At 36.1% G+C, this 243,772-nt stretch overlaps 2 protein-coding genes across 5 annotated transcripts; one reads left to right on the forward strand and one right to left on the reverse strand.

Moving 5' to 3' along the window:
* Window positions 1-33,612: 33,612 nt before the first annotated feature.
* On the forward strand, window positions 33,613-48,359 carry LOC150085432 (uncharacterized). The gene is made up of 3 exons (XM_090374564.1): window positions 33,613-33,796; window positions 46,764-48,048; window positions 48,265-48,359. The coding sequence occupies exons 1-2, from the start codon at window positions 33,613-33,615 to the stop codon at window positions 48,017-48,019; spliced, it is 1,440 nt and encodes a 479-aa protein (XP_090230690.1). The 3' UTR covers window positions 48,020-48,048; window positions 48,265-48,359.
* A 38,061-nt stretch (window positions 48,360-86,420) lies between these two features.
* Window positions 86,421-227,656, reverse strand: TM9SF4 (transmembrane 9 superfamily protein member 4). Of its 4 annotated transcripts, none has more exons than XM_090373238.1 (18): window positions 227,552-227,656; window positions 194,356-194,599; window positions 189,853-190,021; window positions 180,630-180,732; window positions 165,631-165,686; window positions 165,485-165,526; window positions 158,894-158,976; window positions 149,391-149,543; window positions 142,070-142,140; window positions 131,978-132,110; window positions 124,924-125,005; window positions 119,063-119,138; window positions 113,207-113,290; window positions 111,482-111,657; window positions 108,820-108,883; window positions 103,877-103,996; window positions 90,822-90,911; window positions 86,421-86,864 (listed from the first exon to the last, which is right to left on the reverse strand). In XM_090373238.1, exons 2-18 carry the CDS (start codon window positions 194,582-194,584, stop codon window positions 86,715-86,717), a joined length of 1,881 nt encoding a protein of 626 aa, XP_090229364.1. In that variant the 5' UTR covers window positions 194,585-194,599; window positions 227,552-227,656; the 3' UTR covers window positions 86,421-86,714. The 4 variants fall into 4 exon arrangements, with proteins under 4 accessions (XP_090229364.1, XP_090229361.1, XP_090229362.1 ...); XM_090373235.1 differs by lacking the exon at window positions 227,552-227,656 and adding an exon at window positions 227,295-227,391; XM_090373236.1 differs by lacking the exon at window positions 227,552-227,656 and adding an exon at window positions 227,091-227,193.
* Between the last annotated feature and the right edge of the window lie 16,116 nt (window positions 227,657-243,772).

The following is a 243,772-nucleotide window of genomic DNA, read 5'->3' on the forward strand; positions in this document are numbered from 1 at the left end:
AACAGAGCGCTAAGTGAATCCGCGCTACTCGAGCTCAGCATTCCCATAAGGTAACTTATGTATTTGTAAGTTGCGGTCGGTGCCATAGGATATTTCCTAATCAATAATAAACGATAGTCAAAAGATGCACAAATGTCGGTCAAAATATTTAATATTCAAATATTTGTAGCTATAAAATATTCTGCATCACATACGTATATAATTATGTGGTAACTTTTTTTTTTTATGTAAACCCCAAACACGAGAGGTGTTAGCACCTATAGTACTTAGTACTGTGCTTGGGTTGGAGGTTGAGAAGACGAAAGAAGATATTTGTTGACATTGCACTTGAGCTTCTGTAGACTGTAATTTTCAGGAAATACGTATGAAGGAAGGTTGTTCCAGAAAACGGCAGTTAAATGAATAAACGAGAAAGATGAAAAGTTGGTTCTGTGAGTTTGAAGTTGGAGAGTAAATGGATGTTGGCTGGTGGCGGCACGTGTTCGGACTGTTTTGAAAGAGAGAGCGGGAATTATAGAAACCAATTCAGAAGAACAGTGCCCATGGAAATATCTGTAGAAGAGGCATGCAGCAGAAACAGTGTTTCTATCAGAGAGCGAGTGGAGAGACTGTTAGAGATGAATCATTAATTAACCTAACTGCCCTCTTCTGAATGGAATCTAGAAGCCTGATGGGAGGTTTTGGGGGGCACCGCCCCAGATGTGGGAACGATATTCCATGGTAGGCCGAATTTGCGATTTGTACAGAGTGAACAGCTATTTGGAAGAAAAGTAACGCCGAGAGCGAAAACCAAGTTTTTTAGATGCAGAGGAAGCAATATTTGTAATGTGCTTGTGTCAAGAGAAATTAGAAGTCAGGGCTAACCTCAAAAGAGATATATCATCTTGCCTAGAAATCGATGTGTCACCAAAGGTAAGCATAGGAGCGGAATCCTTTTTGCGAGATATAAGCCAAGACTGAGTTTTAGAAGGATTGAAATCAACTAAGTTGTCTTCGCCCAATTGGAGAATTATCTGGAGATCGGCGTTTAAGGAATTGGTAGCGGATATTCGAGTTGAAGCTGATTGAGCAGGGCAAGGTTTCTCAAAATGGAAAGTGGAATGCCATGTGCTATCACCATCATCATCAACAAAACTATGAATAGGATTTCCAGTCAATGGAAGAAGGTCATTAATATACAAGAGGAAAAGAGAGGGTGAAAGAACTGAACCTTGGGGGACACTGGCATTAGTGGAGAAGTTAGAAGACAGAGAGTCATCTACCATCACCCTCAGTGAGCGATCAGAGAGAAAACTAGATAACCAATTACTAAAAACAGTTGGCAAACCATAAGATGGAAGCTTGTTTAGAAGACCTTTATGCCAAACACGATCGAAAGCCTTTGAGATGTCAAGAGCAACTACTTGTGTTTCACCGAACTTTTCCATTGAATTAGTCCATAAATGGGTAACATAAGCCAGAATATCACCAGTGGATCGACATTGACGGAATCCATACTGACGTAGGAGTAGGTGGTGGAAATAGGAGTAGGTAGTCTAAAATTTGGCGCTTAATTGATTTCTCCATTACTTTAGAAAGAGTAGAAGTAATTGCAATGGAACGATAATTGAATGGGAGGGATTTGTCACCCTTTTTAGGAACTGGCTGGATATGAGCAAATTTCCAAGCAGAAGGAAAAACACTTTTAAAATAAGAAAGTGAAAAAAGGCGGAATAGAATAGGAGTAAGTTCAGGAGCACAGGTTTTGAGAACAACTGGACAAATACTGTCGGGACCTGGAGCTTTCTTAGCATCAAGATTCGTCAAAATCCTTCTGACATCCTTTTGACGGAAGACCACTGGAGGCATTGCATGGAACGTGTTGGAAATAGTGGGAGGTGTTTTACCAAGATCGTTAATGCATGAGTCGAAAGAAAAATGGGATGCTAGCAGGTCATCTTTATCCTTGGCTGAAGTGACAACAGAACCATCTGGTTTGAACAGAGGTGGGAGCAGAGATGGGCAAAAGTTGCGGCCAATAGCTTTGGCAAGAGACCAGAATGCTTGGCTACCATTAGGGCAAGAAGCAAGTTTTCTACTCTTAGCCTGTTCAAACTCTAGTTTGGACTGGTTAATAACTGCTTTACAATTGTTGCGAGCTTTGGTGTAGGCAGAAAATGAAACTCAAGAATTAGAAGCAAGCCAGTTACGATATGCAAGATTCTTCTCTTGAACAGCCTTAGCACATTTATTGAAAAACCAAGGTTTAGATAAAGGACGAGATTTTAAAGTGGAGTGTGGGATAAAGGATTCCATTCCTGCAAAGATAATTTCACTGACACGATCTGAGTAAACGTTGACATCAGAACTTTTGAAACAGTAATCCGACCAAGGAAAAGAAGAAAAGAAGTCTCGCAGGTCATCTCATTTTGCATTCTTGTAATGCCAAACAACACGAGGTTGGGAATAGCCATGAGATAAAGGTTCCATTGGAGAAGAGACAATTACCAAGTTGTGATCTGAAGTGCCTAAAGGACCTCTCACTTCAACCGTCTACTTAGAAGGGCTGTTTGTGAGAAAAAGTCAAGCGTATTGGCTGTATGATTAGGATTGTCCGGTATTCTTTTAGGTAAATGAACAATCTGTGCAAGATCATTAGTAATTGCAAAAGCCTCAGCATCTCCACCAGCTGGGTCGGTGTGACTAAAAAACGGAAGCCAGCTGGAGTTGTGAACATTAAAATCACCAAGGAAAATTACTTCACTGTTACGAAAGTTGGACTGGAGAAAGTCAAGTTGCAAAGAGAGGAAGTCAAAGAGCTCCAAGTGATTAGTGGAGTTGGGAGAACGGTAGAGACAACAGATGAATTTGACACAATGAGGTAGAGAGATTTTAAGCCAGAAAAGATCAAAGAGAGGAGATTCCAAATTGCCAAGTCTCTGACAGGGAATATCAGAATGGACATATGCACAAGTACCACCTTTGGGGCGAAAAGAATCATACAGTGAATAATTTGGGCATCTGAGATGAACAGTAGTTGAATCAACCGATAACTGAGATTCTGTCAAAAAAAGTACATGGTGTTTGGCAGACTGCAAGTGGAAATGGGCATCTTTGAGTTTAGAATTGAGACCACGTATATTTGTGAAATGAATTAGGAAGTGCTTGGGAGGTTTAGATCTTTTCGTAGATAAGCTTGCTCTACTAGTTTGACAATTCATGGTGTATTCACTAGTAAGAAAAAGTGGGTGGGACATGCTGTATGAAGTAATGAAATTTTTGGATTTGGCGTACACATGGTAAGAATATACCCAGATCATTTACATAACGTGGCCTCGACAATGCTCCCCGCATTGTCGAGGCCACGCACACTACTCGGTCTCCCGCCAATCACTGTCTGGCAGAGTAGAGGTAGCAAGATTATACACTAGCTGATCCCGAAGCCTCCTAGAGAGTTACCAATAAAAAAAACCGGTGTATTAACTAGCGGCCGGCCTGCGAACATCGTTTTAGAGCTGTACCCTCGAAATGTAAGGAATATTGGATCTCACCACGATGTTCATCATAACCTCAAAAGTCATCAATCATACTGCATGATGGAAGAGATGGAGAAGGGTTGACCGGAACTTAGCTCTAGAGAATAAACATGGGTTCCAACAGTTCAAGCCTCCAATAAGCAAAGTTGTGGTATTGCACCGGTTGATGAGAGTCATCTACCACCTAATACTGCCTGGTAACATAGAGGGGTGGCGTTCCTCCATGTGGTGTGGGCGCCACATCTCTACCCCTGCTTACGTTGTTTCACACCTGGATGGTCACGCACCATGTACTTGTGCATGGAGGTTATACCCAGGATTACTAACAGTCCCACCATCGTGAAGGTGCAAGCAGAGGATTTGGCTGTCACAGATTGTCCGGACTTCGCCGAAATTGGGTCCACTTGACTTGATTGTTACCCGAATATCAGTTCCATCAGCGTTTTAGACACACAGGTAGCAAGTACGGCTTGTCTGGCATACCTGAGAGAATGTCTGTGACGACCTGAACTACTTACATATCAAAATTAAACTTAAAATTCCAATTAAAATCATGACTTTAATCGTGAAAAATGTGTCGATTTTGGGTTGAACTTTGGCCCTCTTCTAAATAAACTAAAAGGGTATTAATTTTAAATCCCCCGCAGCGTTACCACCCAACAATAAAGTCACCCGATCCTTCGCCGCTTTGAAACCTGGCATGTTTTTTTTTTTTTTTTTCTTCTTTCAATATGAAACTTCTTTTAGGCATTCGTTTCCACAAAGGTCTTGCTTCATCTATATTATAAACTTGTTGAGAAGTATAACAGACAATACCCCTCTTCAATAATTTTAACAAGTTTTTTTTTGAAAGTTTCGGCTCCTTGATTTGCACTTGCGGCTTCTCCCTAGATTTTAAATCTATTCAACCAGCCCTTACCAGTTTTAAATGGTTCCACTTTTTTTTTTTTTTAGTTGAGCTTTCTTCAGATCATCATATTGGCTAATCTCTATCTTTTTTTTTTTTTTTTTAATAATATTTAACTTAACCGAATTCTGCATTGGATATTATCTTCAATAAAATTAGTTAACGTCTTTCCATTTCAATCCTGATAGCCGGGGCGCCTCCGTAGCCAGGTGGGAAGGAGCAGCAGTGCGTTGCACAAGCTTCTTGATTAGACCGGTGTTCGAGCCCGTCACCACCAAATACGGAAGATGCGTAAAGGTCAGGGAATGACCACCGCATTTCCCGGAGCAATATGGCCTTAGTTGCTAATGCTCCTAAAAACCAAATAACAAACAAACAAACCTGATAGCCGGCCTAGCTTGCAGTGGAACAGCTATCTTTCCCGCTGCTAAAATTAATGCTTTAGGTTTTTTATAATTGTTCTTACAGTTAAACTTGCAAGTCCTAAATTATGGCACATATTCGCTTGTCGTTGACGGGAATCGATTCGCTTGAAAATGTCTAATTTAATTTTCAGTCTTTTTCTTACATTTATAGTCTTCGTACTGCGCCCAGACGTTGCTTTTTCATTCTTATCGGCCATTATTAACTCTTCGAAAATGTAACTGCGTTGGTTGCATTAATTACGATACAATGTTCAAGTAAACTGTCCGTTACGCACGATGTCTAATACTGTACTGAGTGATGACTAGACTTCGGATAAATGCATATAACGCAAATATTACAAGCAATATACTTGATCATTTTTTAAAAGGTTGATCTCGGAACTACGTAACAAGTTACTGTACTGCAATTAAATTAGCGTGCCAGAAATTTTCACTGAGCGTGGGAAACGTTTTAATGCTGTTTTGCCATTCATTTTCAAGCTATCGACTTCATCAAATGAAACGATTTCGTTAAATATGCCAAAAATACAATCGGTAAAAGTGTTATAGTGATTTGTGACAGCGTTATAGTCAGATACGGGTTATAATATAAGAACAGCGTTATAGCGAATCAGCGTAAAGCGAACCGCGTTATAACGGGCCTGCTGTACGTTGTTACATATGGAAATCGAGAATGGTACCGCGTGGTCACGTTAGATAAACATAGCGCGTGACCACGCTTAAACAGAAGCTTGGTTTACCACAGTAAAACAAGCTTCTGTTACGTATTTTTGTATTTGTTACATATTATCGCGTAATCCGCATCTCTCTTCTCCCATTGGCTGAATAAATATCATTAGGAGGGAAATTATTTTAATGTATAGAAAGATATAATTGCCGGGACAAGGAAAAAAAAATCTCCCTTGATGATATAGGGGCTTTTTCACTTGTTTTGAGAGGTATTGGTTCGAATCCTCATGGAGATTTTCATAAAGGCTTCTTTAGTCGAGGATCTAGTTAGCTGAAAATCTAACCCCTTCAGGCGGAAGGGGTTAGATTTTCACCGGGAATACTCCTTTGTACAGGCGTAATACACACACAATATAGCCCTACATGCTAATACGCTTTGCACAGATGTGGGAAACCACAGGTGGCGCCTGACCTTAATACTATGCACACTATGCTAATACGCTTTATCAATCATAATAAAACTCCTCGTGTGTAGCACGGTTGGTAGGATCATCGTTCTCCCATACCGGCTGAAAAAGACCTCGAATATCCCTCAATGACGCGAATTTTTAAGGGCCATTTTCACAACGTGGCTGAGTTAATCAAGGTCGCAGTCGAATGTAGCATACCTTCGACTGCGACTATATATATACTGTATTAGATAGTATGAATCAGAGCTGTGCTTTTACTAATATATACTGTATATATATTTATAATTATATTAGTGATAAAAAAGGAAAGAAAGAAAGTTAAAAAGACAATAACTAATATTTATGGGTTAATGCAGTTGCAAGCAATCATGCAATACACCCATAATGTCTATAGAATATTATTAGAAAAAGTAAATCAATCCAATAATAATACCATCAGGGACCTAAGAAAACGCAAAAAAAAAAAAAAAAAAAATTATTATTATCGCTTTTTACCGACAATCTAGATGACTTCAACTGGGGCCAACCACCCAGAATGAAGGCAAAAAACGACAAGAAATTCTCTGTTTCTGTGATGATCAATATATGCTAAGTAATTTAAATCTAAACCAAATATAAACCAGTATAGGTCAAATATAAATAAATCGAATGATGATAAAAGTTAAGAAAAATTTTGAAATATTAGAATCAAAGGTAAGAAATATAAGTAAAATATAAATGTAAGCATATATTCATCGTTGACCCGACAGAGAACGTAATTTAATGATTAAAATAAGATTAAATATATAATACATACTACATTTGACCGTATCTAGGACTTAATGTAATAGTCGTCAAAATAATATGTGGTGCCCCCTATGTGATGGATACGGTAAAAATAAATAAATAATTAAATTAACGCAAAGAGAAACATGCAGATAGTAAAAAGAAAAACTAAAGGAGTAGGAATAATAGAACCTGAACTCCACAAAGGCGAAAAATAGTGGTATAGATAAGAAATAGTTTCTCCTACGTCCTCGGATTGCCCTAATAATTTCGGAGAAATATAAAAATAAAGAGTGTAGGACAGTTTAAAGACATTACAAGATATAAGTTGTGGCTCGGGTATGCCCGGGATCGCAAACCCGTTCCTGTAGTTGGACCCTGAGCTGAATTTGCATGTTATCTCAGTGTGAATTTAAGTAAATTTAAATGAATTTAACTATATGTATTTTAAAAAGAAAGAAAAAGATACACTGTAATTTGCAAGCCGGTGGGTACAAGTTTTCTACGCCGTAAGACACCAAGAATGCAAAGTATATCCTATGTATATACACCTGGTCGTCGACTTACGACCTATGCGACTTACGACCACAAAAAAAAAAAATAATAATAATAATAAATTAATTAATCGATGACGGGAGGCCTGAAGACAGCACCAGGCACATACACCCGGTCACTCTCTCTCACATACACCCAGTCGCTTTCAAGTATCTGTTGCGTGTGGTGTATTAATTAAAATTCTACTGAAATACGCATAAAATGTTTAGTAAAAGGAAAATGACTTCATCTACATATACGCCAGCTAAAAAGTCAAGGAAAACTATTGATTTAGAGTGTAAAATGAAAATTATCCAGCAGTATGAAGGCGGAAAGAAAGTGAATACGATAGCATGTGACTTGAAGTTATCATATTCCACGGTATTGACGATACTTAAGGACAAAGAAAGAATTCGGGAAGCTGTGAAAGGTTCTGCACTTATTAAGTCTACAATTTTAACCAAACAACGACAGGAACCCATCCATGAAATGGAGAAATTGTTGTTTATGTGGATGGAAGATTTAATACAAAAAAATACACCCATGAGCCTTCACACAGTGCAAGCAAAGGCTAGAAGTTTGTTTCAGTTTAAAATCACGCGCCGGAGACGATTACACAGAAGATTTTCAGGCTAGTACTGGGTGGTTTAAGCGTTTTTAAAAAAAGATTTTCTTTGCATAATGTCTCTATAAATAAACATTTCCTACCTCAACCCAAGAACATGGCCCTGACGATGCACAACCCAGCACAAGCAAAGATTGAAAATTGATTTTGTAAATTTCATTTGTATTAATTTTTACATTAATTTTAGATTGTATTTTTGTGTTTACAGTACATTATGTACAATATAATTATAGATTGTAGTTTTGTTTTTTTATAAACAGTATGAATAATAAACCAATTAAAATGTAGAGAACGTTTGAATTTAACCTCATAGAGAGAGAGAGAGATAGCCTAGGCGTAGAAACGAAGGTATATTCAGTATCGCTAAGTAAAAGATAAAAACATTACTGTATTTAAAATGAAAAATAAAAGATTATAAAAATAAATCATAAAGATGATAAAAAGATTAGAAAGGTTAAAAAATACTGTTAATAAATATATGGCCGACATACGACCAGATCGACTTACGACCTGTCAGTCAGAACGGAAGTCGGTCGTAAGTCGACGACCAACTGTATATACATGGCACTAAATATGACAATTATATTGAAAATTATATTGAAACAATAGGTTCAGAAAACAAATTTTTGAAATTAATTATGCTTATTGCTTTCCCGAAGTGATATTTCAGGTAAGCGATAGGGAAATTATTATTAATCAACTTGCCGTACAACGCTGTTAAGCCCGTTGAACAATTTTCATTACTATTGCAGATATAAACAATCCTTAAACATTGCGATAAAATTATATTAGCATGCACTGATTTTGATATATCAGATCTCCAGTTTGTAAGGCTGACTAGGTTAAAATTAAATGCATCTCTTTTATTATATACGTTACGTCTATTTTATTATTATGGAATATTTCTATATGAAGATCCAAGTAATTTGCTATAGTATTAGTTTTTTCCAATACAAGTTCTACTGGATATAATTTACTGTAATCCTGGACAAAATGTGGACAATTAAAATCACATATATCATCTACGTATCTGTATATAAGTAGGTTATCTTGGAATTCTCTTTCTGTATAATAAAGGTTTGCGATTATGCTTGATGCTGGACTTCCCATAGGGGTGCCAGTCACTTGTAGGTATAACGAAGTTCCGTCATATACATAATTATTAAAGATGCATAATTTTATTAGAGAATCCCAATAGGTTAAATCAACCTTTATAGCATTTTTATTTTCTAAATATAGTTTCTGGAGGACGACTTTTAAATTATCAAGATTAATGCTCGTAAATAGACTGTTAAAGTCAAATGTTTGTATTTGTTGAATATTGTTATTTTTTATAGCATTTATAATCGGTAAGTTATTATTTATTATAATAGTTTTATTTAAGTTATTTAATATAATTTTAAGTAACTTTTCTAACGTTTTTCCGGGAAATTTAGCATAACTATCTCTACATGATGTTATGAATCTAAAAGCAATGGGTGATTTATGAAATTTGGGTATGCAATATATAAATGGATATTTTAGGTTATTATACTTTAATTTTTTATGCAATGCAATTAATTTTTTGATTATTATATTAGAGGAAGATGTTATCTGTTTATATATACGGCTAGACTGTAGTTCATTTTTTATAATATCTATATAATATGATTTACATATGTTGCGTAATTGCAAGCAGCTTTGTCAACGGGAGTTATTATAAAATGTTCATGTATATCTTTGAGCTGCCTATTTATTAATTTGGTATTATCTAGATTAACCTGTATGAATTTCAATTGATTTATATTTGTTAGATATGATATTAAGCATTGTAAATAACCACATGTGATAAGCTTCAACCGGTATATTATGTTCGTATGCTGATCTTATGCAGTATTTTATTTAATCTAGATATAACAATTTTTTAAAGTTAGATTTATTAATAGGTGGATTAGGTCGAAATTTAAAACCCAGTGATAAAATATCTCTAAGTTCGGATATGGGATTATATCTAAATTGCCAGTTATAATGTGATTATGGTTAGGATCCACGTATCTATGAAATGAAGGTTTGTGACAAACACATGTATCCTGTCCGATGTTAATATTGTGAAGGTTTGTAGCTATTGTTTTATAGTTATACGCTTTAAGACCAAATGGTTTAGAATATCTAAATCTGATATTAATATGTAAGTTATTAATAGGCAGCAAGTCATTACGTAAATTAATAGTTTTATGTATATCTAAATCATCCATCATTTTATTTTGAAAATATAAGATGAGGACAGAGTTTTCCGGCTGCTTGCTAACATTCAAAATATTAATTCTGAATTTAAAAATATCTAATATAATGTGCATAAGGTGAGAAGATGCAAAGACGTAATCATTGGTTTTTCTATTTAGTGCTTTGAGTACACTAAGTTTAATACTGAAAAGTGTGTTATGTATTTTACTAATACATAACACACAAAGTCTCCTAGATGTTCTCGGTTGCTTTTATATGTGTTTTATATGTGAAAAACGTTAGAAAAGTTACTTAAAATTATATTAAATAACTTAAATAAAACTATTATAATAAATAATAACTTACCGATTATAAATGCTCTAAAAATAACAATATTCATCAAATACAAACATTTGACTTTAACAATCTATTTACGAGCATTAATCTTGATAATTTAAAAGTCGTCCTCCATAAACTATATTTAGAAAATAAAAATGCTATAAAGGTTGATTTAACCTATTGGGATTCTCTAATAAAATTATGCATCTTTAATAATTATGTATATGACGGAACTTCGTTATACCTACAAGTGACTGGCACCCCTATGGGAAGTCCAGCATCAAGCATAATCGCAAACCTTTATTATACAGAAAGAGAATTCCAAGATAACCTACTTATATACAGATACGTAGATGATATATGTGATTTTAATTGTCCACATTTTGTCCAGGATTACAGTAAATTATATCCAGTAGAACTTGTATTGGAAAAAACTAATACTATAGCAAATTACTTGGATCTTCATATAGAAATATTCCATAATAATAAAATAGACGTAAACGTGTATAATAAAAGAGATGCATTTAATTTTAACCTAGTCAGTCTTACAAACTGGAGATCTGATATATCAAAATCAGTGCATGCTAATATAATTTTATCGCAATGTTTAAGGATTGTTTATATCTGCAATAGTAATAAAAATTGTTCAACGGGCTTAACAGCGTTGTACGGCAAGTTGATTAATAATAATTTCCCTATCGCTTACCTGAAATATCACTTCGGGAAAGCAATAAGCATAATTAATTTCAAAAATTTGTTTTCTGAACCTATTGTTTCAATATAATTTTCAATATAATTGTCATATTTAGTGCCATGTAAAGGGTTTTCCAATAGTAACGCTCGATGTTTGGCAACAGCGCATGACGAAGTCGACAGTCACACAGGTGGTATCTTTGGTAGCCGTATTCAGTTAGTCTCTGCATTTTATTATGGAGCGTTACACGACTGAGCAACGAGTCGAAATTGTAAAAAATCAAAACCAATGTTCTACTCGTCAAACGTTTCGTGCACTCCGTGCAGTTTATGGTGTCGACGAACGTCCTTCAGAATCCACAATTCGCCGTTTAATAAACAAATTCGAAGCAACTGGGTCTGTGGCAAATCTGAAAGTGCCTGTACGTCAGCGAAACGCAAGATCCGTTGAAAATATTGCTGCAGTCCGGGAAAGTGCGCGTGAGAATCCGCAACAGTCCATTCCGCGTCGGGCTCAAGAACTTGGCCTGTCTTCGACGACAACTTGGCGAATCCTGCATAAGGACTTAGGGCTTCACCCTTATAAAGTGCAATTAACCCAACAACTAAAGCCCAACGATCATGCGCAGCGGCGTGCATTCGCTGATTGGGCGCTAGAGCAGCAGTGTTGCCAACTCTTAATAATATTTCCCGCTAGCCACATACTCAAAATCCGCTATTTTTAGCACTTGACCCGCCAAATTTTTAAAATTTTCATTTGTTTGTACTTTGTAGTGAATAAAAACAAACAAACAAATAGTATATATAAATAGTTATTTATTTTCTGTTTTTAATATAAAATCAATATCTAAAAATCTAAATTAATTTCGAAATTCAATACCTCCTCATCATATGTTTCTTGTGTGCCTATTTTGCGAAGCACTTCTTCAGGTAAAACATAATTTTTACAACACTTTTCAACTCTTTTGAGCCCGTATCGTACTGATAAGATTGCATTAACCGTGCCAACACTCATTCTGTTGCGTGTTTTGTTATTTACTAGATTTATGTTGCTGAATATTCTTTCCACATCTGCATTGGATAATGGCAAAATTAAAATACCCAATGCAAATTCGCTAATTTCTTTAAATGGATTTTTACCGCTTGCATCTCGATATTTCGAAACTTCTGACCAAAACTTCATTGTATTGTTGATGTTTTCCCATTTAACGAGAGTAATGTTTATATACTATTGCTCAATTTTTTCAATTTCTACTTCAGACAATTTTAAATTTTGTAATAAATTTATCAGTGGTTCTTTAATATATTGTTAACTGAGATTAATGACATTTTTTCTAATTCTTTTATGTTGTCCGGAAGGCGTTGTTTTAATTGTTGATACAAATCAATCAAGAAATTACGGCATCTCTCTCTTATTGCCATTTCATCTGTTGTTGTTGTGATAAGTTTATTCATTATTAATTCATTTATTTTTCTTTCATTATTTGGTAAAAACATTTTATTGGCAATCATCGACAATAGCATGTTTAAATCATGTAGTAATAATGTAGGATCGGCAGTATTTGATTCAAAAGATTTGTTTACTCTTTGTACTTCAGATAAGATAGGTTTTAAAATAAAAGATATGCTAAATTACTTTCATCTTTGAACATTGAATAAAGAAGTTCTGCAGTATAACATTTGTCAGTCAAACGAGTTATTTCAAAATGGGCTTTTAATTCAATATACTGTTCTAAAATTCTTGTTATAGCAACTTCAATGGATAACCACCTTGTTTGACACGAATGAACTATCTTTTTCGGATCTGCACCATCGTTTATGGCACTGTATAAATATTTGAATTGATTTTGTCGGCTGGTGGATTTACTAAACGCACGATTTTGCATTGCACGAGGGTTTCTAGGAATACAACTATCGTGCTATACGAGGACTGACTATACTAAGATATTATTACACTGTGGTTATTAGAAATAATTATTACTTATTACTCTTATTGCTCTGTGGTTATTAGAAACGTTGAAAGAGATGTCGGTAATTCGGATCGCATTTCTTGGAAGCCAAACAAATACGACGAAGAAAAATTATCCAATGCCATTCCTTCGCTGTTTCAAAAAAAGGCGTCATTAGAATTTTTTCCACATTTTTAGATTTGATTCAACAATTTAAAACTATGACCCAATGATCAGGTCGTTTGACCGCGAGCGTAACTACGTAAAATTGTTGGGGTTCTCCTCAGGGAAATCCAGAATAATATAAAACCGATTCTTCGCTTTATAAAAAAAAAAACTATGAAATATGATATCCCTACTATTTCAATTATGAAATATTTTTATTGTTAATTAAATAATTAATCGAACAATTAATTTAATATTTCTTAAATGAATATTTCTTAATATAAATGTTACATTGCCAAAATACATAAAATGCTAAACATTTATACTCTTCCCGCTAAAAAATCCGCTATCCGCTATTTCATATTTTTATCCGCTAAACCTGAAGCAATTCCGCTAAATCTAGCGGGAAAACCGCTAAAATGGCAACACTGTAGAGCAGTTGGAGGTCGATCCTGATTTTGGGCGAAAAATAATGTTTAGTGACGAGGCTCATTTCTGGTTAAGTGGCTTTGTTAACAAGCAAAATTGCCGAATTTGGAGCGACGAAAACCCACGGGAGATTCATGAGGTCCCACTACATTCCGAAAAAGTTACATTAGGCGCGTTATTGCTGAAATTGGGCCACTTTTATGCGATAACGTCATCACCAATTGGGTATCCAGGATTAACCAAACCAGACAAAGCCGCGGCGGACATTTATCTGATATAATTTTTAAAACATAATGTTAACACATATACTTCATAATAAAAATAAAAATAGATCACTATCACTCTCACAATTTGTTTTATTGCGTTACAAAAATCGAGCGTTACTATTGGAAAGCCCTGTATATATATACATAGGATATACTTTGCATTCTTGGTGTGTTACGGCGTAGAAAACTTGTACCCACCGGCTTGCAAATTACAGTGTATCTTTTTTTTTTAAATACATATAGTTAAATTCATTTAAATTTACTTAAATTCACACTGAGATAACATGCAAATTCAGCTCAGGGTCCTACTATAGGAACGGGTTTGCGATCCCGGGCATACCCGAGCCACAACTTATATCTTGTAATGTCTTTAAACTGTCCTACACTCTTTATTTTTATATTTCTCCGAAATTATTAGGGCAATCCGAGGATGTAGGAGAAACTATTTCTTATCTATACCACTATTTTCGCCTTTGTTGGAATTCAGGTTCTATTATTCCTACTCCTTGAGTTTTTCTTCTTACTATCTGCATGTTTCTCTTTGCGTTAATTTAATTATTTATTTATTTTTACCGTATCCATCACATAGGGGGCACCACATATTATTTTGACGACTATTACATTAAGTCCTAGATACGGTCAAATGTAGTATGTATTATATATTTAATCTTATTTTAATCATTAAATTACGTTATCTGTCGGGTCAACGATGATTAATATATGCTTACATTTATATTTTACTTATATTTCTTACCTTTGATTCTAATATTTCAAAATTTTTCTTAACTTTTATCATCATTCGATTTATTTATATTTGACCTATACTGGTTTATATTTGGTTTAGATTTAAATTACTTAGCATAGATCATCACAGAAACAGAGAACTTCTTGTCGTTTTTTGCATTCATTCTGGGTGGTTGGCCCCAGTTGTCATCTAGATTGTCGGTAAAAAGCGATAATAATAATTTTTTTTTTTTTTTTTTTTTTTTTTGCGTTTTCTTAGGTCCCTGATGGTATTATTATTGGATTGATTTACTTTTTCTAATAATATTATATATATATATATTATTTATTTTTTTTTTTTTTTCACGCTCAGAGGAACCGATTGACATTGCAATTTTGTGCCTTCTTTCAGTCGATGATTAAAGAATACTTAATCAGAAAAATTTAAGATCTTTTTCCGAATTAACGTGAATCTGAAATCGCCCTCCAGTTTGCTTATACAGTTATGAAAATTCAAATATCTTGGAATAGAGATCCTTTAAGTCTAGTAAACAACAGTATTTAATAAACAATATTGCTTCAGGGCACGCTTGCACTATATCGTAAAAAGTTACAGCTGACAGTTACAGGCTCCGCAAAAACGATAAGTGTTTGCCTTTTATTTACATGATTGTTGTTTTATATTGTACTTAATACGTAGTCATATAGTTATAGTTACGCTGGTTATTTTTTATTTTAATTTAGATAAAGAGTTTTTGTGGATTTTACTTACGATAGGTAAAACCGTTATTTTTGTTCGATTTTTGTAGCCATTGTTTTTGTATATAGGGAATTCAAAGTTTTTGTAGGGAATTCAAATTTTTTAATTGAGGTAGCTAGGTATCTCTAACGCATAATTATATAGTAATACGCTTCACTGTTTCTATTTCATAGTTTCTATTCAAATACTACTGACACTTAATTTATTGATTTTATTAATTTAAACTACCATGCCCCGAACTAGAGCAGCAAAGCAACGGGCACAAAGTGGCAGGAGTGTTGTGACTCGGGGGAGAACTGAGGGGGGCGATTCTCCAACGCGTCACAGCCTAAAAAAATGTGCAACTTGTGAAATGTTTGCCGAACTCTCTGGAACGGAACATGATATTGCCATGGGGGATGTCTTTGTGTGTGCGCGATGTAAGGAGTGTAAGGAAATCAGGCGACAACTCAGCGTTGTTATGGGCCTATATGAGAGTTTGAAGGACAGGCTGGATGCCCTCGAAGGAAATAAATTGAGGGGCCCATCAAGCTCTCAGCTGCCCACATCAACGCCAGAGCTTGCACTTGGTCATCACGCAACACAGCGGCAACCCCCAAGGCAGAATGCGCTGGTCCCACAGGAACTATTAGTTGTTGGTGACTCTATTGTCAGGGAAACGGGGAACATGCTATGTAAAAAGGATAGGTGGAACAGGACCAGGGTATGTCTGCCAGGGGCAAAGGTTGATGACGTTGTAGAGCGGATATCATCTTTCAAGGGCACAAAAGGTGATATAGTTGTACACGTTGGCACTAATGATATTAAGAGTAGGAGACCGGCAGAATTACTCAACAAGTACAGGTCACTGTTGAAAAAAAGCCGAGAATTAGGGTTGAATTTGAAAGTGTCTGCAATTCTGCCCAGACACGATAGGAGGGAGTATATGATGAGAGCCTTGTCGATCAATTCGGCCCTGGAAAGATTGTGCAAGGCTCAAGGGGTAGAATTTTTTTCAGCCTGGACTGTACTTGTTAACAGGAGAGATTGCTTCTATAGGGATGGGATACACTTAAATAGAAAGGGTGCAAGAATATTTGCTGATGCCATCGAGGCAGTGTTAGGTGGGTCGGAAAACTGCTAGCTTGGGGGGATACAAAGACTAATAGTTTAACAGTAACCGCAGGCAGAGGTGAAGGTGATTCTTGCACAACTTCTATTAGAATAAGAAGCGACCTGGAGCGAGGGGTGTTGGGGGTTTCAGGGACGGATGGCAGTCATCCTGGAATAGTTGGGTATATGGGATGTGTTAGGGTAACAAGGAATAGGCATAGGAGCATGTATACCAATGCTAGAAGTATAGTAAATAAATTTGATGAATTTGAAGTGTTTGTCTAGACATCAAAGGCGGATATTGTTGGGATAGCAGAGACGTGGTGTCACAAAGATATAAGGAATGCAGAACTGGAATTTGGGGAGTACAATGTGTACAGAAAGGATAGACAGGACAGAAAGGGAGGAGGTGTTATGCTGTTAATTAAGAAAAACATAAAATCAAAAGAAGTGCATCCAGTTGATATAGATGGACAGTGCACTGTTGAGTCAGTTTGGTGTGACATAAGCACTGCAAAAGCAAAGATAAGAGTAGGAATGTGTTATAGGCCTAATGACTCGAATGAGTACAATGAACAATTGTACAGAGAAATAGAGTGGGCCAGTAAATCAGAATGTCTTATAATGGGGGATTTTAACTTCCCAGATATTGACTGGAACTTGTGGGTTGGTCACTCACACACTAGTCAGACTTTTGTGGATTTATTGGATGATTGTTTTCTGCAGCAGCATGTTCGAGAGGCAACCAGAGAAAGTAATACTCTTGATCTGGTTATCAGCAGTGATCATTCGTGTATTAAGAATTTGCAGATAAAGGAACCACTAGGTGGCAGTGATCACAGTGTGCTGAAGTGGGATTTACTCAAAGAGGTAACTACCGTCAGGGGTAAAGGAAAGGGTTTTTGCTTCCGTAAAGGGGAGTACAGTGGTCTCAGACAGTTTTTAAATTCTGTACAGTGGGATCGACTGACGATGTTACAAACAGTAAATTCTAAGTGGGAAGCATTCAAGGAATTAATCGTGGAAGCTACTAGACTTTTCATACCGATGAAGAAATATTGTTCAAGGTTTAGGCCTAAATGGTTATCAAATGAACTAATGAGACTCGTGACAGAGAAGAAAAATGCATGGGATGCATATAAATTATCAGGCGACGCAGAAGCCTGTAGCAGATATAAGCTAGTCTGTAATCAGGTCACAAAGGAGGTTCGGCAGGCAAAGGCGGATTACGAGAAATCTTTGGCAAAAGATGCTAAGAAAAACAGCAAGGATTTCTTTACTTATATAAACTCTAAAAGGAAGGGGCTGAATATGATTGGTCCACTTGACATCGATGGTTCGACTGTTGATGATCCTGCTCAGATAGCAAACAAACTGAATGAGTATTTTGCCTCTACATTCACACGTGAGGAATCATTACAGTTTGAAAATGGAAGAAGGTTATCAAATTGTAGCAGTGTGCTTAATGATTTTGTAATAACTGAGAGCAAAGTGGAGGAGAAATTGTTGAAGTTAAACATAAGAAAGGCACCTGGGGCGGATGGGATCTATCCAGTTATATTAAAGGAGGCGGCAAAGCAACTAAGCAAACCCTTAGCCATAATTATGAGAGCATCCTTGGATTCAGGGGAGGTTCCCACGGACTGAAGATGTGCAAATGTATCCCCAATTCACAAAGGAGGTTCGAAGGGTGACACGAATAATTACAGACCAGTTAGTTTAACTTCTGTTCCGGGTAAAATATTGGAGTCACTGGTTAAAGATGCATTGCAGGATCATCTAGACAAGACTGCAGCAATAATTCAGACACAGCATGGGTTTGTTAAGGGAAAGTCTTGTCTGACAAATTTGATTGGTTATTATGATGTGGTCACAAAGGAACTGGATGCAAAAAATAATTTTGATATCATATACTTGGATTTCAGGAAAGCTTTTGACACTGTTGCGCATGGAAGACTACTGTACAAATTGGAGCAGAATGGTATTAAGGGTAAGTTGCTACAATGGATAAAAGGATGGTTAAGTGGGAGAAGACAGAGGGTGGTAATCAATGGGTGCTGCTCTTCGTGGACTAATGTTATTAGTGGAGTCCCACAGGGTTCGGTGTTGGGTCCACTGTTGTTTTGTATATTTATCAATGATATTGATGAAGGTATATCAGGCTTGATGTCGAAGTTTGCAGATGACACGAAGGTTGGCATTGTTGTTAATGACAGTAATGGCAGTGTGCTACTGCAACAGGATCTAGATAATTTGGGCAGATGGGCTAAGAAGTGGCAACTGAAGTTTAACCTTGACAAATGCAAAGTACTGCATATGGGTAGAAGTAACCCCAGAGAAACGTACCAACTGTGTGGTACTACACTTAAGGTGGTAGAAAATGAAAAAGACCTGGGAGTAATTGTACAGTCAGATATGAAGTTTTCTGAGCAATGTAGACAGGCTGCTAGGGCAGGTCATGGGGTTTTGTCAATGATATATAGGAATTTTGCTAGCAGGGAAAAGGAGGTGATTGTCCCTCTGTATAAGGCAATGGTCAGGCCACGCCTTGAGTACTGCGTACAGGTCTGGAGGCCTCATTTTAGGAAGGATGTAGAGTTGCTTGAGCGTGTACAGAGAAGAGCAACACGATTGGTGAGGGGAGTGAAGGGATCCTCTTACCAAGAGAGGCTTAAGTTCTGCAAATTGCAGTGGCTGGAGACTAGGCACCTGCGCGGTGATCTGATTGAGGTCTATAAGGCGTTGAATGGGTTGAGCACGCTGAATTCTGATGGGATCCTCCCACTTGTTCAGAATACGAACCTACGGGGACATAAGTTCAAATTAAGAAAGGATAGATGTAGAATAGATGTGCGGAAATTTGCCTTTAGCCAGCGGGTGGTTAATTGCTGGAACAAACTTCCATCTGTCGTTGTGGAAGTTGATAGGTTAAATAAATTTAAGGAGGAACTGGACAGGCAATTGGAGGGTATGGTGTGATTTTTTTTTTTTTTTTTTTTTTGGCTGATGCTGCATAAGCTCCTACACTTGCTTTCTTGCATCAAGTGCCACTACTACTACTACACTGGTTTTGATGTATTCTGCATCCCCCTCCCCTTCTAGGTATCTAGATAAGACATTTCTGACTCTCAGTAATCGGTATGCTGTTCTAAGAAATTTTATTGACCCGACGGTTTATCTTAAATATTATTATTATTAGCCATATGGTGCAAGGAAACCTGAGGCTTATGCTGCACCAGCCAAAAAAAAAAAAAATTAATACTAGTTTAATACTAATACTAGTTTAATACTAATCTCTCTTGGCACAAGCACATTAAAAATATTGCTTCCTCTGCATCTAAAAAACTTGATTTTCTCTTTCGCTCTCGGCGTTACTTTTCTTCCAAACAGCTGTTCACTCTGTACAAATCGCAAATCCGCCCTACCATGGAATATTGTTCCTACATCTGGGGTGGTGCCCCCAAAACCTCTCTCAGGCTTCTAGATTCCATTCAGAAGAGGGCAGTTAGGTTAATTAATGACTCCTCTCTAACAGGCTCTCCACTCGCTGTCTCATAGACGTACTGTTTCTGCTGCATTCCTTTTCTACTGATACTTTCATGGGCACTGTTCTTCTGAATTGGTTTCTATAATTCCCGCTCTCTCTTTCAAAACATTCCGAACACGTGCCACCAGCAGCCAATATCCATTTACTGTCCAGCTTCAAACTCACAGAACCAACTTTTCATCTTCCTCGTTTATTCATTCAACTGCCGTTTTCTGTAACAACCTTTCTTCGTATGTTATTTCCTGAAAATTACAGTCTACAGAAGTTCTAGTCTAATATGAACAAATATCTTCTTTCGTCTTCTCAATCTCCAACCCAAGCACGGTACTAAGTACTATAGGTTCTAATATCTCTCGTGTTTGGGGTTTTCATAAAAAAAAATTAAATACTGTAGTGTTGACTAGACCTAATGAATTTCATATGCACACATTTTAGGTGTGATGAGCAGGGACTTTTGTGAGCCTGTAATAATATAATAGTGAATATTATTTAGAATTTTTAATGATTTCAGTAATAAATCCATCCTCATGACTTTCCTTTCTGACCACTGGTGTCAGGTAATTCCAGAACATACAAGTATATAACGTGAAACAGTTCTTCTAAAATAGTGTTAGTAAGTGCAAAATATTTTTTCACCTTTGAAACAGTAATCCCAGATTAACCTGTTAATTGGCGAGTAACAAACTTGAGATAGTTGAAGTGGTTCGAAACTCTTTTTCGATTTAGAGCAGTGGTCGAATTGGACCGGAACAGCTCTCTGGTTGTTACAAAATTAAGTCAAAGCATTCAGGTTGTTAAGATGCTTGAGAAGTGTACCGATTACCGAAGTATTTAGAGAAGTCGTATCTAGATACCGAGAAAAACAAAATGCACAATACATCAAAATTGGTGTTTTACGAGGTAGTACGAGCGTGTCGCGAAGCTTTTGAACTAATATTGTTGTTTATTTAATACTGTTGTGTTGAATAGACTTCATGAATTTCATATTCACACATTTTAGGCGTGATGGGCAGGGATTTTTTTTGTTATTATTTTTTTAAGCCCTGGTGACAGATCAGATTTAGAAAACCTCTGTTACTTCAGAACTTCCTCTTATTAAGAACCTCTTCGTTTTAAGAATTTTTCGGAAAACGTGCAGGCGACAAAGTAAACTAAATAAAGAATAAATTCTGTTCATACTCCAGGACGACTACACGCCCAGATGATTTCTCAAGATAAAAGAGAATATAAGAAACAGCACCGTATTTAGTAAACTAATTACACTATATTGTTACCAATTAACTAATAATATATAAAAGTACAGTAGACTCTCGATTTTCCGGGATAGATGGTAAAAAACAAATCCGGCATAATCGATTTCCCGGTTAATTCAAAAGTCCCCGATATACGTTCCAGGACTTCTTACTTCGTCGAGTTTTACGTAACTCTTGAATGACTAATAACATATTGCTACTATATTATTATTAACAAATCTGAATTCCGCGCGATACTTGTTAATGTTTGGTTATTTTGATACATCCTTATTATGATTCCTTAGAGATTTAACAGATGCACCGTTTTCAAACTTTTGAATAATTTCAAGTTTTTGGCGTTTACCCATCATTTTCGCGATTTCTAAACAAACAAAAAAAAAAAAAAAAAAATTACTAGGAAAAAAATTCCGACATTCCTGACAAATAACGAAACAAAATTTGTCGTTTTGCGCGGCAACGGAACACAACAATCGACGCGACTCACTAAATCAAACTAAACATTTCTTCTCTCTCTTCTTTTTTCTTTTCTTTTTTTTTTTTTTTTTTTTTGAGCGGCGGGTGTGAAGACAGCGGGGATTGCAAGATAATAGGTGCACTGATCTCCCAATGACGACTTATAATGCCGCTTGTCGCTTATTTACGAGTTGCAAACAAAATATCTGTTTATACCTATTCTAGTTTTTGAATTTTTTGATTTCTGGTTGATTTTTTTTTTTTTTTTTTTTTTTCTTTAATTTGGAGTCTTGAAGTGTCCCGGTTAATCGAGAGTCTGCTGTAATTGTTTTCACTTCACTGCACATCTCCGAAGGTGTAAAATTCACTCGACGTTTTGTAATATTTACAATCAAGCATTGTGTGAAATAAAAAGACAACGCGTATTTCAGTCTCTGTGATATAATAAATTAACACTTTCGGAATATAATTTACTTATTTTTTCCAGGATTTTAATAACAACTGAAATAAAAACACCTTCGGAGGGCGCGCAAAGTGGCCGTTTTTAATTTTTTATAAAAATTAAAAAAATAATTATAAAAAAATTATAATTATAAAAAAATTTAATTATTAATATTTTTAATTTTTTGATACTGCTCTTCGTTTTTACCTGTTATGAACCCACCGGTGCACTTTATTGATATCCGTGGAACCCTCGTCTTGCATTAATGTTCAATCGGATGAGCGCGGTTCCCTCTTCATGTCTCTCAGTATGCTGGCACCATGCCAAAAATCTTCTTTTCTTTGAAGATGTGCGTGATATAATGCGCAAATAGTAATGATTTATGTATTTAGCAAATAACAAAACGAACGAAACGCAACGACTTATGTTTGAAACGTGAAAATTTCGTTTCTGCGCCCTGCCATATTGCCCATTATTTTACTTGGTAATTACAGTTCCATTTGTAGGGAATGGGCAATTTTACACACTACAACAAACATAATATTCAGTTATAGTATATGAATAGAGTATATGATATGTATAAGAAAAAAAAGGAAATAATAATTACCTAATTTCTATTGATCTGATTCAAGGCAGTGTTCTGGAGCAGAGGAAGAAATTACAGGATGCTGAATCAACTTTGTTGCAGCTATTTGTTGTGTAACATTCACATGCAGAATAAACTCATCAGCTGTATTTCGTTAGCCTGTTGTTTGGTTGCAGCAAAAGTCTGCTATTATAATGGGTGGAGATTATAAGGGGTATAAACAGTAATTGAAACAGAATTTTAAGACACTGAACACTAATAAAATATAATTTTTTTTTATAATAAAGTATGTATATGACATTACACCCGTCACATTGCTAAGCTGCTCCACATAATCTTTCACAAATATACCAAACTAACGATCTTTTATAATTGGTTGGCATGCTGCAGTATAGCATATTGGTATGTGCACAGAAAATTAACTTTGACAATAAGTATGCAATGATTGTTTAGTGCTACACCGATAGGGATACGAATCAGTATCCCAAAAAAAAAAAAAAAACCCTATACAGCTCAAAGGGTAAGTACCATATATATGTATGGGGAGGGGGGGGGAAGGAAAGCAACAAGGTATTTTTATAATTTTACAAATGTTTTGCTTCGACTTTCTTATTTCAGGAATGTTAGAACTATGCTTTAATTTAGTATTGGCAGTGGCAAAATGGCACAAGAAAGCAAGCTCATTAAACAGCACTGGGTGGGGGGGGGGGATCTGCCCATTGGCGCCTTGAGTTTCAGGAACAAAAAAAAAAAAAGAAGTCACATGGGGCTAAATTTGATGAATATGGTGGGTGTGACAGTACGTAGACCTTTTTGCTAGCCAAAAACTCTCAAACAGTGAGAGCCTTGTGAGGCTTGGTAAATTGTGCAAGAGGAACCAACTTCCATCTTCTCCATACTGAGGCCACACACAACAGATTTTCTTCAACAAACATTTAAAAACATCCAGATATTAGGCAGCAGTAACACTTTTGCCATTGTGCTCAAACTCTTTGTGCACAATTGCCTTTCTATTGTAGAAAATGATGAACATCAGAGCCACCTTAATGCTACAGCCAAACTGGCCATAGCTGGGGCCTCACACAAATAGGAGCCTCATTTTCAGTGTAAATATTTTCTAAAGTAGTAATAAAAAATTCTAATAATAATAATAAAAAACCAAGAAAATGTGTAATATAAAAGCATTCTTAAACTTAACTTGTTAAGTGTTTAAATTTTATTATTATACCTTTTTATTGTACAATAAATAAGTTAAAAGTTTCTATTAAAATTGTTTTTATTATTACTTTATTTTTCAAATCAAAAAACATAATTTTTGACCTCTTAGTTTACATTTTTATCAAGGAATTATTATTCACAATATAAATATAAAAACCTATGTAGTATTTGTATTTATATGTACGTGTGTAATATATACTGTATATATATATATATTAAATGGGTTTCAAATTTAAATATGGCCAGGGACCTATTTCATCCTTAATCTGGCCCTGATGAACATGGTTTTGATTTTTGACCTTTTTTGGCTTTGAGAGAGTTAGTCAACTTCCACTCTTCACTTTGTTGCAGGGTTGTACTGAAAATGCCATGTCTGGTCACTCATAGCAATCAAATTTAGGAAGTTGAGATTCTTTCAGCAGCCTCAATGAGTTCTCTGCAGTGTTCAACTCGCACCTGTCATCGATCATCTGTTAACACGGTCATTGGTAATGATTTCTTGTATCTTTTCAATCAACTCTGGCATTTGAACCGTTTTTTCTGGGGCCAGATGTTCATTGTGTTCCAGTGATTCTCTTTCATGAGAAAAATGTTTATGCCACTTAAACACATGCATGACACAGGCAGTTCTCTCCATACACTTGCTTCATCATTTGAAATGTTTCCGTGGCACTTTTGCTCAGTCGAACACAGCTTGATGTTGAATCTATGTTCCATTGTTCCTCCACAACAGACACAGGAGATATGTGCAGTTCAGCTCGCACTATGTTCTGAAATGGTGGCAATTTCTGCTGGCCTTGACTGCAGTGTTTGTGGAACAATCACTCTTTCATTTTATGTTTACTTCTAGTAGATGGCAATGCCAGCACTTGTATCATGACATTGTTTTCAAATTGATGCACTGTGTACAGTGTTCTCCTCAGGACCTATTGAATGGGTGCACTGCCCAGTAAATTTAAATGACTGCCTGGCTAAAATTTAAGCGATTCTCACAGTACCGTATGGTACTGATCTTGATCAATATTAATTCGAACATACACATACTATGTGATCGGGGTCAGTGTGACAGGATCGCTTAACAGAAAATTTTATAATATTGCGAAGTATTACACTTCCCCACCTGGCTAGCAAAATTTTCTGGGGAGAACACTGGTGTATGTATTTATGCCGTATGAGGAAAAAGTTAAGGATGCCCTTAGCAGTTAGTAGTACACTCAGTTCATTTAAAGCCATAAATACTTCAGTCAGGTCTCCTCACAAGTGCCTAAATTCCAGATGCTGCAATTTAATTAAAATATTTTTTGGCAAGAGTACAGATTTGTGCTCCTGACTAAACTTGTTACCCTTCTCTGATTTATTTCAACAAAGCTGTATCCTTCCTAAAACGATGTTTATAAACCTATATGCAGTACTTAAGGTGCTGCCTGGTCTTATAGTATGGGATAATTCTTGTCTGTGGTGGCAAAATTCCTGTTACCATTGACAGAACTCTCCCTGCACTCCTAGCAGCCTATCTGTACTGCTCAGAGAACTAATCTCACTCTGTACAATTATCCTTGGTCTTTTTCATTCTCCACTACCTTGAATATGGTACCAACACACTGATATGTTATTCTGAGATTACCTGTTCAATTACAGTACCTTATATTTATAAGTGTTAAATGTCAATTTCTACTTTTCAGTCAGTTTGCCTAATTTATCCATCCCTTGTTGGAGTAGCATACCCTGATTACTGTTATTAACCACCATTATCAATAGCAGACTTAGACATTAAACTTGATATGCATTCTCAATATCATTAATAAATATAAGAAATTAAGGGCCCAATGCTAAACCCCCCTAAAGACTCCACTAATAGCATTAGTTCAAGAAGGGTAGTGGCTGTTAATTTCTGCCTCCTGCCACTCAACCATCCCTTTATTGATATCAGTACCTGCCCCTAATTGTCACATTGCTCCAACTGGTTCGTATGGAATAGTATCATAAGCTTACTGAAATGATTTTGAAGAACTTTACTGAACGTTCTTTAAAATCTTGCACATTTTATAAAAAAAGATTAATTTTAAAAAAATTCACAAACAAAATATGAAGGCAATTTGGTTCTTACAGTAAATGCATTTTTTTAATGAACCTACACATAAAATCATGAAATTCTCCCTTTTAGTGCCATCTTTTATTCGGTGAACTTCATAGCATAGCGGGAAATGCTGTTTTGAATTACAGCTACGCTGCCCTCCAAAAAGTAGCCTGACACATGAATTGACTTTTGCACTGCTATTCACTTCAAAAGTTTGTATATCCTCCTTTGGCCACTGTGATACACTCCACCCTTCTTGGAGTGGAGTGTTTTGACCTGTGAACAATAGACTGGTATAGGGATAGTCCTCCATTCCTGTAAAATTGTGACCACTTGAGCTACCATTGTGGGAAATTTTTTTCTGTCCCTCATTTCATGTTTCAGTTCATCCCATACTACTTCCATATGGTTTGCAGCAGGACTCTTCTGTCCATCAGCCATTTTTGAACAGCCCTGTCAGATCAAAGGTGTCTGTATTTAAGAACTGGCATATCATAGGGAGCATGGAATTGTTCAAAATTTTAAAGTAGGTATTGCCATTCATGGTTCCCCACACAACCACTGAAGGTCCTAGGCTTGGTGTGGTGACAAATTTTTTGGGCACATGGAATTCAGTGTCCAAAAAAATTTTTTTACTAATGCTAATTCTAAATCACTCGTGCAGTGATTTAGCATTAGTAAAGGCACATGATGCAAGAAAGCAAGCTTGTATAGCATCAGCCAAAAAAAAAAAAAAAAAAACTCATTTCACCCATCCACTCGCTCCAAATGTTTGTCTAGTTTTGCTTTGAATCTATTTAGGCTATCAACTTCTACAATGACAGATGGAAGTTTTGTTCCAGCAATCAACCACCCGCTGGCTAAAGGCAAACTTCCATACATCTATCCTACAGCTGTCTTTCCTCAATTTGAATTTATGCCCTCTCAGGTGATTATTCTGAGCAAGAGGAAGAATCCCATCAGCATTGAGCATGCTCAAACCATTCAAGGCTTTATATACCTCAGTCAGATCACCTCGCAAGTGCCTAGTCTCCAGATTTGTTTGAAGTCGGAATGGTGAGACATACCAACGAAATTGTGAAATGAAATTAAGAAAAAAATTTGTATATTTCACACGTTTATTCAGAATATAATTATTGTTAAACTTATGTGAGATATATTATCCACATTCAGTATTTAGTGTAATTACGGTTTGTATGTGGCATGGAGATTGGAGATTATTCTTCGTTAATTCCCATAAATTCTCATAAATATTTTAATTGCTATTTGCCCTTGACAGGTTGTTTAGAATGTCAGCTCAACCAGAAAAGAAACAAAAACGTTCAAATGGAGAGGGAAGTAACAAATAATATCAAGAATCTTGGAATGAAAAATTTGGTATGATTAAGAAGGATAATAAAGCATTATGCATTTTGTGTTCTGAAACACAAGGATAGTTCCTTAAAATATTTAAGAAATTATAATCATGGTAGTAGCTAATCGAATTGGTTACATAAGATCTCTTATTAATGAATCTGTGCTGCAATAGTCACATAAATGTGTTCCACTAAAGATGATCTTACATTACATCTTTAACCACCTACTCCATTATGATATTACATTACATCTTTAACCACCTACTCCATTATTTTCCTTGGTACGGAAGTCAAACTTACAGATCCAATTTTATTCACTTTGCCCTTTGACCCTCTCTCCCACCTTTGTGAATAGGCAAGTTGTTTGTACATCTCCAGTCCACAGGGACACTTGAATCCAAAGATACTCTCATAATTATGGCTAAGAGTTAGTTCATTCCTTTTGCCGTTTCTTTTGTGGATTTATTCGATGATTGTTTTCTACAGCAGCATGTTCGGGAGGCAACTAGAGGGAGTAATACTCTTGATCTGATTATCAGTAGTGATTCTTCATGCATTAAGAATCTGCAGATAAAGGAACCACTAGGTGGCAATGATCACAGTGTGCTGAAGTGGGATTTACTCAGAAGTAACTACCATCAGGAGTAAAGGGAAGGGTTTTTGCTTTTGTAAATGTGGTCCCACTGCATAGTATTTAAATACTGTCTGAGACAGTATTTAAATTCTATACGGTGGGACCAGCTGCTGATGTTACCAACAGCAAATTCAAAATGGGAAGCATTCAAAGAATTAATCTTGGAAGCTACTAGGCTTTTCATACCAACAAAGAAATATTGTTCATGATTTAGGCCTAAATGGATGTCAGATGAACTAATTAGAAATGTGGTAGAGAAGAAAAATGCATGGGATACATATAAATTAACAGGTGACACAGAAGCCTATGATAGATATAAGTTAGTCTGTAACCAAGTCACAAAGGAGGTTAGGCAGGAAAAGGCAGATTACGAGAAATCTTTGGCAAAGGATGCAAAGAAAAACAGCAAAGAGTTCTTTACCTATGTAAACTGTAGAAGGAAGGGGTTGAATCAGATTGGTCCACTGGATATCGATGGTTCAACTGTTGATGATCCTGCTCAGGTGGCTAACAAACTAAATGAGTATTTTGCATCTACATTCACATATGAGGAGTTATTCAGGGAAGGGAATGCCAGAGGTGAACTAAAATCTGGCAGTGAGATAGATGATTTTGTAATAAATGAGAGGAAAGTGGAGGATAAATTGTTGAAGATAAACATAAGAAAGGCACCTGGGGTGTATGGGATCTATCCAGTTATATTAAAGGAGGCAACAAAGGAAGTAAGCAAACCCTTAGCCATAATTATGAGAGCTTCCTTGGACTTAGAGGAGGTACCCATGGACTGGAGATGTGCAAATGTAACCACAATTCACAAAGTAGGATCAAAAGGCAACAAGTAATTATAGACCCGTTAGTTTAACTTCTGTTCCAGGGAAATTAATGGAGGCATCAGTTAAAGAAGCACTGCAGGATCATCTAGACAAGACTTCAGTTATAGCTTGGACATAGCATGGTTTTGTTAAGGGGAAGTCTTGTCTGACCAATTTGATTGGATACTATGATGTGGTCACAAAGTAACTGGATGCAGGAAATAACTTTGATATCATATATTTGGATCTTAGAAAGGTTTTTGATACTGTTGTACATGGAAGACTGCTGCACAAATTGGAGCAGTGCGGCATTGAAGGCAAATTGCTGCTATGAATAAAGGGATGGTTGAATGGGAGAAGACAGAGTGGTAATCAATACACTGCTCTTCGTGGACTAATGTTATTAGTGGAGTCCCTCAGAGTTCAGTGTTGGGTCCATTGTTTTCTGTATTTATAAATGATATTGATGATGGTATATCAGACTTAAGTCCAAGTTTGCAGATGATACGAAGGTTTTTAGGGTTGTTAATGACACTAATGACAGTACTCTGCTGCAACAGGATCTAGAAAAGTTGAGAAGATAGGCTAAGAGGTGGCAAATGAAGTTTAACATTGACAAATGTAAAGTTCTACATATGGGAAGCAGTAACTCCAGAGTAATGCATAAACTCTGTGGTATTACACTGACAGTGGTAGAGAATGAAAAGGATCTGGGGATAATTGTGCAGGTAGATATGAAGTTTTCTGAGCAGTGCAGACAGTCTGCAAGAGTAGCTCATGGTGTCTTGTCAATGATATACAGGAATTTTTCTAGCATGGATAAGGAAGTGATTATCCCCTTATGAGGCAATGGTCAGGCCACACCTTGAGTACTGTATACAGGTCTGGAGGCCTCATTTTAAGAAGGATGTAGAGCTGTTGGAACGAGTACAGAGAAGGGCAACAAGATTAGTGAATGGAACAAAGGGTTGCTCTTATGAAGAAAGGCTTAAGTTTTGCAGATTACAGTGCTTGGAGACTAGGCACCTGCAAGGTGATCTGATTGTGTATAAAACCTTGAATGGTTTGAGCATGCTCAATGCTGATGGTATTCTTCCCCTTGCTCAGAATAATCAACTCAGAGGGCATAAATTCAAATTGAGGAAAGAGAGTTGTAGGATAGATGTTCAGAAGTTTGCCTTTAGCCAGTGGGTAGTTGATTGGTAGAACAGACTTCCATCTGTCGTTGTAGAAGTTTATAGCTTAAATAGATTCAAGGCAGAACTAGACAAACATTTGGAGCTAGTGGACAGGTGAAATGAGAAGGGTGTGCGGGTTTTTTTTTTTTTTTCCCTGATTCTATATAAGCTTGCTTTCTTGCATCATGTGCCCTTGCTAATATAATTGGATAGTTCCCATCAGTCCCAGGTGCCTTATTTATTTTTAGTTTACTTGTTTATTTTTGCTATTTATTTTATTTTTATATTTTGTTATTTTACTGCTTTTATTGTACAAACAGTGCATTTTATTTTATCATTTTAATTTGAACCGATCTTATATTATAATATTATTTCTATTCTCTTGTTAACAAATTCTCTTCTGCTTTCTTCATAAAATTATTTAGCTCACACTTAACTCAGTGTACCCATGGAATTCCCATGAGTTATAATGCATATATTTTTGATGGGTCTGCTTCCCCCATGCGTGCATTGAAATGATACGTCGACGGTACCATTCTCCATTGTACAGAGGAGAAGAGAGGATGAGTTTCTCAGTTTTCTTAATAGCTTCTCCTCTTTTATTCAGTTTACCTTGCAGGTGGAAATAGATGGTATCCTCCCTTTCCTTGTGGTGGTTTATAGAGGTAGCACTAAAGTAAAAAACAAGTGTATATAGAAAACCCATGTGCTGGGGGCAATATACACATTATAACACGGCACAAGCGAACGATCACAAGAATAGGTGTTATTAGGGCCTTGTTCTTAGAGACAAGGCTGGGACACACTGTAGTGCCTCAGAGGATAGAATGGAGGAGATTAAACACGTCAAAAATTAAACAGAAAATACGGATACCCCCAGAAGGTTTTGGATAAATATGTTTGGGAAGTGGAACATGAAGAGAGATGTTCACACCCATCGCCACTGCATACATTCCCTACTATCCTGGCTTAACTGAGCGAACACTGCCAGACACAGTGTGCAACTTCCAGGGCAAAAGTTGCACACAGTTGTGTCAAAGGTTAAAGATCCTGTACCCATGGAAGGTATAAGTGGGGTCATATGAGATTAAATACTTGGATTGTGGGGAGTGTTATGTTGGTGAGACAAAACGGTGTTTCAAAGATCGCATGGGGGAGCATATTAACACAATAAAGGCTGCAGATTATGGGAAATCTGCTGTGGCCAAACATTTTTGGGAGGAGAACCACCAAATTGCACCTGGCGATGCCATCATAGTCGATTGTTCACATGGATATTGGAACTGGAAATGGCTTGAGAGTTTACGGATTTGCTCTTCTAAGCATAACACCATTAATAGAGACAAGGGAATCAGAGTTCATCCCCTCTTTGAAACATAATCCTCGGACTGAATGAATGGTTCCATCCGGCCAGCTCCTGAGCCATTTCTATTCATGTGTGGAAGATACTGCCCATACGCCTATGATAACACATGCTGTGAGCCATGATCCTGCAGGTATTTAAGGATGTACCATGACAAGTTAAGTCTTACTGTTGATAAAGGAGTCAGTCGCCTTTGAAAGCTACAGTTGTTTTTATCACTTTTATTCTGTATAGTATAATTGCTATTCTTTATTTTATTTTTATATTTTGTTATTTTTTACTGCTTTTATTGTACAACCAGTGTATTTTATTTTATCATTTTAATTTGATCCGATCTTATATTATAATATTATTTCTATTTTAATAAAGTTTCAGTTATACGGTTGGTGTATTACATTGCAGTTATTATGAATCAAAACTTTCCCAACCCCAGAGACCTATTTGAAGAATTGTACAGTCACCCATTTGACAGTTTCACCATAAAAGTTGTCTGTCTTTGGACCCTTTCAAAAAGTTTGGTGTTTTTTTTTTTTTTTTTTTTGGTCTTTCCTGTCTGCCAGTATCATACTCCCAGATCCCTCTCTTCCTCTACAGTTTTAAATTCAGTCCCACCAAGTGTATAATTCATTTTAGGTTGCTATTCCCTAAGTGTAAGACCTTGCATTTTGCTGCATTTAAACTTAGCTGCCACTTTTCTGACCATTCTTGGAGCATGTGCAAGTTGTCCTGAAGGAGTGCTGCTTGGCACTGGTCATTAATGATTCTATCAATCTTTGTTGTCTGCAATTTTGACATCACACCATCTACTCCTTCATTGATATCATTTAAGAAAATCAGAAACTTGGTCCAAGGATTGATCTTTGGGGGGGCCCCACTTCTGACGTTACACCAATCTGAAGAATATCTATTAATCACTGCCTTTTGCCCTGCAGCTACCCAGCAATCCATCTCAGAATCTCTCCAGTAATCATTTATGAAATGATTACGATGTCATTTATGAAAATCAGAAACTTGGTCCAAAGACTGATCTTTGGGGAGACCCCACTTCTGACGTTACACCAATCTGAAGAATATCTATTAATCACTGCCTTCTGCACTGCAGCTACCCATCAGTCCATCTTAGAATCTCTCCAGTAATCCCAACATGTTCCAGTTTATACGGTAAAATCACAAGTCAGATGTTTCACTAAAATCTAAATAAACTATGTCCAAATTGTTTTCTACATCCAGGTCATGAGCAACTGTCCCAAAACAGCTTACAAGTTCAGTTAAACACAATTTCCTTTAATAAAACCATGTTGTGTGTCCTTTGAAATGTCATATTTATATAAATGTACCTAGATTGCACTCTTAATCATTGCCTCTAAGATTTTTCCTGCTGCTGAAGTCAGACTAACCGATCTGTAGACCAACTTCACTTTTAGAACTGCTTTTATGTATTGGCGATACATCGGGACTTCTCCAATCTAAAGATATCTCTCCTGAGCCCAAAGATGCCCTCATAATTACATTCACTGGTTCGATACACTCCTTGGCAGTCTCCATCAAAACTACCAAGTATATGCTGTCAACTCTGGGAACCTTACTTGTCCTTTCTGCTTGAAAGTTTCTCTAATAATCTCATCTGTAATTACGAAATTTCTAATTTCATATGGCTCAGTCTCACTCACACAGCCTCTTCTCAGCTTAGAAGGGTCTTTCTTCAGTAAAGACCCTTCATGGGTTATCTAAGACTTTACCATACCCAGTACACAAGCTGGGATGAGTCCCCAACTGGCAGAAAGAGCTTTTTGGTGATTTTGTTCCAAATTCTGAGGATTGTTTTGAATCTGGTAGTTCTTTGCTGTGATTTCAAATTCTGTCTGTTACTAACAAAATTATTATGCCTCGAACAAGGAGGAAGATTCCTGAACCTCCGCTAGAAGTACAGGAGATCTCAGAAGAGTAGGAATCATCTGAAGAGGAAGTCTGTTTTACCATCAAAGCAAATAGGTGCCAAGGCGAATCCTGGGCCTCCAGTCCTGGTGTGCAAAATGACAATAGTGATCTAGACTTGACTGTGTTTAGAGAACTGAATAATTACTAAAAAAAACGACGGGTATGTGTCCCGACTCTGCATGATGCGACCCGTCTAATGTTGAACATTGCATGTCTTATTGGAATAAGATGATGCAGGTGGTACAGAAGGTTATGGCTGAAAATATTGCACTAAAAGCAAAGCTGGAAGTGCTGTTAGATGAGCAAGTTTCACCTACAAGGACTTATGCTGATTTAGTTCATCCTTCAGAACAAGAAAAAGTCAAGACAAAGACTATAATCCTGAAGGCTAGGACTGAGAGATACCAGATTAGTGACTAGTTGTCGCTGTTCGTCCAATCCAAAATCGGCTTGTAGCTGTTGAGGCCACAAGCAAGAATGATATTTAGAAGATAAGGGACTGTGCTCAAGTACAAGAGATGAGGCTGGAAGAACCCTCCAACGAAATCCTCGGCTTGTGGTGTTTGATATAAGCACAGAAGTCACTAAAGAACATTTTCTAGAAGAACTATGGAGAAGGAACTTGGCTGATGGTGGATTAACAAGTGATCAAGTTTCTTCTGAGGTTAGAGTGCTCCCAAAAAATAAAGCAAAAAGTTCTGGTATTAACTATGTGCTAGAGGTTTCCAACAGAGTTAGGAAAATACTTAGAAATTGCTCAAGAATTTGTTGATTGGAGCTCTCATCGGGTCCTGGACTTGTTGACCCTGACCCAGTGTTATAGATCTATGTCATTCGGCCATGTGGCCAAGCATTGTGAAGCAGAAGAGTTCTGCAGGTATTGTGCTGGATGGGGCCATGTGTACAGGAACTGTATTATGAAAACTCCAGTGTGTAAACTGTTGGCAGAGGAAGTAGCCGTCTGCTCATGAGGCTGTTGATAAGATCTGCCCAGATTATGTCTGAGTGGTCAATATTTTGAAAAGGAAGACTGACTTTGGTGATTAGTTGGGTGGCCTCTTGGGTCGGCGGCAGCGGCCTCTGCTGTAAGTTTGTGATGATTTGGCTCCGTCTACCAGTGCCTGCCGACATCCTGTTAATCTGAATGTCATAATGGGTCGTGGACCGGCAATAATGGGCTTGGTGTGGCTCTGACGTGGAAAATTTTTTTCTTACAAGTTGTATGAACTGCAAAGAGGAGGATGTTTTCTCTGATTAAGTCACTTAAATGAAAATAGATTTAGATCTGTTTTTTAAGTTGTCTGACTGGGTGTTGGACTAGTTTTGTTAGATAGGGTGACCTACCTCGTGGTGGGGTGGAGGTGCCATCTCTGCCGCGAGGCTATAAGTAATTTTGAAACATTTTTATTTTCTGTTAATGGTCAAAGATTGACCGTTGTTGTGGTATTTGCTAACCAATAAGTCTGTAAAAATTGCAGCAAAGGTACATAGTAGCATATGGATGACAGCTTAGGGGGCTACATAAGGTCAAGTTTTGATGCATTGGCATTAGTAAAGGCACGTGGTGCAAGAAAGCAAGCTTATATAGCATCAGACAAAAAAAAGCACCCCTTCTCATTTCACCCATCCACTCGCTCCAAATGTTTGTCTAGTTCTGCCTTGAATCTATTTAAGCTATCAACTTCTACAACAGATGGAAGTTTGTTAGCTGTTGTAAGCTTCGGTACTTTTCATTACAGGCACTCCCCTGCTTACATAATACTGAACTTACGGAAATTCGACTGTACGTAAGTTTTTGCCGGCTGTTGCAAATTTAAAAAAAATCGTAGAAACATATTTTGCCTCCCATAGTAATAAATGGAGGTATCATGAAAATATTGTAATATGAACCCAATAACGCATTGTTTTTTTCTTTTTTTTTTCCTTTTGGTAATTCATACCAAGACCTTGGAAGTTGAAATTTTTGCTATATAACTAAACTATTTATCTCTTTAATTAAAGGTTCATTTTTATAATGGAAATTACGCTACACTTTCATTGTTATCATATAGAACATATGATAACATATCACAAAGGCCTTCAAAATTGATTCTTAAAACAGAACGTTTTAAGAATCAATTTTGAACGCCTTTGTGATATTTTTCTAAAACTCATTTCTGTAGGTCACTACCATAAAACAATAAAAGCAATTTGCACTTTCCAGTTTATTGGGCTTTTCTGTTAGTGCAGTCTTTTGTAAATGGGTAGTAAACTTGATCTTATTGCATTTGCGATAATATAGATAACTGGAATCCTGTCGGTTTTTACGTTACGGTAAATGAGTTCCCCTTCACTGAAATCTTCAATCATATAAAAAACAAATTTTCAGAATCTTCTCTTCATTCCTATTTACTTATTACAATGATGAAGGGAAAGGGACCAACAGAAAGTGCAAGTACTGGCAGTTCTAGGAAACGAAACAAAATTGATTTAGAAATGAAGATGATTAATTAAGAAGTACGAAGCAGGTCAAAGTTTGTCATCTATTACACGGAATTAGGTCTCGCTGCTTCAACAGTGAATACCGTTTTAAAGGAAAGTGCATGTATAAAAGAACATGTTAAAGGATCAATGCATTTAAGATCAACAGTGATCACCAAACAGCATTCAGGTGCTATATTGAAAATGGAAAAGCTATTAATAATATGGATGGAAAATCAGATTCATAAGCAAGTGCCCCCAAGTCTAATAGCCATTCAAGCAAAAGCAAGAAGTATTTATGAAGATATTAAGGATAAGTTTGGCAAACCCCAAGCCAAGTTCATGGCAAGCAATGGGTGGTTTAATAGGTTCAAGCATCGTGCTGGTTTCCAAAACATTAAAGTATTCGGTGAAGTCGCCAGTGCCGATTGTGCAGCTGCAAAGAAATTGTGATGTGTTGGAAAAAACCCTTTCTAAATCTCCACAGCCCTCAACTTCCGCAGCAGTGTGCTTATCAGCTGGAGAGTTAATTCTGGCAACAATGCTCGAAAGGTAAAACTTGCTGACATTATGCCTGTCTCCTCTCCTCCTCTCTCTTTTTGTAATTTTGTACACTTTTGTATTTTTTCCTGCACATGAGATAAAAAAAAAAATTCAATAAATAATTCTATTTACATGTTCATTGAACATTTCTTTTTTGCTTCAATCAAGTTCAGCGTGCATAGTTGCGAGTGCTGCATAAGCATTAAGGGTAATTCTGACTTACGTAGAGTTCTGTGGAATGCAACCTTTACTTAAGTCGGGGAGTGGCTGTACTCTGTAACTATCCCATGCAGTCTTTTTCTTCTCTCTTAGACTGGCCAGTTATGCATTCATCCATTTCGTCATTTTCCTTGTGTAATACTTTCTTAATGGTGTATACTCGTTCGTGGCTTCTGGGATGTTTGCTTTAAAGGTATTCCATAATTCAACTGTATTTGCACTCTCCCTGCAATCTGCCCAATTAATAGATGCCATATGGTGCCTTAAACTGTCGTAGTCTTCTCTTTTGAAATTAAAAACCCCTGCCTTTACCTTTTAATTTCTGCAATATCTTTCTTCATCTTCCAACTAACAACTGCCTGATCGTTACTCGTTAGTGGTTCCTGTACTTAAGCCCTGTGATGGGATTTGGTTCGTGAGTAACGATGACGTCAAGAATATTCTCACCCCTAATATTTTATCTAACATGCTGGGACGAATCACAATCTAGTTTATTTAAAAAAATTTCCACTTGGGGTGTTTCCCTCCCACTTATTCCACTCAGCCTGGGGCAAGTTGAAGTCTCCCACAACAAGACATTCACACTTGCTTGCCCATTCCATGTACATGTAGAGACCCTTGTCATACTCTTCACAATCGTCTGATCTATAGATTACTTCCACTCTCATTATTTGTACCTTTGCTTCCAACAAATGCACACCACAGATTCTATACTGGCAGACATTACTTCAGACTCAGCAAAAGCTCTCTTTATGCTCAAGCCTTGCTTTTGATAAGAAGCATGATCCTTCCACCCCTTCTATCTACCCTTTCTTTCCTAAATACATTATACATACTGTAGTGGAACTTGTCATTACAAACTTCTGGATGGCAACATGTTTCTGTTGGCCCTATTATGTCAGCATTGGTTGTCCTAATCAGGAGTTTGAATTCGGCCATTTTATTGACAACACTCCTTGCATTACTGAAAACACAAATTAAGACTAAGTATGCTTCTATAGTTTACTACCTTGACACACCCCTTGAAGTTATTTAGGCTTGTTGCCTTAGCTTTATCTTTCCACTCATTTGAAAAGTCAGTACCCTCAGAACATCTTGCCAATATTGGCTCTTGTGCCAGCAAACAGAAATTCTTGAGGTGAGTGCAAGCATTACTTTGACCCTTATCAGATAAATGCAGATCTATATTGCCTTTTTGCCCACTGACTAGCAGTTTCCCTGAACCCATAAAGTATCCTCAGTGATACAATGCTTCCCATTTAGAATTTGCCATTGATAACATTAAGGTCCTTGAGGTTGTCACGGACGTTCTTTCAGATATGCCAGACAAACTTTACTTGCTACCTGGGAGTCTAAAATGCTGATGGAACTGATATTCGGGTGACACAAGTCAAGTGGATCCAATTTCGGCGAAGTCCGGACGGTCTGTGGCAGCCAAATCCTCTGCTTGCACTTTCACAATGGTGGCACTGTTAGTAATCCTGGGTATAACCTCCATGCACAAGCACACGGTGGGTGACCACCCAGGTGTGAACCAACATAAGCAGGGGTCGAGGTGTGGCGTCCACACCACATGGAGGAATGCAGCCCCTCTGTGTTACCAGGCAGTACTAGGTGGTAGATGACTCTCATCAACCGATGCAATACCACCACTTTGCTTATTGGAGGCTTGAAGTGGTGAAACCCATGTTTAGTCTCCACAGCTAAGTTCCGGTCAACCCTTCCCCATCTCTTCCATCATGCAGTATGACTGATGACTTTTGAGGTTATGATAAACATCGTGGCGAGATCCAATCAACCTTACATTTCGAGTTTACGGCTCTAAAATGGTGTTTGCAGGCCAGCCGCTGGTTAGTACACCGGACCAAACCTATTGGTAACTCTCAAGGAGGCTTCCGGATCAGCTAATGTATAATCTTGCTACCTCTACTCTGCCAGACAGTGACTGGAGGGAGTCTGAGTAGTGTGTATGCAGGGGGCATTGTTGAGGCCACGTTATGCCAAGGATCTGGGTATATTCTTACAATGTGTACGCAATATCCAAAAATTTCATTACTTCATACAGCATGTCCCACCCACTTTTTATTACTATTGAATACACCATGAATTTTTCAAACTAATAAAGAGTAAGCTTATCTGCGAAAAGATCTAAACCTCCTGAACACTTCCTGATTCATTTCACAAATATTCGTGGTCTCAAAACTAATCTCAATGATGTCCATTTCCACTTGCAGTCTGCCAAACCCCATGTACTTTTTCTGACAGAATCTCAGTTATTGCTTGATTCAACTACTGTTCATCTCAGTTGCCCAAATTATTCACTGTATGATTCCTTTCTCCTCAAAGGTGGTACTTATGCATATGTCTGTTCCGATATTTCCTGTCAGATACTTGGTAATTTGGAATCTCCTCTTTTCGATCTTCTCTGGCTTAAAATGTCTCCACCACATTGTCAAATTCATCTGTTGTCTCTACCGTTCTCCCAATTCGACTAATCACTTGGAGCTCTTTGACTTCCTTTCTTTGCAACTTGACTTTCTCCAGTCCAACTTTCCTAACAGTGAGGTAATTTTCCTTGGTGATTTAATGTTCACAACTCCAGCTGGCTTCCGTTTTCTAGTCACACTGACCCAGCTGGTCGAGATGCTGAGGCTTTTGCAATTACTAATGACCTTGCACAGATTGTTCATTTACCTACAAGAATTCCGGACAACCCTAACCATACAGCCAACACGCTTGATCTTTTTCTCATAAACAACCCTTTTAAGTACACGGTTGAAGTGAGAGGTCCTTTAGGCACCTCAGATCACAACTTGGTGATTGTCTCTTCTTCAATGGAGCCTTTATCTCATGGCTATTCCCAACCTCGTATTGTTTGGCATTAAAAGAATGCAAAATGGGATGACCTACGAGATTTCTTTTCCTTGGTCGGATTACTGTTTCAAAACTTCTGTCATTTCCGTTTGCTCAGATCGTGTCAGTGAAATTATTCTTGCAGGAATGGAATCCTTTATCACACACTCCACTTTAAAATCTCGTCCTTTATCTAAACCTTGGTTTTTCAATAAATGTGCTAAGGCTGTTCGAGAGGAGAAGAATGTTGCATACTGTAATTGGCTTGTTTCTAATTCTTCAATTTCATTTTCTGCCTGCACCAAAGCAATTGTAAAGCAGTTATTAATCAGTCCAAACTAGAATTTGAACAGGCTAAGAGTAGAAAACTTGCTTCTTGCCCTAATGGTAGCTAAGCATCCTGATCTCTTTCCAAAGCTATTGGCCGAAACTTTTGTCCATCTCTGTTCCCACCTCTGTCCAAACCAGATGGTTCTGTTGTCACTTTGGCCAAGGATAAAGCTGACCTGCTAGTATCCCATTTTTCTTCCAACTCATGTTTTAATGATCTTGGTAAAACACCTCCCACTATTCCCAACACGCTCCATTCAATGCCTGCTGTGGTCTTTTGTCAAAAGGATGTCAGAAGGATTTTGACGAATCTTGATGCTAAGAAAGCTCCAGGTCCTGATGGTATTTCTCCAGTTATTCTCGAAACCTGTGCTCCTGAACTTACTCCTGTTCTTTGCTGCCTTTTTTCACTTTCTTATTCCAAAGATGTGTTTCCTTCTGCTTGGAAGTTTGCTCATATGCATCCAGTTCTTAAAAAGGGTGACAAATCCCTCCCATCCAATTATCGTTCCATTGCAATTACTTCTACTCTTTCTAAAGTAATGGAGATATCAATTAACCGCCAACCCTTAAACTACCTTGAAACCTTCCATCTGATCAACGATCGCCAGTATGAATTCCATCAGTGTTGATCCACTGGTGATATTCTGGCTTATGTTACCTATATATGGACTAATTCATGGAAAAATTTGGTGAAACACAAGCAGTTGCTCTTGACATCTCAAAGGCTTTCGATCGTGTTCCACTGTTCTTCTGAATTGGCTTCTATAATTCCCTCTCTCTCTCTCTTTCTCTTTTAAAAGAGTCTGATCACATGCCGCCACCAGCCAACATCCATTTACTGTCCAACTTCAAACTCACGGAACCAACTTTTCATCTTCCTCGTTTATTCATTCAACTGCCATTTTCTGGAACAACCTTGTTTCATATGTATTTCGTGAAAATTATTGTCTACAGAAGTTCAAGTATAATTACAACAATTATCTTCTTTCGTCTTCTCAACCTCCAACCCAAGCAAGTATAGTACTAAGTATAGGTTCCAATACCTCTCGTGGTTTTTTTTTTTTTTTTTATGGGTACCCCAAACACGGGAGGTATTAGAACCTATAGTACTTAGTACCGTGCTTGGGTTGGAGGTTGAGAAGACGAAAGAAGATATTTGTTGACATTGGACTTGAACTTCTGTAGATTGTAATTTTCAGGAAATACATATGAAGGAAGGTTGTTCCAGAAAACGGCAGTTGAATGAATAAATGAGGAAGATGAAAAGTTGGTTATGTGGGTTTGAAGTTGGACAGTAAATGGATGTTGGCTGGTGGCGGCACGTGTTCGGACTGTTTTGAAAGAGAGAGAGCAGGAATTATAGAAGAGGCATGCAGCAGAAACAGTACGTCTATGAGAAAGCGAGTGGAGAGACTGTTACAGATGTATCATTAATTAACCTAACTGCCCTCTTCTGAATGGAATCAAGAAGCTTGAGAGAGGTTTTGGGGGCACCACCCCAGATGTGGGAACAATATTCCACGGCAGGGCAGATTTGCGATTTATACAGAGTGAGCAGCTATTTGGAAGAAAAGTAGCGCCGAGAGCGAAAGAGAAAACCAAGTTTTTTAGATGCAGAGGAAGCAATGTTTGTAATGTGCTTGTGCCAAGAGAGATTAGAAGTCAGGGTAATCCCCAAAAGAGATATATCATTTTGCCTAGAAATCGGAGGGTCACTAAAGATAAGCATAGGAGCAGAAGAATCCTTTTTGCGAGATATAAGACAAGACTGAGTTTTAGAAGGGTTGAAAACTAAGTTGTTTTTGCCCCACTGGAGAATTACCTGAAGATCAGCATTTAAGGAATTGGTAGCAGATTTTCGAGAAGTTGAAGCTGATTGAGCAGGACAAGGTTTCTCAAAATGGAAAGTGGAATGCAATGTGCTATCATCGGCAAAACTATGGATTGGATTTCCAGTTAATGGAAGAAGGTCATTAATATACAAGAGGAAAAGAGTGGGGGAAAAAACTGAACCTTGGGGGACACCGGCATTAGTGGAGAAGTTAGAAGACAGAGAACCATCTACCATCACCCTCAGTGAGCGATCAGAGAGAAAACTGGATAACCAATTACTAAAAACAGTTGGCAAACCATAAAATGGAAGCTTGTTTGGAAGACCTTTATGCCAAACACGATCAAAAGCCTTTGAGATGTCAATAGCAACTACTTGTGTTTCATCGAACCTTTCCATTGAATTAGTCCATAAATGGGTAACATAAGCCAGAATATCACCAGTGGATCGACACTGATGGAATCCATACTGGCAATCGTTGATCAGACGGAAGGTTTCTAGGTAGTTTAAGAGTTGCCGGTTAATTGATTTCTCCATTACTTTAGAAAGAGTAGAAGTAATTGCAATGGGACTATAATTGGATGGGAGGGATTTGTCACCCTTTTTAGGAACTGGCTGGATATGAGCAAATTTCGAAGCAGAAGGAAAAACACCTTTGGTATAAGAAAGTGAAAAAAAGGTGGCAAAGAATAGGAGTAAGTTCAGGAGCACAGGTTTTGAGAACAAGTGGAGCAATACCATCAGGACCTGGAGCTTTCTTAGCATCGAAATTCATCAAAATCCTTCTGATATCCTTTTGACGGAAGACCACAGGAGGCATTGAATGGAGTATGTTGGGAGGTGTTTTACCAAGATCATTAATACATGAGCTGGAAGAAAAATGGGATGCTAGCAGGTCAGCTTTATCCTTGGCCGAAGTGACAACAGAACCATCTGGTTTGGGCAGAGATGGGCAAAGGTTGCGGCCAATAGTTTTGGCAAGAGACCAGGATGCTCGGCTACCATTAGGGCAAGAAGCAAGTTTTCTATTCTTAGCCTGTTCAAACTCTAGTTTGGACCGATTAATAACTGCTTTACAATTGTTGCGAGCTTTGGTGTAGGCAGAAAATGAAACTGAAGAATTAGAAACAAGCCAATTACGATATGCAACATTTTTCTCTTGAACAGCCTTAGCACATTTTTTTATTGGAAAACCAAGGTTTAGATGAAGGATGAGATTTTAAAGTGGTGTGGGATAGAGGATTCCATTCCTGTTGTTTGTAATGCCAAACAACACAAGGTTGTGAATAGCCATGAGATAAAGGTTCCATTGGAGAAAAGATAACCACCAAGTTGTGATCTGAAGTGCCTAAAGGACCTCTCACTTCAACAGTGTACTTAGAAGGGTTTGTTGTGAGAAAAAGATCAAGCGTATTGGCTGTATGATTAGGATTGTCCGGAATTCTTGTAGGTAAATGAACAATCTGTGCTAGGTCATTAGTAATTGCAAAAGCCTCAGCATCTCGAACTGCTGGTTCGGTGTGACTAGAAAACGGAAGCCAGCTGGAGTTGTGAACATTAAAATCACCAAGGAAAATTACCTCACTGTTAGGAAAGTTGGACTGGAGAAAGTCAAGTTGCAAAGAAAGGAAGTCAAAGAGCTCCAAGTGATTAGTGGAGTTGGGAGAACGGCAGAGACAACAGATGAATTTGACACAATGAGGTAGAGAGATTTTAAGCCAGAGAAGATCAAAGAGAGGAGATTCCAAATTTCCAAGTCTCTGACAGGGAATATCAGAATGGACATATGCACAAGTACCACCTTTGAGGCGAAAGGAATCATACAGCGAATAATTTGGGCATCTGAGATGAGCAGTAGTTGAATCAACTGATAACTGAGACTCTGTCAGACAAAGTAAATGGGGTTTGGCAGACTGCAAGTGGAAATGGACATCGTTGAGATTAGAATTGAGACCACGTATATTTGTGAAATGAATTAGGAAATGCTTGGGAGGTTTAGATCTTTTCGCAGATAAGCTTGCTCTATTGTTTTGACAATTCATGGTGTATTCAATAGTAAGAAAAAGTGGGTGGAACATGCTGTATGAAGTAATGAAATTTTTGGATATGACGTATACGTGGTAAGAATATACCCAGATCCTTGACATAATGTGGCCTCGACAATTCTCCCCGCATACACACTACTCAGGCTCCCTCCAGTCACTATCTGGCAGAGTAGAGCAAGATTATACACTAGCTGATCCGGAAGCCTCCTAGAGAGTTACCAATAGGTTCGGTCCGGTGTATTAACTAGCGGCCAGCCTGCGAACACCGTTTTAGAGCTGTACCCTTGAAATGTAAGGAATATTGGATCTCGCCATGACGTTCATCATAACCTCAAAAGTCATCAATCATACTGCATGATGGAAGAGATAGGGAAGGGTTGACCGGAACTTAGCTCTAGAGACTAAACATGGGTTCCACCACTTCAAACCTCCAATAAGCAAAGTGGTGGTATTTCACCAGTTGATAAGAGTCATCTACCACCTAGTACTGCCTGGTAACATAGAGGGGCGGCGTTCCTCCATGTGGTGTGGTGTGGGCGTCACACCTCGACCCCTGCTTATGTTGGTTCACACCTGGGTGGTCACCCACCATGTACTTGTGCATGGAGGTTATACCCAGGATTACTAACAGTCCCACCATCGTGAAGGTGCAAGCAGAGGATTTGGCTGTCACAGACTGTCCGGACTTCGCCGAAATTGGGTCCACTTGACTTGAGTGTCACCCAAATATCAGTTCCATCAGCGTTTTAGACCCCCAGGTAGCAAGTACAGCTTGTCTGGCATATCTGAGAGAATGTCTGTGACAACCTCAAGGACCAAGGTGTTTGGTGTTTACATAAAAAAAAAAAAAAAAACCTTTGCACCACCTTTGTTCAGATGAATGCCATTGCTACAAAATAGATTCCTTCTACCTACAAGTGCAGGTGATGCTGATTGAAAAAAAAAAAAAATCCCTTTCCCCAGAGGCTTTCATTTTATAATCCTTACCACACGTTTGAGCAGAATTGCAGACATATACACATTCTGTCCTAACTTGTGGCGTATTTTTCAGCATGATCCTATATTTATCCAAAAAATGGTTGGCTCGTGTTTGTTTAATAGATCATTAATCGCTACATGAATAATAATGCTCTTTATCCCCCTCCTTAAAATCTTAGTGTATTGGTAACATCATCAATTGCTGCTCCTGGCAAATGCAACCTGCTTCTGGTCCACCTATCATTATTACAAAAAATATTACCTGTTGCCATGACAATGGAGCCTACCAATAAAACTAAATCACTGCCTTTGTTTGACAGCCTTTAACCAGAGCAGTACACACTTGACTATTCTTTTCTGGGACCTGAATTGTGATTGCATCATTAGCAGGTCACAAGATACCCCTTACGAGCTCCCATTTAAATTTGTTTCTAGGGCAAGCACCTGTTTGTTCAGTGACTCAAATTCTTCTTGTAATGCCTTGTAATTCTTCTTCTTTGTACCAATGTAAGGAGTGTACCGATTCTCAAATTCTTGAGAATTTGAGAATACAAAGAAAAGAATAGTCAGTTGAGATAGGTTTGTCTACTAGACCAATCTTAATACATGCCACAGGCATGTGTTAAGATTCACTTGATGTTCTCAATTGATGAACTGATGACTCACAGTGGAAATTTCTACAGGCATTTCTGTCTGAATCACAGTCCTTGGACTTTGTAAGTGAATCTTGTAACAACCGTTATTTACGTAAAATCTGAACTTTAGAAAGATTACAAAATTTACAATATATTACTATAGTTATATTAACAAAGTACAGTTTTACAGAAATTTAAGCTACCAAACAAAAGGTGCAAATTTCCCACCAAAATATCAATAACACAGGCTCTCTGAATATTAAGTTATAGTTTTCCAAATACTTATCTAAATGCAAAATAAACTAACCAACATGACTCTAGGATTCAAACTATATATTAATTATAACTATAGTTTTAGTATATTAAATAAATTTAAAAAAGAAACTTCCTGCTGCCTGCAAGCATTCTGATATAATTGTTGTGGGTGAAAAATAAGTTGTTTATAGGTGTGTAATTTATTTAGTAGTAAACAATGTAATATTAGTGGTTTTAGTTGTTTCTCCAGGACTCTAACTGGTAGAGATGGAGTAAAATTATAATCCTTGAGTTAAGAGTAATACACTTCACTATTTCTCCCCCCCCCCAACTTTTACCATTTTAACTTTTTCATTCTTGTTATTTACACTTCCCAAGCTTTTACATTATCTTTGGACTACAAAAATTTTTTTTCTGTTCCTTTTCTTTCTTTTTACTTTGTATTTCCCTAAATTTAAGTTTTAATTTCCCCTCCTCCAAATTTCAATTCAACCTGGAGTTTTGGAATGGTTTTTCCTGGCACAACATAAATGCAGGTGCTTTCAGTTTCGTGATTAGGATTCTTTCTTCAATTAGCTGGCTTCCCACTGATGAAGTGTCTTTTGCACTTAAATAGCCATCTTGGAAGTGAATATTTATCAAATTTTCATATTTGATTAAACAGTTATCTTACATGAGTCTGGATAATCACTTGGTATTCTATATTTTTATTAATGGTGTACTCAAATGATGGGACATTTATCCATGGTATAGGCTTTGTAGTTTATCAAGACAACATCACATTTGTATTTTTTTTTTTAATTTTTTCCCCCCTGTCTACTAGTGCATAGTGATTTTGAGAATTTTTGAGTAGTCTGCCTGTTACAGTCTTCTTTAGGTATTCTTTCAGTTGTTCTCGCTGCTCATTTCACAAACTACTGCTGACCGTTGTAAATGGTGACATTTTTTTCAGACCAGAATTTGGGGATTTCCACTTCATGGAGCGTGCTTTATGTTTTGATGAAAGACCACTGCTTGTCTTCCAGATGCAGTACAAGAGACTGTCAAAACAAATAGATTACTTATAATTCTACATGTACACTGTATTATTTAAGAAATGACACATGTAGATGTTTTAGCCTCAAGCATAAATTTTATACATTAAGCATAGAAATATAATATGCAAAGTTGCTTATTGTGAAATTTTAATATCGTGCTATTTCTAATTTGGATGTTTTTATGTTGCAGCTAATAGAAAGAGTGCAGTGGAACGTTTAGAAGAAAGCAAGGCTAATTATGTGAAATCAGAATGTGTTTTGGATTCCAAGCAACAGTTTAAAAACAGTTCTCACCTTCAAGTCAGTACTGGCCCACAGCTTGATATTCTTTTGAAAGCACCACTAAAACACTTGCATGATACTTGCAAACCTCCACGGCTCTATTCTAATGAGAAAGAATTTAACCTCCAAAGGGGAACTACAAATGAAATCTTTACACCTCAGTCGCTTCCTCCAAAGAGTCCAGGACCATTTCGAGCACGAGCAAAGTCACAGTCAGATTCAAGAGAACCACAAAATCGAAAGAAGCTCTCTCTGCTAAGGTATAGTAGTGATCACTCAGATGAAGGTATATTAGACCTAGAATCGCAGTTAAAGCGCCTTATATCATCCAGTTCAAAAGAAAATATAAATCTAAGTTCGAATAATTTTTCTGGCCCACCAAAAAATGTGTCAGAGGGAGCTAAAGTAAGACGTGGTTACTCAGATCCTGTACAGAAAAATAACTGGATTACAAACAAAGGATTACAGGAAAGAAACTGTAATATTCATAAAAGTATGCCCGATCTCTCCCCTTCAAAAAATGAACCTTTTAGAAATGAAATTAACTCTGAAAGTACAGAAGGCTCATCAGAGGAAGACATAACTGAATTAGAAGATAGGTATATTTGTTCAAGAACTTCTGATTATGTTAGTAAAAGTTCTTCCTTTAGGTATAAAAATCTTTGTAATCAAGAAGAAAATCAAATAAATAGTCACAGTGGAGAAGAAAGAATATGTTTACCAAACAGTGGAATCTTGTCACCTGACAGGGACTGGGAGTTGAGTGGTGTAAGAAGGCGAATTGTTACGCGGTCAAAATCAGATGTTAGTCATAGATTTTCAAAGAGTCTTGAAAAGCCTCTGAAAAGAAATCATACTAATGCTGAAATAGAAAGGTTTTTTAATACTATGGGTCTTGATTCTACTGTCTGGAATATCATAACTTCTCCGCCACTTCCGTCGAGTCCTCCACAGTTTTTTGACAGCATCAGTTCTATTAATAGTGATGATCATCGGTCAAGTGTTTGCAGTGAAGATTCATTAACAGAATGTCAGAAAGAGGGGATAACAAATAAAGATTTAAGGAAACATGGACCAGTTGAAACTTCAATTGTAGAAAAAAATGCACGAGTCATTAAGTGGCTGTATAGCTGTAGAAAGGCACAGAAAGAACCTGGATCATGACATGCACATTTCATCTGGATTTTCATCCAGTAAGTAGTAATTATTTTAATGTTAGATGTACTTACTTTTTTTTTTGCTGCTTCTTAATTGTTCATTGAATACTGATGTACATTGTTCTCAAGTTTGTCAGTTCAAACTTGAGAATACTATATATAGCTGCACATAAATAAATTAAACTGTGAACTTTAATTTTTCTAAACAAAAAAAGTATGCATCAAATAAAACTTATTCTCTTTATTTTCTAGGCGGAAACAGTTACACCAGCTGTCAGTAGTTACTTGGAGTTAATGGCAGCAATTATATCATAGCAATGTTGACGTAGTGCTTCCTAAAAGCCCGTAATAATCCCTATGTAATCTTCAAGCATCATATAGCAAAAACAGAGTATTATGATCACTCCATTTCATTTACTACACAGGAAAAGTTTAATTAAAAACTTAATCATTCCTCATTGGTGCAAAAAAAAAAAAAACATTCAAGATTAGAATATGTTAGTTCCAAGTCTTTGAAACTTAATAGTTTATAGCAGTCCAATTATTTGTTTTATTTTTTTTTAAGGCTTTCATTAAAATGAATTGCAGTGCTAAAATTCACGTTACATTTTAAGCATCTAAAGTTTCTATATGTGATGTTTTGGTCCGTTAGGTGCTGCAATTCATTTTTGTAATGAACTTTTTTTTTCTTTTCCCCATTGACATTTTATTTTTTTTCTTAAACATAAAAAGCAACTGAAAAAAAATAGTGTTCTACCTATTTTATTTTGCCAATAAAACTGTGCTTTGTAAATTGTTAATGCTCTTCATACAAAGTTGTTAATAGATTCATGAATGATATAGTCAGGCTCTGCTGGCAGGTTTCTTGTGTATGTCTATATATATATAATGGTTGACTATTGTAATTAGATCCTGTGATAAGCTGAGAAGATAAACTATATAGTACTTTGAGTATGTGTGTTGGATTTTTATCTGGAATATCTAAATCAAGATATTGCTAGTTTTATTAGATTTACAGTGTGCCATCTACAGAATATGTAAGTTTATCAGCCCTTCTAAAATAAAAGGCAAGATAGTTAAAAATATATAAATAGTCTTATTTTTTTTATGATAATTCTGGAATTTTAATCACTTGCATCATTAAAAATAGTTAATCCAGAATGATACTATACAGTTTAAAAGATAATGCTGTAAAAAAAAAAAAAATATATATATATATTTTAGAAGAGTAGTTTTAAGCTTTTTTAACTTTAAATGGGAGTTTGGTGTGTGTGTGTGTATATATTTGTCTGTGTATACATACATCGGTAGAACTTTATATAGAACTTATTGAAGTTTTATGCATGTGGAAGAAATTTAGTTTTCTTTGTTGTGTTTCACACCCTTATTGCTAAACACAGAGTTGTGTTTCTTTAAACTAGTTTGTGTGAAAGTTTTGTTTCTTCAGTTTAACATTATACACATAAATGAAATGTCATTTATATACTTACATTGCTAGAAACATAACCATGAGAGAGAAATGTTTTTTACTACACAGGCAGCAACGTGGAATAGGGATTACCTTAGTTTCTTTTTGGTTGATGAACATAAAACTACTGTGCAGTTTTCTCTTCTTCACTCAGTTATCCTGGCATTGTACTTTTGTCCTTGTGTATCTAAGATAAATGCTTATTTTTGTGTGGTAATCAGATTTGAGCATTAACTACATTAGACTTTTTTCTTTTTTTTTTTTAATATATATCAAATGACATATTAAAAAATTGCCTATGTTCTAGTGCCAGATCTTTGTATTGTTAATTTTTATTTGTATGTGGACTGTTTATAATAAATGATTGATGGATAACTTTAGCTTGTAAAGTTGCCCATCCAGTCCTGAATTGGCACACACAATCTGAAATAATAACTCCTCCTCATATTTAAAAAAAAAAACCCAACTTAATTTAGATATATATTTTACTTCTGAATTAGTAGATAGAGTTGAGTCTTCAAATTTGAACTTGGTGATGACTAGATAATTAAACTTGCTTATTAATAATTTTAAAAGTTATATTCCATATCAAATTTTTTACAGAGCAGTTCAAAACATATGATCTGAAGTAATTTCTCCCCCCCCCTCTGATCCCAAAATAAATGAAACTTGTGGCACAAGGCAATATTGTTAATACTTGATTACCTGAAATAATGAAGGGGAATGAAAGTACATTACAAAATGTGTACATTGTTAATACATTGAAAGAACAGTATTGCATTCATTCTTTAATGTCATGACCAAACCAGGACAATGCAACAATTTTGTGTTTCCTTAATAATAATAATAAAGCTTCTTAAGGAGGAGGTATTACATGTGCATTGTAATACCTGGCATATATTTATTTAGGTTTTGCTCCCAGCATATTTGCATGCTTGTATAAATCATATTTGCCTAAACTTCATTTAGGTTTATCTGTGTGATACATTGAAATTAAGTGATATGCAGAATGGCATTCCATGGCTTGTCACCCATAATAACCTACTTGGTGATTTCAGATATTCATCATCATTATATAACAAACTTCTGTGTAATATGCTCACACTGCCATATTTAATTCATCGGTTGTCTGCTTTTTCGTTCACATTGACTCTGCCCCACTTGTAGTTTAAAACTTTCCTTGTGGATTACTCATAACAATTTAAAATTACAGTATATGTGAATAGTGTACCGCTACTATGATGGAAGTATTTATTTCTGCAGATAATTTGGTGGGGACAAGAGATTCACAAATTTCAAAAAAGTGTATATTCATTCTGTTATCTAGAAACAAAAAAAAAAAAAGGCATTTTTAAAATATTTTGTCATTGATGCAGTTTCATATATATATCTAGTATTACATGCCCATTGTATGATTGAAATGAAAACATTTAAACATATTTGCATGAAGATGATCTCCATCTTCAGAAGCCGTTAAGGTAATTGATATTGATTTAAAAACAAAGTTCTTAGGATTTTATACTATAGTCTGTGTAGGAGGAGCTGCAACCTTTTTTAACTTATCATTTATCAAAAAATATTTTTTTTTCTTATACCACTAGCATATTTTGTATTAGGATGAATGCTCCTTATTTTTTTTTCTGCAGAACGCTGAAACAGTATACATAGCATAAACTGGGAACTGTTGCTTTATACTGCAGCATAACTTAGAAATACATGCAAACAACAAAACAACCAACTTTGAAATGGCGTCTGTTCATTTCCGCACACCATCTTACCTAAGAATTTTTTGATTATTATCAGTACATTAAAACCTCGATGTAATGGACTTAATAGTGTTAGGGCATATCACTAATGCTACTTATTTGTTAAACTTGAAAGAGATGCATATAGTCACCAAAATTTCTAGGATGTTATGAAAAACTTCTATAGTATGAAATAGAAAACATTAGAAAATGTTATAATGCTGTATTTTATTGCACTTACCAGTTGTGTGGAATAGAAGGATTCATATTTTTCTCTATTGCGTTGTGGCAACTCAAAGCTTATTTAGAGAGTGAAGAAATCGAATACTTCTATCAAGAGCTCTTGAGATGATATCTATTATGTCTGACATGTCCAGTAAGCTAAGGGTAAGGAAATCCTGACACTTTCTACTACTGATGTGAATCTTGTAAAAGGTGTAGGTATAAGAAGTTTGCATGCATTAGTTGGGTGGTTTTCTGATGCTGCCTCTGCATAATTATTTCCTCAAGAGTTTTCTCAGGTGATGGTAATAATGCTGCATTTCAGGGTGTGAAGATAAACTAATGAACTGGAAATTGGTGAAATAACCTAACTGGAGTGTAATTTGCTTTTAATTTCTTAAAGAATTAGATTATCTTCAGATGTTTTGTGATATTTCCTGTACCACTTCTTCAGTGACTGTAAAGACAGCAGAACTGGTAAAATATAGTGATATGATTTTCATAAAGTTGTTAACAACTTTATGAAAATAAAGTAATAATTAAAATCATATCGCTATAATTTATCAGTTCTGCTGTCTTTACAGTCATTGAAGAAGTTATTACCTGTTAATTTGATTACACAACTTAGGTTAATTTGATTACATATTATCATGTAATCAAAATTAAAAATTAGTTCTGCTGTCTGTGAAATGTTTTAGAATCTGTAATTCTTTAAGAAATTAAAGGCAGATTACACCCCATGCAGGTTTAAATGCTCATTATTTTACCAATTTCCAGTTCTTGATATACCTGCACACCATGTTGCTAAAAGAGTAGTTAAAAAACTAATGAAGTTTGACTATATCCATTGCCTTTCTGACCTTTGAAAGCACTGTAATAAGGAAACTTGACACCACACTCATGAAAGCAGAATTTCTCATCTCATGCACAAGTTTCACTCGTTGAGTGACAAGTGATATGGGTCCTTTCTCTCATGTCATATGAATTTCAGCTTGAATCTCTTCATACCAGCAAGAACTGTAAACATGAGTAAGGTGATGTCTTTTGACAACAAGACAAGTTGCTTTAATGGTTATAAGAAAATGCTTTGTGCAGTATTTTTTTTTTTTTATTTTTATTTTTTCCTGTCTAATTATTTGATACTGTGTTCATAAATGAAAGCAAGGACAGCCTGCTCATTAGCTGTGAATTAAATTTGCTTTATTATAAAAATATTGAGATAATCATGCCAGTGGGTACCTTTTTGACAAAAAATACCTGGTTCAGTAAATACTGTTTCTGAAGTCCATTAAATTTAGTCCCATTAAAGTGATGTACTTAGTTTGCATTTTTAGAATAAATTACACTTCATGCATTACAATATTTAGCTTAATTAGACTAAAAAAAAAAAACGCTATTCACGCTTTAAAATAAATCCTTCATATTCAGAAATTATATTGATGCTTTGCTTATTCCACCTATATATAACTTAATTTGATTAAAAAAACTTCAGTCCACATATAGGGTATAGACTGTTTTGACAGCTGCCCTGCGAGATATGTCCTTTGAGAGCTGGCTAATGAAACGTTAGTCTAATCCAAGCATTTCATAGTGCGGTTAAATTAAATGCATTTCTGTTTATACTTAAAATGGAAACCATGGCCAGAAGAGATTATAACTTTGTTGCAACTATTTTCTCGCAGCTTATATACCAGTGCAATAGTTAACAATGGGCTGCATATTTCTTTGGGGGTGGTGTACTGGTGCAATATTGAAATGTTCACATCCATGTCCATAAACATTGCTTTAGAACTATTAGATAGTCCTGTAGGTGTTAAAATCATGTTATAATATCTTGCAACAGTGATTTGATTAAAATCATAACTGGTAATTGATGAACCGGTTACTGAAAATCAGATTTCTGTTACTTGTCCTTTTTGGTTGAATGAACTATTTACAATGTCTGTAGATATACTGGAAATAAGTACATTTCTTTGAGGCAGTTTTATTGTTTTTGTAAAATGGTTTGGCATCACGTGGAAAATACATTCAAATGCCATTATTTCAATCTGCATTTGAATGAGATTGCAGAACTCTCTGTATTAATATATCTTAAACACAGTCAGCACCTTAATCATCAGATCAGTGCTATTCTATGCCTTATTTCTGCCAGAGCCCTGTGCCTAGCATAGTAGTTATGATTGCTGTTCTATACTGTGTGGAAAATACCTATTGTAGTCAGATCTCAAAAGAAAATTTTATGAGCCTTTTTTGTTAATTACACAGTGGCTGAGTCGGTCTGTCTCTGGCAACAGCTGCTTGGTCTTCTCTTGGAAACTCATGTTTTCATCACACAAAACAGGCAAAACAAGCATACTGTAATTGCAATTTACATACATAACATAACTCCTTAGTTGCCTCTCTATAGAATCAGAAACAACCAAATTTTCTGCAGTCCAAATTTTATTACTTTCTAGAATAGATAATATTGTAGTTTAATAAACTTATTCAGTATGTATAGTTGCCAATTGTCAGTTCATCCTTCTCATACATTTTGTATTATCTCTATCAAATTTTTTGCAGCTTACTATAAATTGAAACATTTATAACTTATTTTTCATCCTACCCTGAGGGATCATACTTCTGTAATTAACCCTCCTGCTACCAAGGTCAAGAAACTTAATTTATGGCATAAATTTTATTTTGTGATAATTTGAAAAACCATTGGTATAGAATTCAAGAATCCTTTATAGCATGGGTATCAGTTGGCCTTTTTTTTATGACTAAAATTGCAAATTTTTCTCCACTTAATGCATTTTCTTTGCAAATAAAAATAATTTTCATTATCAGTGTTATAATTTTCTGAACTTTCCTTCTGCTGAAATTTACTGTGCTGATCACTAGCCATCGGTACTAGCTTCTTCCTCTAGCAGTCAATTTACTAGAGGCAGAACCTGACCCTTCTAATGTAGAAGGCAAGTTCAGAAACCCTATAACAAAGTTTCTTTGATTTCTCTGTTAAATTCCAGAAAGCTATTATTTATCACACGAATAGGAATGCAGAATCAAGTTAATTAAGCTTATTCTTGATAATCATATGCACATGCTGAAAAAAGCAAATTAAAAATTAGTGGTGTCTCTCTCATCCAGTTATTGAAGTGCTCTTTGTTTTATGGTAGTACATTCAACCTTTATATTCTCTGGCTTTGCATCATGGAAGGGTTTGGCTGGCTTCCAATTGTTGAAGCATGTAGGTTTTTTTGATTGACATTTTGCTCACTAATAAGGGAGAGTCAAGTTAATAAGGGAGATAATATTCAAAACTATTTGGATAAAGGGGGTCAAAAAATGTTTGAAGTGCATGTCCAAAGTGCTGATGTAGAGGGTGTTCTATTTTCAAAAAATGATAAAAAATATCTTTTTAATATAAACAATAGATTTTTCATAGTTGTGTTCATAATAGATTGAAAATAAAGGAGGCATTGAAAAACAAACAATTGTAATTATGATTATTTCTTGCCAATTTTTAAAGTTGTGTGTGTGTGGTATCTGAGAAAAACACTGGAATGACTAATTATGAATTAATATACCTGAAAGCTAAATGTTAGCTCTTAAGTCTTCTATATTAGAAGGCTAAAGGTTTTCCTAGTGTTAATACAATTTTTCTATGACATTGTTCTCAGAATATGCATTTATGTATATACTAAAAGTGGTAAAATATTACAACTTGAAAGTTAAAAGAAATAGAATAGCTTATATAATTCCTTGAGGTGGTATTTTTTTGCATATTTTAAATGTGGGCATGTACATTTATTGAAGAAAGCAAGTCTGTATCTGAAATGGGGTTTTTGTACAATAGCAAAAACAGTGCAAAGAATAACATGAGTAATGAAAAGAAATAAAATAAAAATAAAAATACTTTGCAAGCAAGAAATGGGAAAGTTAGTTGGCATCATTAAATCAGTAGTGTGATTTAATTTATTTGAAATTGAAAATGGATTTTAGTGTTATAATTTTGCATTAAAAATATCAAATTTATCTGGAATATAGATATACAGTTCTCTGTTTTAGTGAAAAACTCCCATTCTACACTTGTGAAGTCTGGATTTTTTTTTTTTTTTTTTTTTTTTCCCCCCTTTCTATATCCTAGTTTTGCTATTCTGTGCATACTTTACATTGCAAGTGTAATTTACAGTTTTTTTATTTTTTATGATCAGCCTTAAAATGTAACTTTATCATCGTACTTTTGTCAGTTGCAAGAGATAGTTGTACTACTTACTGTCTCCTTCATCCTCGTAGTATCTAATTGATTGTCACCAACTGTATGGAGTTTCTTGTGTCCCTGTGTATTTTTATTTGTTGCCATATGTTTTCTGGGGGGGGGGGGCTATTCCACTGTCTACAACCTGTGATTGCATCCACTTATCAAAATTCTGAAAACAAGTTATTTTTAAAAGTAACTCATTTCTGTTGAGTAGAATTTTATATATGATAATATTATACGGAATGAAATGTTAGGGTATTCAGAATTCATCAGATGATGAAGAATTTTGAATGCACTTGAATAAACAGTCTCAGCAGTCTTTTGAAATCTGGTTTGTGTTTTTATTTCTATTCTAAAGTTTTGTGTAGTTCGGGGATGTATAAGCTGGTAGAAGAGGTAAGGTAGTTCTTAGTAGGTCTATTTATTTATATGAGTGCCTTAAATTCTTTTTCATTTGATTTAATGCAATGTAGTGTTATACTAGCAATTACAGTTACCAAGTTTGATTAAGCACTATTAGTGTTTACCGAAGCATTTATCTTTCTAGGAAAAAACTATTTGCTGGCAGAAACATTTCCTTACTAGTGTATATATTCTCCAAATATAAATAATCATCCAGTTTCTTATGAAATAATGTAATCACTAACGAAATCATCAGTCCATTTGTTTTGAAAATGTTTGTGCTGCTTCTCTCCTGACAGTTTTCTCATGGTCTTTGGATAATATCTGAATTTGCTGGAGATATTTTAACTCTATATTCAGATACAATGCCAAAACTAGTTTGTTGATGTCCATTTTCTGAAACTGGTAGTTTGCTATAAATACTTGTCTTTTGAATCTCTACTTTTCCAGGAACACTGCCAACTCTAAACACTGAGGATTCCGGTAAGATGTATGTTTGAATGTGTCTTCTCACTAGTTTGTGTCGGGTGTTAATATTATTATTACTAAAATGCATTAGGGCTTATGCCTCAAGCTGCGTGAAATTTAGACTATGTACAAATTAGTGCAAAAGCATCATGTTAGTACACAGCTAATCCTAAATTAGCAAATAATTTGCAAGAGCAGCATCGTTTAAGTCATATCTCATATTGTGAATACCTTCACAGTGAGTTGCCATGACATTGCACTACTTCAAATAAGTAACGTTTCACCCAAAGGAGAAGACTAATGTTACTTATTCTCAGTGGATACCACCACCCATACGGCACTGTTTCAGGGCTATTTGGCCCTTCTTCAGTGGGTGGGTAGATGCAGTGATGGAAAAACAGTTGTGAAGTAATAACTCCACAATATGAGGGATGCCTGATGGTGTATAAGATGAATTAGGACTAAAATGCATTAGGGCTTATGCCTCAAGCTGCATGAAATTTAGACTATGTACAAATTAGTGCAAAAGCATCATGTTAGTACACAGCTAATCCTAACTAAATTAGCAAATAATTTGCAAGAGCGGCATCATTTAAGTCATATCTCATATTGTGAATAGTCTTCTCCTTCGGGTGAAGCGTTACTTATTCGAAGTAGTGCAATGTCATGGCAACTCGTGAAGGTATTCACAATATGAGATATGACTTAAACGAAGCCGCTCTTGCAAATTATTTGCTAATTTAGGATTAGCTGTGTACTAACATGTGCTTTTGCACTAATTTGTACATAGTTTATTATTATTATTATTTAAAACCTGAATTTCTGCTTATTTTCTTTAATGAATTGGTGACAGGTATGTTTATTTACATTGCAAAATAGAAATGCAGGATGATAGTATTGTTATTGTTCTCTGTGAGATGTACAATCATATTACAGTAATTCTGTAGTATGAAGCTAATTAACAGTATCTTTCAGTGGATTCAAAGAAATAAGACAATTTTAGAAGATATATGCAGAATTTTTCTGTATTATAATATCCAAAAAAGGTAACACATTGGCCTTCTGTACTATATGTAGGTGTTTTTTTTTTCCCAGTTTCAAGCATTGGGAATTTTTTTTTTTTTTTACCTCTTTGTTAGTTGTTGGCGAATCGGCTTCTGTGGCCATAATGCACTCCCAAGGTTTTTGCATTTTACTCTGATCCAAGCCCGAGGCGGGATTCTAACTCGCGACCTTTGGGTTGCCAGGCAGGCACTTTACCCACCCGGCTATTGGGAATTGTAATGTTATCAATGTTTTCAAACAAATAAGCATAAGGATAGTGTGCAGTGCATAGAAAGAAATGCAAAAATAGATGTAGCATTTCATAGTGACAATGTCATACATGCTGAATACATTTGCATATTTTTTCACAGAACATAATCATCCTCTGAGTTACACTGGTCATGCAGGTAAGTGCTTCATTCACGAAATACATTTCCTGAAATAGCAAAAAAAAAAAAAAAAAAGAGGTTCTGAAACAAAAACAGTAGAGCAAACAGTGCTAGTGAAATTATTATTATTAGCCATATGATGCATGGAAGCCTGCAGCTTATGCTGCACCAGCCAAAAAAAAAAAAAATTGAATTACTTGGAGAGAGAGAGAGAAGTAGAAGGGAATTGCCAAGAAAGAGAAGAATGATGATATCCAGCTCAGGACTCTGGGTGTGCCATTATACAGATAGAGAAAGAAGAGGTGGTAACACCTGTGAATAGTAGGCACATTTTCAGTTGTGGGATTTCTTAAAAAAAAAAAAAAAAAAAAAACCCTATCTGGCACTTAATGGTGATAATTTACCTGTTATGGTAGGGCTTAAAACTGGAGTAGCAAGAGTCTTAAAAGAGGAGATTGAAAATTAGTGGTAATAAGCTGACCTTGTTAATTTGTGAATTGTCTGTGTAAAAAATTCTGCGAATTTTTTTTTAATTTCGTTAAAGAGAATAGCTGTGATAAACACCTGAGAATAGGTTCTGTAAATGCTCATAAGAAAAAAAAGTAGCCATAAGAAAAAGTAAACTTTATTTGCAGGTTTTGATTTCCAATGCATTGCACACATTATACAATCCAGAGATAAGATGATGCCTTCTTTCAATTTAGAATGCAATAAAGCATAATAAAAGGAACTTAAAAGTTTCTTACAAACTAATATAATTAAAGATTTCTTTTTAAAGAAAGTAAGTTACACATTTTCATATCCTAACTAGCATTGCCAATAGTCTCAATATGAGTCAAAACACTATTCCCCTGTCAATAAATTAGTAAAGGCTGCCTTAGTTGTCAATCACAGTTACAAAACACCAATGACAAACAATATGTCATGAATGTCAAAACAAGTTGATGCAGTAAAACTTTAACATAACCTGTTTTATACGTACAGTAAAAACAACATGTCAGTGCAAGTTTACACATTTCACTGTTTAGGTTTTTTAGCATTAGCATTAGTAGAGGCATATGATGCAAGAAAGCAAGCTTATGCAGCATCAGCAAAAGAAAAAAAAAAAAACCACTTCACTCCTCCGTTCGTTCGAAATACCTGTCCAGCTGAGCCTTAAATTTATTTAGGCTATCAACTTCCACGACAAGGGATGGAAGTCTGTTCCACCAACCAACTACCCGCTGGCTAAAGACAAATTTCCGCACGTCTATCCTACATCTGTCTTTCCTCGATTTGAATTTATTCCCTCTCAGGTGATTATTCTGAGCAAGAGGAAGAACCCCATCAACATTGAGCATGCTCAAACCATTCAAGGCTTTATACACCTCTATCAGATCACCTTGCTGGGGCGCCTCCGTAGCCAGGTGGGCAGGAGCAGCAGTGCGTAGCACGTGCTTCTTGATTAGACCGGGGTTCAAGCCTGTGACCACCAAATACGGAGGATGCGGAAAGGTCAGGGAATGACCACCGCATATCCCCGGAGCAATATGGCCTTAGTTGCTAATGCTCCTAAAAACCAAATAACAAACAGAACAAACAAACACCTCGCTGGTGCCTAGTCTCCAGACATTGTAATTTGCCAAACTTAACCCTTTCTTCGTAAGAGTACCCCTTTGTTCCATTCACTAATCTTGTTGCCCTTCTCTGTACTCGTTCCAGCAGCTCTACATCCTTCTTGAAATGAGGCCTCCAGATCTGTATACAGTACTCAACTTGTGGCCTGACCATTGCCGTATACAAGGGAATAATCACCTCCTTATCCTTGCAAGAAAAATTCCTTTATATCATTGACAAGACACCATGAGCTACTCTTGCAGCCCGTCTGCACTGCTCAGAGAACTTTATATTTGCCTGCACAATTACCCAAAGGTCCTTTTCATTCTCTACCACTGTCAGTGTAGTACCAGAGTTGATACATTGCTCTAGGGTTGCTGTTTTCCCATATGTGTAGTACCTTACATTTGTCAATGTTAAACTTCATTTGCCATCTCTCACCAGGCGCCTCCGTAGCCAGGTGGGAAGGAGCAGCAGTGCGTAGCACACGCTTCTTGATTAGACCGGGGTTCGAGCCCGTCACCACCAAATATGGATGATGCGGAAAGATCAGGGAATGACCACCGCATATCCCGGAGCAATATGGCCTTAGTTGCTAATGCTCCTAAAAACCAAATAACTAACTAACCATCTCTCACCGACTGGGCTAGCCGAGTAGGTAAAGTGCCTGCCTGGCAACCCAAAGGTCGCGGGTTCGAATCCCACCTCGGGCTTGGATCAAAGTACTGCAAAAACCTTGGGAGGTGCATTATGGCCATAGAAGCCGATGTGCCAACAAGTACCAAAAAAATTTGCCATCTCTCAGCCCATCTGCTCAACCTTTCCAGATCCTGTTGCAGCAGCATAGTGTCAGTAGTGTCCTTGACAACCCTGCCAACCTTTGTATTGTTTGCACTTGGACATTAAGCTTGATATACCATCATCAATATCATTTATAAATACAGAAAACAATAATGAACCCAACACTTAACCCTGAGGGACTCCACTAATAACATTAGTCCACGATGAGCAGTATCCATTGATTACCACTCTGTCTTCTTCTCCTCAACCACCCTTTATCCATAGCAGCAATTTGCCTCCAATGCCACACTGCTGCTCCAATTTGTGCAGCAGTCTTCCATGTGCAACAGTATCAAAAGCCTTTCTAAGGTCCAAGTATATAATATCAAAGTTATTCCCTGCATCCAGTTCTTTTGTGACTGCATCACGGTATCCAATCAAATTGGTCAGGCAAGACTTCCCCTTAACAAAACCATGCTGTGTCCGAGCGATAACTGAAGTCTTGTCTAGATGATCCTGCAGTGCTTCTTTAACCAGTGCCTCCATTAATTTTCCTGGAACAGAAGTTAAACTCACAGGTCTATAATTACTTGTGTTGGCCTTTGATCCTCCTTTGTGAATTGGGGTCACATTTGCACATCTCCAGTCCATGGGTACCTCCCCTGAGTCCAAGGAAGCTCTCATAATTATGGCCAAGGGTTTGCTTACTTCCTTTGCTGCATCCTTTAATATAATTGGATAGATCCCATCCACCCCAGGTGCCTTTCTTGTGTTTATCTTCAACAATTTCTCCTCCACTTTACTCTCAGTTATTACAAGATTCTCTAGCTTACTGCCAGAGTTGAATACGCCTCTGGCATTCCCCTCGCTGCATAACTCCTCGTGTGTGAATGTCGATGCAAAATATTCATTTAGTTTGTTAGCTACCTGAGCAGGATCATCAGCAGTTGACCCATCGATATCAAGTGGACCAATCTGATTCATCCCCTTCCTTCTAGAGTTTACAAAAGTAAAGAACTCTTTGCTGTTTTTCTTTGCATCCTTTGCCAAAGATTTCTCGTAATCTGCCTTTGTCTGCCTAACCTCCTTTGTAACTTGGTTACAGATCAACTTGTATCTATCATAGGCTTCTGTGTCACGTGTTAACTTATATGTGTATCCCATGCATTTTTCTTCTCTGTCATATGTCTCATTAATTCATCAGACATCCATTTAGGCCTAAACCTTGAACAATATTTCTTAGTTGGTATGTAAAGCCTAGTAGCTTCCAAGATAAGTTCTTTGAATTTGCTGTTGGTAAAATCTTCAGTTGGTCCCACTGTATAGAATTTAAATACAGTCTCAGACCATCCTAGTCACCTTTATGAAAGCAATAACCCTTCACTTTACCCTTGATGGTAGTTACCTCTTTGAGTAAACAGCGTCTCCGTAGCCAGGTGGGCAGGAGCAGCAGTGCGTAGCACACGCTTCTTGATTAGACCGGGGTTTGAGCCCGTGACCACCAAATACGGAGGATGCGGAAAGGTCAGGGAATGACCACCGTATATCCCCGGATAAATATGGCCTTAGTTGCTAATGCTCCTATAAACCAAACAACAACAACAACAATCTTTGAGTAAATCCCACTTCAGCACTCTGTGATCACTGCCACCTAGTGGTTTCTTTATCTGCAGATTCTTAATGTATGAAGAATCACTACTGATAATCAAATCAAGAATATTACTCCCTCTAGTTGCCTCCCGAACATGCTGATGTAGAAAACAATCATCCAATAAATCCAAAAAAAGCCTTGCTAGTGTGTGAGTGACCAACCCACAAATTCCAGTCAATATCTGGGAAATTAAATTCCCCCATTATAAGACTCTCTGAGGTATTGGCCCACTCTATTTCCCTGTACAGTTTCTTATTATACTCATCAGAGTCATTAGGCCTATAGCACACTCCTACTCTCAATTTTGATCTCCCAATGCTTATGTCATGCCAAACTGACTCGACACTGATGTTGACTGGCTTCACTACCTTGGATTTTATGTGTTTCTTAACTAATAGCATAACCCCTCCTCCCTTCCTATCCTGTCTATCCTTTCTGTAGACATTGTACTCCCCAAATTCCAGTTGTGCATTCCTTATATCTGTGTGACACCACGTCTCTGATATCCCAACAATATCCGCCTTTGATGCTTTGAGCAATACCTCAAATTTATTTACCAAACTTCTAGCATTGGTGTACACGCAAGTATACATGCACCTGTTTCTATTCTTAGCTACCCTAACACAACCCATGTGTTTACTTGTACCGCAATGACTCCCAGCAGTCTCTGAAATATCCTGCATCTTGCCTTTCAGACTTCTGATCATTCCAATAGAAGCAGTGCAAGAATCACTTTCACCTCTGCCAGTGGTTACTGTTAATCTATTAGTCTTTGTATCCCCCCAAGCTAGCAGTTTTCCGACCCACCTAACACTGCCTCGATAGCATTAGCAAATATTCTCGCACCCTTTCTATTTAAGTGTATCCCATCCCTGTAGAAGCAGTCTCTCCTGTTAACAAGTACAGTCCAGGCTGAAAAAAATTCTATCCCTTGAGCCTTGCACAATCTTTCCAGGGCCAAATTGATTGACAAGGCTCTCATCTCATCAGTTTTGTATGCTGATACAATTCAGTGAAGTGTTAAACCTTCAAATGTTTAATTCATTCATAACAGAAGCTATATGACATAATGATAAATTGTGAACTTCAGTTGGTGGCTAGCTGACTTTCTGTTGTGATCAGTTCCTAAGACCAAAATGTGTTTCCTTATGGTAGTTGAAAGTTTGCTAGCTCCAAACAGAATTCATAGATAGCAAGTTGCCCAACTGGGTTATTTGAAACATTTAAGTTAAATATTATTCAACTTTAATTGAAATCCACAGATAGAAAAATATTAAATTAATGTTTAAAAGCATACTGTACTGGTAAACAAGCTTATGGCTGTATTTTAATATAAAATGTATTTTGTCAGTGAAACTTAATTTCTAGTTTAGTGTGGGCTTTGAAAAAAACCTGCTTTTTCCGAAAAAATTTATTTTCCTCCTGTTTTTTCCCGCCTACAATACCTAATCTCCAGCTTTTTGAAAGTTTCAAAAAATTTCACAGCTATGTAGATGTAATCTGGCTAATTTATCTTGTGGAGTGATCCTTCAGCATGTGATAACTGAACACCACACAGTGAATGTCGCAGCTTTTTGGTTCAGAAATTCTCAGCCACTCATAAGTCCATACTTGTTCCCCTCCCTCCCTACTGTCACTGGTTGTGGAGGTCAAAGATTTCAATGAAATGCTGAGGTGGAAAATGCAGGTTGTTCACAGCTCGGTCAAAAAGAGCCCAATTTTTAAAGAATTTCATATGTGCCTTAACAGACATAGTTCTTATGGAGAGAAATATAGAACTCCATAAATTCAGTACCCTTGGGACCTAGCACGAACCGGATTTCTGAAAATTCCAGTTTTTTTAAAGTGCTACATGCAGCGTAAGCATCCAAAGGCAAATCCTTTGATTACAGGCTAAAGCAAAAGATAAATTTTTGTAATTTATGCCATGTATTTCAATATGCACTTGGCATGCACCAGAATATTTAAAAACTAAAGACAAAATATATGTAAATAAACATAAAATATCACATAAATCATAATATATGCCTCTTTGCCCCTTGCCTATGCCACTACATCTTCCATACCATATCATGGCCAGGGTCCTGAGCTGGATATAATCATTCTTCTCTTTCTTGGTGATTCCCTTCTACTTTTGACTCTCTCTCACTCAGGGTAACTCTGGAACTTTTTTTTTTTCCTGGTGCAGCATAAGCCTCAGGCTTCCTTGCACCATATGGCTATTAATAATAATAATAATGGCCTAAATAAAACAACAAAAATAAAGTAATAAAATTATTTGTTTTATTACTTTAACACATGTAATAAAACGTGTTTTAAAAGTCTTTCAAACTGAAACCTGGAATAATTTTTGTTACAATACACAATATATTTCTCAAAGTGGTCTATTGTAAATTTGTGGCATTTATTGTCCAAGATTACCTTATACACTACCTTTCAAAAGTGTGAAATCCTGAGTTCTCTTCTATAATGTTATTGTATTTTCTTCTTATTTCTTCTCCTATACCTCCAGGCATGGTTGAAATTTGCAATTCAACTTTTTCCATCTCTCCAATTGTGCTGCTTAAAGAAAGTCCTCATGTTTCAAGTTCGGTTATGCAACTAGTTAACCAGCTGAAATGGATCTGAATGAACAATACATATTTTCTATCCAAAGAATCAGAAAGAATTGCCGTAGCATTACCAATAGCCACTGAATGCATACTATTCAAGGAATCAACAAATTCATTTATAGAATAATTTTTAACATAAAATGATGCTGCTTGTAACCATGTTTCCCCATCTTGTGTGAACAGGAGTACATAGCATATGTAAGTTGCTATTCTCAAAGGCACTTTTGACAAAATCTTTTTGATGAATACAAAGCTTGACAACCAGGCACCTCAGAAGTGACCTGGTTGAGGTTTATGAGGCTCTGAGAGGGATTAGCAAAATGAATGAAAGAAGGTGGAATTTTCACTGTTATAAAGAATTCCAGAACTAGGAACCATAAAATTCAAATTAAAGGTGTTTAGATTAGATTGTAGGAAGTTTTCTTTTAGCCAGCAAATCATGGATTGTTGGAACAAGTTGCCCTTGCAGGTAGTTGAAGCTGATAGTTTGAATAAATTCAAAGGTCAACTGGATATGTTTCCCTCCTCACACAGGTGAGGAGGGAAACATATAATTTGTATTTTCTTATCTACTTGTTTTTTTTTTTTTTTTTTTTTTTTTTGCCAGTGCAGCAAAAGCCTGTGGCTTCCTTGTACTATATGGCTGTTATTATTAGTAAATAAGAATAGACTTGTCTGCTTATTGGCTTCTGAATTAATCAGCCAATATCATTCCTGATCACTTTCAACCATTTTCTGACCTAGTGTCTCATTTTTCTCTAATGTGACCATTAGAGAAAGCTGAGACTATTGAGATGGCCCACTATTGTATCCTAGTATTGGAGATATTTAAGATGCTAGTATTTGGGCAAGGCCTTGAGACTCTAGTATTAGTAGTGGCAAATAATGGAAGGAAGCAAACTTATGCAGCATCAGCCAAACAAACAAAAAAAAAAAAAAAAAACTACTCAACTTCTCCATCTATCATCTCTAATAATTTGTCTAATTCTTCCTTATATTTATTCAAGGTATCCACTTCCACGACACCAAATGGAAGTTTATTCCAAGAATCATTTATTCTCTGGCCGAAAACAAATTTTTGCACATCTATCCTGCAGCTGTTCTTTTTTACAGTTTATGGTCTCATACGTATTATTCAATTAAGAAATTTACAAGCACTGCAATTTTCAGAACTGAAATCTTTCATCTTAAGGGTACTTTTGTGTCCTTGACCTTTCTAGTTGCTCTTCTCTGCACCTGTTCCAAGAGATTGACATGCTTGTTAGGCCTCCAGATGCAGCCTAACAATTGCTGTAATTATATAATGGGATAATCACTTTGGTTTATATGCTGCAAAATTCCTATATATCATTAAACCCCAGCTGTCCTAGTAGCCTGTCTGCACTACTCAGAAAACTTTATGTCCATGTCAGACTGTACAGTTACTCCTACATCTCTCTGATTCTCCCACCTTGAGTGTTGTACCACTTATTTAGTATGTTATTCTGGGATTCATTGACTATCTTCTTGAGATGGGTTTCATCACTTCCATTTAGATTTCTGAAAGTTATTAAGTAAGCATCAGTTTTAAAATGTAAAGGTAATAGATTTTAATTTACATTTTAAAAAGATATACTTCAAATATTTGAAATATTTTGAAATACAAATTATACTGAGGCTACTGCAGTGGAAGAAAGGAGAACTCTCCCTCCCTTTGTATTATTACTAACTTCTGTGGCAACTAGTTTGTTGCCAAATTACTATAGTAGTCTGTCTCCATGTGCTATCTGTTAGTTTCATTAGTTGCTTTTATAGTTTCTTGTGGACAGTTATGGTTTTGGATTGATAAGTGAATTCTGAGTATGATAAAGAGCATTTGTTTTTTTATAACATATATAGGCTGAATATTTATGTTATTTCTTATTTTTTATCAAAAAAATCTTTTTGTAAAAAAATTATATCCAAGACAAAAACATGCAGTCAGTACTGGCTTGATTTCATTTTGGTGTGTGTGTGTGTGTGTGTTAGATGAAGTTTTTGGCACCTTATAAAATATTAAAAATGTAAAAACATCTACATCTTACCACTCTCAATCTTTTGCTTGTAGTGCATGTTACACCCCAGTATATGCTTTTAGTCAGTCCTACAAGTGTTACTTAATGAAATATGAACTGGTGTAAGATTTTGAGGTTACTGTTTCAAGCAAGTGCTAGTTACGGATTTTATTTTTAGGAAGTCAGTAGCATATAATATTTCTTACTAAGTAGATCACAATTACATTTAATGCTACTAATGATACCTGATATTTAATGATACTATAATGTTATTGATTTTTGTTTCTATTTAAGTTATGGTAAGTTTTCAACATTTTTTTCCTCCCTAGGATTATTATTATTAGTTTTATACATATAAACACAACTATTCATTTTTTAAAATTAATTTAAATTTACAGTATAACTAGGAAAAAGGTTTTTCATATCAACACCTACTTCCATGTTTTCTCAATAAAACTAATTAAAGCTAAATTAAAATTCTCAAAACTTACTTGGTTCTGGTTACAAAGGATCATACATTGTGTACATCCATCATTGCCATTGCTGAAGTCAGATGTTCTGAAGATGTTCCAGACCAACTAATGGGAATTAGTTGCTCTGGAACACTATATATATATATATATATATATATATATATAATAAATGCCAATGCTAGTAACACTAAAGGCCACAAGGAAAAGAGTAGATTGATTAAAGCCAGCATAGGCTAAATGGCAAAACAGAGTTACAAACAAGACCATCAAAAGACTGAAAAACATAAATGGGTGTATTTTTAAGATCAGTATTCACTCTACCGTCAGCAGATTTTATTTTAATTTTATTAATTGCATTTTTGCTTTTCTTCCCCGTTTTGAAGTATTTTTGCAAAAAAATTTTCCCGCCTTTATCTGACATAGATTGTTGTTACTTTATTTACTTTAAAGGTTACTACATTTTGCGGCTATCTTCCTTTTTGGCCTGTGGCTTTCCGCACATTTTGTACTACCATCTTTATTTATTTTTATTTTTTTTGTCATATTTTTTGGTTCATTTGCCATATCCTATCCTGGTTATTTAACCTCCAAATATCTTGTCTGGTTTTACTCTTTAATACTATCTCTTAAATATTTTATCAATTTAAGAATTAGTTATCTGCTGCTTTGCACGATACTATTCTTAAAAATACACCCATTTATGTTTTTCAGTCTTTTGATAGTCTTGTTTGTAACTCCGTTTTGCCATTTAGCCTATGCTGGCTTTAATCTATAGTTAATCTACTCTTTTTCTTTGTGGCCTTTTAGTGTTACTAGCATTGGCATTTATTATTATATATACATCTGCATCCTTTGCTGCTGCTGCTGCTTTGCACACTTTGGCAAAGGGTGCAAAGCAGCAGCAGCAAAGATTTCAGCAGCATTTGATTTCGACAAAAATCAAATGATTTTTATTTTGCTGTTATCTCTACTGGTTTTAATTCACTTTGTGTGTGTGTGTGTGTGTGTGTGTGTGTTATTAACCCAGTTGCTGTTGAGTTGCACTTTTCTCAAACTATTGCAAAGATCAAGGGTGTTTTTTTTTTTTTTTTAACTGCTCAGAAGGCTTTACAGTTTGTGTGACCAGGAATCTGAGAGATCGGCATGTTGTTATTATTATTATGATGAAAGGATATTGTTGTATTGCATTATTGAGTAGAAAACTCAGAACCTTGTTGGACCTTGGTGTTTTTGGCAGCAAATATAAATTATAAAGCTTTAACCATCCATGCACTCTTAAGATTTTACTGTCAGAAGATCAAAAATTGCATTAAATTTTCATGCTAGGAAAATGCTCACTGCTTGATGATTTTACGGTAAGTAAATTATAAGAATTACCACTTTTAAAATTGACAGTATTTATGTAATAGTAGGCATATCCTGTTATTGTAAATGGTGCTAATTGATTATTTGGCCTCAAGCAGATGAAAAGTGTTACTCTCTGACCTTGAATATGTTATAAATGTCTGTAAAGATAGATAGTATTACCACCATTAAGACAGTGTTACTGTCATGCATTTGGTTCCATATGTTGCTCTTCAATCCTCCCACTGGTACAAAACCAAATAGAATGAGATGAAACTTAGATGAGAGAGATGTTCCTCTCTCTCATACCATGGTTAGTTTTTGAAATTGTCTGATTAGTGCAAAAAAGAATCAAGCTTATTGTGAGGAATGTGTGTGTGTAGACATTCTATAAAAATCTTTGAAGTGCTGTGCTATTAAAAGCAATAATTTGCAAGCTTATATACTTTTGGTGGGAATAATCTTACCCCCCCCACATAAAAAGCTGCCATTGTTCACTGGAATAATAGAGGTGTAGTTACAGTTTAAACTGTAAAATTATAAACTAAAAGAAATCTGAACAGGAAGAAAGTGCTTTCACCATTTTTTCCCAAGGTTAAATGAGAATGGTTGTGAGGGTATCAGTAAATTCAAGTTTATTGAATTTACTGATACCCTCATAACCATTCTCATTTAATGGGTAATGGCCTTGGGTAAATTAGAGAACCTCGCCCTTCTATTCTGCTCAATATTTTTTAAATATTTTCATTGTTTAAAAATGAGTGGGGGAATGTCGTGAGAAAGCACAATATGTACAAGTAAGGGAAAATAACTGGAGGTTACACTTTCAGCAGCAGTATAGTAAATGGTGATGGCAATTAAATATCTAACTTACTGATTTCTTAGGCCAGTCTTTTTGCTGATTAAAATCTCTAGTTATTTAAATGTAAAAGGAAGGTCAAATGGGTGTGAGATTAACATTCATTGTACATTGATTCCAATAATCCATTGCCATATTTTAGTTTTTATGTAAAAATAGCATTCTATAAATTAATGTTCTTTTGATAGTGTATGTGGGAAGATTTCTGAACATACAATGAAATGCAGCCTATACTGTGAGACCTTATTTACTTCTGTATGCACATATCATTTAAGAGTAAATTTATTTAATTTTTTTTTTTTTTACGTATGGGCTGGTGGCTAAAAAGACTTTTGGACCTTGTGGATGGATAACATCCAATGAAAGTTTTGGGGAACTCCATCCCTGAAACTGAAATCTAATTGTACATATTTCTTTCTTAATTTTGCAGTTGCCCAACACCAGTCTTCCTGATACATAGCCAAAATTCATAATCAGTATCAAGACTGCATATTTTTCTTCAGTTATTTTTAAAATTTTGAATACATAATATGAATAGCAAGCAAACCAAAGAATGAATATGGTTGAACAAGTATGAGTATTGATAAGTGCATTTTTCTAACCAATAAAAAATGTTTTTAACCAACAAAAAAAAAAAAAAAAAAAAAATTAATTTTTTTTAAAATTAATTTCAAAAAAATTCTGCTGCATTAGTTTATTCCTCTGGCTAAGTTGTCATTGCCAATATTTCTGCAGTGCCGTTCTTGAAAGCGGGGAAAAAAAAAAAAAAGCAAAAATTCATGTAAAAAAAAAACCAGCAATTGAGACCCAGTGTTTGAATCGGGACTCCATTGGTAGGTAACTAGAATAAGTGCATAAACTTACAACAGTACTCAAAAGATATTTTGTTTGCAACAGAACATTGCAGAAATGTTAGAATACAGAGATTTTGCAACTAAAAAAATTCCTTTGTGCTGTATTACTTTTGCTGGTATGACAAACATCTGCTGGTCAAAAACTGACATTTTTAATAACAGAAAAGCCAAAAGCAGAGTTCAATTTTTCTAAAAGTTTTAAAGACCATTTTGTATGAAAGAACAGACGAGTTTACTATTTCAATCTTACAGATAACAAAATGTATATTTACATATACTCATTACAGTTTATTATTTGCTGTGAAATTATTAGACCAATAGTAACAACATGTTTTAACTCACCAGATAAAATGTTATAAATTTAAATGTGAAGTTCAAAAAACATTTTTTTCCCTTTGAAGTATAAACCTTTGAGCATAGAAGTTTGTAGAAGAAATCCCTTTTTCAGAAATGTGTATATCATTCATTATTTTGGGATAGATAATTATTGGTTCCTGATTACTTCTTGATCTCATTTCCATCAAAAAACTAACATATATGATTCCGTTTTTTTTTTTTTTTTTTTTAAATATGTGGTCAACTAGTCACCCTAGTCAAAATCCGGTGGCCAGCAAATTGATTGTTTAAATCTCCTTTTCACTGTATATTATACTGTTACTTTTGTATGCAGATATGTTTCTTTCATGTTAACCATATTTCTATGACATTTTCAAGTTTTGAAAAATGTAATACTGTATATACATTTTGGCATCAGTTGTGGATGTATGTGATCAACACTGAACTTCTGGTGCCTTCATCTGAATTTGCTCACAATCAAAGTGCTATTTTTTGTGCATACCTTAAAATATAATAATTAAAACACAGCAAAACTGAGATATGATTTTTTTTTTTTTAATCAGTATTGATTCCATGTTAATAAGTGAAAAGAGAAAACTTATAAAACTTGCTGACTTTAAAGATGTCAGGATGACTTCTCTAAAGTTGGAAAGAGATGCCATTTTACTGTAGGTGCAATTATAATTTTTGTAGCTCTGAATTTTCTTCCTTTGTGTCTTAGGAATGTCTGGAGGAAATTGGAAATTATGGTGACTGTAGAGCAAAGACTATCACACAATGGTAGTGTTGGGAGGGGTATTACAAGGTTATTCAATTAAAATATAGTCCTGTTTGCATTTCAAAATTTTATTAAAAATGAAAACAGAATTGTGTTGGGTGTGTTTCCTGGATAGATGTGTACTTTGTTTAGTATATGCTGCAGTTCTGTAAAAAAAAAAAAAAAAAGTGTTCATCAATGACATGAATGCAGTTCTTTGTTTTGATTCAGTCTTATTTTGTAGAGGCCTGTTTGGATATTTGTTTATTTATTACAGTATGTCTTTTTACAATACAAAAATTATGTGGATGCAAGGTAATTTTTACATATTTTCTTCATGCATGGGGAAACCCTCATCTTATGCACTCCACTACTAAATGCAGTAGTGCCCCTCAAGTAGCGCTATTGCACTTAACCTGTCTTCTGTCAAATGAATAAAAAATATCTCACACTATCCAATGACACCATGTGCACCATTGCTCTAATTACCTTGTTATAGAGTTGACTTTTGAATGGATAACCTTGTATGAGCATTTCTTATGCAGTAAGCTTTTTTTTTTATGAAGAGCTATCAAAAAAATTCAGAATTGTAAATTTAGTTTGTAAATTATTTTTTTATATGGTGTATGCTGTTAATTTAAAACATGCAGTTTTTTCTTTTATATTACAACATTCTCTTAAGACCAAGATGTGTTATGTCTGAGATAGTCACTTCTACTCTTAAAGATTTTTTTTACACAGGAAGATAAAGCAGTCTTCAGTATAATTTTTTTTTTAACCACAACTGAATTTAGGAATCAGTCTTGCACCTGATGTTCATATTAGATTATACAAAAAAAAAAAAAAAATAGGTTCCTAAATCTAGTGCTGAATTTTGTAATTATAGAAAATATGTGAAGGTTTTGAAAGTGGCCCTAGTATTTATTTTATTTCTAGATTAGGAAATGCAAAGTCCTTGACTTATAGGTTGTCAATGCATGGAGATAACTGGAAACCAGTTATCACCATGCAAAGGCATTAAAGTAAGCAGTTGAAACTATTCTTTCCACTCAAAAAAAAAAAAAAAAAAAAAAAAAAATGCAGGGGAGGAAAAAGTGAATACAAAGCCCTCATCTCTCATATAATCAAAATCATTAACGCAATAATGAATCTATCAAATTGGATTTCATTGTAAGACGTTTTTCTTGTGAAAACCACCATCACCCTCCAATAAATTGGTATTATTTTAGTCAGATTTTTATTTGAGATTTTGATGTGGAATGAGTTCAATATCCAATAAAATGGCAAGGACAAATCAGAACTATGTCCCTTTAACAAGGAAGTTCTGTAAGAAAACAGTTGCTACAAATAAATTAGTTTTTAAAATATCTGTTTTAATGAAGTTTTAAAACAGTACATTTGAAGCAGTTTAATATTTTAAATACCCTGGCTTGTGTATATTATAAGAATTTTAAACTTTTGTAGAAGATACAGATTGATATTATGATGTATTTGCTGTTTTCTTAAAACTGTTAGTAATTATTTTTGTCCAGTTTAAAAATTTGATTGTTATAGTGAAATATTTGGTTACTTAATTGATCTTGTGTAGTGAGTGTAATTTCTTTACTTGCATCTCAACTTTAGTTTATATTGCAGAAATCAATGTACTTCTTTGCATCTCTGTTTGAGTTGTATGTAGATAGTGTAGATAATCATTGTGCCAAAACTGTTTCCTATGCATCTTACAGAAAACTGTGTGAGATTTTCTTGTAGAATAGAAATTACTAATGCATGAGAGAGAACATTCAATATGCTATGTGAAATCAGCAACATTGTGTTCTCTTTGAAGTAATTTTGGACTACTGAACTGGCATAGTGAATAGTTTTGGCTAATTTTCTTCTAACTGGCAGCTAGTATCTTTATAAGATATTTATAACTTGGGGAATCTTGTAAATTTTTTGGTGTTAGATTATCTTATGACGTGAGAAGTGTTTGTTAATGAGACTATGTATCAAGTATTTTATTGAAAGTCTCTGCCACAGTCTTTGTGTGTGTTATATACAACCTTTTTGTTACCATTTTTCAGATGTGAAACTGTTCAAATTTACTTGGAGTTGGAAATAAATATAGGAATCACCGATGTAGCGCATTTTCTTTTTCTAACACTCCATAAAAATATTTTTGATTTTATAACTGTTATACAAGTGTACCATATGTGAATATTCCTCAATTTTTTTTTTTTCTTTATCATGACTACTGTGTACTGTTAAAATACACCTTATTTTTCATACAAAAAATCAGTTAATTTCATTATCAATCACTGATTGTCCAAATATTGAAGTTGTTTGCCTCATTTTAATGTATAATTTGGGGAGATAAAAGAAAAAGCTGTTATGAAAACCTTTCTCACAAAAGATTCAAAGAGGCATATTCTATAATAAATATTAAAAAAAAAAACTAACTATTAACATGACTTAAGAAACTATACTTTATTTCTCTAAAGGGGTACTGGCCATTTTCTAATTATGAAAAACTGTTCTGTGATGCATCAGGTTTCTTTTTTTTTTTTTTTTTTTAATTTGGTTTCAATAGATTTGGTTTGACTCAGTGAATTAATTCAGAACTGGTAGAACTAGTTGTCATAAGCACCATTGGCAGAGAATTTTGCATGCTATCATACCTGTGAATTCTTGTACAGTTAGTGTTATGTTCTGAGATACTGCAGCAGTTGTAAAGAACACCTTTGGAACCTATATGACATACCCTCTTGTGTATTTATGCTTAACACTTAAACAGAATAAGGTGTTAAAATAATTCAATAGTAAGCTGGAATTGCTACAAAAACAGGAAGTGTACATAATGTTCTTTACAAGCTTATAAGATAGTTGGCTATTTGGGTTGTGTCTACTTCCTACACAGGAATGGCACCATCAGCAATCTAAATGATGGTAAGAATTTCATTGGCTTTTTTTTTTTTTTTAAACCAGAATATCACAAATGGACAAGATCCAGCAAATTTACAGGTCTGAGGAACTCATTTTTTGACTTTATCAATATTTGCATTTATTCATTAATAAACCTGTTTCAAACCAGTAGAATTATGTTAGAAAAAGATGTATACAGTTAATGGCCCTACATACCACAATACAGATATATAGGGTGTTGTAATTAAAAGGTATGTGGGTACTTTTAAGGTTCAGTAGATTTGTCATCTAGACTTTCTATTTATGCTGAAATTATGAATTTCATGTTACAGATGAGCCAATATTCTTTTGTTTCTAACTTTAAATATTACCTAATCAACTTTTTTTTTTCTTTTTTTTTTTGCCAGTGGGAAAGTTTTGATTCATTGATTTTGTCCAAACCATCATTGTATTTAGAATGTTTATTTGCATGATAGCTGACATTTATGAATGGTATACAGTTCAAGGTACAAAAAAAGGTATGTACACCTTAGTGAACACAACACAAGCAAATTTTTTTTTTTTTTTTTCAAATTGGTTATTTTTCTTTATTATTAATATTATGTTTACCAACACACAAGTTAGTGCAAATGCATCATTTTAGTACGCAGCCAACTACTAAAGTAGCTAAGAATTGGAATCATTGGATGAGAAGCCAATAAGCTTTGAAACTGTGCTGTCTGGATGGTGGTATCTGCCAAGAACAATAATCTTCTTTGTTGGTGAAGATTATTGTTCTCCATTACTTATTCGAGGTAGTACAATATGATGGCAACTCATGAAAGTATTCGTGATATGAGATATACTTAAATGATGCCAATTTTTAGCTACTTTAGTATGCATTTGCACTAACTTGTACGTCAGTTAACTTCTATGCAACCTGAGGCTTTAGTCATAAAATGCTTTTTTTTTTTAAGTTTTTTTACTTTAAACCTTGCCTGATCAACTGATTTTGTGTGAAACCATCATAAGCAGAATGTTTGTTTATTTGCATAAGTTTTTTTGACTTTTATGAATTGTATACACTTAAAGGTAAACTGGGTGAATGTAGCACAAGCAGAAAAGTTGTTTGTTTTACAATTACATCAGTGATATTTTAGAAAAAAAACTAATGGGGTACAGCTTCTCCATTGGTAAAAACAAAAATTGATTAAACAAAGCTTAGAAATCACAAAATTGAAATGTTTAGGGTTTCATTAAAAAATAAAAAGTATTAGAACCTATAGTACTTGGTTAACTCCAGGTTTGAAGACTGAGAAGATACTTGTTGACAGACTTGAATTTCTGTGAAGTGTAATTTTTGGAAATACATGTGAAGGAAAAGTTGACTCCATAAGTTTGGAGTTGGACAGCAAATGGATATTGACCGGTTGGAGCATGTGTTCAAACTGATTTGGAAGACATTTGAGGGGGGGGTGAGAATTATAGATGCAGTTAACCACATTAGTTCCCATTGAAATATCTATATAAAAGGCATACAGAAGAAACAATTTCTGTGTAAGAGAAAGTGGGGAAATTTTGTAAGAGACTGGGTCATTAATTAACTTCTCTTTGAATGGAGCCTAAAGTTTGAAATATTTTGAGGGTACTGCCTCAGATGTCAGAACAATATTCCATCGGTTGAGCAGATCTGTAAAGAGTTAGTAATTAGCAACTTTTTACAAAGTTATGCTGAGGGCAAGAAAGAAAACCCTGTTTTTGATGTAGAGGAAGCAGTATTTGTGATGTGCATATGCCAAGAGAGTAGAAGTCAGGGTAATCCCTAATAAAGATCTGATTTTGTCTAGAAATCAGTGTCATCAAAGATGGGACTGAGAAGGATTGAAGTTTTCTTCACCATATATTGGAGAATTACCTGGAGATGGGCAATTGAATATCCATTGCCAATTTGAGGAATTGGTGATGGATATTCAAGAAGTTTGAGCAAAGCAAGATTGCTCAAACTGGCAGATAATGTAGTGTACTATTATCAACAAAACTGTGGTTGGAAAGCAGTGAAAGAAGTTTATTAATATACAAGAGGGAAAAGAGTGAGAAAGAACTGAACCTTGGGGAACACCAACATTAGTAGACAAGTTAGTCAGAGAATAATCTGCCATAATCAGCAGCAATGTCAGAGAGAAAACTGGCTATCTTATTGCAAAAAACTGTGTGCACTCCATAAAGATGGCACTTTGAGTAGAAGACTTATGTTCAACACAATCAAAAGCCTTATATATGTCAAGATATGCATGCTTGAGTTACACCAAAATTTTAAATCAAATTTACATCATAACATAAGCCACTTATCACCAGTTGATTGAAACTGAGCGAATTCATATTGGCAATCTTTGATCAGATGGGCGGTTTGAAATTGTTTCAGAGTTGGCAGTTGACAGATTTCCCCATTACTATAGAAAAGTAGGAGAGTGTAATAGGATGATAATTGGAAGGGAGGAATTTGTCACCCTTTTTAAGAACTAGCTGGCTATAAGCAATTTCTACTCAGAAGGAAAAGCACCACTGGAATAAGATAGCTAAGAATTCATGTAAGGAAATCTACAGATACACCAGGACCTGTAGTTTTCTTGGCATTGATTGTTCAAAATTCCAGCATCCATCTGTTGGAAGACCACAGGAGAGGCATCAAGTGATTTACCATGATCCTGAATACAAGAGAAGAAAAGTAGGATGTTAGTAAGTCAGCTTTATCTTTAGAACCTCATAGTTCTGTTTTTTAGATGAAATACATCGATGAGCCAAAACATCATGACCAGCGAGTCATTATGCAAATCGAAGCAACTGCAGGTGAACTATGGCATGTGTACGGGTTGGGACACAGTATAAAAGACACCTGATACTGAGCTCCATTAATCAGTGTTACTCTTGTTCTTCAGATGGGAAAGGCAGTGGACTTAAGCAAGTTTGACAAAGGCCAAATTGTAATGGACAGACGACTGGGTCAGAACATCTGAAACGGCACAGCTGGTGGGGTGCTCATGGTCAGTACCTGTCGAAAGTGGTCTGAGGAGAGAAACCCACGACCAGAGTGCCCATGCTAACCATGGTTCACCGGAAACAGTGCCTACAATGGGCATGCGAGCATCAAAACTATACCTTGAGTGATTGGAAGAAGGCAGTATGGTCTGATGAATCATGTTTCCTGTTGCACCATGTAGACGGCCGGGTATGTGTACATTGTTTACCTGGGAAGTGATGCCGTTGGATGCACTGTGGGATGAAAACAAGCTGGTGCCGGCAGTGTCATGCTTTGGGCGATGTTCTGCTAGGATACCATGGGTCCAATCATCCATGTGCTGGGAACTCTGACGTCTAGCACCTACCTAAACGTCATTGCTGACTAGGTACACCCTTTCGTGGCAATGGTCTTCCCCTCTGGCGGTGCAGTCTTTCAGCAGGATAATGTGCCATGCCACATTGCCCAGATTGTTCGAGACTGGTTCGTAGAACACGAGGAAAACTTCCAGGTATTTCCCATTGCCTCCAAATTCCCCAGACATCAATCCCATCGAGCATCTTTGGTTTCTGTTGGAACAGCAACTTTGATCTGCAGCATCTCAACCATGGACCTTACAGGAGTTAAAGGATCTGCTGGTTACACGTTGGTACCAGATACCACAAGACACATTTAGAAATCGTGTAGTGTCCATGCCTTGCCAGGTATGAGCTGTTATGGCTGCATGTGGAGGACCAACATCATAATAGGTAAGTGGTCATAATGTTTTGGCTCATCAGTGTAGAACGATGAGGTTGTAGCAGGGGTGGGAGTATAGACAGACAAGTTGCAGCAAATAGCTTTGGCAAGAGCAGAATGCTTGACTACCATTTGGACAAAGTTTCTACTCTTAGTCTGTTCAAAGTAGCATAGCTTGATTAATAATTATTTTATAGTTGTTGAAAGTTTAGTTTAGGCAGGAAATGGAGCTGGAGATTTGGATACAAGCCAATCACAGTAGGCTACATACTTACTTTGAACAGCCTTAGTCCATTTATTAGAAAACCAAGTTTCAGATAAAGAATGAGATTACAGGGTGGAATGTGCAACAAAGGATTTTTTTTCCCTACAAGAATAATTTCACTCACACATGAACATACATACATTAGGATTGGAAGATTTAAATTGTGCAGATCATCCCTTTTACCATTCTTGTAATTCCAATTGATGTGAGGCTGAGAATGGCCATGAGAGAGAGGCTCCACTGTAGAAGAGACCAGCACAAATTTGTGATATGAGGTGCCTAGTTTACTATTAACATTGTGTATTTTGAAGGATTGTTAGTGAGAAAAAGATAGTGTTGGGTGTGTGGTTAGGACCATCTGATATTCCAATAATGTATAGTCATTAAGTGCAAATGATCAACATCTCATCCAGCTGAACATTAAAATCACTAAAGAAGATTACCTCACTTCATGAAGTTAGATTGGAGAAAGAATTTCAAGGAAAGTAAAAAAAAAAAAAAAAAAATCCAAGTAGAGTTTAGAGAATGCCGGCAACAGATAAACAAGGCTTATAAAATAAAGCATTTCCAAAATTACTGGAATTTTGGAATACATAATTTGTTTTTATCTTGTAATTTTGGAAACTCATCAATTATTATTATTAACTTTAAGAAGTCCACTGTATTGGCTTTTCTGTTGTTTTTTGTATTTTCACACTACCTTGCCTATGGTTTTAACACCTCATTTCTTCAAAGATAACAAAAAATACCTTTAATATAGATGGGTATTGGATTCAGCTGCTTTAGCATTCACCTACATGTAGCTTCCTTTCACAGCTATATATATCCTTTACCTGTTATTTTTCTCTGCAGAAAACAAATCACTAATGAACTGTGATACAAAAAATTATATTTGACTGTTTCTTTATATTTGCAAAAAAAAGTTGGTTTTATTTACTGAGCAAAATAAATTAGTAAAAGAACATTTATTTAAATTTATACAGCCCTGGGTTCCCCAAACAGACATTATGTAAGGGCCTAGATCTAAAGTGGAAATGGCATCCATGGTGAAACTATTGTGCTTTTGCTGGCTCTCACAACTCCTGCATATATTTTCTAAAATACTTTTTCATTAGCATCTCGACATGGTAATTTCAGTTAAGCAGATATATAGTTGCCAACATGACTTTTGAAACATCGATGATCAGGTAACTATAAGCAGGAGAACAACCAATTTTTTTGCCAAAATAGGCAAAAATCAGGAAAAACTTTTTTGGAAAACATGATTTTTTTTTTTTTTTTTTTTTAATGTCTGCAGTGCACTAGTACTAGAAGTTGTTTACCAATACATTGTGCTTTCAAGCATTAGCTTACCTAGGATTTTTCTGTCCACTGATTTCTGTTTGGATTGCCTGTTAAATATCAACTTATGATTGCTTCAAGGAAGATGGTATTGCAGACTTTGCTCTCTTCAGCTATGATAAGTCAGTTTTGTTAATAACAATGGCACCACTGTTTAGACCTGACTGTCAAGAGCATTTCCAAAGCTTCGCCAGAAAGAGGCCAACTCTTTTTTTTTCTCTGGCTGAATATTCTCCCATTGCTATGAGGAAAATGCAGAGTAACTCGGAGTAATTTGTTATATTCCAAATTTCCTTGTGCACTTGGCAGTTCCCTAACCAAAGACCACTTTCATAAATTTTTTCTTTAATTCTTTCATTATTATGAAAGAACTGATACTATATCATTATCTTCGGTATTTAGAAGTACTGGAAACTTTTTTTCGTTTTGTAAAATCAGTTCATTCCAATTTGGTTAAAAAAACTTGTTCTCTTAATAGCACTATTAGTTGACGAATTCTATCTCCAAGTACAATTGTGTTAAAGTTATGAGGGCTATTCAACAAAGAATAATCATAATTTTTTATGAACTGTGCTAGCCATTTCTGGTTGAGCTATGCAGTTGGCTCATGTGCATGGTGTGACTATGGTGGTCAGTCAAGTTTATGCTTGTTCAGTTTTGCCAATGTAACAATGGATGTGACACACAAGGAACCATAATGCTGCTTTCAAATTTTGTTTCCATCTCAAAAAAACCAGCTGAAGCGTATGAAGCTGATGGTGAATCTACACTTCCATATAGCACAGCTTGCAGGGTGGTTTAGAATGTTTAAAGATGGACATGATTAAATCAAAAAAAATCTGCCATCCTAGAGCTCCAACCACTGCTGTCACCACAAGCCATAAACACTGGTTCTGTAATCACAAGAGAATGTTGTCACATAATAGTAAGGCAACTGGCAGAGGTGTTGAGAATATTAGTAGGAAGCGCACACACAGTATTCTCCATGACCTTTTGCATATGACATGTTTGTGCACACTGGATTCCAAGACTATTCACCTGAGCAAAAGCACCATTTTTAACCAGAGTAAGCAACAAAGCTCTGTTTGGACGTCTGTCATCAGCAATGCCAAAAAAAGCAAACGTGGGTTCTGCAGGAGAGGTTATGGTTATTTTTATTTTTTTTTTTTTGCAATTCAAGGAATGGTTTACCAGCATGTTTGTACCACATCATACAACTGTTATGGGACCTTACTACAGAATTGTGCTACACACTTTGCGGGATCACACTTTTAGAAAATGACCACCACTGCATGCAGGTGGTCATTTGCTTGTTTATACTGTTATTGTTCATAAATTTTATTTACAAAGTTAAAGAAGCTACAAGGAAATTGTTTCCAGACATCAGAGGTAATTCTCAAACATGTCAAAAAAAATGGCTTCCACCATGCTTTTCAAGAATGGCAGAAATGGTGGAGTAAGTGTATTTCATTAAATGGGAACTATGAAAAGGACCACCAAAATATGAATGATTAATAAAGGTAGGTTTTTTAAAAAAAAATTAATTTGATCAATCTTTATTGAACAGCCCTCGTAAATGATATTTAACTTAATGCTTCCAAAAACAGAGCAGGACAGAGAAGAAAAATGCATGGGATGCATATAAATCATCAGAAGACACAGAAGCCTATGGTAGATATAAGCTGGTCTGCAATCAAGTCCCAAAGGGGGTTAGGCAAGTGGAGGCTGATGCTGAGAAATCCTTGGCAGAGGAGGAAAAGAAAGACTTCTTTACTTATGTAAACTCTAGAAATAAGGGAATCAATCAGATTGGTCCACTTGATATTGATGGTTCAACTGTTGATGATCCTGCTCAGATAGTTGACAAACTAAATGAGTATTTTGCATTTACATTCACACATGAGGAATTGTGTAAGGAAGGCGAGGACAGAAGTTTACTAAACTCTAACGGAGCTAAATGATTTTGCAATAATGGAGAGCAAAGTGGAGGAGAAATTGAAGTTAAACATAAAAAAGAAGTCACCTGGGGTGGATGGAATCTATCCAGTTATATTGAAGGAGGCAGTGAGGGAAGTAAGCATACCCTTAGCCATAATTATGAGAGCATCCTTAAATTCAGGAGAGGTCCCCATGGACTGGAGATGTGCAAATGTTTCACCAAGGGAGTTCAAAGGGTGACAAATAATTATAGACCTGTTAGTTTAACTTCTGTTTTGGGGAAAATAATGGAGTCACTGGTTAAAAGTGTTGCAGAATCATCTAGACAGGATTGCAGTAATAGTTCAGACAGCATGGGTTTGTTAAGGGGAGGATCTTGTCTGATCAATTTGATTGGATACTACAATGTGGTCACAAAGGAACTGGATGCAAAAAATAATTTTGATATCATATACTTTGATTTCAGGAAAGCTTTAGCTACTGTTGCACATGGAAGACTACTGTACAAATTGCAGCAATATGGCATTAAGGGAAAGTTGCTACAATGGATAAAGGGATGGTTGAGGGGAGATGACAGAGTGGTAATAAATGGACACTGCTCTTCGGTGCTGGGCCTATTTTTGTTTTGTGTATTTATCAATGAAGGTATATCAGGCTTAATGTCCAAATTTGCGGATGATACAAAGGTTGGCAGGGTTGTTAATGATAGTAAAGACAGTATGCTACTGCAACAAGACCCAGAAAGGTTAGGCAGACGGGTTGAGAAGTGGCAACTGAAGTTTAAATTTCACAAATGCAAAGTACTGCATATGGGTAGCAGTAACCCAAGAGAAACATACCAACTGTGTGGTACTACATTCAGAGAAGTGGAGAATGAAAAAAACCTGGGGGTAATTGTGCAGTCAGATAAGAAGTTCTTTGACAGTGCAGACGAGCTGCCACAGCAGGTCATGAAGTATTGTCAATGGTATGTAGGAATTTTGCTAGCAGAGACAAGGTGGTGATTATCCCCTTGTATAAGACAATGGTCAAGACCACACTTTCCTAAAATGAGGCCTCCAGACCTGCATACAGGTCTGGAGGGCTCATTTTAGGAAGGATGTAGAGTTGCTAGAAAGAGTACAAAGAAGGGCAAAAAGATTGGTGAGAAGAACAAGGAGTGCTCTTACCAAGAAAGGCTTAAATTCTGCAAGTTGCAGCATCTGGAGACTAGGCACCTGCAAGGTGATCTGAGGTTTATAAGGCCTTGAATGGTTTGGCAGGCTCAGTGCTGATGGGATTCTTTTGCTTGCTCAGATTACAAACCTGAGGGGGCATAAGTTCAAACTGAGGAAAGACAGTTGCAGAAGTTTGCCTTTAGCCAGCAGGTAGTTGATAGCTTAAATAAATTTAAGGCTGAACTAGACAAACATTTGGCATGGGTGAAATGGGAAGGGGGTTTTTTTTTTTTTTTAGCTGATGCTGTATAAGCTTGCTTTCTTGCATCACACATCATCTGTGATTCTGTTTGGGGCTAGCAAGCTTTTGACTGCTGTAGTACAGTTTTTTTTTTTTTTTTTAAGTCCAGCCAGCCTGTTGTTTTCCTTTCTACCCTTGTACAGTCAACTAACCTGCAAGAAATATTCAAGTAGTGCCAATTTTATCCGGTTCTACTGTATTACAATAATTAACATTTTGAGACGGGGCCTTTTACGGCAAATAATTTCACAGGTGCTGTTTTCTAGTTCTGATATTTTTCATAGAAATTTGTTGTTAAAGTTATATAATTTGAAATGGATCACAATGGCAGGATCAGTTAGTAATTAATGAAAAAAAAATAATTTTGGGTAATGCAGTTCATTAATGATTTTTGCATCATATTAGCAGCATTTGGTACAATTTTTGTGGCAGTTGGCCACTTCTTTTATAGATGTATGTAGGTGATTTCTTTGTATTGGATGAATTCGTAATAGAATATTTTTTTAATAGAGGTACACGATTATTTTTATCAATGGAAACAATGTTTGAAAAATGGTAACAACATTGACATGTTAAACATGTATTACTAAAGTCAAGCATTTTGCATGTTAAATGAACTATATGTGCATTTGTTGATTAAATAAATATTTTGTTTTCAGTTAATTTTAATGGTATATAAATATAATTTTAAATTTATCGTTTTACATCTAATAATGAATAAAATGGTTGAAAAGTAAAAGAAGAGCAGGTACAAGAAAATGAACAGGTAACAGCAGATAGTGTTTTAGGTGTATCAATTCCCAAATCAAATGATTAGCATGGTCTAGGTCGGAGGTCCTCAAACTTTTATACCTTGAGCCCCCCCCCCCCCCAAAGTTCTAAAACAAGTGCAAATAAACAGATTTGACCAAAAATTTGTCTATAAGTATATGCTCACTATGTATTTCTGTCACAACCAATAAACTCATTAAATAACTTTATTAAAACAAATAAAATAAAATGTAAGACTGATGTAAATTAGAGAAAACTGTAGCTTTCGGGGCAAGGTGTCCCCCTTCTTCAGCTGAATAGTGAATGGTGGCATATACATTACATGGAATAATAATAATATTAGTCGACTGGGCATGATGATGAATCATGCATTTTGCACCAGTAAAGCGGGACCACCTAGACGAGACGAATGGCGAGTACATTACATAAAATAGAAGTCACTGACCAAGATCAGATGTCTGGTGGTGATAATGCAAAACCACGAATGCCAGCACTCATCACACTTAATTCCATGTAACTGTGTTGCCTGGAGGCAACACCAGGGTACCTGCCTGCCCACCCACCGATAATAGGCCAACAAGCCTTGAAATGGTGAGGTCTGTGGTGGCCCAGACGGCACCAGTTACTTATTCGAGGTAGTGCTACACATGGTAACTCGTGAAGGTAGTCACAATATGAGATACAATTAAATTGATTGTAGTTTTTCTTTTATGAGTTATCTATGGTGTAACTACACCAGTATTTTATAGTACATTTTAAGCTCATATCGTAATATGCCTTGTGCATTTATATTTTAATGTAGTTTCAGTTTTTATGTGCTACACTTAATGTATACTGTACATCGAGTTGGCTTTGCATTAGCAACATTTCTTTCCCCCCCCCCTCAATTGTGTAGGAATGGTTAAGGTGAGTTTTTGAGCATCTGCAAGAAAGAATGGGTTGGCATCAAGATCTTTCTGCCTTTGAATGTGAAATGATCGGAGAAGGGTGCACATCTGCCAGTATCTCAACAATAGCCAAAATAGTATGTGTTCCTGTGCTGTGGTATCATGAGTCTACTGGCTTAACAGCCAAACATTACATGTGGGGCAGCCACATATGGTCAATGCTCATGGTGAGCATTGTGTGTCGTTTCATCCCATAACACATAGGGGACCCAGATAACCACTCAGTACAATGCAGGACTAGCAAGGCACTGTGTTGACAGTTGTCAAAAACCCATGCTTACTTGCGGCACAAGAAACTGCACCTTGCATAGGTATTGTCAGCATGCAGAAATCTGTCACCTGGTCTAGTGTGTGAATCTGCATTTGGAGAAAGCAACATGGTACCTGAATGCACTGCTGGTGTTATGGTTTGGGGACTATTTTTGTGGCATGCTCTGGGTCTTCTGATCACCATTATTCAACAGCTCAAGGGGAACACCTACTTTTCTATCATTACCAACCAAGTACTTTCACGACGACAATGCATCTATTAACAGGACAACATGTGCCACAAGGCCTGGCAGTTTGCTAACTGGTTTCAGGAATGTGAAAATGAATTCTCCATCCTCCCAACTCACCTCAACCTATACTTTTGCACACACTTTTAGTATTAACTTGTTAATCTGGCTTTAAGAATGCTTGTAATCAGAAATTGGTTAAATTTAAGATGTATGGCATTTGAAGTTTTTCTAATGAGGTATAAAAATACTTGAATAAACAGGAATAATAATGCTCTTTGACCCACATAGTTCAAGATTTATTATAGAAATGCTTTCTTTGTACATTCTTAATTTTCTTTTCAGTTTTCTCAAGATGACAAATTTTTACTGACTAAGGAAATAACCTGTTCTGGGGCATTCTATAGAGATAAAGAAAATTAATGCACTTATTGATCATCCACTTCCAACAAATACTTTTTTTTTTTTTTTTTTTGTATATAAGAATGCACAGCTTTCTGTTAATTTAAGAACAATGATCTAGTGGCAATCATGAAATGCTGGGCACCAAAGTAGAGCATAGATATGCTTAGATGCACTTCTACATTGCAGCTTTCTTGAACACTTATATTAATAAAAGAATATCTTAAGACTACATTTATTTTCTCAAGATATGTCACGTAAAGAAATAGTTCTAGCATAAATTGCATAACACGTAAATCAAACATTAACTGAATGGCATATGGGATACTAATTGTCACCTTAACTGGTTAAAATTTCCTATTATGGAAGAAACCAAAATGAAAGCACATTTACACAAATTAATTTTTGTTTTTTAATTACTACTCTAATTTATAATACTAAAACAATAATTACACATTATCCACTACACTATTTTCAGGATACAGAAATGTTTACTCTTTATGGGGGGGGAAAAAAAAAAAAAAACCCTCCATTTCTATATTGTAACACAGAAATTATAAACCAGACCACAACCGAGCCAAAGAATATCCATATTAAATTTAAATGTGCAATTCTAGGATGCCTTACTCTAATATAAAAATTTTAGATAATTAAGTTACACATCTCTTAGGAATTTTGTCCATATAGGGCTGCACATAATATTGCTAACCTCATAAAAGTTTAGATAACCCAACTAATTACAGTCAGTCAAGATGAAAATAAGTATACACTATAAATAAATACAAATGAAACTGATTAAACAATGTTACATCGTGATTGTGCCAATATGTTGCACCTGTCAAAAAAAAAAAAAAAAAAGTAAAACACAATGGCACATCATTCCCAAAGGAGCACCTAAATTTACATTGCTTAATTAAAAAACGGTGCAAAAATATTATTACAGTGACTAAATTAAAAAAAAGTGCTGTAACACATAAGAACTTCTGCCAGTAAAAAATCACGTCCGACGTTCTTGAGTTCAGTGTTCACCAGCATTGCTTTGCTTTTCCTAGTATTAAGAACTCATGATGAGGCAAGAATCCACATTGTGGAATGCAGTCATCAGTATAACACTTGGTTGGGGAATTCTCTGCCTTATGACTTGTTTGAAGAAATTAATGGTCCTAAGTATCAGTCAATCTTAACAGCAGCATATATTTTTCGCACAAAGAAATATGCTGCATAGAATCCAATGGTACCAGTTAACAGCCAGAAAGTGATAACCATCAATGCTGTGTAGCCAAAATACAATAGTGTTGGTATGAACTCTGTTATTTCAAGCTAGTCGAGAAGAAACAAACAAAAAAAAAAGAAAAAATTAATGTTTTGTGCAGCATAAATTTCATAAATTTTTGAAAGAGTAATTAGCATTTACTAAAGTGATTAATATTATTTTTATAAATAATATAAAATGTGTGCAGTATTTCTTGGCGTTCTTTAGGCTTTCTGTGACAAAACTCTGCTATAATAACTTTGCACTATCAAATTCATTGGTTACATTGATGGCATGGGTTGTATCAAGCCTTTGTTCGCTGTAGTCTATAGAAATTGTAACAGCTATCATCTTGTTTCTTTTACAGTGGTACATTTCTATTCACTGTAGAAAGGACAGCCTCAAGGTGTGCTAGCTATTTTTACCAGCTCCAGCAATTCTTTGAAACCTTTCCTTGGGTGCGGTTGGTTATATATTGCAAACCATATCTGCATTTTCCATATGACTGTTAGTTGCAAAAAATTTACATGGTGTCTGTTTACCTCTCACCAGGTGCTGTATTTAATTTTTTTTTTTTTTTTTTTTTTTTTGTTTCATTAGTACAAAATACTTTTACAATAATCTCAACAAGAAAACTTTACAATAACCTCCTGTTCATTGTAAAGCAATGACTTAATTTTTTCAACTTCGGAAAAAGAAAAAAAAAGTCAAAAGTAAGGATTATGAGAATACAATAGTACAGTGGATTCCGGTTATTTGGGCCACCGGTTAATCGGGGCGCAGTTTATTTGGGGCACCGTTTATTTGGGGCGAATCTTAAAAAATAGAACCCAATCGAGAAAACAGCCAGGGTTTACTTCGCTTAATTGGGACAACGTGCAGTCGTTTAATCGGGGCAGGAGATCACAGCACTGGAGATTACCCTACGATTGTCTCCGACCGTACCACATGGTTTGGTTGGATTTCTGGGGGTCACAACCATAAAACAATTAGTCATCTGTTTCTTGGGCTTTTCTGTTAGTGTAATCTATCATAAATGGATAGTAAACTCGATCTTATTGAATCTGCGATAATACCAAAAGCTGGAATTCTGTGGGTAATTATAGTGAAATGTGTTTACACTTCTACTCCGTTCTCACTTGCATGTATCATGTTACTTGAAATTTGTGTGTGCTGTGTTCTTTGTTATTGATTGCTTATCTTTTTACTGTTTTAAATTTTAACCCTCGCCCAACAAATGTCAGCGAACAGAAATGTCAACTAGTTAATTAGTATGTACATATTAATTAGTATGTACACGTATATTCTTCCGATTATCACCTATCATTTAATTTTTTTAATTGGCAAGGTAACAAAGGGTAAATTTGTGCTTAATATTTCTTTACTTTTATAGCCTCTGGATAAGATTCCTCCTATTTTTCGCTAATTAGAATCGCTGTTTAATAGAATTAAAATTCAATTCACAAACGTGATCACAATCACCGGTGCTTACTACACGTCGTATAGTGAACGGTACTTTACTATGGTGAGTCCATCATAACGTGATTTGATTGTACAGTGAACTAATTGTAAAGCGAGGGTCCGTTGTTTTCTTAAAACTTTTTTTAATGTGAAACTTCGGATAATTGGGGCAGCCGCTTAATCGGGCCAAAATGCACTAGTCCCAATGTGTCCCAAATAACCAGAATCAACTGTATTATGTTTAGCAAGAGCTCGTTGCATGAGAAATTAGCAGTCTGCAGATCTGTTGTCTTCCAATTACAGTGGCACCCTGAGGAACGAATTCATGGTAAAAAAAAAAAAAAAAAAAAACACACAGAACATTGCTTTCCCTTTCACTCTACTTACCAAAATATTTTTTGTTTGCAGAAAATGAGGTGATTTCCATAATTTGTGCTTTGTTTGTGGGTTGTAGAGAAAACAGTTCCTGTAATGATGGACTCTTAAGAACAATGGATCATATCAAATGCCATTATGAGATAAAATTATCTGCTCAATGCACTGATTTTTGATAAGCAACTGAGGCACCACATGCCAAACAACCCAATGTGTATTTAAATCATCACTTAAATTTCCATGACAAACGATATGAGATATGCTTAAAGCACTGCAAGTTTACCAACAGTCACAATGTACTTCTGATGCACGATTGCAAGTTGTTTTAATTTTTTCAGGCATACAAAGATGTAAACCTAATGCATCGTTTCCAATATTTCAGAAGCAGATATCTGTAAATATTGAAAAAAAATTTGATGTTTGCAGTGTTTCAAATTTGACATTTTTCACACTAAAATCATAATAAAATAAATGAATTGCAAATGCACACAGTAATGAAATTTGCACTCAATGATTAATGAAATATGTGTAGATGCAGACTGGAATTTGCAGTTTAACAACATCAAATTGCATTGCATTTACTGAATGCACAGCCAGTCCAGGAATTTCTTGACTTCTACTTTTCTCATTTACAGAAGGTATCAATTCAGCTGCCATTTAAATTTTACCAGACTGTAAACTTGAGAAGGCAATTTATTTAATGGTCATCAACATACTGTTGAAGTGTAACCTTTCTAAGGTTCAGAATTGTTAGCCTTCTCAAATGATTTGTATGAGGGCTGTTTGATAAAGAATGATCATAATTTTTCACGAACAACTATGCTCTTTACTATTTCTGCTTGAGCTGCGGTATTTAAAACCACACCAAGCTGCACCACATAGCAACTGTGCAGTTGACTCATGCATGGTGTGACCTTGTCAGACAGTCAAATTTATGCCTGTTCAGTTTTGCCTATGTAATAATGGACATGACATGTGAGGAACAGCATGTTGCCCTCAACTTCTGTCCGAAACGTCTCAAGAAAACATCAACCGAAGTATATGAAATGGTAAAAGAAGCTTATGGTGGATTTACACTTCCATATAGCACAGCTCGCAGGGTGAAACCATAATCATTGGTTCTGTAATCATGAAAGAAAATTGTCATATAACAGTAAGGCAACTGGTATTCTCCACAATTTGCACGATATGTCTGTATATGCTGGGTTCCAGGACTACTCACACATGAGCAACAGGAAGTCTGCACAGAGGTTTGTCAGGAGCTGCAACAGATGGTTACTGAATGTGGTGAGGTTCTGCACAAGGTGATAACAGCAGATGAGATATGGCTTCATCATTTCGACCCAGAGAGTAAGAAACAAAGCTCTGTTTGGAAGTCTGTTACTTCCAATACCAAAAAAAAAGCAAGCTTTGTAGCTTCTGCAGGAAAGGTTATGGCCATCTCTTTTTTTGATATTCAAGGAATGGTTTACCAACATGTTGCCACGTTATGACCATTACGGGACCTTACTACAGAACTGTACGGAACACATTGCAGGACAACATTTGCATGCAGGCAGGTGGATGCTGTATCGTGACAATGTGAGACCTCACACTGTACATACTGTTATTGGATACTTAGCCAGCATTAATGTCAAGTGTGTTTCTCATCTCCCTACAGCCCTGACCTTGCACCTTGCAATTTTTTTTTTTTTTTTTTTTTTTAAATTTCCAAAGAGGGAGCTGCAAGAAACAAGTTTCCAGTCATCAGAAGTTGTAAAGATGTATAGGCAACTCAGAAACAGAATGGATGTACAGAAGTTTGCTTTTAGCCAGCAGGTGGTCAATTACTGGAACAAACTTCCATCTGTTGTGAAAGTTGATAATTGGAGGGGATGGATAAGCGAAAATGGCTTCCACCATGTTAACAGTCCATTTTTCATGTATAAATGTTGGTCTACTAACTGCTGTGGTACCGGGCCCTGCTCTTATGTGGTGACAGTGCAAGGTAACTGTAGCAGCAGATGCCACACCTGAAATTACAGCTGTGGGTGTCCTAATGTAAAGCTATCTCAGTGTATCTCTAAAAATTAGTGTCTCAAAGAGTCAGTGGATGCTACAAGGCACATGTAATAATAGTAGAAATTATTCTTACTGTACATGAATTTCCCTCCCTTCCCCCAAAAACCACTAACTTGTAGTGTACTTACTTTTGTAATGAAATAGAAGACAGAATAGGCAAAAACATATACTGCTGAACCTCCTGACACTACAAATGACCTCCACCACCAATGATAATCCTGGTAAAAAAAACAAACAGAAGTAATAAATATATAGACAAAAGTGGATTCTTTAACCAATAAGCTATATAATACAAAATAAACCAATCATACATATTAGAGTGTCTCTGACTTAAGAAATCTTGTCGGCATTCACTTTAAATACGCGACAAACTTAATAACTGCAGCAATAATTTTTATATTCTGATAATGTTTTTTCACACATACATTATCAGAATAGAAAATTGTATTCCAAATGAAATATTTAATACATTTTTTGATCAGTGTGTGTACCCAAATTAAATTGTGTCTTTTTAGAATATTCCAGAAAAGTTTTAAATTTAAATAGAATATTCCAAATTAAAGTTTTAAATTTTAAAAAAAATTTCAAATTTGGATTCATCCATCCACAGCATGTTTTTTCACTCTTCAACTTTCCAGTGTTGATGACAATTGAGTTAGCAGATTTATAACTTTTCGACCTTCATATATTTAAGCAGCTCCATGTTAATTCCACCTGGGCCTGGTGCTTATCCATTTTTTGCCATTTTTTTATACCCAAGTTAACCTAAGTTAACCGAGTTTGGGTTCGAGAGTAACCTATGCGGCCGCAGCTATTTTGCAGAAGAGAAGTTTTTTCTGATTTATTTTTTGTTTTATTAGCTTAAATTGGCATATTTACTTATTTTCTAGAGTAGTTTTATATTCCTAGTTACGATACTTAGTTTAAAGTTTAACTTGAAAGAGATTTTGTGGGTATTACTTAGTATCGGTAACGGTATCAAATCCACGTGTTACAAATTGCAGCTCCGTTGAACGAGAGGTTTTTAACCGTATTTAGCCGATTTATTAACCAATTGTTATATCAAATTATTATCTGTAAGTAGCTATAGATCTAGTCAGGATCCTTAGTTTATTCTAAATTGAGACAGCGAGATTTGGAAGTTAATCAATACTTAAGAGTCCGTAGAACTACCGTTCGTAATTACCGCCATTGTAACACGATACAGCATATCCGGAAGTCGATAGCATTAGCTTGTATAGTATAGTGCATAATATAATATTGTCAATTAATCAGTAAATCTATTAATCTTGTTAAACTTCATTGTCAATTAAATTGTACTTTTAACTACATATATATATATAACGACTTAGAGTACAAACGTAACAAATAATTAATACATAACTTGATACGGAAGTTATATAAAGGGAACTCATAGATAACACTCGATACTGAAAAATAAATATAGCGTTATAACTGTGTTAGGATACAAGTTTAAGGTTTTAATTTTGTTCTGAAATTGTAATTTTATTGACAGTAAATCGAAATCATGACTCAGACCAGAGCAGCAAAGCAAAAGGCTCAAGCTAATGGAAGTGCTGTGGCTCAGAGCAGAACTGAGGGGGGCAGTTGTCCTCTGACTCACAGCCTTATAAAATGCACTGTTTGCAGAGCAATCGGGTACGGAACATGATACTGCCATGGGGGATGTCTTTGTGTGTGCGCGATGCAAGGAGTGTATCGATATCAGGCAACAACTCGGCGTTCTTGTGGGCCTATATGAGAGCTTGAAGGACAGGGTGGATGCCCTCGAAGAAACTAAATTGAGGGGCCCATCAAGCTCTCAGCTGCCCACATCAACGCCAGAGCTTGCACTTGGGCATCGCGTGACACAGAGGCAGCCCCCAAGGCAGAATGCGCTGGTCCCACAGGAACTAGTAGTTGTTGGTGACTTTATTGTCAGGGAAACGGGGAACAAGCTTTGTAAAAAGGATAGGTGGAACAGGACCAGGGTATGTCTGCCAGGGGCAAAGGTTGATGACATTGTAGAGCGGATATCATCTTTTAAGGGCACAAAAGGTGATATAGTTGTACATGTCGGCACTAATGATATTAAGAGTAGGAGACCAGCGGAATTACTTAACAAGTACAGGTCACTGTTGAAAAAAAAGCCGTGAAGTAGGGTTGAATTTGAAAGTGTCTGCAATTCTGCCCAGACACGATAGGAGGGAGTATATGATGAGAGCCTTGTCGATCAATTCGGCCCTGGAAAGATTGTGCAAGGCTCAAGGGGTAGAATTTTTTTCAGCCTGGACTGTACTTGTTAACAGGAGAGATTGCTTCTACAGGGATGGAATACACTTAAATAGAAAGGGTGCAAGAATATTTGCTGATGCTATTGAGGCAATGTTAGGTGGGTCGGAAAACTGCTAGCTTGGGGGGAGACAAAGACTAATAGATTAACAGTAGCCACTGGCATAAGTGAAAGTTATTCTTGCACTGCTTCTATTGGAATGAGCAGAAGCCTGAAAAACAAGATGCAGGATATTTCAGAGACTGCTGGAAGTCATTGCGGTACAAGTAAACACATGGGTTGTGTTAGGGTAGCTAAGAATAGAAACAGGTGCATGTATACTTGCGTGTACACCAATGCTAGGAGTTTAGTAAATAAATTTGATGAATTTGAGGTATTGCTCAAAACATCAAAGGCAGATATTGTTGGGATATCAGAGACGTGGTGTCACACAGATATAAGGAATGCAGAACTGGAATTTGGGGAGTACAACGTCTACAGAATGGATAGACAGGATAGGAAGGGAGGAGGGGTTATGCTATTAGTTAAGAAACACATAAAATCCAAGGAAGTGAAGCCAGTCAACATCGATGGACAGGGCAGTGTCGAGTCAGTTTGGTGTGACATAAGCATAGGTAAATCAAAATTGAGAGTAGGAGTGTGCTATAGGCCTAATGACTCTGATGAGTATAATAAGAAACTGTACAGGGAAATAGAATGGGCCAGTAAATCAGGGAGTCTTATAATGGGGGATTTTAATTTCCCAGATATTGACTGGAATTTGTGGGTTGGTCACTCACACACTAGCAAGGCTTTTGTGGATTTATTGGATGATTGTTTTCTACACCAGCATGTTCGGGAGGCAACTAGAGGGAGTAATACTCTTGATCTGATTATCAGTAGTGATTCTTCATGCATTAAGAATCTGCAGATAAAGGAACCACTAGGTGGCAGTGATCACAGTGTGCTGAAGTGGGATTTACTCAAGGAGGTAACTACCATCAGAGGTAAAGGGAAGGGTTTTTGCTTTCGTAAAGGCGACCATGATGGTCTGAGACAGTATTTAAATTCTATACAGTGGGACCAACTGATGATGTTACCAACAGCAAATTCAAAATGGGAAGCATTCAAGGAACTAATCTTGGAAGCTACCAGGCTTTACATACCAACCAAGAAATATTGTTCAAGGTTCAGGTCTAAATGGTTGTCAGATGAACTAATGAGACATATGGCAGAGAAGAAAAATGCATGGGATACATACAAATTAATGGGTGACATGGAAGCCTATGATAGATATAAGTTGGTCTGTAACCAAGTCACAAAGGAGATTAGGCAGGCAAAGGCAGATTATGAGAAATCCTTGGCAAAGGATGCAAAGAAAAACAGAAAAGAGTTCTTTACCTATTTAAACTCAAGAAGGAAAGGGATGAATCAGATTGGTCCGCTGGATGTTGATGTTTCAACAGTTGAGGATCCTGCTCAGGTGGCTAACAATCTAAACAAGTATTTTGCATCTACATTCACACATGAGGAGTTATTCAGGAAGGGGAATGTCGTAGGTGAAGTAAACATTGGCAGTGAGCTAGATGATTTTCTAATAACTGAGAGGAAAGTGGAGGAGAAATTGTTGAGGATAAACATAAAAAAGGCACCCGGGGTGGATGGGATCTATCCAGTTATATTAAAGGAGGCAGCAAAGGAAGTAAGCAAACCCCTAGCCATAATTATGAGAACTTCTTTGGACTCAGGGGAGGTACCCATAGACTGGAGATGTGCAAATGTGACCCCAATTCACAAAGGAGGATCAAAGGCTGACACAAGTAATTATAGACCTGTTAGTTTAACTTCGGTTCCAGGAAAATTAATGGAGACACTGGTTAAAGAAGCACTGCACGATCATCTAGACAAGAATTCAGTTATAGCTCAGACACAGCATGGTTTTGTTAAGGGCAGGTCTTGTCTGACCAATTTGATTGGATACTATGATGTAGTCACAAAAGAACTGGATGCACGGAATAACTTTGATATTATATATTTGGATCTTAGAAAGGCTTTTGATACTGTTGCACATGGAAGACTGCTGCACAAATGGAGCAGTGTGGCATTGGAGGCAAATTGCTGCTATGGATAAAGGGATGGTTGAGTGGCAGAAGACAGAGAGTGGTAATCAATGGACACTGCTCAACGTGGACTAATGTTATTAGTGGAGTTCCTCAGGGTTCAGTGTTGGGTCCATTGTTGTTTTCTGTATTTATAAATGATATTGATGATGGTATATCAAGCTTAATGTCCAAGTTTGCAGACGATACAAAGGTTGGCAGAGTTGTTAAGGACACTACTGATGCTATGCTGCTGCAACAGGATCTGGAAAGGTTGAGCAGATGGGCTGAGAGGTGGCAAATGAAGTTTAACATTGACAAATGTAAAGTACTACATATGGGAAACAGTAACCCCAGATCAACGTATCAACTCTGTGGTACTACACTGACAGTGGTAGAGAATGAAAAGGACCTGGGGGTAATTGTGCAGGCAGATATGAAGTTCTCTGAGCAGTGCAGACAGGCTGCAAGAGTAGCTCATGGTGTCTTGTCAATGATATACAAGAATTTTTCTAGCAGGGATAGGGATGTGATTATTCCATTGTATAAGGCATTGGTCAGGCCACACCTTGAGTACTGTATACAGGTCTGGAGGGCTCATTTCAAGAAGGATGTAGAGCTGCTGGAACGAGTACAGAGAAGGGCAACAAGATTAGTGAATGGAACAAAGGGTTGCTCTTATGAAGAAAGGCTTAAGTTTTGCAAATTACAGAGTCTGGAGACTAGGCATCGGCGAGGTGATCTGATAGAGGTGTATAAGGCTTTGAATGGCTTGAGCATGCTCAATGCCGATGGGATTCTTCCTCTTGCTCAGAATAATCGCCTGAGAGGGCATAAATTCAAATTGAGGAAGGACGGATGTCGGATAGATGTGCGGAAATTTGCCTTTAGCCAGCGGGCAGTCGGTTTGTGGAATAGACTTCCATCACTTGTTGTTGAAGTTGATAGCCTAAACAAATTTAAGGCTCAGCTGGACAGGTATTTCGAACGAACGGAGGGGTGAAATGGAAGTAGTGGTTGTGTGTGTTTTTTTTTTGGCTGATGCTGAATAAGCTTGCTTCTTGCATCATATGCCTCTACTAATGCTAATGCCCTTTGATTTTCCACTTTTAATAAGAGTTTTTGGAACACTACACGACCATGCAGTCCTGCTTGTTTAAGACAAAGTTTTGCAGTGGATGTAGACACAAGAGTTTCCTGTTGCTACGGAACTCAGCTTGAATTTCAGATACAGTAAGTTGTCAATTGCATTTAGAAATCAGCGTTGTGGTCTTAGTTTGCACTTCTGTTGTTACATGCAGTCATCCTGATTGTGGTTTGTCCTTTAAACTGCCAGACTGCTTGAATCATCAAATAGTAGTTTGTACTCCTTTAAATGAAACACCTAGTTTTTTGCCAATATTTCTCATGGAATAACTTTCTTTATACTTCTTCGTAGGATTTATTCTGTTATTACAACGGTTCTCCTCAACCTAACATTGAAAGGTCATTCCTTTATTCTTTTTTTTTTTTCATTTTCTTCTATCTTCCCAATCTCCATCCACCAGTCCTCTTTCTATTCATGATTGCTCTCACACCCTCTATCCACGTCCTTCTTGGTCTTCCTCTCTTTTTCCTTCTCCATGGCTCCTCTGGGAAATCTGTCATCCTCCATTCTCTTCACATGGCCAAACCACTCCAATCTTTTCTCTTCTATTTTATTAATGATAGTTTTTTGGGCATTCATTGTATTCCTTATCACCTCATTTTTAACCTTTTCAGTCCTAGACTTTCTTGCCAATGTTTGCCAAAAATCCATCTCAACAGCCAGTAGTTTATTTTTTTTTGTCTTTCAGTTAAGGTCCAAGTCCCACATCAATATAATAAAACACTTTGTAATATTGCATTATATATTTTATGTTAATAGTTTTGTTAATAATATTTTTATTCGATAGCACAGAATTAAGCATTCCTATGACCCTTCTACCTTCGCCCAGTCTTCTCTCAATTTCCTGCACAGATGATCCGTAAGCCTGAATAATTGCACCCAGGTATTTAAATTGCTGTAAAATTTTCACCTGTATTCCATCTAACTCCAGAACCTCCTCTTCAATTCATGTACTCTGTCTTATTAAAATTAACCGTCAGTCCATGTTTTATATTCTTCTATAGTTTACATCATCACGGTCCTGTGCTACCACAACTTGTCTGCAAACAGTAGTTTGTAAAGGCACTTATTTTGACCAAGGGGAACACCCATTGAACTGCACTTCTGCTACCATGGTCTTAGAACCACTTCCAGGTACAGCTTAAACAAAGTAGGTGACAAATAGCATTCTTGAAGTAGTCCTTTGGAAGTCTTAAATTTTCTTGATATTTCTGAACCAATTTTTATACAGCATGTATTGTCCTTGTAAATTCTAATTATTTCAATTAATGGCTGGCTTATTGACATTTTTTCCATAGCCTTCCACAGTAGATTTCTTGGCACATTATCATACGCTTTCTCTAAGTCTATGAACAGCATACCTACATCTTGGTTTGTAGCCTGACATTTTTCCAGAATTTGCTTAACAGTGAATAAATGGTCTATACATGAGTGTCCAGTCGAAAAGCCACACTGTTTCTCAGAAATAACAATTTCTTGTTACAGTTTTCATTTTATCACTTTTCCAAATAGTTTCCTCTATAGTTGGAGCATCTTCTGTCATCTTTCTTGAAAATTGATATTGTTTGTTTGTTTATTTGGTTTTTAGAAGAATTAGCAACTAAGGCCATATTGCTCCGGGGATATGCGGTGGTCATTCCTTGACCTTTCTGCATCCTCCGTATTTGGTGATCATGGGCTCGAACCCCGGTAAGCGTGTGCTACGCACTGCTGCTCCTGCCCACCTGGCTACGGAGGCGCCTGAAAATTGATGTAATGTATCTGATCGTCATCTCATCTGGTATTTCTTCGTCATCGCATAATTTGTTGAACAATCGAGTTAGCAGATTTATAACTTTCGACCTTCATATATTTAAGCAGCTCCATGTTAATTCCACCTGGGCCTGGTGCTTATCCATTTTTTGCCATTTTTATTTCCACTTCCTTAATTTGGATGTTCAATCCTTTTTCCATGACAACTGTCTCTGTTTGAGTTTCTCTAAATTCCTCTCTTCCTTCATTCAATAGCTGTTCATAATCATTGACCCATTCCTCCAGATCTATCATTTTCAGTCTAGCATTTTGCTTATGAGGTTTCCTTAAACTCTTCAATACACTCCAAACCTCTGCAGATCTTGTACATCCTAGTTTGCTGTTCATCTCGGCACATGCTCTATCCCAGGACTCGTTCTTTGCCTTGATGACTTCTGCTTTCACTTCCTTATTTTTTTCTTTGTATATTTTTCTATGAACTTCACTTTTTGAGCTTAGCCATCTTTGGTATGCTTCCTTTTACTCCTTTATTAATTCCTTAATTTATGTTCAGCCAATCATTTTGTTTCATCTTTTGAGAGTTTCCTATTGCCTTTCCAGCAATTTTCTTCACTGTTTCCTTTAGGGTATTCATATATACCTTTTGCACTCTCCCCATAGGTTTCATCTAATTCTTGGTCTAATCTTCGTTGATACAAGCCCGTAGTGCTCTCACTTTTAGTGAGTTCACATTGAATCTCTCAGTGTCAAGTTGTTCACTCCTCTCAAGGTCTTTCTTCCTTTTCTCCTTCCTTTTTTTGGCACATCCACAGGAATGACAACATAGCCTTTACCAAAAAGTGATCAGAGCCACAATATTCTCCTCTCTGGGCTCTAACATCACAGACAAAAATTGTGCTTTGGTGTTTAGCGATCACAATTGCTTATGATTTTAGTCCTTTTGTTTCTTGGAACCATGTGGACTTATGAATGTCACATGATGGAAGAAGGTGTTACTAATTCTCAGCTTATAGTGAGAGCAAAGTTCTATCTTTACATTTTTGCCACGTCTTCCCACCACTTCATTGTCCGTAGCTTGTCCCACTCTGGAGTTCAATTCCCCCATTATGACTATCTCTCTGCAATGTGGAATTGCTTCTATTACTTCTCTCAAGTTTTCCCAGAAATCTTCTTTAATATCTGTAGGAGACTCATTATTAGGAGCATATACCCAATAATAGTAATTTCTCTTCCATATATTTTAATTTCAAGAGTCATGATTCGTTCATCAACAAAACTCCATTTTTCAATAAACTTTCTGAGATTCTTGTGAATAAGTACAGCCACCCCTGCCTTAGCTCTTACATATCGATCAACACCAGACCAAAGGAAAATATATTTTCCAATCATTTCTTCACCTCTTCCTTTCTTCTTTGTTTCAGTTAAGACCGCCACATCCAATTTATATTTTCCCAATTCCAATAAAATTTCATCTTGTTTTGTGCTAACTCCTTGTACATTCCAGCAGCCAAAATTCATAATCCTTTTCCGTTTGCCAATTCAATTCCTATTTGTCCATCCGATTTTTTCTCTGTTAGGTCTTTTAGCATTGAAAGAATGTTTTATGATGAATGGGGAGCTGGCCCATTGCATCAACTCCCAGCCTGGAAGACCAAGGTATCTTTTTTCGTCTGGTCTCTAGCTACAAACCTTTCTGGCTTGGGAGGCCCTACCAGCATAGCTCTGTAGATCACTGAGACATGCAAGCCCCACCACCATGACAAGGTAAAGTTACCATCAGTGGAAACTTTCTTTATACAGAGTTATAATAGCACTTCTTTTTTCAACTCAGTTTTCCTCATTTTTTCCACATTTATCATGAATCACACAAAACTTGCACTACTCTTTCTGAATGATGGGTGTTCAATTTTATAAGTTACAGCTCTTAACTCCTCAATTTATATTATTGCAAAACACTCTAGAAGCATCAACAACACTACCACATTCAGGAGTCTTCTACACTTTTCTAGAATATTTTAAAAATTTAATTTTTTTTTGATTTTTAAACATAATAGAAAATATTTTAATAAAAATCGGTAAACAAATTGGTCCTGTTTTAATAAAAACTTTGAAAATTAAGAAAAATGAAACATGATTCCAAAATTTTAGGCGAGAGTATATGTCTGTACTGCATGTGTTCTATGGTCTGTTTGTTGTTTTCTGGATGAAAAACTAGAGTTTCCAGGAGAGGAAAAAAAGCATTCAACCGGGATTCATCACGTTATAATTTAAAAAAAAAAAAAAAATCTGGATTACTATCTGCCATCTCATTCAAATCTTGATATGCAGTAACTCGTTCTTAGTTCTGCTCTGCCATAATACTGTTTAGTTGGCTGATGTAAGAATTACATTGTGCGAAGTATGTGGAGATCGGAAATTAAAGTCTTCGAATTATTATTCAGAAAGATCTAAGAAATGGGCACTCAAACTTCACATAAGGTTCGAGGCTTAAATTAAAAAAATATATATATTGTACTCAACCTTGTTCATTTTTAATGATAAAATTTTGAACCCAAAACTTTGGGGTTTATTCTCAAGTCAAGATACTGTTAGAATTTGCATTAGTAGAGGCATATGATGCAAGAAAGCAAGCTTATACAGCATCAGCGAAAAAAATTTCACCCATCTACTCACTCAAAAGTTTGTTCACCTTTTCCCTGAATTTATTTAAGCTATCAACTTCCACAACAACAGATGGATGTTTGTTCTATCAACTACCTACTGGCTAAAGGAAAATTTCTGCACATCTATTCGACAACTATCTTTCCTCAATTTCAGTAATTTCTTTCTTCACAAGAGCACCCCTTTGTTCTCCTCACCAGTCTTGTTGCCCTTCTCTGAACTCGCTCCAACAGCACAGGTCTGGAAGCCTAAAATGAGGCTTCCAGACCTGTACACAGTATTGAAGGTGTGGCCTGACCACTGCCTTACAGAAGGGGATAATCACCTCCTTATCCCTGCTAGCTGTATATCATTGACAAGACCCCATGACCTACTCTGGCAGCCTGTCTGTACTGCTCAGAAAACTTCATATCTGACTGCACAATTACCCCCAGGTCTTTTTTATTCTCCACTACCCTGAGTGTAACACCATCCAGTTGGTACGTTTCTCTGGGGTTACTTCTACCCATATGCAGTACTTTACATTTGTCAATGTTAAACTTCAGTTGCCACTTCTCAGCCCATCTGTCCAACTTTTTCAGATCCAGTTGCAGCAGCATACTGTCATTACTGTTATTAACAACCCTGCCAACCTTTGTATTACTGCAAACTCTGACATTAAGCTTGATATACTTTCATCAATATCATTGATAAATATACAAAACAACAATGGGTCTAATGCTGAATCTTGGGGGATAGTGCCTGAATTATTATTGCAGTATTGTCTAGATCAGTGATTTTCAACCTGGGTGCCCCAACAACATTCCAGGATTGGCATGTAATTTAGGTTTAAGTTACTTAATTTTTTTTTTTTTTTAATTTTATAAATTTATTTCATTATAAAAAGGTGTAGAGATATCCATTGTACTATTAGTCCACAAAGAGCAGTGTCCATTGTTTACCACTCCTGTCTTCTCCCACTCAACCATCCTTTTATCCATTGTAGCAACTTGCCCTTAATGCCATACTGCTCCAATTTGTACAGTAGTCTTCCATGTGTAACAGTATCAAAAGCTTTCCTGATCCAAGTATATGATACCAAAATTTTTTGCATCCAGTTCCTTTGTGACTACATCATAATATCCAATCAAATTGGTCAGACAAGACTTTCCCTTAACAAACCCATGCTGTGCCTGAATTATTATTGCAGTATTGTCTAGATCAGTGGTTTTCAACCTGGATGCCCCAACAACATTCCAGGGGTGGTATGTAATTTGGGTTTAAGTTACTTAATTTTTTTTTTTTTTTTTTTTGAAATTTTATAAATTTATTTCATTATAAAAAGGTGGAGAGATATCCATTGTACCATATCTTTTTAATTTTGTGGTGATCTATAATTGAAGGTTATTTAGTACCTCTAAATAAAGAATAAAATTATTATATAAGTATATATGATTTGTATTATGAATTGTAATTTTGTTTATAATTATATTATTATAATAACTATCATAAAACATATTTTTTTAAATATTACACACACACACACACACACACACACACACACACACACACACACACACACACACACACACACACACACACACACAGAATCAGATTATTAAAAGGTCAAAAACCACTGTGTTAGCTATTTCTTTTAGCCTAGGGGTGCCGTGAAGAAATTACTGGGACACTAAGGGTGAACAGAGAAAGTTTGGGAACCTCTGGTCTAGATGATCCTGGAATGCTTCTTTAACCAGTGACTCAATTATTTTCCCTGGAACAGAAGTCAAACTAACAGGTCTGTAATTACTTGTTTCACCCTTTGATCCCCATTTGTAAATTGGCGATACATTTGCACATTTCCAGTCTATAGGGATTTTCCCTGAGTCCAAGGATGCTCTCATAATTATGGCTAAGGGTTTGCTTACTTCCTTTGCTGCCCCATTTAATATAACTGGATAGATCCCAAGCACCTTTCTTATGTTTAACTTCAACAATTTCTTCTCCACTTTGCTCTCAGTTATTACAAAATCATTTAACTCCTGTTAGAGTTTGATAAACATCTGGCCTTCATCTCCTCAAAGAACTCCTCGTGTGAATGTAGATGCAAAATACTTATTCAGTTTGTCAGCTATCTGAGAAGGATCATCAACAGTTGAACCATCAATATCAAGTGGACCAATCTGATTGTAACCCTAAATTCTGGGTTCAAAATATTGTCATTAAAAATGACAATTGGGTAGAGGATCAATACTCATTTGCTTAGTAAAGCATAATTGAATTAATTCCACTTTGATACCCAATAAAGTTTCAGTTCAAACTCAAATTTTGTATGGAGTTAAGTGTTCATTACTTCAGAGCTTTCTAAGTAAGAATTATCTAGACTTGAATTTTTATATTGTAATCATTCCATTATATAAAGTTCATAATCGTTACACAGTTAATCCAAATTTCTGCATTATTAACAGTCAGGTTAATGATAATATTCATTCATGTATATTTAGTTCTCTGTAGCCAGTATTGCTATTACAACTGTATTGGTAATAATACACACAGGTGCCTAAATGATATGGCCATTCAAAAGCTTTGGGTGCTCATGCATATTATCATCAATATAGTTGGCAATTACAATAATAACAAGATGGAACTAAGTACACATATAAAAGAATATCATCACAATACTGACTGTATTAATAGTGCATAAATCTGATTAAACTGTGTAATGATTATGAACTTCATATGATGGAATCATTAAATATAAAATTTGTAAATGCTAGGATTCATAAATTCTTACCATACATACATGAAACAAACTTCGGGATAGCCAATTCTCTAAAGTATAATTTCTCATGCCCAAAATAGAAGGGGTTTTCCACTCTTTTAACTGATAAGAAGAAAGCTGAATTTTATACGTTAGCATGTGATTTTGCTGTTTATTTTCAGAGAAAGTAGATAAAGCACACAATTTTGTGAGGGTCAGTAGCTGATCAGAGTATAAGAAATATTACATCCTAGAAATATTTCTGCAAGATTAAAAAGTAATTTAAAAGGATTAAATATTCTTCCTTAATTTTCCTTTTGAATTTGTGTGTATGGTGGGGGTTATTCTGTGAATAAATTCGGTACTGACAAAACAACAACCAGAATCAAAGATGCTGTTAGTTTAAGTAAGTTTCCTCATATTTTTTCCCCATTGGCTAACTCTACATAAATCTAACTGTAATGCAGTTTAACCTAATATAGTATTACAGATAAAAATGCATTAATACTCACTTCTCCACAAAGTTGAAAATACACCATTACAATGGATATTTGTGAGCAGGATATAACCAAAATAATAAAGACGAGGAATAAAAATCCAAATAAGTAATAGAATTGGTTTTCCCAAATTGCCTAAATAAAATAAAAGAATATAAATAAAATACATTAAAATCTCTATATAAAAATTAATGTGAAAAAAAAAAAAAAAACCATGCACACACAAAAGGAAAGCAAAGCAACTGACTGCCTAGCTCCATGTGTAACTGGGATTAACAAATCAGGCAAAAAATTTCTTTGCTTTCCTTTATTCGTATCAGTTTTATAGCTAAGCTTTTACGATATGTAATTTATAATATTTTCTATATAGGTTAGAGAAACTGGCTGACATTAAATGTGGAGACTGCCACTAAATATCTTGTGTTGATTTTAATTGTTTAAATGTTTGCTTGATAATCAACTTTCAGTGAATTTGAGGGCTATATTATCCTCCAAAATGTTTTGCAGCCACAAGACTTCCAAATACAATAAGTAAAAGTCTGCCAGGTGCAGAACGAATGGGATGAGACAGTCCTCAATTTACTTGATTTATTTCTAGGAACATACAGCTTTTATTTTTCCTTATTTAATAGAGAAAAATAAAGGGGGCGCCTCCGTAGCCACATGGGCAGGAGCAGCAGTGCATAGCACATGCTTTTTGATTAGACAGGGTTCGAGCCCATGACTACCAAATACAGAGGATGTGGAAGATCAGGGAATGACCACCGCATATCCCCAGCCCGGATAAAGGGTGAGGGTTAGCGTCGGGAAGGGCATCCGACTGTAAAAATTTCATGCCAGAACAGTAAAAACGCTGACCTTATATATATATATATATAAATAATGGGAAAAAAGGCGACACAAAAAAAAAAAAAAAAAAAAAGAGTAAAATAAAGATAAGTTGTTCTAAAGAACTGAAGTAGAAGGGATAAATAACGAAGACAAAAAGTTAGTTTATGTTGTTCTTTTGTTGGAGGTTGGACAGTGAATGGATGCAGATTGGCTGAGGCATATGTTTGGACGAGACTGATGGAATTGCAGATACCAGTCTGGAAGAACAGTACTCATGGAAATATCAAAAAAAAGACACAGTAGGAAGTGGATTTCTGTGCAACAGAGATTGGAGAGAAGGGTTATTAATTAATCTGACTGTCCCCTCTTTTTTGGACAGTCTAGGACAGATTTGAACAGGGTCAATAGCTGTTCAGAGGAAAGGTTTGCCAAGAGCAAAAAGAAAACTCAGTTTTTTTGATAGAGAAAAAGTAACATTTGTAAGGTGCTTAAATCAAGAGAGAGAGAGAGAGATTAGAAGTCAGGGTAATTCTTTAATAGAGATATGTGATATTGTCCAGAAACAGAGTATAATCAAAGATGAGCATAAGAGACTTTACTTGTGAGAAATAAAAAGACAGCTGAATTTCAGAAGGGCTGAAGTTTGTTTTCTTTACTCCACTGAAAAATTACCTGGAAATTGGCATTGGTGGTGGATATCCGAGAAGTTGAATCTGTTTGTTCAGGAAAATGTTTCTCAAACTGTAAGGTGTAATGTAGTGTGCTCTCAACAGCAAAACTCTGGATAGAGTTTCCAGTCAGTGGAAGGCCATTAATATACAAGAGGAAGAGTAGTGAAAAGAACTGAACCTTGGGCAACACCAGTATTAGTGGGGAAGTTAGAACACAGAAAGCCATCTACCTAAACTAGCAGTCAGAGAGAAAACTGGCAACCAACCTGCAAAAAAACAGCCAGCAATCCACAAGATGGGAGTTTGTTTAGAAGAATTCTATGCCAAACATGATCAAAAGCCCTGGAAATATCAAGAGCAACTGCTTGAGTTTCGCCAAACTTTTCCAACCACTTTATTCAAAAATGAGTAAAAAAAGCCAAAATATCATAAGATATTAGTGATCGTCAATCAGATAGGTTTAGAAAAGTGTAAGAGTTGGAGATTGATGGATTTCTCCATTACTTTGGAAAGAGCAGAGGTACATATAATGGGACAATAACTGGAAGAGAGGGATTTGCAATGCTTTTTATAAATTAGTTGGATGTAAGGAAATTTCCATGCAGACAGAAAAATGCCACTGGAATAAGAGAGTGTGAAAAAAAGACGACACAAAATGAGAACTCTGGAGCGCAGGTTTTAAGAATAAGCGAAGAAATGCCATCAGGACACAGACATTTTGGCATCGTGGTTGTTTAGAATTCTTCTAATGTCCTTGTGTCAGAAGCCATGAAAGGAACTGAATGAAATGTATTTGGTAAGACAGACGTGATTTACCAAGATCATCAATGTATGGGTTAGAGAAAAAATAGGATGTTAATAAGTCAGCTTTGGCTGAGGATGCAACAGAAGTGGAAGTATGGATGGATAGTTGTGACTGATAAACTTTGGTAAGAAAGTAGGTTTGATTACCATTCATACAAGAAACAAGCTTCCTACCCTCAGTGTGCTCAAAATTGAGTTTGGATTGATTATATTAACTTTCTTACAACTGGTGCAAACTTTAGTGCAAGCTTAAAATGAAGTTGGAGATTTGTATACAAGGCAATTGTGATATGTTCTTATCTTATCATAAAGGGCCTTAACTCATTTACTGGGAAATCAAGATTTAGTTAAAGGATGAGAATTTAGAGCAGAATGACAAATAACGGATTTCATTCATACAATAATAATTTCATTGACATGATCTGAGCAAACATAACAGTAATCCAGCCAAAGAAAAGAGGACAGAAATCAGATAGATCATCCCATTTCATAGTCTTCTAAAGCCAAATGACAAGTCAGTTGAGAATGCTCATGGCAAAGAGGCTCCACCGAAGAAGCGACTATTACCAAGTTGTAATCTGAAGTACCTAGAGGAGCAGCAATATTAACATGTACTGAAGTACACATAAGGTGTCCGTAAATGATGTTTCCAATTTTGATATTTTTTTTTTTATTCAGAATTACTTCAATCTACACTTATGAAACACATACCAGCTGAAAGATCAATAAGTTTTATTAAAATTGGCACTCGACTACCAGTTTTGCATTCTACCTGCTACGCAGCGCTACATTCGCCAGAATGGCAAAATGGCAACTGGGCAGGAGAAAGTGTTCTATGTGTTAGCATTTCATATATCCTGGCCTGATGCCAATGGATTTCTTTTTGTGGGGTTATGTGAAGGACAACGTGTACATCCCTCCACTACCAAAGACACTACGGGAGCTGAAGGTATGGATCATAGAGGCCTTTGGTAAAACTGATCACGAATCGAAGCACAGCATACGGCCAGAGATTGAATATTGCTAAGATATTGTTCGAATTACTCATGCTGCCCACATTGAACTTTACCAATGACTTTATGTACCTTCATAAAACTTATTGAATTGATCTTTCAGCTGGTATGTATTTTATGAGTGTAGCTTGAAGTAATTCTGAATAAAAAAAAAAAAAAAAAAAAAAAAAAAATCGAAATTCGAAACATCATTTACGGACACCCTGTATTATGCATATGTGGTGTATTATGTAGGGCGACACGCTATTTCACTGCCATTAATATCTGTGATGACACAAAACATTGTAAAAGGCCAGATGTGAGTAAGTGTGTGTTTTCATATAGAATTGTGTAAGGAGGTGTTGTAATGTTGTTTCTGGCCACATAGCTACCCAGAAGCAGCAAACACTAGGAAAGTTGCTTCCTGTTACCCATCCATGCCACAAGGAGGTGAGTCTTCTCTACTACTTGTACCTCTTAAGACTGAAGAAATCTTAAAACCATAGGGGTTGGTGCTATACCTATAGATGACAGCAATACAGTACCATTGGGAACCCAAACCAATGGCACCAGTAAAAGATCGTGCCTCTTTACAAGTTTACTAGGTGTGTGGCTAGAATTGTTTGGTATTCTATTTGGAATCGTTAGTAATTGCAAAAAGCCTCAGATTCTATCAGCTAGGTTATTATTATTATTATTATTATTATCAGCCGTATGGTGCAAGGAAGCCTGCAGCTTATGCTGCACCAGCCAAAAATTCTCAATTACCCCGAGAGAGAGAGAGAGAGAGAGAGAGAGAGAGAGAGAGAGTGGAAGGGAACCACCAAGAAAGAGGAGAATGATGATATCCAGCTCAGGACCCTGGGTGTGCCAAGCCCATACTCACCAGATGTTAGCCCCTGGGGTTCCATGCATCTAGAAAATAAACGCAGACAGCTGGAGTTGTGAACATTAAAATCATGAAGGAAAATTACCTGACTGTCAGGAAATATGGACTGGAGAAAGCAGACTTTCAAAGACAGGAAGTCAAATAGTTATGAGTAATTTGTAGAGATGGGAGAATTATGGCAGCAGCAGATAAACATAGAATAGAGTGGGAAGATTTCAAGCCACAGGAGATCAAAAAGATATTCCAGATTAGGAAGTTTCTAACAGGACATATCAGAGCAGACAATATGCACAAATACCACCTTTGAAGAAAAAGGAATCATAGAGGAATAATTAAGGCAGCTGATATGAGTGATGGTTGAGGCAACTGATAATTGAAATTCTGTCAGTAAAAGTAAATGGGGCTTAGCTGATTTTAGGTGAAAATGGACATCACTGGAACAGAAACATGAAACGTACAAACATATATGTACAAACATACATGGTGTGCATGGAAGGATAGGTCTATTTTCACATCTTATTTGCAGTTATGTGATAGAACATCCTTTTAATAAACTTAATACCTATTGCTGTTGATAAATATGTATGGCAAGAGAAGTAGAATGACATATGGATTAAATTGGACCCTAACAAATAGTAAAAACTTCTATAAAAGGAACACTAAATTTAATTTAATTAATAGTAAATCACTCAGACACAGCCAATGAAACAGACTCAATTTTAGAATTATTACAAAATTTCAGTACCTTTAATACAAAAAATGTTCACTTACAGTAAAAATGAAGAAGAGCTCTATAAACATGGCCCCAAATGGTAGTATGCCAGCCATCAGTGTGCTTAAGAGATAAAAAAACATTAGTGAATGCTTTATTTACAATCTAAAATGAAATTGATATATTTTTATAAAAATGCTTGAAATACAGTAAAATATCATTAAAAAACAACTACAGAGTCAAAAAAATTTCATTTGCAACATATTCATAGCTACTCCCCTTCCTCAGCAAACTGAGTGGCAATCATCTTTTTCCAGGATGGCAGAGCAAAATACTTTGAGAGTGCCCCTATCATCATACTGCACTCTTATTCCTCCTCCCTCATTTAAAGCATTGTAAATTTGGTTTGGATCAAACTAAACAAAATAAACAGGTGAAGCTTAAATCAAATGATGGCCATCTTGTTTCAAAATGGAAAAATTCACTCCCCTATCCCACAGGGTTCTGACTATCCAGATGTTGGTTTTGATGGACTGTAAAAAGAAATGTTATTGGGGAGACACATTGAGCAGAGTTCAATTTCTGATATTTCAATCCATCATCTTAAAACAAGATGGCCTTGAAACAGAGGTCCAATCTGTTTGTAACTCTTCTGTTTATTGAAATAAAACTTATCATACTTGATTTACAAAACAAAACTGTCTGATTGCACTAAAATCGTCAACTACCTGAATTAATATTATACACTAAATTGGAGATAATAAATGATCCACAACCTAATTCACTAAGAGAAATTTTGATCTCTGAATCACTGTTATCTGCCAGATTTTGTTGAGATAATCAGTGTAATATAAAATTCTGACTGTCATGAGAAAATCTAATTTTTTTTTTGTTGCATTTTGTAATAATAAAATGAAAAAATCAAATATACCAATGCTGCTAGTCAAAGAAATCACCTATACATTCACATGAAAAGTAATGCTATTTAGTATACAGTAGTCAAATTATGACTAGGAAAAAACATGTTATGACAGTTTTGTGAATATTTGCATTCAAAACCGAGAACACCACTATATATTTTATTTATTTTTATTTTTTATTTATTCTACTATATATACACAAGACAGGACAGGAGTTAAACAAGGTTTTTTTTTAAAAAAATTAACTAACCCACTGTAATTACTAAGAGAAAAAAATTATGAATATGATCGACATAAATGATTATCTTCTGTAGTTTAATTTATTTGAGGTCAGCTTTTTGAGTTCTCCTAGAGCGGCGTTTTCCAATTTAATTTAGCATGGAATACTTTCATAATCTTTAAAAAAATTACAAAACCGCAATAGTATTCTTACATAATATATGAATTAGTATGGATAAAAATAATAATAATACTCTTAATAAAGTTGTGATTATGAAATCAATTTTATTACTAATTTTTAAAAAAAAATCACATTTAATATAAACACAATAAAAATTTTAACATTTTTCTGGCAGAACCTGCACTTTCACTTCACGGAACACCAGTGTTCTGCAGAACACCATTTGGGAAACGCTGTTTTATGGCATTTCTTTTTATTTTGGGCCACGTCCTTTCTAATCCTGCATCCCTCCATGCCCCTTTACACAATCTCTATTTACATCCTCTTAGATGATCCTTCCTCTCATTTACCCTACACCCACAAATCCCAGATCCTACTTAAATGGTTCATCCTGACCTCTTCTATTTACATGTTTGAACCATTTCAGTCTCCCCTCTTTTATATTATCCCCAGCACTTCCTCTAATGTATTTAATTCTCACTTTATCCCTTCTGGTAACTTTATCCATCTGAACATTTGCATTTCTTTCAAATGCAACCTTTGTTCTCTTGGCCCAGAAATCTGAGCCATATAATATAACTGGCCTTACCACTGATTTATAAAACTTACCCTTCACCCTAATTTAAACTCATTAGTCACACAACACCCCACTTGCCTGTCTCAAACTCAACCATCCATCACAAATTCTGTTTGTCATATCCTGTTGCTTACTGAAATCCAGAGATTAAAATGAATTGAATTCTCCTGCTTTACCTCCTGTTTTTCCCTATCCTTACTACTATATCTTCCTCTCTATTCATTTCAAACTTTCATTTCAGGTATTTTGTTTAGAATGATAGAATAGGTGCATTGTTAGTACAATGCTACCTCACAGTAAATTTAATATTATTTTAGGGTATCTCCCATAACATTAAAGTTTATGATTCATCATAAAAAAATACTATAATGTGAGTAATGTGATCAAAAGCTATTTCAAAAAGTAGTCCAAACAGACTTCACAGACAGAAACCCATTCTGTGAATTGCCTTTCATGCCAGTTTGCAGAATGGACTTACTTTAGCATTTACAAAATTAACAAAACAGATTTCTTACATACTTAGTCTTTATGATCAGGGACTAACTACGTAGTATCCTGAGCCAGGATACTATGTCTGTAGAATACTACAATATTTTTGGAACATTATTTATACTATTTCTCCAAATGTGTTATTTACCTAAGTTATATTTCAAGTGGTTCTCTTTAAATGAAACATTGTATTAAAATAGTGATGAAGAAAGTGTCTTAACATTTTATATATGAACTGTGTCCAATTTCTATTTAAATGAACTAAATTTAATTCACATGAATACTATAAATCTTTTTATTTTTATTTTTTGGTACCTAACAAATGCTCAACTTACCAAAGTATGGGATTCATATACCATACTTGTTCTGGCACTTGACGTGGTATCTGATTTGTTCTGACTGGATGTTCATAGGGATGTTTCCTGAAGCCAAAATAATAGCCCAAGAAAACTAGAGGCAGGGAAATTCCAAACCACATGCAGAGTAATGCAACCATTGTGGAGAAAGGCACCTGAATAATAAATACATATATACTAACTGTATGGTACACCGAAATCAATAATTTCTATTGTATAATGCATTGTCTGATTAGGTAATATACCATTAATACATATACAGGAATAGCTATCCTACAATAATAATAATGCAGCCAGTCAGCTGTTGGGATAATGATACACAGAAAAATGCATACACATTCGTATGCACGCAAACATAAATCCATATTTCATTTACATTCTACACACATATATATATATGTTTGAGTTTCAGTGAGGCAAAAAAAAAAGAAGGAAAAAACAGTAAGTACTATTCTCAAAATAACTATTTCTTTTGTAGTAAGTTACTATATAGCCAGAGCGAAACGAAGACATAAAATAAAATAAATGACAAGTTTAATGTTAAATTGTAAAACACACAATATGTTAAATACATACTAAATTCTCCTCTTTTTCACTGTACAAAGTATGGTGAAAAAGGGGAGAATTTACTCTCTGCCCTCCTCTTTCTCTGCAATAAATGTATAGCATTTATTGCAGTAATGTAAACTGAATGTTGTGTTAAAACTCATTGACATAAGGTAATGCCTGATCCTCATAGCCAGCCCTAATTAGAGAAAATGTAAATTTCACTCTCATTCGTCTTTGATCAGGTGTCAATGTCAAGGGATCCATGAAGATAATTTTTTCATACCTATTATTCTGTCAATGTGGACTGCACTGTTTCATAAGAAGTTCTTGTGGTCTCAAATTTTTTGGGTAATGATCCATTGATCATTCATCACTATTGTGAATTTGATTGATCATCTCATCAGTCATGACTTTTTGGTTACAACTGTAATACGCATCGTCACAAGATGTGAAGATGTTATTTGGTTTTTTTTTTTAGGAGCATTAGCAACTAAGGCCATATTGCTCAGGGATATGCGGTGGTCATTCCCTGACCTTTCCGCATCCTCCGTATTTGGTTGTGAAGATGTATGCTGTAATGGCAGATCACAGCTAAGGTTATGTTTTCCTTTTGCAAGTACCTGACCACTGCTCATAGCTTGTTTGGCTCCATTTTTCAATAATCAGCATACTTCACAATTAATGACCTGTACAAAAAATAAATAATAAAGACACACATGCACGCAACGTGCATTTGAAACTGGATGAAATTCTAAAATGAATTTAGTTTTATACTGCAACATTCAATTCTGATATTTTCCATGCTAGACCTTGGACATTTCGATCACCCCACCCACCTTTAACTATTATTCTCAAGACTGTTGACCAGAAGAACAAATTTTGATGACAAACCTTTATTTGTAACAATATTATAGACTCCTAATATTTGGTTAGTGTGATCAGTTGAATATTACTACCATTAATATATTTTATTTTTAGAGTGAACATATATCATTTCGCAAGGAAAAAAATTAATGAGAAATATTCAATAAGTTACTGCACTTATAAGCATTTGACATGACTATGCATTATTACTAGAATTAACAGACTTGCTGGTGGGTTAGCACAATGATTTTTGTCATATAAAAATAAAACTGAGAGGTATGTTACACTTACCGCTCCTGAAGATTGTTTTCCCCATATAAAAAAGTTGAGAAAAAAACAAGTGCTAAATACAATTCCTGGATACAGCATAGCTGTCTGAAACAAAGATATAAAAATATTTAATTAAATAAAATATATTTGTAATATATAATACAAATTTTTAATAAGTGACAAATGATTACTTTTTTTTTGAACATTAGTTTCTCTTCATGCAGGAGTGTGTGTGCATGTACACACCTTCATAATTCAATCACTCATACATATACTGTTATCATAATTCAAGCTCTTGTATTCAAAATTGTGCACTACATTAACAAAATCAAAATATCACATCATACTATGAGAGTACAGGATCAATTTGGATATCAGGACACAGATATGATGAAAAGGACAAGTAAAATTTTATGAAAATGTTTATATTTTCAAAACAAGATTGAATACATAAAGAGTTCAAATCAAAAGAAGACGAATAATGCAATTTTTTTAAACAAACTTTAAAACATCAAACCGTAATCTTAGGCAGTTAATGAAATAAAGACACTGTTATACCTTGTGAAAATTTTGTATAAGCCATTCACTGAAATGTTACCACTTCAATCTAAACTTAATACAAAATGGCTACATTTCAGAGTTCCAACGACCACATCATCAAAATCTTTTTTGCTCTCAGCTAAGGAATTCTATTTCTAGTAAGGCAATCACTAATTTAAAAGTCTACAAACATAACAGTATAGAATAATACAATGTACATCTTGATAGTGTAATACTATATTGAATTTAGGCATTATTAGTTTAGTAAAGTATTCTCAAATTAAATTGATTTTAATTGTAAATCGTGCCTCAGACTAGAGCTGCAAAGCAATGGGCTCAAATTAGCAGGAGTGCTGTGGCTTGGAGGAGAATCGAAGAAGGTAGTTCTCCTACAAATCACAGCCTTACGATATGAGCTACTTATGTGATGTTTATGGACCTATCTGAAATGGGACATGATACAGCCAAGGGGAATGGCTTTGTGTGCATGTTCATTTCAAAGAAAATGAAGAAATTAGGCATGAACTCAGCATTCTGATGGGTGCTTATAAGAGCTTGAAGAACAGTGTGGATGCCCATCAAGCTCTCAGCTGCCCAACTCAATGCCAGAGCTTACACGTGTGCATCAGGCAACAACGGCAATCACCAAAGCAGAATGTGCTGGTACCACAGGAGGTAGTTATTGTTGATGGCAACATTACTGTCAGGAAAATGGGATATGTACTGTGCAAAAAGGATAGGTGGAATAAGACCAGAGTATGTCTGTCAGGGACAAAAGTAGACGATGATGTAGAGCAGATATAACCTTTTAAGGGCACAAAAGGTAATTTGTACTCATTGGCACTAATGATATTAAGAATAGATCTGAGGACTTACTTAATGAGTACAGGGCAATGTTGGGAAGGAGTTGTGAGTCACAAAGTGTCTACAATTCTGTCCAGATACAATAGGAGGTAGTACGTGTTTGCAGCATTGCCATTCAATTCAGCCCTGGAGAGACTGTGCTGGGCTCATTGGTGTGGAATTTTTCTCAGAATATTCTATGCATGTTAACAAGAGAGACTGTTTTTACAGGGATCGGATAAACAAACAGAAGGAGTGCAAGAATATTTTCGGATGCTGACAAGGCAATGTTAGCTGGGTTGGAAAACTGCTAGCTTAGGAGGATACACAGATTAGTAGCCGAGTGGGCGGTAGCATGAGTGCATGAGTAATACACTCTCTTTGAGTGGACCATATTCTATGCATTCTGATGGCTGCTTATAAGAGCCTGAAGAACAGTGTGCAAGCCCATGACTACTAAATATGATTAAAATTTGTATTGATTGATTTATTGTAAACTCCACTGACCTGGTGGTCATGCCGGAGTATAAACAAGAACAGTAAAGCATCGGGCAGAAGTCAAAGTGGTTCTACTGGAACATACAGCAGGCTGGAAAGAAAGGAGTCAGGGATTTCAAGTGCTCCTGTGGGTCATCATGGAACAAGGAAATACATGGGCTGTGTAAGGGTAACTAAGAGTAAGAAGAGGTGCATGTATACTTGCATATTACACTAACGTTAGGAGCATTGTAAATCAATTAGATCAATTTGAAATACTGACCAAGTAATCAAACACAGACATTATAAGGATATCGGAGACATGAAGTCACTCAGACACAAGAGATGCAGAGTTAGAACACGGAGAGTATAACGTATACACAAAGGACGGGAGGGGAGGGATTATGCTCGTAGTTAAGAAGCATATTAAATCTAAGGCAGTGTATACAGTTGACACGGGTTGCCAGTGCAATGTTAGGTCAGTTTCGTGTGACATAAGCACTGGGAAAATGAAAATGAGAGTAGTAGTAGTATTTAGAGGCCTAATGATTTTGATGAATATAACAAACAGCTCAATAGAGAAACAGTGGGCCAGCATATCAGAATGTCTTATATAATGGGAGAATTTAACTCTGAGTGAGTGACCAAACCTGTGGTTTGGTCACTCACGCACTAGCAAGACTTTTGTGGATTTATTGGACGACTGTTTTCTACAGCAGCAGCATGTTAAGCAACAGGAGGAAGAAATATTCTTGATCTGAATTATCAGCAGTGATTCTTCATGAATTAATAATCTGAAGTAAAAGAACCACTAGGCAGTGATCACTGTGTACTAATGTGGATTTATCTAAGGATAACTACTGTCAAGGCTAAAGGGAAGGGCTTTTGCTTTCATAAGGGTGACTACAGAGGTCTCATACAGTTTTTAATTCTACACAGTGTGATTAACTGATGATGTTATCAACAGCAAATTCTACATGGGAAGCATTCAGGGAAGTAATTGTAGAAACTATAGGCTTCTATGATTTAATATTGTAGAAAGGGACATAAATTCTAATTGAGGATGGATGGTTGCAGGACAGATGTGCAGAAGTCTGCCTTCACAGCCAACAGGTGGTTGATTGTTGGAACAAACTTCCATCTGTTGTTGTGTAAGTGGGTAGTTTGAATAAATTCGAGGAAGAACTAGACAAAATATTGGAGGGGATGGACAAGGTGATGTGAGATTTTTTTTTTTTTGGCTGATGCTTTATAAGCATGTTTTCTTGCATCATATACTAATACAATGGTGTTACAATTCTTCTTTCAACTTTTATGATTATGAAATTTTATTAAAATCCCAATTCTAGTCAATAAGAATTTAAATGTTAATTTATAAGATGCTGAATGTATCCATGAAATAGCTATGGGGAACTGATGGGAGGAGTTCAATTTTGTTTGTATTTTGAAAATAAATGCACCATAAATTGACTCTAGTGGTCTGCTATTAAGTTTATAACAGAACCTGTTCCAGTATCTGCTCATAAAATTGGCAACTTCTCTATGACTCAGTTGCAAATGTTATCTAACATTTACCATATTTTCTCAAATACCCCTTGCACTCAAGAGATCATAACTGCATGCCTTTAATACTTACACAATACCTTCACATTTCATACTTTCTGTGATTGGTAAGGAAGCAGTAACAAATAAAAGTTCCCCATTATACACTAGCTTTCATTTCAACCAAGCAGTAAACAATATCAGTGTTGTTACCATCTATTTCAGTTCTGTCAAATCTCACACAATCCGATATTTTTAATGAATCATTCGCATTTCTATGAAATAAGAATGTTTATTTCTTAAAGAAAAAGACCTAACTTTTGTTGCAATGCAACATTCCATATTACATTTTAATAAATACTAGTAATAAACAAAATACTTCTTTTAGGCTATGGGCAAAAATACAAGATTTTTATTTACTTATGTGGCCATAACCTTGGAAAATAATCAAGCTTTGTATTAAATTAGTGAATAAGATGTTTACACCCAAATTTTTAGTTTCATTTTTTTAAGAAAAAAGTAGCCTCTCTCTCTCCAAGAGCAACATATTAAACTATTATCCTTCTACAGCCTTTCAGTTCAAGATGAAGAGCATCCTGTTGGGAACTGACTGGAAGACAAAAAAGATACAATACAACCTTGCTTTTACTGCTGCTGCTACTCTTAATACTGTTCTTCAGATGCCACCAATCTATAATTCGTATTGGGGAAATATTATTCCCACAATCAAGGGGTGTATAATAATTTTTTCTTTGGATAACTATGATGTGAAGGCTTCTCTGCAAGACCAACTCCCCCAGTAGATTATTTATCTTCTCAACATGACTAGAAGAAGAATCTTCATTATCTGTTTATGCATCTAATAGACTGACCTCAGTGTTATCATTGTTTTCTACCTCATAACTGACCCTACAGAAGACCAATCATCAGTAACAAGTTCATAATGTGTTATGAGTGAGCGAGTTTTAAGTTAAAACAGGTGTTGAGAAATAATCTCCATTTTATTTAAAGATGGAAAAATTGAAGACTTATGTTCCTTTAATCCTCATAATCTCAAAATATTAACTTTATACAAGGTGTTTCTAAATTACACCAACAAATTATTTGGCAGTTACTCATACAAGTAAACAAGTTCATATAAAAATGTGTCCAATTCTGAAACTGTTACATTTGAATTTTAAAAAATGGGTATGGAATTCAGAATGTTAAAAAATAAATAAGAATTAGCAGACACACAAAGATTTAACTAGGTGTCTTATTGTTTTTTTTACTATAGCCATTTTTTTTTTTTTTTTTTTTTTAATTCAAACAGCCACAGCTCAATAATCATTCAGAATTAGACATGTTTATATGAGCTCTTTTACTTGTTTTGGTAAATAGAACTACCCACTATAATTTTATTTAAGTAATTTAGAAACACTCTAAATATTAGATACCTATAATTCAACAAGTGATGCACAAATTATGAAAAATTCATAACTGATGATACACATACAGTATGGTTTTAAGGCTATTGACACTAGTTATGTATGTTTCAATAGAAACTGTTATTTTTTATAGGCCCACATTTCAAACAGATTGAAATGTCAATTTTTGGAAATTAGCAGCATGAAAAACATCAACACATAACAATGGTGGAGAGAGGTCACTCGTTCATCTTATCAGGCATTTTTGCACTATGTAAAAGGCACCTACTGCCTTCATGGTATCTGTCTGCTATCTGACTGAAAGTTGAGTTGTCATGTAACAACTCATCCTGTGGATAGATTTTTGTGAAATTCTATATTTTAGGTGTCTTTAGATTTGTTGAGCTATCTCAAATTTCATTAAAATCAAGCCAACAGAAATTCAGCAATTCTTTTCCCTTTAAAACTTTGAGTTATCTACATATAAATGGAGTATCTTTCACATATTTGGATATTATTTGATGAGGAAAAATTGAATCAACACCAAATTTTCAGCATATGTTCTTTTAGCTCCACAGTAGGATTAATTCCAACTCACAGATCCACCCATCAATCTCCCTCCCAGAGAAATCTATACAGTTTCAGATGCTTGGACAGTACTCAAGTAGGCAAAGTCAATCATATATCAATTTTTGGTATATGTTTCATGGGTCTCTGGGGATATTTTAGGCTCAATCACATTACCATAACCTTCCAGTTCTCCTCTACAGAAACATTATCATAAATAACAGAAGCTCTGATCTTTTTCAAATATCTATCAGGACTAATTCTGAATACTTTTAGGGACCTTTGACAAAAAATTTCATGTTAATTTCAGATTAATCCATTTCCACTGTGAACAACCTCGCCTTTAAAAAGAACTGATTTTAACCCTGGATGTATGTCATTTTGATAATTGAATGGGCCTAAAATGTATTGTATAATGTGTACATCACCTAACTTTACCAAATTAATTATGAGTATAGAAATGAAAAACAAAATACTAGCAATAAACAAGATATTTTCTTACAAGAAAGGCGGCTTTTTTCCACTGCTGGCCTCTAAGTGTTTTGTATAAACGAGCTGAGAAGTAACCAGCAACTAAGCTAAATAAATAAATAAAACCGCTTGAAAAAACACAAATTTGATGATATATATATATATATATATATATATATATATATATATATAGTAGTAATATACAACTGTTAAGAAGTAAAATAAGCAGAGAAAGGAAAATAACAAAAGTAATCGTATGTCTAATGCTCCAAAACACGCAGTGCAGCAGTAAAGGAAGCAAAAGGATATAAATAATGTGTGGTTTGTAAAATATATAGTGTCTGTGAAAATGGAAATGAAAAATACACAAGGTGCCTAAAACTAAGAGAAGTTTAAGGGATAGTCAAAAGTGGAAGTGAGGTAGTGGTTAAACAGGTGAAAGAATTTGAAAAACTTAGTACAAATATGAACTGGGACTAAGGAAGCAAAAAAAAAAAAAAAAAAGTTATTTATTATAATTTTTTTTTGCTTCCTTAGTCCTAGTTCATATTTCTACTAGGTTTTTCAAATCAAATTCTTTCACCTGTTTAACCACTACCTCACTTCCACTTTTGACTATCCCTTAAACTTCTCTTAGTTTAGGCACCTTGTGTACTTTTCATTTCCATTTTCACAGACATTTTATATATTTTTTACAAACCACACACACACACACACACACATATATATATATTTTTTTTATGTAAACCCCAAACACGAGAGGTATTAGAACCTATGGTACTTAGTACCGTGCTTGGGTTGGAGGTTGAGAAGACGAAACTAGATATTTGTTGACATTGGACTCGAACTTCTGTAGACTGTAATTTTCAGGAAATATGTATGAAGGAAAGTTGTTCCAGAAAACGGCAGTTGAATGAATAAACGAGGAAGATGAAAAGTTGGTTCTGTGAGTTTGAAGTTGGACAGTAAATGGATGTTGGCTGGAGGCGGCACGTGTTCAGACTGTTTTGAAAGAGAGAGCGGGAATTATAGAAGTCAATTCAGAAGACGTGTCCATGGAAGTATCTGTAGAAGAGGCATGCAGCAGAAACAGTATGTTTATGAGAGAGCGAGTGGAGAGACTCTGTTAGAGATGAATCATTGATTAACCTAACTGCCCTCTTCTGAATGGAATCAACAAGCCTGAGAGAGGTTTTGGGAGCACTACCCCAGATGTGGGAACAATATTCCATGGCAGGGTGGATTTGCAATTTATACATGTGGACATGTCGATATATGTGGACTTCAAAAAATATTACATTTGAAGTTAACATTTCATATTTTAAAATATATATATATTATATACATTGAGTTGGCTTTGCATTAGCAACACCTATCTAATACCTCAAGAGGCCACACCTTTTGCCTGTAACACAACCTGTAAACATCTTGGCATGGACTCCACAAGTGTAAGATATTCTGTGGTAGTGCTACCTATGCATTGCATAATGTGTCCAGTAAGCCTGCACATTTTCGGGTGGATGGTTGCAGTATAGAATATCCTTTCCTAGTATGTCCCAAACATGTTCAGTTGGATTGAGATCGGGGGAGTTGTGGGGCCATGGGAAATCAGAGAACTTTTGTCATTTTCTTGAAATGAGTTAGCAACCTGCCAGGCCTTGTAGCATGCCACATTGTCTTGATGATAGACTCCAGATTTTTCTGGATACACTATCATTGTGAAGGGATGTACTTGGTCAGTGATAATAGAAAGGTAGGCATTCCCACTGAGCCACTGATTAACGGTGATCAGAGGATGCAGGGCATGCCACAAAAGCAGTCCCCACCACTGCTTCCAGTCTGCCAAACACCAACAGTGCATCCAGGTGCCACGGCCTCATTTGGCTTTTTTTCAAATGTGGATATGTCCATCAGCATGATAGAGTTTGAAACAGGATTCATCAAATCAGGTGACGGATTTCCACATGCCTGTGGTCCAGTGTTGGTGCTGATTTGCCCATGAAAGGTGCAGTTTTTTTGTCTCATAGTGAGCATGGATACCTACTACAGGTCTCAACTGACAGCCTGTAGAAACTAATGTCTAGCACATAGTGTGCATATTGGTCTTGCTATTCCTACATTGTACTGGGTGGTTAGCTGGGCTGTCATTCACTGCCGTGTTACAAGATGAGAGACATCACTCACCATGGGTGTTCACCAGATCACATGTGGCTGTTCCACGTGTGACCTTTGGCTGGTTGTTCAACTGCTGATGAGCCAGTCATGGTAGACTCATGACTCCACAGAATGGGAGCACTTAGTCAGGTTGCCTGTTGTTGAGATATTGACACCCGCACATCTTGGTCCCACAACATTCCATGTTCAAAGTTGGAAAGATCTTGACACTGACCCATTCTTCCTCATAGACATTCAAACTTTCCTCCTCTTTACTGCCATGTGCCAGTGAAGAGGACATGGACTGTAAGAACATAGACACAGCCAGCAAGGGATCAAAACATTAGACATTACTTTTTTGGCAGTACAGACATAACCTGTATCATGTCTGTACAAGTGTATTCAGTGGCTCATTTGTATGTTGTGCAGACTAAAAAACCTGGAAAAACTCATGGGGTGTAGGGGATCCTACTTCCTCAGCCTGAGAGCAGTTAACTACAGTCTTGATTGATGAGGACTTTAAGAATTCCTCCAGTCATAAATGAGAATTGAAACCCAGACTTCTCCAAATAGTGACAAGTGGCAAAACTACTATAGTGTCAAGTCTTTATAAGAGGGGAGGGGAGTCTTTGTACATGACAACTAGCTGTGTTCCCTTGATTCTCATATGCAAAAGAACTCATCTTGTGTAAGGGTCTAACAATATGTTAACTAGACCAGGATAAATAGTACCATGGTGCTCTTTACTGATGGATCAAATACAGTCTTCAATTAGATTATCAATGCATTTTCACCTGGAGGAACAGGAAACAAGATTCCATTCTGCTAGTGAAGGTGTTTGAGTCGATCGTGAATCAAATCTGTGTGACTACAAAATACGGATCAACAATAATATTCTTATCAAATGACTAATTTTAAAACTCCACTGATCTATACAGTTGTGTCAGAGTATAAACAGAATATTTATTGTCATGGAAAGAGACATGTTTGGAGTGGATTTAATGTACTTGCCAGAGTCACTGTCAATGGTTGTACAGATCTCCATTCTGGAAAGAACACATGGAGATTTCCCTTGAGGAACTTATAAGGCACTGTGGTGAAACTTTGATCCTTGTATTCACCTTATCCAGGCTTTCTTTTGTTAAATGATAGGTCATATCCTTGTAGAGATGAGCAAATGAATGCATTCAAAGAGAGAGCAAAATCTGAATGGCTGGTCAGATCTTTAGACCTCACTCCAACAGGCAAGAAAAGAGGTCAGATCTTTAGACCTCTGGCACGAAAATTACCAGTCCAACCAGAAACCTTAATAAACTGGTATCAGCCTTTATGCAAAGAATGGGAATTGATACCTCCAATACTGATTAACAGCCTCATTCTTCGCATGAAAAATCTTAATTTCACACAGTTACTCACAAAGATCACATGCTTTTTTGGGTATGTTTTAGCCATTTTTGTACAAACAAACTCATTTGCATAACTCTAATTTGTCCAGTCTTTTTGCATTATTAAGACATTAAAAAAATATCTCATTACCACCCTGTCATAATCTAATAAAGGGCTTTTGATTAATTTACATTTTGTTTGTTTCTTAACTTTTGGATAAGAGCACAAATAAGTGCATAAAAAAGGTCAAAATTATTAATTATTGCTACCAATAAAAACAAACAAATTAAAAGGTATTAAAAGATAAATTTTACCAAAAGTAATCAAAGATAAATATGTAACATACCTTTCAAAGCACATGCAAAATACAAGATGTATCAACTGTCCATGATATGGAATACTTTGTGTTTATAACCTTTGTTTTAAGAAATGTGCATTAAAATAAATATCCATTTTTTCATTTTAAATTGAAATTGACTTTAATGAATGTGGATGATCTGAATTTCATGCTGTTCCATTCTTAAAAAATATTGTTTCTTGCTAACTCAAATTGTTGCTTCTATTTAAAGAATTCAATGGTAACCACATACACAAAAACCTGGCATGAACAATATGTAGGGCATTACATGGCAAAGAACACTTTGAATGGGAGGAACCCCCGCAGAAAAAAAAAAAAAAAAAAAAAAAACTTACTTTCTGTATGAAAATTGAAAAAAAATTTATTTCTGAGTTAAGTGTTAGATACTTGATACTTTTGGAACAAACAACACTCATAGAGAATACAGCAGACTGTCGAAATAATGGCGCCCCAAATAATGGAACATTCGAGCTAACGGAACATTGAGATCGGATGTTTACATACAGCGCAGATGTCTTGCAGTGCAAGAAAACAGAACAGGCCATAAGCAGGAGTGCATTAATAGCAGAATATAACATTGGATTGTCAACATGTTTATGTGCAGTTAATAAAATTGCATTCTTAATCTCTCTATTTCTTATTTAGTCTCATTGTTTCTGCATTAAATGTATTAAAAACAAAACTTTCTAGATAACGGAAAAATCGAAATAACAGCACCTTGAATCCCCAAAGGTGCCGTTATTCTGAAAGTCTACTTCCATTCAATCCTGACAAGCTGCATATATCCAAATTATTTTTTTTCTGCAAGAGTAAGTTAAGAAAATTAATCTAAACCATTCTAAAACAACTAGAGACAAACACAATGGGCACAAATGATTTGCAGAAAACATGGAGATGCTATTACTGTCTAATAGATAAATCAAAGCCAAAAACCACAGTGCACACAAGAGTAAGTGATTTTAATAGAGCCCACAGCTACTTAACAGCATCTCTAAGACTATAATATACCACTATAATTATTTTTGTGAAACCAAAGAGATATTCTTACAGGGAAAACTTACAATTCTGTTTAAGCTGTAACATTCAAAAATTAGGCATCTATGTGAAGAACTGATTGAGGGGTTTAAGGCCTTAAAAGTGTCGAACAAATCTTAAAAGGGTTGAACAACTATTAAGCCTGTTCAACACTTTAGATGGGGACATATTTTCTCTTTCTAGGATGATGCATAGGGTTAAAATTAAGGAAAAGTGATTATACACTGGGTGTAAGAAAGTTTGATTCTAGTCTAGAGTAATCACCTATCGGAACGAGTTACCATCAAACCCTGTAGAAACAGAGGGCTCATATAGATTTAAAGAGCAATTAGATAAATACCTGGGAGTAAATAAAATATAATATTAGGGAGATATTATCTTATTTTTATATTATATACCTTTATTTTAATTATTTACACACATATTTTTAACAACAGATATTAAATAATTTCAGTTTCCTTGCATTGTTATTCCAGTATAACATTAATACTATAATAATAAATTTAAATATTAATAGTAATTTTTAGGTCTTTATTTGAAAAACAAAGTTATTTAAAACCATAACACAAACTGGACTGAAATTTGGAAGAAAAGTAAACTTTCTGTAGAGCCAGAAAAGAAAATTTGTTCCCAAGAAAACTGGAAAAGCTGGCAAGTATACAGATTCTTGCAGAGGATAATAACTTTTATCACTCTTAAAAACAATTAAATATTTAATCAGTTCAAAAACTTGGAGGACAAAAAGATGACAGCTAATATGAGAGGAAGAACGAAGGTTGAAACAAAGAATAACACACCTTTTTGAGTCCATTTAGTTTTCACTGAAGAACTAACTAAAATACTAAACAAATGTGTGTGAGAGAGAGACAGAAATCAATATAAAAAAATAATAATAATAATAATAAATAAATGTACTAGGTAAAATCTTATAGTTGCTATTGCAAACTTATATCACTTACCCCATGAATACATATAAAAAGATGGCAGCAGTCATTAATGCTCCTCTAGATGCAGGTGACAACATGCCCAACATAGCAAAAACTATAAAATGTAAAATTTCTATTAAGAATAAAAATGTGATTTTCAAATTAAGTGCATTGTAATTAAATGTTATGTAAAAAATAGATGAAAAATTTATAAGTTAAGAAAAAAGTTCCAGGACTTTTGTTAAAATCTGAACACTGAATAAGAAAGCTTCATTTCATTAGTAACCTAGAATGTCTAGAATTTTCTTACAGTAGGTAGTGCTTTGGTTGTAGTTGTGCAAAAATTTTTTCTAATTTTCATTTTTTTTTATGTCAGTTTTTGATACAATCTATAAAATTTTGCTTTTTGTTGAAGAAATCAACCACAGAATTACTGTGAAAAACACTTTATCAACAGGCAAGATATCGTAATGATATACAGTCTTCAAAGATGGACACGATATCAGAGGATGTTGCAAAGTGTACAAGAATATGCATGCTAACAAATGATAAACTTGTCTTCCACATTAGAAGCATAATTCAGCCCAACCATCAAATAAGAACTGAAGACCCTTCTTGGAATTTCATATAGTAGTTTCTAAACTATCACAATCGATATTTTAAGGATGAAGAAATTATGCAAGAAAATAGAAAGAAGAGTTTAATTTTCAAAATAATTGATGGCAGAATATTAAACAGTGTTATCAGCAAAACTATGGATAGGATTTCTGGTCAATGGAAGAAGGTCATTAATATACAAGAGGAAAAGAGTGGGAGAAAGAACTGAACCTTGGGGAACACCAGCATTAGTGGAGAAGTTTGAAGGCAGAGAGCCATCTACCATCATCTGCAGTGGGTGGTCAGAGAGAAGACTGAATACTCAATTACAAAAAACAGTTTGGCAAACCATATTTAGAAGCTTATTAAGAAGACCTTTATGCCAAACATGATCAAAAGCCTTTGAAATGTCAAGAGCAACTGCTTGAGTTTCACCAAACTTTTCCACAGATGGATAATAATCACCAGTGGATCAAAACTGATGGAATCCTCAACCCCTAAACTATCTAGAAGCCTTCCATCTGATCAACGATCAGATGGAAGGCTTCTAGATAGTGTAGGGGTTGGCGGCTAATTGATTTCTCCATTACTTTAGAAAGAGTAGAAGTAAGTGCAATGGGACAATAATTGGATGGGAGGGATTTGTATTCCATTGGACCTTTTTAGGACCTCGCTGTATATGAGCCAATTTCCAAGCAGAAGGGAAAACACCTTTGAAATAGGAAAATGAAAAAAGGCGGCACAGAACATGAGTAAGTTCAGGAGCACAGGTTTTGAGAACAAGTGGAGAAATTCCACCAGACCATGGAGCTTTCTTAGCATCAAGATTGTTTAAAATCTTTCTGACAACCTTTTGAAAACCATACGAGGCATTGAATGGAGTGTACTGGGAATGGTTGAACGTGGTTTACCAAGACCATCAATACACAAGTTGGAAGAAAAATACGATGCTAACAGGTCAGCCTTATTTTTGGCTGAAGTGGCAATAGAACCATCTGGTTTTGACAGATGGTGGGAATAGAGATGGGCAAAAGTTGCAGCCAATAACTTTGGTAAGAGACTAGAATGCTCAACTAGAATTTGGACAAGAAGCAAGTTTTATACTCTTAACCTGTTTGAAATCTAGTTTGGACTGATTAATAACTGCTTTACAATTTTTGCGATCTTTGGTGCAGGCAGGAAAGAAACCTGGAGACTTGAATACAAGCCAATTGTGATATGCAACATTCTTATCTTGAACAGCCTTAGAACATTTATTGGAAACCCAAGGTTTAGATAAAGGATGAGATTTTAAGGGGGAGTGTGGAATAGAAGATTTCATCCCTACAAGAATAAGTTCACCAACACGATCTGAGAAAACACTGTCAGAAGATCTGAAACAGTAATCCAACCAAGGAAAAGAAGAAATCTCACAGATCATCCCATTTTGCATTCTTGTAATGCCAAACAGCCCGAGGTTGAGAATGGCCATGAGAGAAAGGCTCCATTGGAAGAGAAACCATCACCAAGTTGTGATCTGAGGTGCCTAGAGGACCACTCACCTCAACTGTGTACAGTCAGTCCTCGTATAGCACGATAGTTGTGTTCCTAGAAACCCACGTGCAATGCAAAATCGTGCAATATAAACAACAGGCCGTATGGGAAAAATAGGGTTAGGTGCCGACCACCCAAGATTGAACATACATTTGTAACCAAAACATTACCAAACACAATAAATAATCGTAATAAAATATGTAAGTATTTTATTACGACTATTACGTAAAAAAATATTGCTAATGCTTTTGCTTCTATCGTAAGCAAACTTGTTTTTTGTTTGATTTTCTATCCAAACAGATGACAGCCGTTCCATCTCTTCCAATTCTTTGTGTCTTAATCTAATGGATTTTAATTACACTTTGAGTTGTTCCTGCTATGAAAGTTGTTTTTATTTTCTCTGCATTCTTTGTAATTCTCTGCGTTGCCTCATTTAGGTCTGTAGCACGTGCAATATCACATGGTCTTTCATTTCGCTCAAAGCTTTTCACAATTTCATATTTTTTCTCTATCGACAGAGGCGGACTGGCCATAAGCCTTACCGGGGAAACCCCGGTGGGCCGGAGGCCGGGGTGATTTTGGCCATAAACCATAGTATGAGGCCACTATAAATTTCCCCAGGTAAGAATTTTTTACCCAGTCTGCCTCTGTTTATCGATATTGCTTTTCTTTTTCTCTCTAAATCTGCAGTGTCTTTACCAGGACGCTTCCTTTTCACACCTTTTAAGTATTTTACTCATTTTTAGGGAATAAAGCACAATTACAAAATGAGGAGGCATGTTTGATACACATAAACAAAGCTGCGTGCGTGTAGCAACTGAATAAACAGCACCGTAAAGGCAGAGATACACTATTAACACCTCACATTTTACTAAAGCACATTTCTAGGGGTTACTACCATAAAACAATAAAAACAATTTCCAGTTGCGTTCCTGCTAGTGGAATCTGTTATAAACTGGTAGTAAACTCGATCTAATTGCATTTGCGATTATACCGATAGCTGGAATTGTGTTGGTTTTTACGTTATTATGGTGAAATGTGTTTCCACTTCACTGATATAAAAAACAAATACATTTTCAGAATCTTCTCTTCATTCCTATCGTGTTGCATTCGGTTGGGGTGATTCTGCGTTCAACTGCCATTTCTTGTAAACACGAAGGCGAATCGTGCATAAGTGAATTCGGTTCGTGTTATATAAGATATCGTTCCCCTGTTTATAAATCATGTATGATTGAATTCGTGTAGTGTAAACACGTGTTATACGAGGACTGACTGTACTTAGAAATTATGTTTGTGAGAAAAAGATCAAGTGCGTGTTAACTGCATGGTTAGGACTTTTTGGTATGCTGGTAGGTAAACGAACAATCTGTGTGAGGTCATTAGTAATTGTGAAAGTCTCAGGATCTTGACCGGCCGGATCCATATGACTAGAAAATGGAAGCCAGCTGGAGTTGTGAGCATTAAAATCACCAAGGAAATTTACTTCACTGTTAGGAAAGCTGGACTGGAGAAAGTCAAAATTTCAAAGAGAGGAAGTCAAAAAGTTCCAAGTGATTAGTGGAGTTAGGAGAACGATAGAGGCAACAGATGAGTTTGACAGAATGTGATAGTGAGATTTTAAACCAGAGAAGATTGAAAAGAGGAGATGCCAAATTACTAAGTTTCTGACTGGGAATATAAAAACAGACTGACTGGGAATATCTGACTGTTCCCAGTCAGAAACACATAAGTAAGTAAATGCATAAGTACCTCCTTTGAAGTGAAAGGAATTATACAGTGAATAATTTGGACAACTGAGATGAATAGTTGTTGAATCAACTAATAACTGGGATTCTGTCAGAAAAAGTACATGTGGTTTGGTAGACTATATTGAAATGGACGCTACAAAACAAGGAAGTGTTTGGAAGGTTTAGATCTTTTCACAGATAAGTTTGTTCTATTAGTTTGACAATTCATGATATATTCAGTAGAAAGAAAAGGTGGGGAGGACACTGTATGAAGCAATGAAATTTTTCGATATGGTTTACACATGGCAAGAATATACCCAGTTCCTTGAAATAATGTGGCCTCACAATGCACACACACACACACTACTCGGACTCCCTGCAGTCACTATCTGACAATGCAGAGGGCAGTGAGATTATACACTAGCTAATCCAGAGCCTCCTAGAGTGTTACCAATAGGTTTGCTCCAGTGGACTATCTAGCGGCCGGCCAGCAAACACCATTTTAGAGCTGTACCCTTTAAATGTAAGGAAGACTGGACCTTGCCATGATGCCCATCATAACCTCAAAAGACATCAATCATACTGCATGATGGAAGAGATGAGGGGTTGGGTGTTTGCCAGAGACTTTTCTCTGAAGACTAAACATGGGTTCTACCACTTCAAGCTCCCAATAAGCAAAGTGGTGGTACTGCACCAGCTGATGAGTCATCTCTCATCTAGTACTGCCTGGTAACACAGAGGGGCAGCATTCCTCGGTGTGATGTGGGTGCCACACTTCTATCTCTGCTTACATTGGTTCACACCTGGGTGGTCAGCTCCAGTATGATAGGTTCTGTATTTCAGGACTTGCACATAGAGGTTATACCCAGGGATACTAACAGTCCCATCATCATGAAGGTGTGAGCTGAGGATTTGGCTGTCACAGACCTACCAGACTTTGCCGAAATTAAGTCCACTTGGTTTAAGTGTCACCCAAATATCAGTTCCATCAGCATTTTAGACTCCCAGGTAGCAAGCTTCTCTTCATCTTCTCTTTGACTTCATCTTCTCTTTGACTCATCAAAGAGAAGTCTCAAAGGAGTGCTGCTCCACAATGGAAATAAATATGGGTCAATTCCAGTGGCTCACTCTGTGCATTTGAAATAAACATATGAGAACTTACAGTTACTGACAAATATTAAGTATGACAAACATGGTTGGTTGTTCTGTGCTTACTTTAAAGTGATAGGCATGTTACTTGGACAGCAATCTGGCTACACAAAAAATGCCTTGCTTTTTGCTGAGTGGGACAGTCAGGCAATGATTAAGCACTGGGATGTCAAAGTCTGATGAAAGGGACAGTCTGTTGCCCGGATTAAAGAACATAGCTCATAAACCACTGGTTGACCCCAAAATTGTCCTTTCACCCCTGCACATCAAACTGGGTTTGATGAAACAGTTTGTAAAAGCTTTATCTCAGGAAGATTCCTGCTTCAACTACCTTTGTACTAAATTCTCATCAATCACCCAAGAGAAGTTGAAACAAGGTGTTTTTGTTGGACCTCAAATCTGCAACCTGATGAGGAACTGAGATTTTGAGGAAACTAAGAATAAAAGAGAAAAACAGACATGGATAACTTCAGGTCTGTTGTTGATAAGTTCTTAGAGAACAACAAAGATCCAAACTACAAGAATATGTTGTCAAACTTCAAGGAGCTAGGCTGCAATGTTAAGATACATTTTTTACACTCCCACATCAATTACTTCCCAGAAAATCTAGGAAGTGTTAGTGATAAATAGGGTGAGAGGTTTCACAAAGACATCAAAGACAAGGAGATGAGGTACCAGGGGAGTTGGAATGTCAACACGACTGACTGACTATTGCTGGAGGGTGAACAGGGATTGTAAAGTAGAAGGATCGGCAAAAAAAAATCAAAGAAATGAAAATTTGATCCATCGTAAATCAGTTTTTAAAATGAGAGGTGAGTATTTAGCGGACTTTAATAGTGTTTTCAACATGTAATTAAATATAAAAGTCTGGCAAAAGTAGCATTTTGTTATAATTTGTAAAAAATCAGATTTTCTTTTGTGATTTTTGAAGAAACCTGATTGTCATGGATGTGAATGGAAGTCATTTTTGAAATCAGCATTAGAAAATGATTCAGAAACTCCCTTTTCTGAGAAAACATCAGTGAATTTTTTTTTTCAAAATCAGATTATTTTAATCTGCTAAGTGCTAAAATAAAACATTTCCTCTTTAAATAAGGGAAAAGAGAGAGAGAGAGAGAGAGAGAGAGAGAGAGAGAGAGAGAGAGAGAGAGAGAGAGAGATTTTAAAAAGAATGTATTAGAAGACAAAATGCACAAGGCATAATTTCTTATGGGTTTAGGTAATTAACTATATAATATTGGTGTAGATACACCATAGTTAGATATACTATGGTGTATTTACACCAATATTATATAATTAAAAAGAATATACTTTCACCCTTTAAAAATTCCACATTTTTTACACAATAAGCCTTTTTAATTTTTATTTAACTTTTAATTTTTAATTTTTATTTTTTTTATTTTTATTTAATTTTTGCAATCTGACTAGATGTCTTATATGAATCTACAATGACACAGTAATTAGGCACCCTTCATTTTAAAATTATTTAACACATTTAGCAGATTTAACTAATTTGTTATAAATATCCCTTCTGCTAAAAGTCCCAAAAAATATATTTTTTGTAAGAAAAATGCCTTTTTTTTTGTTAGTTGTTGGCGCATCGGCTTCTGTGGCCATATTGCACCTCCCAAGGTTTTTGCATTTTCTACTCAAGCCCGAGGCGGGATTCGAACCCGCGACCTTTGGGTTACCAGGCAGGCACTTTACCCACCCGGCTAGCCCGGTCGGCGCAAAAAAAAAAAAAAAAAAAACCGCCTTCGTTAAGTTCAAGGGTCTTTATAAACTACTACCATCACTGATTTAAAATAAAAGCTAAGAGTGAATATGGTGAATTTGTGAACTTTGTTTACTGGAATAATACTAGCTATTATAAAGTATATATAAATTTTGGAAAAATTTATATATACTTTATAATATACTAATAATATGCGATTCTGAGTACAATAATAATATCAGCAATTCAATTATACACCAAAAAGCACAGTTGCATATTCTGAGTCATATTCCGAAATCTATAAATGAATTGCTGATGTTAAAAGTAATTTCTGCAAAGGAAATTCTGTTAAGAGATATTTACTCACATATAGTAACAAAAGTCATGAAGAAAATCTGAATACCACTTCCAATGACAGCCGAAAACAACTTTGGATATTTTGGTGGACGGAACACATCACCATGCACTAGTTTCCATCCAGTTTCTTCCATAGTGTCTTCCTGATAAAAGATAAAAAAAAAAATTGCAGTGTGTTTTTCTTAATTATTCTTTAACGAGAAAGTACAAGTATCACTAACTCAATACACAGATATATTAAGATGAAAAACTTACATCTTCCTGGAATTAAAGCATTTTTAATATATTTTTATTTAAATTTAAACATTTTTCTTATTGTTTCAAGAACCTACTAACTACTACAGATGCCCTTCTTAAGGCTTGTGTTAGCATTAGTAGAGGCATATGATGCAAGAAAGCAAGCTTATACAGCATTAGCAAAATAAAAAAAAAACCTTCCCATTTCACCCATTTGTTCATTCCAAATGTTTGTATAGTTCTCCCTTGAATTTATTTAAGCTGCGAACTTCCGCAACGACAGATGGAAGTTTGTTCCAGCAATTCACCACCGACTGGCTAAAGGCAAATTTCCGCACATCTATTCTACAACTGCCTTTCCTCAATTTCAACTTATGTCCCCTCAGGTGATTACTTTCGACAAGAGGAAAAATCCCATCAGCATTGAGCTGGCTCAAACCAGTCAAGGCCTTATACACCTCAGTCAGATCCCCTTACACGTTCCTAGTCTCAAGACACTGTAATTTGCAAAACTTAAGCCTTTCTTCGTAACAGCAACCCTTTGTTCCATTCATTAATCTTGTTGCCCTTCTCTGCACTCGCTCCAGCAGCTCTACATCCTTCCTAAAATGAGGGCTCCAGACCTGCATACAGTACTCAAGGTGTGGCCTGACCTTTGCCTTATACAAGGGGATAATCACCTCCTTATCCCTGCTAGAAAAATTCCTGTATATCATTGACAAAACACCATGAGCTAATCTTGCAGACCGTCTGCACTGCTCAAAAAACTTCATATCTTTCTGCACAATTACCCCCAGGTCCTTTTCACTCTATACCACTGTCAGTGTAGCATCACACAGTTGATACATTACTCTGGGCTTACTGCTTCCCATATGCAGTACTTTACATTTGTCAATGTGAAACTTAGTTGCCACCTCTCAGCCCATCTGCTCAACTTTTCTAGATCCTGCTGCAGCAGCAGCGTACTGTCATTAGTGTCATTAATAACCCTGCCAACCTTCGTATCATCTGCAAACTTGGACATTAAGCCAGATATACCATCATCAATAAATACAGAAAACAACAATGGACCCAACACTGAACCCTGAGGGACTCCACTAATAACATTAGTCCACAATGAGCAGTGTCCATTGATTACCACTCTTTGTCTTCTCTCACTCAACCATCCCTTTATCCATAGCAGCAATTTGCCTACAATGCCACGCTGCTCCAATTTGTTCAGCAGTCTTCCATGTGCAACAGTATCAAAAGCCTTTCTAAGATCCAAATATATGACATCAAAGTTATTCCCTTCATCCAGTTGCTTTGTGACCACATCATAGTATCCAATCAAATTGGTCAGACAAGACTTTCCCTTAACAAAACCATGCTGTGTCCGAGCTATAACTGATCCTGCGGTGTTTTTTTTTAACCAGTGCCTCCATTAATTTTCCTGGAACAGAAGTTAAACTAACAGGTCTGTAATTATTTGTGTCGCCCTTTAATCCTCCTTTGTGAATTGGGGTCACATTTGCACATCTCTAGTTCATGGGTACCTCCTCTGAGTCTAAAGAAACTCTCATAATTATGGCTAAGGGTTTGTTTTTGTTCCTTTGCTGCCTCCTTTAATATAACTGGATAGATCCCATCCATCCCAGGTGCTTTCTTATGTTTATCTTCAACAATTTCTCCTCCACTTTCCTCTCAGTTATTACAAAATCATCTACCTTACTGTTAAAATGTAATTCACCTCTGGCATTCCACTCCCTGAATAACTCCTCATGTGTTAATGTAGATGCAAAATACTCATTTAGTTTGTTAGCTTCCTGAGCAGGATCATCAACAGTTGAACCATCAATATGTATTGGAACAATCTGATTCATCCCCTTCCTTCTAGAGTTTACATAAGTAAAGAACTCTTTGCTGTTTTTCTTTGTATCCTTTGCTAAAGATTTCTTGTAATCTGCCTTTGCCTGCCTAACTTCCTTTGTGACTTGGTTACAGACCAGCTTATATTAATCATAGGCTTAGTGTCACCCATTAATTTATATGCATCCCATACATTTTTCTTCTCTGCCACGAGTCTCATTAGTTCATCTAATATCCATTTAGGCCTAAACCCTTAACAGTATTTCTTAGTTGGTATGAAAAGCAAAGTAGCTTCCAAGATCAATTCTTTGAATGCTTCCCATTTTGAATTTGCTGTCCCACCGTATAGAATTTAAATACTGTTTCAGACCATCGTAGTCTCAGTTATGAAAGCAAAAACCCTTCCCTTTAACACTGATGATAGTTACTTCTTTCAGTAAATCCCACTTCAGCACACTGTGATCACTGTCACCTAGTGGTTCCTTTATCTGCAGATTCTTAATGCATGAAGAATCACTACTGATAATCAGATCAAGAGTATTACTCCTTCTAGTTGCCTCCCGAACATGCTGATGTAGAAAACAATCTTCCAACAGATCCACAAAAGCCTTGCTAGTGTGTGAGTGACCAACCCATAAATTCCAGTCAGTATCTGGGAAATTAAAATCTCCCATTATAAGACTCTGATTTACTGGCCCACTCTATTTCCCTGTACAGTTTCTTATTATAATCATCAGAGTCATTAGGCCTGTAACACACTCCTACTCTCAATTTTTATTTCCCAATGCTTATGTCACACCAAACTGACTTGACACTGCACTGTTCAGCGATGTCGACTGGCTTCACTTCCTTGGATTTTATGTGTTTTTTAACTAATAGCATAACCCCTCCTCCCTTCCTATCCTTCCTGTACACATTGTACGGTTATTGGGAAGTGGTGTTGTGATGTGCTTACGTCTTTGTCATCGTGTAAGAAAATATGCAAATTAGTTAACTGTTGTGGTTTTTTGAACTAATTTTTTTTTTTTTTTTGTTGCCTACTGGGGGTGGCAATAAACTTTTATCTTGTTGAATTATTGTTTAATGCTATATTACCTTGTACAATTATTTTGGTAATTACTGATGTGTTTTGTATGGTATTTCTAGCTTATTATTAGTAGTAGCTATGTAAGCTTCTTTTGCATACTTCAATTTGTTTTGTGAATTTTCTTTTATGAGGATTCAAAATTACTGTGTTGTTAATAACATAAATTGAATTTTGCAGTCTCTGCACCTTACATTGCTCCAACTGTATATTATGATAATATTGTGAACTGTCTTCTAAGGTTTATAAATTTACTATGTTGTTAATAATGTAAATATTATTTTGTTGTCTCTGCAGGTTGCAGAGGGCCATTTCTTTTGTTGGCTAATTGTATTTTGTTAATTCATCTCGTTTTGTTGGGGAATTATATATACTACATTAATGTAAATATCATACTGTTTCCTCTGTGGGTTGTAGAGGGCCATTGCATTCATTTGGCTAACTGTATTTTGTTAATTCACCTTGTTCTGTTGATGAATTGTTCGTGCTAATTATTTTTAGCTAATGATTCATGGTTTTATGGGTCTTTCACCCATACCTTGGGTCATATGTCTTTGGCAGCAGGGGTTCTGTTGTCTTAATAACCTTAATAGTTGTTTAAACCTGAACTTATTTAAAATGATTTTATGCAAGTTGCTGCATAAAGTGTTTTAGATTTTATTACCTGTTTTATCATTTTAACTTCTATTTGTTTGTTCATGCTGATAGTTTCAGCTGAACTTGAATATTATAGAAGTTGTCGTGGCTGTTTAGTAAATTGATATCAGTACTGGTTGAGGATTCTCAACATTAGTGTTTTCTCCTTGTTTTGTTTGGATGTCTCTGTCATGACAGTCTGTATTTGTGTTTGCTGGCTTGACCCTGATCCCAGTTTTCTGGTGTCAGGGTTGGGTTCAGACTATCACTTGTTAAAATATAAAATACTGCTTGATTATCATTAAGTTAAAATTTTAAGTTATCTATTTGGACTTGCTCTCTGATTGTGTCTTGGGTTTTGGAAGTGGTAGTAGTAGTAGTAGTGGCATTTGATGCAAGAAAGCAAGTGTATGAGCTTATGCAGCATCAGCCAAAAAAAAAAAAATATCACACCATTCCCTCCAAATGCCTGTCCAGTTCCTCCTTAAATTTATCAACTTCCACAACAACAGATGGAAGTTTGTTCCAGCAATTAACCACCCGCTGGTTAAAGGCAAATTTCCGCACATCTAATCTACATCTGTCTTTTCTTAATTTGAATTTATGCCCCCTTAGGTACGTAATCTGAACAAGTGAAGGATCCCATCAGAATTCAGCGTGCTCAACCCATTCAAGGCCTCATATACCTCAATCAGATCACCGCGCAGGTGCCTAGTCTCCAGCCACTGCAATTTGCAGAACTTAAGCCTCTCTTGGTAAGAGGATCCCTTCATTCCCCTCACCAATCTTGTTGCCCTTCTCTGTACACGCTCAAGTAAATCTACATCCTTCCTAAAATGAGGCCTCCAGACCTGTACGCAGTACTCAAGGCGTGGCCTGACCATTGCCTTATACAGAGAGATAATCACCTCCTTTTCCCTGCTAGCAAAATTCCTATATATCATTGACAAAACCCCATGACCTGCCCTGGCAGCCTGTCTGCATTGCTCAGAAAACTTCATATCTGACTGCACAATTACTCCCAGGTCTTTTTCATTTTCTACCACCTTAAGTGTAGTACCACACAGTTGGTACGTTTCTCTGGGGTTACTTCTACCCATATGCAGTACTTTGCTTTTGTCAAGGTTAAACTTCAGTTGCCACTTCTTAGCCCATCTGCCCAAATTATCTAGATCCTGTTGCAGTAGCACACTGCCATTACTGTCATTAACAACCCTGCCAACCTTTGTATCATCTGCAAACTTCGACATTAAGCCTGATATACCTTCATCAATATCATTGATAAATATACAAAACAACAGTGGACCTAACACCGAACCCTGTGGGACTCCACTAATAACATTAGTCCAAGAAGAGCAGCACCCATTGATTACCACCCTCTGTCTTCTCCCACTTAACCATCCTTTTATCCATTCTAGCAACTTACCCTTAATACCATTCTGCTCCAATTTGTACAATAGTCTTCCATGCGCAAGTGTCAAAAGCTTTCCTGAAATCCAAATATATGATATCAAAATTATTTTTTGCATCCAGTTCCTTTGTAACCACATCATAATATCCTATCAAATTTGTCAGACAAGACTTTCCCTTAACAAACCCATGCTGTGTCTGAATTATTGCTGCAGTCTTGTCTAGATGATCCTGCAATGCATCTTTAACCAGTGACTCCGTTATTTTACCCGGAACAGAAGTTAAACTAACTGGTCTGTAATTACTCGTGTCACCCTTCGATCCCCCTTTGTGAATTGGGGATACATTTGCACATCTCCAGTCCGTGGGAACCTCCCCTGAGTCCAAGGCTGCTCTCATAATTATGGCTAAGGGTTTGCTTAGTTGCTTCCCGCCTCCTTTAATATAACTGGATAGATCCCATCCACCCCAGGTGCTTTTCTTATGTTTGGACCTACAACCTACAAAAAGTTGTAGGTTTTTTAAGGTTTTGTAATCTTATTGATTTGCAGTCTTTCAATTGCTTATTGGTATGATTCTTGCCTTGCTTTTGGAGTTTTAAATTTTATTTTAAGTTATTATCTGCCCTAATGGTTGATATTATGACTGGGTTTATTATGATTACTGGGTAAAATTGATTGTATGTATATATGCATAGCTGTTGATAATTAGTTTTTACATGTTCCTTGTAGTCTTCTTACTTTTCTCTTTTATATTCTTCTGCTTATATTTCTAGAGGATATCTGTATTCCTCTTCTCTTCTGTTCCTTTTTCTTCATCCTCTCTAAATTATTTTGAGGTTCTCCTTGTGACAACCTTGGTACGTGTCTCTTGATAGTAGAACCTGGCTGCCTCCTTGTGGCTTGGGATGGGAGTCGGGGGTAGGGTTGCCTTTGTTCTCCTGCCCCCTGACTGCTAAATGCCAGGTGCCGGCTTACAACATACAACAAAACACACATTAATATACACATAAAGATACAAACATTTCATTAGATCTTTGTTTTTCTCTCTCTTTTTTTAAATGCCAGCCTTGGCAATTTGCCATCACATATGACTCAGCAGTGTATAGGGGAAACCCTGGTTACCGCCTTTACATACAAGAATACTTTGAATACTTTTTGCACACATTGTACTCCCCAAATTCCATTTCTGCATTCCTTATATCTGTGCGCACCACGCTTCTGATATCCCAACAATATCTGCCTTTGATGTTTTGACCAACACCTCAAATTCATCAAATTTATTTACCAAACTCCTAGCATTGGTGTACCTACAAGTATACACGCACTTGTTCCTATTCTTAGCTAACCTAACAAAGCCCATGTGTTTACTTGTACCGCAATGACTCCCGGCAGTTTCTGAAATCCCCTACATCTTGTTTTCCAGGCTGCTGCTCATTCCAATAGAAGAATTGCAAGAATCACTTTCACTTCTGCCAGCAGCTACTGTTAATCTATTAGTCCGTGTATCCCCCCAAGCTAGCAGTTTTCCAACCCACCTAACACTGCCTCGATAGCATCTGCAAATATTCTTGCATCCTTTCTATTTAAGTGTATCCCATCCGTGTAGAAGCAGTCTCTCCTGTTAACAAGCACAGACCAGGCTTAGAAAAATTATACCCCTCGAGCCTTGCACAATCTCTCCAGGGCTGAATTGATTGACAAAGCTCTCATCATATACTCCCTCCTATCGTGTGTGGGCAGAATTGCAGGCACTTTCAAATTCAACCCTAAGCACAGCTTTTTTTCAACAGTGACCTGTATTTGTTAAGTAATTCTGCCGGTCTTCTACTCTTAATATCATTAGTGCCAACATGTACAACAATATCACCTTTTGTTCCCTTAAAAGATGATATCTGCTCTACAACATCATCAACCTTTAACCCCTGGCAGACATCCTACTTTCACTATTTAACAGTAGTCACCATTTTCATTTTCTAATTACTATCAGACATTTCTTTAACAAACTTCCATATAGCAAATTTTCTTGATTTCCCCCTGGTCATTACATTGAAAATAGTTTCCATATAACGAACTAATTTAGAGAAACCTGATTATGCATCATTCGCACCTCTGGCCTTTAGACAATAGAGCTGATTCTGTAGAAAGCACAAATTAATAGCTCAAAGGATTAAGATTTAATCCCTTTAGCTCTTAAAAGCTAAAGGTATTAACTCTTAAGAGCACAAATTAAGAGCTAAAACATTCCAAAATTTGGTATTGCCCATAAATCCTATACAACCAAAATCTCTACCATACCGAGAAGTCATGCTGATCAACTGTTATCTATGTATCTATAGCCATTGGCAAAGATTAAGGCATATTCGTGTAGATTAGGATGTAAAAAAAAAAAAAAAAACACCTTTAAAATTTGGCATCCCTGCCAGTACTGTGTCAACCATTCTGAAAAACCGTGTTTCAATTCTCAAACTATTTGAGAAAATGGAACCCTGTTGAAAGAGTGAGAAATTATGCCTGCATGAAGATGAAGTCGTTTTTAAGTGTGTGAAGTTGATTCGAGACCAAAACATTCCAATATCAGGGCCATTAATAAAAGAAAAGGCTATGGAGTACACATCTTTTCTGGGGCATAAAAGATTTCAAGCCAGTTCTGGTTGGCTGGACAAATTTAAAAATTGCCACGGCTTACTCGAAAAAGTTATTTCTGGTTAAAGTGGAGTTGTAATGAAAGAAGACTGTACCCATTGGAAAGAAACAATTTGAAAAAAAATGATGGATGACTATGAGACCAAAGACATTAAACGTTGATGAAACAGATCTATTTTTCAAAATGTTTGCCAAACAAGACACTGACTTTTAAAGGTGATAAATATTTAGATGGTAAAATAGTAAGGAGAGAATTACAGACTTTAGTGCAAATATGGCTGGTATTGAAAAACTGAAGCTTTTGGTAATAGGCAAAAGTAAACAACCCCGATGTTTCAAAGGAGTAAAGTCGTTATAGTTGGACTATAACTACAACAAAAAAGCTTAGATGACAAGTGAAATTTTTGAATAGTGGATTTAAAATTTCAATAGAAAGATAACAAAAGAAAACAGAAAAATCAAGTTGATTGTCGACAACCACCTTGCCCACTTTCACTCAGTAATTTGGAACCCTACGGGTGTGAAGCTTGTTTTCTTCCCTCCGAATACCTTGCTTAAGCTGCAATCTATGGACCAAGGCATTATCAAGAATTTGAAAATGAACTATTGAAAGCACATACTGAAACAAATTATACTGAGAATAGAAACCAACCAACCTATAGATTCTGTTATAGATTTGCAGATGTACATATCAGAGTTGGCGCGAGTGTGGAGTCAAGATGTGTCGGAAACAATGATTAAAAATTGTTTCGCAAAAGTAGGTTTTGCTAAAATGCCAATTAATAGTGATGAGGGATGAACTACCAGAAGATATTGAGTAATCTTGGGAAGAACTACAAGCAAGAGGTTTGATCAGTGGAGAAATTGTTCTTGATGAATTTTTTGTAGTTGATAATGTCATATTAGCTGAATATCTGAGTGACACCAACATTTTAGAGAGTATTCAAAGAACTAGCAACAATATCAGCAATGAGTTGGATGAAAATAAGGGCAATATTAAACCTACAAAACATCAAATGTTGGTAGCATTTGAAACTTTGCATTGAGGCTGTTAATGTGAAGAAAATGGGCCAGAAAATACATTTGAGTGTTTAAACAAATGCGAACATTTTCATGAATGATGTACAGTAAAATCCAGTGTACAACAAAAAATAACCAAATATTTTATGAAATAATTCTTAAAAGTGTGCTTGTTATTTTGTTATTTGGTTTTTAGGAGCATTAGCAACTAAGGCCATATTGCTCCGGGATATGCGGTGGTCATTCCCTGACCTTTCCGCATTCTCCGTATTTGGTGGTGACGGGCTCGAACCCCGGTCTAATCAAGAAGCGTTATTTTTATAGTTGATAATGTCATATTAGCTGAATATCTGAGTGACACCAACATTTTAGAGAGTATTCAAAGAACTAGCAACAATATCAGCAATGAGTTGGATGAAAATAAGGGCAATATTAAACCTACAAAACATCAAATGTTGGTAGCATTTGAAGCTTTGCATTGAGGCAATTAGAAGAAATATTTTACGAAATAATTCTTAAAAGTGTGCTTGTTATTTTGTTATTTGGTTTTTAGGAGCATTAGCAACTAAGGCCATATTGCTCCGGGATATGCGGTGGTCATTCCTTGACCTTTCCGCATTCTCCGTATTTGGTGGTGACGGGCTCGAACCCTGGTCTAATCAAGAAGCGTGTGCTACGCACTGCTGCTCTTTCCCACCTGGCTATGGAGGCGCCTTTAAAAGTGTGCATCATGTAAGTAGTCATTTCTTAATAAGTATGTATTAATAAACTGATTGTTTTCAAATGTTAGAAAATTCATTCATTCCCACTTATTTCTGATTTATTTCCCACCTTTAACTATATTTCTAAATGTTGAATTACAGTATTTTACATTGTTTAAAAGGTCATATTTCTTTATAATGAAATTTCTGTTTAGCGAATTTTTTCAAGCGAACTATTGATTTCATCATATAGAGATCTGACTGTATATCCATGTATAAATCTATATATGTATTAAATAATACATACAGATTCAGAAATGTGCATGAAGTGGGGGGGGGAGAATACAAACATCCTAAGAAGGTACTGCCCAGTCACATACATGAAATAAACTGTCAGTTATACATAACTCAGAAATGGAAGTGAATTATTAATTCCTTAAGTAATTCTGTTAACTTTTTTTTTCTTTATTATATTACAGTACATCAAAACTGATTTTTTTCTTGCAGATGCTCATACTTACCATATCTTCATCTTTATTGTAGCGTGCTATATCTCTACGCAGTGTTCTGACTATGATCATTGTCAAAATTCCTAAAAATGAAATTCGGGATTAATTAATATTAAATTATGTGGTAAGAATTTTATTAATGAGAATGATTTTACTTAAAAAGCAGAAATATTTAGGTATCAACATGACTTTCACACCATATTTTCATATGTGAACTTACTGTCCACACAGAAATCCTAATTCACAATTTGATTTCAAAGCATTCTCTAAAATAACAACTGCCACTATGCTAACTGTTAAGGAAACTATTAAAGTATTATTAGTAGTCAGAATAATAAAAAATTGTTTTTAAACAATTTTGAAAATTTTATGCAACAATATACTTCATGTCTTGAAAAAGTATAATGTGGGTCGTGTTGCAAAGCTAAAAAAAAAAAAAAAAAAAAATTATATTGTGTTATAAAACTTGAGAAATCAACAAATTTCTGAAATTTCACCCATATAGAGCCTTTTAAAATAAGCTGCACTTTTACTATTTTGTGGCTGCTTATCAAAGGGACTCTGGTTATTATAATAGACTTACCTATTGTTTATTCAAGGTTTGAATGAACTTGTTCACAAGTTTATTCAAACAAAGGTTTTTTTGTTATTCCAGATCATATGATATGATATGATACTGAATTAATGAAATCTAATTGTGTAACAAGACTATATGTGCCTTACTTCAGTGTATTTTGGAGAGACATATCAGCAAAGATTTAAAAAAATAGTAAGTTTTAAAGGCACTGCTACCATACAGCTCAGAAGGCCAAATTATGAAAGCAAAATGACAAAACTGAATTATATAGAGTAACATTATCAACCAATAATTTTTATGGTTGGTTTTGTATACACCATATTCAAAAAGTAAGGTAAAATATTTAAGCTTCAAGCTGGGGAGACATAATTATGACTGGTGTAGATATTTGGATCTACTTTCTGTGTTAACAGGAAAGAAATATTTGCCCCAGCAGCAGTTGCTACTGTTTATAACAAACATGTTTGTGTGGCACCTAACAGGTGATCAACTTTTTTTTTTTTTTTTTTTTTTAATTTCTGATAGAAGTTTCTGGCTTTTGGCTTCAAACAGAATTCACTGTTTGAAGTACACCAATATTTGATATTTAACTAATGGATTGCAATACTTATTAAATGTGATTTTTTATTTTCTTAATGAAAAATTTGAAATTTTAAAAATTGTGTTTTTTTACAAATGTTATTTTCAGCAAAACCGAACTTTTATTAGTTCTGCTGCAAAAAAAAAAAAAAAAAAAAAAAAGAAAGAAAACCTATTTTTCATAAAATATAAAGATGAAACTAATAGTTACTGTTGTACACCTTGTACAACAATTAAAACAATGAGTACCTAATTTCTGTAGCAGACTCATCAGTCATCATGTTAATTTTAGTTTCAGCAATGTACTGTTTATGATATGCTGAAATAGAAACTAGCACTGTTTACTATTTCTGGATGTGGCAAAAATGATAAACAGTTGCACGGGACTCGACAGGTTCTTTATGTGTATAATCCCAAGTAAACAATTTTTCACTTCCAAAATACTCAAATAAGAGTGATTATATTTAGGAGGTACGGAAAGTTTCAGCTATTAGCACTGAACCAACAATTATTGCACAACAGTTATTTTGGAACTGTCAGGTCTTACAAGACCACTGCTGGGGTAGCAGTGGTCTTGTAATAATTATTCGACAAAATAATTATTTATGGTTGCAACACAGGATTCTGAAATACTGAGCTTTATTAATTTTAACTATTTACCAAGACCCTCAAAGTAAAGTAGTGGTTATATAAAATTCATTATGTAAGAACCAGGTATTTTTGTACCCAAATTTTTAATTAAACTTTGCTAATGACTTAAACAGATGTTTTAGTAACAATGATAACTTTTGAAAAGTTTTAATTTATTTAAGAATTATTATTTATTAAAAATAAAAATATTTTAAAATTAACAAAAGTATTTTTTCTCATTTTATTCTTTATATTTATTAAATTCTAATGTTTAATCATTGGAGGTGATTAAATATTAGAATTTAACATGATTCCTGAATTTTGTTGCATTCTTGGTTTATAACTGTACACTAAATTTTGCCCACATGAAAGTACCAAAGATCTTTGAGGATATTCAGGATGAGTGCTTTCCTCCAGTGACCAATCCATTGTTTAGGAAATTCACCATCCAAAAGGAATGATGGGCTGGACATTTGGGAGGAAGTGTGGTGATGCATTATCCTGCTGTAAGTATACTTGTGTCTGGATACATGCTTCTTATTGCAGGTGTATTAATCATTAAGATTTTAAAATAACTTTACCCTGAGACAGCATAAGTTAAAAATATCCTTTGGGAGAAGAATTCCATCCAAATATAACCCCTGGCAGATTAACATATTTCTAAGTGTAATATGTAGGTTTTTCATTAGCCCAGTACACACACAGTTATCACAATTTACATGCACATTTAGCCTGAACTTTGATTTGACCCATACAATTAGATTACAAATGTTCTCAAAAACATCAGCTTAGCCTATTTTCTTTTGGTACTACTCACAGAACTGCATATGCTGACCTTGATCATCTCCCTAAGTTGCATACAACATCCAAGGTAAATATGTAGGGTTTTCATTTTATATTCTTTAAAATATTTTAAGAACATAAAATTTATTGTGCCTTGTTGACTTGTCAGTTAACTGTACATTGACATCTAATACAGGTTGAGCATCCCTAATCCGAAACTTTGAGCGCCGACATGATGCCACAAGTGGAAAATTCCACACCTGACTTCATGTGATGGGTCGCAGTCAAAACGCAGGCACAACAGACAGTTTATTCAGCATCCCCAAAGGATAAAAGACCCTCCCAGCCCCCTTCAGCTGTGATATATCTTTCCCACACATGCCCAGATTCCCCCATGCAAGCATGCCCACAAAGGGTAATAAAATTGCACATGCGTATTTTGGACGCATCAACGGCAGGTTCCCCATGATGCTCCACATGGGGCCAAGATCTGTGTGCATTACTCACTGTGTTTTTTTACTTATTCTCTGCTCTGTGGTGTAAAGATATGTAGTGTTGAAAATGTCAAAAAGGCCTGCAGATACCGCTATGGGTAGCAGTGATAAGAAAAAGAGGAAACATTTATGTTTATCTACAGCACAGAAAGTCAAACTGTTGGAGAAACTGGACAGTGGTGTAAGTGTGAAACGTCTTACAGAAGAGTATGGTGTTGGAATGACCACGATATATGACCTGAAGAAACAGAAGGATAAACTGTTGAAGTTCTATGCTGAAAGTGATGAACAGAAGTTAATGAAAAATAGAAAAACACTGCATAAAAATGAAGATCTTGATTGTGTATGGAAAGAGTGGATCTGTCAGAATCACAGTGAACATATGCCACTTAATGGTACACTGATCATGAAACAAGCAAAGATCTATCATGATGAACTGAAAATTGAAGGGAACTGTGAATATTCAACAGGCTGGTTGCAGAAATTTAAGAAAAGACACAGCATTAAATTTTTAAGGATTTGTGGTGATAAAGCATCTGCTGATCATGAAGCAGCAGAGAAATTCATTGAAGAGTTTGCCAAGGTCATCGCTGATGAAAATCTGATGCCAGAACAAGTCTATAATGCTGATAAAACATCACTGTTTTGGCGTTATTACCCCAGAAAGACACTGACTACAGCTGATGAGACAGCCCCTACAGGAATTAAGGATGCCAAGGACAGAATAACTGCTGGGATGTGCTAATGCAGCAGGCACACATAAGTATAAACTTGCTGTGATAGGGAAAAGGTTGTGTCCACGCTGTTTTAAAGAAGTGAATTTCTTACCAGTCCATTATTATACTAACAAAAATGGCATGGATCACCAGGGACATCTTTTCTGATTGGTTTCACAAACATTTTGTACCAGCGGCTTGTGCTCACTGCAGGGAAGCTTGACTGGATGACAACTGCAAGATTTTGTTATTCCTTGACAACTGTTCTGCTCATCCTCCAGTGAAATTCTCATCAAAAATAATGTTTATGCCATGTACTTTCACACAAATGTGACTTCATTAATTCAGCCATGTGACCAGGGTATCCTTAGATCAATGAAGAGTAAATATAAAAACACTTTCTTGAACAGCATGCTAGCAGCAGTGAACAGAGGTGTGGGTGTGGAAGGTTTTCAAAAGGAGTTTAGCATGAAGGATGCTGTATATGCTGTTGCCAATGCTTGGAACACAGTGACTAAAGACACAGTTGTGCATGTTTGGCAGAAGCTCTGGCCTGTGACTATGTTCAGTGATGGTGATGAACAAGGTGGTGACTTTGAAGAATTCCGTTATGTCAAGTGAGAAAAAAAAATGTCTGACCTCCTTACATATGCAAAAAATATACCTTCAGAGTCTGTCAGTAAGCTGGAAGATGTAGATATCAAAGAAGTTTTTAACATTGATAATGAGGCTCCAGTTGTTCATTCATTGACCGATGGTGAAATAGCTAAAATGGTTCCGAATCAAGGTGATTGTGATACCTGTAATGTGACGTTTGTTTGTTATTTGGTTTTTAGGAGCATTAGCAACTAAGGCCATATTGCTCCAGGGATATGTGATGGTCATTCCCTGAACTTTCCTCATCCTCCGTATTTGGTGGTCACGGGCTTGAACCCCAGTCTAATCAAGAAGTGTGTGCTACACACTGCTGCTCCTGCCCACCTGGCTACGGAGGCACCTGTAATAGTGACAATGAAAATGTTGTTAACACTGCAGAAAAAGTGCCTATAGACGACATGGTGAAAATGTGTGATAGGCATATTGAAGGACTAGAGCAGTGTGCATTCATAACAGATCAAGAAATCATGTCAGTTTATAAAATCAAAGAGAGGCTTCTAAGACAAAAACCACTGTTAATGAAGCAGATGACTCTGGAGGAAACATTTAAAAAAGCCATCCAGCAGAATGCCTCCTCATTCCTAGAGGACCCATTTCTGGGTCCCTCAACTGCTTCTGATGTTTTTTCTCACCTAAAAAAATAAATTACAGTGTACAGTAACCTTTTAATCAAAACACAGCATTGTAGGTGGAGACTGAAAGCCTGCCGTTGTTTAACAGCTGATACAGGTATTCTGCTGATGCTTAGTTACCCTGAACACATTTTTTTTTGTTTGTATTATTTATTATTTTTTAGTATTATTTTTTGTATGTTTTCTGTATTAATGGTATGTCATATTTTTTACTGTTAAGTACTTATGTGTGAATAAGTGTAAAAAAATTATTGCTTATCGGTAGCATATAAATTCAGAGTCAGGAATGATGGTGATGCCAAACAACCACAGATTGTCCACATGGGTGGCTAAGATAGTGATACTTTTACTTTCTGATGGTTCAATGTATACAAACTTTGTTTCATGCACAAAATTATTAAAAATATTGTATAAAATTACCTTCAGGATATATGTATAAGATATATATGAAACATAAATGAATTTCGTGTTTAGACTTGGGTCCCATCCCCAAGATATCTCATTATGTACCGGTAGTTCCGACTTTACGAGTTAATTTGTTCCTAGCACGCGCTCGTAAAGCGGGAAATTTTCCATATACATAATGCTAAAAACAGGGGTTACATTCTCAACAATGAAATTAGTTAGCTAATTAGTTTGTTTAAACAATGATTGATTTATCCAAAGAAATGAAAACGTAGCCTGTAAAATCAAGCGAATTATAATAATGAAGGAATTAGTTATGACTTACAAATGTTAAAGAATGTTTATTCTTCATCATCATTATCAACTAAATGCACACTCACTGATCACTCATTATTGGCTCGGCACTCGTTGGTTTGTTGCACAAGGAGTAGTCTTCTTCAGAAATGCTTCGAGAGACATTTGTTACCAAGATAATCTTCTCTTTTTTTCTTTATAAATTTCGATAGCATGCATAAGCATTTTTTAATGGAACGCACAAATTGCAACTAACACGATTTGCATGGAGTAACAAGTTTACAAATATTAAAAAAAGGAATGAAGAGAAGAGTCTGAAAATTTATTTATGTTTTTTATACGACTGAAGATTTCAGTAAAGGGGAACAACATTTCACCATAATAATGTAAAAAACAACAATTGCAGCTATCAGTATTTTTGTAAATGCAATAACATGGAGCTTACTACCTGTTTATAATTGCGTGCACTAACAGAAAAGCCCAATAAATCAGAAAGTGCAAATTTTTTTTGTTTTATGGTAGGGACCTCCAGAAATGTGTTTTAGAAAAATATCACAAAGGCATTCAAAAATTGATTCTTATAATGGAACATATGATAATGATGAAAGTGCAGTGCATTTTAATGATTTGAATTGGTAACTAATGCAATTTACACTATAAAAACGACCTTTCAGAGAGTTATATAGCGAAAATTTCAACTTCCGAGGTCGTGGAATGAATTACCAAAACACAATGTGTTACTGGGTTCAACATTACGATATTTTCACGATACGATGGTGTCTCTGGAACAGATTAATATTGTAAAGTGGGGTACACTGTATCGTATAGCTACGAGTGTAGTTTGAAATGTGGTATTTATGAATGTTTAACATTCATTTTTTGCAATTAATGTTCATATTTTCGATTTTGTTGATACTTGATACTTGGGGGGGGGGGGGACTCAAACCCAGAAACTTGTAAAGCAGAAACTGCCTATATATGCAAATATTCCAAAATTCGAAACACTTCTGGTCCCAAGCATTTCGGATAAGGGATACTCAACCTGTAGTATGAATATTTTCAGCTTCATGTCCTTTCCCTGCCATATGTGTCGCCCAATTTTGTGAATAGCTCGATGCTTTTCAAATTTATACAATATTAATTTGCTATTGTCACTGACATTCCCATGCATGCTGGATTCTAAACTTTTCATGCATCCTGAAGCACTTTAAAATATTCTTTTACTCCTCAAATATTAGTGTCTTATTCTCCATACCAGTAGTCACTAATTTACTTGAAATGCACAGAATAGTTAAGTCTGTGTCTTAGTTACAAATGCAAACATTTTTATACAAATTAACCATGGCATCTATAATGTAAAGCAATCAAAGTCTGATGTAAAGCAATACATAATTCTGAATTACAAGGTGTATATAATGTAATTTCTTTGGATAGTGTACATATACACCAGATTCCAAATATTTTTCAAAAGCATATTTATATTACAGAATAAATTTCTGTTAAATTATTTCAAGGGGTAGTCAAATCATTTAACATAACTCCAATTCAAATGACTTAAGTACTCACCAGAAAGAAAAAAAACAACAACTACAGAATTAATGATTGAAAACCAATGAATCTGTACGTCACTCATGGCCAAGTATATATCCCAACGAGAAGCCCAGCGAATGTCACTTTTTTGCCACCTTACTTCATATGTAAATAAGAGTTTTGTAATACCTAAAATAAAAATAAAATTAATAAATGTTTAATTTTTCTGTAAGGGTTTGTTTGTCTTTTATGCATAAGAAACTTCTATGAAAGTATAAAAATCAATTATTTACTCAAATAAAATCAATCTGTACAATTGTAATTTATTATATGCTTACAATTATATGTAATTACAAAAGTCATTATGGTAGACTTTTATTGTATTATATAATGTAATTATTATATCATACAATAAAAGTTTACAATAATGAATTGAGAAAAAATGAAAAACAACCAAATTAATAAGTAAAAAGTGATGAATAATATAAAAAATTGAAAAAAATCTACTGAATATTCACTTTTTATTCTCCATCCATCATACTACTCTTTCACTAAACATTAATAGCAACCTTCAATATGATATCCTAACTGTGAACAGTACACGGAGAATAGTTACACCAAAATGATTAATTGCTGTTAGTTCAGTTCAGGGTAGTAGTCAGAATACATGTAATAAGCAATTTAGTATTAGTATTAGTATTAGAAAGCCTATGGCTTATGCTGCACCAGCCAAAAAAAAAAAAAAAAAAAAAGAAATTAAAAAAAAATAATAATAATAATAATAAAAAAATAAAAAATAAAAAATAAATAAATAACTAAATAATAATGATTAATAAAAAAAAAAGGAAATTAAACCTATCATCCTATGCGCTTCCCTTACCCGAAAGTACTATCCAGATGACCTTTGAATTTCGCCAAACTGTCGGCCTCTACCACCCACGAAGGCAACTTATTCCAGTAATTTATAACTTGTTGGCTAAAATAAAACTTCCTGCAGTCCAATCTATACATTTCCCCCCGTAACTTGAATTTATGTCCCCTAGTTCTAGCATCATTTATAATCTTAAAATTTCGTCCTCATTCATTTTACTGATGCCTCTCAGAGCCTTAAACACCTCAATCAAATCTCCTCTAAGGTGTCTAGTTTCCAAACTCTGCAACCCACATATTTGAAGTCTTTCTTCATAAGGACGCCCTTTTGCCGATCTCACCAGGTGAGTTACCCGTCTTTGCACCCTTTCAAGAAGCTCAATGTCTTTCTTTAGGTGCAGTCTCCATACTTGAACACAGTATTCCAAGTGTGGTCTAACATAAGCCTTATATAATGGGATTATCACGTCCCTATCTCTACTTGCAAAAGTTCGATAGATCATCTATAGGACACCATGGGCCTTCCTTGCAACCTGTTTACAATACTCAGAGAATTTCATGTCTGACCGTATCGTAACACCCAAGTCCCTTTCCTCCAGTACTGGGTTTAGTTGAACTCCACCAAGTGAATAAGTTATTTTGGGATTACTGTTTCCCAGGTGTAATACCTTACACTTCTCCAATACTGGAGAAGCCAGTTTTTCTGATAAAGGAAAGGAGGTTGAAGAGGGAAAATAAGTTATTATTCCACCCTGGGCAAAATTAATGCAAGTGCTGGGGGTATTTAGCAGGTTTTATGATGGATATATCAGTCAAAAATGTAGCTCAAGCTGCATACAACCAATAAGCTGAGGTATGCATCAGAGTATGATAAAATAAAACAACTTTAGAATCATACTTCAAACAGTGCAACAATAATCTGAATGAATTCTGTTTCATGTTGCTCATTTATCACGGTAAATAAATAAGTACTGTGTATTTGCAAAAAAGGGTACAAAAACAACTACATTATCAACGTAGTTTAAAGCATTCATTATATTGAAATGAGTGCTTTCAAAATTAATACAGTTACTTAATTCACTGGGCACTCTAAAACCATTATTGTTGCTAGTCTGGATATTTACTTAGACATATAATTTACTATTCATACTAGTTTTCTGATAATTCAGAAATTTCCTTTAACTGATGAAAGTTAAACTAGTATTGAGAATTCATTGTTTCATTAGCTAAGTCTTTTGTTAAGTATTGCTTCAGTTTTTTTTTTAGCATTAGGTTAACACACTGAACTACCGACAACATGAATATGTGTGAGATGGTAGTCTTCTTGTATCTAATAACCCTAATACTATGTACAGTGCTGCTGTAATGTCCCCAAATGCAGATTAGCCTACAAGACTAACCTGGGATATCCACGATGAGTCTTCCATCTACAAAGCCACCCTTCAGAAGCTTTAAATGTGTCATCATCTCCACCAAGCAGCTTATGAAATTTCAGTCTGTTCTTTCAAAATTACCCCAATTATCGGTACTCCTTTACTATGCATCTGTAGAAACCACTTGTATAAGGATAGGTCCACATTACTGTTTTCACAGAGTATTTTCTTTCTTTGGTTTCACCTGATTCATCAGGGTACCGACCCACCCAACGAGGAAGGGCAAAATGGCTCTGAAACGGTGCCATCTGGGTGGTGGTGGTGGTGGTGGTGGTGGTAGTATCCACCGAGAATAAGTAACAATAATCTTCTCCATTGGTGAAGCGTTACTTATTTGAAGTAGTGCAATATCATAACAACTCTTTGTGAAGGTATTCACAATATGAGATATAATTAAAACGATGCCGTTTTTAATTATATTTTTAGAGTTTGCTGCAGTGGCAGATTCAGGATAGGGGCACAGGGGCATGTGCCCCCTGTCATTTTTCGGAGAATGTTCACCAATTGTTTAAATTCTCTTTAGCTACAAAAAAAAAAAAAAAAAAATTTTTTTTTTCATTGTTAACATAGGGTTTTATCTATTTTTGCATTGTGGCTCAGCTATTTTCAACCGACTACAGTTGGCAACACTGATGCTGATGTGATCGCCATTCTAGTTCAAGGCGTCATGCGTAATGTTTACCTCAAAGTAATTCAGACTTTAGCTATGTGCCTGTGTCCGCCAGTCACATTATGTTTGAGTGCCATATTTGTTTTGTTCTGTGAATCATTTTGTGCTTTGTTTGTGCACAAACAAAACACAAAATGGTGCCCCTCCTGTCATGTTTTTCTGGAACCGCCAGTGGTTTGCTGCATACTGATATGCTGGTTTTGCACAAACTTGTACATTGTCAAATCCTTTCGCAGCCTGAGGCTTAAGCCATTAAAGTGCTTCAGTCTAATTCACTTTATACACCATCAGGCATCTATCATATTGTGGAGTTATACTTCATAACTGTTTTGCCATCATTGCACCACCAGGGTACCTATCTACCTACCCACCCACTGAGGAAGGGCCAAATAGCCCTGAAACGGTGCCTTCTGGGTAGTGGTATCCACCTAGAATACGTAACAAAAGTGTTACTTATTCGAAGTAGTGCAATATCATGGCAACTTGTTGTGAAGATATTCACAATACGAGATATAATTAAAACGATGCTGTTTCAACTATATTTTTAGAGTTTGCTGTGTACTGATATGCTGCTTTTGCACAAACTTGTACGTTGTCAAAGACCTGAATAAAAATTAGAATTATTCAGACATCACAGTTTTAAGAAAAATAAATGGAACCTAACAGATGGTAATAGCTAGACCAAATTACGAATTAGGAAATAAGAAAAAAAACAAAAAAAACCTTGGAGTAAATAATATCCAATCAAGAGTAAGTGAAGCAAACTCCACAAAGTGCAGGCAGTACAAAGGATGGGAGAAGAGAGAATAGCTAAATATATATTTGAAGCAAATGTTATGGAGTTTGATGATGCATAAGCTGCTTTGGCTATAATGGGCCCATTTGAAGCAAAAATTAATGATAACAAGTCCAGAAGAAGGTGAATTGATGGTGTCAAGAAAGCATTACAGGAAAGATTTATTCTGGCTAGGGAGAAATATCTATTTAAAAAAAAAAAAAAAATGAATAGAATGCTGGTAGTCCAGAAAACTGATTGGCTTGTAGAAGGTGGCAATGCAGGCATTTCAGGTAAATAGGCAAAAAAATGCCATTAAATCTTCATATAACCTTTAGATGTCTGTCCTACTATATATGTTGGTTATGTTTTGTTTTGTTATTTTGGTTTTTAGGAGCATTAGTAACTAAGGCCATATTGCTCCGTGATATAGCGTGGTCATTCCCTGGCCTTTCCGCATCCTCCGTATTTGGTGGTGACGGGCTCGAACCCCGGTCTAATGAAGAAGCGTGTGCTATGCACTGCTGCTCCTTCCCACCTGGCTACGGAGGCGCCTTATATATATATATTGGGGTGTCAAACACAGCTTTCAAGGTCTTAGCAATAATATAGCCAATTATCCATGCAAAGAGAAAGAAAAGCTTTGGGATCAGTTAATGACTAGATGGAAAGGTATTTAGACTGAAAGTGCAAAGGATGCTACTACTCAGAAATTTTTCCCAAATGTTAGGAGCATAGCATATAATAGGACAATATGGATTAAACCTAATTTAGACTGTACATTCTTATTAACTGGACATGTCTCATATAATGCAAACTCAACCAGCAGGGTATTTCTGATATAACTACATGCTATTGTAGACTGGAAGAAACATGGGAGCTTCTCATATACTATTGCCAAGAATATATGGACCTAAGGCAGGAATTTTTCTCTGCAGCACCTAGTTTAGCCAGACTTGAAGAGGGCAATAAGTTCTCCAATTGCAATTGAGGCTGATTTCATTGCATTTCAAACTTACGGTAGGCTGGTGTTTCAAAGGCACTATGTCCAGTTATGTTAAATGAAAGAACTGAGGAATGAATGGAGATTCAGAATGGAAAAGCAGTTATTGGAGTAGATAAGGATGTGGTACATTCTGAAACTTCAGTAGGAAGCTTATTCCAAAAGAATGATGACAATGTTGTTGGAAAGTAAAGATCAGTGTTGAACAACTTGTTGAATCTGTCCTGGGTTGTGGACCTTAATATAATGTCTTGGTTGGATTAAAAGCTGCGATGGAAGTGGCTTGAGTAAGCAAAAATAAGGGGTCTCAGCAGTGTGACAAGCTTGGACTCTATCCTGAAGACAAGTTTCTCTAGAAACGACCCTTATCAAGGCACTGAGTACCTTGTATACAGGTTCCTGGGAACAGATCATGTTACAAGTGGAAGTGGGCATGGATGTGTGGTAATCTAAACAATGGGCATCCAATTCCACACTACAGCACTGTAAGGACCTATTGAGTAGACTAATCTCCAGCACCCTCCTAATATGCTAAATCATGACCTTATGTATTGTTATGTGACTAAACTGCTACTGTTGGAAAGCTCCTTGTGCCACACTTTGACTACTGATCTATAATGTACTTGTGCTGCATTGTAGCTATTGATCCCTCATTCATAAATATGATCTGTACCATCACAGTGACCTGTACACCCACTTCTCAGATGATGAATAAAAAAAAAAAAAAAAGATCAAAACATTTCAGTAATGAATTTTTATTTACTGATATTTATGCATAATATTTTCATTGATTATACAATTACAAAAAAAGCTTCTTCAATATCCTTCTCTGCAGGTTGATTGTATTTGTCATAATATTGCTATAATTTCTTCTTCAGTAGAAAATCATCAATCCTCTAATCTTTAATCTCTTTAGTCTGCAAAAAAATAATAAAATTCACATTGTGCAAAGCCAGGATAAGGAGGATGTTGTAAGGCAGTTAGTGAGTTTGAAAAGATATTCAGAAATTGCTGCACAACAAATAAGAGCATTGTAACTTCCAATTTTTCTTACCCACAGATCAGCTCTCTTCTGACTGCATTTCTCAAATGCAATTAACAGTATGATCTCCTGGTATAAATTCATAACAAATTATGCCTTTATAGTCAAATAAATAATTCTAGCATAATTTACCTCTAAGGCTGTCAATCTGAATTTTTTCTTCCTCAGATACATGAGACTTCCATTCAGTGGATTATCATTTTGTCTTCATGTTGTAAAGAAAATGTGACATTTCATCTCCTGTCAATTTTTATCAGAAATTCAGGGTCACTATCACATTTCAACCAGTTCCTTTGAAAATATCTTATTTCCATCTGATTTGTTGTTTGAAGTCTGCAGAAAAAAAAAAGAAATAAATTGCATAATTTTTTCATGCTTAAAACATAAGATATGGTGACTTGGCAACTGTCAAACGATATTCCAACTTGAGTCCATCTTCAATTCTTATTTGACAATTGGCCCAAATAATGATTCTAATGTAGGAGACAAGTTTGCCATTTGTTGAAGTGCATGGTGTCCAACACCTTGTACCACCTTCAATGATATTGCATCATTCACTGCAGAACTATTTTTTTCAACTATCCTACCTCTTAATAAGGATTTTTCACTATGTGCTTCAACAATCATTTCAAAATCATTTTTAATTCAACAAAAATCAAAATTTTTGATATTTTAAAAATAACAATATGAAATTACTATCAATAGCAAAGGAAAAATAAGTCTCTTGTGACATGAGATCAAAAGACCACCTGCTGTAAAAAATTCTAGACATTCTTAGTTGACATATAAAGTAAAAAGGATTTTTTTTTTAATGCTCACACATTTTTAAAAAATTCAATCCTGGAACTTTTTGACTTTTGCCTTGTAATTCTAGGTTTTTTTTTTTTTTTTTTGATAATACAGATATTATATTCATAATAGTTAGGCTGCTTTGGAATAAGAACTGAGGTAACTAAAGCCATGAATTATCAATATGCTGTATTTATAAGTTGCATGTAATCTGTGAGCTGCTTGTAGGAAGAAAAACCATGCAATGCTTACCTGTATGGAAGAAACACAGTCAGTTCTGCTATAATGCGCATTTTAGCAATGTGAATTTGCTGCAACGTGACTGATATATTAGGGAACGATGAGAGTATAACACGATTTTCGCATTGGTTTGTGCACAATTTCGTCTGTAAGCAACATCAGGTGAATGCAAAACCAGCACCAAGCTGAACATAGCAACCTGCGCAGCAATACATACAAGTTTACAAAGCTTAAAAGATCTGAAATGCGTGAGAGCTATATATTTCCCATTTACTGTAGTTGTATTGGTCGGAGACACACGGTTGTCATTTGCTGTAATCACAAGATAACAGGTGATATCATAGGTGACTCACATTTTCAGGAGCTCACATTTATCTGCTCGAACAGAAATTTCGTGAGGCGTGATATTGTGAGCAGAGGAGCACATTTCTGGAGGTCACTACCATAAAACAATAAAAACAATTTGCTGTTCCCAGCAGTTTATTGGGCTTTTCTGTTAGTGCAATCTATTGTAAATGGGTAGTAAATTCTATTTTATTGCCTTTGCGATAATACCAATAGCTGGAATTCTGTAGGTTTTTACGTTATTAGGGTGAAATGTGTTTCTCCTTCCACGAAATCTTCATTAATATAAAAAACTTAAATTTTCAGAATCTTCTCTTCATTCCTAATTTTTAAGCTTCATAAGCTTGTTACTCCATATCTCACTTGTGCAATTTGTGTGTGCTGTGTTCGTTGTTATTGATTGCTTATCTTTTTTATTGTTTTAAATTTTACAATCCATAAAAAAAAAAAGTCAGTGAACAGAAATATCAACTAGTATGCATATATTACAGTATTAATTATGTACATAAGCATACATTAGTCGCCTACCAATACAAAGTATCTTTTCAAGGTAAAGAAAGTGCTATATTTACTGTAATATTTATTTATTAGAAATTGGGTTTCTAACTTTTTTTAGTGTTTTACTTACCAGACAACTTTTTTTGGGTGCTCTGCCCCTATCCCTATTTTTCCATAAGCCCTGTTGTTTTTAATATGAGAAATACCATAACGCAGAGATTTTTAGGAACACATATACCATGTTATAGCAGGACTGACTGTAAATCCCCTTACTCTGATATTTAAGATTTGTTTAAAGATAAAATTTGATTAAGATTTAATAAAATGATAGCTGGCCGGTTCTTCCACATACACTACTTATCGTAAAACAAATATTAAATGTTAATAAATAATTAAAAGCCTAATTAGTTAAACTTGTTGGTTGCTGAAAGATATACTGTTAAGAAATCATAGTTGCAAAAAAAAAAAAAGGTATTTGTACTTACTGTTATAATTAAGGCTTATACAATCCATCTTTTTTTAAAGTTGTAGATATAATTTCTGCATTTTTTTAAAGGAAACAAACATAAATACGCACTCTTATTAATGTTTTCCCATTCATGTTTATAAGTAAAATAACTGGCATCAATGCAATAATTGAAGAGAAATATGTGACAGTCACAGCATCACAACATGCATCACTATGTCACGTAGAGAACATTATAAAACAGATGCAAGGGTTAAAGTTAAATATTTGGTAAATATGTGAGTAAATTAGTTTTCCATTATGAATGATTTTGTGCGGCCATTAAAAGAAGATTAATTTAGTTAATGTTCATATGTAAGATGACAGCTTTCATACAATTCTGATCATTTGAATGATTGCTTCTCAACACAATGCAAGTTTATCTACATTCAAATAAAGAATGTATTACATCCACTAATAATATACATTGCTTTGTTTTAGAGACAAATTAAAAATGCAAGACAGAGGTATGTGATATTTTTATTCTTCCGTTCAGTGACTTTTTTTTTTTTTTTTTTTTTGATTGTAAAATTTAAAACAGTAAAAAAAGAAAAGCAATCAACAACAACGAACACAGCACGCACAAATTGCACAAGTGAGATATGGAGTAACAAGTTGACGAAGCTTAAAAAATAGGAATGAAGAGAAGATTCTGAAAATTCAAGTTTTTTATATTAATGAAGATTTTGTGGAAGGAGAAACACATTTCACCATAATAATGTAAAAACCTATAGAATTCCAGCTATTGGTATTATCAAAGAAACAACACTGTTTTGTCTCAGATGAGTGAAAGTTTTAATATATTTTTACCCTTGCAGTTATCTATTAATGAGAGTTTATCTACTTTCTTTTGAGAAAATTGATGTATGAACTTCAGAGAAATGTTTGATCCAGTTGATTTATGTTTTTGCATTGGAAGTCCAAAATGCAATGAAGTTCTTTTTGTTTTTGTAATACAATTTGTATTATGTTGTGAATATTACCTAAACAAAAGTGTAAGCATTATCATTATTGTTTGGGTAAGTTAAAAAAAAGCTGTTATTTTTGTTACTCACACAAATGGAATTTCAGAACTCAGTATTTCCTAAAACCTAAATAAGAAGGAAACCAAAGTTATATTTCTTTAATATGCTGCATGGATAAAACACATATTTAGCTTAGTTGTGCACTGTGGAAAATGCCTACAAGGTTGACATTTTTCCATAGTGCACACTTTCAGATAATTCCATGTTATAAGAGAATTTTTCAAAAATGATTAACTGAACTTAAATTTCCTATCACTTAAAAATCTGAAAAATTAATCATATGTTACTGTAATAAATTAAAGCCTGCTACTGATATAATTCCATTCAGCTGTTTAATCACTTACCTTTGGTATTAATTGACTGTTGCTTGTGTTTCTCTGGAAAGCTACATTTTTCTCCAACAAATTTTAGTTCACTCAAATCCACACTAAGTTTTAAAGAAACAATGTGTTAACATATTTATGAGATAAGTAAATTTAATATCCCGCACTTTATTTTTGAGACATGTTAACACAGGAAATCTTGGAAGAATAGTTTATAATTGGTTATATTGCTCATAAGCAAATTTTTTATCTAAATTAATCAAGAAGTTCCAAGTAACTAAGTATTTCAAAATAAATACCATTTTTCATACATAAGACACTAAAATTGCACATTAATTTACTTCTTAATTTAGCAAATGAGTACTGAAAATTAGCACATAATTAAATAACCACATCAAACATTGTTATACTAATCTTAACCAAACTAAAGTTTGCAAAAGGGCATCATTATATTATATCTCATTGTGAATCATTTCATGAGATGCCCTACTCTTAAACTTCAAATAAGCAATAATTCCCTCAAGAAAAGTATACTGTTACTTATTCTAAGTGGAAATTAAGTAGCATAACTATATATAATATTGTGCAGTTAGCTCACAACTGAAATTTCAGCACTTGCACTTGAGAGTGCTGACTCACCAAGCGAAGAGACGACATCTACCTCTGCAGTGGCACGTGAGTGATGGCACTCTACTGAGAATAAATAACAGTGTACTTCTCCCAGGGAAAGTTATTTATTTAAAATTTAGCAGTAGAGTAGCTCATTGTGAAGCGATTCACAACAACATGAGGTTCAATATAATAATGCCTTTTTGCAAACTTTAGTTTGCTTATAATTGGTATAGATATGCAGTAGCTGATCACAGTTATACAATTTCTATAGTTTGAGGCTTTTTTCTCTAAATGACTATGGTTTTAAATAGCCATGTTAATTTATTAATTAGACCAATAAAAATGATCTGCTCTGCCTAAGGAAATGGCAATCAATGCACACAGTCTTAAAACAGTTTTAATTTAACTACCATATTAATGTTATAAAAAAACTTCAGCATTAGCATTAGTAGAGGCATACGATGCAAGAAAGCAAGCTTATGCAGCATCAGCCAACCATTTCGCCCATTTCGTCCCTCCATTTGATCCAAATGCCTGTCCAGCTCAGCCTTAAATTTATTTAGGCTATTAGCTTCCACAACAAAAGATGGAAGCCTGTTCCACCAATCAACTGCCCACTGGCTACAGGCAAATTTCTGCACATCTATTCTACAACTTTCTTTCCTCGATTTGAAATTGTGCCCCCTCAGGTTCTTAGTCTGAGCAAGAAGAAGAATCCCATCAGCATTCACCTTGCTCAGCCCATTCAAGGCCTTATACACCTCAATCAGATCACCTCGCAGGTGCCTACTCTCCAGGTGCTACAATTTGCAGAACTTAAGCCTTTCTTGGTAAGAGCACCCTTTGTTCCCCTCACCAATCTTGTTGCCCTTCTTTGTACTCGTTCTAGCAACTCTACATCCTTCCTAAAATGAGGCCTCCAGACCCGTATGCAGTACTCTAGATGTGACCTGACCATTGTCTATGTATAACAGGATAATCACCTCCCTGTCCCTGCTAGCAAAATTCCTATATATCATTGACAAGACTCCATGACCTGCCCTGGCAGCCCATCTGCACTGTCAGCAAACTTCATATTTAACTGCACAATTACCCCCCCCCCCCCCGCCCCCAGGTTTTTTTCACTTTCCACTTCCCACAGTGTAGTTCCACACAGTTAGTATGTTTCTCTTCGGTTATTGCTACCCATATGCAGTACTTTGCATTTGTCAATGTTAAACTTCAGTTGCCCCTTCTCAGCCCATTTTCCTAACTTATCCAGATCAAGTTGGAGTAGCATACTGTTTTTACTGTCGTTAACAACCCTACCAACCCTTGTATCATCTGCAAACTTGGACATTAAACCTGATATGCCCAACACCGAACCCTGGGGAACTCCACTAATAACATTTGTCCACTAAGAGCAGTGCCATTGATTACCACTCTCTGTCGTCTCCCACTCAACCATCCCTTTATCCATTGTAACAACTTACCTTTAATGCCATATCTCTCCAATTTGTACAGCAGTCTTCCATGTGCAACAGTATCAAAAGATTTCCTGAAATCCAAGTATACGATATCAAAATTATTTTTGGCATTCAGTTCCTTTGTGACCACATCATAGTATCCAATGAAATTGGTCAGACAAGACCTCCCTTCAACAAACCCATGCTGTGTCTTAAACCTCTTAAAAACTGTCTGAAATCTCTGTAGTCACCTTTACAAAAGCAAAAGCTCTTCCCTTTAGCCTTGATGGTAGTTACATCTTTAAGTAATTCCCACAGCAGTACATTGTAATCACTGTCACCCAGTGGTTCCTTTATCTGCAAATTCTTAATGCATGAATAATCACTGCTGATAATCAGATCAAGAGTATTACTCCCTCTGGTTGCCTCTCGAACATGTTGCTGTAGAAAACAGTCATCCAATAAATCCATAAAGTCTTGCTAGTGTGCGAGTGACCAAACCACAAGTTCCAGTCAACGTCTGGAAAGTTAAAATCCCCCATTATAAGACATTCTGATTTACTGGCCCACTCTATTTCTCTGCACAATTACTCATTATACTCATCAGATTCATTAGGCCTATAACACACACCTACTCTCATTTTTCCTTTCCCAGTGCTTATTTCACACCAAACAGACTTAACACTGTATTGTCCACCAACATCAATTTGATGCACTTCCTTAGATTTTGTGTGTTTCTTAACTAACATCATAACCTCTCCTCCCTTCCTGTCCTGTCTATCCTTCCTGTACACATTGTACTCCGCAAATTCCAATTCTGCACTGCTTATATCTGTGTGACACCACATCTCTGATATCCCAACAATATCTGCCTTTGATGCCTTGACTAGCACTTCAAGCTCATCAAATTTATTAACTACACTCCTAGCATTGGTGTACATGCAAGTATACATGCACATGTTCCTACTCTTAGTTACCCTAACACCGTTCATGTATTTACTTGTTCCACTATGACTCCCAGCAGTCCTGGAAATCTCCATTACCTTACTTTCCAGGCTGCTGCTCATTCTAATAGAAGCAGTGCAAGAATCACTTTTGCCTCTGCTTGTAGCCACTGTTAACCTTTTAGTCTGTGTTTCCCCCCCAAGCTAGCAGTTTTCCGACCCATCTAACACTGCCTTGATAGCATCAGCAAATATTCTTGCACTCTTTCTATTTAAGTGTATCCCATCCCTGTAGAAGCAGTCTCTTCTGTCAACAAGCACAGACCAGGCTGAAAAAAATTCTAGCCCCTGAGCCTTGCACAATCTCTCCAGGGCCAAATTGATCGACAAGGCTCTCATCACATACTCCCTGTTATATCGTGTCTGGGCAGAATTGCAGACACTTTCACATTCAACCCAAACTCGCAACTTTTTTTCAACATTGACTTGTACTTGTTGAGTAAATCTGCAGATCTCTTACTCTTAATGTCATTAGTTCCAACATGTACAACAACATCACCTTTTGTGCCCTTAAAAGATGATATCTGCTCTACAGCATCATCAACTTTTGCCCATGGCAGACACCAGAGTCAACCAACAATAACTAGTTCCTTTGGGACCAGCGCATTAAGCCTTGGAGATTGCCTCTGTTTTGTTTGATGCACAGGAGTGAGCTCTGTTGTTGAGCTAGGCAGCTGAGAGCTTGATGGGCCCCTCATATTAATTTCTTCGAGGGCATTTACCCTACACCCCAAGCTCTCATAGGCTTAATGTCCAAGTTTGCAGATAATACAAAAGTTAGCAGGGTTGTTAATGACAGTAAAGACAGTATGCTACTGCAACAGGATCGAGGAAAGTTAGGCAGATAGGCTGAGAACTGGCAACTGAAGTTTAACAATGACAAATGCAAAGTACTCCATATGGGTAGCAGTAACCTAAGAGAAACGTACCAACTGTGTGGTACTACACTCAGAGATGTGGAGAATGAAAAAGACCTGGGAGTAATTGTGCAGTCAGATATGAAGTTCTCTGAACAGTGCAGATGGGCTGCCAGAGCAGGTCATGGAGTTCTGTCAATGATATATAGGAATTTTGCTAGCAGAGGCAAGAAGGTGATTATCCCTTTGTATAAGACAATGGTCAGGCCATACCTTGAGTACTGTATACAGGTCTGGAGGCCTCCATTTTGGAAAGGATGTAGAGTTGCCAGAATGAGTACAGAGAAGGGCAACAAGATTGGTGAGAGTAACAAAGGGGTGTGCTCACGAAGAAAGGCTTAAGAAGTTCTGCAAGTTGCAGCATCTAGAGACTAGGCACCTGCGAGGTGATCTGATTGAGGTGTATAAGGCCTTGAATGGTTTGAGCAGGCTCAATGCTGACGGGATACTTCTGTTTGCTCAGATTAAGAACCTGAGGAGGCATAGATTCAAATTGGGGAAATACAGTTGTAGAATAGATGTGCAGAAGTTTGCCTTTAGCCAGCGGGTAGTTGACTATTGGAACAGACTTCCATCTGTTGTTGTGGAAGTTAATAGCTTAAATAAATTTAAGGCTGAACTAGACAAACATTTGGAGTGACCAGATGGGTGAAATGGGAAGATTTTTTTTTTTTTTTGTTTCTTTTTGGCTGATGCTATATAAGCTTGCTTTCTTGCATCATATGCCTTAACTAATGCTAATGCTAAATTACTTTAGTAAATAAATATATTTTTATTAGTAAAATGTTACTGTAAAAATTACACATTTTCGGTTTTCTGAATCCCTGAGAATTTCCGATCCAAATCGAAGTAATTCTTTGGAATTAAGATCCAGATGATGAAATTTAATCAATTTAATAAATACACACACTGGCCCAAAAAACACAAATCTTTGTATTAAGACAGTCACAGGCAAAAGAAATGCAAATAGATGTAGAGAAAACTGTGACATGGTGTGATAGTGTTGCCTGCCTCGTTGAGTATAAAGACTGCATAGGCTGTTCAACTGCAGCAATCTGAAGCCAGAATGGAGGAAACGTGCGATCTACCAGAGTTTGAAAAAAGTCTTATCATGAGTGCATGTTTAGCAGGATCATCACTCAAGAAACAAAAGACAACTGGTTTGTCAAAAGCATTCATCTCAGAGGTTTTTAATGACTGGAAAGCAAGCAGTTCTTCCATATCTCAAAGGTGTACATGTGGCAGAAAAACAATACTTCCAGAGAGAATGTGTCGTACTCTAGGGAGGACTGCATGGAAAAATAGGATGTCCAGTGTGCAGCAAATAACACCTGAATTGAATTAAGGTCAGAACTGCCATATTTTAACTTGTAGCCACTTTTTTTTTTTTTTTTTCCAGAGAAAAACAGAAAAATCTGCTTGCAGTGGTGCTGAGAATGTAGTGATTAGACAATGGAAGAAAGTCATGTGGTCAGACGAATCATGAAACAGTTTTGTTTTGTCGGTAGACAGTGTGGCGAGAACCTCATGAAGTGATGGACTCTGCCTGCTTGTTAAGACAACCCAACCATCTAGTATCGGGAACATTTTGTTGGCAAGGACTGGGCCCTTTGATACCAGTGGAAGGTCGAATGTCATTCAGGGAGTACCTGAATTTTTTTATTTTTATCGGATCTACTACACCTTGCAATTACTGATAATGACATGTATCATCAATTACTGCAATGAAAATAATGAAATATTGTAATGAAAACGTAGTAATGTTGCATTTTTATGCCAAAGGTGATGCTCACTTTATGGTTGGGAAACGTGACACAGGTTTCCACCATCTACCCTGGCCCCCATATTAACTGGTCTCAATCCTATTGAGAATGTATGGGATAAGCTGAAGAGAGCTATATGGCAAAAAAAAAAAAAAAAAATCCTCTTCAACTTTGTTGCAGCTATGCAATATTTTGCTGGAAGAACGGTTACAATTAGACCAAAATGCACTAAAACATCTTATAGAATCCATACTGCACCACAAACTTGCTGTTATTTGAAGCAAAGGTGGCTCAATTCGATACTGAATAAAGGTACACATTTTTAGGCCAGTGTGTGTGTATGTAGACATATAGAATATTATTTCCTCAAATAAAAAACAATAAATTATGAGACAGTGAACAACACCATGTCAATGTGTCATCTATCCAATCAATAACTGATATCCTGAAGATGTGAAACATACTTTAAAGAAAGGAAAAAGGCAATAGAAATCATATTTAAAAAGATGGACAAAAAATGTGAATACTGCTATAACTTTAAATTTGAAGAAAAATTACAAATAAGCTCAGAATATTGATTTCAAAGAAGACTAAGATATCACAGCAAGCAGATGATAAAGCTGACAGGGCCCAACTTTATCAAAATTATTTAAATTATAGCCAGCTTTATTTAAATTTATCCATTAATTCTTTTAACATGAGGATACATACAGCCCTTTCAGTTTTATCATCTAGCCATCTTAAGTCTGCTAACCCAAAATTCTGAGAATTATAGGTGCCTCACTTTTAAGACATCTATAATGCTGATCTGTAAATATATTGGTGATAATTAATAAACTTGGGAATTAAATATTAAAATGTCATTTATTACCTCTGTGTTTCCACTTCAAATCCAACAACTCTATAGCTGTCCCTGTATTAAAAATAAAAGCATCATGTTATCAAATAAGCATTCAATAATTTTAAAAAAGAATCTTGTTTTCAAAATTTGGACAAAACATTTACTTCATTACTTACCCTGGTTGTTGGGAATGATATTTCAAAATAATCCTCAGGTGATTGTTTATATATGGCTATCAAATAAAACACAGAAAATTATATACAATTCAAAAATATAATATTCATAAAACATGCAAGTAAAATTAAAAAGAAAATTGTGCTAAGCAAAGTGTAGTTCTTGGCAAGACATTTCCTATTATAGGTGTCTCTTGCTTAGTGGTATTAAACTGGGACAATGATTAGTATTAGTATTAGTACAGGGGGACTGTTAAAATAGAACGGTAAGTGAATCAACGTTAAGCAGGGGTGCTTTATCCATAGACTATAATGTAAATAATTTTAACTGATTGGCATAACTCATGTTTATGATTGATTTTAAGGTGCCATTTCTTAATATAATAATAATAATATTAAATGCAACAGAAATATTTAAAGCATTAAATATAAAATTTTAATTACATAAAATTTATGCAACCTTACCTTAAAATTACACAACCTTATATATATATATATATATATATATATATATATATATATATACAGTTTATTTACATTATTTAAAATAACAGCTTGTGATACTGCTGATTTTAAGATCTTAAAAACCATTAAATATAAAGGTAGCCCTCATTTTGTGCTGGTCCGATTTGTGCCAATTCGCAATAGTGCTGGTCACTAACCACAAGACCATGAATATTTATTTTTGAAATTTTTTTTATAAATTGAAAGTTTAAATGGTTAAACAAAATTTATCGGCATTGTACTGTACTATGCACCATGCACTGTTCACGTGATCAAGGACAATCTGAGCCAATCACAGGTAATACAACATCAGTTTTGCAACCGATGGACCAGGGGGTAAAAGCTACCTTTAAAGCTTATCACCTATGGCAAACATTTACAGAAATGGTAAAAGCTTTACACGAGTCCAACATTACCATCAGAGAATATTGGCGGTCATAATGTCTTAAATTTAATGTCTTAAAGGGCATCAATCACATTAACACAGCCTGGCAGAAGTGATTGTCAATTGTCTAAATGGATTGTGACATAAACTTCTCCCAGATTTCATGAATGACTTCTGAGAATTCGCCCACAACAGAACGTTGTAGCAAATACAAGCAGGCTGGCACAAGAGGCAGAGTTAGAAGTTACAGCTGAAGATGTAACTGAGCTCTTGAAAAGTCATGCACAGACTCTTTCAAATAAACACCATGAAGCTACAGAACTTAGCAAACAACAAGAGGAAGAGAAAGAAGACCCTCCTCTAAAAATTATGAAGACCAGTGATCTACAACCGATTCTAATAAGTGTAGAGTCCCTCATTAATGAGCTCTGTGACATTGATCATGACTGGGAGAGTGCCACAGTTAAAAGGGGTGTCTATCAATTCTGACCCATTATTTTGAAATTCTTAAAGAAAGGAGGAACAAATCCAGGCAATCAACACTTGCTGCTTTCTTCAAAAAAGGCAACCTCCTCAACCAGCACCTTCAACAGAAGATTCTCAACCAGGACTTTCAAAAACAAACTAAAAATTCAGCATTACACCACTGTCAAAATGTTTTGTAATTTATTTTTTATATGTAACTGTATTTATGTAGGTTAAAAATAAAACACTTTTTTAATTAAAAAAAGTTTATTTCTGAACTTTAAATGCTTCAATATTGAAAAGGGTAGGTAAACTTTTTGGTGTCCAGAACCTAACACTGTGATTTCCCATTAACTCCATTATATAAAGGGTTCCATTTGCAACTGTCCCCCCATTAACCTAACCCCAGTGTAAATCGAGGGCTACCAGTAGTATGTATCTAATGCTATCCCAAATCCACTCTGTTTAGAATTTCCAATTTAGCTCCCAAGAAAAATTTTTCTGGTAGCTTTTCACCTTCTACACATTATTAGCACTATAACCAACTCACTAGATCTCTGTTTTTTTTTTTATCTAAACCACAAACACGAGAGGTATTAGAACCTATAGTACTTAGTATCATGCTTGGGTTGGAGATTGAGAAGATGAAAGAAGATATTTGTTGACATTGGACTTGAACTTCTGTAGACTGTAATTTTCAGGAAATAGGTATGAAGGAAGTTTGTTCCAGAAAATGGCAGTTGAATGAATAAACGAGGAAGATGAAAAGTTGGTTCTGTGAGTTTGAAGTTGGACAGTAAATGGATGTTGGCTGGTGGCAGCACATGTTCGGACCGTTTTAAAAGAGAGAGCGGGAATTATAGAAGCCAATTCAGAAGAACAGTGCCCATGGACGAATCTGTAGAAGAGACATGCAGCAGAAACAGTACATCTATGAGACAGCAAGTGGAGAGACTCTGTTAGAGATGAATCAATAATTAACCTAACTGCCCTCTTCTAAATGGAATCAACAAGCCTGAGAGAGGTTTTGGGTGCACCACCTCGGATGTGGGAACAATATTCCATGGCTGGGCAGATTTGCGATTTATACAGAGTGAGCAGCTGTTTGGAAGAAAAGTAATGCTGAGAGCGACAGAGAAAACCAAGTTTTTTAGATGCAGAGGAAGCAATATTTGTAATGTGCTTGTGCCAAGAGAGATTAGAAGTCAGGGTAATCCCCAAAAGAGATATATCATTTTGCCTGGAAATCGGAGTGTCACTAAAGATAAGCATAGGAGCAGAAGAATCCTTTTTGCGAGATATAAGACAAGACTCAGTTTTAGAAGGGTTGAAATCAACTAAGTTGTCTTTGCCCCACTGGAGAATTACCTGAAGATCAGCATTTAAGGAATTGGTAGCAGATTTTCAAGAAGTTGAAGCTGATTGAGCAGGACAAGGTTTCTCAAAATGGAAAGTGGAATGCAATGTGCTATCATCGGCAAAACTATGGATAGGATTCCAGTCAATGGAAGGTCATTAATATACAAGAGGAAAAGAGTGGGAAAAAGAACTGAACCTTGGGGGACACCGGCATTAGTGGAGAAGTTAGAAGACAGAGAGCCATCTACCATCACCCTCAGTGAGCGTTCAGAGAGAAAACTGGATAACCAATTACTAAAAACAGTTGGCAAACCATAAGATAGAAGCTTGTCTAGAAGACCTTTATGCCAAACACAATTGAAGGCCTTTGAGATGTCAAGAGCAACTACTTGTGTTTCACCAAACCTTTCCATTGAATTAGTCCATATATGGGTAACGTAAGCGAGAATATCACCAGTGGATCGACACTGAAGGAATCCATACTAGCGATCGTTGATCAGATGGAAGATTTCTAGGTAGTTTAAGAGTTGGCGGTTAATTGATTTCTCCATTACTTTAGAAAGAGTAGAAGTAATTGCAATGGGACGATAACTGGATGGGAGGGATTTGTCACCCTTTATAGGAACTGGCTGGATATGAGCAAATTTCCAGGCAGAAGGAAAAACACCTTTGGAATAAGAAAGTGAAAAAAGGCGGCAAAGAATAGGAGTAAGTTCAGAAGCATAGGTTTTGAGAACAAGTGGAGAAATACCATCGGGACCTGGAGCTTTCTTAGCATCAAGATTCGTCAAAATCCTTCTGACATCCTTTTGACAGAAGACCACAGGAAGCATTGAATGGAGCGTGTTGGGAATGGTGGGAGGTGTTTTACCAAGATCATTAATACATGAGTTGGAAGAAAAATGGGATGCTAGCAGGTCAGCTTTATCCTTGGCTGAAGTGACAACAGAACCATCTGGTTTGGATAGAGGTGGGAGCAGAGATGGGCAAAAGTTGCGGGCAATAGCTTTGGCAAGAGACCAGAATGCTCGGCTACCATTAGGGCAAGAAGCAAGTTTTCTACTCTTAGCCTGTTCAAACTCTAGTTTGGACTGATTAATAACTGCTTTACAATTGTTGCGAGCTTTGGTGTAGGCAGAAAATGAAACTCAAAAATTAGAAACAAGCCAATTACGATATGCAACATTCTTTTCTTGAACAGCCTTAGCACATTTATTGGAAAACTAAGGTTTATTTAAAGGATGATATTTTAAAGTGGAGTGTGGGATAAAGGATTCCATTCCTGCAAGAATAATTTCACTGACACGATCTGAGATTGACATCAGCAGTTTTGAAACAGTAATCCGACCAAGGAAAAGAAGAAAAGAAATCTTGCAGGTCATCCCATTTTGCATTCTTGTAATGCCAAACAACATGAGGTTGGGAATAGCCATGAGATAAAGGTTCCATTGGAGAAGAGACGATCACCAAGTTGTGATCTGAAGTGCCTAAAGGACCTCTCACATCGACCGTGTACTTAGAAGAGCTGTTTGTGAGAAAAAGATCAAGCATATTGGCTGTATGATTAGGATTGTCCGGTATTCTTGTAGGTAAATGAACAATCTGTGCAAGGTTATTAGTAATTGCAAAAGCCTCAGCATCTCGACCACCAACTGGTTCGGTGTGACTAGAAAACGGGAGCCAGCTGGAGTTGTGAACATTAAAATCACCAAGGAAAATTACCTTACTGTTAGGAAAGTTGGACTGGAGAAAGTCAAGTTGCAAAGAGTTCCAAGTGATTAGTGGAGTTGGGAGAACGGCGGAGACAACAGATGAATTTGACACAATGAGGTAAAGAGATTTTAAGCCAGAGAAGATCAAAGAGGAGATTCCAAATTGCCAAGTCTCTGACAGGGAATATCAGAGCGGTCATATGCACAAGTACCACCTTTGAGGCAAAAGGAATTATACAGCGAATAATTTGGGCATCTGTGATAAGCAGTAGTTGAATCAACCGATAACTGAGATTCTGTCAGAAAAAGTACATGGGGTTTGGCAGACTGCAAGTGGAAATGGACATCGTTGAGATTAGAATTGAGACAACGTATATTGTGAAATGAATTACGAAGTGCTTGGGAGGTTTAGATCTTTTCGCAGATAAGCTCGCTCTATTAGTTTGACAGTTCATGGCGTATTCAATAGTAAGAAAAAGTGGGTGGGACATGCTGTAAGAAGTAATGAAATTTTTGGATATGACGTACACACGGTAAGAATATACCCAGATCCTTGACATAACGTGGCCACGACTATGCTCCCCGCATACACACTACTCTGACTCCCTCCAGTCACTATCTGGCAGAGTAGAGGTAGCAAGATTATACACTAGCTGATCCGGAAGCCTCCTAGAGAGTTACCAATAGGTTCGGTCTGGTGTACTAACTAGCGGCCGGCCTGCGAACACCGTTTTAGAGCTGTACCCTCGAAATGTAAGGAATATTGGATCTCGCCACGATGTTCATAATAACCTAAAAAGTCATCAATCATACTGCATGATGGAAGAGATAGGGAAGGGTTGACAAGAACTTAGCTCTAGAGACTAAACATGGGTTCCACCACTTCAAGCCTCCAATAAGCAAAGTGGTGGTATTGCACCGGTTGATGAGTCATCTATCACCTAGTACTGCCTGGTAACATAGAGGGGCTGCATTCCTCCATGTGGTGTGGGTGCCACACCTCGACCCCTGCTTACGTTGGTTCACAGCTGGGTGGTCACCCACCATGCACAAGTGAAACCATTTGAAAAAAAAAAAAAAAAAAAAAGAAGTTGCAACTACCTACACAGTACGCTAAAGTCAAAAACTCAGATGTAAAATGCACATAAACCAAAAAGTAAATTGAAAACAGCTTTGCTGATCGGTGCTACCATGCAGATCAAAGCAACCGTCAAGAAACAGTAGTTCCTAAAGAGAAGTTGTATAAACAGCACATCAATAAAGCTCAGCTAATTAGAACCCTGAGCAGGCACTCACTTTTCAATAACACTGCCAAGAAGACTACGTTTAAAAAATGCATTTCTGTAATACACAAGAAATGGTGCAGTGACTTCTCCGATATATTTTCTGCTTACAGAATTGAATGACTTCAGCATTTTACAGCCATAGATATAAGAAAATTGTGGCAGTACAAACAGCTACAGAATATTAACACAAATCTAAATTATCCGTGAACACAAAAAATAACTTTTGGGGCAATAAACAGTTTTCAAAATTCTCCTTGTTGTAAACTGGAGTGCTTTTGAAGACAAGTAATGTGGAACTGCAGTTGATTATAAAATTGAGCTGAAGAGATTATGGTAATTTTTTTTTTTTTTTTTTCCAATGGGTCAGTAGACATCCAAACACATCCTAATGGGTAATTCCTCCCAAGGCCTTCCACTAGATTGAAAGCTGGCTAAAAGATAGAGGACAGAGGGGTTGCCTTAAATAGTTATTCTTCAAGGTGGACCAGCATAATGAGTGGGACCTCAAAGGGCTAGGTGTTGTATCCTTTCCTATTTATAATTTTCATAAATGATATTGATGAAAGTACCCAAGTTTGCTGCCAAAGTTTGCTGATGCTTATGGTGGGAAAGATGGTTATCAATTCAAAGCAAGCCGTGTTGCTTCAAAAAAGTCTTAGATCAGTTACATATATGGTCCAAAAAACGGCAACCAAAGTTTAACACTTCTAAATGTGGAAACAGAAATATGGAATTATGTATAAGCTAGGGGAAGAGGAGCTAAAATTGGTTCAAGACAAAATACAATTAGGTTTTATGATTCAATCTGACAATTTTTACTGAAATAAAAGGATTCTAGGAAGGAATATAGTGTTCTGTCCAAGATTTATAGGACTTTTTCTAGTAGAAAGATATCATTATTCCACCATACAAGAGATTGCGGAGATTGTTAAACTGCATCTAAAAAGGACAGAACTTCTGGAGGGTGCTGAAACCAGGCAACCCAATTAGCAATGAGTGCAAATCAATGCACATTATGAAGAACAGGTTACAATCTGGGGACTGCAAAGTTAGAAAACTAAGCACCCAAGAGAAGATCTGATTGAAATATATAAGGGGATGAAGGAGTTGGTTAAAATTAATGAGGAAGGTCTTTTCTATCTTGTAGGTGAGAAAAGAATCAGAGGGTACAAATATCAAATCTCAGGAAAGAATAGAAAACTGGATCTCACAAAGTTCACCTATGGCCTGCAAGTTGTTGAACAGTTTCCCTCCCAATGTAGCAGAGGCAGTGAGTCTCACTAAAACTACTACTACTAAGTTCAAAGTGGAAATGGATGGTTAAAATGTGGGAGTGAGAATAGCATGAACATTCCATTTCATTTTAATTTTATTCTTCTTCGTCTTATTATTATTATTATTTTATTAATTATCTTTGGCTGCTTTGAGAAAAAGTTTGTTTCCTTGCATCATTTAGCCCCACTAATGATAAAGGATAAAGAAGGAAGGAAAGACTGGCTAAGGGAACAAAAAAGGAGTATTCATATAAACTGAAACTTGAGTTCTGTATTTATGTTTATAAGTAGTCATCTGCAGGGGTGACCTTACTGAAGTGTTTAAGTCTTTAAAGGGAATGAGTAAATTAAACACTGAGGGCATCTTTACACCATTGTCACAAGACATGCCCAAGAGGGCATAATTTAAAATGAGAAGAGGTGGCTAAAATCTTCCTTAGTCAAGAGTGACTCACTATCATAATAAACTTCTGTCCTCTCATGGAGGTTTATCTAAATTTAAAGAGGGAGTGGACAAACACATGAAAGAATTGGGTAATGGGGGAAGGTTAAATTTTTTTTAACTGTTGAAGGGTATAAGGACTTGTACAATTGTTGCCAATCTAAGTAAAAACCAAGTGTTTTTTTTTTTTTTTTAATGTAATGTAGTTGTAAATAAACTGACATTTTGCTACATTTGTAAAAAAAGAAAAACATTACAGAATTTGCTAAAAAAGATAAACTACGAGCTCCACAGAGTTTGTTACTGTTGTGTTTAATTGTTGAGGAAATGAAATCTAAGTTGAGAAAAAGTCTCGTACCTACATAGGGACTTTTTTTTATCCAAATAAAATGAAATCTTTGCCTTTTGCATATTTCCATGCTATTTTTACTTATTGGGAGTGCAAGCTATAACACTAAAAATAACAACATAAGGGTTGAAGGGCAATCTTCTACATGCAACATGATACACTAAGAATGAACACTGCTCTGTATGAATCAGAAATAACTTAATGAACAACAGTTGCCACTTTTTGGTGTACAAGGCAAAAAATAATACACTAAAATAAACATCAGTATACCCCACAAGTAGAAATAGAGAAGTGAGGGAAGGGGAGACTACCATACATTTTGGCTGAAATTTAGCCTTCAACAGCATATTTTGGGATTTTTTTTTTTTTTTTTTTTTTTTTAAGCCTGGAAAAAACTACACAACATATTTGCCACCATGAAGCAACTGGATGGCAGCCACAAAGGTAATGGAAGATTGTGACTGATCTGAGTAGGGCTCTGCGGGACTATATACTCTCAACACTTATTATTTCCTGGAGTTGAACAGACTGTGATACCGTTGCAGCCTTCAGAGAAAGCTGTGTTATGCTGATTGGCTTTTGCTTGTCTTGAATACAGTGATCTATGTAGGATGACTGAGGATTGGATGGACAGTGCTTGGTTCAGTTGGCTGGCTGTCAGCTGCCTGGAAAACCTGTTTTGAATTCTTTAGGACCTCCTGGTGCTGGCAGAAGTAATTCTAGATGTGGGAAAAGGTGAGGGAAGGGTAATTGGGTGGGTCTGAGGAGAACAGAGTCTGAAGTTGCTTTTGAGGTTGGGGAAAGTGAGCAATCCAGGAGGGAAAGACAGTGAACTTGCCAATGTTTCTGCTGAAATTGGCACCTGAGCTGTGCTGAATGGACGAGACTTCTAAGAAATTTCTCCAGCAATGATTATGCAAGAGCAGGGGTCGGCAACATTTTTTGAGTGAAGATTTTTGATTTAATTAAAAAAAAAAAAGAATCCAAAGAGACGCACCTCAGTTCAAGCTGGGATGTTGGGGGCGGGGGGGAGTTTTTTAAGAAATGGAATAGTGGTAAGGTGATCTATTAAAAAAAAAATATGTCTATCCGGTCATACTTTATGGCACAGAAGTCTGGACCTCAACTTCCATAATGCATCTTAGATGGATTTTTGCAAGCGAATTTTGGCTACAGATGTGGGCCGTACGGAAATTTCGGCTTTCCCCTTCACCAAAATCTACCCAGATAGTGGCAGCTCTAAACATCAGGAACCTTCCTGCTATCATCCATGAGAGAAGACTCGTCTTTGCTGTGAAAATGATGGTTGGCATTATTTCGGAACCAGACTTCTGGGATAACTGCAGATGGAGAATCCTGGTACCAAGCCTTAGGGCCAATCCAGTCCTTTAGGCCACCCCAAACCGGTTAAAGTTATCTGATCTGTTCTTACCCGTGCAAATGCTGGAGTACATACACTCCTTGGACAGCAACCTCTACAAGTTCACAGTCAATAAAAAATATAGGCAGAAATTAATCTATCGACTTCCTTCTCAGAAATATGTCACAAGACATTAGAACCTGCTCTGTTCATCACTGCCATTGATTCATCACTACAGTGTTACAGCTTTCTCTGCTTGCTCAGACGACTCCAGCACTGTTAAAGGACTGCTCCCTGGAGAATAATCTACCTTGAAAACATGCTGTTTTGTATATATTTTCATATGTAAATTTGTTATTTTTTCTCCAATATTTAATCCTACACTTGTATAATTAGTAATGATATTGTTTTTTTTCTCTCCTCTCTCATCCATGTTTATTTCATTGTATTAGCCTCTCCTGTAAGCCCCTGGCTTGTAGCCGTGAAGGGTATTGTGTATGACGTGTGTCTTTTGTATACAATAAAGAGTTGTTCTTCTATTTTTTAATACTGAAAAAACGCACAAACATCCAATTAGGTATGAATGAGCAAGTCTCTCAACGTCAGGTGTGTATGCTGTAATTTTCATCTTTAAACATGCTGAGAGACTTCGCATTGTTTGCTGACAGATTCTTGATTTATTTTTAATATAGTTCATGTTTGAAAATATTTGCTCGCGGAAATATGTAGCTTGTTGTAAATGTGGGGTAAAAGTTAAAGAGCCGCAGGTTGCTGACCCCTCACCTAGAGGATCTTAGGACTTAAGGTTACAGATATGGTTCTCACAAATGCTGTGAACTGTATCTTTAACCTTAAGAGTCCTCGGATGTGTGCAACTGTGTAACAAGTGGACTGCCAGTGTAGTAAACTCTACATCAGGTAATTGTACCAAGGGCTGGGGAAAAATGTTGTGTTGACCTGCAGAGGCATCGTGGGGGAGGATATATTCCTTGATGATTTCCTGCCTCAACAATTATCCCCCTGAGAGATAATGTATAAAATGAAAAGACATTCATTTGAGACTAAAAGACCTAGAATTTATTCAGAGAATAAATCGCATAAAAATTACTTGGATAAGTAAAAATTTATGAAATAAGGAAAAACATGTTTTCCTTTTTACCAGCGTGTGGAAAATAATTTTATGATAAAAAACAAAAAAAAAAAAAAAAAAAAACACACGTGGATTTCAATTTTGAAATCAGCACAACAGACTTAGGGAGAGTAACACATTAAAACAGAAATCCCCATCCTAAGAGTTTCAATTTGCAGATCTGTTACTCATATTAGAATGCAAAGACTTCATATTTCCAAAGAAAGACTGATTTTTCATTTGATATTTAAAGTCCCATTATAAGGTAAAATTATTATGGTGGGATGAATTGATGTCCCTTGAGGTGTCAGTCTTTCCAGTTCTCATGTTCCCACTTATTTTTGGGAAACTTATTCATGCAAAGGATTTTCCTTTCTGAAATATGGTTAAGCTATCATAATTAATACTAAATTCGGCCGATTCTGGTGTGTAAGGATAAAAGAGTTAAGAATTTAACTAAAGGCTGCCTTTAATTCTTAAAAATAAATGAGACAAATCACATCATCCTGTATATATAAAAGTACTAGCAAATTGTAAGCAGAAGTGTCAGGCAAACGTAGCTGATGTTCCAGATTTTGATAGTTCAGTTCGAATTCTATTTTTCAATTAACTATCATCTAAATTGCATTTTTTTTCCCTTTGCAACTTACAATCTAGTTCTCGCGAAATTCCATTTTATCTGGAACACCATTCTAAGATACAGTGGAGCTCAAAAAAATTGCATCACTTTTTTTTTCCTTTTTTTTTTATGAAAACCCCAAACACGAGAGGTATTAGAACCTATAGCACTTAGTACCATGCTTAGGTTGGAGGTTGAGAAGATGAGAGAAGATATTTGTTGACATTAGACTTGAACTTCTGTAGACTGTAATTGTAATTTAATTCTGTTAGGGCCCCTGACTGCTGAAAAGGCTCCATGACCTTTTGGAAAAGAGAAGAGTGAAGATAAATTTACTCCCAACACACATTAATATCAAAGAACATTTTAATATAATAATTTTGTTAGGTCTTAATCATCCATATCACTTTATAAGGCAAAATTCTCATCAGTTAACACACATATAAAATACAGTCTCCCTGAGTAACATGAACATTTCTACATCTGCACTTTACAAGAGGGTTATTCACAGTTATTAAAATTTACTTGTACACACAAATACAATTCCAACTACATATCCCATCTCTGGGAAAAACATCTACAAACTCAATATTAAACATCTCTCTCTAAAGAGTTAATAATTTATCCTCAACAACAGTCTCATGAAACACATTACTTTGCAGGAACACAATGCCTTCAGGGAGTTCCACAGTTGCTGCTAAATCTTTCTCGTCCAAATAAATTTAGAGCAGGGAACATTATAAAGGAAAATTGGTAACTTACTTTCCTGATCAACTTGCTAAAAATTAATCTGTCATGGATATCTAAGGGCCCACCACTAGCCTCTGATGTTACAGGATCCTATTTTCATATTCCTTTTGCTCAAAACTTGCAAAATTCACCAAATTTCTGTGAAATTCAGCAATATATCATATATATTTTGTAACAGTATTACCCTATTGCATCATCCATCTCTAGCAAGCTCTCTTAGATAATGTTATGTGCCATATATGATTGCATCACCTTAGTGGAAGTTTAAATATAGTGCATATGCCATGAGCCCAGTATTCTGTGCATTGCAATGGATAAGTTTTCACAATTAACACCACACAGGAAAAGTGTTGCTGTTGTGCTGAATGCAGAGGGACATTCTATACATGAAATAGCTAAAAGGATTCACTGTAATCAGTCAGCAGTGGCATGTTTATTTTGAAAATTATCAGAAACAGTACAGGGATGACTTTCTTCATCTGGATTATTAGCATGTCACCAAAGAAAAAACCACTCTTGACACAAAAAATGAAAGCTCAGCAACTAAAGTGTGGTAAAAGAGCATGCTAATTGATATAAGGATCAGTGTAAATGTGCTATTTTCCCTGATGAATCAAATTCAACTTGTGTGTTTCAGACAGCCAGCAGACTGTTAGACGAAGAGAAGAAGAATTTCATCCTGACTGTATCATCCCCACAATGAAATTCTGCATCTCAAATGATATGGGGCTGTATTTCACATAGAGGAGTTGGTCATCTTGAATTTGTGAAGGGTACAGTGAATGCTGAGATGTACATGGACATTCTTGAGACATGATTACTTTGCACAGTTACAGATCACTATGAGGATGTTGCTAATTACATTTTTCTGGATGACTCTGCTCCCTGTCAGAGCCAAAACCATAAGTACTACTTTCTAAAATTAGCAAAAGTTTTAAAATTTATGGAACATTGCACTTAAATAAATGTAATTTATTTCGCTGCCTTTACTGTCCACAAGTGTAAAAATATTTGAAGAATAAATCAATTTGCACATTAACATGGCCTGGGAACAGTACAGACCTCAATCCAATGAAAACTGTTGGAACAAAATGGGTGTTACAGTAATGCAAAAGAAACCAGAAACACTTGGAGAGTTGCAGGAAACATTAATCCATGTTTGGTACCACAAGATTTCCCAGGAATACATTCAGAACCTTTTCCAGTTGACGCCATGATGATGTGCAAAAGTCATCAAAATAAGGAGTTGGTCATCAAAATATTAGTGTGCATTTTGTGGTGTTTTTTTGGTTATATATCTGCCTATTGTAGAAAAATGAGTGAAGTAATGAAAAAAAAAAAAAAAAAAAAAAAAACACTGATTTCGTAGACTTTTTGTTATTATATGAACCATAAGTAAGTAACATGCTGTTATTTCGGAAAAAAAATATTTATTTCATTGTATATTTACCCATAAGGTATAAAAGTAAATTTTTCTGCAATTAATAGTTTAATATGTGTATTGTTATTACTTATGTTCTTTCAGCTATTTCCAAAATATTAGCTGCCAGCATAAGAACAAACCACCTAAAAAATGAAGTGATGCAATTTTTTGAACATCACCGTACGTGCTTCGTGATATAAAAGAAAAAAAAAAAAAAAAAAACCCTTTTCACTATCAAAATATGAAACAACTTATGCAATATTGAAACACCACTTTTTATGGCTTGTGATAATCCACTTTCACTATTATCCAGAGAACATTTGTTTCGTGATGCTATGATGATGTGCAAGAAGTATAGCAGCAACTTCAGCACCTGTTGATATGGGGCTTACAAACAAATTAAATGCAATACAAAAGTTCTTAAAAGTAACATTATTAGTTTGAAAGCTTATTTCCACAGCTCTTCTATAACTGCATCATTAAAGATTACTTTTTCTTTGCAGTCACAGCAAAACCAAGTTTAGTACCATAAAATACTCTGATAATTCCATACATAAAAATTCAAATTATTATTTCAGCGGTATTGGAGCTTTCTGTATGTATTCATATATGAGCCAATTTGCATGCTGCATGAGCTAAAAAATCCAGAATAACTCATAGAAGAAAATACAATTCCCTCACTACAGTTTTGATTAAAGATCACTTCAGAAATTCCTCCAGCCATCAACAGGAACTGAACCCAGATCTCTCTGTTAGCACACAAAAGACTGCGGTTAACACACACGCGCACACAATGTGCTGTGCTTACAATCAGTATTAATCAGGAATGGCCCTAGACTAGTTGCCATGACCACATATTATGTATGTATCCATTTCATTGCTTAGCCTCCAACAAAGATTCCAAGAAAGGAACTGTAACACAAAGAAATGTATTATAAATTATTACATATAAGTTTTGCAAATTTATTAACGACAGTGATGCATGCAGTGAAGTATTGTCTTTACTTAGTTCCAGTTATCCACAGTTAAACAAATACACCATATATATATGACACTCATATTAGGTTACAATAAACGCATAGAGCGAGCAGGGGTCGGCAATCTTTTTTGAGTGAAGAGCCATTTTTGATCTAATAATAATAATAAAAAAAAAAGAATCCGAAGAGCCGCACCTCAGCTCAAGCTGGGATGAGGAGGGGGGGAGTATTTTAAGAAATTGAATAGTGGGAAGGTGTTTTATTAAAAAAAATATATTTTTTGAAATATTATTTATTAATACTGAAAAAAACACAACAAACATCCAATTAGGTACGAATTAATGTGACTTTTACTGCTGAACTTCTTGAGCAAGTCTTTCAACATTAGGTGACTGTAATTTTCTTCTTTAAACATGCTGAGAGACTCGCATTGTTCAGATGGTTTCTTGATTTATTTTTATATGTAGTTCGTGTTCGAAAATATTTGCTCGCAGAAATATGTTGCTTGTCGTACATGTGGACTAAAAGTTAAAGAGCCGCAGTTACATGTTCAAAGAGCTGCATGTTGCTAACATAAAGGATAATTAATTTACAAAAATAACAATCTAGTAAACTGAACATCAAAGGACACACACACACACACACACACACACACACACACACACACACACACACACACACACACACACACACACACACACACACACACACACACACACACACACACACACACACACACACACACACACACACAGGATTTAAGTGGGTATCTTAGAACATAAACAGAGAGAGAGAGAGGAAAAAAACAAGAACGTTAGTTAAATATATATTCACATAGAAGAACCAACACAACTTCTTTTGAAAACGAAAAAAAAATAATAAACACTACTAATAATGAACATTCATATGTAATAGATTTATTGAAAAATTTGGATGAACTTATCAAATACAATTAAATAAGCTCTTACCACACCATTATCAACAAAGCCTAGCCTGTAGCCATGTTCATATTTTGGTTGATTAGCATCTGGCAATTCAGATTTTGTAGCACAAGGAAGGTTATCTACAAGTCTGTAAAGAAATAAGAAATCAGGTATTTAAATGAGGGCATTATTATTAAATAGTTTATTAAACGTGTGAAAAGGGCAGTATCATGTCCAAAACACACAAAGTATGCCTGTTTACTTAAAAAAAAAAAAAAAAATCTGCAATTCACCTATGCCTTTAAGAGAAGTTTTCTATCCAAAGAATTATCATAACTCCTAGCACAAATTGACCATTCAATTTGTGCTAAGGCTTATGATAATACTTCTGGCAATTTTCCCCTTCTCATAAATAGGAAAACATAATTCAGAGATGCACTTCATCTTATATATATATATATATATATATTTTTTTTTTTTTTGTCCCCGCCGTTTTCCCATTATATATGAGGTCAGCGTTTTTACTGTTTTGGCATGAAATCTTTTTACGGCCGGATGCCCTTCCTGACGCCAACCCTTACCCTTTATCCGGGCTGGGGATATGCGGTGGTCATTCCCTGACCTTTCCACATCCTCCGTATTTGGTGGTCACGGGCTCGAACCCCGGTCTAATCAGGAAGCGTGTGTTACGGACTGCTGCTCCTGCCCACCTGGCTACGGAGGCGCTTCATCTCATAATGAATATAATGTACGAACGATTAAAACAAGCTTTGTTACTTTATCACAAAACTGATAAGTAACAACTCTTCTTCTGAGCTGATAACTAGTGACAAATACAGTGAAATCACATTACAACAAATACCTTTTTAATGAAAATTTCACTATAACAAAAATATTTCTTGGTACCATCCAACTTCCCTTTATTATTAGCACTTTGTAAATCTCATTTGAATGAAATAGTGTTGATGAATAATTCAGTACAAATTATTTTAAGAGCACACATATGCCTAAAATGAACTGGTTTGCAATGAAAGAAAAACTTTACTGGAGAATAATGAATGGCATTACTGTAGCCCATATTGTAAATACAGTACAGACATGGCGGGAGGAGGCGCATTCGTAGCCCGGTGGGCAGGAGCAGCAGTGCATAGCACACGCTTCTTGATCAGACCGGGGTTCGAGCCCGTGACCACCAAATGCGGAAAGGTCAGGGAATGACCACCACATATCCCAGAGCAATATGGCCTTAGTTGCTAATGCTCCTAAAAAAAAAAAAACCAAATAACAATGGTGGGAGGAAGTTTTAAAAGCAGCAATAAAAAAAATTCATCATCACCTTTGTAATGTTTTCTACCTTTTTTGAATAACATAATTAAAGCATAATGATATAATAAAAGTACCATTTCGAATGTTGTTATAGAAACATTTTACTTTACAATTCTCATAAAATTAAAACACTAATAACATCATGTTGAAGAGGCAGTTGCAACTACAACTAGTAATGCTGACAATGTGCTAATTACCACCTGAATACAGGCAAAAATTAAAGTAGAAATAAGAATTTTCCACAGAGTTAATGTCTCTTGAAAGTGGTCACAGTGGTTCCACCTAAACTTTTTTCAGGTTTTTCTTCTCTAGTGGAGTCTTTAACTTCCCATGGGTTAGGTAGGAATTTGTTACTGGTAGCTGCTGCATCAACCTTAAGCAGGAAACCATGTGGCTTTGCTTCCAAGATTGGGCGTAGGCTTCTGCTTATTTATTTCTGAAATTTTTCTAATTGTTATTTTAGTTTTTGCTTGTATGCAGGTGGCAGCTGGCACTTTATTAGCATTACTGTCTGCAGTTGCAACTATCTCTTCAACAAGGTATAGTAGTGTTTATAATAGTCTTTTAATTTCATAAAAATCATTATCCGATTACACCATATTTATTTTCAACTTTTAATTTTACTGTATATTATTTAAAATTCTAAAGTTGCTTAGAGGATTACATCTAATTAGGCTTTCCTTGGTTCTTTATGAAACTCTGATCAGCAAATACCCTCCAAGTTCCAAACAAATATAGTTTTGATATAATGATTTCATTATCAACCATGAAAAACTGGATCAACTTCAACCTTTTCGTTACTGGTAAGCTTGTTTCTTATTTGAATTCCATAAAATCTGGATGAGAATTTATTACACTAAATAAAATAAAATAAAATAAAAATATAAAATAATAACAACAGCATGTTGTTATTATTTTGTATAATAACAGCAGATAAAAACTGATAAAAACAGTGACTACAAAGAAAACTGGTTTTTTAATGAACATACCCAAAATCATGCATCCAAATGAGTGTTGTCCCCTTCAAAGTTGTATTCAAAGTCTTCATTTTAAGGGGGCTATAAACTTATTTCAACCATCCTTCCAATGCTCAAAACATTTTTAGAATGCTTCTACTGGAATTGCCTGCAAAGCTTGCATCACATCCTTTTGAATGTCTGCAATGGGGCAATGGTCATTTGAGTGTGGATTTTATTTTTGAAAACAGTCAAAAAGTGACAAATAAGGTGAGTGGTCCACCACCTGAAAAACTCAAATTCTTTCTCGGATTAAGCATGCAGTACATAATATATGTTAGATATGTACATTAGAGCAAGACTGTTTTATAGAAATTGGACTCTATTTACAGGAGAAAATTTCAACATACAATCAGTGTATGTCGAAATGCAGCAAAGTATTTTTCCATTTTGACATAAATTTCCGGCAGATTAGAAAAAGTAAATCTGCCAGAAAACAAAAGCCAAGGTAAATATGGATTCTAGGAAGACGAATGCTACAGGCATAGAACAAATTTGTTTTTTGTTCTATCCAAGTCAATTCAAGATTGACTTGGATTTTTTTTTTTTTTAATTTAATTTTTTTTTTTTTTTTTAAAGAAACTCAAACATTACCAGAGGCATACCCAAGTACTGTATATATACACCATGGACAAGTTCCAAGAAGCGCACCCACCTCTCCCAGTTCACATGAAAGTACATGTGTGCACACACCTCTCAAGCTATGCTCAAGTCAGCATAAATAAAATAAACATACACACATTTGTCTGCCCCTAGTAATATCTCTGAATATTACAATGTCACTCATACTGTCATAACATCACTCTTACTGTCACTCATTTTCATGGTGTTTTTTCTTTACACAAACATTTATTTTATAGCCATGGCAGGACACTAATGCTAGCAGCCCCGAAAGATACAGGCTGATTACTCCAGAAGCTCTTTTGTTGGCCTTAACAAGTGAAAATGTCTTATCACGAGACATCACTGGTGATGAACCATGGGTGTATGGCTATGACTAAGAACAAAGGCCATGTTCTGCAAGGCAAAAAAAAGACATGATAATCATGTTTTTTTTTTTTTTTTTTTGACTTGCAGGGCACTGTTCATTATGAATCTGTCCCACAAGGTGAAACAGTGAACTGAGAATATTACAAAACAGTTCTGTGGCAATTTTTTGTGCGATACTGTTTGGAGAAAACGACCAGGAAAGTGGGCTTTAGGAAACTGGTGCTTGATTATGACAAATTTCTTGTGAAGCGCCCCTCACTCTAGTACCCACAAATCTGCCATCTCACTGAATTTAGCTCCCTAGATCTTTTTTTTTTTTTGTTAAAAGTTGTCACAGATTTGCAACAACTAAGGCAATTATTCAGAATGTGATATAGGAACTATTAGCAGTTCTGAAAGAAGCACTGGAATCAATGTATACAGTATCAAGAAGACTACTTCAAAAGAAGATTAATCTAAATAGCTGGTAAATTTCATAATTTCCCAAATATTAGTTCAGTTCCCAAACTTTTTTTTTTGATCAGATAGTATGCTGGTACCTCATAACTTCTTTAGTTTCTTTTGCATGAAAACTTCAGAATTATAGCATTTTTTCATTCCATAATTAATTTGTGGCATAGAGATGTTTGTTACAAGGACACTGGATTGTCTGCTTTTTTTTTTTTTTTTTTTTTGTGGGCAAAATTAGCAACGGGAAACTCAGTTTTTCAGTCCTAAAGTGTTACATAAAGCATCAGGCTAACACAACAAATTTCAACTGTTGTCTTCACATTTAATACCAGTTTGTATTTGACCTGGAGAAATAGGAATAATTAAAGAAATATTTGAAGACTGTTTATTTGAGAAAGTCAGACTTCAAAGAAAGGACAGTCAAAAAGTTCTGAGTGACTTGGAGAAATGAAAAAATGGCAAATGGAACAAATAAATTTGATGGGACAGGATACAGAGATTTTAAGGTGGGGGAGGACGAGATTCATGATTTGAAAGTCTCTGACAAGGAATACGACAGTAGACACCTAAGTACCACTTTTAAAGCAGAAGGAACCACAGGGCAAATAACTAACTCAAGTGAGATGGGTAGTAGTTGAGGAAAGTGATAATTGAGTTTCTGTTGGGAAGAGCAAGTGAAGCTTGGCAGATTTTAGATGAAAATGGACATCACTAAGGATGGAACTAAATCCAAGGTTTTGGGAAGCTTAAATTACACATGCACAGTAAACAGGGACTGATATCTGAGCTTTATATATACTAAGATTATCCCCACATTATACAAATATTCCTTCTGATGATATAATGTTCATGCAGGACAGTGCCATGCCAAACATTGAAAATAACATAAAGGCAGCATTTAATAAAGACAAAATTATCAGTTGATATTTTTGGAATCTTTGGCCTGCCAAATCTCCAGACCACACCCCTGAAGACTGTGGCTTAAAAAAGATTACAAATGCACTGATAACAATGCCAAAAAACTATTCCTTGTTAGCACATCTAGTTTATCTAGATCTAGTTAAAAAAACTTTATACCCTTTCTGTATATAATGTCATATACACTAGTTCTCAAAAGTAACAGATGAACACAAAATTATAAATACATTTTTAAATACAAATAAATATAAAATCATAATTAAATACAATTTAAATACAAATAAATACCGTTCATCACTTATAAAGCAAAACAATCTGTTTGACTCTGCGAACAAAGATGCACAACCTGCAAACTAGGTAACCATATAAAAATAGTTTGTTTTTTGGAACTTCAGTAAATTGCTCATTCCTCTATCAGCTCACCCCTTATCTGATATAATAACTGCATCTCAAGTGAATGACTTGCAAAAGTTTCAACATCTATAGCATGACTCACGATAAACTTGTTTCTTGTGGATAATATGCTGGTTTTCGAGATACAGTATATGACTACTACTTTATCATTATTACAAATTCTAATGAACTGAACAATACATTTTATGTAGCAGGCGAAAAAGTCATGACAAAACCATTTGCAAACTTAAAATACCATTTACCAAATACACAATAAAGTAGAATACCACTTAGTTTTCATGCTATCATATCAAACTTGATTCTAATTGGTTACAGAGCTGCTGGAATGGGTGCACAGAAGGGCAACCAGTTTTGTGAAAGGAACAAAGCCACTGAAGCTCTAACCAAGAAAGGCTGCAGTTCTGCAAATTGCAGTGTCTGGAGATTAAGCACCTGCAGGTAGATCTGATTGAAGTATTTAAGGCCATGAATGGATTGCATAAGCTAAATGTTGATGGCATCCTTCCTCTTTCTGAGACTACACACACAAGGGGGCATAAATTCAAATTGAGGAAAGATGATTGCATGATAGATGTGCAGAAGTTTGCCTTCAGTCAGTGGGTGGTTGATTATTGAAACAAACTTCCATCTGTTGTTATGAAAGTGGGTGGTGTGAATAAATTCAAGGAAGAACTAGACAAATTCTTAGAGAGTATAGATGGGTGAAGTGTGCAGTTTTTTTTTTCAGCTGATACTTCATAAGCTTTCTTTCTTGCATCATTTGCCACTACTAATACTAATTCCTCATGATACACAACACTCCTTCACCCAATAAGATTCATGCCAGAACAGTGTTACAACAGTTCAGCATCCACAAGAATCCACTGTGGTTAAAAGTTGTATCAGTCATCTTCAAGGTACAGAACACTGCCGTCACAAAAGAAAAAATTTTGCACTCAGCCTCAATTCTTTAAGATTAATCTGCAGTTAAATAAGGCAATCAGCAAAAATACTAAGAATTAATTTTTAAGCATTTGTGACCCAGTGCCCCATATTTGTTGAACCCTGTCTTAGCATTGTTCAACCTACTTACCAGAGTAACTAAGTAAACAAATGACTCAAGCGTAACAAAATGGTTTTTCTAACTTCGATAAAAGTAAAGCAACAAACAACAGTGTAAATAAAATAAACGTACACACAACATTTTATTTACAAGAAAAGCCTTTGGAATACGATTTGGCAGGTTAGATGAATTAACTCACTGTTAACTTTATAAAGAAGGCCTCCTCTAACATTCAGTTTATGTTAACTCCTTTAACATTTCAAACCAAATTAAAGTAAAATAATTGTCACACAAAATATGACAAGAAGCACACAGTTAATTGTGACAAATTCACTTATTACAACTACTCACTTTGATAACAGTCACTGTTTCTGGCATAAGTTATACTGAGGAGTGAATATATAATCCAGATTGCCCATGGATAGTTTCATTTACAGTTAGATTTAATTAGTAAAGAAAATATTGCATATTTTCAAATATAATGAAAATATTGCATATTTTCAATATTTCCTTCTTTTTACCTTAGAGAGTATAGATGGGTGAAGTGTGCAGTTTTTTTTTTTTTTTTTTCAGCTGATACTTTATAAGCTTTCTTTCTTGCATCGTTTGCCACTACTAATACTAATTCCTCATGATACACAACACTCCTTCACCCAATAAAGATTCATGCCAGAATTGTGTTAAATTGGTTTTTAATTATCTGTTACTCTAATGTAAGTTTTTCGATTTTTTCGTTTTAATTTCTGGAGAGTATCATACGGAAGTGTTCTACGTACTATACTGAGGTATACTCCTCTTATTATTTTACAAACTTTACAAACCTGTAAACTGAAATGCCCATTCAAGACTTGATTTCCAGGAATGCTGGATCCTTCTAGAATGAAGCAAGGTAGTTTGTAGTTCCAGGTATATTGCATTTACACAAAGAAAGTCTATCATTTTCTCCTTAACTTACTTATTAACTGGTTTAATGTTCTGTTTATACTCCAACCTGTTTGTAAACTGCTCTGACCTCTAGGTAAAAGCAGTTTACAATTAATCAATTCAACAATGATTACAATCATTAACTGAATTTAGCAATCATGCAAGCTTGAACCACAGTCCCCTCAAACCATTGTGTTACTGTACTTCACTCTTGAACACTCAGTTTCTCTTGTAAATCATTAAGATTTAACTAATATATAGCATTATAGACAATATTTAATGTCTGGAAGAATTAACAGTGAAAAATTTTTATTTCTTTACAGCTAACAAGATTATGTAACAAGTTCTGATTAGCATTTACTGCTCCATTTTAACTTGCTCTGACTTTCAAAAAAACTTAAGCATTCTTCCAATATTCCAAAGCATTGGCATGGTTATGATTGCTTATGCAGCAGCACCACAAAGACTATTTTTTAAAAAATCTCATTATGCACATTACAAACTAGTTGGCCTTTTAGAAATGAAACTATTTACAACTGAAATACATTTTTACCAAGTTTACAGTACTAATTTATTTAAGAGACATTTATTTTTATGTGCTTTTGCATATATATTTTAATTATAAATAATATATTTTGACCAATTTTTGCATCTAATAAACTGGCAAGTACAAGTGTGAAATGGTAACAAAGCAAATATCATGGTTGAGATAACACTACAGTAACATTTCTTTATTTAAACCCATCATTATGACTCACTGACTCTTTCAATAAAAGTGACATATTTGTAAATTACTATACTTTTTTAATACTGCACAAGTTTTGTTCAGGATTTTTTGTTCATAGTAATAAATAATAATAATAATTATTATTATTCAACCACTCAACCATTCATTAATAATAATGAATGGTTGAGTGGGGGAAGACAGAGGGTGGTATTCAATGGGCGCTGCTCTTTGTGGACTAATGTTATTAGTGGAATCCCACAGGGTTTGGTTTTGGGTCCACTGTTGTTTTGTATATTTATCAATGATATTGATGAAGGTATATCAGGCTTAGTGTCGAAGTTTGCAGATGATATAAAGGTTGGCAGGGTTGTTAATGACACTAATGACAGTACGCTGCTGCAACAGAATCTAGAAAATTTGGGAAGATGGACTGAGAAGTGGCAACTGAAGTTTAACCTTGACAAATGCAAAGTACTGCATATGGGTAGAAGTAACCCCAGAGGAACATACCAATTGTGTGGTACTACACTTAGGGTAGTAGAAATTCAAAATGACCTGGGAGTACTTGTGCAGTCAGATATGAAGTTTTCTGAGCAATGCAGACAGGCTGCCAGAGCATGTCATGGGGTTTTGTCAATGATATACAGGAATTTTGCTAGCAGGGAAAAGGAGATGATTGTCCCTCTGTATAAGGCAATGGTCAGGCCATGCCTTGAGTACTGCGTACAGGTCTGAAGGCCTCATTTTAGGAAGGATGTAGATTTGCTTGAGCGTGTACAGAGAAGGGCAACAAGATTGGTGAGGGGAATGAAGGGATCCTCTTACCAAGAGAGGCTTAAGTTCTGCAAATTGCAGAGGTTGGAGACGAGGCACCTGCAAGGTGATCTGATTAAGGTGTATAAGGCCTTGAATGGGTTGAGCACGCTGAATTCTGATGGGATTCTTCCACTTGTTCAGATTACAAACCTAAGGGGACATAAATTCAAATTGAGGAAAGACAGCTGTAGAATAGATGTGTGGAAATTTGCCTTTAGCTAGTGGGTGGTTAATTGCTGGAACAAACTTCCATCTGTCGTTGTGGAAGTTAATAGGTTAAATAAATTTAAGGAGGAACTGGACAAACATTTAGAGGGAATGGTTGTGCGATTTTTTTTTTTTTTTTTGGCTGATGCTATATAAGCTCATACGCTTGCTTTCTTGCATCACATGCCACGATTATGATTACTATAATACTTAAACGCTGACGACCTGCCAAGCTGAGATAAGTAGTAAATTTTTATTTATGAAGCCGTATAAGACAAATAGTTCATTAAAAGTTAATAAAACATACTAATTTATTTTTAAATACAGTTAATATCGGAATGTATGAACTCATATAAAAATGACACGATAAGCGAATTTTAAATTTATATGTCAATTTAAAAGTAAATTCTTTGTGAAGGAGAAATAAAACAGACTTACAAATGAACTGAATACTGGTGTTGTATACGATTAGCCACTAATTTTGATTCAGCTTCAGACCAATTCAAAGGAGTTTTGGGATTATTGCAGAGAACTTGACACTCTTGGTTAATAGTCATCTGAACTTTATATGGAGTATTTACAATACGATCTCCTCTTAATACTTCGCCTAAAAGAAACAGGAATGCAAAAATTGAAGCTACGAGAACACAGAATATAATTGTAATCAAAGATTTTTTTCATAAAAATTTTCCTAACTTTAAAGTGAAATATTTAAATTTAAATTAAAATATGCATGCATGTTAATGTAAGCATTTTTATTATTATTATTATTTCATAAGTTTTGTTTGAGTATTACTCAAACAATACCTTTGAATTTCAATAGTTTGATCCAACAGAATGAAAAATTATCTTAAACCAGTGATATCTAATTGACAGTTCATAGGTGTCTGTAAACCCAAAACAATTTTAAGTGCCCAGGAAGCAACAGCTATAACTGAGGTAGCAAATACAAAATACCACTTCAAAATTTACAGAATATTGTGTAAATACTATACTAGTCAAATAATGACAGCACGCTCAGCATCACAAAGGTTATTTGATAACAACCAAACAAAGATATATAACTAAGAAATAAATTCAGTTCGACCAGTAAATGCAGTAGCTAATTATATTTAATGACAGTAGCTTTCGAGATACCGTATCTCTTCAGCGGCTGTAGAAGTAGCACATACATGAAAATATAAATATAACATAAAACGTCATGTCTTAACATTACAAACTCCAAAATTGGGTGTAGTTGTGCACCTCTATTGTGGTTTAAAACGTTGCAACAACTAGATATGTGTAGTGACTCTAACCACAGACGGTGATAATAGTGATGAGATTAGTCAACCACCTCGCTGTTGTGATTGGGATGTCATCCTCTGAGGTTCAGAAACACAGCTACTACAACATCTCAACTTCTTGTCCCCATTCATCCAGTTCACAGTAGAATTAGAGTTGAACAAGGGCCTTCCTTTCCTGGATGTCTTAGTGAGGTGCGTGGGCTCACACCTGAAAACTTTGGTATACTGGAAGCTCATGTGCTGTGGTCAATTTGCAAACTACAGTTCAGTGCATGCCACCTGTGCAGCACTGCGCATACACACTACTCTCTCGAGCTTGGAGTCATTCCAGCTCCGTGGAAGCTAGGTACATCGAATTTTCTAAGATAACAGCCAATCTCACCAACTGTGGTTATCAGTTACCATACCCATGTCTTGGACAGATGCGCTCTACAAGCCCGAGAGCTTGGCGCAAGTCTGAGACCTGCCCCCCCCCCATAGCAATGAGACAACATCCACTGCTTATATCCCATATTACCCGGGCGCTTCAGATCACATTTCTAAGATCTTAAGTGGGTATTGTATAAAGTGCCTGCAACTTCCCAGTAGAGGTTTGCGATCTCTTGTCTCGTGGGTGAAAACACCCCCCCCCCCCTTTACACAGCACTACTATATACCGGATCACTTGCTGCGACTGTGGCAGCTGCTATGTATTGGAAAGCTCAAGGAGACTCCAGAACTGCCTCATGGAACATGACAGGGCCATTCGCCCAGGTGGCTCTAAACAATCTGCAGTCGCAGACCATTTTTGGTAGACATAACACGACCTCAATCCCAGTCGCGACAGCGAGGTGGTTGACCAATACCGTCACTATTATCACTGTCTGTAGTTAGAGCCACTACACATATCTAGTTGTCGCAAAATTTTAAACTGCAATAGAGGTGTACGACTACACCCAATTTGCCCTGACAACAATCACCTAATTCTCTATGTAGTAAGTAATTCAGCATTCGCACATCTACATGTGCACTCTTTCACTCAACATGAGCATTCACTGCTCATTCCATTCCTAACATTTTTATGTTATATTTATATTTTCATGTATGTATGTACTACTTCTACAGCCGATGAAGAGATACATTAAAAACTACTGTCATTAAATATACTTATCTATTGTCATTAGCTACTACATTTACTGGTCGAACTGAATTTATTTCTTAGTGGAACCCAGTGCCACAGGCCCCTTCTCTTTTAAAGATATATAATTTCAAAAAGAATGTAGAGAAAATTTTATTCTATAAATGTGAATGAACAAGCAGCTTGTATTAAAAAGTATCTCAACCAAAAAGATCAAATATGGAATGGCATCATAACAGCATTTGTCGGATTTTAAAAATGAATATCCACCAAAAATATTACTATGAGCAGAAAAAGTTGCTTACACCTTATAAAAAAAAAAAAAAAAAAAAACCCACTCCAGGTGGCCTACATACCAGATGGTACATGTAGGCCACCTGTTTCTTTTTGTTTTGTTTTTATAAATTTGGAAGTTTTCAAAAAAATTTTAAAACTATGTATATAAATGTTTTTAAATATTAATCTTTTCCTATTTTGACTTTATGGCCAACCATTAGACTAAGATTGTCAAAAATTAAATCAAGATCACATTTTAAAAAAATTGAAAATTGATACCAAACAAAAAAACTAGTCATTACTTTTTTTTAATGCTATAATATCCTCTGCATTTATACGCCTATTACTTGAGTTTTTTTGAATTTCAGAGAATTTCTTTAATCTTGTGCAAGCCCACACTGTCTTTAACCTTGAGGAGTTGCTCCCTCTTAAGCTGATTTTTAAAACTATCATAAATATAAAAACAGCCATTATTACTTGTAAACAGAATAACAGATAATATCATATTCCCATAAAGTTAGAAAATGCTTTTCTCAAATTACATCTTTCACATCTGTCAACTTGTGCAGCATGAAATTACATAATCACCTTTCCCTATGCCAGCATCCTATATGGAGCAGAAATCTGGACATTAGGTACACACACTAATGTGGAACATATTTATGCCAAGGAATAAATACTGGTTGGTAAAGGGTTTTTTTTTTTTTTGTTAGTTGTTGGCGCATCGGCTTCTGTAGCCATATTGCACCTCCCAAGGTTTTTGCATTTTCTACTCTGATCCAAGCCCGAGGCGGGATTCGAACCCGCGACCTTTGGGTTGCAAGACAGGCACTTTACCCACATGGCTAGCCCAGTCGGCGTTGGTAAAGTAGCAACACACAAAATTACACTTTCTCCTACATAATGCATAACAAAAATGGCACAAAAAGTTGGGCCAAAGATGGTACCAAACATGGTCAAAGATGGAAGACTTGTATTCATTGGTAAAATAGTCATGGGCATCATATCAGGGCCCAATATATGGAACATGTTCATGCTGCATCTCCACCTGTACATCCAGGATCAACCCCAATGTTCATTAGGTAACCCAACAGGCTAGCCTTGTCAGACAATTTTCTGTCCAAGATCAGATGCTCAAAAAAAAAAAAAAAAAACCCAAGAACCGGACATAACTTCTGTCTATTTGTTATCAATGCTATCATTATTATTAAGCAGCTTACATACATCATAAGCTTCTTAGTACAAGTTCCTGTGCAGACTTATTATTATAATTGAGTGAACAGACCATTTCAACCCCAGCTGGTTTGCAACTGGCTATGATCCTCAGGCTTGTACTACTAGTATCTGTCACAGTGATCTCTGTCTTTTATATTATTTACTAATTTATTTTCTTTGTTATCTTACTAACTGTTTTCCCACATGCACTTTAGTGTATGAAAAAATATCTTTTAATTTGTGAACCTTTTTCAAGCTTACTGTGATGGGAATTTGTGTATACCATCTGTATCAATAAAGATAATTTTTTGTGATCCATTATTATGAAGCCAAATATTTCCTTTTACGTTCTAGCAGCAGTCTCCTCAATTAGTGGCAATGAGTCTCCGACTTTATTTATATATTCTTCATCCTAAGTTTAGAGTTCTCGAGTCATCTTACTGTAATATAAGTCTACATGTCTAGTCAGTAGTGACCTCACTTTGAATCTACAAGCTCTATTCATATGCCTTATCATTTCTCTTGTAGTCCATTATATTAAGGGCTTTAACAGATCCATAATGACTTTCAAAGCTAACCTAATAAATATTTTCAAATATTTTTTTTCAAATAATTAACTAAATTGTAATGGTCTCCAGTTTTGACCTTCAGCAAAGGAATAATTACTTTTTAGTGCCTGTGACATTTTTTTTTGTAACAAAAACATGCCATAAACTTATGATAGCTCTAAAAACATTGTAACAGTAATGGATTATATGTAGTTAGTGGATATAAAATCTACTACACTGCTTGAGGTAATATAGCCTTTCTTCTGTTACAAGTATTCATTTAACATGACAATATTATCATTTATAACTGCCATTTCTAAATTATTTATTGAAGACGAGGGTCTCTCTTATTATTTGGTATTTCTAAACTAGATATTTAATAAAATATCTAGTTTTAGTTAACTGAAACTATAGTCACCAAAACATTTCATTTTTAAGACTATTATAAATAAAATATTATAAATAAAACAATTTAAAACTTTTAAGAAATAATTCTTACCTAAATTTTCTGACTTATAAACAAGATCATGCTTCTTCAAATGACAAAATGGTAATGAATAATACTCATACGGTAACTGGGTTAATATACTGGTCATTTTAACTGCTTTAACTTCAATGTCTTCAGCTGCATGATATTCTACTGGAGCAACACCAGGCACATAAAATCCAAATGCCTGATATTGATGTATTACAAAAGCCAAGTGGAGCCAAGCTACTAGAACGAACATGATTCTCTTTAGTACCTGCAAAAAATTTTGAAAAGAAGTTTACACCTTCAAGAGATTTTTATAACCATCTCCCTCTAAAAATTTTTGTTTGACTATTCTAACTCTTCTCCATAGTTATGATTAAGGACTATTAATTCAATAATAATAAAATTGCCAATCTCTACGTTTTCAACCAATACCCCAATTCGCTCCAGATCAAATGAACAAAACAACATTAACCAGACAGAAACAAATGTTGGCTATTTAATGACCACTAAATAAGTACTTTGAACTGCACGAATAAATGAACAATTAGCAAAAGTTAGGCTTTATTTTACTTTTGTCTTTGTTGCAAAATTACATAAAGGTAAAAATATGGCAAACAGTATCTGTTGATAAGCTCTGTTTTTAACCTTCTGTCACTTGCACCCTCAATTGTAACAAGGTTGCTTGAATGGTGTGATCCTTTTTTTTTTGGTATAATTATAAAAATTTAATTTTTTAGCTTTTTTACTGAATTGAAAATGATGATCTATTAATTATGATTTGCCAAATCCAATAAAAATAAATGATAGAAACCAATAATAATAATAAAGAAAGTTTTTATAATTTTTTTTCAGAATTTTAAAAGGTCATTGACCCACTAGATTGAAACTCAGATGCAACAAAATCTGTATTTTATTCAGTTGTTCACATTTAGCAGGCAAAATCAAAGCATCATGGCAAGATCAGACGCCTGTCACTGGCATCTCACAGACACCACATGGAAATGGGAGTTGCCTAGATGAAAGGTAGATGCTTTTGCTCACCTGGCATCCGTTAAACAGTAAACAAAAATTTAGCATCTCATAATTCATAGTACATTGAAATGAAAACAGAAAATACTGTATAACCAGTTAGAGAATATTAGTAGGGAAAAGTACATGGGAGGATTTGATTTTATTTCTCAATTTAAAATAATAACAAAAAAAAAAAGTGACGTCTGTCAGATGCCATGCTAGCAGTGGAAGAAACAATAATACTAATTCATGGAGGCCTGCTTCTATAACAAGAAATCTCTCAAACTTCATAGAGTATTTCCTGTGTGGACTGACTGTTACTGCTAATAAAAATAACCTAAAAAATATAATAATAAATTAATAAATAAAAATAAAAGCATACCAAAAAAAATTTGGAACCATCATGCAAGAGTTATATTTTAAGAATTTGCTCCAAAACTAACAAAATGTCTGTTTTTTTTTTTTTTTTTGTTTTTTTTTTTTTAAGTATTCATTTTCTTATTTGTACTGTAATATTTTTTATTTATTAAGTCACATAATAGGAAGGTTTCATTTAATGCTATATACTGGGTGGTTATAAAATAAGTTTTCCTATTCAGGAGACCCTAGTGTCAAAACATAGGGTATAGTGTGTTCGTGTACACTATGTTTTGACACTAGGGTCTCCTGAATGGGAAAACTTATTTTATAACCACCCAGTATATAGCATTAAATGAAACCTTCCTATTATGTGAATTAATAAATAAAAAATATTACAGTACAAATAAGAAAATGAATACTTAAAAAAAAAAAAAACAGACATTTTGTTAGTTTTGGAGCAAATTGTGTCAAAACAGTTAGTGCTACAAAAACAATTAGTCAAAAACAGTTAGAGTCAAAATAGTTAGTGCTGCGAAAATCGGTGGGTGTGTCATTTAGGGTATGGGGAAGAATTTGTAGAAGAAAAAAAATTAGTTCAAATTTCCGCCACCAGGGGGAAACTACGCTGCACGTATGTAAAAGTTGTCATTTACTTCAAGATATGCTGCTTACACAAATGACATCCAGTTAGATAAAAGCAGAAAGGCCAACACCACCATCAATAACCATTATGGCTCTTACAAGAAAGGAACGTGCTCTTTTAATAAAACTGTTCTGTTCTACCAGAATAATAGTAATGCTAATGCAGCACTATGTGAATATCGGAAACTTAAAGGTTTGCATAAAGGACCTTTGACATCAGTGGAGCTTCGAAAACTAATAAAGAAATTTGAAACGACCGGAGAGTTGGGTGTAATTCCAGGCAGGGGATGATCACATACTGGAATGGAAGTAGTGGATGAAGTGGCGATTGCAATGGCCTCCAGGTCAGAATGCGAAACACTACTAGTCAGTAGTACCAGAGGTGTATCAAGAGACTTGAACCTACCTTGGTCTACTGTACGTAAAGTGCTTCGAATAATTTTATGCTGGTTCCCGTACAAGAACTAAAGTCTTGTGATCAGCAATAACGAATAGACTTTGTTCTACGATTTCTGGCTCATATTGAACTTGACGATACATGGGCTCGAATGATCTTGTGGTCTGATGAGGCACATTTCACTCTTCATGGGGCTGTAATGCACAAAACTTCCAAATATGGGGAACTTCTCGTCCATCTACTGTGCATGAAAGACCACTACAAAGTCCATACGTTACAGTACAGTGTGGATTCACAGCAGAGTTTATAATCAGACCATTTTTCTTTGAAGAGTCTACACCTCATGGCCCCATAAGGAGTATGATAACTAGTGCACGGTACTGCACTCTTCTAAGAGATCACATTATTTCTGCTCTGCAAGAAAGGCAATACTTGGAGACCATAGTGTTCATGCAAGATGGTGCCCCTCCCCATGTTGGTTGACAAGTGAAGGAATTGCTCCGTTCAACATCTGGAAATAATCGCATCATTTCTAGAGACTTTCCGTAGTTCTGGCCAACCCGATCACAGATCTCAATCCCTGTGATTTCTGGTTATGGGCATACCTGAAAGACAGTTTACTGTGGTGGGATACAGATGCTTGTCGATTTGAAAGCAAGTATTAAACAGCATGTAGCCAACGTATCCAATGAGATGCTATGCAAAACTGTGTCACATGCAGTCCTATGTTTTCAGAATGTCATCTCAACTGAAGGAAAGCACAGAGTAATATCTGTATATTTCTAAGTTCTGATATTAAAATCTAATCCTAAGTTAAGTATTCCATCATGTTTACAATGCCAATTTCTCCCCTGGCAAGGAGAAATTGGCATTGTAGAGAAATTTGAACTAAGTTTTTTCCTTCTACAAATCGCTTCCCCATACCCTAAATGACATACCCACCAATTTTCGCAGTGCTATCTCTAACCATTTTGACACTAGGGTCTCCTGAATAGGGAAACTTATTTTATAACCACCCAGTATTTGTTCTTGGAAAACAATGTAAGCTGAAACAATGTTACCTTAAATTAGGTTGACTAGACATCCTGGTATACCGAAAGTTTCTTTTTAGGACAAATAAATGTCCTAGTTTCCAGAAATTTTAAATGTAATAGTTTATCCAACAGTTTTTATTGTCTGCATTTGCAGGAATTCATTTTCAATCTCAAGCTAGATCTACCAAACAACTTTTTATAAAAGGCATTTTCATTTCCAGTGCTAGAAAAACCACTTGTGAATGTAAGATCACCAAGAATTGCTTACAATAAAATAAAGATGACAGCTGGGCATATACAAGGTACAATAAAAAAAAAAAAAAAAAAAGTTTGGAGGACTTTGTATCTTGAAATTGTGGCATCACAGAAAGTTGTGACTTATCGCATGTTCTGTAACTCATCTAGATGTAGTAATCATCATATGAATCACGCTGTCATTTTTTATTAGTGACTGTGAATAAGTATTTTATGTGTTTCGTTGCATTTTAAAATGGTGATTTTCCAGAGCAGTAAATTTGCATCAAATCTTGTTTCGAATTACAGAAAGGTGCAACAAAACTCACAACATGTTAAAAAAGCTTTCAGATAAGATGCTTTTCTGAGACTTTCAGGGACTTTTCAGTGGTTCACAAAGTTTAAAGAGGGTCTCTTGTTAATTGAAGATGATATTCACTCTGGCTGCTCTTTTACTTCAAAAATCAGAGTCAAATCACTCATATTTGTGGTCAGATGAGGAGTGATCATGCTTAGCTATCTGCAAAGTTGCTAGCGAAATTAGTATTTCTTAAGAGACATGTCAATCAATTTTAACACGAGTTGGGAATGCAATGTGTTTCAGCCAATTTGTATTTCGCATCCTCACTGATGAGCAGAAAGCTCTCACATGTTAGGACCTTTACCAATGTACTACTGCTGACCCACATTTTGTTTCTTACATTACTGATGACGAATTGTGGATGTATAGCAGAAGCCCAGAAACAAGGCCTAGTCTTCTCTATGGAAGCGCCTTAGTCTAATGCAATGTTAAAAAAAAAAAAAAAAAAGACAAAACCATTTTTATCAAATGCAAAGTTTATACTTATCATAGGATGAAATAGTAAATCAAGAATACTACAAAACAGTTCTATGGCAATTGTTTCTCTGAAGATCAGAGAAAATAACTGAAAAAATTGACACCTGCATTAAGAAAACACCCCTCCATACTTGGTAATTTTTGTGTATGTTTGCAATGACTGAGAAAATTATTCAGAATGCAAAAACACAACTATTAACAATTTCAAATGGAGCTTATGAGGAATGTTTTCAGAAGTTCCAGAAGTGTTGAAATCAATGTGGACAGTGTCAAGTAGACTATTTCAAAGGAGATCCATCCAAATAGCCAGTAAGCTTCATCACTTCCCAAATATTAGTTGCCTCTGAACTTTCTGAAAGAATGGGAGGGGAATCATACCTTAGATTCCCCCTTCTCTTCTATCATAAGCAGTTTTAGTGTTGCAGGTTTTCAGTACATCTGCACTGCCATCCTAAAGAGAATCTCTCGTGGACTAAAAGAAGGAATTCCACTTGGTCAACAGACAGACAGACAATCTATATTGTGCAGTGTGACAACCTTCATTGATCTTGCTCCATGATATGATGTTATTTTCATTACTAGTTTGCTGAACTCTGTAATTTTGAGAACTCTTGTTTTTTAGAAGACATAACATATAACAGGTTACTGAACATTCAAAAACTTGCTGGTTAAGTTTAAACCAAGTAATCAATAAGTAATAAACTTTTCAAAGTATTGAAAGGTTTTTTCTTGCAGGAGGAAAGCTGCCAAAATTTGTTGTAATTTTGAATTACCATTAAATGAAGCATACTTCCATCATTTATGAATAGTGTGCTTAGCATATTCAATAAACAATTACTAAAAACTGAATGTTTCAAAAATTGCATAATAGAGTTCATGAGCTGTTCACCAGACAATCGAAATAATTAAATTAAGCATTGAAGAAAAATTTAAACCCATTAAGTGTTTACAAAATTTTAAAATTTACAAATTCAGGGTGAAGAAATACTTAAATATGGAATGTCTATATGTATAAAAAAACTTTGTGAATGCCTTTTGTGAATGCCTATAAAATGGACTGAGTCCTTCGATAAATTCAAATTATGGAATGGATGCTTTTAAAAAAATACACCAGTATGGGAGGAAGTTCAAAAATACATGTAAAAATATTACTGATATGAAACTTCAAACTAATAAAAACTTATTTAGTCAGTTTTCTTTGCTCAAAATTTTTTTTTACAAGAAATGAAAGAAATAAATGATGACTAATTTAAAATATCTCATTAGGGATAGTGGTCACTGTTTTTTTTTTTTTAATGTTTATATTTCAAGCGCAGACCTTTGAAATTAAAAAAAAAAAAAAAAAAAAAAATTATTTGGCTTTTTTCCATGCAAAAATAATGGAAATGTTGAAAGAATTTTTTCCAATATTCGTCAGTCATTACTCAAAATTATTATAATTGGCAATGCCTGTATCAAGTTCTCAAATTATATTTGAAAATAATCAATAATGTTTTTTGATTTATAATCTACTACCAATTACACTAAAACTTTTTATATTTTCTTGGAAAAATTATTTTCCTGGAATATAGTTAGCATTAGCACGAAGGATTGCAAGAAAGCAAGCTTATACATCATCAGCCAAAAAAAAAAAAAACCTCTCCATCCACTCCAAAAGTTTGTCCAGTTTTTCCTTGAAGTTATTTAAGCTATCAACTTCCACAATTACAGATGGAAGCTTGTTCCAACAATCAACTACCCGCTGGCTAAAGGCAAATTTCTGCACTTCTATTCTGCAACTGTCTCTCTACGTTATCTGTTGGGATATCAGAGACATCCCAACAAATAGAGGAGAGAGACAGTATATGGCTTTCGATTGCCAAACACGATCAAAGGCTTTCAATCGTCTTTGACATAAAGGTCTTCTAAACAAGCTTCCATCTTATGGTTTGCCAACTGTTTTTAGTAATTGGTTATCCAGTTTTCTCTGTGATCGCTCACTGAGAGTGATGGTAGATGGCTCTCTGTCTTCTAACTTCTCCACTAATGCCGGTGTCCCCCAAGGTTCAGTTCTTTCCCCCACGCTTTTCCTCTAGGATTCTTCTGCTCTTATGCTTATCTTTAGTGACATTCCGATTTCTAGGAAAAATGATATCTCTTTTGGGGATTACCCTGACTTCTAATCTCTCTTGGCACAAGCACATTACAAATATTGCTTCCTCCGCATCTAAAAAACTTTATCTTTTTCTCTTTTTCGCTCTCGAGCAAAAGTTTTCTCTTTCGCTCTCGGCATTACTTTCTTTCCAAACAGCTGCTCGCTCTGTATAAATCGCAAATTCCCCCTGCCATGGAATATTGTTCCCACATCTGGGGTGGTGCCCCCAAAACCTCTCTCAGGCTTCTTGATTCCATTCAGAAGAGGGCAGTTAGGTTAATTAATGATTCATCTCTAACAGAGTCTCTCTACTCGCTCTCTCATAGACGTACTGTTTCTGCTGCATGCCTCTTCTACAGATACTTCCATGGACACTGTTCTTCTGAATTGGCTTCTATAATTCCCGCTCTCTCTTTAAAAACGGTCCAAACACGTGCCGCCACCAACCAACATCCATTTACTGTCCAACTTCTAACTCATAGAACCAACTTTTCATCTTCCTCGTTCATTCATTCAACTGCCGTTTTCTGGAACAACCTTCCTTCATATGTATTTCCTGAAAATTACAGTCTACGGAGGTTCAAGTCCAATGTTAACAAATATCTTCTTTCGTCTTCTCAACCTCCAACCCAAGCATGGTAATAAGTACTACAGGTTCTAATACCTCTCGTGTTTGGGGTTTACATAAAAAAAATATATATATATCAGAGATATTCCACGGTAATTACCGTCTGTAATTATGTTATTAGTGGAGTCCCCCAGGGTAATTGCAGACCTGTTAGGTCTGTAATTACCCTGGAGGACTCCACTAATAACATTACTCCATGACGAGCAGTGTCCATTGATTACCACTCTGTCTTCTCCTGCTCAACCATCCTTTTATCCATAACAGAAACTTTCTCTTAATGCCATACTGCTCCAATTTGTACAGCAGCCTTCTATGTACAACAGTATCAAAAGCTTCGCTGAAATTCAAGTATATAATATCAAAATTATTTTTTGCATCCAGTTCCTTTGTGACCAACATTGTAGTATACAATTAGCATTAGTAGAGGCACATAATGCAAGAAAGCAAGCTTATATAGCATCAGCCAGAGGGATAAAAAAAAAAAGCCTTCCCATTTCACTGATCCGTTCATTCCAAATGTTTGTCTAGATGTGCCTTGAATTTATTTAAGCTATCAACTTCCACAACAACAAATGGAAGTTTGTTCCAGCAATCAACTACCCGCTAGCTAAAGGTAAACTTCCGCACATTTATTCTACAACTGGCTTTCCTCAGTTTGAATCTATGCCCCCTTAGGTTTGTAAACTGAGTAAGAGAAAGAATCCCATCAGCATTGAGCCTGCTCAATCCATTCAAGGCATTATACAACTCAATCAGATCGCCTCGCAGGTACCTAGTCACCAGAAACTGCAATTTGAAGGAATTAAGCCTTTCTTCATAAAAGCACAACTTCGTTCCCTTCACCAGTCTTGTTGCCCTTCTCTGTACTCATTCTAGCAACTCTACATCCTTCCTAAAATGAGGCTTTCAGACCTGTATGCAGTACTCAAGGTGTAGCCTGACCACTGCCTTATACAAGGGTATAATCACCTGCTTATCCCTGCTCACAAAATTCCTGTATATCATTGACATGACCCCATGAACTACTCTGGCAGCCTGTCTGCATTGCTCAGAAAACTTCATATCTGACTGCACGGAGGTTCATATCTGATTAACCCCAGGTCTCTTTCATCCTCCATTACCTTGAGTGCTACCACATAGTTGGTACATTTCTCTGGGGTTACTGCTACCCATATACAGTACTTTGCATTTGTCAATGTTAAACTTCAGTTGCCACTTCTCAGCCCATCTACCCAACTTTTCTAGATCCTGTTGCAGCAGCATACTGTCATTACTGCTATTAACAACCCTGCCAACCTTTATATCATCTGCAAACTTTGACATTAAACTTGATATACTTTCATCAATATCATTGATAAATATACAAAACAACAATGAGCCTAACACTGAACCCTGGGGGACAGCACTAATAACATTAGTCCACGAAGAGCAGTGTCCATTGTTTACCACTCCTGTCTTCTCCCACTCAACCATCCTTTTATCCATTGTAGCAACTTGCCCTTAATGCCATACTACTCCAATTTGTACAGTAGTCTTTCTTGTGCAACAGTATCAAAAGCTTTCCTGAAATCCAAGTATATGATACCAAAATTATTTTTTGCATCAAGTTCCTTTGTGACCACATCATAGTATCCAATCAAACTGGTCAGACAAGACTTCCCCTTGACAAACCCATGCTGTCTGAATTATCACTGCTGTCTTGTCTAATGATCCTGCAATGCTTCTTTAACGAGTGACTCCATTATTTTCCCTGGAACAGAAGTCAAACTAACAGGTCTATAATTACTTGTGTCATCCTTTAATCTGCCTTTGTGAATTGGAGATACATTTGCACATCTCCAGTCCAAGGATGCTCTCATAATTACTGCTAAGGGTTTGCTTACTTCCCTTGCTGCCTCCTTTAATATAACAGGATTGATCCCATCCACCACAGGTGCCTTTCTTATGTTTAACTTCGACAATTTCTCCTCCACTTTGCTCTCAGTTATTACAAAATAATTTAACTCCCTGTTAGTTTGATAAACATTTGGCCCTCTACTCCTTGAATAACTCCTCATGTGTGAATGTAGATGCAAAATACTAATTTAGTTTGGCAGCTATCTGAGAATGGTCATCTACAATCAAACCATTGAAATCAAGTGGACCAATCTGATTCATCCCCTTCGTTTTAGAGTTTATATAAGTAAAGAAGTCTTTGCTGTTTTTCTTTCATAATCTGCCTTCACTTGCCTAACCTCCTTTGTGACTTGATTACAGACTAGCTTGTATCTACCATAGGCTTCTGTGCCGCCTGACAATTGTCAGGCGGCACAGAAGCGTGCCGCCCGACATGCTTCTGTCATCTATTAGCGGTATCTATTAGGGCACAGAAGCCCTAATAGATACCGCCTGACAATTGTCAGGCGGTATCTATTAGGGTTATCTATTATGTGCATCCCATGGATTTTTCTTCTTTGCCAAGAGTCTCATTAGTTCATCTGACATCCATGACCACATTGTAGTATCCAATCAAATTGTTCAGGCAACATTTCCCTTTAACAAACCCATGTTGTGTCTAAACTATAATTGCAGTCTTGTCTAGATAATCCTGCATTGCAAAGTAAGGGAGCAAGTGACTATTACTTTCCAGGGAACAGAAGTTAAACTAACAGGTCTGTAATTACTTGTGTCACCCTCTGATCTGCCTTTGTGAATAAATTGCACTTCTCCAGTCCGTGAGGACCTCCCCTGAATCCAAGAATGCTCTCATAATTATGGCTAAGGGTTTGCTTACTTTCTTTGCTGCCTCCCTTCATATATCTGGATAGATCTTATCCAACCCAGATGCCTTTCTTATGTTTAACTTCAACAATTTCTCCTCCACTTTCCTCTCAGTTATTACAAAGTCATTTAACTATCTATTAGGGTTAGAGAATGTGGCCTCCACTTTTCTACAGAATTCCTTGTGTGAATGTAGATGCAAAATACTCATTCAGTTTGTCAGCTATATGAGCATAATCAACAATCAAATAATCTATATCAAGTGGACCAATCTGATACATTCCCTTCCCTCTAGAGTTTACATAATGAAGTCTTTGCTGTTTTTCTTTGAATCCTTTGCCAAAAATTTCTCATAATCTGCCTTTGCCTGCCTAACCTCAGTTGTGACTTGATTACAGACTAGTTCGTATCTATCATAGCTTCTGTGTCGCGAGATAATTTATTATCCCATGAATTTTTCTTCAATGCAATGAGTCTCATTATTTCATCTGACATTCATTTAAGCCTAAATCCTGACAGTATCTATTAGTCAGTATGTAAAGCCTAGTAGCTTCCTAGTAACTTCCTTAAATGCTTACTATTTAGAATTTCCTGTTGGTAACATCATCAGTTGGTCCTACAGTGTAGAATTTAAAAACTGTTTGAGACAACCATAGCCACCTTTATGAAAGCAAAAACCCCTCCCTTTACCCCCTATGGTAGTTAATCTTTAAGTAAATTCCACATCAGTATACACTGTGATCACTGCCACCAATAACTTCTTTTATCTGCAGATTCTTAATGCATGAATAATCACTGCTGATAATAAGATCAAGAGTATTACACTCTCTGGTTGCCTCTTGCACACATTCTATTGTAGAAAATAGTCATCCAGTAAATCCAGAAAAGTCTTGCTAGTGTCCAAGTGACCAATCCACAAGTTACAGTCAATATCTGGAAAGTTAAAATCTCCCATTATAAGACACTCTGATATACTGGCCTACTATTTCTCTCTACAACTGTTTGTTATACTCATCAGGCCTATAACACACTCCTACTCTCATTTTTGCTTTCCCGGTGCTTATGTCTCACCAAAGTGACTCAACATTGCATTGGCCATCCATGTCAACTGGATGTACTGACTTAGATTTTGTGTGTTTCCTAACTAACAGTATAATTCCTTCTCCCTTTCTATCCTGTATGTCCTTTTTGTACACATTGTACTCCCTAAATTAAAATTCTGCATTCCTTATATCTGTGTGACACCACGTCTCTGATATCCCAAAAATACTCGCCTTTGATGATTTGACCAGCACTTCAAATTCATCATATTTATTTACTATACTCCTTGCATGTATACCTAGCATTGGTATACATGCAATTATTAGCATTAGTAGACGCACATGATGCAAGAAAGCAAGCTTATGCAGCATCAGCCTAAAAAAAAAAAAAAAACCGCTCCCATTTCACTCCTCCATTTGTTCAAAAATACCTGTCCAGCCCAGCATTAAATTTATTTAAGCTATCAACTTCCACAACAAAGGTTGGAAGTCCGTTCCATCAACCAACTACCCGCTGGCTAAAGGCAAACTGCCGCACATCTATCCTACATCTGTCTTTCCTCAATTTGAATTTATGCCCTCTCAAGAGGATTCTTCCTCTTTCTCAGAATGAGCAAGAGAAAGAATCCCATCAGCATTGAGCATGCTCAAACCATTCAAGGCTTTATACACTTCAATCAGATCACCTTGCAGGTGCCTAGTCTCCAGACACTGTAATTTGCAAAACTTAAGCCTTTCTTCATAAGAGCAAACCTTTGTTCCATTCACTAATCTTGTTGCCCTTCTCTGTACTCGTTCCAACAGCTCTACATCCTTCTTAAAATGAGGCCTCCAGACCTATATACAGTACTCAAGGTGTGGCTTGACTATTGCCTTATACAAGGGAATAATCACTTCCTTATCCCTGCTAGAAAAATTCCTATATATCATTGACAAAACACCATGAGCTACTCTTGCAGACCACCTACACTGCTCAGAAAACTTCATATCTGCCTGCACAATTACCCCCAGGTCCTTTTCGTTCTCTACCACTGTCAGTGTAGTACCACAGAGTTGATACGTTACTCTGGGGTTACTGCTTCCCATATGTAGTACTTTGCATTTGTCAATGTTAAACTTCATTTGCCACCTCTAAGACCATCTGTTCAACTTTTCTAGATCCTGTTGCAGCAGCGTACTGTTGTTAGTGTCCTTAACAACCCTGCAAACTTAGACATTAAGCTTGATATACCATCATCAATATCATTTATAAATACAGAAAACAGCAATGGACCCAACACTGAACCCTGAGGGACTCCACTAATAACATTAGTCCATGATGAGCAGTGACCATTGATTACCACTCTGTCTTCTCTTACTCAACCATCCCTTTATCCATAGCAGCAATTTGCCTCCAATGCCACTCTGCTCCAATTTGTTCAGCAGTCTTCCATGTGCAACAGTATCAAAAGCCTTTCTAAGATCCAAATATATGATATCAAAGTTATTCCCTAAATCCAGTTCCTTTGTGACCACATCACAGTATCCAATCAAATTGGTCAAATCATGCTGTGTCTGAGCTATAACTGAAGTCGGTGAAGGTAAAGAAAGCCAACACGAGAATGACGAGAAACGGATAATTTACGCGGAAAATTATTTTCCTGATACGGCACTCTAGCGCTGCTCGCTCGGTAAACAGACGGTAGGTAGGTGTTATCGGTCTGGAGCCAAGTCGAATATATTGAGTGACCGGTAGGCGTGGCAAACAATGTGCTGATTGACAGAAGGGGTGGGAAACAATGTGTTGCGAACACAACACACAATAACATCCGGTCATTTTAGAAGGACTAATGGTAACTTGTCCTAATGAATGCTTTCCATAATGGTAAAAAAAGGTCAGTTACCTCCACTTGAATCCCATGGGAGCTTGAACCCCTCCCAAAATGGAGGGGGTAACCTAACCTTTTTTCTTTACAATCATGTGGACTAGCGCATAAATTGTTTATTAACAAAATATTTTTTTTATTACTGTACTTTTATTTTTAAAGACACTCGTGAAGATACACACGCATCATAACGTCAATCAACACCTCAACAGCTATTCACTATATATATATATATATATATATATAGAGTGAATAGCTGTAGATTCTATATATATATATACACATCCGAGTATGTAAAAAGAAAATAGGATAGTTAATTATATCTATTTTATAATATTATTTCTAATCTGTAATATTAATTCGTCACAGCTTTTTAATTGTACATTTGTATTGCTTATTTTATGTTATTTTTGGCATATATATATTTTTTTCCAGGTTACGTTTAGCACCCGTATAGGTTTTTGATTTTTCTTGAGTAGCTATTTTACTAGCTTTTATTTCATGTTATACATTACAACTTAACTCAAAAAAAAAAAAAAAAAATATATATATATATATATATGTATATATATAAATAGAATCTTTCTTTCTTTCCTTATATTATTTCTTTCCTAACCTAATGTTTAAGGTTAGTCACTAAATATAAGGAAACCATTTCTATTATTTCCTAACCTACCATTTAAGGTCAGGTTATGAAATATAATGAAAAATAAAGAAACCTTTTCCTTTTTTCGTAAACAAGCCTAAATCAACAATATAGTAAAAACACTCATGAACTCCAAAAATCTACTTTTAATAATGAGAAAAAAACATAATGAAGAACATAAAAATGAACAGAATGAAACTTTTATTAATTTAGTTTTCATCAAAAAATCAACCAACATTTTATTTTCCTTACAAATTTCTTCCATCTTTAAAAAATTCATCGCTACTATTACCTGTTTACCGTTCATTACAAAACTATTATGCACCATTCTTTACTCATAAATATACATTATAATGCCAACCAATGACCACACAGTAGCTTGTCCTCTGTCACACCCCACCACCAATCATTTCATCGTTTGCCACGCCTACCTGTCAATCAATATATCCTTCTTGATTTCGGCTCCAGACTGATAACACCTACCGTCTATTTACCGAGCGAGCAGCGCTAGAGTCCGGTGTTGGGAAACTAATTTTCCGTGTAAGTTATCCAACAGTTCTCGTCATTCTCGTGTTGGCTTTCTTTACCTTAGCCCTGAAGTCTTGTCTAGATGATCCTGCAGTGCTTCTTTTACCAGTGCCTCCTTCTGGAACAGAAGTTAAACTAACAGGTCTATAATTACTTGTGTCGCCCTTTGAGCCTCCTTTGTGAATTGGGGTCACATTTGCACATCTCCAGTCCATGGGTACCTCCCCTGAGTCCAAGGAAGCTCTCATAATTATGGCTAAGGGTTTGCTTACTTCCTTTGCTGCCTCCTTTAATATAACCGGATAGATCCCATTCACCCCAGATGCCTTTTTTATGTTTATCTTCAACAATTTCTCCTCCGCTTTCTTCTCAGTTATTACAAAATCATCTAGCTCACTGCCAGAGTTCAATTCACCTCTGGCATTCCCCTCCCTAAATAACTCCTCATGTGTGAATGTAGATGCAAAATACTCATTTAGTTTGTTAGCCACCTGAGCAGGATCATTAACAGTTGATCCAACGATATCAGAACTCTTTGCATCCTTTGCCAAAAATTTCTCATAATCTGCCTTTGCCTGCCTAATCTCCATATATGTGCACCAGTTCTTACTCTTAGTTACCCAAACACAGCCATTGTATTTACTGGTTCCATGACTTCCAGCATTTCTAGAAATCCCTAGCACCTTGCTTCCCAGGCTGCTGCTCATTCCAATAGAAGCAGTACAAGGATTACTTTCACCTCTGCTGCAGTCATTGCTAATCTATTAGTCTGTGTATCCCCCTCAAGCTAGCAGTTTTGCAACACATATAATGCTACCTCGATAGCATCAATAAATATTCTTGCACCTTTCTATTTAAGGGTATCCCATCCCTGTAAAAGCAGTCTCTCCTGTTAACAAGCACAGACTAAGCTGAGAAAAGCTCTACCCCATGAGCCTTGCACAATCTCTCTCCAGGGCCTAACTGATTGACAAAGCTCTCATCATATACTTCCTCCTATAGTGTCTGGCGGAATTGTAGACATTTTCCAATTTAACTCTAACTTGCAACTTTTTTCAATATTGACCTGTATTAGTTACGTAATTCTGCAGATCTCCTACTCTTAATGTCATTAGAGCCAACGTGTACAACAATATCACCTTTTGTGCCCTTAAAAGATGATATCTACTCTGCTCAGGACCAAGATATCGACGAGGAATATTACAACTTTCTGAAAGTGATAAAGCCCAAGAAACCTATAGGGAAACAGAAATCCAAAGAAGAAAAAATTAGTCAAGAAACACTTGTCATGATGAACCGAAGCCGACAAATGAAGAGCAAGAAAAACACTGACAGGGAGAAAATTGAGTATACTGAGTTATGCAAAGCCATTAGAAAGAGACTCAGAGAGGACATAAGAAGATTTAACACAAGAAAAGTAGAACAAGCATTAAGGGAAAACAAAGGATTTAAATAAGCAGCCATGAGCAGTAATACAGAAAGACAAATGATACTGAAACTGAAGAATAGCGATGGTGTACTTATAAACAGCAGAGAAGGCATAATTCAAATAGCAGAAGACTACTATAGAGAATTATACAAGGAGCGAGGGAATGATACCAGCATTGGGGAAGATGGATTGCAAAGTAGCAACACATACGACATACCCGATATTCTTCCTGATGAGGTAGAACATGCATTGAAGAAAATGAAGAATCGGAAAGCCCCGGGGGAAGATGAAGTTACTGTAGAGTTGTTAAAATTGGGAGGAAGAGACATAACACAAAAACTGGCAAGGCTCTTCACAAAGTGCATTAGAAAAGGTGTGACGCCTAAGCAGTGGAATAATGCAATCATAGTTTTGCTGCATAAGAAAGGAGATAAATCAGAAATTGGAAATTATAGACCAATTAGCTTGTTATCCCACATCTACAAGTTGTTCACAAGGGTAGGCGCCTCCGTAGCCAGGTGGGAAGGAGCAGCAGCAGTGCATAGCACACGCTTCTTGATTAGACCGGGGTTCGAGCCCGTCACCACCAAATATGGAGGATGCGGAAAGGTCAGGGAATGACCACCGCATATCCCGGAGCAATATGGCCTTAGTTGCTAATGCTCCTAAAAAAAAAAACCAAAAAAACAAAACACAAGGGTCATTACTAACAGATTAGAAAGAATACTTGATGAGAATCAACCAAAAGAGCAAGCTGGCTTTAGGACAGGATTCTCAACTATGGATCACCTTCACGTAATATCACAGCTAATGGAGAAAGCAAATGAATATAAAACACCATTATGCCTGGCATTTGTGGATTATGAAAAGGCATTTGACTCCATACAGCATAAGGCAATGTTTCGGGCACTGGAAAGACAAGGCATAGATACCCCATATATTATGATTTTGAAGAAAATATATGAGAGTGCTACCTCCTTTATTAGACTAGACAAAGACAGTAGCAAATTTAAAATCGAGAAAGGAGTTCGACAAGGAGACACAATATCTCCGAAGCTGTTTACTGCTGCCCTTGAGGAAGCCTTCAGAAGATTAGACTGGTCGCAGAAAGGAGTCAATGTGAACGGAGAGTACCTAAACCATTTACGATTTGCAGATGACATTATGGTCATAAGCCACGATCCCAAAGAATTAGAGGAAAATCTTAATCAGTTATGCACAGTTAGTAAGGATTTTGGACTAAAGATGAATATGGCTAAAACAAAAGTAATGATGAACAAGTATGCCACTGAAAGGGAAATAATGATTGAAGGAGCAGTAATTGAAAAGGTGGAGTCATATACTTATCTGGGACAAGTTATTAGCTGTAATAATGATAAATGGCTGGAAGTCAAGAGAAGAATAAATTTTGGATGGATAGCATTCAGGAAATATAGTCACATACTGAAGAGCAATATCCCAGTTTGTCTGAAACGTAAAATAATGAACCAATGTATACTTCCCACCATGACTCATGGAAGTGAAACTTGGGCACTCACCAAAAGAATGGAAGAGAAGCTGAGAACTACACAGCGAAGAATGGAACGAATTATATTGGGAATCAGACTGTTAGATAAGAAGAGAAACACATGGATTAGGCAGCAAACTCAAGTAAAGGACATTCTTATCAAAACTAAAGAACTAAAATGGTCTTGGGCAGGACACATAGCTCGAAGACATGATGACAGATGGACTAAGAAAATAACAGAATGGTACCCAAGAGGTGCTAGAAGAAAACCTGGAAGGCAAAGGCGGAGATGGATAGATGAAATTCATGAGTTTTTGGGTAGTAAATGGATGGCCAGTGCTCAAAACAGAAGGAACTGGAAAGTTGCTGGAGAGGCCTTCATCCTGCAGTGGATTGAAAATGGCTGATGATGATGATCTACTCTACAACTTTTGCCTCTGACAGACATATCCTGGTCCTGTTTCACCTATCCTTTTTGCACAATGGTATGTCTGTCAGAGGCAAAAGTTGATGACATAGAGCAGATATCATCTTTTAAGGGCACAAAAGGTGATATTGGTGTACACGTTAGCACTAATGACATTAAGAGTAGGAGATCTGCAGAATTACTTCACCAAATACGGAGGATGCGGAAAGGTCAGGGAATGACCACCGCATACCCCGGAGCAATATGGCCTTAGTTGCTAATGCTCCAAAAAAAAAAAAAAAAAAAAAACAACAAACAGCTCCTAAAAACCAAATAACAAACAATAACAAGCGGAATTACTTAACAAGTATAGGTCAATGTTGAAAAAAGTTGCAAGTTAGGATTAAATTGGAAAATGTCTGCAATTCTGCCCAGACATGGCATGTTAATATTTTAAGCATTAATACTTCAACATGCCATTAAAGTATTAATGCTTAAAATATTACCCTGCCTGTCAATGTTCATTGGTCAGATGGATGAAACCACCTTGATGTAAAAATTATTATTGCTAGTATATTATATAAATTAAACAAATTGAATATGCAAAGATTTTAACTGATCAAAATATGATTAGGGCAGAAAGGAGTTCAATAAAATATGATAAAGTAAAGCCTTTGGCTCCTGATTTATTTTATTACAATACTGTTTAACTATTCCTCAAATACATTAATATAATTATTTTATTTAATATAAAATTAATGTATTATTTTATTAAACCATACTTTCTCTTTTTATGAAGGCTTCATTTAATTTTTTGGACATATATTACATGGCAAAACTTTCATTACCCTGTATTTTAGACTGTAAAACTCATTTTGTCTCAGCTGTAGCCGACAGCATCTGCTTTCGTTGCCCTACCTCAAACAGATTTTCCCACATATATTCAATTCAATGTGATAAACTGGAGTTGTGTTATTGGAAAACTGATTGAAAGTATATTTTGTGGACAAATAATGCTGAAACCTCTTGCAAGTGAAGAATGCTTAAAAAATAACACTTAGGTAACACTGAAACAGGAATGGCGAACTTTTGCATGACACAGGTAATCTAAAATTCGATAATTTTAGACTGCCTGTGACAGCAAGAAGGTTATTTATTTTCATGATTTAAAAAACTCTGGTGAATTTTATATTGAATTAATATATTTTAATAATAAAATAAATTTTATTTAAGCCAGTAATAAGACTGAATTTGCTCCCAAATAAAGATTTTTATTCTCCTCTAATAAACAAAAAAAGAAAAGAAAAAAGGGAATAGTGCAGCATATATAGATAAACATAGATTGAGAGAGAGAGAGAGGGAAGGATAGTTTTCTAAACTGGTGAAGTTTCTGATCTAGTCTGAGTTAGTTAGTTAGTTATTCGGTTTTTAGGAGCATTAGCAACTAAGGCCATATTGCTCCGGGATATGCGGTGGTCATTCCTTGACCTTTCCACATCCTCCATATTTGGTGGTGACGGGCTCGAACCCCGGTCTAATCAAGAAGCATGTGCTACGCACTGCTGCTCCTGCCCACCTGGCTACAGAGGCGCCGATCTAGTCTGAACATGGTGACAATGAGGTTGAGATCGGTAAAGATCTCAACCTTATTGTCGCCATTTTCATCATTAAATCAATTAGTAATTACATATTTTGAAAATATATGTAAAGCTAAGAGTTGTATCAGTCAAATCCGATTTTTAGGCACATTAGCATATATGTGTAAAGCACTATCTGGTTTCACCATGTCCATCTGCATGTAATAACTCAACTGCCAGTCGGTGGATTTTCATGAAATTTTATATTTGGCTCTATTAGAAAGATTTGTCAAGCCATCTCAAATTACATTAAAATCACACCAATAGAAATCTGGCAATTATTTTTTTATGCATATCATAAAAGACTATACATATACTGTATATTGTAGCTGAAGAACTGGATATTATGTTTGTTGCCATGAGCCGACTGGAGGGATGAATTGGCAATATGGCAGATGCTCAGAAATGAAATGTTCACAGTTTGTGCATAAAAGTCATTGCTTTTTGTTTGTTTGTGAGGTTATCAATTACTAAATATATAAAATCATGAATTATATTAATCACAGGAGAAACATTTAAATTTCAGTTGCTACTGAAATCCAGGAAGAAATCAGTAAACTACATTATGTCAAGTATATTATAATTTATTAAATCAATCACGGCCTGAAAATACATGATACATTTCATACACTGTTGATTATAAAGTATTACAAAACATGGAGTGAATATCATGTTGACAGGAATGTCCACACTGAAGAGAAAATCAGTTTTATATATTTTTAATTAATCAATTAGTAATTAAGTGGTAACATTATAATTAGTAATTTACTTTTCACTAATCACAGAAAAAAAAATTCGATTTAATAAAAAAATTCTTATATACCTGAAATATAACGTATTGCATACACTAAATAATAAAACAACAAAGAATGATTTTTAATAGTAATGAAATACAATTTTATTATCCAACCGATGGTACGATGGCACGAGAAACTCCCAGTGAAGGGGGAGCAATCTTTGCTCATTCTTTAATCCCCATTAAATGACATGATTTCTTTGTGGGCTATTTCCATTAAGGACTGATTTTAAAATACTTATACTCCACAATAAAGAAAATTTATTCAAAAGCATAATATTCCAGAACCTAACCCAGTTCCTTGATCATATGCAAGGTTTTATCTTGAATGTGATCCAGGAACCAAGGTAGTTTCTATAACATTATGCTTTTGAATAAGTTTGTTTTAATGTGGAATACTCGTGTAATTAATTTGAAGTCAATTTTTAATGCTTGTTCCAATTTTTTAATGTAAAAAATTATTTATATATGTATACAAACACAGCCTTGGTCATCCCACAACCATTTTGTTAAGGCCTATCAATCTATATGTTGTGTAATTGAAAGGTTTTGATGACATTATTGAATGTACACAGTGCCAACTGGAAAACGAGACTGATAAACAAGTGCTGGTGCTGCCATCTACTAGAAGTAAACATAAAAGGAAGTGGTTCCCCCTTGAACACTGCAGTAAAGCTCAATGAAAACTGCCACCATTTCAGAATGTAGTGCGAGCTGAACTGCATGTCTCTCCTGTATCTGTGTTGTGGAGGGACAATGGCATAAAGAGCAAACATCAAGTTTCATGTTTGACTGGACAAAATTGCATAAAAACATTTCAAATAACAAAGCAGAAGCAAGTGTATGGAGGGAATTGTCTGTCTCATGCACATATTCGAGTGGCATAAATGTTTCGCCCAGGGAAAAGAATCACTAGAAGATGACGAATATCCGGACTTGCAAAAACAGTTCAAATGCCAGAGTTGATTGAAAAGGTGTAGGAAATCATTACCAATGACTGATGTGTAACACTCTGAATGATTTTCAAATCTGTGTACTGATAAAGAAACCATTTGACAAATAATAACCCAGGATTTGAAGAAAGCAAAAGAAAACACAAATTTGTGCTGTTTGTTCCACATTTGTTAACAGATGGTCAACAACAGGTGTGAGCTGAACATTGCATAGAACTCACTGAGGCCACTGACAGCAAACCCAACTTCCTAAATTTGATCATTATCGGTGACAAGATATGGTGTTTTCAGTATGACCCCGAAAGAAGTCATTTTAAATGGGCAAGGGACTTTTGGGCTGCCCTGTATAAACTTGCTCCCTTGAATAATTTTACTAATACTAATACAGTAAAATCCCATTACAACAAATACTGTTTTAACAAAAATATCACTATGACCAAACTATTTCCAGGTCCAAAATGAACTCCCCTTATTATTAATGCTTTATAAATCTCAATATGGACAATAATTATTATGTAAAAGTTTAGAACAATGAATTATGAAAGAAAAAAACTGTGTGTAAAATTTATGATAGTTAATACAGGAACCAATAAACACCAAACTGCATTTGAACTTAATAGATACCTTAAATAAGTGTCCTATGTTGGTTCCTTATAGCTTATTATTATCATACCATATAAACATATCTTTACTAAAATTAAGATTACAATAATTGAGAAGTTTTAATTAAATTACAGAAAGGCAACAGTACTGGGAGAACAGTCAATGTATGTTTATTATAAATCTTTTTTATTAATACTAATAAATACAGAAAACAACAATAGGCCCAATAATGAACCCTGGGGCCTCCACTAATAGCATTAGTCCACAAAGGGCAGTGTCCATTGATAATCACTTCTGTCTTCTACCACTCAACCATCCCTTTATCCATAGCAGTAACTTACAACACTGCTCCAATTTGTACAGAAGTCTTTTGTATGCAACAGTATCAAAAGCTTTCCTGAAATCCAAGTAGATGATATCAAAATTATTTTTTTGCATCCAGTTCCTTTGTGACTTCATCACAGTATCCAATTAAATTGGTCAGAAAAGATTTCTCCTTAACAAACACATGCTGTAACTGAAGTATAAGTGCACACCTGTCTAGATGATCCTGCACTACCTCTTTAACAAGTGACTCCACTATTTTCCTTATAAGAGAAGTTAAGCTAACAGGTCTGTAATTATCCCTTTTATGTGCCATCGTGAATTGGGATACATTCACACATTTTCAGTCCATGGGGACTTATCCTGAATCCAAAGATGCTCTCATAATTATGACTAAAGGTTTGCCAACTTCATTTGCTGCCTCCCTTAATATAACTGCATAGATCCCAACCACCCCAAGTGCCTTTCTTATGTCTAACTTCAATATCTTTTACACTTTCCTCTGTTATTATAAAATCATTTAGCTCTCTGTTAGCCTTTGATGAACTTCATGCATCCACTTTCCTAAAGAATTCCTCAAGTGTGAATGTATTTGCGAAATACATATTCAATTTGTCAGCAACCTGAGCAAGATCAACAGTAGAACCATCGATATTAAGTGGATCAATGCGATTCATCCCCTTCCTTGTAGTATTTACATAAGTAAAGTCTTTGCTGTTTTTCTCTGGATCCTTTGCCAAAGAAAATTTGCTTTAGCTTGCCTAACCCCTTTGTCACTTTATTGCAGACTAGTTTATATTAGGCTTCTGTAACACCTGGTAATTTATACAAATCCCATGAATTTTTCTTCTCTGCCACAAGTCTCATTGGTTCAACTTACATCCATTTAGGTCTAAGTTTTGAATAGTATTTCTTAGTTGATATAAAAAGCCTCATAGCTTCTATGATTATTTCCTTGAATGCTTTCCACTTAGACTTTGCCGATGATAATATCATCAATTAATCCCATTGTATATATACATAGAATTTGAAAATTGTCCGAGATCACTGCAGTCACCTTTAAGAAAGAAAAAACCATTCCCTATACCCTTGATGGTAGTTACATCCTTATGTAAATCTCACATCAATACACCCTGATCAGTGACACCTAGTGGTTCTTTTATCTGCAGATTCTTAATGTCCGAATATTTACTGCTAATAATCACATCAAGAGTATTACTCTCTCGTTTTTAAATAAATGCAGCCTGGAAAACAAGATACAGGGCATTTCAGAGACTGCTGGGAGTCATTGCGCTACAAGTAAACACATGGGTTGTATTAGGGTAGCTAAGAATAGGAACAGGTGCATGTATACTTTGAGGTACTGCTCAAAACATCAAAGGCAGATATTGTTGGGATATCAGAGATGTGGTATCACACAGATATAAGGAATGCAGAACTGGAATTTGGGGAGTACAATGTGTACAGGAAGGATAGACAGGATAGGAAGGGAGGAGGGGTTATGCTATTAGTTAACACAAAATCCAAGGAAGTGAAGCCAGTCAACATCGCTGAACAGTGCACTGTCGAGTCAGTTTGGTATGACATAAGCATTGGGCAGGACACATAGCTCGAAGACATGATGTCAGATGGACTAAAAAAATAACAGAATGGTATCCAAGAGGAGCTAAAAGAAAACATGGAAGACAAAGGCGGAGATGGATAGATGAAATTCACGAGTTTGTGGGTAGAAATGGATGGCCAGTGCTCAAAACAGAAGGAACTGGAAAGTTGCTGGAGAGGCCTTCATCCTGCAGTGGATTGAAAATGGCTGATGATGATGATGATGAAGCATTGGGAGATAAAAATTGAGAGTAGGAGTGTGTTATAGGCCTAATGACTCTGATGATTATAATAAGAAACTGTACAGGGAAATAGAGTGGGCCAGTAAATCAGAGAGTCTTATAATGGGGGATTTTAATTTCCCAGATACTGACTGGAATTTGTGGGTTGGTCACTCACACACTAGCAAGGATTTTGTGGATTTATTGGATGATTGTTTTCTACATCAGCATGTTTGGGAGGCAACTAGAGGGAGTAATACTCTTGATCTGATTATCAGTAGTGATTCTTCATGCATTAAGAATCTGCAGATAAAGGAACCACTAGGTGGCAGTAATCACAGTGTGCTGAAGTGGGATTTACTCAAAGAGGTAACTACAATCAGGGGTAAAGGGAAGGGTTTTTGCTTTCGTAAAGGCGACTACGGTGGTCTGAGACAGAATTTAAATTCTATACAGTGGGACCAACTGATGCTACCAACAGCAGATTCAAAATGGGAAGCATTCAAAGAATTTATCTTGGAAGCTATTCGGCTTTACATACCAACTAAGAAATATTGTTCAAGGTTTAGGCCTAAATGGATGTCAGATGAACTAATGAGACATGTGGCAGAGAATAAAAATGCATGGGATACATATAAATTAATGGGTGACATGGAAGCCTATGATAGATATAAGCTGGTCTGTAACCAAGTCACCAAGGAGATTAGGCAGTAAAGGAAGATTATGAGAAATCCTTGGCAAAGGATGCAAAGAAAAACAATAAAGAGTTCTTTACCTATGTAAACTCTAGAAGGAAAGGGATGAATCAGATTGGTCCACTGGACACTGATGGTTCAACTGTTGATGATCCTGCTCAGGTGGTTAACAAACTAAAGGAGTATTTTGCATCTACATTCACCCATGAGGAGTTAAGCAGGGAGGGGAATGCCAGAGGTGAGTTAAACTCTGGCAGTGAGCTAGATGATTTTCTAATAACTGAGAGGAAAGTGGAGGAGAAATTGTTGAAGATAAACATAAAAAAGGCACCCAGGGTGGACGGGATCTATCCAGTTATATTAAAGGAGGCAGCAAAGGAAGTAAGCAAACCCTTAGCCATAATTATGAGAGCTTCTTTGGATCAGCAGAAGTACCCATGGACTGGAGATGTGCAAATGTGACCCCAATTCACAAAGGAGGATCAAAGAGCAACAGAAGTAATTATAGAACTGTTAGTTTAACTTCTGTTCCAGGGAATTAATGGAGGCATTGGTTAAAGAAGCACTGCAGGATCATCTAGACAAGACTTCAGTTATAGCTCGGACAGAGCATGGTTTTGTTAAGGGAAAGTTTTGCATGACCAATTTGATTTTTTTTTTTTTTTTTTTGTAAACCCCAAACACGAGAGGTATCAGAACCTATAGTACTTAGTACCATGCTTGGGTTGGAGGTTGAGAAGACGAAAGAAGATATTTGTTGACATTGGACTTGAACTTCTGTAGACTAATTTTCAGGAAATACGTAAGAAGGAAGGTTGTTCCAGAAAACGGCAGTTGAATGAAAAAACGGGGAAGATGAAAAGTTGGTTCTGTGAGTTTGAAGTTGGACAGTAAATGGATGTTGGCTGGTGGTGGCACATGTTCGGACTGTTTTGAAAGGGAGAGTGGAAATTATAGAAACCAATTCAGAAGAACAGTGCCCATGGAAGTATCTGTAGAAGAGGCATGCAGCAGAAACAGCACGTCTATGAGACAGCGAGCAGAGAGACTCTGTTAGAGATGAATCATTAATTAACCTAATTGCCCTCTTCTAAATGGAATCAAGAAGCCTGAGAGAGGTTTTGGGGGCACCACCCCAGATGTGGGAACAATATTCCACAGCAGGGCAGATTTGAGATTTATACAGAGTGAGCAGCTGTTTGGAAGAAAATTAATGCCGAGAGCAAAAAGGAAAACCAAGTTTTTTTAGATGCAGAGGAAGAAATATTTGTAATGTGCTTGTGCCAAGTGAGATTAGAAGTCAGGGTAATCCCCAAAAGAGATATATCATTTTGCTTAGAAACCGGAGTGTCACTAAAGAAAAGCATAGGAGCCGAAGAATCCTTTTTGCGAGATATAAGACAAGACTGAGTTTTAGAAGGGTTGAAATCAACTAAGTTGTCTTTGCCCCACTGGAGAATTACATGAAGATCAGCATTTAAGAAATTGGTAGCAGATTTTCGAGAAGTTGAAGCTGATTGATCAGAGCAAGGTTTCTCAAAATGGAAAGTAGAATGCAATGTGCTATCATCAGCAAAACTATGGATAGGATTTCCAGTCAGTGGAAGAAGGTCATTAATATACAAGAGGAAAAGAGTGGGGGAAAGAACTGAACCTTTATTAGTGGAGAAGTTAGAAGACAGAGAGCCATCTACCATCACCCTCAGTGAGCGATCAGAGAGAAAACTGGATAACCAATTACTAAAAACAGTTGGCAAACCATAAGATGGAAGCTTGTTTAGAAGACCTTTATGCCAAACACGATTGAAAGCCTTTGAGATGTCAAGAGCAACTACTTGTGTTTCACCGAACCTTTCCATTGAATTAGTCCATAAATGGGTAACATAAACCAGAATATCACCAGTGGATCGACACTGACGGAATCCACACTGGCGATAGTTGATCAGACGGAAGGTTTCTAGGTTGTTCGTAAGAGTTGGTGGTTAATTTAGAAAGAGTAGAAGTAATTGCTAAGGGACGATAATCGGATGGGAGGGATTTGTCACCCTTTTTAGGAACTGGCTGCACATGAGCAAATTTCCAAGCAGAAGAAAAAACACCTTTGGAATATGAAAGTGAAAAATGGCGGCAATGAATAGGAGTAAGTTCAGGAGCACAGGTTTTGAGAACAAGTGGAGAAATACCATTGGGACCTGGATCTTTCTTAGCATCATGATTCGTCAAAATCCTTCTGACATCCTTTTGACAGAAGACCACAGAAGGCATTGAATGGAGCGTGTTGGGAATGGTGGGAGGTGTTTTACCAAGATCATTAATACATGAGTTGGAAGAAAAATGGGATGCTAGCAGGTCAGCTTTATCCTTGGCTGAAGTGACAACAGAACCATCTGGTTTGGACAGAGGTGGGAGCAGAGATGGGCAAAAGTTGCGGCCAATAGCCACAACTTGACACGATTTGAGAAAACGTTGACATCAGAAGTTTTAAAACAGTAATCCGACCAAGGAAGAGAAGAAATCTCGCAGGTAATCCCATTTTGCATTCTTGTAATGCCAAACAACACGAGGTTGTGAATAGCCATGAGATAAAGGGTCCATTGGAGAAGAGACAATCACCAAGTTGTGATTTGAAGTTGTTTGTTTGTTATTTGGTTTTTAGGAGCATTAGCAACTAAGGCCATATTGCTCCGGGATATGCGGTGGTCATTCCTTGACCTTTCAGCATCCTCCGTATTTGGTGGTGACGGGCTCGAACCCTGGTCTAATCAAGAAGCGTGTACTACGCACTGCTGCTCCTTCCCACCTGGCTACGGAGGCGCCGTGATCTGAAGTGCCTAAAGGAACCTCTCACTTCAACCGTGTACTTAGAAGGGTTGTTTGTGAGAAAAAGATCAAGCGTGTTGGCTGTATGATTAGGATTGTCCGGTATTCTTGTAGGTAAATGAACAATCTGTGGAAGGTTATTAGTAATTGCAAAAGCCTCAGCATCTCGACCACCAGCTAGTTCGGTGTGACTAGAAAATGGAAGCCAGCTGGAGTTGTGAACATTAAAATCAGCAAGGAAAATTACCTCACTGTTAGGAAAGTTGGACTGGAGAAAGTCAAGTTGCAAAGAGAGGAAGTCAAAGAGCTCCAAGTGATTAGTGGAGTTGGGAGAACGGTAGAGACAACAGATGAATTTGACACAATGAGGTAGAGAGATTTTAAGTCAGAGAAGATCAAAGAGAAGATTCCAAATTGCCAAGTCTCTGACAGGGAATATCAGAACAGACATATGCACAAGTACCACCTTTGAGGCGAAAGGAATCATACAGCGAATAACTTGGGCAACTGAGATGAGCAGTAGTTGAATCAACCGATAACTGAGATTCTGTCAGGAAAAAGTACATGGGGTTTGGCAGACTGCAAATGGAAATGGACATCATTGAGATTAGAATTGAGACCACGTATATTTGTGAAATGAATTAAGAAGTGCTTAGGCGGTTTAGATCTTTTCGCAGATAAGCTTGCTCTATTAATTTGACAATTCGTGGTGTATTCATTAGAAAGAAAAAGTAATGAAATTTTTCGATATGGTGTACACATGGTAAGAATATACCCAGATCCTTGACATAACGTGGCCTCGACAATGCTCCCCGCATACACACTACTCGGACTCCCTCCAGTCACTATCTGGCAGAGTAGAGGTAGCAAGGTTATACACTAGCTGATCTGGAAGCCTCCTAGAGGGTTACCAATAGGTTCAGTCCAGTGTACTAACTAGCGGCTGGCCTGCAAACACCGTTTTAGAGCTGTACCCTCAAAATGTAAGGAATATTGGATCTCGCCACGATGTTCATCATAATTCAAAAGTCATCAATCATACTGCATGATTGAAAATATAGGGAAGGGTTGACCAGAACTTAGCTCTAGAGACTAAACATGGATTCCACCACTTCAAGCCTCCAATAAGCAAAGTGGTGGTATTGCAACGGTTGATGAGAGTCATCTACCGCCTAGTACAGCCTGGTAACATAGAGGGGCGGCATTCCTTCATGTAGTGTGGGCGCCACACCTCGACCCCTGCTTACGTTGGTTCACACCTGGGTGGTCACCCACCATTTACTTGTGCATGGAGGTTATTCCAAGGATTACTAACAGTCCCACCATCGCGAAGGTGCAAGCAGAGGATTTGGCTGTCACAGACCATCCGGACTTCGCCCAAATTGGGTCCACTTGACTTGAGTGTCACCCGAATATCAGTTCCATCAGCGTTTTAGACTCTCAGGTAGCAAGTACAGCTTGCCTTGCATATTTGAAGGAATGTCTGTGACAACCTCAAGGACCATACTGGATACTATGATGTGGTCACAAAGGAACTGTATGCAGGGAATAACTTTGATATCATATATTTGGATCTTAGAAAGGCTTTTGATACTGTTGCACATGGAAGACTGCTGAACAAATTGGAGCAGTGTGGCAATGGAGGCAAATTGCTGCTATGGATAAAGGGATGGTTGAGTGAGAGAAGACAGAGTGGTAATCAATGGACACTGCTCATCGTGGACTAATGTTATTAGTGGAGTCCCTCAGGGTTCAGTGTTTGGTTCATTGTTGTTTTCTGTATTTATAAATGATATTGATGATGGAATATCAAGCTTAATGTCCATGTTCGTATCGTCCAAAGACGATACGAAGGTTGGCAGGGTTGTTAAGGACACTAATGACAGTACGCTGCTGCAACAGGATCTAGAAAAGTTGAGCAGATGGACTGAGAGGTTGCAAATGAAGTTTAACATTGACAAACGTAAAGTACTACATATGGGAAGCAGTAACCCCAGAGTGACTTATCATCTCTGTGGTACTACACTGACAGTGGTAGAGAACGAAAAGGACCTGGGGATAACTGTGCAGGCAGATATGAAGTTTTCTGAACAGTGCAGATGGTCTGCAAATGTAGCTCATAGTGTCTTGTCAATGATATACAGGAATTTTTCTAGCAGGGATAAGGAGGTGATTATCCCCTTGTATAAAGCAATAGTCAGACCACACCTTGAGTACTTTATACAGGTCTGGAGGCCTCATTTTTAGAAGGATGTCGAGATGTTGGAACAAGTACAGAGAAGGGCAACAAGATTAATGAATGGAACAAAGGGTTGCTCTTACGAAGAAAGGCTTAAATTTTGCAAATTACAGTGTCTGGTGATCTGATTGAGGTGTATAAATCCTTGAATGGTTTGAGCATGCTCAATACTGATAGAGTTCTTCCTCTTGTTCAGAATAATCATTTGAGAGGGCATAAATTCAAATTGAGGAAAGACAGATGTAGGGTAGATGTGTGGAAGTTTGCCTTTAGTCAGCGGGTGGTTGGTTGGTGGAACAGACTTCCATCCTTTGTTGTGGAAGTTAATAGCTAAAATGAATTTAAGGCTGAGCTGGACAGGTACTTGGAACGAATGGAGGGGTGAAATGGGAGCATGTTTTTTTTTTTTTTTTTTTTTTTTGGCTGATGCTGCATAAGCTTGCTTTCTTGCATCATATGCCTCTACCAATGCTAATGCTAAAATCCTACATCAGTACACTGTGATCACTGCTATTCAGTTGGTCTTTTACCTGCAGATTTCCAATGCATGAAAATCCAATAAACCCAGAAAAGTCTTGATAGTGTGTGAGTGACCAACTCACAAGTTCAATTCAATATCTGGAAAGTTGAAATCCCCCATAATAAGATGTTCTCATTTACTGGCCCACTATTTCTCTCTACAACTGTTCATTGTACTTATAAGAGTCATTATGCCAATAACACTCCTACTCTCATTTTTGCTTTCCTGGCGCTTATGCCATACCAAACTGACTCAATTTCACTCATGTCAACTAGCTGAACAGCCTTAGACTATATGTGCTTCTTAACTAAGATCATATTCTCCCCCCTCTCCTAATTTGTCACTCCTTTCAGTACACAGTGTACTTTCCATATTCAAATTCTACACCCCTTATATCTGAGTGGCACCACATCTCTAATACTCCCAAAAATGTCTGTATTTGATGACTTGACCAGCACTTCAAATTCATCAAATTTATTTATTATGCTCCTAGCACTGGTGTACATGCAAGTATACTTGCACCTGTTCTTACTCTTATTTACGCTAACACAGCTGAAGCATTTACTTGTTCCATAGTGATTTACGTTAGGCCTTAAAATCCCCACACTGCTGCATGTTCCAATAGAAGCAGTGCAAGGATTAATTTTACCTCTGCCTGCAGCTATTGTTAATCTATGAATGTGAATTCCCCCAACCTAGCAGTTTTTCCAACACACGTAACACTGCCTCAATAACATTAACATATATTCTTGCACCCTTTCTATATAAGTGTATCCCATCCCTGTAAAAGCAGTCTCTCCTATTAACAAGCTCAGACCACAGTGAGAAAAATTCCACCCCAGTACCTTGCAAAATCTCTGGGGCCGAACTGATTGAGAAACTCTCAATCATAAAGTCCCTCCTGTCATGTCTGGGCAGAATTGCAGACACTTCCAAATTTAACCCTAACTCTCGAATTTCAACTTTCTCAATGTTGTCCTGTACTTCTTAAGTAATTCCAATGTGTACAACAATATTACCTTTTGAGCCTTTAAAAGTTGATATCTGCTCTGCAATATCATCAACTTTTGTCTCTGGCAGGCATACACTGGTCCTATTCCAAGATGCAGGTGATACTAAAGTTATTCATCCAAATAATGGATGAATTCCTGGTGCATCCTTCTACACTGAAGGATGAGAGAATGGATGTATTGTGGTTTCTGGGATTTTTGTACATGTCAAAAAAGGGATTTTTGTATATGTCAATTAATTACAAAGATATAGATCCCATCACAAATTACAAAGATATAGATCCCATCACAAATTACAAAATATAGATGGCAGTTTATATATAAAATAAACCATTAACTTCCCATAATATGTAGCATATTTAAATGAAATACTACTACATTGTTAATAGCAAATTACATGGAAAGTTATAATTTCACTTTCAGAATGAAAATACACACAAATTCCACATCAATGCTATTGATCATGTGATTTTCACATGGCAATTCACATTTGCTTTAGTAAATGCAGTAGATGATGCTATTAAACAGAGCATGTTCTCTAAGCATTTGCACATTTTGTGATGTTAAATACAGGTGAGCTGAATTTCATGAAGTTTCATAAGCATTCATCAATGCAATATACCTCCACTTACTACAACTTGATTACACATTCAAGCATAGAAAACAAAAAAACAACAAAAATTAAACAAAAAATGTATTGTATATACACACACTGGTCAGCTAGTGACCAGTAACTTTCCCCAGGCAATAACATGTAGTTATGCTTGTTTGTTTTAGAGTTTTATGGAGCATTAGCATCTAAGGCTATAATGCGCCACATGTAGTTATGCTAATAACTTGATAACTCATAGCGTGTATATGAGAAATGAAGTGACATCCTGATCCAACTATTAATGTTAACTATAACAGTGCATATATCATAACTATTACAAGTTTGTTGTATTGCATTTTCAGAAAAAAATGCATTATTATTACTTTTTAAGGAAAGATAAAACTGTACAATAATATGTAGTTACAACAATGCATACTGTTTATTTCTTAGCTTAGTTTATCCATCTACAGGTTAAAGAAACCTGCATTTTTACCAGCAAATAAAAAGCAACGTTATATTGGGTTATCCACTTATGAGCAACACACAATCAGTGGTGTGTACTAAGGTAAAAACAGTGCACATGACTTAAATGGATAGTGAGATACTTTTAGACAGGTGACAGAAAGCAGTTCATTGTCTACAGAAGAAGCTATGTTTATTTTTGAATACCAATCTGCATCAAAATAATTTTTGTTATGTCAAGAGACATTCAATAATAAATATCTAAATAGTCCTATACAATATAAGACTATAACAAAATACTAAGAACTGAATTTGTGCACTGTACAGTTGCATAAGCCTCAGTAAAAAGAGAAAATATACAAGCAACACGAACACTTACACCTTCTGTAAGTTTTAATTAAATTCTGCTTTTGTTTTATAAAAAAAATTAAAAAAACGTATACTGCACACTCTGTTGCATTTTAACTGGATAACCTTGTATAAGAAAAATAACATAAGCAATTCTGTTTTAAGAAATAATTAAAATCCAAGTAAAGTGCCTCGCTCTCTCCTTACATATAGTAGCTAAGATCTTTTGCGGGGAATCGCCCATCGTGGAATTGTTTTAGGAAGATGATTTATGATATGTCCGAAACAGCAGATACAACATGATATCGTATATATTAATATGAATATATAAAACTGAAGTAACATGACATGTCATGGAGTTGTGTATACCTAAGCGAAATGCCGCTACACCTAAGCGAATCTTTTACTCCTTATGACAAGCTTATAAACATATATACTAAAATTTGTCAAAACGCGAAAATGGGGAGAAAACTACTACCTGTAGCTATAACAGTGAGCCGACTACGTGTCATTCCCGTTTTTCTATACTACTGATATTTTTCATAACTTGTTGATATTTGGCATGACTCATAAAGTCAACCACATTGATAGTAAAAAATGGTGAGAATGATACTCGCCCAAAATATTAGGAAACGGTATTAAAAAATAAATGTGGTATAAAGGTGTAATAATTTTAAAATACCTTTCTGACTTCTTACACACTCACAACCTACTCATTGAAAACATATCAACTGGCTGTTATTTAGAAAACCTGCGCTAATATTATCTAAAAAAAAAAAAAAAATCCACAAATTATTCGTTTGCCTAATCTCAAAATTTCTCATAACATGCTCACTGATTCGCCATGCATGTGGAAATGACGTCACAGGAATGAACATTAAACCACTGACGGTATTATATTTGGAAAATATATGTATTTTATAATAATACCATACATACAATTTAAACTAATGATCTCCCACAGCTAATAATCGGCATAATATAGGCATTATGAAATCAGCTGCTTTCAAAACAAATATTCATCCTAAATAGCTCATACTTCTTAGACGAGAAGTATATACCTCTCAGATGGAAGTGCAGAACACACAAAACAATCAAAAAAATAATAATAATAAAATAAAATTAATTAATTAAAATAAAATAAAAACTTTATACGACGCACTCAGTCCACTGGTCTGTTTCTCAATTATACAAATAGCCATATAACTAGGAGGAGCAAGCAGGCACTTACCAGGAGTGTGTCAAAACGGTGGGGGCCTAGAATTAAAAAATAATACAGTACAATATATTATACACTATGGTGTCAAAAGTAACCGGATTCCTGCATGTTTCAAAGAATCTTTTATCGACACAATAGACCTCACGAGTAGCCAGTGAATATAATCATAGCCTTCCCACACCGGGTGGAAAAGCTTAACTTCGAATTCATCACAACGTGATTGGGTTAATCGGGCGAGGGTTGCATTTTTTTTTTCTTTTTTCTTTTTTGTAACTCAAGGTTTTCGTCCACAAAAGAGAGAACAGAAAATGAAGAAGACCTGTGGGTAATACAGTCAGATATGAATTTTTTTTTGAGCAGTATAGACACACTGCCAGAGCGAGTCATTGGGTCTTGTCAATGATATACAGGATTTTGCCAGCAAGGATAAAGAGGTGATTATACCTTCGTATAAGGCATGGTCAGGCCACACCTTGAGTACTGCGTACAGGTAGGAGGCCTCATTTTAGGAAGGATTTAGAGTTACTAGAAGTACAGCGAATGGCAACAAAATTGGTGAAGGGAACAAAGGAGTGTTCTTAACAAGAAATGTTTAATATCTGCAAATTGCAGAGACTAGGCACCTGCGCGGTGATCTGATTGAGGTGTATAAGGCCTTGAATGGTTTTGAGTTGAGTAGGCTCAATGCCGATGGGATTTTTCCTCTTGATCAGATTACGAAACTGAGGGGACAAAAATTCAAATGGAAGAAGGACTGTTATAGAACAGATGTTCGGAAATTTGTATTTAGTCAACAGATAGTTGATTTCTAGAACAAACTTCCATCTATCACTGTGGAAGGTGATAGGTTAAATAAATTCAAGGAAGAACTGGACAAATTTTTGGAACGAATTAATGGATGAGTGAAATGGGGAGTGTTTTTTTTTTTTTTTTTTTTTTTGCTGTTGCTATATAAGTTTGCTTTCTTGCAACATAATAACTCTACTAATTCTAATGCTAATGCTAAAACCAACTGAAGAACATGCACACTTAGAGGCATAATATACTGACGTAGCCTTAGTTGCTTTGGCGCTCAACACACACAAACATACCCACACATTCTTCGATACAATACATAGAAATGCATTAGTCCACCTTTTTGTCAATCACCCACTACATCCTCATCAGTAGAACTTTACAATAATTCCGACATATTTAAGTCACAGTTTACCAGAGTGCAATTTCATAAACCCAAGTGTATATCTTGTTTGTATTTTGCATGTGTTCTCTGATCGGTTTGTCTATTGGCTGGAGAGGGGGGAAAAAAGGAGTTGCCTGGTAAAAGTCCCTAAAAGTTCCTCGTGTCATTGACATAAATTGAACCAAGCCTTTTTTCAGAAGGAAGACAATTATCACTACTGTACTACGGTAACAATATCCTCCTTTGTAGACGCCGAGCCAATTTTTGATAACAAGAAGGTTGTATTTTGGTCCATTCCTCCTTCAACACATCAAACAATTCAGCCACTGATAGTGGCCGTGTTGGCTTTAGCAGAAGTTGACATTCCATTTCATCCCAAATGTGTTCAATGCGATTAACGTCTGTGAGCCGGGCAAATCAATGGAGCTTTCATATGCCGTCTTAAAAGCAACACTCTCAACAGGCTGTGCAATATAACATAGTGTACTGTCATGATGAAACAGAAAAGGGCTTTCTTTGGCACTGCTCCCAAGTGTAGAAAGAGCGGGATTGTCCAGAATGCTGTATGGCTTTCATTTTTCAGGAAAGATAACCAATGATCCAAACCTAGACAAAGAGAAACAACCACAGATGGCTGCAGCGCCTCTACCAACTTTTACAGTTGAGACGACACACTGTGATAAATAAAGAGCTCTGCGCTTCTCCAAGACACAAACATAACCATCAGCTCAGAAAACTGTGTACCATGATTCTTTACTCCATTCTTTCCAAAGTTCTAGATACAAATTATTATGGGTTGTAAACCACTCGAGTCGATGCTCTGCATTTTGTTCCGTTTGGTTTATGTGCTATAGCTCTTTCATAAAATCCGAAAATATGCAGTCCCTCTGTATTGTTTTTGTACTAATATCAGTTCCTGTGTCCTCGTGGCCTCCCTGAATTCTTAGTCAATAGTATTCAATAATACTAATGGGATCTGTATATCAATCTTCTGAGCGCCCTCAGGTCTCTTTCTGTCAATTCCTTCTGACAATAACCTTCTACTCAAGTACTTATGTTCGGGTAGACAGAACTTACTTGGTGTAATAGCAACATTATATTTCTATTTGGTTATATCAGCTACCATTAATCTAGGATGCTGCAAATCCTGGATTAACCGTGACTGGTTAACTGTAACATTACCCACGAATATTTATTGAGAATATGGTATCTGGTGGTCTATGATTACTCTCCGTTGGAATCCGTTAAGCTCAACACCTTAGCCTCAAGGTCAAGACATAGTGTTGCTTGAAAGATATTATCCCCCTGTGTAAAGTGTGGTGATGTCTAGCGGCACCAGGGATTTCTCCCATCTCCGCTTTGCTTACATTGTGGGTGTTCCAGTTCACTGGGAATGCCAGAGATTTAGAAGTGCGTGGGTATTGTATAAGTGTTGTACCGCTGTTCATCTGGTCATTAAACTTTATTATTATTTCTCTCTTTTATTATTTTTATTATTATTATTATTTTATTTTAATATAAAATATTAAAATAAAATATTTTAATATTTATTTTTCATTTATTTTTTTTATTTTCTTTGTGAAACTCTAATTATTATTTTATTCATTTAAATATTTTTATTTAAAAATTGTTAATTGCGCTAGTTCCCTTTGGGGACAGTTTTTTTTTTTTTTTTTTTTATGCTAGGCTCATCCGGGGTAGGGCTCGATGGTTTCCAGCATATTAAATATAGGGTTTTCACCTGCTCGTACCCTGATTTGGGCTTCCTGGGTACGGGAACTGCTACGAACCACTGGTATTACACCATCTCCAGTGGATGTGGGATTCTTTGTGGTCTATACCACAGTTGAGAATATAGGAGACTGCAGCATCCATACGACTTCCTATGGTTTCTGGTAATAATACATTTGGTTTAGTATGTATACAGTTGTCGTCAACCTCCTCGTGGCGTGGATGAGTATAGGAAAGCAGCCTTCGTGGTGATCGCTGTTTCCTGATAGCTAAGTAGCCAGAAAAACAACTAAACAGCATAACACACACACACACACACACACACACACACACACACACACACACACACACACACACACACACACACACACACACACACACACACACACACACACACACACACACACACACACACACACACACAACACTACACTGATTTCTGTCCATTGTATGGAGTTTTGTATATTATCGCAAAGAGCCATAGCGGAGTTGAACTAATCGTTAGGGGCCAACTTACATGAGACACAACACAGCCAAATGTCCACATGGTACGAGAAAGCAAGCTTATAAAATATCAGCCAAAAAAAAAAAAACTTTCCATTTCACCCATCCATTCTCTTCAAAAGTTTGTTCAGTTCTTCTTTGATTTAAGCTATCAACTTTTTCCACAACGGCAGATGAAAGTTTCTTTCAGCAATCAACCACCTGCTGGCCAAAAGCAAATTTCCGTACATCTATTCTGAAACAGTCTTTCCTCCATTTGAATATATGCCTCCCCAAGTGCGTAATCTGAGAAAGAGGAAGAATTCCATCAGCATTGAGCTTGTTCAAACCATTCAATGACTTATACACCTCAGTCAGATCACCTGTCAGGTGTCTATTCTCCAGACGCTGTAATTTTCAAAATTTAAGCCTTTCTTGGTAAGAACATGCCTTCCTTCCCCTCACCAATCTGGTTGCCCTTCTCTGTATGCAGTACTCTAGGTGTGGCCTCACTATTGCCTTATAAAAATTGATCATCCTTATACAGGGATAATCACCTCCTTGCTAGCAAAATTCTTGTATATCATTCACAAAACCCCATGAGCTGCTGTGGCCGCATGTCTGTACTGCTCAGAAAATTTCGTAACTGATTGCACAATTATTCACAGGTCTTTTTCATTCTCCACTACCCTGAGTGTAGAACCGCACAGTTTGTATGTTACTCTAGTACTGCATATCGGTGTAATGTTCGTTTGCACGTTACCCATATGTAGTACTTTGCATTTTTCAATGTTAAATTTCAGTAGCCATCTCTCAGCCCATCCACCCAACTTTTCCAGATCCTGTTGCAATAGCGTACTCGAATTACTTTCATTAACAACCCTGCCAACCTTCGTATAGTTTGAAAACTTGGACGTTAAGCCTGATATACTTTCATCAATATCATTGATAAATATACAAAATGACAATGGGCCAACACCGAACCCTGGGGCACTCCAGTAATCACATTAGTCCACGAAGAGCAGTGCTCATTTATTATCACTCTGTCTTCTCCCACTCAACCATCTCTTTATCCATGGCAACAACTCGCCCTTAACGCCATACTGCTCCAATTTGTACAGCAGTCTTCCATGTGCCACAGTATCAAAAGCTATCCTGAAATCGAAGTATATGATGTCAAAATCATTTTTTGCATCCAGTTCTTTGTGATCACTAAGTAGTATCCAATCAAATTTGTCACACAAGATTTCCCCTTAACAAACCCATGCTACGTCTCAACTATAGCTGTAGTCGTGTCTAAATGATCCTGCAATGCTTATTTGACATATGACTCCGTTATTTTCTCTGGAACAGAAATTAAACCAACAGGTCTGTAATTACTCGTGTTGCCCATTGATCACCCTTTGTGAATTGGGGATACATTTGCACATCTCCTGTCTGTCGTGAACATGGATCACATCCCCCTGTATCCAAGGATGCACTCATAACTATGGCTAAGAGTTTGATTACTTCCTTTGCTGCCTCCTTTAATATAACTGGATAGATTATCTCCAATCCAGGTGCCTTTCTTTGTTTAATGTCAACAATTTCTCCTCCACTTTGCTCTTAATTTTTACAAAGTGATTTAGCTCCGTGTTAAGAGTTTAAGAAGCTTCTGTCCTCCACTTACCTAGAGAATTCCTCATGTGTGAATATAGATGCAAAATGATCGTTCAGTTTGTCAGCTATCTGAGCAGGATCATCAACAGTCGAACCATTCATCGATATCAAGTGGACCAATCTGATTCACCCTCACCAATCTGGTTGCCCTTCTCTGTATGCAGTACAGATTCAGTACAGGTTCAGTTCTTTCCCCCACTCTTTTCCTCTTGTATATCAATGACCTTCTTCCATTGACTGGAAATCCTATCCATAGTTTTGCCGATGATAGCACATTGCATTCAACTTTCCATTTTGAGAAACCTTGTCCTGCTCAATCAGCTTCAACTTCTCGAAAATCAGCTACCAATTCCTTAAATGCCGATCTTCAGGTAATTCTCCAGTGGAGCAAAGACAACTTAGTTGATTTCAACCCTTCTAAAACTCAGTCTTGTCTTATATCTCGCAAAAAGGATTCTTCTGCTCCTATGCTTATCTTTAGTGACACTCCAATTTCTAGGCAAAAGGATATATCTCTTTTGGGGATTACCCTGACTTCTAATCTCTCTTGGCACAAGCACATTACAAATATTGCTTCCTCTGCATCTAAAAAATTTGGTTTTCTCTTTCGCTCTCGGCGTTACTTTTCTTCCAAACAGCTGCTCGCTCTGTATAAATCGCAAATCCGCCCTGCCATGGAATATTGTTCCCACATCTGGGGTTGTGCCCACAAAACCTCTCTCAGGCTTCTTGATTCCATTCAGAAGAGGGCAGTTAGGTTAATTATTGATTCATCTCTAACAGAGTCTCTCCACTCGCTTTCTCATAGACATACTGTTTCTGCTGCATGCCTCTTCTACAGATACTTCCATGGGCACTGTTCTTCTGAATTGGCTTCTATAATTCCCGCTCTCTCTTTCAAAACAGTCCGAACACGTGCCACCACCAGCCAACATCCATTTACTGTCCAACTTCCAAACCCACAGAACCAACTTTTCATCTTCCTTATTTATTCATTCAATTGCCGTTTTCTGGAACAACCTTCCTTCATACATATTTCCTGAAAATTACAATCTACAGAAGTTCAAGTCCAATGTCAACAAATATCTTCTTTCGTCTTCTCAATCTCCAACCCAAGCACGGTACTAAGTACTATAGGTTCTAATACCTCTCGTGTTTGGGGTTCACATAAAAAAAAAAAAAAAAAAAACCCTCTTCCTTCTAGGGTTTAGATAAGTAATGAATTCTTTGCTGTGTTTTTTGCATCCTTTGCCAAAGATTAGTCGTAATCTGCCTTCGCTTGCCTAACATCCTTTGTGGCTTGATTAGAGACTAGCTTATATCTACCATAGGCTTCAGTGTCGCCACGACTTTAATTAGTTCATCTGACATCCATTTAAACCTAAACCTTAAAGAGTAATTCTTAGTTGATAGGAAAAGCCTAATAGCTTCCGAGTTTAATTTCTTGACTGCTTCCCATTTAGCATTTGCTGTTAGTAACATCATCAGTTGGTCCAACAGTAAAGAATTTAAAAACTGTCTGAGACCACTTTAATCACCTTTACAAAAGCAAAAACCTTCCCTTTAGCCCTGATGGTAGTTACATCTTTAAGTAAATCCCACATCAGTACGCTGCCACCTACTGATTCCTTTATATGCAGGTTCTTAATGCATGAATAATCACTGCTGATAATCAGACGAAGAGTATTACTTTCTCTGGTTGCCTCTCGAGCATGCTGCTGTAGAAAACAGTCGTCCAATAAATCCATAAAAAGAGTCTTGCTAGTGTGCGAGTGACCAACCAAAAGTTTCAGTCAATATCTCTGAAGTTAAAATCCTCCATTATAAAGCATTCTGATTTACTGGCCCACTATATCTCCCTGTACAGTTGTTTGATGTACTCATCAGCGTCATTGGGCCTATAACACACTCATATTCTCATTTTTGCATTCCCAGTGCTCCTGTCACACCAAGCTGACTCAACATTGCACTATTCACCCATGTCAACTGGATGCACTGCCTTAGAATTTTTGTGTTCCTTAACTAAGAACAAAACCGCTGCTCCCTTCCTATACTTTCTATCGTTTCTGTACACATTTTATTTTTCAAATTCAAATTTTGCATTCCTTATATCTGCGTGACACCACGTCTCTGATATCCCAACAATATCTGCTTTTGATGTGTTGACCAGCACTTCAAATTCATCAAATTTATTTATTATACTCCTAGGATTGGGAGTATTATAAATAAATAGTACATGGAAGTATACGTGCATCTGTTCTTACACTTAGTTGCCCTAACACAACTCATGTATTTACTCGTTCCATTATGACTCCGAGCAGTTCTTGAAATCCCCAGCACCTTGCTTTCCAGGTTGCTGCTCATTCCAATAGAAGCAGTGCAAGAATCACTTTCACCTCTTCCTGTGGCTACTGTGAAACCGAAGCTAGCAGTTTTCGGACCCACCTAATACTGCCTCGATAGCTTCATCAAATATTCTTGAACACTTTTTATTTACATGTATCCCATCCCTGTAGAATTAGTCTCTCCTGTTAACAATCACAGACCACGCTGAGAAAAATTCTACCCAGTGATCTCTGCTCAGTCTCTCCAGAGCCGCAGTGATTGACATGGTTCCCATCATGTACTCCCTCATATCGTGTCTGGGCAGAATTGCAGACACTTTCAAATTTATCCCTTACTGACTACTTTTTCTCAACATTGAACTGTACTTTTTAAGTAAGTCTGCAGATATCCTACTCTTAATGTCATTAGTGCCAACGTGTACAACAATATCACCTTTTGTGCATTTAAAGGATGATATCTGCTATACGGTGTCACCAACTTTTGCCTCTGGCAGACATACCCTGGTCCTGTTCCATCTATCCTTTTTGCACGAAAAAAATTATATTAGTGTTAACCGTAATTGATTACATAAACCCGTATTTCTTTCTGTAAATTGCATGTGTTCTCTGGTCGATTTGCCTGTTTTGCTGCACGAAAAAAATCCCACTTTCTTGGAAAAAGCCTTGCTATCTACGCCTGAGACCGACTAACTCAGTCACGGATTGAAAAAGGCCCATAAACGTTCCTCGCGTCATCGATGAAATCCGAATCCGGGCTTTTCCACCCAGTGTGTGAAGGACAGTGACGATGTAAATAAATAAATTTTCTGTTTATACTCCGGGACGACCAAACGGTCAGAGGAGTTCACAATGGAGTCCTTGCCATGGAACATTGTTCCCACAACTGGGGTGGTGCCCCCAAAACCTCTCTCAGGCTTGTTGATTCCATTCAGAAGAGGGCAATTAGGTTAATTAATGATTCATCTCTAACAGAGTCTCTCCACTCACTGTCTCATAGACGTACTGTTTCTGCTGCATGCTTCTATAGATACTTCCATTGGCACTGTTCTTCTGAATTGGCTTCTATAATTCCCGCTCTCTCTTTCAAAACAGTCCGAACACGTGCCGCCATCAGCCAACATCCATTTACTGTCCAACTTCAAACTCACAGAACCAACTTTTCATCTTCCTCGTTTATTCATTCAACTGCCGTTTTCTGGAACAACCTTCCTTCATACGCATTTCCTGAAAATTACAGTTTACAGAAGTTCAAGTTCAATGTCAACAAATATCTTCATTCGTCTTCTCAACCTCCAACCCAAGCACGGTACTAAGTACTATAGGTTCTAATACCTCTCGTGTTTGAGGTTTGCATAAAAAAAAAAAGATAGACGAAATACAAGAAACAGCACCGTATTCAATAGTCACGGGTTTGAACCCCGGTCATTCAAAGCACGAAAATTATGCACCCGCACACCTGACCACTAGGCTACGGCGTCCTTCGCTGTGCTACTCGCCCAGACATCCTTTTGGCACAATTTATTTTTCCTTTTCCCTGACAAAGAGTGACCAACAGTAGCTACCTCCTGTTTGGCCAAAGTATTCTGCCTTGTGGTTGCCGCTGTGGTGCCTGATGCACAAGTGCACTGGCTTTGAGTGGCAGCTGAGAAATTGATGTGCCCCCAATTTAATTCCTTCAAGGGCATCCATCCTGTTCTTCAAGTATTTTATTGTATTTTAATTTTTATATGTATTTGTATATTGTTTGTATTATTCATGTAAATAGAGGTATATGTAATAAATGTCCTGTTTATAATTAATAATGATAGTGTCCTGATTCAGGAGAACATACACTGCCTATTTTGAGAATTTAGGTAGATATTGGGGTAAAAGAAAATAGTCCCCCTTAACTGGAAGAATTCTGATAGTAACCGCAGTCAGATGTCCGAGAAATGAGCCTTGGAGAGACTGAGGAGTCCTCTTGTAAAGAAAAAGGCTTATACAACAGCTACATTTTGTAGTTCCAAGGTAAAAGTGTTTTATTATAATTCTTATAAGATATATATTTCTGAAATTGCAGTCATACAGTCGTACCCCCATTATTGACACGCGCTGCCGTGGAAAATATAGAGACAGTTCAAAAAAGTACATATATAAATAAGAAACACATTCCCCACAGATTACTTGGCAAGAAATGAAATGCATTGGACATTGAACATATATGATTCAGTTTTGGTCTTTTCTAACTTCTTGTATTTCTTAGCAGAAACGGGAATTAGCCTTGTGCTGATCTCTCTCTCTCTCTCTCTCTCAATCAATCAATGTAATTGTTTCTCTCTCAATCTAACTGATGAAATATTGGACTCGCATTTAGCCTAACGGCTATAGCCTCCATATTTCGTTTATCTCTCTCTCTCTCTCTCTCTCACCGCATCATTTTAACAGTGAAATAAAATTGTGATGACATACATTGCATTACAGCTATCATCGTTTTGATATTACAATGTCTCATCTTTAGCTGATTTTTTGTCAGCACCTGTCTGTCATTCCTTAACGCTATTACAATTTTATCAGTATTATACCTACTTTTTCATTATATACGTTATTAAAGGCTTTGAATGTTATTTAATTTTGTTATTAAAGGCGTTAAACGGATTGAGTAAGCTTAATGCTGATGGCATTCTTCCTTTTGCTCAGACAACACACGAGGAGGGGGTATTAAAAAACAAGTGGCCAAGTGGACACCCAACCAGCGTGGAGACAGCTTTGAATATCTATACACCACCATCACATTAGAAAAGGCTCTTGGTTGGTATAACCCGGTATAGGAATTTCAGAGTGAAAGGACGTGGCCGTTGAAAGAACGTTCCTACGTCGTATCTGCTTTTCAATCACATTTAAGTAGGCACGTTATAACTATCCATGTAATATATGGAAGGGAACCATCAGTGCACTTTCCAGAATGAAAAGCAGGACATATCACCGAATTTTAAAATGTCAGCCGGACGGAGGAAGGAAGAAGAACCGGACATCTGGTAACTCCAACACTGCTTCGACACTTAGCACTAGTCCTGAAAGAACATTGAACAAAAATCATTGCTTTTTTTTTTGCAGCGCCCAAATTAAAAATATTAACAGTCGATCGCTGAGATCTGGTAAAAAACACACACACACAATTAAGTACAGTTAGATATAACGCGCCTCTTCATACCGCGGATATGATCATGCCTCCCAAAACGAATTATGAAAAAAAGTAGTGTTCAAGGAACTAAAAATTTCGTATCGGAAACTGGAAAAAGTGAATACTGTATATATTCATATCTACTGTACTTCCTACTACAATATTTCCAAGAGGGGAAATTAGAATATTGCTTCGATATATTCAGTTGAAGAGTAATATTTGTAAACTACAGGGCTCATCAGAGACTAATTATTGTTGACATCCTGTTTCGTCCCTCAGCTAGAGATGAAATAAAAGAGTATATCAGTAGAATGCTAATTACAAACAGCTACTTCTGGAGGGGAATACTGCTCCGTTCGTCAAGTGCATTATATTAGTTACAAAGTAAATTTTTGTAAACAACAACACATGACATCTTTTCTTCGAGTAGAAATTACACTTAGAATGAAAAAAACTGCTAAGGGCTAAAGTAGACAAAAATACGTATACATGAAGTCACAAGTGATTTATGAAGAAAATACGTGATTTCACTTTGGCACTATGATAGGCCGAACAGTTTTGTTTTGATTAGTTTTCTTAAAATACGGTAAATTCTAAGGCATCAGAAATAAATACACGGCAAAATTAGTAAATCAGTAGGATTGAAGTGATGGTCACCAAAATAAAAAATTATACAGTTGAAGAAAAGTAAAAAATTATCGAAAGAGTTGAGTGGCCATACAAAATGTTGTATATTTCGCGGGTGTGGAGTTCCAGAAAGAACGATCCGCAGTTGGATGAAAGAAGAAGAAAAATTGCGTTCATTCGTAGACTCTGTAGAAGATGAAATGGACCCCAAAGAAAGAAAAATAGACTTTGTGAAAACAGTGGTGCGGGCCTATGCTTATTACAAGTGGTTTCTACAGAAACGTAGTGGAGTACCGATAATTGGAGTAATCTGGACAACACAGACTTAAATTTCATAAACTACTTGGGGGAGAAAGCTTCTGAAGGGTGGCCTTGGAGATGGACGACTCGTCATGGGACATTATAGGTTAGTCTTGTAGACGAACGGCATTTGTTGACTCTACAGCAGCAGAAGCGTTTACTGTATTTCTGCGTAATGTGACTCAAGATGGTGAATTCACAGAACAGTTGTATAACTGTAATGAAACAGCTCTCTACTGTAAACTTCTCCCCGACAAGTTATTGAATAAAGGCACAGGCATGAAAACTAAAAAAGAGAGAATTATTGTGTTACTGTACGCAGCGAAGACTGGAAATCACAAGCTAAACCCATTGTACATCGGTAAAAGTCGAAGTACCCGGTGTTGTTTTAAGCACTTCAACATGAAATTTCTATCTGTGATTTATAAAAATAGCTCCAACTCATGGATGACAAATGATATTTTTGCTTCGTGGTTTGCAAGTGAGTGTGTACCATCGGTGAGACGTCAAATGCTTTCCAAAAACTTGAAGAAGAGGATCTGTTACTGTTGGATCACTGGACCGCTGGAGGTCCGCAGCGGTTCTGACGTGCAAATCGATCGTCAGACCCGGGTATAGGGGCGAAAGACTAATCGAACCATCTAGTAGCTGGTTCCCTCCGAAGTTTCCCTCAGGATAGCTGGCGCTCGAGGGAATCAGTCTCATCCGGTAACGCGAATGATTAGAGGCCTTTGGGCCGAAACGACCTCAACCTATTCTCAAACTTTAAATGGGTGAGAAGTCCGGCTTGCTTGACTTGAAGCCTGGACGAAAGGATGTGAGTGCCCAGTGGGCCACTTTTGGTAAGCAGAACTGGCGCTGTGGGATGAACCATCCTTCGGCTGATGTCCCGAAATCGAAAGATCAGTCCTCTTTCCGCCAAGGAACACAACTGCACTAATCAGCCTATAAATCAGGGAACTGTTCGAGCCTTCAACGCCTGCTGTTGTGGTAAGCGACCTGGTGTTGTGAACTCAGAAATTCAAGTTCTAAAATTTTTGAGAACATTAACACTGAAGGACGTTGCATATAATACTGGATTAGCGTGGAAGAAAGTAAGCCCAACAGCAATTGCAAACTGCAGGAAAAAAATCTATTGGGAAAGAAAGGTCACGATTAATAATCTTGAATTAGCAGCGTTTTCAGAACAAGAAACAAATGCTGCTCCTAACGTACTTCGTGGCAGTCTTGTAGCAAATGACCTGGATGCTTGGATTGAGGTGGAGGCGGAAGCTCCTGTTATGTATTACCTAGCAAGGAAGAAATCACAGCCTCTGTGAACAGTGGGAAGACTGTCGACAAACAGAAGGCCAGTGACACAGTGAATGACTCAGAAGATAATGTGGATGTCTCGTGTAAGGAAAAAGCACCAGAAATTAACAAAGAGCTTGAAACATAAATGAGGTGATGGCGTGGTTAGAATGTCAGTGATAGTGAACATCTTCATTTATTGCATCTGACCACTATTAAGAATTATAAACATGAAAAAAAAAAAAAAAAAAACGCTGTCATCATTTCCGACGTCTGCGCGTGTAGCACAGTGGTATTCGTCACCGTCCTCCCTACACCGGGTGAAAAAGGCCCGGGTTCGAATCACGTCGATGACGCGAGTAACTTTAATGGGCTTTTAGTAGCAAGGTTTCTCCCCCGGCAAATCAGCCAGATAACACGCGCAATTTACAGACAGAAATACGGGTTTATGTAATCAATTACGGATAACCCTAATATAATATATATATATTTTTTGTCATCATTTCCGGCAAACTAAATTACATGACTGTTTCAGAATGGATACATAAAATGTAAGTCCATAACAGAATTGTGTATTAATGGAATGTAAAGGGAATGATATAACCTTTAATACTTTATGTCTTTTAGTTATTATTATTATTAATTATTATTACTATTAGCCATATGGTGCAAGGAAGCCCGAGGCTTATGCTGCACCAGCCAAAAGAAATTCCCAAGTTACCCTGAGAGAGAGAGAGAGAGAGAGAGAGAGAGAGAGAGAGAGAGAGAGAGAGAGAGAGAGAGGAATCACCAAGAAAGAGAAGAATGATGATATCCAGCTCAGGACCCTGGGTGTGCCAAACCCATACTCACCAGATGTGAACCCCTGGGGTGATATATATATATATATACACTGGTGTGCAAAACTTAAGGACAAGTCAGGTTTTCACCTGTAGTTTCTCACAGGAGTGGCCTGGATATGAGAAAAGCATACCAAAGGAACCTCGTGAGGTACAGAAATGATGAAGGAAACAACACCGACAAAACAACGGAAACAAAACGGTAGAGAGGGACTTTATTCAAAAATGGCAACATTGCACTGGCTGCCATGATACAGATGCATCACTGCCAAAGATGGAACAAAGTGAAGAAAGAGGTGGTCCTCAGTAGGAGATATGACCACCGCTAATGTCGATGCAGGTTTTGCACCACTTGTCCATACTTAGAACAATGTTGTTGATAAGATCTTGCGGTAATATCGTCCATTCCTCCGTCAGCGCCATCATTAGCTGGCGAACATTTTCGGTGGGCGTGGACGTGCCGCTAGGGGTCTCTCCAAAGCGTCCCATATGTGTCCAATGGGATTTAGATCGTCGAACGGGCAGGCCAATCCATACGAACAATGTCCTCAATTTCGAAAAGCATATCAACAGCTGCAGTGCTATGGCGTTATCATCCATAACCCCAGGGGCTCAAATCTGGTGAGTATGGGCTTGGCACACCCAGGGTCCTTAGCTGGATATCATAATTCTTCTCTTTCTTGGTGATTCCCTTCTATTTCTGACTCTCTCTCTCTCTCTCAGGGTAATTCAGAATTTTTTTTTGGCTGGTGCAGCATAAGCCTTAGGCTTCCTTGCACCATACGGCTAATAATAATAATAATAATAATAATAAACACGAACTCGGGGCAATGGCATCTCGGAACAGACGCACATGGGGAAGGATTACCTCGGCACAGTAGCGTGCACCGGTTACAGTACTGTCTTCCAGTATCTGGAGTTGTGTATGTCCATCCAAGATAACGCCTTCCCAGATGAGAACACCTCGACCGCCATATCGATCCCTTTCAGTGATGTTTGAGGAGTGATACCGTGTGCCAACCTCTCGCCAGATTAGCTGATGTCCAGAATCACTGCAGAGACTGAATCTACTCTCATCAGTAAAGAGTACCTTACCAGATTGCGCTGCTGTCCAGTCCTTGTGTTCGGTGCACCACTGTAAACGGCGTCTCCGATGGGCAGGTGTTAAAAGGACACAGTGTACTGGCCGTCGGGCAAACAGACCACCTTTGTGGAGTCGCCTGGTCACAGTAAACAGCGATATCCTGCGTCTTGTGCAGCTAATTTGCAATGGATCCCGCTGTCTGGCGTCGGTCCCTCTTGGCTTGTATGAGTATACAGTGGTCATCATTGGGAGTTGTTTTTCGTGGACGACCACCACTGGTCCTTCGAACAGCTGTACCTGTCGTTCCGAAGGCCGACCACGCACGTGAGACGATGCTATGGGTGATGCCGAACTCTGCAGCCACACTCCTCGCACTTCGACCTTCCCAATTATTCGACCCCGGGTAAAGTCATCCAGTTGTTGTCTACTGGCCATTTCATTATCCGTAGCACTGTATGGAACCAATCGAACGTCTGTAACAATCGTGTTCACCATTCGGTAATTTGCACATAACTGCTGAACTGCTGCTTTTATCTGTTTATGTGAGCCCTCTCATCACGATTCAAATTTTTGTTGTTGTTGTTATTTGGTTTTTAAGAGTATTAGCAACTAAGGTCATATTGCTCAGGGGATATGCGGTGGTCATTCCCTGACCTTTCCGCATCCTAAAATTTGTGCACTAGCTTTCTGCTGAACGGCCACAGTTATGCAAATCGCCACAGGCTGTTTCGTTTGATTTTGTGGTTGTAACCTTTAGAAATAATCTTGGTCCTTAAGTTTTTCACACGTGGATGACTAAATACTTATAAAACATATAGTAAGTATTTATTTACGAAGTAAAGTGTATTTATGTTAAAAAATAACTGGTAAAAAATATTTCGGCTATAACGCACTTCCCATATAACGTGGGTTTTAAAGTTGTCGCCCCAACACCCGCTTTACACCGAGGTTATTTTTTGTCAAAAGTTTTCCAACCTGTGCATTATGCAGTTCTCATTTCTTCTTTTATTTCATGATTAATTAGGAATGAGCCGAATTTATAATCGGCAAAAGCCATTTTAACATTTTTGAGGCACTCCTTTAAGAAGTATAACAGCTTTGTGCTTAATTAAAAAAAAAAATAAAAATAAACTTACCAACCAGATCACTGGTTGATAAGCTTTATTTTACCCTGGTCCAATCTGAACATTGCAGCTAACTATAAAAATTGATAAAGAAAATTAGTTCGATGCTAGAACAATTT

This window comes from Mastigoproctus giganteus, chromosome 5 (genome assembly GCF_048544385.1).
Source record: "Mastigoproctus giganteus isolate SK-2022 chromosome 5, ASM4854438v1, whole genome shotgun sequence".
Lineage (NCBI taxonomy): Eukaryota > Metazoa > Arthropoda > Arachnida > Uropygi > Thelyphonidae > Mastigoproctus > Mastigoproctus giganteus.

Coding starts and splice junctions, on each gene's coding strand:
- LOC150085432 (XM_090374564.1), top strand. CDS start 33,613: ATGATGCAGGTGGTACAGAAGGTTATGGCTGAAAATATTGCACTAAAA. Junction 33,797..46,763: donor GACTGAGAGATACCAGATTA/GTGACTAGTTGT, acceptor TTTATGTTGCAG/CTAATAGAAAGAGTGCAGTG.
- TM9SF4 (XM_090373238.1), bottom strand. CDS start 194,584: ATGTTCGTTCTAGTAGCTTGGCTCCACTTGGCTTTTGTAATACATCAA. Junction 180,733..189,852: donor CACCAGTATTCAGTTCATTT/GTAAGTCTGTTT, acceptor ATTTCTTTACAG/ACTTGTAGATAACCTTCCTT. Junction 111,658..113,206: donor GAAAACAATCTTCAGGAGCG/GTAAGTGTAACA, acceptor TTTATTATTCAG/GTGCCTTTCTCCACAATGGT.